This window comes from Pempheris klunzingeri, chromosome 13, assembly GCF_042242105.1.
Source record: "Pempheris klunzingeri isolate RE-2024b chromosome 13, fPemKlu1.hap1, whole genome shotgun sequence".
Lineage (NCBI taxonomy): Eukaryota > Metazoa > Chordata > Actinopteri > Acropomatiformes > Pempheridae > Pempheris > Pempheris klunzingeri.
The window spans coordinates 10849722-11072225 of NC_092024.1; the positions used below are offsets into that span (position 1 = coordinate 10849722).

The 222504-nt window shown below is 42.4% G+C and overlaps 11 protein-coding genes across 13 annotated transcripts; 3 read left to right on the forward strand and 8 right to left on the reverse strand.

Annotated features, from left to right (window-relative positions):
• Positions 1 to 50986: 50986 nt before the first annotated feature.
• Positions 50987 to 71151, reverse strand: LOC139212313 (G patch domain-containing protein 2-like). Its single transcript, XM_070842833.1, has 10 exons — positions 71099 to 71151; positions 69287 to 69952; positions 63767 to 63828; positions 62845 to 63003; positions 62386 to 62471; positions 62217 to 62281; positions 62083 to 62122; positions 61893 to 61984; positions 57271 to 57356; positions 50987 to 52341 (listed from the first exon to the last, which is right to left on the reverse strand). The coding sequence occupies exons 2-10, from the start codon at positions 69946 to 69948 to the stop codon at positions 52220 to 52222; spliced, it is 1374 nt and encodes a 457-aa protein (XP_070698934.1). The 5' UTR covers positions 69949 to 69952; positions 71099 to 71151; the 3' UTR covers positions 50987 to 52219.
• A 21682-nt stretch (positions 71152 to 92833) lies between these two features.
• On the reverse strand, positions 92834 to 106239 carry LOC139212265 (Intraflagellar transport protein 43 homolog). The gene is made up of 9 exons (XM_070842775.1): positions 106164 to 106239; positions 104751 to 104852; positions 102090 to 102160; positions 99484 to 99519; positions 98598 to 98644; positions 94658 to 94730; positions 93834 to 93909; positions 93632 to 93694; positions 92834 to 93371 (listed from the first exon to the last, which is right to left on the reverse strand). The coding sequence occupies exons 1-9, from the start codon at positions 106206 to 106208 to the stop codon at positions 93261 to 93263; spliced, it is 624 nt and encodes a 207-aa protein (XP_070698876.1). The 5' UTR covers positions 106209 to 106239; the 3' UTR covers positions 92834 to 93260.
• A 1306-nt stretch (positions 106240 to 107545) lies between these two features.
• On the forward strand, positions 107546 to 118971 carry tgfb3 (transforming growth factor, beta 3). Its single transcript, XM_070841968.1, has 7 exons — positions 107546 to 108302; positions 112675 to 112838; positions 114166 to 114295; positions 114441 to 114548; positions 116942 to 117098; positions 117681 to 117834; positions 117920 to 118971. Exons 1-7 carry the CDS (start codon positions 107957 to 107959, stop codon positions 118076 to 118078), a joined length of 1218 nt encoding a protein of 405 aa, XP_070698069.1. The 5' UTR covers positions 107546 to 107956; the 3' UTR covers positions 118079 to 118971.
• An 8-nt stretch (positions 118972 to 118979) lies between these two features.
• On the reverse strand, positions 118980 to 163049 carry ttll5 (tubulin tyrosine ligase-like family, member 5). The gene is made up of 31 exons (XM_070841967.1): positions 162905 to 163049; positions 160751 to 160857; positions 160565 to 160647; positions 159721 to 159827; positions 159314 to 159444; positions 159103 to 159185; positions 155847 to 155916; positions 155680 to 155764; positions 154731 to 154832; positions 154526 to 154617; positions 154200 to 154307; positions 148615 to 148696; positions 148190 to 148251; positions 145119 to 145213; positions 144498 to 144539; positions 143419 to 143526; positions 143184 to 143275; positions 142591 to 142653; positions 141805 to 141953; positions 141281 to 141536; positions 140092 to 140209; positions 139561 to 139707; positions 139377 to 139468; positions 139093 to 139241; positions 138247 to 138828; positions 137976 to 138163; positions 136099 to 136238; positions 129585 to 129783; positions 126862 to 127058; positions 123431 to 123513; positions 118980 to 120754 (listed from the first exon to the last, which is right to left on the reverse strand). The coding sequence occupies exons 1-31, from the start codon at positions 162961 to 162963 to the stop codon at positions 120702 to 120704; spliced, it is 3924 nt and encodes a 1307-aa protein (XP_070698068.1). The 5' UTR covers positions 162964 to 163049; the 3' UTR covers positions 118980 to 120701.
• A 1015-nt stretch (positions 163050 to 164064) lies between these two features.
• Positions 164065 to 166269, forward strand: erg28 (ergosterol biosynthesis 28 homolog). Its single transcript, XM_070841953.1, has 5 exons — positions 164065 to 164178; positions 164402 to 164556; positions 165391 to 165481; positions 165566 to 165684; positions 165811 to 166269. Exons 2-5 carry the CDS (start codon positions 164424 to 164426, stop codon positions 165897 to 165899), a joined length of 432 nt encoding a protein of 143 aa, XP_070698054.1. The 5' UTR covers positions 164065 to 164178; positions 164402 to 164423; the 3' UTR covers positions 165900 to 166269.
• A 127-nt stretch (positions 166270 to 166396) lies between these two features.
• flvcr2a (FLVCR choline and putative heme transporter 2a) lies at positions 166397 to 182041 on the reverse strand. Of its 2 annotated transcripts, XM_070841950.1 has the most exons (11): positions 181454 to 182041; positions 178348 to 178489; positions 176240 to 176380; positions 175014 to 175081; positions 174593 to 174696; positions 172152 to 172262; positions 171023 to 171128; positions 170828 to 170939; positions 170043 to 170107; positions 168854 to 168973; positions 168175 to 168257 (listed from the first exon to the last, which is right to left on the reverse strand). In XM_070841950.1, the coding sequence occupies exons 1-10, from the start codon at positions 182039 to 182041 to the stop codon at positions 168899 to 168901; spliced, it is 1512 nt and encodes a 503-aa protein (XP_070698051.1). In that variant the 3' UTR covers positions 168175 to 168257; positions 168854 to 168898. The 2 variants fall into 2 exon arrangements, with proteins under 2 accessions (XP_070698052.1, XP_070698051.1); XM_070841951.1 differs by lacking the exon at positions 168854 to 168973 and having other exon boundaries at positions 166397 to 168257.
• A 7127-nt stretch (positions 182042 to 189168) lies between these two features.
• On the reverse strand, positions 189169 to 194144 carry LOC139211638 (jun dimerization protein 2-like). Its single transcript, XM_070841952.1, has 4 exons — positions 194032 to 194144; positions 191775 to 191992; positions 190565 to 190669; positions 189169 to 190424 (listed from the first exon to the last, which is right to left on the reverse strand). The coding sequence occupies exons 1-4, from the start codon at positions 194117 to 194119 to the stop codon at positions 190239 to 190241; spliced, it is 597 nt and encodes a 198-aa protein (XP_070698053.1). The 5' UTR covers positions 194120 to 194144; the 3' UTR covers positions 189169 to 190238.
• A 551-nt stretch (positions 194145 to 194695) lies between these two features.
• On the reverse strand, positions 194696 to 197466 carry LOC139211956 (protein c-Fos-like). The gene is made up of 4 exons (XM_070842388.1): positions 197329 to 197466; positions 196457 to 196684; positions 196021 to 196128; positions 194696 to 195921 (listed from the first exon to the last, which is right to left on the reverse strand). Exons 1-4 carry the CDS (start codon positions 197464 to 197466, stop codon positions 195253 to 195255), a joined length of 1143 nt encoding a protein of 380 aa, XP_070698489.1. The 3' UTR covers positions 194696 to 195252.
• A 2554-nt stretch (positions 197467 to 200020) lies between these two features.
• Positions 200021 to 206624, reverse strand: mlh3 (mutL homolog 3 (E. coli)). The gene is made up of 12 exons (XM_070842387.1): positions 203946 to 206624; positions 203741 to 203842; positions 203559 to 203638; positions 203264 to 203368; positions 203080 to 203164; positions 202934 to 203002; positions 202708 to 202816; positions 201611 to 201770; positions 201463 to 201486; positions 200674 to 200752; positions 200396 to 200547; positions 200021 to 200292 (listed from the first exon to the last, which is right to left on the reverse strand). Exons 1-12 carry the CDS (start codon positions 206557 to 206559, stop codon positions 200221 to 200223), a joined length of 3651 nt encoding a protein of 1216 aa, XP_070698488.1. The 5' UTR covers positions 206560 to 206624; the 3' UTR covers positions 200021 to 200220.
• A 4507-nt stretch (positions 206625 to 211131) lies between these two features.
• Positions 211132 to 212694, forward strand: LOC139211968 (golgin subfamily A member 6-like protein 26). Its single transcript, XM_070842400.1, has 3 exons — positions 211132 to 211151; positions 211343 to 212354; positions 212587 to 212694. The coding sequence occupies exons 1-3, from the start codon at positions 211132 to 211134 to the stop codon at positions 212692 to 212694; spliced, it is 1140 nt and encodes a 379-aa protein (XP_070698501.1).
• A 315-nt stretch (positions 212695 to 213009) lies between these two features.
• LOC139212038 (serine/threonine-protein kinase Nek9) lies at positions 213010 to 220760 on the reverse strand. 2 transcript variants are annotated; one of them, XM_070842481.1, is made up of 23 exons: positions 220342 to 220760; positions 219539 to 219716; positions 219382 to 219437; positions 219215 to 219285; positions 219014 to 219119; positions 218436 to 218567; positions 218236 to 218346; positions 218061 to 218125; positions 217883 to 217933; positions 217598 to 217790; positions 217357 to 217501; positions 217076 to 217276; positions 216869 to 216915; positions 216552 to 216713; positions 216345 to 216453; positions 216092 to 216253; positions 215825 to 215992; positions 215693 to 215746; positions 215382 to 215569; positions 215115 to 215273; positions 214871 to 214972; positions 214727 to 214780; positions 213010 to 214634 (listed from the first exon to the last, which is right to left on the reverse strand). In XM_070842481.1, the coding sequence occupies exons 1-23, from the start codon at positions 220525 to 220527 to the stop codon at positions 214455 to 214457; spliced, it is 2880 nt and encodes a 959-aa protein (XP_070698582.1). In that variant the 5' UTR covers positions 220528 to 220760; the 3' UTR covers positions 213010 to 214454. The 2 variants fall into 2 exon arrangements, with proteins under 2 accessions (XP_070698582.1, XP_070698580.1); XM_070842479.1 differs by having other exon boundaries at positions 213011 to 214634; positions 215687 to 215746.
• Positions 220761 to 222504: the final 1744 nt, after the last annotated feature.

Sequence of the window (222504 nt, forward strand, 5' to 3'; positions counted from 1 at the left end):
GCTCCTAGTGAGTGGCAGCTAGACAGCTCAAGATGTGCCTTAGCACATTAGTTCCATTAGCATATTGCCAACTAATGGTAATGTTTACATATTTGACATGTCAGTTTACCATCAGCACGGGGAGAGGAGGGTGTTCCTTATGGAAGTCTCTATCTGCCTGATTGGACGATAGCTGTCTGTCTCAGAGTGCTTCAGAGGAAACAGGAAACGAGAGGCCTCCACTGTGTCCCCTCTCGGTCGGCCGGACTGCCTCTTCCTCTCTGAGGCTGATTTAATTGTGAGGGTGGGTGACGGAGGGGTTCAGGCCCAGGGGTCAGTGGGTCAACCTTATTTTCTCACCCTGGCTTCCTGGGCCCGTGGAGATGGGGGTCAGCGTGTCAAATTAAATCTCATTCCCAGGTTTCCCTCCCTGCTGTCATGTATATTCATCGGAGCTCCAGGTGCCTAGCACTTCTGGAAATTCACAAAAAGGTTAACTGCTAAAATAAATAATAAAAAATGCCCCCTGTTAAAACCGTTGACCTTGTGGAATAAGCCCTTTGCCTGAGCACTCCTGGAATTCCTCTTGAAATATAAAGCCTTCACTATATAAAACTGATACACAACTACCATTGTGAAAGAGAAAATACTTTCCGATATACACTTTTTCATTTCAGCTCTTAATTTAAAGAATGCAAACTACTGATGACATTGGGGGTGGTTATTCAGATTTGGTGACTTAAGAAATATCCACTTGTACTCTTAGATGTCCTTGCAGACAGAAATTGAAAAAGTGGATCCAGTTCATGCCTCTCTAAAATAGAACTTGCGGCTCTTGATAATGAATGCAGATTGCATCCCCATAAATTAATGCACGGCTCTGTGTTCATCTGCTTTATGTTCTCTGTTTCAGATGGATATGTGCACCTGTGCGATAGGGCACCTGCACTTGGCTTATTAAAGGCTATATATTAAAACGCGGGAGCACAAGATGGCTCCATTTAGCTTTTATTTCACAAATTCAGAGTAAGCTTAACCCTGGTTCAAAGGCCACCTTCAGGGTGACACTTAGCATAATTGCATAAGTGTCTTAACTGTTTCCCCTCCAGCTCAATGTGGTCATTTATAATAAATGTGCTGGCTAGAATCCCCTTAACTCATTCTGCTATGACACATTATACCACTGCTATGCTTATGTTTTTAACAAGCCTGCATATATTGATTAATGATACTGAGGGAATACTAACCACTTGAACCTGGCATATTAATCAAACAGTCTAAAATATTTCTATAAATATTAGTAATCTCTAATGGGACAGGTCCAATTTAAATCTATAAATACCATTGTATGGAAAAATGAATTATGAACATTAAATAGTTTGACAGCAGCAAAAGTCGTAATAAATAATTCAATATGTGGGGCAGGTGCTAATTAGCTTGTGTGCTATACAGACAGGAAAGGGTCTGCTGAACTAACTGAGGCTTAATGCTGTAAAATCTATAGTTCTGTCTTACTTCCTTCCTCAAGGTAAGAGCATTTCAAATTCTGCTGCCTGGCTGCCCAAAGGAGCAGTGCTCGTCTAAGACACAGTATCTCTCCCTCTCTCTTTTTCTCTCTCTGTTCCTCCTCCTTTTGTTCCCTTTGTACCGATCAAAATTCATGCTGAGTAGTGGGTTATGGGCCCACAAACGCACACTGCGCAGTTTGGTTTTAATCTGATTCCACCTGGCCCCCCTAACAGCATTTCAGATCCCTAATATCATTCCACTGGTGCTGCTGTGACCAGGATTAGCTGGCCTAATGATCTGGCAGCTCGTCTCACACTCGCTGTTCTTCCACTTCCGCGAGGAGGACCGAGGAGCGCTCATTTTCTCACGTCTCAACACCTCCCGCGCTTGCAAGCGAAACTCTGAACATTGGATGACACTGTCGTAAGAACGCAGTACATTCAGGATCTAATCTAGCCAATTTGTAAGTATTCCTGCTGAGAGCTTCCTCCTCACTTCAGAAGGATACTGACATCCTCCACCGTTCTCTGGGTGACTACAGCTCTCTCCCTGTTTCATGTGTAAATCACAAGCACACAGCAAAACCCCGCGCTGGAGCCTCAACTCTAACAGTGAGTAAATTCCTGATGTCCTTTTCACTCTCAAGGCCACCAGGTGCCAAAAACACAATTTTATAACATTTGCTAACCTCATCCCAGAGTGTCACCTCCTTGCTACCTGATCAGACTGGGTAAGCGGAGGGGAAAGGGTGAGTGGTGGAGGTGGGGGTTGACATCTGCAGGCAGGGTGATGGTGATATCAGATGCCCCGGTAGGGGCAGATCTGTCTGGAGGGCCCCAGGCGATGTGGCCTGATAAGCCACTGGCCCCAGAGTCTGCGGTGCTAGGACGAACTCAATTAGCTCCTGACAGACCTCCTCTCAGCCCAGCTCAGGCTCCCCACCACAGCCAGAGCCCACTGGCAGCTGCCACGCTGACCTCTCCTCCAGGGGCCACTGCCACCTCTTACCGCTCCAACACACAGCTGAGGATTCATTTTTGGGAGAGCGGACACCACACTGAAATTCTGCACAGCCCGACTAAAGTCACAGGAATACATGCAGTAGTGTGCATGCCACCAAGGGTGCTCAGTGTGTGTTCTCGCAGAGAAAAATGTAAATGACAAAAGACTGGGACTTGGGGCAGGGGTTGCTAGGGTGGCCCTTGGGAGAAAGGAAGGGAATGGAGATTCCAAAACACACTTAGTTGAAATATGGAGGACGCCTCTCTGTCTAACTGGTTCCAGGTTAATGACCATCAGGGGAATAAGGGGCCAAAAGACTCTTGGGGCGGTGTGCTCGTGTGTCTGTGCTTATGTGCTCCTCGGTCTGAGTGTGTGTTTGTGTTGCAGACAGAATATGAAAGATGGAAATATGGCATGGAGGGCAGGGGGGTGGTTGACGGCTGTGGTTTGGTTGGAGGCAAGCCCGGCACTCCATAGGGACCCATTCTAATCTATGAGGGAGAGGCCCCTAATTTTGGAGTTTCTCATTCATTAGTCCTGCTCTGGCAGAGAGAGAAGGGAGCGGAGGGGGTGGACTTGAAGGGAGGGGAGGGGCCTCTTTATTAACGGATATGCCAGACACTCAGGAGAAGCTGACAGAGATTTATGATGTGCAGATCTATGGAGGCAAACAAAAGGGAAGTCGAGGAGACAGAAAAATAAGAAAAGAGGGAAAGACAAAGTAAGCGATACATGAGGGGAAGGGAGAGAGGAGACAGACAGAGAGCTGTGTTTATCGTACCAATGGAGAGTGAGGGCCCTGGATCAATAGTCCGTAGGCTAGGGGGCTCGTGCAGGGTTACCACTGGGGGGGACCATGCTGCTCTGTGGGCTGGGCAATTAAGTTTTTCAGTCTCCAGCAGAGGATTATATTTAGCTGCTCCACAGCGATGTCACTGTAGTCTTTATAAAGCCATGAGCTCACTCCACTACGACAACATGAGCCCCATGCTCCAGCGGCACCACAAGATAGCGCTGGCCAAGAAGCAGATCACATCTATTGATCCCCCCTCTTGCTCCTTCCTGTTTTAGAGATGCTGCTGGCAGGAAAGAGAGGGCCTCTTGTGATACAGGCGCTGCTGTTTGTCTGACGTAAACTGTCTGGGCCGCACTGGGCAGATCTAGTTCTTATAAGGGGCTGAGTTCAGGATGTTGAGAGAAGCAAATGGCTAATGATAGACTGTCAGTGGGGATGTGAGAGAGCTGTTGGATGTCTAAACTTCCCACTACGGACAGCAAAGAGTTAACAGTCTTTTATTCATACCCTGTGGGGAGGCTCCCTGCAGAATTGGACAGCTCATCATACCGTATGTAAAAAAGAAGTTCAGTGATAAGTCCAGACTGCCGTGCAGTACATTTGGGATCAAATTTCTAATTCTCCCTTTATATTAGAAAAGATTAATTTCCATTACAACCATTATGTGGCATGGCCATGGTATAATTTAACAACATAAATTGACAATAGCTCATGATAACTACAAAAAAGTAATTACGATCCACTACTGGCAAAAAAAAATCACCCTTAGAAAAAAAACATTTTCTGATTATCAGTTTTTTGTTTCTTAAAAGTCTCCTCCAAAGCTTGGCACAAGGAAACTGGTGTAGTTAATGACATCAGACACAACCAGGTGTTGTGCGATACGTTACTGATACACTGGCACCAATATCACAATACACTCTCCTGCAATACTGAGGTGTAGGTGGATCCTTCTTTTACAACATATGTTTTAACTCCAGACTAAGTTTTAACTCCAAACTACTCGTCTCTACGACGGTTCAGCTCTTTGTTACTTTATGACTGTTAAGCATTTGAATGACGGAGCATGTTACTAAAAATGCACTGATGCACTAATAAATATGATTTTTGCTTACTGAAAATCTGTCTTTGACATTTTAGTTACACAGATGCTGTGATGTATGGTAAATGAACGTGTAGTAAAGATATTGTTTATCCCAGAATCTCTTGCTCCCAGTAACTGACCTGTCCAGAATAATATCGGAGGAATAAGTCATAAAAATTCTGTTTTATGCTACAAAAGCAGTTTAAAGCTAGGTTTTGTTTAACTGCCATAAATTATGTGGAAAGCCCGCAGATATCAACCACAGCACACCTCTCACGTACTCTCAGTAGGGTGTCTTATGTAAAATAAAGAGAGGGGATTATGAAATATGAATGATGGAAACTTGAGGGAAAAAAAATCAAATGAGTGCAAGTCATGCATGACTGTTCACTAATGTTTAGATATTTGTGGCAGAAACTGTCAGAGAAAGGATATCAAAGAGACAGGTTAATTTTATCAGAAAGGTGAAGGATACTCTTGATTGTGTTGCGTGTTTATTTGCAGTGTGTGTGTGTATATGTGTGTGTTTGTGTATCACAAACAGAAAGAAATATTATTATAAAGGGTTAAGGCTATTTAACACAGTCCAGTGTAAATCATAGGTTTAGACACAGTGACTGTGCGTACAGGAGGACGGAGGCATAGAGCCATGCATGAAATTACTTCATTAATCTTCTTCTGATAGGCCGTCCTTGTTTAGGGGGGAACTCTACCTGCTTTAAACAAAGAGCCCATCCTGCCTCCATCATAAATATTCCTCTTCATAAGAAGATGAGTCAAATACAAACAGACAAACACACATACACAAACATACAAGGCAAAATTAACAGGCCAAAATTAGCAGGTTTATCAGGTGTCCAGGATAATTTAAACACAATCAGATGTGTAAATGTTTGTACAGGTTCAGAGTCGGTGTGTAATCACGGCACATAGGTAAGATTAAAATGGCGCGCGTAATACAACATGATCATCATGTCAAAAACTTTGCTTGATTTCTCACATTAAATTTTTTTGTTTGCAGCACATAATTCAAATACTTCCAAAATGAACTGATGCTGTTCAAAACACTCTAGGTATGACTGTCTGCCACAGCAGCAGACATAGTCATAGCAATAGCCTCCAGCTTTTTACAGGCTCATCTCTACCAGCTGCCACACATTCCCCATAAATAGTGCTAGTAATAAAAAGGCGGGTGGGCCTAACTGATTTATACGGTAGTGTCCACCACCACACCATTCAGGAATAATTAAACTTTGGGGATATTTCCTGAATTAATGTGTCTCCTTCAGGGGGCAATCTAAACATACATTTCAGCGTTCACCACGTCTGGTGTCACCGGACGTTCTGGGAGGGAGGGACTCTCCAAGTGGCAGGTTCAACAACCAGCCACTCAATGTGACCATTCGATTGCACTTAGCGCTGTAGGGGTGGTCTCATAAGCAGGCATTTTAATGTGGACATGTTTTGTGACCATCAGGCAAATACACACATAAGCACACGGTTGTATAATTTGAAGGCAGGCGAGCGAGCAGGAATGCACACACAGGGAAGCAAACGCACACTCTTTCACTCTAACAAATCTGTCAGTTATCAGATGAAATGATTGTATTACAAGACTGAAGTTGTAAAAAAAAGAGATTTTACAAGACATGAGATAAACAAAGTTAACCTGTAATGATTAAACGTCTGGTGTGGAGTCGGAGCGTAGCCTGATAATCAGGCAGAATTGTTGTTTTGATGTCATTTTATTTTCACTTTCATGTTTGAATCACTGACAAGATTTCAAGAGGGGACGGCGTTTTAGAGGCCTAAATCAAAGAAGCACAGGAAAACAGTGATTGTGACTTATACTGAGATTCAAGCAACATCAGTTTAGAGAAACTAAAACAATGGGCTTAGGGTGTAAAGTAAGAACACATGTGGGTTATAAGAGCGAGGAAATTCAACGACCTTTGTTTTTTTCACACTGCCAATTATTTATTAATTATGTTTAGTTCTCATTTGTAGAAACAGGGTATTATAGCAATGCACTTAAAAATTCAAACAAAGGGTATTTGTTATTTCTGTAATATGAGCGATGCACATTTGACATGGGTCAAGAGGAACGCATATGTCAATATAAATTCTTGTTCAGCACAGAGAAACTAGGCTATAGTGGCTGGCTTTTTGCACACAGGCATGTTAATGGCTGGTTATTGGTCACATCTACTTCCCTTGGGCAAATCAGGGATGTGTGATAGTAGTACTCTCTCTAACAGACAAGACACACCTATAACATAGCTACTGTGAGGGTGCACACTGCATCAGTCCTTTTAATCTAAGTTAATGATGTTGATGATGCCGTGACTCACAGTTTTTCTTGGGGGCGGTGTTTTTAACATATGACCCTGAAACATTTAGAGTGAGGAGAAAAAAAGTGCTTGGTCTAAAAGCTGTAATGGGTGCAAGGCTCACCCCGGCCATGCAGAGAAGACTTGGTGAAGCTGTCAGTGGGAATCAGAGCTGCTACCGTGACGGACAGTTTCAATATTGATTTCATAAATAAACAAAGCTAACCATCGATCCTAATGTTATTTTGCATTTCAATTACTGCTCCGAAACATAACCTTCAAACAACTGGCCGTTCAATACCAATAGCCTTCGCTGATAAACACCCCTATAGTTACCCACCTTACATCACATTTTCTTACCAAGTGTGAATTAGTGGACCCAGAATTTTCCCTCCACTACAGCAGCAAGCAGTGAAGTGAGCAATCATATCTAAATGGAAACATGTCACACAACGCTAGATAGAATCTATATGAAACGTGGAAAACTTGGCACACACAGAAAACTTTTTCTTGTGACTAATTTACCACTCCACCGTTTCAGTACTTTTTCAAGCGTGTTACTAAAACAATAGCTCTTTTCGTGACTCAGTTATTTTCATCAACTTCTGTGTTCTTGATGGAGTGTGTGTGTGTGTGTGCGTGTGTGCATACATGCATATGTGCATGTGTGTATAAATGAGGAGGAGCCCTTCAATGTTGGAGCAACAGGAAGAAGTGCTGACGCACCGTGTCAGTGATAGCACTCTGCTGCCACAAGGGCATGAGAGCCCACGTAGGCTAGCATTATCCTTCTAGACTAATGGACCTGGTTATTTTTAAACAGATTCTCACACTGCGGCGGAGGTGTCCAAGGTTACAATGGATGAGAAATCAGGAGGGACGCGTGCGGTGACGGTTGGTGGTTTCTGTGCGGGTGGATGTGGTGAAATAGCCAAAGAGGCATGGTAGCTAATCACTGACATCAGAAGGGGGTCCCAAGAGACAGCAAATTATAATAACAGTAACATTTCCCAAAATTTACCAAAATTAAAATGTAATGCTTATGTATAACACTCATTCATGCCATATTGTTTGTTAAGAAAAGTTGTCTTGCTATATGATCATTTTTACACTGATTCATATGCACAATATTACACACAGTGCACTTGGAGAGCAGTTGAAGAAATATAAAAAAGTGGTAATTTTTCAGAACAGAACAAGTCCAGATATTGCATGCTTTTCTTACTCATATTTTCTTCATTAATTACCCTGGGAATAAAGCACCCAAGGGTGGGGTAGACCCTCTACAATTGAATGAGTTTAATGTGACAACTCTTTAAAAGCCAGCTTAAGCGCTAACAACTATGAACCTGAATACCTCTGGAGCTACAGAACAGTGAACATCCAGAGAGTGTCAATATACTCTGCATCCCCATTTGGCCTGGAGAGGGACAACATGCTCCACCCTCCCCCCACTCAGCCTGAGCTGAGTGACATATTTACAGTGAAAGTAATGATACTAGATACCAGAAATGAGAGGGCTCCAGCGTGGCCAGTGGACTCAGGAATCTCTCTAATGAATTGGACAACAAAGCCCTGTTGGTACAAGGAAGAAGTATTTAGAATTGGGCAACAAACTGAATTTCATTAACATTAGGTTTTCTTGAAAAGGCACATATCCCAACACCTCCTAAAAGCTGTGGGAGATGAGGAGGGTGGGAGTGGGACGGGTGGGTTGGCTGGTCAGCTGGGCTAGACGCTGCAGCCACAGAGGCCACCAGCTCCTGGCTCATAGCTGGATGGCCATTCTCGGCCAGGAGCCTCTTCTGGTAATGTATTCTGAAACCAAATTACCGTAAGCTGATCCCATCTGGATAGTGTCTGTGCACGGCTGCTTTGGTTACCCACCACTGCCTCTAGCCTGCGATAGCATCTCCATGAAGACAGCAAAAATCTGATTAACCCAATAACAATGAAACACTTGGTCAAAGAGCAAAGAGCTTTTAACTTAAGATACACTAATGCAATTCCCTCGCCTTGTTTTCTGAAACCTAATAAGAATCAAGCAGACTGACTGCTAAAGATGGGTGTTTGCAGGCTCTAATGCAGCAAGCTGGGAATGTAGTCAAATAAATTGAAATCTAATTCATCATTGTGTGCTAACTTCTTTTTGCTTCTTGAAAAAATAAAAAGCTCTCATTTCATGAGGGGAAATTGGATAGCCTTGTTAGTTTACAGCAGTGGTTCTGCCAGGGCTTAAGGAAAGCAAGGGTGTTGATGGAACATTTAAAAACAGAAAGAAGTCACATCTCAATTCGCTGCCGCTCAGACGGTGTGTGTTTTCTAGCGAGCACCGAGGAACTCAAGCTGACAATCCTCCGCATTGGCTGACTTTTGAGTGGCGCGAACTGCCACTACAATACAAGATCAACAACAAGCCTGTCACACTCATACAGTAAATGGCTCGTCTCACTGCATGAGCCAAGAGGTAGTTAGACTCCAACAAGTCATGCAAAAGTAAACAGCAGGTCGAGCGCAATAGGCTTAATATCAATGGCAATGTAAGAAATACATTTTGAGAAAATAAATATCACAGATAATTAAGCTTTTAGTAAAACCTGTGCTATCGGAAAACTTGGCAATAACTTGCATTTGCTCACATTTCTAAATATCACAAAAGAGACAAGAGGAGCGTGTCTCTCTATTCTAAAGGCAAAACTCTGTTTCCATTTAATTCCAGTGGCGATGCCCTCGGGTCAGTCTATAGAGTCTATACCACAGTGAATCCACAACAGTGCTGCGCTAATTACATGGAGCACATACGTCCCACTAATCCTTTCAAGCATCACGGCCACATCCAGCCCACAACGAGGGGCTGCAAATACCGCTGTACAATTAGCTGAGGAGAGCCACTGTTGGACCAAAATTAACAGCACACTCAGGCCAGTGCTGGAGAGATCCAACAAATAACTAACAGCAGGCATGTCATCAGGAAAATGTTCATTTACTATCATAATTTCTACATACGGTGTGTTACTGTGACAGATTTTTAGAGTTAGAGAAAAACTATGACTGTATTCACATTTCACCAAAAACTATTTCTTAGCACATCTCCAATAGGTGACTGAAGTTCTTCATACTTAAAACACACTATTTACAACTAAGCTTTGCAAGAGTTAATGCTCTTTTCACCGTTATTGTAAATGTTACATTTATCAGTACTGATCAAATATTATGAATGTATGTCATTAAATATGAATCAATATTTTATTTTATTATATACACAGTGCACATAGTCACTAAACCTCAAATAATAATAAACTTTGTCAATATTTGACTCTAGTGTTTTGGGAAAAGCTAACAAATTAACAAACATAGACGTGAATTGCAAATCACTGAAAAAGATTTTGTATCTGTGAATTTTTACATAAATAAATTGACTGTAACTTTTGAGTATAAAAGTAAAATTAAAATTACATTCCTGAATTTTGCCAGATTACCTGAAAGGAGACAAAGTCAAATAGAGTCAAGTGGGACTGAAAACGTTTTACACAAGTGATTTCCAACATAATTGAAAATGTCAATGTTTCTCCTAGTTATGTGATATGACTAGTAATATGATTCGAAATGTGTCGGAAAGTGCAAATAATTTCCTCAGACTTCAGGATAATATTTTGAAGTATACATAATTGGTGGGGATCTGCTTAAAAACAAATTAATCATAGCAGTTTTTCTTACAATTTAAGGAACACTTTTAGGGAATACTACAAAGAAAAAGAAAAGTATTTTAACATATAAAATCTGACATGTTACAGAAATACCATTCTGTTACTGCTGTTTGTGTAATTTTGTATTAAGTTGTGTCTGGGAGAGAAGTGAAATTGTATAATCCATCTTAGAGGAAAAACAAAGGAGATTATTGCATGTATTTCTGAGACGTTAATATGTTTTCTAGGATGACTTTTAGAATTTGCAGTGATTTAAGCCCAAAATAAAGAATATCTGTAAACAAATGGGTCAAGTAAAGCAGTAAACACTGACAGAATACTCCTCTCTGACTTTAAGCTGACTTGTTCTCTGTTAAGTATTTTCAGTGCATGCATTGCTTTAAAATCTAATGAATTAAAAAAAAAAAAAAGAACTTAAATTACAGTATCATTAAATAATGCTCAGCACAAGTTCAGCTACGAGAAAACTCAGTTTGAGCAAATGATAGGAGTGCACATTGAAATTGAAGATTACATTTTCCATTAACAGAATATAATAAAATAGCCGAAATGCACTAAAGTATCAGGAAACAGCTACTTGAAATGTCTTTAAACGTCTGACTGGTCTTCCACAAATGAGCACTTTTCTGTACATACTACTTGATCAATAATGTGTATTGAAAATATTATTTTATATAATAAAGACTGATCTATAAATTGAAATAAATCTTTACAAAAGCCCATTGTTTTAGTCTGTGCTTTTCAAACATAAACAGGGATGTGTTGAGGTGAATACATTAAGATTGCCCCATAAAACTATTTCCAATAAAAATAAATATTTCTCACAACTCAGCGCAGTTTATTTTTGATCAAACCTAAGTTATCAGTGAATTTATAAAGTTAAAGTGTGGCAGGCACTGTGAGCTCAGGCTTTCCCAGAACCAGGAGCTGTTGAGACAGCAGCTTGCCTCGCGTGCCGCTGGCTGGGATAGACCTGCCAGCTGAGGTTACAGGGTCCTTTCATTCGTCTTTCTCTGGCTACAAATATTACAGTGTGTAATTTATCCTCTCCAATTCCGCGGATTCACGTTAATCTCATCTCCTTAAAATATTATTCTCATTCTCCTTGGGCGGCCCGATCTACGAACAAAGCCATCAGCAAACAACCTCCTAACCCAACTGGACAGGTAACCCGAATTCTTTAGGAGAAAAACACACACTTTGCAGAGGGGCACGCTTAATCCATCAGCCATGCTCTGAATCAAATTTATAAAGACTGGCATACATGATCTGCTGTACACAATAAATCTACACGCTCATGCACAGACGTACACAGTTGCACCTGCCCTGTTGCTCTATACTGTCATGTTCTACGTGATTTAAAAGCCCTTAAAGCAATGAACAAGAGAAAGTGCATTAAGAGTGTGAGTAGGTGTGAGAAGGAAAGTACATTTTTGCTAAAACAAGAAAAAGTTCAGTGGCTTCATTAGTAGGGTTCAAGAAACTACAGCAGACACTTAAAGAGCAGACGACAATGAAAAAGAACAAGGAGAGAGACAAAAAGAGAAAAGACAGTGAGGAAAATAAAACTGCATCACAACAGAGGGGTTAAGAGGAAAAGTGGAAGAAGGAAATAAAGACACGAGGTGCACCTACTGGTTATGATAGCTGAGAGGGTCTGGAAGACAAAGTTCTGAAATGTCCATCAGTCCAGTTTTAGCATTCCAGGAATGAGAGGAAGAGGAAGGAGAAAACAATTGAGACCCGCTTCTTCCCCAAATGATAGCACAGCACCCTCAGAGACAGCGCAGCCGAAAAGCCCCTCCAGCACAGCTCCCCCCAGCCTGCACAGGTATGTTGGACTCTGATGGATTGAGTGGGCGCGTGTGTGCGTGAGCATGTGTGTTGTGTATGTGTGTGTTTATGTATATATGTGAGTGTATGTAAGTGAATGCCTGTGTGAGTGTGTGTGTGTCAGAGAGAGAGGGAGAGAGTGAAGGGGGGAGGGACGGATAGACAGAGAGGTAAAGGGGGGTGAGAGAGAGAGAAGGGCAGGCGGCAGCAGCAGGATGAGCGCTAAGATGGAGAGAGCATGAGAGCGCGAGCGAGAGGAATGACTCTTTCCATGGTCGGGATAGGGCTCTTTAAGACTCAAGGGCTTGATGAATATGGAACAGCTGCTGTTGGCTAGCTCCGAGGGGCAGGACTTAAAGCGACAGAGGGGCCGGCGGAGCAACGGGGAGGAGGGATCCAAACGCTCACTCGCACACTCCGCTATGCACAAGTACAACACACACACACACACACATGGTTCACACACACACATAGACAAAACAACCTATCACATGAACAACAGAGATGCAACTAGGAGAACAGTCAACATGCCAAGTTTCTGTCTCAATTAAATAAAAATATTTGAAATTCTGGATCCACAAACCTCAAATTCATGCATAAATGAAGATAATAAATAAAAGCAGGAGGCTGTGTCAGTGCATGCACCTGGCACTTGTGGAATATTTAGGAAAAGCTTGATTATTTTTTTCTTTACTGACTTGTATAAAATGCAACATTTATTGTGTTTAACAGTAAAAGCAAAGCAGTAAAATACAAACAACCTTTGCATTTCACAGTGTTTTGTAATCTATATTTTGTGAATTTGCAAAAAAAAAAAAAAAGCATTTCGTCTCAGTTTCTACATCATGCTTGCCTGCTTGCTTTAAAGTGCATTTCAAAAATATCAAACCAAGCCAAAGGAAAGCCAAAGCAATATTTCTTCACACAACAAAAACAGAGAACGTTACCGAGCAGCTCACATTTCAGAACTTGACTGTGACACAGAAAAAAAAAAAAACGTACTGTGTTCTACTCTGTGCGTTTTAATGAAATCAAAATGTAGCCTGTACTGTTATATACCACATAACAAGTCAAATCTGACACCAGCCCAAGCCACACTATAGAAGCTCCAGAAAGCAGTCGAGTGCATCTGCAGCACTTCACTTTCAAAAGCAATAGCTTTCAAACCACTAAGGACAGTAAATGTATTTATTGAGCTGTGTCACCAGCTCCATTTGCGGGTGTTACATGTGAAGTACCATTGTGAAACCTTTCACCACCTGTGAGAGATGATCTCAAGCCATAACTCATATTCTGGAAGCCCATGAGCTTCTAAAGCGGCGGAAAATCCAGCTCTGTCTTCTCTAACCCCTGCTTTAGGACCGCCTGTGTTTCACTGTTGATCAAGCTCAGTAAGAATGCCGAGAATGCAGATACCATTTCACAGTCAGTGAGGGTTTCCATGTTACTGTATCCCCACATTATAAGAACAGAGCTTACAATGGCATCTTATTGGAGAAATGAGCAGTCCGACAATGGCTGACACTTGGCTGAGTGGAGCAGGAAGGAACAGCAGCATGTCCACTTCTTTAAAACGCACAAGGTCTTCAGCTACTTCAGTATAAACAAGAGTGAGCGAGGAGGAGTCGAGATCTACCAGCAGATTAATGCAAAAGGGTGTGTTAGGTCGCTATGCTGCTCTCCACTTTTCTCTGCTGAACAGGAACAGTATAACCCTTGGAGAGGAATCCAGTTCCATTCATCGGCTCACGTTTCTGTAATCAATGCAAAAACATCACGCAATCCCTATTGATCATCACAGGCCTATTGATGTGCAGCAATGCTGCCTCCACAGTGGCACAGATCACACAGCATCTGGTCTCTTTTTGTGACAAAAACAAATGACTAAATAAATGAAAATCCAATTAAGTTTGATGCCAAATCAAACACCTGTCAGTTTAATTCCTTAAAGAGGAATAAAATCACTGTCAACACTCACTTCTCAGACTTCAATAAGACACTGAACAAAACACAGGGCAAAAAAAAGAGAACAAAACACATGTCACAAAGCCCAAACCAAACACAAACCATGCTGCATATCGTGTGTCATTATTGATTGTATTTCTAATATAATTCTAAATTCAATGTTTTTGCTATTCAAGTTGTGGCACTCATATCTATCTTATATGGGATGTCAATTCTTTTAAAATATCCCAATAAAAGCTCAGTTTAAAAAGACTGTCACCAAATCATATCTGCATATCTACATATTATATATACACATAAACGTGTGTGTACATGTGAATATATATGTCACAGCATACTCTAGTAGAGCAAATAGCTGATTCAGCAGGTTTGCTGAATAAGTCAAGAGCTTTAGTTGTTACTCGACAGAGAACCACAAGCGGTGCTACTTCCTCACGACAGTCAACAACATTATCTTGGTATCTAACCTGCATACTGTCTATTGTGTTGATAACTGCCTTCACTTGATAAATCACATTTGCACATATTTCCTTTTGGCCTCCTAAGGCGTACAACTGACACCACACAGACTTCTGTCACGTAGTGTGAGCTATGAAAGCCCTGCTGCTGCTGCTGCTGCTGCTATCGTCGCTTCTTATCAGCTCTGTTATGAAAAAAAAAAAAAAAAAAAAAATCAGAGAATGTGACAGTTGATGTGACGGGAAGGGATCTGTTACAAGTAAAGAAGAGAGCTGAACAAGGCAAACACTCGATCACACGTGGCATGGAGAAGTTAAGTGGAGTATGACAACCAGCAGCAGCAGCACTGTGTTGATCATCCAACGTGTTCATATTGTGTTTGTTTTGATCGTTCAGATATCTGTGGGTTTTTTCTTGGTTTTGTTTTTTGGCATCAGACACATCTGCATCGATTCACTCTGTGCAGCTCACATGTGTGTGTGTGTGAGTTTGTTTACATGGGTGTTGCAATGGAAAAAACTTCTAAAGTGAATGAACTTGTCAAAAGAAGAAAACATTGAGTGTGATTACAACTACTTACTGCAGTGGAGGTCACACCAGCTCCCTTAAGTGTCTAAACCTTGAATACTGTTTGGTTTGACAGACTGGCAATAATACATTTATTAGTATCGTAAAAATTCTGCTGCCTTAATTTTGTTTTTCATAGAGCAGAGCCTAAACATGACTAAAACTACTGTATTCCAGTTTACTCAGTGCTGGCCTTTATAGAGCATGATGGTCAAATAATGTTGCTTAATCAACTTTGTAGTTGACACGTCTATTTCCTACAAAATGTCCGGTGATGCAAACAGGTTTGTCATGTGAGAGAGAGCAGAAAAGCCTTAGAATGAACACTTTTGCAGAGAGTTAGCAGATGCATCTGACGAATGTATCGAGGCGTTTCTCTGCAAATAAAAAGACAGTTAGGCCTTCCAACGCCGCCATACCTAACCTTTCCATGCTTTACAGTAATGGTCAAATCGATAACATAATTCAGTCACCATTCCCAGAGGAAAAGGTACAGTGTGGCAGCTCCGCGTGCACCGTGCATGCCTCAATTACACCTAAACCGCGTGCGCACTGATGTCATTTACAGCAGCCACAGGTGCGCCTTGGCTACATTTAAAGCAGCATTAAAAAAAAAAAAAAAAAAAAAAAAACTCTCCAATTTAAAAGCGCACAAAACTTGGAAACAAACAAAACAGAGCGTCTCCGATGCGCAACGGGCAGACAAACTTCAGCCGGTGAACGTGTGGTGTACCTTACTCGGACAAGTCATGTCACATCCCCAGCAGACGTGGTGTCCTCAGGTTGTGGTGCTGGTGCTGCTGTGGCTCCGTGTCTGAGCGCGCCGTTTAACTGTCTCACGCCGCAGCCACACCATCAACTCCTCCTCCGGCGCGCGCCCTGTGGCTAAACCAAACACCTCCACCGGCAGCGGGACCCGCGTGAGCCAAATGTGGGGGTCAAATGTGATTCAAGGGAGGGAGACGAGGAAAAAGTTAAGGTAGAAATTACTTTTTTTTTTTTTTGCGTGACTGGAGGGGGTGTTCAAATAGTGCAGGATAATATTTATCAGTCTAGTGGAATAATTATTTGGTTAATTTTGCCGCTCCGAAAACTCCTCTGAGCTCCACAGCCGGTGAGGAAACTCACTCTGTAACATTTTAGGCTTCCTTTGCGTCCCCTTCGTGCAGCTGTTCGCAGTGCGCTGGCTTCACTCAGAGGCGCCTTTATTTTGCCTCTCTGCTCATGATCAGCTGAGGTGGGCCCGTTTTCACCTGAGAAAAACGGCAGGTGACAGCGAACGTGAAGAGGTTGATCACCACGGCAGTCGGCTGCTTTCCACAGCTGATGAATAAATAAGAAGACAATAGCAGTGTCGCGTCTGTTCGCAGAGATCACAGCCGCTGTATCACATAACCCGGGCGTTCACAGTCTCCACTTGTTGTGATTTTCATTTAAATACATGTATTCTTTTATGGAGTTTGGCTTGTGGTTTTCTGTGGGTGAGATACTATGAAGGCCACCAGGTGAATGTGAACTATGATCAATGCATGTGCCATACATTATACTGAAATTAAACTTGTTTTACCCCCCTGTGGAACCCCTCTGTATGACCCCTGGTGGTATTCAGGGCCTATTTTAGGATTCAATGTCAGTGTTCAGTGGCATTAAACATCCTAGAAACATCAAATATAAAATTCTAAAATACATTTTTTTTTTCTCAGCACAGCAGCATCCCCAGCACTGCAACTTCTGGAGCCTTTTTCATGTAAGAAATGTGCTTTTAAAAAAAATGTTTCTATATTTTCTGTTTTATCCCGTCTCCTGAAAGGTTTGCCTCCACACATTTGGCATTCTCCATCAGTGACTGACTGCCTCAGCTGTGGACCAGAGCATAAAGCCAGCTGACAGCAGTAACCAACTCTATCATCTCCACTAGAGGGAGGGCTATCTCACAACAAGGCCACTAAAGGGCTGCAGCAGAGGTACTGTTATTTATTTATTTTCCCAGGGTGATAGTGTAATTCATAAACTGAATGAATGACAGTCAGGACAGTGCCAACAACCAGGCGCACAATGGAGACTGGCGGCATTTACTACTGAGCACAAAAACCTATCCATTGCAAACGTGTAATTATTGTCCTTAATAGATTAATTCATGCTGAAAGATAGAAATGGGTTCCAGGCTATTGATGTAATCATTTCACTGAGGAAATTAAGTGACATTAAAAGAATGATATTGTCACCGTGAAAGTATCATTGATTCTTTTCGAATGCAATTAACTGTATTTGAAAATGGGACCTGCACATTGAGCTGCACGAGGAGCACTGAGGATCACTTCATTTGTGAGAGATATAAAGACCAAATTATCCCATCAAAGAGAAAATCTATAAATGTAATGGCACAGCGCTTCAGCACTAAGGAATGACAACAGCGCTACTGTTCAGTTCCCTCTGTTAGGTGTATTAACTACCAGTGAGCGGCTCTCAACCACCCACAGAAAGATTACCCAGACTGTGGAAGAGAATATCATTGAATTATTTGATTTTTTTTATTGGATAACATAAACAGTCCTCTCTTAAAATTGGGAGCCATAAGATGTATGGCTGTAATATGTAATGTCATTGAGATAATGCCAGGAACTGTCATTGCTAATAAAAGGAAGAGTGATTTTATGGAGTTGTAGAACCTTTGTTACACTTACGGTTTTTACGTAATGTGCAAATAGTCGATCAGTCAATTGGTTGATCAACTGAAAATCGAACACCAGCTGCTTTAATCATTGATTAATCATTTAAGTGATTGTTTTAAGCAAACATTTCCAAATGCTTCTCAGCTTCCCAAATGTGAGGCCTTTTTTTTTTGCTGTATATCATTCTGAGAAGGACATCTTTGGGTTTTGGTCTGTTGGTTCGGGCAGAATTAGTAATTTTAAGATGCCACCTTGGATTTGAGGAGAACTGTGACGTACATTTTTTACTATTTTCTGGCATTTTATCGACCAAAACTTTGTGGATTTAACAAACATAAATGCCAGATTAACTGATAATAAAATTCATCGTTAGCTGCAGCTCTGCCTCTCACAAAGCGCTCCTTATTTATCTCTGTGCAATCTTATCAAAAAAGCATGGTCATATATTTGAGTATTGAAATCAACTGATTATCCACATTAAACATAATTTCATGTTTTTATGGTTTTCTGAGCCTCCAGCACTTTTGAATGAAAGCTCACATGCTGAAATGACCTGTACCTTACTGGTATTTTTATCAGTACTGGTATTTTTCCAGTTGTGTGTGTGTGTGTTGGCTTGTTGACTTTCCATAGTTCTGCTGTGAGTTTTGATGGATTCCCACAAAAGCATGTGTAGCTTGTGCAGCGGTTACTGGTCCACTCCAGCTCCCTAACCCAATTACATTGTTGGTAATCCAGTGAAACGAAATTCAGTGAAGAGGCAGAGAGGCAGGCAGAGAGAGAAAAAAAACATGAAACATATCAGACACAACCACTGATATGATGTCCAAGCATCAGCTGAATCAGGCATCAATCTCCAGTCCTGGTCAAAAATGCTGCATAATTCAAACCCAAACATTTTTCTTTGCGTGGTTCAAACCAAATCAGAGGGTCCACAGCCTCTCTCCCTCCACCTGCTGTCAGCCACCCCCCATCCCACCCCCACCTAAATTTCATTTAGGAGACATCTTTCTCCCTTTCCCCCTCTCTCTCATGTTCTCTACATCGCTGTCTCTTCTCTCTCTTTGAATTCAGTGCGTCGTAGCCCTTAGATTTACTTGCTTAACAAATATGGACAGGGGGCCTAAGTGGTTTTTGAAATCTTCGAATGGACTTTGGAGTGCCTGTGCTGTGCTGGGTGACAACACTCCCTCTCTCCCTCTAACCCATAAATATATATATATATAGTGTGTGTGTGTGAGAGAGAGAGAGAGAGAGACTGGAATGTGTGTGCTTGTCTGGTTGTCTGTCTGTATATGTTTCTGTCTGTTTATGTCTCTGTCTGGAAGTGTGTGTGCATGCACGTCTATGGCTTCCCCATGCTCTCCCAGACTCCCTGGCTGGGAGATGGCAGCGCTCGGTGGAGCGGCAGTCTGGAAATGAGATAAGGATGTCTGATTCATAGGATCTGACAGGAAATCTATACTCTGCAATGTTTATAATCCAGCCATTACTACACAGCCAAATGAAAGAACAATAATCCAATCATTTACTCCATATTTACCTGAGGCAGATTCTCGGCTTTAAAGGCAAAGTGTATTGCACACGGAGTGACGGAGGCTGTAAAACGGCTGATATGGGTGAGGGTGTGGAGGGTGTTGGGGGCAGTTTCTATCTCACAGAGAGGAGGACATAGAGGAGGGTGAGGATAGGCTGTCCTCTGGGGAGATGTGTGTCTACAAGAGAAGGGATGGTTCACCTGTGCGCACTAGACAGGGTTAAGGGTCACTCATTACTCATCATTAAGACCCCATTGATTCATGAGTAACTTACAAAAAAGGGAGTAGCAAGACTTCATGAAACACGTGGTTTAAAGGTTACACAGATGAGCTCTAAAATTTCCCTGAATGAGAATGGAGAAAAAAAAAAATCCTCAGCACACATGTACTGTATTAGCAAAAGGCTTCTACTGTTACAAAGCTTATACAGTTTAAAGGAGAGGTGTAATTTGGCTGCCTCACACTGATCCTGTGTCATCTACAACAGAGCAGTCCATAGAGGCAGCGTCTCTCCATAAGCATAGAGGAATTCTCTGGTGGGGGTTCACTTATCATAGAGTCTTTCATGGACAGTATGAGCTGCTCTTCATTGTGTACGAGGGGGGAGGTTTATCTTATTTGGAAAAGTGAAGGGGGCCTGCCCTTATCTGTCAATAAACAGTAATTAGATTTTGTGGCCGATAGCGTCGATTGGTTTCTAATCTAGCTGTCGCCCTAGACGTGTGTAATTAAAATCCTGATTGATAAAGGGGCAGAAGCCCGCCCACGCCACCACTTTACCAGACCCTACCCCCGACCCCTTCAAAACACAAACAAGAGAGAGATATGAAAGAAGGCCTGGGGAGAAAACTGCACTTCTTATTGATTAGCTCTATCTGCCTTCCTATCAATGCCCTTTTCCCACAATGGAGGGGCTAGTACAAAGGTTTCCCACGTAAAACTTCACAGCTAATCTTCATCCGACCAGATTTTATCCTCCCTAAAAAATAAAACCAAAACAATCAGTATGTTACCCAGGAAAACTCAAATTTGACTGCAAGTGCTTTAAAAAAAAACATTTGCATGTGTTTTTGTGAAATTCCTCATCCAAAATAAGGAATTAAAACATGCTTACCACTAATGAGGGGGAGCTTACTGTGATTGTAATGCAATCAAGGAAAAACATCCCTGAGGCAACACCGAGATGAAAAAGGAACAACGCATTTTATCTATTTAACTAATGGGCCTGTGAACACAAGAATAAGGTCCAGACAAACACACATGCACACGCACATGCACACACACAGGTGAATGTCAAATGTGCATCACGCATTAGACAAATAAGGTAGTACCTTCAAGTCCGAGGACTCCCACAGAGAGTAGCCAGGCTGAAAGATGTTCAAAAACACTGCCTCCAGACTTCACTGTCATCAGGGTCCATGCAGACAGACGAGCCAGGAAGAAAGGCTACGTGCTGTCTAAGTTCTGGAGACAAGGGGACAATAAAGAAAGTGAAATCGTGAGAGAGGAGAGTGGGACAGAGAAAACAGATCAGGCAAAGAGGCATCCAGCTAAGTGAGGTTGAACGTTTAGCTGCTCCAGCCAGTGGGTATGTTATCATGACCCAAACCACAGCACAGTATCATGACAGCGTGAGAGGCAGATAATCTGTTTTATAGAGTCAAATTTTGCCTGGTTGTCTGCAGGATTTTTTAAGCTCTGTAAACAGGGAGAAAGTGCCCGTTGCAGGCCTGTGACCTTTCCTGTCTGACACTGGTCACCTGCTGTCACGTGTGAGGGCTGACCCACAGCAGTGAATGATGGCTGCATACTCTGCTTTTGTGACACATACGCACAAGAAAATACACACACACACACACACACACACACATTGTACCCACTGAGGAGTGGATAAACCACCTCTCACTCAACAGCACACCAATGTTCCTAACACATCAAGTACATAATAAATCACAAATTAGAAGTGTGTGAGTTGGTGTATTTCGAGGGGGGATGGACTCTCTAGAAGGCACTGGTCCAGTGCTTAATTTGATTCTTAATGGAAGGCAAAATTTCCAAAGGAAAACTTTCATTGGGCACAAAATGACTTTCCTTAGTGTTCACTTTCTCACATAGTGAGAGAAATTGAGATTGATAAATGCTGGCAGTGCACTGCCAGCCCATGCATGGTGTTCCTCGTCTAACTGAGTTCTGTAATTTACTCACTAAACAGTGATTAATAAATGGTTATCTAAACAAATGGGACAAAGATAGAAAAAAAAATACTGCTAAGAAGGCTTTTTAACTTGTTAACCAAAAATCTGCTGTGTTGCTTGTCTGTTAAACACCTCGTTTTAACTGATAATAATAATAATGAGTGTTTGGAGGAGTGTTCATACAACTCTTTTGTGTTATATTTCATTGCAATAAAAAACAAAACGCCACAAAAACACCTGTCTCCGTTGGCTTGCATTTTAAAATAAAGCATAATGTTGAACCCACACCTCTTTGACACAGATTCAGAAGCGACTGGACTTTATAAGCTTTATTAAAGTTATACCAACTGAATTAACTGCTCAAGTGAGATGTTGCTGTGCCCCCCTGCATGCTATCTCGTGTATTTAAGATATATTTGGGTAGTGCTTGTAATATCTTATAACTCATTTCAAGTAAATTTTTACCCTTGAAAAACCTGAAAAAAAAAAGTAAGCTTCTGGATATGAAAAACCTTGTCTTGTGTGAATAAAAGTGATTGGAGATCAGATTCTCCTTTAGATTCTTCTTAAGAATGTCTTCTCTCCTGATTATAAGACCAGCTCCCCCTGTGGTGCCACAACAGTGGAGTGACCTTGTCACCAGGGTGCCATGTGTCACAGTGGGGGGACCTAGAGGGAGAGGATGGGGTGAACAGATCATCTCCCTGCATGCCTGGTACCCATGCCCTACCCCTCCTGCTCCCACCACAGGCCCAGCACCACAGAGGCCGGTGCAGGGAGAGGAGCAGCTCCAGGCTCTGGAGAACATGACTCCAATTAAGCTGTGGAGGCCCGGCTCACGCTCCACTGCCTCAGCCCAGTTGTCCTACACAGGAAGACACACAGTCAAGCCAGGGAAATGAACACTTGTCAGCACAGTCTAGATATTCACTGAGAGAGTTAGATTCTGCTTTACAAACAATTTGTAGCAGATAAGGACTCTATCAAGGGACTGCAGAGTGAAAGCAGAAAGAGTATAAAAATGATCGTTGCAGTTTTGATAAAATCTTGTCAAACGACATGAAAATTAAACCAAAAACCACAAGCAAAGAGCAGCAACAGTGACGGCTTATTTCCTGTTTTGAGAGCCTTGAAGAAAAAAAAATGCGGCGAGTTAAGCACACAGTAATAGATGAGAGCAATTGAGAGGCCTCGTTTCCCCCTGTGATTAAAAATGTATGTTGCCACACGCAGCCTTTGGTGTGGAACTCTCCTGGAAAAGGAGCTGGTTAATATTCAGGCCCATGTCTGGCTAATGTCTTAAAGTGATAAATAGGAGGGGGTTGCTGCCGTTTGATTGTTCTTCACAGGCAGTCTGGGAGCAGCAGCACAGGGGGATTTAAGGTGGAGGAATCCTCTCAAAGCTCCTCATTCATTCACTCTCAGACGCCCCATCATTAATTGGGCCTGTCGACATGGCTCCTCTGTACCCAGGGCCACTGGCAGCTACCATGGTGGATGAGCTTTTTAAGACAGTTCAAAAGAGTCCTTGCCTCATGAAAGGCATTCAAATTACATGAAATTGCATTCATGTCAAGCCTTGCAGGCATATTCATACAGTACACTGGCATAATGTCTTGTTTCGTGCCCTGCATATCTGTGTGACTATATAATCGTCCTCTTGGGAGCAAATCGCACTATAAAGAGTATGTTTTACAAACTATTAATACGTAGTGTTTCATTTTTCAAACGACTGTATACATAAATACAGCAGACACAGCACTGTAAGGTGTTACAGAAATACAATTTGCTCACTTTAATGTAAATAAAAGCTTTTCACATTAAAAGCAGTGGCATGGTATACCCTAGAATAACTGGTATCATGGAGGAGAATATTTCCATAAAAAAACATTTTGTCTCTTGCAACACGGGATAATATCCTCCATGAAAACATATTAAAAATCAACAGGGAGTCAGTAGTGGTTCACTATAAACAGAGACTGTTTATGTACAGTACAAGTAGCTGCTTAACAGAAAACTTAAAATGTAGAATAGATGTATCTGTACTAACCCATTGTGAGAGCAACGGCTTCTGATCAAGCCTGAGTATATAAAAGAATCTTTCACACAGGCTAACTGAAATGCATAATAGCAAATCTAAATGCGTAGCTGAACTACATGTGAACTATATGTGTAGTAGTTACCCCTTTGGCACAGTTTCCACTTTGACAGTCATCTCCCCGCTCTGTGTAAGTATAGCTATGCAGGACAAGGTGAGTCCAGCCTTCACAACTTTATGATTTCTACTGATGTGGAGTTGGAAGGTGATAGCAGAAGGTGGCCAGATTTGGTTCATGATGTCAGCCATGTGATACTTTAGTATTTATAACCATTAGGGGCTGTATATATGTCATGAAGTACAGCGGGCTCTTTTTCAGGGTGGCCACTGGCCTACTTCACTTCCATCCTTGTCCAACTGTTTCTTCATGCCATGACCAATAACCCTTACTGCAGGAGCAGCGGTTTAACTCTTTAACAGAATCCTAGCTGCTATCAGCTTTTGCTCTTATTTAAAAATGTTTAGGCAAGGCAGCTTATGAGTGCATAGTTTGGCCTTAGAATTGCTGTTGTGTAAAATATATCTAATGCAGAGGTTTAGTTGCCGGAGGAAGGCACTGGCTCTCAGGCCACAACGCCTCACTGGACCTGACCCTCAGCCATCAAATGTTCAGCGGAGAACACAGCACTGGGCTGGGATTGAATGCTCCCTTTTTGTTTCCATAATAGCTCCACACACAGCTGTCAGTCAGAGCTGTCTCACTCTCAGTCAAACCGACTCTTGCTTTGTCATTGCATGCGTTTTTTTCAATACCACTGAAACTATTAGCAGTCTCACTTTTTCCTCACTCTCAAACATATTTCACTATCTTTTTGCAGTCACACTCCTTCAGTAGCCTCCCATTTCTGTTTCCCCTCCTCCTCTCCCTGTCGTGGAAGTGGTTTCTGTTATGGCAGTGGGAAGGCTACCCGCAGCGGGAGAGATCCTAATTAACAGCCTATTCATTTGTGTGGAGCGGAGGGCTCCTGCTTTCTGAGCACTTGTTTTATGGTGGCGCTAGGGAGCCCTGTCCAGGGATTTGGAGGGGGATAATTGCCTTTGCCGCAGGCTGCAGTAATCTGGTCGGCTAATTCATTATTTTAATAAGTTAGCTTCTCCTCGGGGGTGTGCTAGCTGCGCTGCGCCTCAAACCTTGGTGGTGCACCTCGTTATTGTGGCGCTCTTTTACACTGCCGCCCGCACGGGGTTAATAACTGTTATTAGCCTCTCTCCTCAGCCTGCAATTTCTCGTTTAACTGGGGCGATTCAAACGAAACCTTTGCGAGCATCTAATAATCAACCTCTCTGGAACCGGGGGTAATCCCTATGAAGGGGTCCATATAGTGGAGAGGGGTAATGGATGCAATCGTCTGAGTGCCTTTGCCTCCGCTCCTTTCATTATGGGTCCTGATGTTGTTTTTGTTGTTGATGCTGATGTTGTTTTTACTCAATTCCTCCAAAATCATTTGAGGGAAGAAACGTTTGACTTGAGCAAGGGAAATGGATCAGAGTTATACATACAAATAAGATGATCATTAGGTTTGCGTAACTAATGGCTTCATTTAGGCCATAATCTTCCATCTCTCTAATAGGCTATGCAGTCAACGGGATGTGTGCATGTGTCTGTGTAGAGGCAGGTTTAATGACTCCAGTGCAGTCAGACATTTTGTGCATTGGCTGATTAAATACCATGTCATTTCAACAGGAAGGGAATAAAGAGAGGGCTTCATGAATAGAAGTATTTGAAAAATCTAATATTGGAGATGGTGACGGCTAGATGTTTGAAGGAACCTGCAGTTAAAATCCAATTATGAACACAGCACAAAGTGGTTAAATGGTTTTGAATGCTTCTATTGGATACATTATTTCTCTATGTGACGAAAAGAGATACCCTAATTCACTTTTGAGAGAAAATACAATGTAGACAAGGCAATCCTATTATGTGTCCCAAGATATCCCTGCTTTACATCTGCCAATGACAAAGTGGCTAAGGAAGAGAAAACATTCAGACTGTCCTTAGCAGTGAAGTTATACACAGAAAATCTAAATTATGTGGCTGGTGGAGGCCATTTTCATTGTCTTGCTTTTTTAGCTAAATGTATTCATCTTCATTCAGACATGCTTACCAAATTACAAATGCATGTGTTCTTTTACCACTAACTACAGTCCATCCTGAGTGTTTGGTATCCTCTGTACACTCTGTGGACTGAGGCTCTGTGCGTCTTATGTTCCATCATGTAGACTGGCTTGTTTAGCTGTCATCATGCTGTGACCTGCCAGCCACTGTGAAATGAGCTTCTGGATATTAAAGAGGCTATCTCTTCATCTCTACTTAACCATAGTGGAGTGACACATCACATGGCTCCGGGCCCTGTAAAGGAGAGGGCCAATAACATCAAGGGTGGAAAATGTTGAAATGAGCAAGGCCATATTCTGTGGACAGTCATATGACTGAAAGAACAACATTTCCACTAATATGCTTTCAAATCAACCCAACAACAAGCTATTAAATCACCTGAAGTATTGCACAATGTTTATCCAAGAATGTGACAGTGTGGAAATGGCTCTGCATGATCATTTAGCACTTTTATCTGCATCTAAAAGTTAAACCTTCTCTTAGCTACGGCCCCTTCTGCACACACTAGTGGTTTTGCTCCATAAAGTAGGCACATGATAGTAAATGACCTGGTTCACTATTAACTATTATCCACTTAATGTCCTTCCTGGCTTGCCACATGTGGAGCTTTGGCTGAGCGCTGGCCTCTGGGGCTGCCTGGGGCTCGTTCAGGGCCATGGCTTTTCAAAGCTCACATTGCCATCTGCTAGACCAGCGGCTGCGCTCCGCTTCCCCGGCCGATGTAGCTGCAGCTGGGCCAGCAGAGGCCTGTGACTGTCCCACACCCAGGTTTTTACCTCAGCTTCATGCATATGGATTCAGAGATTGCTATAGATCTCTGATAACGTGTGGAAGCTGACACATGACTAATACATGCTCTGCTCTGTGGACAGTATTGCTAAATGCTATTTGTGCACAGGGAGGAGTTTGTTCATTGATTTTTTTTTTACCTCTTATGGATATATCTCATTTGACGCTCTTCTGTGTGTGGCAGTATTGATCACTATCCGCTGATGTTTTCTGAAGAACTGCTGGAGTGGCATAGGAGTCCTGCCCACCTTAAAGCCGCTCAACTTAGCATGACTGGCTTCTAATGAGTGGTCCCTCCTCTCATCACACAATCCTGAGTCCCTTTCTCCCGCATTCATCAATTCTCATTAGGGAAAATCATGATGTGGAATACCAACTTTTGGCCAATATTCATCACTGTCAGCCCTCATCCATGGCAGCGCAATGACAGACGCAGGATCTGGGAGTGCCTAAGTAGCACTGACTTAGCTCTTTTATTCGCTAATCTCACCCTCTGTGCTTGTGGAACCCAAGCAACTCTCTGCAGTGCACACTCCCTGACAGCAATTACTTTATGCAAAAAGAGTGGAGGAGTTCAGTGAGTGGCGTGAGTGAGAATAAGCCTCCTCTGAACTCTGGCTGTTGGCAGGCTGTAGCATTCCAATAGGACCAGCTCACTTCCCATGGGCACTAAAGGGCAGCGGGGAGGGAGGGAAGATGGCAGAGGACAGCTTTGTAGCACTGTGACAGGGATTTTGTTGTGACATCGCCCATTTAGGCATCATTCATGCACTGCGGCTGTGAAATTATTACATAAGTACATAGAGTTGTTGCACTCAAGCTGAGTAGTTATCCCCACAAAAATAATTCAAAATTTGCATAATTAAGTATTATGAGCATATTGCAAATATGTTATTCTTACTGGAATGGTTGTACATTTTGGGAAATTTGCCTATTTGCTTTCTTGCTGTATGAGAAGATTGATTTCACTTTCGTGTCTGTACAGTAAATATGAAGCTACCGCCAGCAGCCAGCTAGCTTAGCTTAAAACAAAGACTGGGGGAAACAGGTAACCTGGTCTGGTCTGTCCAAAGACAGCAAAATCTGGCTACATACGCCTCTAAAAAGCAGGATGGTACAGGGGTTTATGTGCCAGACTATGTCTTGGCTTGCAGAGATGAGGTTCCCAAGCAATCAGTGACTACAGAGATCAGAGACTACAGGATCACATAATGCTCCATACAACCACAGTTTTTCTTCTCTAGGTGAACAGAAACAACAATGAGCTATAATGTGATTTTGTCACCTTTGAACTCAGCCAGGCTAGCCCATTTCCAGTCATTATATTAAGTTAACATAATGACTTGAACAGACTTGAGACTCGGGTTGAGATTTGCCTTTAATTCTTGGCAAGAAAGCACATAAGCGTATTTCACAAAATGCCGAACTATTCCTTTAAATTAAGCCTGCATCTTTCCCCACCCATTGTGTCCATCTACCCTTTAGGAGCTTATCTACGTCACAGAGAGATTGCCTTCGCCAGCAATGTGTTCCCCCTGCTGTAGAAATTAGCTTGTGGGTGTCATTCTCATAACGGCAGCAGGATCAATACATTCATTCCCATTTTAGCTGCTCTGCCCCTTTGCCCACCCACATCCGAGAATAGGACAGCTTGCAAAACCCAGCCGCCATGTCAGCTAATCACAGCCCTATTGCTTCAGTCATTTGTGCCCCATCGTTGGCCCACGCCGTCTGCCTGCCCAGCACAGCTAGAGATTTTACCCAGAGGTCAGTGGGCTGGCCAGCCTGTCTCAGTCCAAACTCCCCTCCTGCCTGGTGGATCAGAGGGAGGCTAGCGGTTCGCTTCACTGCTGAGAAAATGAGATCACACTGCCACAATAGGGGGGCTGCCTTTGGAAGACCTTCATTCCAGGCTACAAGATAATAGCAGAAAACCATTTGCATCAACCAAGGGGACATTATAATAAATCAGACACCGTGATAAATTCTCTAAATGCTCGGCACTAACAGGTGTTAACTGTCTCTCAATTATTGTCATTTAGCTGCAGCTACGGGGCTAAAGAAGGCTTCTGTGTTTTTTATGAAAATGTAAGTTGGCGTGCAGTCGTAGCTGCCCCATGGATACATCATCTTTGAATCCAACACAAACTTAAAACCAAAAAAATTAATAGAATGACCTTACAATACAACACAGAAGTCCTGCAGTAAATACTTGCTCAGATTTTTAATTCGGTGAGGCTGCAGATTGGCAAGCTGTCAAGCCAATACACAGTTATGCATTTTTCACATTTGACCACTGTGTCTAGCAACCTTGTATGATTTTACCATGTTTGTGAGCGCTGCATCAGCAATGCAGCAATATGCTTCCTCTGTGTGCCTTTGTAGGTTGCTTTTTGTTGCTTGTTTAAATATTTCTCGTAAAAACTGTCATAGCCACATCTGTAAAGAAGAAGAAGACTGAAAAACTTGATGTATGCTGTACTGCTGGTCTGCATCTCATCTCTTAGATTGCTAAATCTTTTATGAATACACACACACACACACACACACACGCACGCACATACACACGCACGCACGCACACACACACACACACACAGACTAGTGGATGAAGATTGCATTGGGGAACCTTGGAGGGCAACATATGATGGCCTGAGGCAGTGTCTCAGTGGTTGAGGCATGACTTACTTCCCCCAGGGCTGCCAGTGCAAACATAAACAAATAGCACTCCTTTTCTGCATGGAAGCATTCAAGAAAATGTGTTCACAATAATAAAATGGGTATTAATTTTGATTTAACATGGATATTCTTACAGTAATACAGTGAACTGTTGAGGAGGGGGGGTTCTGTGTTTCTTTTCTATCTGAAGCCAGTCAGAAATCAGCTTGATTATTGAGGTTGTCCTGTTACCGTGCTATGAATTTGTTTGCAGGTCTTGTTGTAGAGATGTGTTGAATAAATGTTTGAATATGTGATGTAAATGTGTATTTCTATGGTGGCTTTATGTCAAGCTCACTGAAGTTTAAAGCATTTAAACAACAAATGGAAATAAAAGGTAATCAACAAACTAAAGAGCATGTGGTTGAAAAACTGTTTCTGTGCCATACCTATATATCACGTCCCCGGATGATATCAGTCTCAGCCGCTACAACGACAGCTGAGAACACTTTCATTTGATAAAAGTCTGACTGGCCACTCAAGCATACTTGATCTTGTCTGAAGTTTCACACTCCACACCAAACCTCTGTAGCCTGGTTTAGTGTCTGTGACACAGGCTGTCACCCAGGAACCTCAGGGGGCGTTTGTGTCTGCCACTAATGCAATGCCTACTTTGGTGAAGTTTCTCCTGGTTCTGTTCCACATGTGTCACTCTTGCACAAGCGGAAGCTGTTCCTTTGTCCACATTGACCAGAATAAGTCGGAAATGTATTGTACTTGTCTCCACTGATGTCGAACATACACAACATCTTTCTTGAAAAAGAAACCTTGCTACACGAACATTGTCGCTGGCCAGTAACAGTCTCAGCCGTTCAACTACACCTGAAAATATGCTCGTTTAATAAAAAGGCTACACCAGCAGGGTATACGTACATAAATCCCCTTTATGCTAAACTAAGATAATCTGCTAGAGCCCATGTCCAGTAAATCTGGTATACCACACATGCAAAGATATATATATACATACTGTACACATCATTTGACACGTAGCAATAGATTTCCACTACTACTAGTGTCCAGAAATATCCTCTGACACACCTGACCCAAGTCCTTCATCCCTCAGCAATATGAACGTTTTCTGGGTGTGACAGATGGATGGCAGAATATCCCTGAGGGACCGGTGATTAAACAGGAAGTAGAGAGAGTCACTGAGCAGACCAGGAGCTGGCTGACCCCTCCTTCTCAGCCGCTCACTGATCTGCTGCTACAGAGACAAGAAGAGAGGAGGAAAAGAATGAAAGGGAGCCATAGATTATCAATAAAGTCAATATGGCATTGTGTTACACGTGCCCTCTGACCTAAGCAGGGTTACTAGCTGTGATATCCTTATTGTGATGGGACTATTGGAGGAGAGCGTCATAACCTATCTGTGTTAGACAAGTAGATGTTGTGCACTTATCCAGGTTTTTTGTTCTGATAGAGTGAGTGAATTATTAGCTCACTCACCACTGAACCACATCACATAATGATCATCTGAAACTCTAATGATATTTTCTTCATGGGATAAGCTTTTTTCCACACAGTGGAATTTATAAATGCAAAGGTAGAGTATGGTTTTAAGCGCTTGATTTTTGTTTTATTTTTTTTAGCATATTTCATGTGACGACTCATTTATATGAAATTCTCACATTACTATGCAAATTATTCAAAAACGATCGCGTAGTCACTTTATCAAAGCATTATCTCTTCATACCTAATTAGAATTCTAGTCACTGTCAATGAAAAGCTTGTTTCAACATATACCGTATCACCACAGCTTCAATACAGTAATGCCACGGTGCTGAAATCTGTCTTAGACCTGCTACTTTAATTCATCTCCAGCATTCCATGTTTAATTTTTAGCCTTGGCTGCCCACAGGGACTTTAACCCTTTCTGCTGTCTCATTTTAATCGGATGCTTTTTTGTTAAATGTTTAACTTAAATTGGGAGCCTCATAAATATTCCAAATCACTCGTCCAGTGTTTGATGAGGAAATGAGCCTCGTACCCGCCGTGATTCCCCAGGCAGGGAGTGGGAAAAAAAACCCTACAACTTAACTCTTGGAACTAGACCTATGCGCCGCTCTGACAGCCTACATTAGCAAGCAGCAAATTGTTTTAACAATGTGAGGGCCGCCTTTGTGTCGAGATAATGATGATATCTCTTTTCTGTAGCGCTACATGCTACTGGGGTAATCATAAAGGTCTCTACTGTCATCACTGCCTGAGAGCACCTTTTATGGTCTAAAGGGACAACAGCTTGTGCTGAATATGAATCTCAGTGCTCTATCACAGACTTAACGTGTAGCATGATGTAGCATGATGACAATCAGGGAAGTTTTGATATCTGTTTCATTGAAATTGTTTACAGTAATACAATGCTTAACAAACTGCTGGTGGCCATGGGATTTTAAAGCATTGTAGGTGTTAAGTACGTACAATTGGTAGCAAGCTAAAGTTACAGGGATGTAAGTAATGTGGGAACAACACAAACAGCTGATGCAGATCATGTAAATATGTCAGTCAAAACTAAAATATGAGGGTGCTTATCTTGCTATGTGCTCACTGTGACTTTACGCCTTGGTTACTTGAAAAGTCAATGAAAGACACACAATTCGATGCCAATCTAATGTCTGTGGAAATACAAACCAGCAGCCAGTAGCTGCTTAGTTTAGCCAGGAGTCATTTTCTCAGGTTGTCACAGTAGACCCCAGGACGTCCTCGTGCACAACCAAGAAATAGTCTGCCACATGCCCCTCTGTACAAGAACAACTTGTTGTTTTTACGCTTTGGTTTTTTAAATTTCCATTAAAATGGGATCTAAAATGGGAATAAGTAGTGGTGGTAGACGCTGGAGTTTTTACCTTTGGACAAAGCCAAAATCAATTCAGAATCAGCTTTATTCAGAATGTCTATGAAAAAGGACATTATATACATGAGGCAGATGGATATAACAGGACATGGATGTATATAGTATGTACAGTATATATATGGATTTGCTCTGTAGCGCCTGCCAGTGGGGAAAAGTTCGACCAGGTTGTGTCCAGGGTCTGCGGTGATGTTTCCTGTTGGCAGATTGGCCCCAATGATTTCAATATTTTTTGCAGCCCGATTATATTATATACAATTATTTCACTTAACAACTGGAAATGGGGAAACAGCATCTCTGCATTTCCACCTGCATCTGGTTTGTGAGTCTGCTATGACAAATAAGCTTGTTTCCCAAAATGTTTTATATATAGCATGATTATCTCTGGCAAGTTTTGGTATCTGTTCAACTGTATTGTATTTATATAATTTAAGAAGACTAACGCTAATGACAGTAGTGCACAGAGATCGTTTATATCGCAGCTTGCTAGCAAAGGTCAAGTAGGTCTGACCTCTGAGTAAGTCAGGTAGGCCTCGGCCTGCTTCAGAGTTTCTCTCTTTTTCTGTCTGTCTTTCCCTCCCGTGGCTCCGTGGTCATTAATCTTCCCCACAGGTGCTGAGGACTCCTGACCCTTTGCTCCACTTCCTCCATTAGCAGCATGACAGCTCCACTGTAAGGTTCATATACCCAACCGTATTTCCATCCCTCTCCTCCCACTCCACTTCAGCTGGTCTGGGAACTAAAATCCACTGCGTCCCCTTCACTCCTCAAAAGTTCAATTACACTTGTTTCAGTGCAGCTTTATCATCCAGTCACAGCATTAATTGGTGGAGATTCAAAAAATGTTATTTTTGGACACTGTTGGCTTGCACTGTGATCTAATTTTTTTTACTTTAACAGTATTGCACACAATTGTGATATAGTTTATGGAAAAAAGGAGAAAAACAATGCATACATACTGCATTTGACCCAACTATAAAAGATGTATAAACCATACTCAGGTCAAATGAAGTGACTTTCTACCTTAAGAATCAGATTAGAAAAATATGATGACTATTAAAACCGTAACCCTTTTCCATTACATTTGTTTGGCAAATGCTTTTGTTCAAAGTGACTTACAGCACAGTAAGTGCACTACAAGTAAAATACCTGCATTCAAAAAATTTGACTCAAGCTAAAGTACGGATGTGCTGTCAGCAAAATGTACTGAAAGTATCAAGATAAAAGTACCCATTATGCTGCAGAATAGCTCCTGAAAGACTTGTATTATCATAATATATCACATTATTGGGTTTTTATGGTTGAGGTAGAGCTAATTTGAACTGTTTTACATACTGTTTACTTAAATCTCTTTAACAGTGCATCACATTTTATTAGATGGCCATGTTTACTTTATCAAATCCTTATATTCACATTAATTATTGAGTGTGGGTGTCAAACAAATGTTGTGGAGAGGAGGTATAAGCAGCAGGAAATGGAAATAGTCAAGTCCATGTAACTCTGAGGGTGACCTCATTCACACCACAGTCAGTACAACCCTCCCAAACAAAGAACTTTTTCTGCAGATCAAAGATAACTTACAAACAATACAATCTGTGCTGATAAAAAGAACCAGCTCTACTGTTTGGTATGTATTCATGTTGGTGATGTGATAATGGGACAAGATTTCTTAACTCAAGAACATGCATGCTCTCTTCGAAGGCTCACACATACAGGTCCCTGCCTCCTGATGGCATGTCAGCTTCACTGCAGAGGAAGCCCCCACGCAACAGCTGGACTGGCTCACACACACACACACACACACACACACACACACACACTCACACACACATATGTAGACATTTACACGTCACATCACATCACACATAGACCTAACCCTGTTTTAATACATGCAGGCAGTTGTTTTAACATATGCGGCGTCTCTGTGCATCCTCACACAGGCCGCCATACGCCCAGGCCCAAGGCAAAGGAAACCACAAATGTCAGTCAGGATGGGTAAAGGTTACAGGGAAGCTAAGAGCTCGACACTGTTAATTTGCTCCCTGGGGTCTAAGGAGTCAACCAGCAGAGCGATGTGGCTCCGCTAACCCAAAATACCAATTCCTCTGAAAGTCTGCAGCTATCTACGATAAAGAAATTTGGAAAAGAGCATCATCATGGTATGGATAATCAGACTGTGGAGGGAGAAGTGAATTACCTACAACAAGTTCTTGTGTCTGGTAGACATGTGCATGGTAAAACAACTACATTTTAATGGTCCATTTATAATATCTAGAAATATTATAAATATAAATATTATATTTAGAAAAACAGGACTAGTTTTCTATTTTTTAGTTTCTTCTTTTGGCACTCACGAGCTACAGAAAAAACACAATCACTTGAGCATCAAGTGTCATCTTGTGCGTCACTTTTTGCTATCAGGATTGATCTTGGCATTTGATTTTTTGTTGGCATGAGAGAACTCTGTTCCTGGCTCCTGTATTGATCAGATTTTTAAACTTGCTCTTAAACTTAAACTGAACACTTGCTCTACTAAGGTTACTATAGGTAGTATAGTTAACTAAAACTAAAACAAGCATGAGCAGGCACTGAGCAGTGCACCTGTGTGTACAGACTGGGAAGTCTACATGAGTGAGTGAGTGAGTCAGTCGTCATTTTAGTGCATTGTGTACGCATTGTAATACCAATTCTGAACTTCTTAAATCTGCCTCTGGTTAAATCACTACATCCTTTTAACTTTCACGCTAAAACGTATAGCTTTTATGGACATATGTTTAGAGTATAGTGTGTACAACTCTAAAGGTAATTTTGCACAGGTAATGTTCTTCATACTGTTAAATACACATGTAAAATATTTAGACAACGCGCAAACCTTTAAAGGATATATTGTGTGAAGTAATCATATGAATACTTCTACGCTGAGCGTCCTTTTGTGGGTGGATGTGGTGTGTGAGGTGTGTGTATATTCCTGGTGGTCCCATCCAGACGGTGTGTCTGACTTTCAACATGTCTCTCCTCCCCATCGCACCGAGGTCACCTCCTTGTATCGCAAGCGCAGCAGTAACATTGTGCTTCAATGCAGACAGATTGCTTATAATAACCGTTAGAGACCTTTCATTTTTCCCTGTCAGCGATTTGCAGGATAATTTTGGCACCCTTTAAGGATTCAACTCCCCTAATAAGAGGATAAAAATAAACAAGCTAGTTGTTGAAGCACTATATTGGGAGAGCATAATCCCATTTACAAGTCTGAACGCACTCTGGCCAATAAAATCAAACCCCAGCAACATTGTTATATGTGGCAATTTTCACCATTTCTAAAACAAGAAATGACTGAGTGCTAGGCTTTTAGACTGCCAGGATTTACTAAATGGATGAGACGTCACTTTCCAAATTTCATTACTAAAGACCTACAGCGAAAAATGCTCAGTCAATTCATGTACCATAACAAATATTAGGTACATTTATTTTTGGTTCAGCTATTGACCACTTTGGCAACAGATTGCATTATAAGTCTATAGCTGTTTAAAAACAAGTTTCAAATTCTGCAGAAGTGAAGCGTATTGATTCCTGCAGTGAGTTGCAGACGTGCTGGAGCTTTACTGTCAGCCCTGTCCATCCGTTGTGTCACAGCTGCTCTGACAACAGGCTGACAACCACATCATATCGCTATACAGCCTGCAGGTACACCTCATTTGTTCTGTGCTTTTGATTTTCATTAAAAGTAGAGCGAAAATGTGGCTTTGCTATGAAAAGTAGATACTCAAAGACATTAACCAGAGCTAAGAGATTAGGTAAATTAATCAAGTGATGAAAGTTTGAGAGGAGAATGGTAGAAAAAGGTGATGTATGAAAACAGAATACAAAGTATTGTAGGGTGAGATAGAAAGAGTCGTGTGAATTAATCAACAGAGGCTGAAGGACAGAGGTTGAAGGAACTAATGTCGGTTCTGCCTTGAGTGAGATGGACATTTAAAAACATAGCCGGAGATCAATACACACAAGGCTATCTCTGTTGATAAGATCTATCCATTACTGTCTCCAAAGTTGAACACACTTAATTCTGCTTTCTGATTAAAATAACTCATTGCTCAGTCAAAAATATCTGTATCCGCTGTTGTCAGTGGGCAGATATTGTGACAACTCTTTTTATAAGTGCGAATTATACAGCATTATTAACAGAGTATATGAGCTACTGTATGTGTTCATCATTTGTGAAGATAATGTATAAAATGCTGAGGCAAAAATCTAGTTCATTCCAGGGCACCCAGACCGGCAAAAAAAATAAAATGGAAATGTGTGACATTAATTCCTGGCCTCTATTTATCCCATTTCCTATAGTCTCTTTATGTATCTAATATTTCTAATTTACCACCGTCCAGGAAAAGTGACACAAGAAGCCATAAATTCCCTTCTAATTCCAAATAATTCCGATTACATGGACGAGTAGTTTTCAATCAGAAAGATAATCTGGATGATAGATGGTGGGATAATTGGCTGTCTCTGCCACGTAAATATTGTGTCGTTCTATTAATCTTGCCGAATGAAGTGTCAAGCTGTCACTCATTCGTCAAACTGAATTAGGAAATATAACGAATAAATAAATGCATGCGGGTGGCAGAGGCTGTGTGTGTGTGTGTGTGTGTGTGTGTGTGTGTGTGTGTGTGTGTGAGAGAGAGTGTGTTTTAGATAAATAGAGACAGAGAGAGAGTGAGAGGGGAAAAGATGAGATGAGAGCAGGCAGCCGCAGTGGCCCTGAGTCAAATTAAGAGATGGGAATGGGAGACTTAGAGAGATGAGTGTGGTGGTCTTCTGTGCTTTAGTGTGTTTGCGTTTAAAAGTAAGTGAGACACAGAGAGAGAGAGAGAGAGAGAGAAAAGAGGATAAAACATAGAAATGTGATGTATACATCGTCAGAGGATAGAGGAAGGACAGCACTCTCAGTTCTACCTCCCCTTCAGCGAGAATAAAATCACCTGGAGTATTACACAGCCTAAAACATTAGTGTGTAACAATACACTGCGCTTAATCTTGCCAGAGGCATTTTTATCAGGAAGGATACCTTCAGAATTACATTGTCTTTTCTGTCCCAGGGTCCATATCTGTCACATGTCAAAGGCAGCTGCAGTCACTGAATATTTCACCTGGTGGGCAGCTGAGATTGTTTTTAGCTCCAGAGGAAGAAAGGCCATTTATTCAAATAAACTCACATATTCATATATTCACAGTGCATTCTGGCAATATGTAATAAATGTTTATTTGATAATTGAAAGCAGAATGTAACTGAAAGTCAACTGGGGATTTGCTGCATTTTATAATTGATATGTAAGAGATCAGTCAAGGGGTGATAAATATCTTATCTACCCTTTAACCTGTAGGAGAGGAAGATAAAAAAAAATCAAGCAGTGACATCCTCTTAATTTAATTTATAAAGATCATAATTAACGACCTGCAGGCTGCAGGAGACCCCATTTCAGACTGGAGACAGAAAGGGCCTCAGCCATAAGAATAAAAATGAAGTTTTCATTGAATTCTGAATTAAATCTCAAATATCAGTAATTTCACAGAAAAGGTCAGCTCTAATGGAGTTCCTCCCTGCTTTTTAATATCTCATATTTCTCTTGAAGGAGTCTACCTGGCGTGACGTGGGCTGCTAATTGCGGCCAGTTAATTAATGAAACCATCAGGTGTTTGCAAAGGCAAACAAAGAGCCAGGCTCCCCTAAATCATTGGTGCCCTTCGACATGGTTATTATCCGGCGGCAGGTGAACCCTAGCCTTGACGCATGACAGATTAGATCTTCTCAGAGGATGGGCTGTCCATTTATCTGCCTGATAAACTCGGAGCCTCTCTCCATTTTCAATCATCAGAAAGGAAATGAGATTAACAATCTAATGATGCAAGCAACCCCCGCGCACACACACACTCGCTCACACACACACAAAAACAATACTCATGAGCAAATGTCCATTTATCGTAGCTTCGATTATGAGCACAGGAAAAGGCATCTTCAGTGATATATGATCAAATTATTATTTATGATATATCAGAAAACAGGGAGCTTTTTTTATTTGATGTGAGAATCCCACTCTCTCAGTTTCTATGCTGCCTGCTCTGCTGTGTCCCTGTTAAACCACACAGTGCACAGTGGGTTCGCACTGCTCCACACAGGTCCGGGCCTGTCATTTCACAGCTCCCATACCTCAGACCTAAATTTACAGTGCAGGGCTTGTACTCCCCTTGTGGGTCAGCCCCTCCTCTGCTGTCCCTGACACGCATAGCAAGCATCCTGGCCCTCGTAAAGCTGACATCTTCACTAAACTATGCTAACAAGGCCATAGTGATTTGTATATGCACAGCGGTGGCACGTGGCGTTGGGGGTTGGGGTGGCGAAGAAGACGGTGGGGAGGGATCACGGGTGGAATCCACTTGTGTGACGAGGGCAGCTAATCAAAGCACCGCCACATGCAAAGGTTCCAGTGTACACAGACAAACATATAAGCACCAACAAAAACACATATCTGAGGGTTCACTTGGTGTAAGGTGACAGAGGAGGCGCCCACAAGGTCCAGTGAGCAGGCTGTGGAACATTTCAGCTCTGTGATTCCTCGCAGCTCAAGGATTTATAGACTTCAGGCTGAATGGCTGGTGCAGGTGCAGAGCACAGACAACTGCTCTGCTCTGCCGACGCAATATATTACTGAGCAACAAACATCAGCCAGGGTGTCAACATGAACAACTCTTATTATTTAAGGCTGTGTCTTTTAAAGATGATGAGCTTGAATGGCTAGGATGGTGCAATCAAGTTGGGGGTTCGAATGCTGTTCATCATTTACGAGAACAGAAGGGTTGATAAATTGAATTTCATTTGTTTTGTTCACCTTATATGGATCAATGCAAACCACAAACTGAAGCAACTCATATATTCTGAAATACTGTTACATTTTATCTGTAGACATACTGTACAAAGCAACTTTAAATCATCTTAATAATAAATGAACAAACACATAGAGGTGCCGGCATTAGTTGATGAGTATAAGCCTCTGCCTGTGTCTATTAATACCTGTAGTTGTGGGCAGGGGGACAGGGACCTGTCCGCTGCTCACTTGCTGGTGATTGAAGGCCCTGCGTGCTCTTTTACTGCCCGACAGGTGAGGCTTATTTGAGGGCATCGATGAGAGCAGCAGCCCAGTCGTGACCCAGACGCTGCTAATTTGAGAGTCTCACAGTTAAAATCATATTACACTTAATTATAACACACTTCTTTATCATCTGTGCAGGAATGACATTCAGGAGGCGCTTGGTTAATAAGATCATTCTGCTGAAAGATCTTCAACTTCTAGGTTAGCGTGCAGCATGTTAGTGGCAAACCAATGAGAACCTTTTTAGCCACACTAGAGTCTCTGGAGATGGCAGTGTCTGCCTGTCCACCACTCCATGCCACTCAAGAAGTGTTGCATGGATTGCTTTGAAGTTTGGTACAGACATTCATGTAATTTAGTTTCTAACCAAATACCCGCAAAATGACATTCCAATCACACTCTATTTTTTGTGTTTACTGATAATTAGAAAATCTTAGTGTGCTAGAAAGCTAACCCATGGTGGTGAACCTGGTGACATTACCTCATGAACATCAGCATGTCAGCATTGCCACTGTAATGTTAGCAGTGCTGTGCCTATTTACAGAGCCACTTCCATGGCTGTAGACTCTTTGTCTTGTTTCCTCATGTTTGAGAGCTACTCAAGAAAACCTACTATTTGTGTAAGCTTTTCTCTGCAGCAGCTCCACATTTGTTGATGTTCAGTTTTGATGTATGTTGTACAGAGTGCAGTAGATGGTGCTTACGAATACGAGTAGCAACATTACAGTGTAAAAATACTGTTACCATGCATTCCAAATTGTACTAAAATAAAAGTATTAACATCAAAATATACTTGAAATACCAAAAGTATAAGTACTCATCATGCAGACTGACTAGAGTGACATAGATTTTATCACTGGATTATAAGTAATTACTGATACGTGTATGCATCACTAAATTCTACTACTTTATATGCTGCTGGGTGGCTGAATTTACAAAATAATGATGTATCATGAGTTGGTTTATATTTGGAATACATACTCAATTATTATTTGAATCTGCAAATTAACTAGAGTAAAAAGTACAACATTTTCCCCTGCGTGTGGCTTAGCAGAAGTATAAAGTAGCATAAAATATACAAGTACCTCACAAGTGTCCAGTACTTGAGTAAATGTGTGTTTTCGGCTCCTGATTCAAATGGGCAACCACGTGCTTGTTCATTAGTACTAAAGTACTTGGCAGTCGTGTCGGGAGGAAAAAGTCAGGCCACCATGAGCACATTACGTAACGCCAAGATAAACCATGAGAATCTTCCTTTACTGTACATCTGCCAATTTTTAATCAGGCCATCATTTATCAGATATCTGTCTTCATCTGAGTCAGGAAGTCACATGTCAAGATCAGCACACAAATTATGCAACATAAACATTTTAAGATGCAGGTTAATTTACTTAATCATGGTTCTTTTCAGGTCATCCTCTCTCCCTGACTGTAAACGTCTCTTTCTCTGTGTCTCTAACAGTTTTTCTACCCGGGGTCAGCAGGCAGTGAGTCAGTAGACGTGAATGAGAGAGCGCCTGATCTCCTGCGAGCGAGGCTGTCAGCGTGGCCCTGAGTGGGCTGTATGAAGCGTCTGTCAGAGGGTGTCAAATTTCCGCGGCCCACACTGTGGCCCTCTGTCCTGCTCGTGGCTGGATCTCAATGGGCCCTTTGATGGGCCACCCGAGGCCTTTCATCGTGCACCTTGCCACGGAGCACAGGGCCCGGGGGGGCTCGCGCCGCACAACACCTGGCAGGTATGCAAAACCACGTGCCCAAGACAAAACAAAAGCCACTCTGTCAAGCATTTATTGGAAATTAATTTCCCCCCCCCCCATCTTCTTGCATTCATAAAACACAGGACGGAAAAGAACAGGATGACATGGGGCCGCTCTTAAACATGGGCAGTCACATGAGATACAGGCAATAGGTCAATAAGGAAAACATAAGACTCACTGACTAAAAATGAATTGTAGATATCAATCTAACATGGATTCTTGGATTTTCAAAAATGAGTCTAATTGTTTGGGTTTGAAAGCTTGTTTGAAAATGTTGTGCGCTGTGTAAACGTATTTAGCTCAAGGTCACAATGCAAACCATTGTCATATGAAAAGAAAGAGAGAGCCAATAAGTCCACATCCATTTAAACCACAAGAGTGGACTGTAAATTGGACAGTTGCATCTGTGTCAGGTCTTATCTTCCTTGGCCCTCTCCAGTTCCCATACACCTGCCCCTGCTTCCCTCTGCCAGTACTGCCCTTCTACTCCTTTGCCCCTGTCCCATATACAGCAGGCCCATCCCCGGGATCATCCTCTTCCTCCCTTATCTACAGTTCAAAGCCTGTTGACTGAATTATCTCCGGACAGTAAGAGAGAAAGGAAACAACTGTCGGCAGCCCTCAGTCAACCGGGAGAGAAACTCTTCTCTGACAGCTGCTTGGTTAACTGGTCTTTACTGCCTAATCCCAAGGTGGAGGGATGGGAGCAGGGAAAGAAAGCGCAGCGTAAGGACACATCAGCGTCTGCACACGGAGCTCTCCACAGACAAACGGCCTCAGTGTTTCCACTCGGGGAGAGCAGTGTCATGAGATAGTGGATGTTCATGGCAAGAGCGGAAGCTGAGGTCTCAGGTTTGAGTGGCCACAGAGAGCGCTTGACTGAGGTGTTGAGAGGAAAGTTGTGGTGGCCAGGCCCACAGGAGGACGCAGGGTAGATTTAACTGCTGCGCTGAGGGGAAGAAAGAACAAGCGCTGCACTACAGGATGAGTGGAGCCTATTGAACCCAGAACACCTGTGGTCACTGATCAAAGGGGTACAGTACTGTATCAGCCAATCACAGTTACTCAAGAGATTCTAAGCTCAATTAAGTAAATAGTTTGTGTAAGTTGTGTCTCCACTGAAGTTCACGATTAGCACCTGTAATCTCATAGAAGTCTTAGAGGTCCACTTTGAAAGTTTATATAGTGGAATAACTACGTGTCCTCTATTAATGAGATGAGTAACACCTTCTTTGTGTTACCATGTCCTTTAACTAGAATACAAAAGGTGCCAGGGACACTAGTGCGAGTTGTAATTAGCTGTTCTTTGACAGGTTTCATGGTTTTCTGCTTCATACTATAGTTTTGTTCAAAATAGGCATGTTTGGTATCAACATTTTACGGCACTGGTCTTCATTGCAAATGAAGCGTGCTGTTCCAGTGCTTCACTAAGGTAGAACAAACACTTATTTCTTAGTCAAATCATTCTTAAACATAGGGTTTTCACTGTCATTCTTTTCCTTGCATCAGCTTCTTTTGAACATGTTATTTCACTTTGTCAAACTGAGCTGTGATCTAGTAGCAGAAACATGACAGGTGAGGGGACATGATACAGATCCCTGAATTATTCTTTACGTTCTAACTCAGGGGTGTCCAAACTTTTTTCACTGAGGGCCACATACAGAAAAACATACAAAGGGCTGGGCCACTCACTAGAAGTGAGCTATATTGCTAACTTTAATCCACTAGAGATGATGTATATCGCCTCACCTCTAGTGGATTAAAGTTGGCAAAATCAATCAAATGTAGGTAAATCCTGCTTGATAACTGAATATGATTCAAGAAAAAAAACAGCCTTTCCATTAGTGGGCTTATTAGTTGTGGTACAAGCTGGTCTTTGCCTTGTAGGCTCTTGTTCAGTGTGTTAAGGTGATCAGTGAAATCCACTAAAAATGCCCCCCCCCCAGCATCAGCATCAGCATCAGCATCAGCATCAGCATCAGCATCAGCATCAGAGAGGGAAGCTTGAAATAGTCTGTGCTAGAGCCCTGGTGCTTGAATTAACAGCCTTACCTCCACTTTCTTGCCCCTCGGCGGACACCGTAGATTCCTTTGCGCTTGCCTGTCCCAGCTGGAGCCCCATCCGTCGTACCTACCAACCAGCTCATCCCATTTAACTCCGATCATGCCAACTGCACCTGGCACAGCTTCAAAAACATCCTCACCTGTCGTGGTGTTCTTTAGACTGCTAAGATCAAGCAGCTCCTCTGTAATGTGAAAGTGATCGTCATTAGTTATTAGCTGTGCTCTCATCGCACACCGCGTCTGAAACTTTCTACACTCACTTGCTCTCTTACGTTTCCTTAATTCTGCCATTTTGGGTCACCTGTAGCAAATTTCTTCTTCGATTACTTATTTTATAGAGAAGCTGCCTCGTTCCAGACAGTTACTCCACCTAGCGGTGAGACTAAGAAGTACAATACAGTCCAGCGCAAGTTCCATGTGTGGGCCGTATTCCAATACATTTTTAGAATTTCCTGCGGACCAATGAAAATTGGACCACCGGCCGCAGTTGGCCCGTGGGCCGTAGTTTAGACACTCCTGTTCTAACTGTTATCTGCTGTTGGCCTGAAGCATATTCATGCACATTTAAAAACCCTACGCATTTACACTGACGACATCAACGTGGCCAGTCAGCATAAACGTTTTACCACCATATGGCTGGACCCGTAACTACAGTATGGCCTGTTAGATACAGTTGATTTAAAGAAGCCCAAGTCCTCCACATCCACATAGATCTCCCCCCTGGCCTCCTCGTCTGTCTTGGCTCTCTGGCACACAAGGTCATCCCCTAGCCAGTCACGACACTCCAATTAAGGCGACTGATGGACGCAGCTAATTGGTAGGATTTATAACCTCCTTTTATTATGCTTTATGAGGAAGGCAAGTGGAGGGCATTACCATTTATAGGCCCCAGGCTCCATGCTGGATCACTGTCATCCACTACTGTCCAGTCTGACTACTGCATACCCAGCCCGAGTAGCTGGAGCTGGGACATCTTAGTGTCCCCTCACCCGTTACTGTTTCCGTTTCAAGGAAAACAATATGCTGTACGAACTTAAAAGTGATTGTGGAAGTAAAAAGCAGAATACATAACTGGAAAGAGAGGAAGATAGAAATAGAGAGTGAAAAGAGAGGACAGAGTTAAAGATAGGGTGAAGCTTAGAGGGAGGCTCCACGGGGCAGGAAGGCAGGACAAGGCAGGCAGGGCTCCCATAATGAGTGTGTGGTTATTGATTGTATTGTCAGGGTGGCTGACCAGGGTCCCGTGTGCTATGGGCCCCAGTCCATCTGTGGACAATGCAGTCAGTTACACCTCACTGCTCCATCTAATAAAGAACAGGCAGATTGATGTCACCAGTATGGTTGAACTCTACCTAACACTCACCAGCACCACTCTGCACACACGCACACACACACACACACATACACAAGACATACGTGTACAGTGGGGCAGTTGTGAAGCAGTGAAATCTTTTTCACTTCCTTTCCTGGCAGAGAATAAATTATAGGAGCTGTAGTGTACAGTTGATAATATGCTTAAACATATAATATAGGGCTCTAGCTAACATTAGTCATTATCAATCAATGTGTTGATTATTTGACAATTATAAAATAGTACAACTGCTCAGTTTGCAAAGTTATTAAATTGTTGTTTTTTTTTTTAATACATTACTTCATTTACAGTCACACAAAACAGAGAAATAAAAAATGTCAGTTTTGTCTTGATTAATAAACCGGTGTTTTCAGCACTAACATAACACCAAAGGGCATTTGAAAAAAAAAAAGATGTTGTGTTTGCATGGTTTTTTTTCAGCAGGGCTAAGAGTCACTGAATGATTCTCCACCGCATTACACACTTCGAATGCAATAAATATTAGAATAAATAATGTTTTTTAGAATTTAAAACATAAATCCAGATGTATGCTCATATACACACAGAACCAGTTTGTCTCAACAAAAACAGGAAAGTTTAACCTGACAAGAGATGCCACTCTGTCAGTCAAGCCCACTTTCAGCATAAGCCAGCATACCAGCAGTACACATCATTCAGCTAAACTGACTGGCAGCACATCAGGTCAAACCCTTATATAAATGATGTCTTAACTGCAGTCATAATGAAGGCTCCTCGTTCTGCTGGTTAAAGTTGCCTCCTTCAGGCGGAAGTCAGCGCCTCCACCTGAACATTTGGCAGCACTCGAGCCCCCGTAGCCTCTGTGGCAGCAGCACCAGCGATTACTCCTGCGCAGCCAGCCAAAACACAAAAATCAATAAACAATCTCAACGTTTCTGAGGGCCTTTCGTCTGACTTAATAAATGTCTCAATCCACTGTTATGACTTCATTTTGCTTTAACGTCTTCTTCATGTGCATCTTTTGCCGATCAATTAGAGAATGGAGTGCCCCTTCTGTCACGACACATGACCTCCATCCGCTGCCGCAGCACACACACACACACACACAAAAACACACACACATCCCGTGCCCAAGCACAAGGTGAACTGCTATTTTAATCCCTGAAATGAGATACTTTTTGAAAGCACTCACTTAAATGGCTCATTAGAAGCCATGCCATCCACTCCTTTCAGGTTCTTCTACATCTCATGTTCTTGTGTAAGGTAATTTTATCTCGTCTCATCTGTAGATGAGGGCATTTGTCACTTTTGCATGTTGATCTGATAGAAATCCCATGGAGCAGTGTGGTGCTCCGGGCCAGGTAAGATAGATGTAGTCTAAGTTCCTGGCTGTCAGTGGCCATGACGACCACAGCATCTTTCTCTTCAGGCTGCTCCTGCTGTCACAGGCCCTAATCCTGGCGCTGCAGAGATGACAGGTGAGTGGTGCCGGAGCCCCTGGTCTGTGACTGGAAGCTCCAGGAGAATTCCACGTGCACCCCTCTCTTGTCTCCCATCGATTCTGCCACTTCCCATTATTGTCAATCAGAGCGGCATCGTCTCCACGGGAGTAGCTGTACAGCAGCCGATTGCCAGGGTAGTGGGGTGCAGAGAGCAGCACGCCGCACCCCTGTCAGCCACCACACCAGCACGGGGCCACCAGGGGTCCCTCTCAGGAGGCTGCCCGGGCAGGATGCCACAACTAAAACCGAAACCTTTTGCTTTACAACACATAATGCACATGGCTGAGTAGCACAGAGGGGTGGAACCTCTGGAGAGGCTTTGTGTCGACAAAGGGAGCAGCTGAGACCCACACTGCACACATAGTTTCAGAAAGCTGTCAGCAAGAAGGCAGTGCTGCTCTCTCAGATGTGACCGCCTTGTTAGAAAAATGACATAATAACAATGACAGGAATAATGGAACAGAAGTAAAGCACTGTTCAGCAGGTTAAGGAGGGCTTGGGAGGTGGCTGCTCCATAAGTGATCTTCCAGTGTGGCCACGTCCCCTGGTGGCTCCTGACCCTGAGTGGGCCTCTGGCGTGGTGCCGTGCAGGTGTTCTGGTCAGGTAAGGCAACCATGCGGCTGCTATAAGCCCTGGAGATTGATGGGAGTGGCTCCCTCCCTCCCGGTGCTGTAAAAGATTATCCGCTCACCCGCTGGAAACAAAGCTGTGATGGAAATTCGTCTCGCATCATCAGCAACAAAATATCTACACGGCAAAGCGGGAGTCTCTCATTTTTCATGGGCTATATATTAAATAAAAAAGGGCATTAAAGAAAAAGGGAAGGGGGTGGTCTGAGTGATAGCACTAGTTAGTATTTTTTTTTAAATGGGCCACTTGAATCAGGGAGATTATACGGTTTTTATTGGCTGTCAGGAAACACAACTTTCTGCGTACTTCACCCGCTGAACCTCGTAGCGCTCTGATTAGAATGCCAGCAGAAATGAAAAGGGATGGTGTTGGTGTAAAGACACAGGAGGAGCAGCAGGACAAGCACAGATGCCCTGGAGTCTGCTCTACCTCAAATACACAAGAGGACCAACACATGCACACCAATAAAGCACAGAGTGAATGAACAGGCTGCACACGAGCTTCAGACAGAATTTATACACCAAGTTTCGCAGTCGGATCTGGTGTCAGAGTCTGAGCCGAGCCTATCCTCAACCGGATACATGAGACACATCAAGCAGAGTGTTATCTCTCGCTAAGTGAATATTGCATTCAGCTGATATGTGATATTTGAATTTCCCATTAGGGGTGGAATATGTGTCGGAGTGAAAAAGCTCAGTGATGCTTGCTCATTCCAGAGCAGGCAGTGAATGGAAACTTTGCTTCGCAGTTGCAGTGTGTCATAGTGGTGATAAGGATGAAGCGATGGAGGGGGACTCCCGAGGGGGTGACTAGTAGGAAAACTGACTGCCGTTACTCACAGGGTCACCTACACAGGAGCTCACTTGTCAGTCTGAGGACTAACTATCATTAAGTAGAAACTCAACTAACTCAACCTGATCACTGTGATTTTCTCCAGTGGTTTAGAAGTGTTTTTGAAAGGCAGAACTGATAACCTCACGAGTAAAGCTGCAGATTGAAATCGGTCATTATATTGACTTGAGAGACTCCAGTCTGTTCACGTCTGTCAGCTTGTTCAAACTCAGCTTTCAATTTCCCATAGCGGAGAGAGAGTAAGAGAGGGTAACATCAAACTCCCAAACATGACAGAGCTGGCGCTTTCTGACGAGAGGAAGTCATTGATTTTTCCTCCATTTCACCATCAATCTGGTGGAGAAGAGGTGGCTGTGGGTGCTCAGACAGCTGATGATGTGATTTGTAACTGTGGACCACCAGTGAGCGGAGAGAATTGCTCTGACTCTCAACACGTGGCAAAGTGACTACCACCGTCTTCAGCATTCAGCCGCAAGATTAACAGTGGGGGATCCACTGATAATCTCCATCGGCCCAAGGGAGTATTTTCTCTGTCAGCCACACTAATATTTGTATTCAGCAGGTCCACTGTTAAATCTTGTAGGGCTTGTGTCACTCCAGTGGTAGCTCCATGGATGGCAATGTCTTATGTCTGTCGGTCAGTCAGTCAGTCCAGCTCTTTGGTCCAGACTGGATGAATTGATGTTGGTCCCCGGAGGATGATTCCAAATGAGTTATCCTCTAGTGCCACCTCGAGAATTTAAATTTGTTGTTTTGAATGGCATGTCTTGATACCTATTGGATGGATTGCCATAAAATTTGGTACAGACATTCATGTTCTCCTAAGGTTAAATTGTAATAACTTTGGTGAACCTTTGACTTTTCATCTAGCTCCAAACTAATCTTAATCCCATCAGCCTCAGCTTTCTGTTTAGTGGTAATTAGCAAACGTTAGCATGTTGTACATGCTAAAGTAAGATGGTGATCATGGTAACAGGGCGATAGCATGTCTAAAAAATTGTTTTAGATAAAAATGCTTCAGTGGTTACAGTGCATACAACATAATCTAAACATGATGCTCCCGGCCTGATACCAGCCAGAATATTCATGTTATCAACGCGTCTCTTTCTCCTAGTTTCCAGTCTCTCTATGCTGTAATACTGTTGAATAAAAGAAAGCACATGTAAGTCAGTAATTATGTACGTAACCTTGATCTCTCGGCACATATATTCACAAACACATTTCACACAATCATGATCACTCATTTAATGCACACAAAGTCTTTGAAATAAATAGATACTGCACATTTTTCTATAAATACCCATGGCATGGAAGAATTATTATAACACCACCTATGGCATGAAGGCAAGACATTACATCATCTTGAAAAAATTCCCTTTACGTTATTTTGAAAATACACAAATGACCTAAACATTAACTACAAGTTCTTAAAACAGCTTGTGATCCATAACAGACAATATCCATGTTCATACAGAGATCATTCAAAAGAAGAGAGTATCCACCTCATGTTGAGAGTTATTTTGACACAACACCAGGTGATGATTATGAAAACTGATCTACTGCATAAATGCTGCACTGCAGGTATCATTGAGTTGTACCATTGTAATGTCTCTCTAACATTTAGTGACACCATGCAGGCTTTCTAAGGGAGGAGTAATCCTCTTTAGATCATTTGCAAAGCAATTAGGCATGCCTCCACTGCTATTAAATATAAAGATAAGAGCCAATGAGATAAGATGCTATTTGTGCTACGTATCAAATGTGGATAGCTGCCAAAGAGCCCTGATATCAGGGAGATATATTTAAATCCTTGTAAATTAAATTAAAAAAAACACGACAGTAAAAAATCAGTAAGACATATCTACTCTACTATCTATCATGAAATTGCATTTATGAGTTTAATGTCCTCAGACCTAAATCCTCAATTAATGGACCTATAATTATGCATCACATCATAAATACTACACATTTTTTACAGTGCAGTCACTTTAAATGCATGGCTTCATGGATAATATCAACTCTGACATTCCATTAAACAAGGCAAATATATAAATACTTCTAGCTGCCAAAAAAAACATGAGATAATGTAAAATGTATTGATCATTGCTAGTGCAGCATCGCCACACTGACAGTCACAGGAAACCCTGACCACACAAGGTTGGATTTCATTGTGAGAAGGGTGCCCACATCAAACGGGATCACTTTTGAAACCCAAAGTGAGTTGAACTACAGTGACTCGCAACATGCATTTGTCAGCAGGAACCAGAGAGCCTCTTTTGCATGTGTTTCTGTCATCACTACGCACTACACAGCAAGAACAAACGGCACTGACAAGAAAGGAGCCCAAAAAAAGCAAATTCCCCACTGACCTGTGACCCGGGGGACCAATGGGCTGCCCTGCATGCATACAGAGGAGGTTCAAACAGAGTTTATGACTGCATTATCTCGCCTCTTCCTCATCACCTCTCCACCCATCAGTGGACACTAGAAGCCACTGCGCTGGTGCAGACAGGCCAGGCATCACTCATTCACTCGCCTCCTAGGTGCCTTTGTCAGGTGATTGCTGGCGGAAAAAGGAAAACAGATCAATACATCTCCCATGGGCCTGACAGGTAATCTTTACCTGGGATGAAATATGAGTGGTACCAGCCTGCTGGATTCCTTAACTGTAACAGGGCAATTGACTGGCTGCACGGAAGCCATTCCCCCACTTCCTGGCCATTGGAAATTCATTTTGGGGCATACAGTGTGGCTGAGATGTCATTATAGTGGCTGCTAATTACCAGAGAGACAGGTGAGGTGTTTCCCCTCCTGCTACTAATGGAACTGTATCTGAACCGATGCGTCTTCCTTCCTTGTCAATGCCTTGGCACCAAAACACAGACTGACTGATAAGGTAACGGTGAGAAGCTCTCCTTAAAACACTACACAGTCAATACTTGTCAGCATGTTCGGGGGCATATGTCTTAAAGAAGCCACCAATGAATTTATCAAAAGCTCCTTTTTTCTAATTACGAAGCTCAACCTGTGCAGTTCCTATCAATCAGGTGTGTAAGGTAAGGTGTATTCTTGGTGTGAGGCGAGCCCACGGTGCTGCCCGGCTTCCTGGTCAAGCTGCAGCAGCAGATGTAGCCCAGGGGGGTGGCTGGGGGGTGGGGTGCTCTCTACCTCAACACTTTGACTGATTCCTGTAGCAGGATGTCTAGTGTGAGGCATCCATTTAGACGAGTGTGCACACACAGCATTTATAAATGTCATCCCTGGCCAACATGATCACATAAAACCTCCTCAGACGGATTATTGCAGACGTATAACTCACGTTAATTGGCAAATCTCATTCTACTAAATGCAATTCTTCTCTTAAATAAGGTTTTAAAGTGTCTGAAAAGGCATGCAGTATGTAGCTGATGATAATGCAGTTCATTTCACTAAAAAGGTATCTTCTCATCATTATAGAAAGTGCACACCTGCACCTTTTGGTGCTGGGAAGATTTCAAAAACATGCCTATGTTTTAAAAAAGAACATGAAACTCTTTCCCACGACCAAATTCACTCCGGTGTTTCTATTCACGTCAACATTTCAAAATACCTTCTCAAGCCACTCTCTGGCAGAAATGATTTGATTATGTACAGGAGTGGACAACACTTATCGCCTATATTGTGAAGCAGAGTGTACTTGAATCTGATATGAACGTTTTTTTGGGGTTTTTTTCTGAAAAAAACTGCTTGTTTACCAGCTTGGTGAGAATTGTTGCGTTTGATCACACTGTATGCTCCCATTGATCTTTTAATGCATCTGATGCCGAGGAAGCCAGGGAAATGTACACCCCAAGGGTAGGTGAAAAGACGGTGTACGGGTCTCCTCTCCCATCTCCAATAGCTCCTCCGACTCCTTTCTGCTGGCTCTCAGCAGCTCTCTGCACAGCCCCAAAAGCAACTAATCCACCACTGCTGAAAAACAGGCTGTTCAAACAGATTTGCAGCTGGCCTTGAACTTAAATACATTTGGGGAAATTTGAATATGGAAGGTAAGCTGAAGAGAACAGAGGCGGCCCTCCGAGGACCAGGACCACGCTCCCTCTGTGTTGTGCTAATGAGCACCTTTGTACACACTGTAGCTTTTCAAATCCATGCTAATAGGAGGCCTGTACTTTGTGTGGCTCTCTACCGGTGGTCGCCTCTCTGAACTCTGTAGCAGCATGTGGTAGCTAAACATTCTGATGCTCTCCTGTCTCTGAGCCGCATACGTGCAGCCATTGTTGGCTGCCGTGAAGTAGAGCAGACTCCCCCCTGGTCACCCAGCCTCACCTGACCATCCTCCCAGTGTTCCTGCTGATAAACACTGTGCTACTAGAGTGGACATAATTGCTGGATTGTGTGGTAGCAGGTGGCCTGGAGACTGTGTGAGGAATCAGTAGGAGCCGTCGAGTCTTGAGTCAAACGAGGAGCCTCTTGAAGCTGCTTTCTTCCTTGAGGCGATGGCAGAGGGCTATACAAGGCTTGATTGCATTAACATTTGTCATGCCTAATATACTACCTGGAAAGAACGGATCAAGCAGTAACATGCTGATTTGAGGTGTAATGATGTGCTTTGTCTTTAAGTTTGTGCAGCAAACTGCAGGTTTAGCCTTTTTTCATTCTCAGGCACAATCGCTTTCCTTTTGGCACATTCTTCCACACTTGGGTGTGCTTGTCAAGCCCCGTTCAGGTGCTCACATGGTCCCCTCGGGAGGAAATATTAACTCTCAGGCTGAGCAGAAGTGGAGGACTGTGAACTTGGTCCCACAGCCTCTAGGGTTGAGGTGTTCCTGCCTCCCTGTGCCTCTTCTCTCTGGTGATCCTTGTGAAATGGGTTGCTAGCTGCACAGAAAAAGAAATCACACATCACATTCTAGACATGTAAACAGTAAAAGATACACACATTAATCACATTTGCCTTCAATGTTTCAATGGACAGCCTCTCAAATAAAAATTACATTTATTCCAAGACTCAAAGACAGTTCGCTGTTTTAGGTATATTAAAATACAACTTTGAAGCAATCCTCGTCTAATAGGTTAAATATTAATGAGGTTTTGGTCAAGTGAGCCAAATCCAATTTGGCCCCATATGACTTGTGGACATGGTGATTAAAAGGCCAATCTGTGCTGCTCCTATGGCTTAAATTCCCCCCTCCAGTTATGCAGTGTAAGAAGCTGTATGTTTTTAACTCCATTCATCACATGTTCACATCTCACTGACTTCCTTCCTTTTTAAAGATCCTCTTTCTCTTGATCTCACTCACCTTTAAAGCTTTTTGTCTCTGGGACTGAGGGGAAATATCTGAAAGCGAACCGGAGCCAATTATTGCAAGAGACAGAGGAACTCTAAAACAATTGCGCTCCCTAGCATGCTTGATGAATAAATCTTTCCTGATCTCCCCCAAAAAGTTAGTGGCGGTCACACAAGACATTCGCAAGGCAGTCCCAGAGCAGAGGACAAGGGAACTAGAAGTGACATTGTGGCTCTGGCCTGTCTCAAAGGATTAGGCATTACAGCATTCACTGGCATGTGCTTTTGCTCGTTCCCATTATATCTACTTGTGCCTCTTTCCAGATGACTTCTTCCCCAAACTGATCCGCCGGGCAAGATAATTGATTAATATTTCTTGAGGGAATGATGACTAACCGTTGCTGAGGTTCAACCCAAACACTCAGGTTAAACATAGTCAAAGGCTTGTATCAAAATTCAGGAATTTTCAAATTTGACAGATACACAGAAATGGCTATGAACACTGGGTTTGTGAGTGTGTTAACATGCACAGGGCATACCAGATACTAAGTTCTAACCAAGGTGAAGGTCACAGTGAGGATAAGTTGTTTATATGCATTTTTGCATTTTGATCAAGTGTGCAGATATTTTTTTCAAAATGATTCATTTACATGACAAATTGCTGTACTAATTTGAAGAAAGTGACATTACTCCGGCTATCACTGTACAAATATTCAATTATTTCTCATGTTTAGCTTATTGTATGGTGGAAGTACTCAAATTCTTACATAAAAGTACCAACACAACTATTTAAAAATACTCCATTACAAGTAAAAGTCCTGGATTCAATACCCTACTTGTGCATGATATTGAGTACTGTAGGAGTATCAAGTGGGTTCCAATCTACAGTAGAGGTAGGGTCCCCACCAAAGATACATTTGGGGTTTGTGAGGTGATTAACAGAATAATGGATGGTTTAACCTCAAGCAGTTATTTAAATAAAACCACTGGTTTATCATTTAACAATACATTGTGTTTTTATATGTGTTGCTCCACTTCAAAAATTGTGTTTATGTTCAGTACTTTAGTAGATGTACTTCGCTACTTTCCACCACTGGTGGATGGTATGCATGTTTGTAGGTAAATAACATAATGCATTCACATACAACATCTCATTAAAAATTATATTAAAACTATGACTGTAAGTAATCCACTGCTTAAATAAAAGATAGCCAGAACACCTACACACAGCTGTTTTTACATCAAGGTCAATAAAGACATTACAACGCAAAGGTTTTCTGTCAATGGGAGAATTACAGTACATGCATTTATTGTGGGTGATAATGGGAGGTTGAATGGAACCATCTTACCATCTTAATAAGCTCTCATGTGATGCTCTCTAAAAACAATCATTACAGGCCTTCCTGGAGAACTCCCCTTCCCCCTGTTTATTAATCAGCTAATTACACATTGACAGTAATGGGCCTGCTGATTCCCACACTTAAATGAACAGGGCTGAATAGCTCTTTAATGATTAGCCTTTGTGTTTCTCTCTCCTGCTCGCTCTCCTTCTCTCTCTCACACACACACACACACTCACACACACACGCCATTCTTTTCACAATTGAAAAAATAGGACATTTACATCAGACCTCCCGATGAGAGGATTTGCACACAAATGAGTCAAGAATCACCTGACAGACTGAAAAAAAAAAAACCTGCCTCCACAAACAAGAAAACAGTTAGAGTGGTTACAGAGGCAGCAGGCTCGTGGTTACACTATGTCAACTTGTGTGAGTTTCAGTGTTAAGCTCAGCCTCCAGCAACAGCAAAAACCACCATGGAAGTTTGGTGGAGCAACGCAGGGCAGGTGCAGGTGGAGATGGAGGAGTTGGGCGGGGGGGGGGTTTGAAGGACGCAAGCAGGGTGCGAAGTGGAGCCAGAGAGGGCGAAATAGTGCGGTGGGCTGCATTTCTGTCAGCAGAAGTGATGGCTGAGTGGTAGCGTTATTTGTCTTGTGCTGCCATACGGCCCTCGCACCAGCCTGGGCATTAATGAGAGGGGGCCGGACCGCCGGGCAGGAACACGGCGGGCCTCCGACGCAGGTGATCTGTCACGCAGCCGTCTTGCTCGGGCAAGGAGACACATGAAGACAGAGGGGAGAGGAGAGGCGGCAGGGCTGACCGAGGGGCTGGCCTCCACATGGGCACCCACATGTGGCACTTTGCAGCACGTAGAGATAACACACTAAAAGTCTGACGAAGGCAATCAAACTGACTTCCACCCCATTTATTCACTCCAAATCTAGCTCCTTTTGAAACGTACGCACTGAATAAGTTCAAGTTTGGGTTTATTGCCATCATCCCTTTATAGAGATAAAGATGAAGGGCATTATAGGAGACAGCAGGGGAGGAGTAAAATTGCAATAATTAATTAGTCTGTGTGTGGGACCAGCCAAGACTATTAAAATCCATCAGGATTTTTACACTTACTGATTCATCTTTGCCTTGCGAATTATTCTCTCAAACTTGTGGAGTGTGTGGGATGCATTCATGTTCATTTTCTGTGATTGGGTAACATGATGATTTTCTATAATTCACTCGTTGCAGAATACAAATACCAATATTTGTAGAAATTGCACAAGTTATAGACAAGGCCCAATAAATCCATCTTAAATGACAATTTCGATCTATATTTTTGATAATACCTGATAACATATAATGGAAAACAGGCATGCTTTGTTCTATATCAAGTAAGGACTTGTTGGATTGAGTTGGATTGTTGGATTGATGGTGGTGAGAAAAGTAGAAAATGGCCAATTTAAGGCTGAGAAATGGAGTGGTCATCTAATCCGAACAGATACCTGGCTTGATAAGTTGTTGTGTCTTTTTTTTTCACAACCAGCTTCAGCACTGCCGTGGAAGTGTTAAAGGGGTAAAGAAAGAAGACAATGCAACAGCTGGGTACCGCCTCAGTAATTCCCAATGGAGCCCTGGAAGACACCTCCAGTCGCAGACCATTTTCACTCTTGATTACAGAGTTTCAAATCAACCACTAACACATACAACAATCCACTTCCTCTGGCCAACTCAAACAAAGACTCGGCTGTCATGTTCACTAAGAGCAACACAGGGAGCCACGCTGTTCTTTCTACTAAATGCAGTGAACAATCTCTCCATGCAAACAAGATGTTTACCAGAAAACAACTCCACTCAACTCAAGAAATCACTGAATCTGATTTTGTCTCTGTACACATTCATGCCAGAATGGCAACAAACCAAAATTTGTACACAGAGCGTGTGAAAGCTTGTCAGAGTAAATGTGCATCTCCTGGCGGTGGTGAGATTACTGAGGAGAGACATGGTGCAGCAGGCTGCCAAAGTAAAGATTTATACAGAGCAGTTGCAGCTGCAGAAACTGACATTGGACGACATGGGATGCATGATAAATCATGGTGGACAGGGGGCACTAGACTCAAGACGCAAGAAAACACTCTGAACAGGGCTGAGGGTGGGGGGTGGGTTCTAATCATGGTTTTTCCGTCTACAGTATGCAATTTAGGAAAAAAAAAAACATTTTATTCACGTAAAAACACGCACAATAGGGTAATACACTATCTGCTCTTAAAAAACAAGGTATTTATTTGTATAATATAATGTGATAACTGACCCATTTCTGATTTGTACAGATGATAGTAATAATTGGTTTGATTTATTGAAAAAGAATGAATGAGTTATCATGTTTGTTTAAGATTTTAACATGTGCATTGTGTTACACCTTTACAGCAGACTGTGGGTCTGTCAGGAAACTGAGGGATGCCCCTTGTTCCGCATGTTGAATATGAGGGGCCCTTAAGGGCCAGGGGTGAATCCTTTTTTTACTTTTATGGGAAGTGGTTGAGCGCTAGGGAGGTGAAGGACGGAGTTGCCGGCCGTTCCATCACTCAGTGCAATAAATGGATGCAATCTGTATCCAAGTAAAGCATTGGCTGTTTTTAAATTCCACCTCTTTTATCCAAATGAATGATGGACCCTGGTACAGTGCACTGTGCGGCAATATTAATATACATCAGAGGCCTGCACCCCTCACTAAATCAGGGAACCACAAGCATTTGTTATTTAAATGACAAACAGCAGCTGCGGGAGTGGAGAACGGAGAGGGGACACAGAAGAAAAGGTGGACAAACCAATTCAGATTTCAATCCGGCAAAGACACAAGGCCCCGAGCCATGACTCTAATGAAAAAAGGCAGCTCCTCTGGTCCAAACAGACACAACGGCTGCTGCTCGGTGCCACCACCAATAGAGTGAACTCCACATCACACTTCTGTTCTTCTTTTGCTTTAAACAGAAAGCTACCAAGTCTAACTGTTCACTTCCCTCTGCCGCTAATCCACCAAATATTTTTTGTAATTCGGGTTAATTACTGTATAATCTGCAGATTTAATCTTGATCTTGTATATAGCAACATAACACCTCCAAGAATAAATCAAGTGAGTGGTGAGGAGGTCGGAGATTCATCAGTATGTGTGGATGGTGTTACCTGATGTTGTGAGGGACATAGCTGCTGCTTCCCTCCTCCTCCTGATGTCTCCTGTGCATAACAGTCCTGGACTGAAGTTAGTCTGGCTGGGGGGGACACAGACAGAGAGAACAAATGATATTCACAATCTGATATGCAGCTCACACCCGCAACACACATATAAGCATGCAGAAACTTAACAATTTCACGAAAGTCGATAAATGCACTTTTGCAAACACTGCAACTTGTACTTAGCCTCAGTACGCTGCTTATTTTGCCACATCTTAATTTTTCTTCATTAATACATGTTTTCATTTGAGAGAATATTCGATGAGGAGAGGTGCCGGGGTGCATGTGGCTGAGTCATTGCAGAGTTCACATAAACAAATTACACCTGCTCTGTGCCTCCTGTGTCATATGTCAGGAGCCCTGAAATAGGAAAAGCCCCCCCACCAGCTTAATAGCCCTGACTACGGAGATGTAAAGTTAAGGTCAAGGTCCGTTCCATCACTGGGGGGTGTGGGGGGGGGGTTGGAAGCAGCAGATGTGGTAGGTGCTGTGTGTATGTCTGTGCATTGGGAGGAGGGGGACAGACTGAGTGAATGAGAGAGAGGAGGATTGGAGTGTGTGAGGATGCTACAATAAGACATAATGACAAAAAAAATGATTGAAGTTAAAATGTTGCTGCTTATGATATACACAACTAGCCTGCTTCTCAGAGAGGATTCAAACATGGCATTCAGATGGAAAATGCCAATAAACATGACCCGTACAAATGAGCTCATGACAGATTGCAAAACCACAAGAGGTCCATACAGACGACAGCTACTTGTTAACCAGCACAGCTCATCTTGGACTCCAGGCTACATAAAGCTCACAACCCTAACAGGCACATGCTACAATAAGGCCCCGTCAGGGCAGCCTTTTAACAGGCAGCGTGTTCCATGACCTCAACACCCATAAATCACATGACGGGTGTGCAGGCACGGGGTGTCGAGAGCTGTGCAGGGCATGCTTTGAGCGAAGTCTCTATGTTGTATAATCAATAGATATAAAAATAAATGGCCTGACCGTTATTCTCTCCCTGCTACCCCTCTCTAATAAAATCCCAGTAATGCATATTTCATTTACTTTTATACTTATTGATTACCTGTACTCCAGTTAGTAAATCACGCGCCTATCGATCCCTCAATCGTACCTCTGTCGGACAGCACATAACCAGCCATTTGCGCCCCTGATAAAGAGCTCAGGCATTGAACTCCCCACAGTAAATCTTTGCAAACTAACTTTTTAATTCCAAAATCGATCCACGTTTAAACGTCGCATTATTTCACGAGGCACGCCTGCAGTATTAAAAGTAATACCCTGATGCATTTGGTCTTAATGTGTGGAGGTCCATCCCTCCATCTCTTCCCTCATTACACCGAGGCCGAGGCACTCCAGGGCCCCTGCAGCCTGGAGGGAGGCGAGGGCCCTTCCCTGCTGCTGAGATTGGAGAGCCAGAGCCGCTCTGGGGCCGCCAAGAGCCCACTGAGACACTCAGCACAATGCTAATCAAACATGAGAATACCATCAGCTGGCTCATTAACCAAGGCAAAACACCACTATTCATCTCAGAGCAGAACCCAAAGGCTTTTTATAAGTATGTTACAAAGCTGAGTGTAAAACTGAGTGGTAAAAAAAAAAAAAGCACAACACTGTTTTTATTATTTAACATCTGTTACTTCATCAGTTTTAACAGCATGGCAGATGCTGGCCAGTTGTTTTGTCTCCAAATATATAGAAACTGTGATGAGAAAACAAAGATTAACTTAGTGGCAATGAGCAATGAAAAAACTAGTCATATGTGATGAAGACGGGCAACAACAACTAAATTCTATCAAAGACACAAGGACACTGAGGAAAAAGTCTCCAAGATAGATTTTTCAGGTCATATGAGACACTTTTAAATGCAGTGCAGTCCCTTAGGGTCCAGAGTAAAACAGCACTGACATAGGGTCAATTGTAATTTTGGCGCCCACATCCAAAAGCAAATATATCAATTAAAAATAATAAATCAAAAGAGGAGTGAAGAGCTGCAGTTACAAAATGGCCATCTATTTTCATTAGGATACACAGCGCTTCAGGTGGGAGCAGGATCTCAAGATTAATAGAGGTATTCAAATGAATCAGAAAGGATTAGGGTCTCCAGGGAACATGATCAATAGCTCCAAATCAATAATCAATAGGCCACTCACACCAATATACTAACTGCTGACACCAAGATCTCACAATTAAAATGAAAACTGGGAAGGGAGTGGCGTAAGACTATGATTTATCTCACAGCGCAAGTGTCATTTAGAAATAAATAAGTCAATAGATAAAAGCTGCTGCTGCCTGGCTCAGGTGGGAGGCAGTTATGCATTTTAACGTGGCCACCGGCCCCGGAGCATTACAGCCAAATCCCATGAAGCATCGCGCCTATTCACGCGCCGTTCGAGGATAAACAGTATGCAACCTCATACAGCCTTTATCACTTAGCATCAAATCTCTGATTGTTGCCGTCAACTCGCGGCAAACAGGAGATGACAGCTTTTATTAATACAGTATCATTTCAACCTGGCCGCGGTACAAGATTAATGCTTATGCTCTGCCCACAGAGAAAACACTTTTCTCTCAAGGGTGTTTGGAAACAAAGAAAAGTCAGATCTATGAGAGCTCAGCACTAGAAATCGATCACGCGGGTAAGACGTTAAAAAGAAATGAAAATATAGTGAAGTAAAATCAGGAGTGGACATTTTAAAGTTCGTTAGGAGCAGGCATGAGCAATTATAGCATTTCTCATTGTCATGCAAAACAATAACTGTAACTGTCTGGTGGTGTGTTTGCATGTGAATGTGTGTTTTGGAGAAAGTTAAAGGACGTAAATGGGTGCCATGTGTGCAGAGCTGGGGCATAAGGACAGAGCAGCCATCTCACTGGAGAGTGGATTTGAGCAGCTTGGGGAGATAGATTCAGCTTGTGCCGTCCAACGGGACACATCAGAAGCCCCTCTCGTCAATCCCCCCTCTCTCCCTCATTCATTTGGGAGTATGATTTATACTTTTTGAAGTGAAGGGTCTTGAATCCCACTATAAAGGAATTAAGAGGTCTCCCCTGAGTCCGCCATTCAAATGAGAGCATGGCAGGGATATGAGGGCTTTTTAATAGAGAGAAATTAGTATTCACAATGCCTCAAACTGGAATCTGAAGGAACCTTTCAGGTGGAGAAGAAAGGGCCAGTTTAGAAAAGAAAGCCCTAAGAAGTCGGGGGCTTTTCATTGCAGTCGTGTTTTTGCCCCTCATCAAGGAGTGCTGGAGCGCTCTGTGAAATAACCCAAGAGAGAGGGAGGAGAAAGAGTGTGTGTGAAACAAAATTAAGAATGCACCATAAATAGGCAGAGTGGAAACAATACAATGAGGAGTCCCACAGTCTCGAGGCCAAGGGGGCTGAGCGGCTTCTCAGCAGTCCCCCATGCAGATCCAACAGTTCCAGGGATGACTGGGAGCAATGTGATGCTTTGACAAATATCTTTTGGATAAACCTTCTCTTTATGTTTTTGTGCAGTCCCAGAAATGCAGGGATTTTAATCTGCATTACAACTATGTCAACACATACTATTTCCCTATTTGAGAACGCTGACCTTGAAAACTATTGAATTCAAGTATGACAACACTGGGCTGCTGCTGTCTACTGTGAGTTCAGTTCAAACTTCAGGGTCAGGGTTGACATTAGCACTTATCCTCTGTTTGGGGTCCTGGAGACTCAATCTCCCCTTTAACGGCTCAAAAACATACTTGACATTGTTTACTCACCATGATACTTCATTAACTAACTAATTATATGACAACTGATTACATGAAAAGATGAATGAACTGATGAATAACAGAAATATATTCTTATTTGGTGTAAAACAGTGCTTTATGCTCATTTTTATATTCTATCACCCTCATTAAATGTTTAAGCTCAGTTTGCAGCAAAGGGAACGTTACAAGTTTAATACTTGTCTACAAATTAGGTTTTAATAAGGTCGGAGGAAAAAAAGAAAATACACATTTGAAGATAAAAACGGTTAATTTTGTAATTACTATAATTATTGCTGCACATACAGGGTTTGAGTGTGTGAGGCCGAGCTATGAGGAAGTAAAGCCAGTGTCGACAAAATGGATTAAAATGGATGTGGACATGTATTCCAATATGTGTGTGTATCTGTGTGCGCTATCTACCAGCGCATAGAATAGATTACATCCTCCACTGGTGTATTTACGACATGAATATTTTAGTTTAAAAACATGCCTTAAATTTGCAAACGCACGGAGAAAAACCCAGCTACCAATTAACTCCTGTAAATTCACTAAAACACACATTTAAGTGTGTGTCTCTCCTTCACAGCTTAATCTCGTGTTGATGGTGAAGAAGGAGGTCTAGAAACACAAACACACTCATTGCCTCTGAGGCATCATCTAAATGAAGATCACCCTGGTTAACAGCGCCCCACTGTATGTTCTGATACTAATTCATTTAAATGAATTGGCCAAAGACATGTCCATCAATATGTTGAGCTTTGATCAAAAATACTGAATGGTGTTTCCAATAGGCCCAATAGGCCAGTGGCATCAACTACCTGTTCCTGCAGACTGAGGAGGAGCATCTGAGATGGGAGCTCTGTGACACCATGTCAATAGGACACACTGGTAATCGGCACATAGGGTTCAACTGGAAATTGACAGTAATCATTTAGACTTTGCAGTTTCACCAAAAAAGAGTGAACAGAACAGGGCAAAAAAGATCATAAAAATTGGAAAAAAACACACCTGGCTTCGGTCTCGTTTTCCAACAGAAGGCAGCCAAAAGCTGAAAGGAGATGATCAAAGCATAATTACTGATGGAAACAGATGGACTTGATACTAAAAGAGTTCTGTGTCATTTTTGAGCCGGTCTATCTTACTCTCTCTGGTAAGGATCTTGGGAAAAGTGTCTCAGCCTCTCCACAAACACAGGCACGCCATTACCCTGTAAAGCACAAATCAAGGATACACACTAAGAACCAAGGAGCTTAAAAACATGTGTAACTGTTTTCCTTCTGAGGAAAAAAAAAGGAGCCAGCTGGCTTTAACCTTGCTGGGAAGCCGTCTCCTATCCTTCCTGATGCAGCAGGCAGCAGAGCCAGGCACTCGTTTCACGCGTGAATGATACCGATAACCTGCAACAGTACAAAACACGTTTATCATCCTGTGTTGCAAAATGGTCAGAAAAGATCATTAAACAAGACAGTACAGAGAGGGTATATAGAGTATACACTGTAGCACATTTGAGGCACGAGAGAAACTGTTATATCATTTGATTCATAAAATATACAAATAAGAACTCTAAGAGCAGTGCCAGCTGACCTGAGTCAATCATTTTAAGAAAAGTTTGGCGCACAGGCAAAGCCATTACACTTATTATGTTCCCCACACAAACATCTGTCTGATTCCTCTAGGGGAGACTACAGAGAAGGCCATTACAGTAGTCTGTAAAACAAACAAGCTCATGATTTGTGTTAATGAGACTGTGTGAGCATCTTCATCCATTACCTCTCTGAGAGGGCCGTGCAGGTTGCAGGAAGGTGGGCGAGGGACGGTTATCCTCGAGGGAAAGCTGATTGTCTGAGTCCCAGTTGGGAAGCAGGCCGGCCACGCCCGCCCCGACTCCACAGTCGCCCTCGAAGAACCAGTCACTCTGCTCGTCATCGCCTACACACAGGGACAGGCAGGATGCTGCCTTGGTTAGCATGTCACTGCTGCAGCCTGCATATTTCCACCCAACATACTTGGATGAAATTCAATACGTTTCAAAATTTTAACTTGTGCTACAGTAATAGCTATCTAACCCACCCGAAGCTCTAAGCAAGCGTAAAGCACCACCACACAGACAGCCAAGGTACCGAGGCTACCAAGGTAGTACCACTGGATAGGTCGTATGTAAACTTCAGTGGAGCGACTGACACGTGTGTGTTCAGTAATGACTGCTCCTTTAACTACACACTTCCAGACAACCAGACAACACCAGTGTGGTCCCCAGACAACGAGCTCTTTTCAGGCCTGTCAGTCAGCAAAGAATGCGCAGGAACCATGCCTCTCACAGTCAAGGTGTAGTGACAACTGTTAAATCAGAGGCCGCCTGGCCCCACCACAGCTAATGAGATTAGCAAAAGCTTCAGCGCTCATTAACACGACATGACAACGTCTTATTAGAGTCGCCTGGGTGCCCAGCAACCAGCCCATTGTATCGAAACCTCCCTCTCTAGTCCCAGCGTTCCCTCAGAGTCGAGCAGGGTATCGTCCAAATCTGACGAATCGTCATCTTTCTTTCCACAATCATGAATGCTTCATGTCCGAGCTCCAAACACTCAAAATCAAATCAGGTTTTCACTTCCCAATTTGATCCACATTAAGTGATGAAGATGTTGCACTTAATAGTTCCCTGTATGTTAAAATTATACATTTTTTTTACTACCTTGTCTTCCTTCATCATTGGTGAACAGGCCAGGGTCACTGCTGCATGTACTGCTGGTTTCCCTGCAGAGAAAAGAAGAGAAACTTCACATGCAAATGATTGCCACTGACCTGCTTCTTTAATATCAATGACATCTGAGAATGAAACGCTCTGTTTTGATTTGTCATCTGAAACCTGATGGGTTCTTTAGGTCAGACAATGTTATAGCATCTGAAAAGTGAACAATGTGAATCAAAAATGAACATGGAGCTGTAATGTCAATATTTAACATGTACCATTCAATGATAAAAATAATGAAGAAGTCCGGAGCTAGAGGTCGACATAAATGGAAATGACACAAAAAGACAGAGCGTGCTGTGTTCTCCCTTGTTGCGATAGCAAACACAAAGGCATGAGGAGAGGCTCTGATCGAAGCCACTGAGTGACATGCACAATCTAATTGAATATCCTCCGCTGTCAGCTCCAATCTAATCTGGCCAGCGTTGTGGAGGATGACAGGAGAGCGAGACACATTCCCCTGCCCGCCCCTCCCGCTGGGTGTGCCCCACACACAGAGCGACCCACAGACGTGCCGCTTCCACACAACAACTGGCCAGCATCTGCTGCGTGGGCTGCCACTGCTTACTGCCGAGACTGCTGCATCGCTGGTCCTCCCCACACCCCCAGGCAACCCCTGATAAGCAGCCTCCGCACCCTCTGTGCCCCCTATGTTACCCAAGACCACCCTGGGTTTCTCTGCCTTTCTCACACCTCAGCCACCTTGAACTGGGACCACCAGACACTCCAAGGTCACGGGGGTCCAGAGGAGGGATGGGGGGGGGGCAAGAGCTCAAAAAAAAGGATTTCTTCTCTCTGAAAGTATACTAACACACAATGCTGTCATTGCCTACTTTAAAAAATATCTACATATATCTTTATGAATATTTTTCCATTACTTAAAGCCCTTTCTAAATACCCATCAGTTTAAAAGAAAAGTAACATCATTGCATCAGGTGACACTGGAGTCCCTCATTAGTTTATTCTGACTCATACTCATATGTGTACCGCTGCCATAAATGCTCACTAGTGTGTATTGATCCGCAGGTGAAATTAGTCTCTAAGAAATACACCATTTACTCCTGTTCGAGTAAAATAAAAAAAATTAAAAAACAATATTTAATTTCTTTATCTAAAGGACAATGAATGTGTGTGAGCATGAGCCAGCCAACTAATGTTCTGCAGTCCCTTTACATATTTATATTATCTTATTTTACATTTGTACAATGTGAACAGATGAACAGATGGGTTTGCTTCAGACAGATTAAGAAAGTTGTAAAGTATTGATGTACAGACTAAAACATTGTTGGTTTTGTTCTTTTCGTGACATTTGTTGACCACAAGTACAAAACTATAACACAAGCCTTATCCTTTAAACAAAGCTAATTTCCATTCAAACTACTTTATGCTTTGCATTCTGCTTCGTGTTTATCATTGCTGACCTTGCTTATAGGAGAAAGCTGGAGGGTCAGATATGCGCTGATACAGTGCTTTGCCATACTGCAGAGGCCTGCCAGGGAGAGCAGGATCAGAAAAACTTCCGTCCAGCCCGCACGCCTTCCTGGCCAGATGGTCCTGCATCATCTCCCCCTCACATCCACAAGAAGCAGATGTGAAAGGGAGCAGGCCTCTCAGGGGAATCTGGGAGATGTCTGGCCTAGCTGAGCAGTCCTGGACCGTCCCTCCACCCCCGTCCCACCCCTTCAGCCCTCTCTCCAGACTGATTCCCCAGGCCTCTGCTCAGCTGCATCCCACCTCTGGACACATCGGCTAGCATCTGGAGCGCAACATCAGTAGAGGACACAGCCACAAGCTCTACAGTAACTACTATTTTGGTTTTACGCTTACTATTCCCACCAGTGTGGTATAAAAAAGGTTTTCTTCTTAATGGAGGGGTTTTGTGCAAAGTTTGAAAAAGAATCACAGGTATAAACAATTAATTGGAGACACCCATTAAGTATTTATCCGTATTAACGGTGTAATGTGATGTCGCTTGGAGCAACACAGGGCCGATGTGAGACCGTTTCCATTAAGTACTGCCTAATTAATGCCATGAATAATTGAGACCCCCATTTTTCTTGGGACCAAAAGAAACACCTCCTCTTTCTTTAGCAGTGACCTTTCTCAACAAAAGTTGACAAACATTTGGGGCAAACTTGTGCTTAGACTCAAACGCAAAACAGCAACTCCTCCAGTCAAAACTAGGATATTCTATTGTGGATTACATGCTATAAAAGCAACTAAGTCTTAATTAGGCAAAGTACCATATGTCCATGGTGAAACAAAGGCAAGGGCAAAAACAAAAACTGCATTCCAGTATTTCAGAGCTGAACTTAACTCCCCACACGGCCCTATTGTCTCTATACAAGCCAAAGAGGTGAAGCAAACCACAGTATCCAGATGAGCACTAATCATTAGGATATAATCCTCAGCTCCTGGGAGAGGCAGACCAGTTTGCACAGAGATTACAGGCTAGCCGCCATTTATTGAGCCTGGGCTCATTCTGCAGAGGAATAAAGAAGAGGCAGAGACGGAGGGGGGCAAAGCGCTGATAACAATGGATCTGTGGGCTCTTCAAACAAGCCGCCCCAACCCAAATCCATGCCCTCTTCCATGGGTGTCTGATTATAAGGTTATCCCACCATCCCTGAGCTGCAGTAATTGGATTAGTCTCAGAGATTTATGAAAATTAACTTCAGCAAATGCTGCACTGCTTCCCCCAAAACTCCTCATAGAGTTTTCAAAATATAAATTGCAGAAAAGCGCACACAATGGCTTTGTTTTTCTGGTGGCAGGGTGGAAGTCAACATCACCAGTAAGAGCGACGCAGCAGGAGACGGAGGCCGGGCCCCCCGACAGCGTCTACCCACAGGTGAGGCCTGCTTGCTGGGCCAGCCTGGGTGCCAGGTGGCCTCACTGCCAGCAGGCTGGGCCAGGTCTAATCAAGGATGTGGAGCCCAACTGGAGCTGCCAACATCTGCTCCCCTTGCACTTGGGTGGCTGAAGGCAAAGCTCTGCTCAGTATGCACATACGAGGAGTGACCTTGAGGAGAGGCATCTTTTAAGAGACCAGACACTCCATATGAAAAAGGTTAATGGAATGAATGGAGGCAAAAGAAATCTGAGTGCTTCAAAAGACATTTTAACAACGGCATCTGTGTCGGACATCAAATGGACTGTACTCTCTTTGAGTATAAATATTGCTGTTGTACCACTGTCAACCCCTCCTCACTGCTGCCATTTGTTCATATCCTTTGCTTTCCCGGCTAAACCATTAGATTGTTGAGCCCTCGGTACAGTGTGGCAGTCTACTGAGCAGCAATCAAGAGCGTTGCCGTTGTGTAAGTGAGAAATGATTGACAGCGTGCCATGGTGTTCCCATTTATTTCTTCTCCGGAGCTGTTTTCTGTCAGAACGGCTATTGATTTTTCCATAAAGAAAGAAAACAAGTACCGTTTAGGGGCTAGGGAGGTCAGCACAAATTAAACCAGAAGATGTAAAGCCTTCTGTCTGTCCCATTACCGGTTACCTCGAATGTCTTCTTCTCAGAGGAAATACATTGTGCTGAAGCATGGCAAGACATTGAGAATGAAAACTTCCCATCTCACAAGAGTATTTGGCTGAATGTCGAACTAAGCTGCCCACCCTTGCTGTATATTTATCAGTCAGCTATACATGTGGATCATGTGAGGCATTTAATGCCAAAACACCATTTATACATTCTGAAAATAAATACTCATTTATATGTAGAGCTGAGACAATTAGTCAATAAATCCACTGGCAGAAATGTGCAACTATTTTGACAAACGATTAAGAGTTCAAGTCATTTTTTCATGTAGAGGAGCAGGGAATATTTGCTGATTTCAGCTTTTCAAATGTGTGGATTGGCTGCTTTTCCTTTTTTTAGCCACACTAACTAGCGGTGTGGCTCTGGGGATGGCAGCGTCTGTCGGTGTGTTGTCCACCATTTTGGTCCAAACTGAAATATCTCAATAACTTTTGCACAGATATTTATACTACCCAAATGATGAATCCTAATAACTTAAGTAATCCTCTCACTTTTCCTCTAGTGCCACCAAATGGTCGAATTTTCCACTTTTCAAGTCTATTGGGTTGGTACGGACATTTATGTTAACCTGCATGAACACGAACAGCGTTTCAAGAGGCAAATTCAAGGACTTTTCAAGAAACCATACGTTTCCGAACTCTGTCGAAGCCTTTAACATCACATCCAAATTGTCACTAAAAATGCTATTGTGAAAATTGTAAAATGCAGTTTCACTTTATAGCTACAGTAATTAATATAAGTTGTAACTTTGTTTATTTTGTCAGTTGTTCATGTAAACTTTGATTGTATGTTTTGAACATGATTATTTCACACTTACTAAGGATTACTCAAGTGATTGTGTAGAAATGACGGATTATGTTGAAAATCAAGTACTTTTCAAGGACTATATTCAAATTCAAGTCTTTTACAAAGTTTCAAAACTTTGTACAAACCCTGTATATGATTGATTGATTGATATGAAATAATGATCAATTATTAACATAGAAAATAATCATTAGATAGATAACACTGGGACAAGGTGGCAGCTTCTAATTGTCACCATTTAGGCGTTTTGATTCCACTGTATATTCTAAGCTCTGCTTCACTGTAATAATATAATGTCCCTCTCTGCTGCCTGTTACAGCCACATTTAGTTTTGCTAAATAAAATGCACACAAGAGGGTGCACTCTGGGACAAAGGGACAGGCCCAGCTTTAATTACCCAGCCCAAGACAGGAATTCATTTCAAAACAAATCAATACCACACCAAGTCACTTATTTATTTGTGACAATATTTCTCGAAAGGAAATAATGAGCTGGCAGATGCCCAGAGGCATAACTATCAAAGATACCTCCCTGGTGATCATTTCAGCTATAGGAGATGAGGATGAAGAGACTCTATCATTCATTTTTAATGTCAGCTCAATCATTTAAAGTGGAGTGGTATGATTGTGATACTTTTTTTTGGTTTAGTTGAGGACATGGTGAATATTGACAAGTGGCTCGATGAAGACGGGCAGTATAGATCATCTTAAATGTCGCCTTGTTTAATTGCTTCTGTCTGATAGTAGTTATGATCATGACTTTTATGTTATGGGTTTAACTGCCTTGCTAAGTTTCCATTTAAAGGGTAAAAAGGGCTTTTAGAGTTTTGAGCTCCTTTTTTTCAGTATGGTTTTAATCCCGACTCTTTAAACTACAACAGGGTTAACATTTGGCTTGTCGCAATACTGTCAACTGAATGAGGGCTGGAACAGCTTCATTTCACAAATAATGAACCTAAAAGCTTTTTATATGGGCTAACCCTAAATGGATGCCAAATGTGGAGTGTGTCTTTTCCTATAGAGCCAACTGGATAGTAAATTAAGGGTTAGATTTGACTCTCAACACAAAGAGAGGAAGAAAATACAAATTCCCATCCTTAAATCTAACATTACCCTTCAGACATGTTCTCATCTGCAGCATCTCTGAGCTCCTTGGCCATCTTTCTCTTACAGCACTCTTTTCCCATCAGCCTGGCTCCTTCAGTCTGACGGTCTGCTCCCACCCAGCCGACAGACCTCTTCTTGGATCCCGACAGTTGCTGCATCCTAGACGGCCTGTGTCTCCGTTTCCCATCTACACCAGAAACTTTTAACTTCTGCTGCAACCTAACCGTGACGTCTGAGGTCATACGTTTGACCTTCCTCCGCCTCCTGAGTGGCCGTCCTGGGTTGTTCTCGGTGAAGGAGTCAGACTCTGGCCAGGAGGGCTGCCTTGTCCTGACCGGGCCTCTCATGACGGAGCGCCACCGGCTGGTTGTAGTCATGTCGTCAGAGTCGCTGCAGTTGGCCACAGAGGCGGCCAACCTCTCCCTGTAGTTCTCCCTGTATTCTTTAGTCTCGTCCAAGCTAGACTCTGAAGCCTCGATCCAGCATCGCCTGTGCTCCAGAGGACAGAGGGAGGAGTCGCGATATCGCTTGCGACCTCTGCGACGGCGGATCTGCCGGCGCTGCTGCAGTGGACTCAGGACCATTTCCTCCCACAGCTCCCCCAGCTTACTTTGCTCTGAGGTCTGCTCCAGAGCAGACACCAGGTCCTGCACCAGCTCATCCATCATGGTGCTGGAAACCAAAGACACAGGATACAACAGACTTAACTAAAGTGATGTCAAGTCAAAGAGTCAAACAACGTGGATAATGCTACATCTAAAAAAATAGTCGCTCTCAGAAATACAAGGTCAATATCAATATTTTCCTATACAATAACTTGGTGTCTCAGCCTACTATACAGATGGTCCAACTGGGGCAAATGTGGGAGTCTGGCTCCAGGGTGGATGAGCAGTAATACTCAAGGCCTCAAAAAATGCATTTAGAAACTAAACAGGGACATCACAGACTCTATACAACAATACATACCATCATGCATATGACACACCACGTTGCTGTACTCTTTCTTTTTGATTCAGTTCGATCAAGATATTTGTCAGGGATTTAATATGCTGCAGCAGCCAAAACCTCACATTCATCAAATTACATATGTCCACTTTGGCCCATTACTGAAGGCACAGCTGTCTGCTTTGCATCACGGTGGCTATTGCCAGTGGAAAACATGTTATCGCTGCCACTTCCACAGAGGACTAATTGTGGAACAGTGATACGACCTGGCACAAGAAGCTCTTATTGAAATCTATTGTGATAGCATTGACCTGCTATCTTTTCCAGCCGTGGATGTTACCTCTGAACCCAGAAATCTGCAATAGCGTTTATTAATAAAATACTCCCAGGCTCATTTTCTTTTTCTTAAAGTCTGGCAGCATGAAATTATAGATGCTCATCCACCTGAGAGAAAAAACTTTCTAGCTCCTGATTTGAAAAGGCGTTCAAAATACAGATTGTTTGAGCGTTTGCACATCCTCATCCTCATCATCATCATCAGCAGCAGCAGCAGCTGCTACAAACCACTCACAGCATCTTCATTACCGATTAAGAAAGCGACTGTACAACATCAGTGCAGCATAACAACAGCAGAGGCGGTCTGGGATGTCTGCATGCTCTGTGCAGACCGCGTTACATAACAACATCTCACACGTGAGCCCAGCACAAGGACAGCCTCAGCAGCCCCTCATCTCCTCCTGCTAACTACCAGCGGAAAACATACACTCTTTAACAGCGTTTAGCTCAGTAACGCCACCGTCACATAGCACTCACAGCAGCTACCATCACGTTATGTAATGATCGGCACAGAGTCCACTGAGTGTCAGCACTCACCAGTCGCAGCTTGTCTTGTTTTTGTTTTCAGCACAGCTGGGACGCCACACGCACTTCCGCCCTGCGGTTCAGCCAATCAGCTGCCTCCGCCTCGCTGTGACTCTCCTGCCACAAGGTTCATGCAGATAGAGACCAAAACCTCTGACTGCCAGGCTGCTGATAACTATTAACTTCACCACAGACCCTCATTACACTCCTTAAGCAAGTTCAGCTGACAAATTACTGGTGGAAACTATTATTCAAATATCCGGTTGTAGTGTATTATTGCTTTAGTCCCAAGACCTAATATAAATTGTAGATGTATCGTATTTGTATAGAAATACTAGGGTCATGGGTCAAAGATGATTCTATTATGATTTATTATCAGTTTGATATAAATGGAACAAATCAACCAATACTACTTCTGAACTCCACACAACAAACTGAAATAACCATCTCTTAACTTTGTCTGCATTTTTCCATGTAATTAGCATGTTAAAGAAGTCTTTCCAGGAAATTATTAGGTAGATGACAAACCCCAATAAAAATATCTAATTTGTGCTCCAAAGCATCCTCACTAAATATAATCTTACTATTGTGTAGTTTATCGTGTCCAGTCTTTGTTGTGACTCTCACTGAGGTGTTGATTGAACTCTGTGGTGATTTTTAAACGCTGAGTTTGTGGTGTTATGTTGGATTACGTTTTATTGTCAGAGGAAGCACCTACAGTACTCATTACAACATAGAGCATTAAAACAGCAACACAAACAAAGACCTCAAAAAGTGGGAGAGCAGGTCGTCCACTAACAACAGGGTTGGCGGTTCGATCCCCGTCCACATGTGGAAGTGTCCTTGAGTAACAAACTGAACCCCAATTGTTCCAAAAGAGTAGGTCATTTGTCTTGCGCGGTACCTCTGCTGCCATCTATGTGTGTGTGAATGGGTGAATGAGAGGCACACTGTAAAGCACCTTATATAAAAGAGTTATTCAAATGCTGTCCATTAACCGTTTACCTGTTAAATAGACATATTGTTGTGTTAAACCCTCAATGACAGAGTTTCAACAGAAATCAAACAGGGTAAGATTTACATAATCTTAATAAATCTACATGTATGTAATATTTTGTTAATTTCTTCAAACAAAATCCTAAACCATGTTACGTTTGTGATTAGTTGTAGATTACAGTAATTCGCACCTTTGAAAACAATAGTGCCCTAATAAGTGTTTTATAGCGTGCCACAACTCTCAGTAATGAAGAATTGTCTCTCAAAGCCTGTGTGTTACTGAATGAAGCAAAAAAGTCATTTACCACTTCTTTCATCTCTCAGATGAAGGCAGCCCAAATAATAAAAAAAAAATAATAAAAGTCTGTGAAAATGAGTACAAAAGCTATTTAATCTCTCTCATCTTCCTCTTAATAACTGCAAATTTCCCCTTGGGCCCATGGGAGAGGGCCTCTCTGTGCCGCTGCCACCTTATCTGTCGCCTCCATATTTCAGCATGCTGAGCGGCTCCCTCAGTACCCAGCCCCCGGCCTCCTCTCGTCGGGGCCTGTGGGGAAGCTGGGCTCCTGGGCCCGTCATTGTTCTGGCCTGGGAGGAGAGTCCAGAGAGAGCTCTGAAAGCCGGAGAGTGGGAATATTAAAGAAAACTTGAGCCACTGCTTCATTAAGCAGCAGCCTTTCACAAGCAAACATATCAGAAACAGCCCCCTTTCAGAGGCAGTAATTAGCAATTTGGAAACCTTGCCCCCTCAGGATATACAGTTTCAATTTAGTCAGCACCTTTGGATTCTTAGGCACTTAATATTCATTGTTTCTGCCATCTTCCCAATTTCTCGACGCACATTGTCTAGTCTTTCATTGGTGATAAAGTATTTTATCTTTCATGTAATTCTTCTTTTCAATGAGCCCTTTGCAAGAGAAGTTAATTTTTCTAAATAATTTTCAAAGGGATTTGCAAAGAATGTGAGGGAAATGATAGCAAAGTGCTCTTCAGGAAGTGCTAGGCTGAATATCATATGGAGCTTGTGCTGTAAATAGTGTGCGGGAAAAGTTCTTTCAACTTACTGGGCAGTTTGATTGCAGCAAAAAAAAAAGAAACTACAAGCAATGACATGGATCAAAAGGTAAAAGATATTCAAGTTTAAATGATAATATTTGTCAAAGGGCATCCAGATATACCAGCGCAGAAGTTCTTTGCAGGATTTGTAGCTTGACATTGACTCCCTGTGATGATGTTACATTATTTACTTCTATTCTATAGTTATTGACTTATGAGTGCTGTTATCATGAATTATTTGCCAGTGTTTGTAGCGGCATGGTAAACCCATTGCATGGATTTAATAGCAAATGTTTGCAAACTGCTTATTAAGCCAAACCACATATCGTACCTCTGGGGGGCAAGACTGACACTTATCTTTGCCACCATGGAGCCTTTGTTTCAAAATGCTACCACTTCCATTCATTTCCAATCAGCATTGTCTAATAGAAATAATTGATTTTTGCCTCCTCTCCACAAATGAAAAACGCTTGTGATTAAACATTTTGTCTCCAAATCTAAATTCCAAGATCCTCATCAACACTTGAGAAAAATAGGCAACTCATTAAAGCAAAAAAAAAAAAAAAAGAAGTAGCTAAGATGTGAAAAGAGGAGGCAGGGAATGAAATAATGAATGGAGTCCGAGTGAGCTATCTTTCCCAGGCAGAGCGCCACTAGGGATGCAAACTCTCAGCCACCAGAAATGAGCTACCTATCTGTGAAAAGAGTGACTGCTCCATCCTATTTGATTTGGCTCTCCTATCATCTCTTAAGAAGATGTCAGCCTTGCTTCTTCTATTGCTCTGAGCCTTTATCAACCCGGAGACGATTTCCCTGCAAAAAAAAAAGGAGGGGGGAGACGCATTTCAGTGCCTTTCAGGGCGCAACACTAAAGAATAAGTGTTATGCGATAAAAAGGGGGTTGTTAAATAGATCTGTCTATTTGTATGGTAATAATGATCGCTTAAAGACTCAGGGCTCCGTGACTTGTAGAACAAGGAAACAAATCTGTATTCAGGTATTGTGTTAACATGACTCTCCAAACGACCTTGTGAAACTTTCATACAGTAAAAAATGAGTTGGATTTTCTAGGTTTTTTTTGGGGGGTGGTGTTTGTATCATTCTTTTCCTTGTCCTTTTGGAGCGGAGGAGTCCCTGCACTGAGCAAATCTGTCTGTCTCAAACTACTGCAGCTCTTTGCATTTTAAACGCTCTTTGTCAAAAATTTGTATTGACAGATATGGCACAGATTTTCAATTCTAATTTAGCAGTCCGTATTCAATTCTGTATATCAGCAAGAAATTCACAATAGTGTCTGGTAGTTAAATATGTCTGAACTCTTGACCTTTGTTGAACATGTACACTTCTTAAGGTTTAACAAACTAAGTGATTATAGCATATTTTGAATATCACTGGCAGTGGCTGAAGAGTCTTAAGATCTTTTACGTAAGCAAAGGCAGCAATACCACAATTCAAAAACACTAATGCATTCAAATTTTTGTTGGAGTACAGAAGTATTAGCAGCAAAATGTATAAGAAAGTATCCAAAGTAGGAGAAATCATTATGCAGAATGGTCCCACTCAAGTGTTTATATACATTCCTCAATGTGATTGTTACTCATTCTTAACAATTTAATGTTGTAGCTGATTGAGCTGGAGCTAATTTTAACTATTCAATATAGTGCTGAGCATTTTCATCTATAACACATTGTGTTTTATACAAGATATATATTATTATAGATGATGGCATCTAATGTATGTAAATAGGCGTATGTGATTTTAAAAAGTATTTAAAGTACATAAATATAGCAGTCAGATACTAATTGTAGATGAGTAAAAAGTAAAATATTTCCCCTTTGAAATATAGTGGAGTAGAATTATAAAGTAGCATAAATTAGAATACTCAAAAGTAAAGAGTACAGTTCAAGTACCTCAAAACTGTACTCTTGCTGTTGCTTGACCAAATGTACTTAATTACTTTCCATAACTGAGTACATTTTTTTGATCAGTTCACAGTTTCTCACCATTATAAATGAATCCCAGTTTAACCATCACCATTAAAACCACAGTGATACCTGCCGAGTGTCAAAAAGCAACCCTGAGGTCTCTCATTAGGATTCAAAGGCTCCAGTTTTCTGTCCCCAGGTGGAATCTGCTATTAACAAAATTATCAGGAAAGCTGGCCCATAAACCTCAGGAGCATTTTTTGTTGTTGTTATCAAGCAAATCAAACAGTAAGGTCGGGTTTGCTTGTTGTTGTGCGCACCTGGAGACCCTCCTGTACACCGTTTCAGATGCATCACCGCCATGGGTAGCGTGTCAACCTGCTCCACTAAGGTGCTTTTGACGTATCAATTTAGCAGGTGGCAGGTTGAAGCCGAGCCCAGTAAGCTCATCCTTTATCTTCTCTTTCGATATCTGCATGGCGTGTCTGTGTAAACAACAAAACAGTTCAGCCAAAAAATGTCAGGGGGGTTGTGTGAAGAGTGTGACAGATTCTTAAAGCACAGCACCACAAGTCTGTGACTGAAAAACCCCCACGTTACTGCTGGTGTAATTTCTCTGTGGGTTTTTTTTTTTTTTGTGTATGTGTATGAACAAATATCAATGTAGTTGTTCTAAAAGAATAAGACTAGAAGACAAAATATTTTATTAAACAGAGGGGAATCAACGTGTTAATTTGACAGAGTTAACTGTGAAATTATCCCATTAGTTAAGGCAGGACAGTTGGAAAAAAAAACCTCCAGTACAATAAGATGTTCAGAGGTTATTATTACTTACATCTGTGCTTTTCCTGCTAATAAACAGGCCTTTCTCCCAGCAGACACGTTGACTTGTCATAGAGACGGCTGATGGCAGACTGTTCCTGGTTGATGAGAGCATGAAGGGCACCAGGGCCAAAGCTTGGGCACTTCGCTTTCAAAGAAATGAGAACAAATTCAGTGTGGGGCTGCACTGGTAGTAGAGAGGCAAATGAGAAAATACTGAAAATATGAAATGTCAATACTCATTTTCATGTGAAATTAGGCACAAGGTACAAGTAACCGCTGTCTCTAACCGTTCTGCCCACATGTGCAGGGCAACGTATGGAATTATTATTAACTGATGTATAAGGGATGAAGGAAAGGCTTTTACATTTTCATTACAGATCTTTATAGATTGGTTAAGTGACACATGACTTAACAAAGACGTATTACCAAATAACAGGCTGTAAATATGAGGGAAACGTAAAAATCCACAAATACAAATTGGTCTTTTTCATAAGACAAGCCCTGGATCAAATCTCAAACCTCAAATCTTGTCTTCCTGAAAGAAGAAAAATCAACATTTTAAACAGCAACTTTTAATTAAAAAACACCTTAATAGGCATTTCTGCCATGTGGTCCATGTAACATCCGTGTTACATACAAAAAAAAGTAATAACTTTAATAAATATATAGCAATAAATCATGGTGACTATTCGAGATCAGTAGTCAAGGTATAGAGAAAGCACCCTGAAACGCCATTTCCAGCATATCGACTGTGATCATTTTGTGTTCGCCCTCACAACTGTATTGGTCTCCACAACTGCTGAACACAGGAGGAGGAGGAGGAGGAGGAGGAGGAGGACGCAGACTACACACAGCTCTCCAGGCCCGGCGTGGAAAGCACTAGAAGTGGATTGATTAGCCTCCTCAGTTTGGTTGACTAATCAGGGCCCGTTAGGTGGAAACGAGCACCATTTATGGCTGATTATCTTCCCAGAGGGTGAAATCTTAAGGTACAATCCACAGTGGAACTTTTCAACCTCCATTTCAATTCAACAGTTTCCAGCTGCTTATTGCAGTAATGAAAACACTGCGTATATTTGGGTTTGTGGAGTTTCACATTACTGCTGTTGGAGCATTGGGCTTAGCTTTTTTCACTTTAATTTCATAATAGCCAACAAGTCAAAGTACAGGGGGAAAATCTGTTTCTCTCAATTCAGAGAAGCTTTAAATTCAGCAAATTGGAACATTTTACTAGATATACTAACCTCATGACAGCCTTATTAATAGATCAAACTAATTATTGTTACCCTAATAATTAAAAATCAGTAGGGTAAAAGGTGAAAACACACGTGTCAATTTAAGGCATTTGTTATATGATGTGAACATTTCTAATTTTCCAACTTCTTCTAATTGTCTGTTTTCAGGAGAAATGGCAAATACTGTTAAAATGTAATGCGCTGTAGTGTAAAGAGAAGTAAAAATGCTAAATAAATTCTAATATAGGAGAAAATGTACAGTAAATGAACTTAATGCATTAAAATATGTAATCCGAACATTTTAATAAAACATATAAATATGCTTAGAATCTACATATTTTCACGATTCTACATGTTGACCCATCTTGTGTTTATGTCCTTTTGTTTATCTTTACTTTTCAGTTTTTTAAATTTGTGTTTAAACATTTCTGTTTCCTGTCCAGCGTTACAAAGCAGCATGTAAAGCACTTTGAATAGCTATTGTGTTTTAAAAGTCTGAATGCCAATCACCAAAACTTGCAACTATTTTTACAAATGATTAATCACCATTAATCAATCACCATTTTTAAAGCAAAAAAGCCAAAAATTCACAGGTTCCTGCTTCTCAAATCAAATCTGCTGCTTTTCTCTGTTATATATAATAATAACTGGACTATTGGTCTACATTTGAAGACATATCCTTCGGTTCTCGAGCAATGAATTGATTAATCAACAAAATAACTGGCTGATTAATTGATGATGAAAATGCAGCCCTGGTGCAGTATAAATAAACTTTTCAAACTGGTTTGACACTGTACTGTATGTAGCTCAAAGACAAGCAAGAACAACTTCCATCTCGTGCTGCACCGAGGAACCAAAACTAACAAACCTACTGCAGGCTCTGCTTCAGTAACAGTAACAGAAAAGACTTTATGCAAAGCGTCTGTGACCTTTTACACTGAAGCGAGCTTGATATTGTAGTAACGCTGACACTACCAAACTGGAAAGTGAACACCTATCACTCTGAGGACGGTTACAATCACCCTTTTCATCCTCTACAGCCCATTCTCAATGGAGCTCGACCACAGTGTGACTTAAACTTTCCTCTCTATCAGTATTACTAGCAGACACCAAGTGTTACTGGCACAAACTATACTGGGTATTTTTTGTCTGGTCTTATCTGTGCACTTTCTGGGTTTTACTACAATTTCCTCACAGAGGCTTAACAATAGTACCTCTCTGGTGGTAACAGCGTCCATCGTCCCTTTAATGTTCACCACACCTCATGCTATTGTCCAGCCCTGCAGCCAGCACTCAGCTCCAGAGTGGCCTTACCCAGCCTGGACACCCGTTTCCATTTATCTGCTGGGATAACTATAAAAATCTGTCAGGAGCAGGGTGGGTTTTTTGCGCTCAGCTCAGCCCAGCTGGCAGATTGAGAGCCCCCTGTAATGCACAAGTCTGTTTTTATTATTCTTGCTGGGGGAACACTATTTCATCAAGTGCATGATTCCACAGAGGAGAGGAGATAGCCCCAGCCCGGCTATATTTCTTCCAATCAAACATTCCAAGGGGAAAAAATGAGTGGGTGCCATCAAATCCCAGAATAATGCTGCCAGATTTTATGTAAAAAGAAGGACTGATGGACAAATACAGGAAGGCAAGACAAGTTTAATGACGTGTGTTCAGGAGCTGAGATTGGAAAACTGACAGAGAAAAGCAGCCTCTTTGCCGGAATATAAATTGTTGTGCGCTGTAAAAAGGCTTTTATCTGGAGTGAATATGGGACGAAATACACAGGTCAGGGTTAAGTCATTTTCTCCGGCAAGTTAAGCGAATAATGAAGGCGAGCCCGCACGGAGAGGAGCACTGCTACTGCCAGTTTGTCTTCATTTATTATGCCAAATCTCATGATTTTGGCGTTGGCGCAGTGAGTGCTCTGGCGCGCACCGGTGGACGACATATCGCTTAATTTACACAAGGTAATGAAAGCAGGGAATGGGAGGACAAAACAATTTACCTGCTGACACGGGAAGAAGTGATTTGCGAACATGGGGGGTGAGCGAAAGAGCAGGCAGAGGGCCAGGGCCAAGGGGTGGAAGAGGAGCAGAGATAGGGATGAGGGGGAAAAAAAGAGGGAAGGGAGGGGAGGCATGGAAGAATAAAAGGCAGGGAGGCGGAGGGAAAAAAACAAAAGGATGAAACTGACAGATTCAGGCTTCAGCCTCTGCTCGTCAGGTGATGATGATGGCTTCAATGAGGCAACAGTAAACTCTCGCTCTCGCTCGCTCTCCCTCCCCCACAGACACACACAAAAATAAGCGCAATCAGGGGGCGAAATTGACCTCAAATCTGGAGGGTCTGTTCTGACAAGCCCCTTGTTTTACCCTCTCTCCCTCCCAATTGTAATCACTTATCAGAGCCACTTGTGTGGCAGGAACGGGCGGCTTCAACATCTTTCTGGAGCCGCAACAGGTATTTTAACCCAGAGACCAAATGTCTGTCTGCTGCCTCACACTGAATTTTGCTGACCAGATCGGTGAGCGTGAATATGATTTCACGTATGTGTACATTTTTTCTTGCAGAGTCAAAGCTGGTGTCACTCCAGGTTTTAAAAGGGAGGTTTATCTTTCACTTACCAGCATAATTTGCTCTGCATTCACAAATATTGTAATCAGTTACCCAAATAAGCGTTACCACACAAATAGCCTAGATCCAAATCACCACCGTAGACAGCCAATCACTCCACAGTTTTCTTGGATGCGTTGTGAAAGTGCACGATTGGCCATTCAGCTGATGGCCTTTTCACACAAACAGAAAAGAGTCTGGCTGAGACTCCCTGACAATATGGCTGGAGCAGCACTGTAATTTTCCAATCACTGGCCCTTCAGGCCAGGCCACTCCTTAGGGCAGTAAGATCAGATGAGCTGCGGCATTTTCTTTTGTAAGAGTCCAAACTCTATTTGTCTGCTCACAGGAACAAAAACAATCAGGGAGCCAAGAGAGACCGGCTTTTTGGTCTCTCTGGAGGAGGGCCAAAGACAGAGCAGGAGGAGGAGGAGGAGGAGGAGGAAAGGGATGGAGGTGGTGGGGAAGAGAGACAGTGGGGTGACACAGATAACCGAGTCCCCCCTCCACATCCCCGCCCGCTGTGGGTGGTTGGTTCTGGTGATGATGAATGGGGACGCGGCTCAGCACCAGGTCTCTGCTGTCAAGGCTCTCCGCAGGACGAGACTGAGAGAGGAAGTGTCACTCTCGGCGGGCCTGCTGTGCCAACCTGGACTCTGCTGAGTCCTGCTGCTCGAGTTTTCACAACAAATCAAACACCATAACACCCACCCTTCCCCGAAAATGGCCACACACACACACACACACACAGCTAGGCCTCCTCTGCTAACTGGAAGAATGTGTCAGAAAACATAACCAGACAGTTAAGCATGCTGCACCTGAATATCTGCATCTATATGTTAATTGTTTTGGTCTGATGTGGGCTGATATTCAGGAATGTTGAGCTCAGCTCTCCTTGGAAGAGAAACTAGTCCTTGGGCTGCGGTTATACGTGGGGCTCGCCTGTCCTCCGTCCTCCCCTGGCCGCAGCCCTCTCCACAGGCTTATTTCCCCTCACAATGAGAGGTGACAGTGAACAGTGGAACTCGTCAGTGTGAATAACACGCAGTCATGCTTGGTGAGACCCTCTGGTGGAGCGCGGCACACACACTCGCACACACGCCGATCCTCAAGGGCCCAGCGGTAGGCACGCTGTCAACCTCAGTGCACTGCTTTCCATTACAGTTTAACTGGAGACAAATTGAGCAATCTGATGGGTTAAATTTGACATGTTTGCCCATCTGACCTGTGTTTGTTGTACAGTACATTCACTTTCCACAGTTCTATGGCGTGAAAACAGTGAGCTACGGGACATATATGAGCTCTTAATGAATGCAATCAACACAATGTGCAGTCTCAGATCATAACGAAGGTCAGAGTGACATTTTTCAAGTTTACAAACTCAGCCGAGCTCACATTACTGTACCATCAGGTCTGTTGTAGTCGTGTGTCCCTCAGTGATGTGCTGTTCTCTCGAGTCTTGCAGTGTCCTTCAGTGGCACCTTATAAGAGCAGTCCATAACACAACCAGTGGTCAGGCTTAATTTACCCACTTTCTCTGTCCACTGCCCCATCAGCATATAGTATCACATAACTGCTAATGGGCTAATGGAGGAAGGAGGGAGGAAGCAGGAGCGAGGGGAAGACAGCGATAGTTAGGGAAATGGAGCTCAGGTTCATCCAAACATTTAATAACTTATCCAATCTGGAGCGTTCACCTCTTACTGGGCTAATTATATCATTTAACTTGCCTGGAAAAGGGGGCCAGCGTGGACGCTCCGTCTTACAGTGTCATCACATAATTATGACTTATGCCAGCGCGGCCTAGCAAGCTGGATGAAGTCAGCTTGCCATAAATTTTAATGATCACTTAGACAATACGAACATTCGTAGGGCTTCCACGGCATTAGCAGGGAAATATGGACGCCATCACACAGAAAGGCTGAAGTGCGGAAACAGCTGGAGAAGAGAGAGGTAAAAGGAGAGGCACAGTACAGGAAGCAGAGGGAGGGGACATTTGTGTGACATGTTTGGGGAAGGTGAGTTTCGACTGGGCAGACGCAGCTGCTTGATTGTGTGGGATCAGATTCTGTGGTCACTGGGCTGCTAAGAGGCCAACGTCAGGCCTGTCAGAGGGCTAAACACCCGAGTATAGTCTGCTTCAATGGAAAAACAGCAGCTGACACTCAATGCTTGCGGGCCAACTGCTGACCTCATTCTACGAATAAAACGCACTGGACGGAGGGGAAGAAAGCCTGACGTGTCCAATATGGAAAGTCGATGCTTTAAACCTCAGTGCAGCAGAAGTTTCTAATAACTTTCAAAACTTGGAAAAAAAGAGAAAAGGCCATAATGGTGGGAAAATAGATGGGGCATAATGAAAAGGGCTGACTGTCTTTTTTTAATAGCTGTAAAATGGCTAATTAGCCCTCTATGATTGATCATTGTGGGAGCATGCATTGGGAGGTTTGAGTCTCCTGGGCTTTAGTAGTTTTCTGGTAAAATAATTTTACATTTCTGGAGTAATTAAGAAATGTTCTGTGACCTCTGTGACCTCTGAGTGGGGTTTGTGGAAATATTTTTACAAAGTTAGCAGGGCTCATTTAGTGTTGTGTCAATGACTGTGGTATTCATACTATAAGAAAATGTAGCTTAGCATTAAAAACCATGAGTGTAAACCTATACTACAGAATAAGCGATATTGATTTCAAGATGCAGGTGGCCTACCCAGATATTCTGCACTTATGAAAAAAGGAGAGCAGTCAGAGAGAAGCTGATCTCCCTTGCACTTAATATTAATGTCTGTTTTGTGGCTATCCCGTTTCACCAGGACCCAGCTCCTACGGTGGAGCGATTGAATGACAGAGATTACCTGTTTGGAAAGCCCCACGAGACAGCTGATTGATAATGCATGACACAAAAATGTTTTTGTTTACCCACAGATATGGCTTCGAGCTGGGTTTCAGTTTCTTGTTTTTTCCTCAGAAACCTGATTCACTGGACTGAAGTGGATTGAGGGAAGAGTCGCGGGTCAGGAGGTCTCGTCTGAGAGTCGACTGCGGCGTCTGGCTCCATACCGTACCTTCTCGACCGGGGGGTCACCCACATCATATTCATTCCATTCGGCCTGTGTTGTCCTAAAGGGGATATAACATGAAAACATATTCTCACACCACAATTTCATTCCTTCAGCAGCATTAGATTAGATTGAAACTTCCGTGCACACTTTCCTGGGGCTGTCAAATGAGCTGTCTGTCATGTGTCAGAGCCGGCCCCTGCTCATCTGCTCTAATACATCACACAGCCTTTTATATGGATCAGTATGAGTGGGACTCTCTACACAAACGCCAGCAGCTCCTCTGCTGGGACATGGGGTGATTGATAACATTTCCCCAGCTCTTCACACTCATGCCCATTTGTATAGTTGGTTGGAGAAGGGCCCCTGGTGTCCACTGACATCTACAGTGCCCATCATCGCCTCACAGAGTGCATGACATCAGCCTCGGAAACACAGCAACCCGCTCCGATACATGCCAGGAATGGACAGCTTTCCATTCATAAAGTACAAAGTGACAGCCATTGAAGGATCACTTGCACCACAAACTGATATTTGTATTTTCCTAACAATGAAAGCATATGGGAAGCTAGCTCAGGTGCCAGTATTAAATCAACTATTTAACCTTGGCATTATCACAGCTGATAAATGTTTATTGCTCATTACAGTTTTAATGCTTTAGAAATCGTCAGCTGCTGACTCCGGTCTGAGTGTTGAGATCGTTGAGGGGAATCCTGAGCCTGTTTTTGTGTACCGTCATATCGGCATATTGGCCGGGCTAATGGCCACTTGGCACATAGACAGCTATCCATCCCAATCTCAGCTTCACTAATCCAATTGAGGCAACCTGCTTGGCAAGAGAGAGACTCATCTGTCTTTACTGTTCATTAATGGGGCACCTCCTCGAGCTCGGAGCACATTCACATTCCTTCGGACCGAGCCGAAAGCAAACCTCATCACTGAAACACTGGATCTGTGCTGGAGATTCAGCAGGGAGGGGGGGGTGGTATATATAATCACTTCTGAGATACATAATCACTGCTGTGTGGGATAAAGTATCAGAAAATATTAAAGCTCCCAAAGGGCTGAGCTACATATTTTCACAGACTGTGTAAAAAACACTTGCCTGAGCAGGTATGTGATTCAGCTCAATATCATTATGACCATGCTATGATTTTTTTGTTTTTTCAAGCCTGTCTCATTCTGTCCTGAGTAAAGAGCCGTCTTCAGATTGTTTTTTTTCTTTCCGCGACAGTGCTTTATGTCTAGCAGTGGAATGATAATAATGTTTCTAATCTTGTTACATTGCACACAGAATTGTCTTCCATGTTAATGATGGGCCGGCACCCTCCCTGCTCCACTGAGATGCTTACTTTCAATTTGTGTACTGTCATCTCCCCGCCACGCGGCTGAAATTGATGCACCCTCTACCTTTTAATTAAATCAAAAAACAGTCAGGGGTCCAGGCAGGTGGGGGACCTGCTCCCATACACAGCCATCACAAAGACGTGGCTGACTACAGGAGAAAGCACGATTGCTCCTGTTCACCTCTCTGGGTGTAACTGTGTGCTGTGTTTTACTGTGCGCATGAACTTGATTTCACATTTAAATAACAAGCACAAAAAGAACGTCACTTAAGTTGAAAAAACTGATTTTGAAATCTTAATCAAGTGGTTTTGTGGAGAAAAACTTTCCACTACAATCTAACTTTCTTATAATATTGATTTCAGTCAAAAAGCCATAGGACATTTTTCCTGGTAAATAAATAAACAACAATCCCAGGAATCTGTCTCAGGTAGGTTTGCCCTCGGGCAGAGCTGGAGCCAAAGTCTAAGAAATGAGAGCGTAAAATTCCCACACATTAGAAGGCGGATAATTGGATTTCCTGTGTCCTGTACGGTGGGCGGTGTGGTTCCTGCAGCTGTGACATTATCAAGGTAACATAACCTGAAGGCTGCGGTGTAGCTGCACAGGCCCCGCAAGGCCTGTCCTCCAGTTCCACATCGCTGCCTGCTTGGCTATTCATCCTGTGGACCCTGCAAATGAAATTATGGGAGGAAGAGCAAAGGACATTCTTTGGGAATTAATCCCATTTATGCCTAAACCCACTTCAGATTTTTATAGTGAGGCCCTCTTTAGATGTAAGGCGCATTTACAATTAGACAAGGCCTCAGGAGGGCTGAAAAGAATTACTGTGTGTTGGTTTGTTTGGTGGGTAATTTGTAGACACACACATGAGAGAGGAAAGCTCAGAAAAATAAAAACATAATGAAACTGGAACACATCTGGACCCCATAGGTGTCATTTTACTCAAGTGTCTGAATGATCCCTTCATTTTAAAACAGCAGCAATGACAAAGGGAAAATTAAAATGTATTAATTACTGTGAGATAAATGAAAACTGTAAATATCTTCTATCTAAAATAATAATTAGATCTGAATACACAAATCTACAGCAGCCAAAATTAACCTAATTTCTTCTATTTTTTTATTCATTTTTTTAATTGAAATATTTTCTATTTTGTAGAATCATTACCACTTATGAGATAGTGGACATACAACAAACATATACTGTGGTCCCTGCAGTCAAACCCCATGCAACACTGACCTACATGTCCTGCACATATACAGTCCGCCACAGTTTGTGTTCTCTAATATGGAAAAAGCAAAAAATTACAAAATAACTACAGTAGTATGAATTACTTCCACAATATGTTTTAGAGTGGTATTATACAGTTATTTTTACATTTTCTTTCTTAAATATCATCCTGAAAATCCTAATTCTAAAATCACAATGCTAACCTACACTAACATCATTATAAACTCAATAATGAGACCTTCCACAGTGATATTATAGGATATTCATGCAAAAATTCTGGTGATTCTTGATAGAGAAACCACATTGTGAAATTGAAATGTTCAGAATGAATGATATTAATTAAATGCATAGGGTAGAAAATCTTAAATGTGCAAATATTGGGTAGAAAAATAAATGCTCCAGGTAGAAAATCAAAAAATTAAATTGTACCACACTGTATCACTTGCTGATATGAGAGTTTTCTCATACAGACACAAGGGGCTGATTTTGTTCTGTTTTGTTTTGTTTGGTTCTACATGACTGACATCTATTTCCTCTGTGGATGCAGGTCCTTCAGTTCCACAGGGTAGTTCAATTAATCCCTAAAAAAATAATAAGAATTATACTTTTTGTAGCATTTTAGTCCAGAACAAGAGCAGCAAAAGTAGCCTTAAAATGTGTCCAGGAAAGCGTCTCAACCCGGGTCAGCACGCCAACATGTCTGCAATAACAGACTTATTGTCTTTAAAAGTGATCTTTCCATCTTAGCTGTGATACAGATGCTCTAATTGTATTGCACTGCTGTTGTAATATTCTGCTTTGCAGCTCTGTTTTACCCACTCAGTCAGAGAGAGCACCTGGCATCAATTAGCCCCGTCGGTTTATTCTCGCGATGCTTTGCAGCTAAACACTGCCCCCCAGTGACCACACGAGAACACAACTATTCAAACTGGAATTTAATCCCAGCAATATTTAGTAGAGACAAGTCTGAAGTCTGAAGCCTTTTGCTCTTCTTTTTTTAAACTCTTAATTGACTTTTGTTTTATGGGCTGTGAGCTATTTATTAGCATGTGGGTATAATGGGAAAAATATTTTTTATGAAAAAAGGGGATTTAATTTAATTTTGCATCATGTTAAAACATTTAGAACCAAAAAGACCAGCATATAGTTCCTCAGTCTCACGTTTTAAACAACCACAAATAACAGTTTATACATCAATTATTCTAATTCATTTGTTTGTAATATTTTTTTAAATGCGTATTACTTTGATTTCTTTGTACAAATTATTATATGATATTGGATTCAATTATATTTCTCAATTCTGGCTCTGAGTTCATATAAAATAAACACATGTGGATTTATCATAGTGGAGATACAAAGCTGGACAGCACACACACACATACACAGACACACATAATACGTCTTAGTACAAGGGCTGGGCTGATTACTGCTCCTTCACTGTCCTCATCAAGACCAACACAGACCACAGTTAACGATGAGAGGCCCAAAACACACAAACACACAGCACAAACAATAATCTATTCTGTCCCCTGCACATGCACATACTGTACTTATAAACACAAACAAACACACACACACACACACACACACACCGTAACAGCCTCCTAAGGCAGCCTCCTAGAGCTCAGACAGGTCCCTGCCATTATCCCGTCCTCTACCCTAAACACGCAGTTTTAATTTCAAAGCTCTGATTAGCTGATGATTGCATGACAGCCGCCGACCAGGTTCCCTTTTCGCCCGGCTCCCAGACTGCAACTCAATCATGCCCAATTAGTGGGTCCCCAAACACTCTCTCTTATTAGAGGACTCATAATCGACTCATTGTGTCCTGATTTGGCAAATAAATCACTCTGGAGGCTGCCGACTCCCCCCCCCACCCCCTTCTCTTACCCCCACTTCCCTCACCCTGTCTTTCACTGCCCACTCCCCTTCTTTTCCTTGTCCAGGGGTTCAGTGACAACGTTTTCAGGCATGCTTTTCATTGGAGCTGACAGTTTGAGCAACGCCGGACTCCTTTTTTTTTTTTTTTCTTATTCCCCCCGAAGAATGAAGAATAATTTAGCAGCTAAGGCAAGGCAGGCAGCATGCGGGTGTCCTTGTCCTACAAGGTTAAGAATCCATTCCATCTGAGCAAGAAAGGAGTGAATTAAAATAAATGATGGCCAGATATTTATTGCGAGTTTGTAGATGAAGCCAAGTCACTCCAGTGGACCAGCGGAGCCTGTGCTGCCAGTGGCTCAGTGTAGCCGAGTGACCTCCCTACCTCTCCCTGCCTAACTGGGGAATAACACTCAATGTCACATTACTCCTATCCTGCATTTGATATATTTATTTATATCCCTATATATATTTATATCTATAAATGCACGTGTTGGGGACATCAGGGCAAAACGGCAAATGAGATAGCAGGACATATATGAAATTATCTGGTTGGGGGATGCTAAAAATAATTGTAATTTGATCGAAGGAGCGGAATTCTTGACAAAACTAAGCTTTGGAGACACGGACAAGGAGATACTGAATGAGACGGGACAGGACACAAACGTCCTTCAGTCTGGAGACACAAAACTCAAGGCCGCTCTGACATACACTACGTGTATTATATGGTTAAAGTGAGGGTACAGCCCACTGACTGTTCATTATCGTGTTTAATTAATTAAGGGAAAAATCTGCACACTACACAGTAACAGTTGCTAATTTCCTAGCAATTACAGAGGCCCGCAAATAGAAAGGGCCTTTAAAAAGTTCATTATTTTTCAGAAGGACCCAGTGCAGTAAGTCTTTCCCAGATTCTTAGCTACATAGAGTTCCTCAGGACAGGGATCCAACATGACAGCTTTACTGATTCAGCGGGTGGACCAGCTTGAGCCTGGGGGCTTGCGGAGCACTAGGAGGTCTGTGATGTTGCACACATGCAGGAAACCAGCAGACTGTGATGTAGTGGACTCAGAGTCAGACCCAAAGAGAGGCTTTAGCAGCGTCCCACTGTGACAGTGAGCTGTCTCTCCAGGCTCAAACAGCTTCTCCCACAGCAGCAGATCCTGTAAAGTAACCTCAGGATGCTGCTTTCCTTTGTCCAAACCAAACCAAGCCGTTTCCCCGACAATGTCTCCCCCTCCTGCACTCTACCAAGGGCTATGTGTTTGGTGTGTGTGTTGAGTGGTCATTAGTCTCTGTTTACAGTGGAGAAGGCTTGGCCAGCTGGCATGTGACGTGTGATGTGCAGCGCAGTGGTCTACCACTGTGAGACCCCCGTGGCAGAGTCGCGGAGGCCCAGCAACCCCCTTCCCCAGGTGGGCCGCAGAGACCGCGGAGAGCCCTCAGCAGATGGAGCCTCCAGCGTTTCTCATCTCTCTTCTACAAGCAGAGAAGAGGTGGAGCGAACGCTGGAGGTGGGACTGGCCCCGGCCCCCATCACAGATGCCAGGAGAAGGCTGAGACTCTGGCGAGGCCCTGCTGGGAGGGTGCTGGGCCGGAACAGGTGCAATCTCAGCCCCTCGGCCCCCTCTGTCAGCACCTCAGTGGTGGAGCCCGCGCTCTCTTCCTGTCCTCGCTCCTTCTCATTCACACACTCGAGAGGTGTTGTGGGGCTACATCCAGCCCCTCCCTCCACCCAGCAACAAATCCAGACACCAAAAATCCCAACCGGACGCATTTCTCTTGCTGCCTTCCCCTCAAAAGGAACAAAAATTAAAAGCACCGAGTTCAAAGTCCAGGAGCAGAAGTGTGTGTGTGTGTGACCCTCAGAGGGCAAACAGTAGAGTTGTGTTGACTCAGGTGTTTTCCTCTGCCAGCCATGATAAGCTCCTCGGCTGACCCCACCACTGCCGGGGGGCCAACACAACCACTCTCCCATCAGCCCTTGCTTTATCGCCACAGGCTACAAGACAAAGAGGTTTTGCTGTATACCTGGCTGCGGACGGCATCCCTCATGATGGAAAGAGTTTATGACAGAGGGGGGTGCGTGGCGAGGCCCAACAAGCCACCTTGACCTGTCCCTGTCCAGAAGACCTATGTGAACCCCGTCCCATTGTCCCCCGCGCCACATAAGCGACCTGGCCACTCCAACCGCCACTGAGTTATTATCATAATTTCCCAGAGAGGCACTGCGAGGCCTCCACGACCAGAGAGGCATCCATGTTTTACAGAATGTTTTGTGTTTTATTGCCTTTAAGTCAGTCATAGACCAGCAGAGAGGGCCCACAATGATAAGAAAACCAGTCATGTGAAAAATGAAGGACCTTGCGTGCAGGACTGAGAGGTGAAGAAGGGAAATAATAAAATACATGACAAATGTGGAGCTCGACTGTATTTCATGTTCAAACCCGTCTCGCCGTTCCAACCCCCGGCTGCACTGGGAACATATGAGGGGAAAGCAGGAAATAATAATAATGAATTCAGCCAATCTCTCTGTTACAAAAAGAACAGAAGCTTTTTTTCCCCCATCGCATGGCTTATACTTAAAAAAAAAACAAAAAACTCCCAGCACTCTCACTCCCCCTCCCGGGTACTTTGACAACATGACGGCCGTAAGATGCCCAGGGGCATTCCAGGCTGCCACTGTCCCAGCCATTTCATGTCCGAGCCCACCTGGGGTACACAAAAAAGGACTCGGAGCGATGGAATATTAACTAAAGAAGAGAGAGGGAAAAATGGAGCTCTGACAAAACTCAAAATACTTTTCAACCCGTCAAACTTTAGGTCTTAAAAAACACCTCTTTCATTGTCTCTTTTGTGGAGTAGTTCCCCCTCCTCTTTCACAGCCCCCTGTGGATTTTTAAAGGTGGCGTATATCTAATGAAAAATAAAACATCTGTTTAATCTAGCTATTTCAAAAGCAAATCCCCTTTTGATCAAAAAATGATATTGATCTGACTGCCTTAGTTGTGTGGTGAGGATTCTCCTCTAAACTTGAAATATCATGGAGTCTTTGTGGCAAATCAATACCGCGGCTGCTTTTTGAGGTTTGTTTCAAAGGGCACAAGATCCATTTGAATATGGTTGATTTAGCCGAGATAGTTATGTTATAAATTAATGTGTAAAACATGATGGCTTAAAAAGGGGGATGTCTTTATTTCCCTGCGTCTTTAAACTGATAATAATCCTCTCATGGCCAGTTCATGGTACCTGACTGATGCAGTTACAGCCAGGTCAGCGACAGGGAACCTGTGACAGGCACGTGGCCCCCGGTGGAATGAAGTGGTCCTAATATTCCTTGAGCCTTAGCGTGTCTGTCCTCACCCCTCACTCTGTGTCTGCGGGGCCCCGGCATCGGGCCCCAGCTATCTCCACATCTCCCCATTTTCTTTAATTATACCTCAGCATATTGCTTTTGGGCCATATGGAAGGCAGATATTGAGACCAGATAAGATGTATAAACTTCTGTCAACACCACAGCATATTAGGTAGAGCTGGAAGCATATTATCTCTATTCTATCCTTTCAATTAGCACCAAATATCAAAATACATTAAGACAAGCCTGTCGACGCGTAGCAGGAAAAAACATTACATTAATGGGGCCTACGTCCGTTTTTTTTTTTATTAAAACTGTATTACTTCCTTGCGTTTGTTTTCTTTGCCACTAAATGAAAAATCATTTCCACCAAGGGACCCAATAAAAACACAGATAGATTACCCATTTAAACTCAATGGCCTGAGAACTCTCTGTGCTCAGCTGGTCCATACTGGCCTCAAGGTTTTACAGTGGGTCCTCAGTAAAAAGCTGCAGCCTTAAAAATAAACAGTGTGGATTCACACGAGAAAGCTTCTTTTCCTGCATAAACTCTGAGATTTGGTGTGCCATGGTGTTGCATACGTCCCGTCAAATCAAAGGATTTTAAACATGGTGTCATAACTGGAACATTTTGAGTGAAATATTGATTACACAAGCATGAGTTGGGGCAATGTGGGTTTTTACAGCAGGAATGGCACCATTATTTAACAGAAAAATGTCCAGGAAAAACAAATTACAGCCTAAACCCGTGTGAGTCCTGTATTGTTTGATCTGATACACACAGCATCAATGTGGCCTCAGACTCAGCAACCTCCCAGTGACACCATGTTCATCTGAAAGCTACCGCCACAACCAAAAAGCTTTCAGAGAACACAACTGTCTTCCTCACTAGGAATAATGTATATGTTGTAGCTATTTCGACTTGATTGAATTCACTGTGAGAGGTCATTCTGAGTCTCGCTGCAGCATCAGGGTATACTGTATACACTGCCAGACACGGAGAGAATAAAAGAGAAGAGAGCGGCAGGATGAGGCGGTAGAGAGAGGTCACTTTGAGAAGCTGGATGCAAGCACATGCCACACAGCGTCTCTGGATCTCTCTCTCTTTCTCTAATCCCCTCTCTGATCCATCGGTGCTCGGGCCAATCATTTGAGGCCGGCCACAACCCGTGATCACTGGGCCCTAATCTGAGTCTCGGCCCGTCCGCAGTCCACCTCAGACAGCACCGGCCGGCTGCCAGCAGAGGAGTGGCAGGCTTAGCCTTCTCCAGAGAGACAGCTAGAGGTTGTCTCTACATGGATGGGCACTTCGCAGCTCGGCGGGGGCGGGAGGAAGGGGCAACATAGCAGCTGTTCAGGGCATATGGGCAGAATTCATTAAGTCTGGCTAAATAAGCCAATTGTGGAGGCGGTAAAAAAGTGCATGTTTGTTTGTCTGATAGAGAAACAAACAGAGATCACTCACTGTGTTTGAGCACTGAGCTTAAATATTCTACTACACACAATTATTCTGAGCGCAAATATCCCGTGTGATAGCTTCGTTGTGAGGTATTACACTTGATGAAGTTGATTCAAGGCCCACCAAATGAAAAAAATCTGGAACTATTTGTGATGGGCAGTGATTGAGCTGTTAGATGCATAGATTATGTGTCCTTGAGGACTTTGCTGTGCATCCCCAAATGTCATGAGACTGCTCGCTGCCTCAGAAATAAACCTAATCACAATCTGTAAATGTTACAGCTGTTTCCCTAATAGACCTGGCCTGACTTTGGAGGCCTGCATTTATATTCACACACATGAACCAAAGACAAAACTGAATGCTGATACATGTGACCAGCATGTGTTGAAGCCACGGTATACCACACATTTCATAAATTATATCAAATACTGTGTCAGAGCCGATGTCAATTTAAATTCAGAACTGAAAACACGTCCAGTCCTGTGGCCGGTCTTGTAAGCTCTATATTCAGGCTCATCACATTGTTGGGAAGAATTCTTCCAGTTCTTTCACTTTAAAGAGCACGCACCTGATACCAGCTGCTGTCTTGTTCCCGACTTCCATCCATACCTCTTTATCCAGTAAAAGGTATAATGTATGCTAATCCCCCAGGTGTCAATAGGAACTCTGTTCAATGCATTTGAGATAATAGTAAAGAAGGGGTTGCTCCTATCGAAGACCTGGAAGATAAAGTCAATGGCACAGTCAATAACAATAAGGTTGTAGGCTTTAATGAGGAATGTTAATTTGAACACAATCAACTGGATTTCAGCTTAGCTGATTATCAACCTTGGACTTGTATGAGGGTGTTGATAATGCTGGAAGTACATGGAGGGCATTTTTATCTGTGACAGCTTTTTTAAGAGGAGCTTTTCAAACAAAATCAGTTTGCCTTTTGGCTGTTTAAGTTAAAACTAACAAACAAAAGAGGGTGAAATTCCAAAAACTTAAACAAAGACGGGGTAAGACAACACTGCACTGTTCTCTGCACAGTGAGCTTTATTTAGAAAATACAAGAGAAGCTGTACATACACTTTACAAAATATAAATTCTGGATAACAAACAGTAATTAAAGTTACCATAACCAAAGTCACTGGCCCTTCTGTGTAATGAACATTCACCCAGTTCCCACTGCAACCATTTAAAGTCCCAATCCAAACCTCCTCCTCATGTTACAGGCAATGCAGCCTGCTCCTCACTCTCTCCTTGATCCCATTCCATCAGCAGCTCTGAGGACACCTCTGTAAACAGATGATCCCAGTCCCAGCTCACATCATCCTGCAGAGCAAGAGAGAGACAGAAGAGGGGGAGAAAAGAAGAATTAGAAAGGCATAGGGAGACACACCAAGAAAGAGAGCATGGGGAACAAAGGGATCAAAGAGAGGAGAATGGGGAAGGAGAGCAGAGGGTGTTAATGTACACATCATAAATCTTGATTACCTGGGAGACAAAGTGGCAACCTCCCCTGGTGCTCTAGAAACAGCTGGACAGGCCTTCGCTGGGAGCTCACAAGCTATATTTACTAAAAACTCACTCACCTCTTTCACCTCCTGCTCTGGCGCTAAAACCCTGGTGAGGAGCTTCAAGTCAATCTCTCCATCCTGAAGAAAGATCGCAGTAAAATTCACTTAGCTTGCACAAACAGAGGTAATGTTGGTTACAAAATTAAATGGACCACCTTGTCGAGAACAGAAGTAGGAGTATCAAAGAGATTTATAAAAATAAATGTCCTTGACTTACTAAGGTCTGGAACGCAGAATAATACTTCAGATCATTGTCCAGGTCTCTGTAGGTCATTACCCGGTTCACTTGGATGCTAACAGGGTGACAGAGAGTCAGAATAGGCATCTGATACACCAACAGACTTGTATTTCAATCAGGACAACACAGAAAAATAGTAGCCAGCTTGACTGCAGTGCTTTCACACTACATGCAAACCACAACTGAGAAGTGGCTTTGTAGAAGTCTGAAGTTTTTACACAATGAAGCTCCACGACTTCAAGCAAAGACCACAGAGAGCAGGAGATGGTTGCCAAGTGGTAAACGCTTCAAATTGAAACCCAGCTGCTTATCTGTGGGTTGGAATTAAGTGGGGGGGCTCTCAAAGTGGCCGGGGCCTAGCAGTGCATGCCAGTCCTACTTACTGCACATTACACGCTACATTGCCCCCACAATGAGTTCAATGTGGATATTATCTCGCACGGAGAGCAAGCCCCAGCCTAATAACCTCCACCGCTGTCATAGCCTTGCTACATATTCGACACATGTCGGTGTGTCTCTCACTGCCCTGTAAATCAAAGGGCCTGGTTAGTCGGGACCCTGGTAACAGAGTTGCATAAATCACACCCAACTGTTATTTCTCCATTTCAGCCCAATAAAGCAAGGCACTCTGCAGTGGCACGAGTGGAGGACAGGTGACTATCAAAGTCACCAGAGCAGGCTACTAATCTGATGTCCTGTGCGAGGACAGAGGTTAACTGTCATACATGGGTCTGGGACACACTGTGCGAGTGTGTGTGAACTCTGAGTGATACGGTTCAACATCTAGGAGTTCACTTCTGTACCTTGGTGGAGCTGCGACTTGCATGGTGAGATCTTCTTCCTGGACTTCTTCAAGGTCTGGAATCACTGGAATGTCTGACAAACAAAAAACCATATAATTTCACAGGTGATCTGATTATATTTTAAAGAGTGTCAAAATTTGTGAAAATCTGTTTGGCAGCCAAAAGATGGGATTCTTTATGAAAAATACAGTAAATGCCCCGTGTATGGCTGCTAGAGGTGCACATTTTTGTGTATGTGTGACCATGTCTGTGTGGCACTTCCTCCCCTCCCTCTCTCTAGCTACATCCTCATAAGAGCTGCCCTGTCACAATAGCCATGCGGCCATGAATATTCAGGAGGCGAGGCGGCAGTTCTTCCTGCTGTGAGAGGGGCGCTGGCCAGGGGCTCCCCAGAAAGCACCCCCTGCTACCTTAGCATTTGGGCCCTGTCAGCGCCGCCCACCCCCAGGACCTGCAGTGGCCGGTGGGCCGACCTCCATGTCCACTCTGCCACTCCGACTGGGGCGGCATCCAGCCATGTGCAAGAGTATTTGCTTGCGGGCCCATCTGTGTGGGGTCGGAAGTCACAGTGCGGCCTGGCAGGGGCTGCAGTGCCAGGAGCCGCCAACCCGCTGCTCAAACAGTGGGAACCCACTTTAATTGGCAAAACGCAACAGGACAGAGGATGGCTCCACTCCCAAGAAGGACAGGGCAAACTTTCACAGCATTTTTCAGATGGACATTTGTTGGACCAGGGAAATAAGAGGCATAACAAGGGATGTAAAAAAGACTGGATTAAAAAACAGCTTACAGTTAATAATGAATAAAGAGAGTGACTGAAATGTGTTCAAAGACTTTCATAATAAGTAACTTATTGTGTGATGACATTAATCCACAAATGGTTATCATACAAATAAAGATGAACAACAACAGCAATCAAAGAGGAGGAAATGTTTCACAAACAAATGGTCTAAGCTTTTATCATGACAACATTATACAGTATATATTTGTGAAGTACAGACAGACAGTTGGCCATCTGCCCTTTTAGAAAATGCTTTAAATTTGGGAGTGAGAGAGAGAGAGAGAGAGAGAGAGAGAGAGAAAGAGAGAGGGGAACAGATACAGTGAGAGAAAAAGAGAGAGCTGGACTGCATGAAGAGGGTTGTCAGTAATCTCTAACCACAGTACTGTACCCTGAGGGGAAAGTCAATAGAGGAGCTAAATAGAGGAGAGAAGATGGAAGTCTGCATCTGATGTGAGGAAATATCTTGGCATCTATGTCACCATTCCTTCAAAATAACTCCTGAAAATAAACTGGAGTGGAGGAAACATCAATCTTTGATGGAACACTAAATTTCAGTTCTACATGAAAGTTACAGTCTGTTGAAATTATTTGGATTCTGAACATATTTCTCAGATAAATGAACTCTGAAGACAACTTGGTCAAAACCTCCCCCATCAACTTTCACTATATAACAAAAGCTGACGCTGTGTTGATAACTTATTTCTTTCTCTTTTTTAATTAAACCAAATTAAAAATGCCATGCTCGTTTAGCCGCTGACAAGATTCATCTGTGTTTCTGATATCCAAATAAATGCAGGCGCGGGTATTTCATATTCATGAGGCCCTGGTGACACTTTGTCCTCTCATTTACAAAGCACAGCGTTCAGCAGAATCCATCCCCCCTGGACCCCCAATCAAATTTAATGGTCTTAGTGCAATGACATCAAAAAGCCTTGCTGTCCGGCTCTTTGCAAACAGCTTCCTGGGATGTCTATCTGTCCACACACACCCTTTTTCATTTCAGGCAGTAATACACTATTAACACACTCCACAAGAGTTCAATGTGAACCACAGAGGCATATGCTGTCTATATGCAAAGTCTATTATTAAAGTGAAAAAAGTAACAACATTTTTAAATGAGCTTCAAATTCAACCCATTACTGGAGGTCAAGTAGGGCATCAAAGCAGCTGCAAACAAGCCAGTGTTTTCTTCTGGCGCAAAGGGCAGCTCCATCAGGAGGAGCTGTCTCTCCTCAGCACGCCACACATTACCTACACTGACTTCCTTCCCTCGGCTGGACGTGCATCAAGGTGGCTTTTGTCTGGCAGCGAGCAGGCCACGCGTATCCTTATTACACGGCCGCGTCCGGCTTCCTCGCTGAAGCATGTAAATATCAAAAGGGGATAATTTGCTGTGAATGTAGACATACTCCCGGCAGGCACACACCGGTCAGTGACTTTGGAGAACAGGGCGCCTCTCCACATCACTTGGACTCCTATAATCTACGCAGGGGTCCAGTCAAATGATTACCTTGGCAAAGAATCCATTTGAAAGGCTTATGGGACAATATTCAACACATCACCGGCTAAGAGCAAGACAGTGAGACATGAAACAGATGAGTGTGTTTGCGATATTGCTGCTATTTTAAGTGACCAGCAGGAGGCTGTGGGGGCAGATGATGGGAAGATGGGAGCAGGGGAGTGGGCGAGCCTTCTCTCTCTCTCTCTCTCTTTCTCTCTCTCACTGTGCTTGTAGCCAGTGGACATAGGGGATAAGGGTAGGGGACATAATCAAGATCGCAGGGGCTATCTCACTAACCCTCAGCACTGTAATTTCCAATGCCCCTGCCTCCGGCTCTGTATTAAGAGGTCTCCCTCCACAGAGTAATAATCTTTCCGGCGGCGTTAACTGCAAGAGAACCAAACCGCAGGACTCTCCATTTGACTGGCCATTTGAGCCAGTGCATGCTAGACAGTGGCAGACAATATGTGTGTGTACATATATGTAATAGAGATGTGCGGTATTATAAAAATTGTATAGTGCTTTAAACCCTGCAGTTCATATGTGCAATGCATTGTCCTCTATCATTGCATTTTAATTTCATTTAAAAGTTTTGTAATACAACTATACTTTTTTTTAAACTTCTCCTATTTTCAACGAAAAGCATTACCAAGACCCTGAAATGTAATATTGCACAGAAATATTACTACCTTTACATTACGACTGGGCGATAATTAAAATGTATTGTTTAATTTTTCTCCATATAATAATAATGTGACAAACTCTTCATCATGGTTCACAATTCTCAGGAGAAAATGAACGATAAAAAAAAGTTCTTTTTTTCCCCTCAATTTTTGTAATTCATTATCATTAGCTTTGTTTTGAGTTATATAAATAATTTGTACTCTTCCTCCTCTGATTATTATTAAGTGTTGCAACATTCTGGACATAGAAGTGGAGTTATGATAAGCTGAGTGCAAATAAAAGGGTTTGATCAATATGGCATTTGTTTATTTGTTCATAAATGGCATTACGCAGTACTACCTGAGGTACTGCTGTGTGTGTCCTTCAGTTTTGTCAGCTGAGCATTTCACGCTGCTAACCTATCTTTACTAAGGCAATTTGACCCTATTTCCCCAGCAGCCTTGTGCCGCAAAATAGAACAATTATTCTAGGCAGGGTTTAGCTGAAATTCCCCCCCTCAGTCCTGACATTGTTTGTGGTGCGCAGAGTTGGGCCCTCAGGTGACTCAGTAACTGCTAGATTTGTATGCAACAGCACCTGCCTGATACTCTATGTGTGTGCATGTGTGTGTGATTGTAACTAACTGTGTTGCTCTGGGTGGTGAGGGGAACACTTAAATCCTACCACAATATTCTCCATCAACAACAGAGCTAACCTCATTTAATGAGCATATTCACTTTCATTTCACGTCGATTTCATCAGAAGGGCCATACTCATTCGGTGTCACACACTGGTCAAAGACAGAGTTCTAACACGTGAATCTGTACTGGATTCAAGGAGAAATATGGTGTGAGCATCAGTGAAAAGCGATGATCTGGCCGCCTGCTTATCTGCTCTACTTCCAGAGGATGAATGTGCCGGGGAGGCACTGGAGGGCTCCTCTTTGCCCGTGAGGAGAGACACAGAGTGGGGGATAGTGAGGGTGCTCTTACCTCCTTCATCATCTGATCCCTGGGGAGTTTGTGGTCGCAGGCGGCGGCTGTAGAAACAGGAAGTGTGAGAGTATGAATTATTTAATGCTTTCAAAATGCAGCCTGACGGTGAGGTCATCATAGGGAATGAGTGAGTTGGCTCCTGGACTACTTTGCTTTGATGATGGGCCTGTTTTTTGTCTCATCTTTGTGTCATGGTGGTTAGGACACTTGCTCAGTCGGCTACAGTCTGACTGGACTTCTGAACAGCAGCCACTGCCAAAAGGCACTGATGGTGCTAAAACAGTGTTGTGCTGTCTGGGTGACCAGCTTGGCAGGCTTAGACAAGATCACCTCTAGAATATTTTTAAAGAAAGAAACCCAGCTGGAGCAGCAGTCTGAATAAGTATTACGAAAACAAGACAGTTGTGACAGCAGAGCAACATAAGGGATTTTTCTGCAGGGTAACTTTACACAAAAAGCCTCTGTCCCACTACAGCCATTCAGGCACCGGACCCCAACTGTGATGATGAGTAAAACATAGATGACGGCGTCCTCTACCTGCCTCTCCTCATGATGTCTATTCTAGTCACAGAATGATGTGAGGGAGGGTGAGGGAAAAAACTAGAATAACAGGAAAACTTGGCACCTAACACCAATAAAAGTGATGACAACTCAGTCACGCTGTTTTTTTAATCATGTTAAGTGATTGTTCTTGGAAGGCAAGGATTAGCTGCAACCAAGGACAATCTGAAAGTACGGCTTGATTTGCAGTTTACAGCTAAGGGACCAAATATTTAAACTGACCTGTTTTTATCCATACACACAAAAATGTAACTAATGTGAAATTCAATCTACAACTCCAAGAGCACAGTGAAATATGGATGTCGTGGCTGAGCAAACTTACTCTTCCAGGTCTTCAGCTGCAGGTCTTCTTGAAGATCTGTTGGACAAATAAAATGACACACGTGTTAGAATACATGTTTGCTTCCTTCAAAATAACGGAAAGCATACCACCATATACATTTCATTTATTTATTTATTTATTCATTCCTGGCACAGTCCTTTGAGGTATTTTGATGAACACTCTTCATGTGTATCTAATGATAGTAATTCTGACACAGTGGGGTCTAAAGTAGATGTGTCTTCTTCACTCCTCTCTGTTTTTTCAGCCTTGTCTCCTGCTGGATCAGGCGGCTATTTTCAGACTTCTCTCCACTTCCACGGCTCAGCTTGAACAGAGCATGCCAAACACCAAAATACTGTGTTTTGACACTTCTCTGTCTGAATGCAGTATTTTTTTGCTTTCACTACTTGTTTCAAGAAAAGTGGCAATCACACCAGATAGCAAGGGAAAACAAATATCACCACCAGTATTATCACCTCTGATATTTAACCTCATCAATCGTCATATGATATAAGAAAGGAATCAAAGTAGAGTAAGTTATAGTATGTTTTAATTAGCAGCTTAAAATGTTTATGAAAGCTTTTAATCTTTTTTCATGATGAAAAATGAGTTTGCCGGTTCTCCTGGTTAAGTAGTGCCCCCTACTGGTTTAAAAAATAATGCATCCACTATTGCAACAGTCTTTTCCTTGTTGGCATTTTCATTCTTTAATAGTGTCCAAAATCAAGACTGCACTCCTGCAGTATTGATTGAATGAATTAAAACTTTTAACTAAATACCAATTCATGGAAAACACAAGTAACAAAAGAGGTGCAGATTCATAAGTACAATGTTGGGATTCAAATCAATGCACACTAATGTCAGTGTTCAGGACAGTTGTAGAGATATCATTGGCCAGGCAAAACCCATTTGAGCAAGCTTGGAAAATAATAAAACTTCCAGATCTAAAGTGGCACTTACAGTACAACAGCTCCAATTCCTACTTTTAGTTCACCATAAGAGATATCCCTTGTTATTTCTGAGTTCTTCTGCTTCTTTTGTTTTTTGAACAGTTTGCTGTACAGACTGTAAGGTCTTAAGGTCAATAAATATAAACTTGACTTGATAAGCAGAGCAGACAACATTCAAACTCATCAACTCAAAAAATAAAGCTTGCACTAAAATCCAGATATAAAGCCTTACAGTAGTGTCTCCTTGAGTAAACAGGGAAATTTGATTGTTTTCATTTTACACAACAAATCACGTGGCATTAATGTGAATACATACAGAAATTTAAGTTATGATGTTTTGCTATGTGTATTGGAAAAAGGGGAACCTTATTAATTGAGTATCTATTTTTCAAGGGGATGAAGAAGTGACATAAAACACAATTAGCTTAACAATTCTCAGCTAAACATGTTTACTCCTGTCTTGTCTGTTTTATCCATGCAGTGGAAACCAACGGGCTTGAAGGTACTGGAGTCCAACCAAGCAGGGCAGAGCTAAGGGAGCCTACCTGCCTGCCCTTGGACTGTGTCCTGTCTGGGGGGGGGCGGGGGTGGCGACACTTAAGACACATTACAGGCCCCTTGATTAAGACTCATGTAAGGCAAAGCGATAGACATGGTAAAACTGTCTGGAAAAAGTTGTTAGGGATAAAATATATTGTGACAACCTGGTTTCAAAGGTTCATCAATAAACTGACAGATCATTTAGTGTCAATTAGAAGTGATAGATCGACAAATCCCGGGATTTCTGTGCTGGGATTAGTGGGAGGAGGGCGGCGGTGATTGAGCATGAGGGGTGACATTGAAGGGAAAAGTCCTTGCCGGTTCCAGGGGGGACCATTACTTACTTTGTTTCAGAGAGGATCAATGCGCGTGCAAACCCCTTTTACACCTCCTGTATTTCAATCGCTTTGAGACTGGGAATCAAGCTGGGTTACGCAAAAGCGGAGAAGCGACTCGCTGACCTTCTGTGAGAAAGGAAAGATCTATTGAGTTTGCTGTTTTCCCTGCTTGCACTAGCGGTGCAGTAAACTACACAAATAAGCACAATTGACTCAGCCTGTTCACTTCAATGCATCTCCTATGCTCTCACCTCCACTGAGAGTGAAAAAAGAGGTGGCAGGTGGAAAAAAATGAGAGGTTGTTCCACAGTAGAATAAAAAGCCTCATGTTGATTCAGTCATGTACAGTATTTAGATTTTGATTCGTTAGTTGTAGAGGAAAGCTTTTGGCAAACACCTTCCATCTGTTCCATCTATTTCATGAATTCTCCATGTTGTGCTCCCTGTGTAAAGAACAGACTGCAGTGGTAAGGGGTGATTAAGTGGCATGAACCTCTGTGATGAAGTAGCTAGCTGACTAACAGTGCCCTCCTGTGGCTGATGCATTAACCATGTCAATTACCGCCTTGCTCACAGATGAAGACGAATGGAGACTTGCCTGCTCAGACAGGCTCCCTCTAACCTTGTTGATTCACAGCCTGAGTGCCAAATATGCACTGATAAATAAGCTCATTCAACAGCATGAGAGTTCATTAATAACACATAACCCAAGAACACAGCTCGCAGTCGCAGCAGCCACAGGAGATGGGGTGGGGTGGGGGGGGATGAAGTTACGTACTTGGCAGAACCAGACCCGGAGCTGTCTTCTGCCCAGCCGCCCTGCCGCCGGGCCGGTTTGGGAGGAGGGCCCTGGAGGAAAAGATAATTTTAATAGCAAACAGCTTCACCAATGTTTACTCACTCACAGAGAAGATAAATAAATCATACTGTATTTTTAAGCAGTATAACTGTTATCAGGATTTAATACAGGCAAATAAAGCACAAAAATGTCATGTCTGTGTAAAATATGGCTTATGTTTTGTCATAATTAGAGGACTTATGTGTTACACCAATACCTATTTGACATACTGGTGATTAGGCTGTATTTTGTACTTGAACAACAGACCTGCAAAAACCTGTCACCATGCGTGTTTACAGGAGAAATGTACCAGTAGGTGGCCCTGTTGTCTACAGCAAGAGAAAATAAAGACTCCAAAAAGAAATGCATACCCTTAATCTTTGCATAAATGTACAAGGAAAAAAAACGGATGTTTATATGTTTGAGTTCACATGGTTTAAGTTGCAAGCTACCAAAAAGCTTGTGTATAATAAACAATATGTCTGGTATGTTCTGCACAAAGTCATCTATATGGGCTCCATTGTTTTCTTTATTACAGCTTTCACTACTGTCCATTTCCCGCACCCGAACATATGCAGCAGAGTGTGGGAACTGCAAGGGGCCTGTAAGTCTGACTCTAAAATAGATCCACAGGAAAAAAATGACCCTCTCCCTCTCATTCTTTGATTCTGAAAATAGTAAACTGAGTATGCATCTCGGGGCCCCGGACCCTGAGACCAGCACTTGAATGAATGAATTCTTCAGAGCACACGGGGGTGGGCACTAGACAAATGAATTAGGGGGGGAAAAAAAGGCACAACATTTCTCATTACTAAATTGGGTCTGCAGAGGACAAAGTGCTCATGAAGAATTTCTTTCGTTTATGATGAAAGAGGAAATAATCTTTCATGGCTGGTTCCTTCACCAAAGCCATTTATAAATCTGAATTTCACCATTAAGCAGGGCAGAGGGAGGGGGAGCCACTCTGCTCTGCTGTATATTACCATTAATCGAGAGAGCTGAGGCTGAACAAGCTCCCTCAACTTTGTGTAATTAGTAACTGTCGCTTTATTAAGAACAAAGGGGATTACAATAATGACAATTGAGTCATTTAAGCAACATTACAAAATTCCCTTCAAGTGATGTGAAATCCATCTGATGTTCAAAGCCTGGTATTTCTGACAATGAACAATTTCCATGAGAGACAAGATAATACGGTCAAGTGTCTTTGAGTGTAATAAATTCATCCCCTGACAGTTGCTTCACATCTACAAAAATGGAGAGGACCATAAGCGTCCTGAGAAACAAAACAAATCTGTGCCTTCAATTCTTCATGACCAAATATGAACCTCACAGTTGTAGTAAAATAGTTACGGCTGTTAAGGCAATTACCTTAGCCCTCGTGGTTTCTAATTTCGGATTCTCTGATGGTCTCTAGGGCAAGGAACTTGTGGTGGCCAAACCCTATGAGCCCATAAAAGCAAATGAGTCTTTGTTTAAAAGGATGTCAGGAATGTGACCAATCAGTTGGGTATTTTAGGCAGAAGAGGCCAGGGTTGATAAACGAAGACTGCAAATAAACCCACCCAGTCGCACGACACTCTGGAAAAATGTATTGCATGTGCACAGCAGGTCAGAGAGGGCGCGAGAATACTGGTTCATACATTAGGGAAGTTGGCCTAATTTGGGAAGATTAGCCTAAAGCAAAAGCATTGCTGGAATTTTTTGCTTAGAGAATGTTGGCTGGTTTACAGTTTGCCAATCCAGGAGATGTGACTGATTCCATAGATGCCAATAATAGTGAAGTGAAATAATTTATTATATTTCAACTGTCTGATTTGACTTCTCTCATATAATTTTGCCATACATTTGGTCTAAAATTAGCAACATGAACTCCAACCTGCTTTATGAGACAGAGATCACTGAGAAGACTTTATGATAGCATTTCTGCAAAAACTTAACGTGATTCACACAAGGCAATAGAAGGAGAGGTTTATTAAGATTGTTGATTGAGTTATGGGGACGTTAGAGATGTAATCTGCTTGTTTTTCAATTAAACAATTTACATGAGACTTACTTGTGACTTAAAAAGTTTGAAAAAGGTTGTACAAAGTAACATTTCAAAACATTTCATGCAAGCACATCAGAACCACTGCACACAGGACAATAAATGAAGAGCAGCTACAGTTTTGGAAAACGTGCTTCAAAACCTGCTGAAGTAGGAAAATGGCAACTCAAATGTTTCCACATAAATGAGAGCTCCATTAAAACATTATACCATGTGTGTCAAGGTAGTGTTACCGTGTGTGCTGTAATGTGAGAGGTGGTGAATCTCAACAGGTGTGGATATGTAATCCAACCAGCTGAAGAGAAGCAACCTATTACGGTACCTAATGTAAGCAGATCAGTGTTTATGAAACTAAGACCACTGCAAATGGTATAAAGTTGTTGTATGGAGCGTTAGCAGCTGAAGTCTACAAAGCCGCAGCGTATTTCATGCTACCTACCTCGTCATCATCCTGTGATTCATGTATGAGACAAAACCAGAATGCACTAATGAAGCTTATTGTTAGGTGAAATTAAAGCATGCAACTAACTGTCTATTCTCACATGATTACTTACTTCTCCCAATGAAGCAGGGGTGGAGGACTTCCTTGCATAACGAGAATCTTCAAAGGATGATTGGTCTGCTGTAAGGCGAGCTCTTCGTCCAGACTTTGCAACCTGGGAAATATGCACAATTTTAAAATGGAAAATAGATTTTGATATCATAAAGCCAAAAGCTGCCACCTGCAACAGCTTCCAAAGACTTTGTGGGTTTGCTGTGCTTAAACTGTGTCATCTAATGAGTCAACCAAATGTTGTCTGGATGGACTTCAAAAAACAGCAGATGAGTTTATTCCACTTGCTAAAATGGTGTTCAGTACTCTTTTGCATAGTATTTTTGTGCAACTTGTGCAAATTCTGTGAAGTCACACTATTCAGATGTGAGCATTGTTCAACAAATGAACATAATTTCTAAAGGGGACACCCCTTTCATTTGCAGTCCTGTAAACTTTCATGTTTATACTGAATTTACTCTTCGCAGGAAGTGGAACCTACATTGTGCTGATGGTGAAGTGGAATTAATAATAGGAAAATGCATTTTAGGTTGGTCAAGGTGAGACAAGGAGCAGGGAGGCTGAACTTGGCACTCACGGGATGAAAGACTGTACCAGAGGGTGGAGAAACAGTTAACAATACAGGGTGTCACGAAGAAGCACAATAATCCTTTAAAAGGTGAGTGGACATGCTCCTTAATAATGAACTGGGGATGCTGGTGTTGCATGTACATGAACAAAAGGTTGAGGTTGAGTGGCCATCATTTCAGCAGTGACTTCATGTCAACTAAAGGTAGTTTTGCATAATTTGAACTACTTTAAAAACACAGTTTTGTTATCAACTTAAAAACAACCAGCACTCCAAGCACCATAAAACAGAATGGTGGATGAACCAACCCAAATCACCCTAATTAGCTGAAATAGTTATTTCCAGCACTGTTTCAGGAGAAGAGAAAGGCTCGAAGATAAGAACATTAAATATTATGGAAAAAAGGCAGTGATGGAAATTGAATTACAGAATCGATACACCAGAATATGGAAGTTTCGTGTGAGCTTAGTGAGCAATTAACGGTACAGACGCCCAGTCATGTCTCCAAAACATTAAGCAGTGCATGTCGGGAAGTTTCAGCTAGCATGGCTAACCACTTGGTTAACGCTGGCTATGTACTCATATACAAACATTTCTTCTGCCATTGCTCGACAGACGGAAGTGATAATATCTCCTCTTGCTGCTGGCATGCGGGTCAAATAGCTATCTCATTCCCTGACTGTCTAATAATGACCTTTACATTAGCTTAACAGCTAAGAAGCTAGCACTAGCCTCGATGCACCGTTACAGTGTGCTCTCAAATGCCATTTACAGCGCACACACTTCAATGTTACCTCTGCTCCTGTCCCCTTACTGCCATATCTGCGATTCAAACGGGTCACTCACATTTTTTACTGGTCCAGCAGCTCCGAGCTGATAGTTATCGTCCATTTCGCTCCTCTTTACCGCCGCCTGGGCAGCGTCTTCCTGGATAATAGTGTCACATGGCAACGCTCTCCATGGTAACGCCAATCAGAAGGAAAGAGCAAGTGCCAGTCAATTAAAGGGAGTTAAGAAGGTCTAATAAGTAAGTATGATTATCGTGATTATTATTATAAACGCCTCTAAAAAGTTTGTTTTCCTTGTCTGACAGGAGCTCACTATTATATGTTTAAATTTCTTTTATTTAATTGTCTTTTTTGTCAGTATTCCTCACCGCAGGGTTAAAAAAGGACACCGATCTAGATGTGTTTCTAGTGCATCAGTGGATCACAGTGGTCCATTATGTCACCTAAATGTTATTATTCAGTTGAGGAAGTACTGTAAAGCTATTTGAACTTAAGGACGGCCCTTGGAACATTTAGGGAATCCAGTGACTTATTTTCTAAGTTTAGAAAGCTTTGCACTCTGAAGCATGTAGTTACAGTGAAAGGTCATTGACTCCGTGTTGTGTCCATAAAGCATGAGGACTTGAGGGATGACAGAAAAATTATGTCATCTAAACAATCAGAGTCAGAGTCTGTCTTTTACCAAACAAACAACGTCTTTCCCACAACTCCCACGCCTTTGTCATTTTGCCTGTTTAATCAAGTCGAGCCTCACATGCTGCAGTGGCCCACCACACAGTCAACACCCACACAGCCCCAGTCTGAGAGGGGACCCACCAAACAGGACCTGGTGTCCCCTCTGATGTCCGCTAGATGTCGATGTTGTTCGTGTTTCATGTCGCTGAACGGTAGCAGCATCCAGTGGATCACAGCAGCTGGCTGGGCTTGCTGTGCACCTTCAAGATCCCCTTTGTACAATTTGGCCTTCAATCTGCGTTTGCCTTTATTTTGGATCTAGTCAATATTGTCCAAAGACTCATAAATTGTGAAATTCAACTCAATGACCTCCCAGCCAGGCTAAGAGACCTTAATTGTTGGAGATTTATGAGCACACAGCAAAATATTGCTTCATTCCAGTAAAACATAAAATACCAAATGTTTGGTCCTCTCCATCCGTAGGAAGCGCAGAAAACAAAGATATTCCCTTGATAAATCACTGCGATCAATGAGGTTTCCTTCTCTTCTCTTGCGAAATCACACATTGCCCAATATTGCTTGTGCCCAATATGCTTGTTCTCAAGTTTGTCAACATACAATTTGGCGTCTAATTAAATGCATTGTAGAAGAGGACACATCTCATTGTCCGAGCAGAGGCTATAACTCGCTGCCCCTCCCTCGAAAACGTCACAGCTGGTGACTATAAAGCACGAGTGAGAGTGGAAAGCGCTGGAGTGAGTTTGAGGCTGGAGCGCAGGGGGACAGGAGGAAAGGCGCACTGACTCCATGAGCACAAGTGGATGGAAAGAGCTCAGTGCAATGGAGAAACTCTACCGTGGTGCAGAGGTCGGTGCCCTGTAAGCTCGGGAAGGAGAGAAGAGATGCATTTTGCATGAGACAAGGGGGAATGAAGAGTAGGATAAAGAGTTTGAATGAAGAGTTGAGATTATTTTTTCCAAAATGGCACGGATTTGCTCCCATGCAAATGCGCATTTTGCAAAGATGACATAGCACTTGAGAAAATGGGAATCCTCCAGGAACAGGACTCACTCACGACCTGAATGAAAAGAGAAAAGGGATTCTATGCAAATCGGAGTTTAGTTTTGTTTTCTTTTACTTGACAAGCCTCGGTTGTGAGTGAACGCAGAGCGAAATATGAATCCGGGCAAAGCACTTCTGTTTTTCCTCCTCTCTAATTGTGTGACAATGACTCTGTCGCTGTCCACTTGCACCACTGTGGACATCGACCACATAAAGAAAAAGAGAGTAGAGGCGGTCCGGGGACAGATTCTCAGTAAACTCCGGCTGACCAGTCCGCCTCAAACAACAGGTCCAAGTCAAGTACCGTTTCAGGTTCTGGCCCTTTATAACAGCACCAAGGAGCTCATTGAGGAGCTGGGGAGAGACAGGCACCAGAGTTGTGGACAGGATAACACGGAGACTGAGTACTATGCCAAAGAGATATACAAGTTCAACATGATCAATGGTCCGCCAGAAAACAGTAAGTTCATTGTGTTTGATCGTGATTATCCACGTGTTTGTTTTGCAACTTAACAACACTCACATAATAAACTACAGGTCTTTTGTGATCTGGATGTGGCTGATTAAGAATATATAGGGTGGAGTGATTATTTGTGGTCGGCAAGATGTTTTATTTTGCCAATGCAGCCGACATTTTCAGAAGCAGATGCTCAAACTTGATCCAAATGCCTTTGTAAACCCGCTTGCGTAAATCTATTTACGCTCATAAAACCGACAGCTTTTACCTGGCCCCGATTCAGCATTATTATAGGTGAGGTGAGTGAGTCAGAGGCAGAGATCTGATTTTTCCAGCTGGCGCTCAGTCCACTCGTGTCTGTGCAGCTTTTACGCACAGACGCGCCAGTGAGCGGTGGAGCGGCGCGCAAAGGAGAGGGCAAAGTAAACAGTCTAATTGGAATGAGCACCATTCCTCATACATACCTCACACCAAAGCCATGGGAACTCCAGCCTAAGTCTGACACATTCCTAAGCGGGGAAAATTCTCAGGCAGTTAAGTCTAGTATTTATTGCCAACTCCAATACCTCATTTCCATTTTCTGGCCGTGAGTTTCCCAATATTTTTCATCCACTGTTACGACTCTCTCACTTCTATTTCCCCACTATTTATTTCTAATAGCTAGGAGCCGAGTTGCTCCGCGTTATGATCTAATTCCCTTGTCCGTCCATATTGGTATTTCCTGTATAAACTATGGTTCATTGATTGTTCCAGAAATCAGAAACAGAAGCTCACTGAGCGGCAGATTCTCCGGAGAAAGTCAGTTTTTAAGTGGAGGAGTTGGACCCGTGCCTGTTCACGGTCAAGAGTGGGTTAGTGCATGGTGTTGCCGTTTTGAAATCAACAGGTGTTTATGCTATGCTATGACACTAAGCAGAGCCTCTGTCGGTTCCAGCATTAACCCTGAATCAAATCCATTTCACAGGTCCCACAAAGTGCTTCTGACATTCAAAATACACAGCTCAGGGTTTATCCACTGGTCAGAGGTAGCCAGAGCTCCCAAAACAAACAGAGGTCTAAGGAGTGGGATCAGTGATGGCCAGGTGCCCAGGACACATCACGCTGGTCTCATACTGTAGGCCATACTGTAGGTGATAATACAAGACATGAGTCTGACTTACTGCTGGCAGCACTTCCCGCACTAAACAGCTTACCCAAGGAGGATGTTAATGAAATCAACAGATGGTGCCAACATACATTAATTAGCACCTTTCTCACCCTTTCCATTATGTAATTTGAAAAGAGAGCATGGCATGTTGCAGTATGTAGAAACATAACGTCTGTCACCTTGATCATTTTGCAGTGTAGTTCATTTTCATTCCTCCTGGATATAATGAGTTTTACATTCACCGTTTTTGGAAGGTGGGAGTGTTTGGGAATATAGTCAACTATGGCTTTTTTTTTTCATACCCAGTTAAAAAGTTAAACAGAAACTTTTCTCTCCTACTTTATTGCGCCACTTGCTCCACTCTACTTCTCTTAGACACTACTACTAATGCAAATGAAGGCGTTTGCCATTTATGACCAGATGAGGCAAAGTGAAGACTGGGCAGCTCAGATCTTCCTTTTCTAGGGCATCAGAAGGCCAATGTGACTCATTATATTATCATCTTAAACTAAATGCTGTGGAAGAAATGAGATAAAGACATAACTGAACCGACGATTGACCTTTGGCAAAAAAAACACTTTAAGAATCCACTGCTGCTTAAATTACAGAGATCACACCTTGCACCCCGAAGCATTGCAGGTTCAGTGAAATTTTAAGCCAATCACTGACTCAGTGTTGGGTCAGTAAAAAATGAGGACTACTGCTGAGGACAGCAGGGTATCTGATATATGGGATAGTAGAAAGATGATGTCATCTGAACAAACAGAGACAGAGGTCTTCCCAGAGAGACAGCATCTCTCCGCCTAACTCCCACGCCTTTACCATTTTTGCTTCCTCATCCTTAATCAAGTGGAAAAAAAGATTGTTTTTCTTCAGAAATCGAGCCACATCACGTTATCTCATCTGCTGTAGTGGCCTGCCACACTCAGTGTCTTGCCTCTCTCAAATACAGCTATTTAACCAAATATCAGAGCACTCAAACCACTACTTTCCCAAAGAATTTTCTCTTGCCCTCTATGAGACACCCCAGCAGCTGGCTAGCACCTGCTGCCTTATGCTTCCTATTTCCTTTGTTTACTTCCACAAAGATCTGGAGAGACTTACATCACGGACAATCCTCCGGGCAAAAGAGCAAATAGGTGATTCCTGAGAGCTTTTATCTGGGAGTTTCAGTGTCATGAGAGGAGAGGATCCCAGACACAGAAGAGTGAGCGTGTGTCAGGGTGTGAGGTGTGGTCAATAGCATCTGGGCAAGGCGACATCTGTCCCCAGGCCTTCCTCTGCAACTTTACCTCCAAATCCCTCAGTTAAAGCCCATCTATGGTCACATTAACTGAGTGTTAATATGAGAATGAGATCAACTGGGCATAATTTTGTTATTCAGGCTTTTATATGTGACTATAAATACACTTTTGCAAGCGTGTTAATGAGACTGTTGTGCAGTAAACCTCAATTTTCTAATTAGAATCTTATTTAAGAACAGCATGTAATTTAGCTGAATTAGTAGTCATAACTGTGGATCTAATTTGTTTACTTGCATAGTGTTTGAAATATGCATAGTATAGTTAGTTATTTAAGCTAATATTTTACACCAAAGTCTTTCATTTCTGAGTGGATTTATGAGTAACAATAAGACCCTGGAGAGGCGTACTGGCTTTAATCTGTGCTGCTGTAAGTACTTTACAGGTCAAACTTGTGTCAGCATCCTGACACTCAGTTTTAAGAACTATCATCTAAAAAATGGTGGGGGTCAGTAAACTGGTGAATGTATTTCATTTTAATTATGCAAGCAATCCCCTCCACTCACCAACATGGAACAAATTACCTTTCAGACCCTTGGCAAAAATAAGCCATAATGTGAAATCCACCTAAAACCGTTGCAATGGGAAAAATGAGGTCATCCAAAAGGAAACCAAAGACTTGATTAGAATTTCAAATCTCCCCTCGAAGTGGGGCTTTCCACCTTCTGTGGGGGAGTCAGGGGGGGAGGGGAACGGAGCAGTGAGTGAAGGGAGGAAAAGGCTACTGAGGTTTCCTCCTTATAGATTGTGTGGAAACACTGGACAGATATCTGGCTGGGGATGAATGCTGAAAAGGTCACCTATAAATAGGGAAAGTTGAAAAAGAAACTTTGTGGAAATATCAGATAATGACTGGGAGGACACTGAAATAGGATTATGGGTCAAATGAAGTACAGATACTCGGAGATGTGCAAGTTCCTTTTGCATGACACAGAAACAACTGAATTTCCATTTGTCCAGAAACAGCTCGAGGTGCAAATCAGCTAAAGGTGCAGTGCCCCTTTCAACCACTAGCAAATCTGAAACTCGGCAATAAAGCTTAAACTTGGAGTAGTAAATTAGCCATGGTTTGGCTGTAAATGACTGTTTCCACTTGGCCCATAAAAAGTTTGCTATGTGCTTGTTTTGCTCAACACTGCATGTGCTTGGCCTGTTAAATTAATAAACTGTTCAATGTCGTTATGGTATCAAAGAGGGGAAGACTTCAGTGCAACAGGAAGCTTTTCAGATAGAATCACAATGTGACCATTTTATTTAGCTGATTCCGCTAAAGGTCAGTGTGCTATCACATACACACACACCGTGAATACAGCAAGTTGTTGCTTGTCAGGCGTGCACTTAGTGGTGTTACTGTCACGATGGAGTCGCCCTCCTCGATGGTTTCTCAGGTATTGTTCTGCTTCAGCCCGTGAGGCCACATGTTCCTCTGGGTTCCAGGGAACACTTGGCTGCTGTCTGAGCCCTCGGAGCACCTGTTGGGCTCCAGATCTGGTGGGAGGAGGAGCACGCTGCCGTCCTACTGCAGCCTGCTCCACCACATGGGACATTTGGTTTTCATTTAATGACTTCAACTTGTTGCGAACTCGGACCGCACAAAGCATAAGCAGATGGTTGGCGGTAATGGCCCACGTCTCTCTGGAATGGACCAGAAATAGTTAAAAAAAAGTTTTGTTTTTATCTGCAAACTATCTAAAGGGGAATCCTCTGCAAAAAGTGTATCAATAATCAGAAAGTAAACATGTCCACCCCTGTGAGGATGTCAGTGGAAAACAGGCTTTGGTAACATGCACACAATGAGGTAACAGATGGATAAGAGCTTAAAGGAATTCTGACAAAAGAAACAATGAGAGTTCCAATCTGATCGTTTTATAAAGGAGATATTCAATAACATCTTTACAGCCACTCATCATTTCCACTTTACCTGCAGATGACCTCCCCTACTGCCCTAAAGGTATCACCTCCAAGGCATTCCGCTTCAACGTCTCGACCATGGAGAACAACTCCACCAACTTGTTCCGGGCCGAGTTTCGAGCCCTGCGGATTCCCAACCCCAATGCCAAGAGAAACGAGCAGAGGATTGAGCTCTACCAGGTGTGTGAACTGACCATTCATTTTCACTGTTAGCAGAGCGCGCGGGGGGGGGGGGGGTAATGTGCTCTATTTCCCTCAGAAGGCCTGTGTAGGTCAGAGAGAAAGATGAAAACATTTATATTAGGGTGTCCAGCTCCCTCTCTCCTCTTTTCATGTGCTGATCATTATTCCACGTGCTTACGGTCAAATGGATTCTACATTAGGACAAATTTAAGAGCTCGCACAGCCGTCTTTAAGAAACCCTAGATTACCATTCGGCAGTTTCTTCTTTCTCAGCTGTCAATCTCAAAGCAGTTGTCCATCCTTGTTAGATCAAGTAAAGTGTTATGCTTTCAACAAGAGATCTGTATTCGTGTGTTTATGAGAATTTTTTTCGGGTTAAAGCATGCATCTGTTAGATGTCTGTCTGTGTGTGTGTGTGGGGTGGCAAGGATGGATTTTTTTTTTTTTTGTTCGGTTTCCTCATTAATCTCCCGTGAGAGACTAGGAGTAATGATCAGGTTCCAACATTTCCTGCCAGGGAGACAAGCGTCTCCGGACTGCATACTGCCTCTGAGGCAAGGCGCTGGCCAGCGCTGAATACAGACTGTCGGGGCCTCAGATTGTTTCCAGGGGCCTAGGAGGAGATAGAGGCAGGGTCACCCACCGGGGGAGTAAATGGAGCTGCTCACTCGCCCCCACACTTTTTCAGGCTGGAGCTGATTGGCAGAGGGCTGACGCTGGCAGTCCTCTGGCCCCTCGTTCCCACAGGAAGACAGATTAGATCCTGACAATGTTCAGGAACCTGGTTATCCATAGCACTGCTGTGGGGCTAAGTGCCCATACCCGCCATCCAAACACACACATTTCTCACTACAGATAAACACCTTTGTTCAGAGAGGTGCTGATGGAGATAGGAATGTCTGAGCCACACTGCTGCATTTTCCTCCATCGTCGGTTTCGTACTTTTGGGGCCTCCATGTGATAACACAGTTAGGACATGAATGCTCGTAATTATACCTGCAAACCCTGCTTTTTTTCTGAACTGCGTGACACTGCATCTGGGACCCCGGCTAAAGTCAAAATTTGAACTGCTGATGTGAAGGACAGCCAGGTTCTCATTGGCAGGAGGGTAACACACAGGCATTAACTTGCAAAATGGGGATATCAACACAGGGAGTCACTTTTTCCATGAGGAGTAGACATTTGGCCCAAGGCATGCTGGAGAGTCTGGCTCAGACAGACAGCTCTGGTTCTCTCTCTCCCTTTCTGTGTGTGTGTGTGTGTGTGTGTGTGTAAAAGAAAGAGAGTTTATGCAGCTGGGTCACATTTTCATCTTTCCTCACAGATCCTCCAGAAAGACGACCCCAAAGCCAAACAGCGCTACATTGGGGGCAAGAACGTCCTGACCAAGGGAACGCCTGAGTGGGTCTCCTTTGATGTTACAGAGACAGTGAGGGAGTGGCTGATGTACCGACGTGCGTGGGACACCTCAAATTTTCCTTGCATCACACCTTATTACATATCCTGCCAAAGAGAGCTGGTTCATTTGAAATGAAGGATAATGGCCTCAGGGAAAAATGTCCGCTCCTTACATCCCTCTGCTCTTGTTTCCCCCTTCAGAGACCAATCTTGGCCTGGAGATCAGTGTGCATTGTCCCTGCCACACTTTCAGGCCTAATGGTGACATTATCGAGAATGCCAATGAGGTGCTGGAGGTCAAGTTCAAAGGTGAGACTGCATCTATTACCTCAGTGATGCGAGATGAAGTAATACAGTTTGGATTTGCAAGCTTTGTTGTTTGCTGGTTACGAGCCTTTATCAAACAAGGTAATAATAGAAGAAATTGGGTAAATAAGAAAAGATCTCTATAGCAAGGTTTAGATAAGACATAAGTTTAACACATTCACAACAGTAATGTTCCAGCTGACTCGACAGTGACAGTTCAGCGCTACTCATAAAATAGTTTGACATTTTGCCAAATATATTCATTCATTTTCTTGCCAATATTTCCTTCATATTTGGCGTACAGACATGAGAATGGTACCAATCTTCTCATCTAACTCACAGTAAGAAAGATGTCCAAAAATGTCTAAGGATTCCTTTAAATATCCTGCATATTTCTCTCCCAGATTGAACTAATGTTTTCTGCCTTCATGTTGTTTTGAAAAATTGGGACTCAAAAAACTCCATTGTCTTCAAGTATTCTTTACTATTTATATTTAATTTGTCCCATTTTAAGAGCACATCTCACTCTCGGTCTCATCTGTCGTGCAGGTTTCCATCATTTTTTTTGTAATGCCCCATCTCTATGGCCAGACTGTGGTCGCTAAGTCTCTATTTGGTCTGGATTTGCCTCTGTTTTTGATCTCTCACAGTGAAAGGATGTTCCGCCAGTTTGTATTCGTGATCAAGAGCCAGCTAACATTTCCGTTTGATTTGTGTTTGATTTGTCTAATGTTCCACAAAGGCATCTGATGTTTGTTGAAAAATTTGGTTTATCCAGATTAACGCTACTGAGGGAATGCTGGTTTTAGGATGATTTGCATTAGTGGGTCACAGGGCCGACTATAAACTGTTATACTAAAAGGTTTGTTTTGGGATCCAGTAGAACTTAACAATGCCTGGTTTAGATGTTTCCAAGATGTCATAACTATTTTTGGATTATTAGTTATCAGCTAATTATATTAACAGTGGATACTGGCATGCATTGGCTGGTGTTCTTCTGTTAATGTTAAAGTGAAAACAGACAACCCTCACAAATCCAAATGATCACTTTCTCCATTCGAACTAAAAACCCTGATCGCGGCTATGATGAAGGCAGAGTAAAGCTTCCATTAGTATCAATAAGGAGGCAGGTTGTGTTATTTACAGATATCCTTTGCCCATCCAAGCTTCACTCTTGTTTTACATCTGATTTTTATCCCTCTTCGCACTCTTAGCCTCCTACATGAACGAGGTTCTTCTTTTGCTGGATAGAGTTTCCACAGTTGCCATGGTTGTTCAGCCATCTACCATTTCTGCTACTGGGGATAGCTACCAGGAAAAAGAAAAGTGCTCTTCCTGTTTTGGTTGCGCAATGATTGATGCACTTCTTTTGTGCCACAAATCCATTTTCCCCGAAGATACATACTACATACTGAAAGTGACGCTATAGGAATCAATCTAACAACATATGGTGTCAGCCATAACACGGTGCAATCAACATTAACTTCATAATGACAAGTTAGAGCAAAAAAAAGTTATCTATTCTCACTCTCATTCTATAGGACATCTGGTGTCGCGACGTTGTCAGAGTGGACTCTAAATCTGCAATTACAAATATTTTAGATGAAACATTCTGCATTTATGTTTCCTTGATTTCTTAATTTACAAAGACTCAACAGGCCTTTTGCTTCATCACATTCACTGCCAAATTAAACATGCCTGAGGCGTTGATTGTGCAGAATATGTTCTGGGGCAGTGTTTCCAAGGATGAACAGCAAATCTGGTCATAATACAACACTCACAATACTCTCCTTATTATGACACTGGTTTAAAAAAAAGGTTCCTTTTAATCCAGTCATCAACATGTTCCTGCAGCAGCAATACCTATTGAGGTCTTTTTGGTAAGATAATGCGTTTTCTTTCTAAGAGGAAGAGAGAGACACAGAGCATGGGAATACAATTGATCTGGTATCTCACTTAGCACTGGGGCCCCCGGGCCCTCGGTCCTGGGAACACTCCCGACTGGCTTGGCCACAAGGAATGTGCTGCCACGGCGCTCAGACGCTTGGCCCCGAATTAAAGAGAGGCGTACATATCCACCAGCAGCATCTCTCCTGAGATATCCACTGCTTTAACTATCAGGGGTAGATTGGATGAGCAGACACAGGCCCAGGGGAGAGAACAGAGGAAAGAAGGAAGTTGGGGACCAGTGCTGAATAAGGAGAACGATGAAAAGTGAGCCAAAATGAGTGAAGCTCTGCCTGGATGTTACAGTATCCTTCTGTAAAAGTAACAGTCGGCTACACTGATTTGGGTGAAGTTGTGTTTCCACTGAAGTCAGCTTCTGAGGTGCGCAGATCTTTATTATTGTGCAGTTCTTCTTGGCATCCTCTAGACTAAATGACTTGCTCCTGCAGGTATGGAAGCGGACTATGACGATCTGAGCCGTGTGAAAAAACAAAAGGATCAGCTCTACCCCCACCTCATCCTCATGATGCTCCCTCCCCACAGGCTGGATGCCCAATCCTCCTCCCGCAGGCGCAAGCGGGCACTTGACACCAATTACTGCTTCAAGTAAGGCACATTTCCTCACTCTGGAAAATGTAATACACTATACAATAATATTGTTCATTGTCTTTATTTTTGTACGATAATTTCTTTGGCTGTACCTGCAGTGTGAGTTTTGGAGATCTTAACATTGGGCTACTTAAAATACTGTAAATAAAAAAATGCCCACTATATCTGTCATGAACACGAAATGGAAATTGTCAGCTGTCACGTCTCAAAAAAGATGGCAAGGAAGAAGGGTACATGGGCACAGAGTACATAGAATAAGCTTGTTAATCACCTAGACGAGCATGACAGAGGTATTAGCTGATGCAAGTCAGGATCTGTCCCAGTACTAGAAAATGGTACCTCCTTTTACATGCCGTCTCTTCAGCTCTGGATTCCCTCTGTCAGGCTGACAGGCAGCACCAAAGACACCTGGGCTGACTCCAAGAGGGAAAATAAGGGCACACCTAAGAGTGGAATTTCTGAACTTCTCTCTCATCTCTAGCTGTGAGGTCATAGGGAGGAAAATGTATACAACTCTTAAAATTGCGTGTTATCTGAGAAATGAAGAGTGCGATCCTCTCTGTCTTCTCTTGTCTGCAGCAATTATGAGGAGAACTGCTGTGTGCGACCACTATATATAAATTTCCGGCAGGATTTGGGATGGAGGTGGATCCATCAGCCTGAGGGGTACTATGCTAACTTCTGCTCTGGTCCCTGTCCTTACCTACGTAGTGCAGACACCACCCACAGCTCGGTGAGACAGAGTGCCACAACACGTTTAAGCCGTGAATCTGTTCATGGGAACTGTGCTTCATCTCCCTCTGCTCTTTCTCCGACAGCTGCTGAGCCTGTACAACACCTTGAACCCCGAAGCATCCGCCTCGCCCTGCTGTGTTCCTCAGGACTTGGAGCCCCTCACCATCCTGTACTACGTGGGTCGCTCCCCTAAAGTCGAGCAGCTCTCCAACATGGTCGTCAAGTCCTGCAAGTGCAGCTAGACTTCAGGGCTTCGGGGTCCCGCGAGAGACATGGCTCTCAGCACTACTCAGGAGCGGGTATGAGGGGTTAAAAAGGGGGAGCGGTACAGTGAGTCTGTCCTCCATGAGTGCCTCCAGCCCCTGCTTCAGCCTTGCCCGATCTCTCTCAAGAAAAACAAAGATGCAGTCCACCACTCTGCTCACAATCACAATCATTGGCAGCATGTACCTGTAGAAGACCTGTCAAACACCACTTCACTAGCAGCACTCTCAGACCCATCAGACCTCTTCAGCAATTGCCTTGTATCTCATGTTTTTTTTCCTTCATATTCCAGCATTTTGAACAGCCTGTACCTCAGTGTTGCATAACATTCAAAAGGTATTCAAAAGCCTGTTTTCAATGAAAGACGAACAGAACGATAATAGTCTTGCAACGACCACTGCATTCATAAGGACATAATAATTGCAGTCAGAAAGAGTAAATGACTGAGAACGCAGACTGAGCTCAGCATGATAGGAACACGTCACAGAGGGTTGCTGAGAGCAAACACATCCCTCGGCCCCCGACACACAGGACACCTTTGAATGTCCGAGCTGGAAACTGACGCTGTGCACGCCACAGCTCCCTACACTGTTTGCTTAGGATTCAATGCTGTTGAATAAAAATGACCGTAGGAAAAAAATAATAATAAGAAAACATGCTGGAAACCAACCTTTATTTCAAAGTAGTATTTCCATGGTTATGTTTACCTCTGTAATACAACAGGATGGTGATTCCAGGGATCGTTTTTTTTTTTGTGTTTTAAAGTGAAGCCTTTCTGTTGTATGAGACGATGTATGTCACTAAGTGAACACTTAACTAGATCACGAACTGTAAATGTTTTTCTTATTACTCTTGGAAACACCTTTTTGTAATTAAAAATGGACAGTTGGATAGAATGGTTCTAGTTTTTTTTTGTGTACATTAAATATTTAAGGGAACACTTTATTTTGAAGGGTAATAGGGTGAAGTCAGATGATTAAAGCCCAGTGATGACAACTTCCAGTGTACAGCATGTGTGATGAGCAAATACATTTACATGGCATGATCATCCTGTTTTAATGTTTTCTAGGTATTCATATCAATGTTAGGGTAAGACTACCAAGATGACTATATAAATATCACATTTCCTCGCTCGTGCGTTGTAAACAATCAATAAGAGACCAGGTTAAATGATCAGACTGAAAACAACTTTGTATCACCACAGGGGATTATAAACATTGAATTGGATTCTATTGATTCTTGTAATACAACAACTGTAATACAATACAACTGCAGTAAATCCACAACATGAAGTTTAACATCAATCCAACTACAAAGAAATACCATCAAGTGTATTAAAACAAGTTCTGTTTTACTGCATTGAAAACTACAATCTGTGCAAAGTCACTCTGATGATAATCATCAGTCGATATGACAAACACATGCATGAAATTCAAGTATTTCTGTCAAGGTCATCATAAACATACGCTGAATCTATATAACAGAAATGTTTTATTCTATTTACACGCCCTGAGTGAACTCACTAAATGGTCCCAAGCAACACAATATCCACAATTACTCTGCTGGTGCAGCATTAACCTTCATTATAGGAAAGGCTGTGCATATCCATAATTACTCTTTATGTTATGCTTTGAGCTACAGAAACAGCCAAAAAGGCTAATAGTGGACAATGTACGGTAAATAAAGACTGTTGCAAGAACAATAATTTACTTAAAACGAATATATTAAGTTTGGTCCATCAAGGGAACTCAACATCAACATCTCAACAGTTTACAGGAATTATCACAAGCCAACTGGTTTTTATTTTTTACCTAAAACTTCAACATCCCAGCGACACTCTTACATCGTCCTCGTAAATGGAGAACAGCACCAACCTTTTTTTACCTACAAGCAAAGGATTCTATATGTTAATGCATTCTTGGAAGATGGCCATAGAGAGAGGGAGATTTGGCAGCAATTTGTCTTCCAACATGAACCGGGAGAAGCCACACATGAAAGGAAACTTCTCTGCACGATGAGAAGCTGCTCAGGCAACCTCTACAAACACTTTTTTTTTTATTACCAAACCCCCCCATCTCATCTCACCTGTTTGTATAACTTTTTTTGGGAAGAAAAAAATGCACATGAATGGCAAGAGGTGCACATGCCTCTGCATGAGCAAAGAGTAAAAAGTTGAATCCGGTGGTTAAAATGCCACTGGGGCTTGAAGAACCATCTGCTGAAGGCTATCTGTCAGTGAAATCTCTCTGTGGCATCAGTTGCATGAAGAGAATGAGGGCGGGCAACTGTTGGTATATAGACTGAGTGTAGCCAAGGGGGGCATAACGGGGGCGGGGGGGCTGAAAAGGCCAACTGATGTGGAGCTGCGCAACAAAATCCCAACCTGCGTCAAAGCTGGGCATTCCTGGCTTCCCAGACTATCTTCTCGCGTGTCTGTGGCTGTATCAAAGAGAAGTTAATAGGGCCCTGTTCGATGTCTGGCATGCTTTCATCTGTCGCTGTTGTCCTCTCCCAGAATACACCTCTGTGAGGATGTAGTTACATGCAGAGACACCTGTCATGCCGGCAGAGGGGCAGGACGTGCCTCTGGTCGCTTTCATGTCATCTGTGACCGGGCTCCTGACCCTGGAACAGCTTGTGGTACACAGACAGACCTGGAAAGCCACAGATGAAAGCACAGTTAATGAAAAGAGGTGGAAGCGCCACACAAGGTTTTCCCTTCAGCCCCCACGTGTGCACAAACAGAAATCTTTAGGGTCAAACCTGAAAGAGTGTTACTTCGAAGGAGACCATTAAAACCCTTTCCTCTGTCCACCGTCTCTATAATCGTTCAGGGTCACGGAGTATAACAGCCGATCTGCTCAGTCATCAGTGCTTAGCCTTTTGTCTGGCTGTCCCCTCATTCTCAGCCCCCTCACTCCTCATCCTATCGGCTGGCACGCGGCCAGGCATCCAGTAGAAAAGGCATTCCAAGTACAGTTAGAGCTGCCGTGTTTGTGCTCCCAAACAGTATTCCCTTTCATTCCCTCTCTGCACACTCTGTTTATTTTGGTGCTCTTTTACACCGTGGGGCCTGACTGAGCTGGAGAACGAAAACATCTCCCTGACTTCCAATCCGATGACATGACCGCTGGAAGCAGCTTCCTCTAGCTCAGCAAAAGAGAGATAAAGGGACAAATATTCTCTCTAGCATATCCCACTCCAAAGGACAGAGTAACACTTTTTGGATCTGCGTGTGCGTGCAGCTTACACTATAACACTAAGGAAGCATGCACTGCTGTCATTACATATATTCTACCATATCTGCTAGTAATATAGTTAATAAAATACAATGTTAAAGGAGAGCTAGAAGCAAGGTGTATCAGTGACTGCTTCAAACATCAAACATTCACTAACTTAACATAATACATCCGAAAAGGGGATGACAGCCAATAACTAACTTCCTTTCCCAACAAGGCACCAAGCAGTCTTATTTTGATAGAGAGACGCCTAAGCTATCCGTCCTAACACGATCAGACTCCCATTAAAATGGCACAAGTGCAGCATTCATTTCCTTCTCAAACTGAAAGCAATAAATCTCCACACCGTCACCAGCTGCGGAGCCCTGAGAACTTCAAGAAAGCTTCAAGGGTTGCATTGTAAAACACATGTGGTCGATATAATCTTGGTTTGTAAGCTTTGATCGGTCCTAATCAAAACACTCCCCTTGTCTCATGTCAAAAATGAACAGAAGAAGTAGGGAAAAGTTTTCACGGGATAAAGGGAGAGTTGTATAAGTAAAGAGAGGAAGAGATTAAGAGAGCGCACAGGAGAGAGATAAAGGGAGAGTGTGATTAATGGTGGTTGACAGCTGATCATAGAGAATGCTCTCCATTTGGACCCACTCTAACTCCCTGTCACAGTCGATCAGTCGAGCTCAGTCATCTCGCTACAAAGGTACATTGGGCAGGCAGAAAGACCTGACGCACTCCTAAGCTCCACAAAGGCTGTGCCCCTTCTAATAACACCCTCCTCCCTCCACACAACACCACACTGAGTCTCTGTTCAACTCCCAGTCTCGTTCTCAATGCATGGCTAAACCTGCCTTGCTAACTGGTTTTGGTTCTGGGATTCATTTTTTCTTTGGTTCAGAAATTCTTTTTAAGTCAAGAGTGAGGCATCTCCCCCACCCTTTGCGCCCTGAACGACGGAAAAAATGCATTCATGAAATTCAGAAGCTTCTCCCAACGGATCCAGTTACAGTAATTGATGAGTTTATAAGATGTTTGTTAACCTAAGCCAGCCTTCATAGTTTTGGGGGGAAGAGGGAGAATGAAAAGAAATGTTCTGGTCACAGACACGTGCGCTCGTTTGGTGGGGGGGGTGGGGGGGGGTGCACAGCTACTGTGTTTTTCCGACAAGCTGATCTCTGGGACTGCTCCGTGACACTCACGTGATGTGATGAATGGTATGATTTGCTAACGCTAATGTATAGTAGGTCTACGGAAAAAGCCCTTGATCAGACAAACAGATGTGTGCATCAGCGCAAACTGCTTAATATCACTGTTACTGAAATAAGCTCAACACTTCGCTCAGGATGGAAAGATTTGTGGAAATAGGGCAGGACGACAGGGCACACGTGAGCGCGTGCACCCACAACTGCTTTGCATCACTCATAATACACTTAGCAAAGACTGAGCTACATTTTTCATTCTCTTAGTGGGATTTCTGGGATACAAACGGACAGTTCCTTTGGCGGATGGACAGGAATTGCGACTGCGTAGGAATGACCAACAGATGGGAATGCCCGAACTGTTCCCACCACTGGATCTCATTACAAAAGAAAGATGTCATCACTGTTGTGCCTCTTTATCCTTCAGCAGTAATCTGACCTCTAGTCTTGGACATGTACCGACTATATGATCAAACAGCAAATTACAGCACTGAGAAGTTTGTTTATGCTCATGCAGATCTGGTTGCTTGAACTCCACTTGGCATTTACTCTAAAGAGGATCACAGCACACGTCATTCTAATTCAATAACCAATGAAATCTCACTTGTGCTTTTCTAACAAGGTTGTAATAAAAGATTGTACACTATTTATTATCACGACAATGATAAGGAGTTATATTTTACAGTGTGCAAAATTCATTTAAACATCCTGCACACCCCTGAGCAAGCAGGAGCTGGCTAAAAATATCCAGTGGTGTTTATCAGTCCTCCATGGGGAATGTCCACTATGCCTGGCTGTAATCACTGACACTGGCATAAAGAGGGCATAACTCCCCCACCCAACAGGCAAAGTTACAGCATGAAACTAAGCACGTGTATATCTGCAGCATCAGACCCACCTGTTTTACCACAGATGGCTTCGTAGACTGCATGCTGGCCGCTGGATACACTTCCACTGGCTGAACTCTCTGCGGACACCTGCCTGTTAATCAGACACAAGATAAGTGTCAGTGAAGACCAAAAAAAATCTGTTCCCATCTGAAAAGCAATGCTTCCTTACCCGTGTGGCCTGGGTCCGTGCTGTTTGAACACCTTGATGTGGATTTATTCAAGAGCATCGTTCTACTTAAAGCGGAATATTTAAATAAATATGCAACAATTGTTTTTGACAACTCATGACTGTTTTAGCTTATGTGTGTGTGCATGGTGTCACGTGAGTCATCTTCTGTCGAGGGAAAAGTGGAGTCCATTTCAAATATTCCCTCTGTGTGTGCAGCCGGTGGAGGCTAGTGGGGGTTAAGTGTTTACTGAGTGCCTCTCATGAGCTATTGTGACAAGAGGGGGGCAAATTCCTGCTTCTTGTCCTGAGTGATGTGATTTTTTTGGGGTTATTACTGACTATGTGGACCTGAGGGCAATAGCTACAGACAGAAAAGGTGCATAGTCTTTCTAATGGGGTGAATAGACAGTGCAGTACACAGTGCAGGATATTTACCTCACAGGGCTTCATACAGAAGTGTGGAGATCACAGACATGGGATTACATAGCTCTTTTCACATAATCAGACAGCGAATGCAGTGTTTTCACAGAATAAACCATTATAGGAGCTAGTGAAGCGTAGAGCAGGAGCAGACACGTCTGTAACCTTATACATTAAATCTGTTAAGCATTTTTTAGGGGGAACAATAAATAAAGCTTAGCTGGCATTAACCTCTCGCCCCATAACAGCAGCTTGCCAAAGGAGCATTAACAAGGTAATGAGGGTACACACTGCCTCCTTGTAAGGGGCTGCACAGTTGTTCTTTCATACCATTACACAACCACAAATAGAACTGGCCCACTTTAAGCGTGGCATACCTCGACAGGAAGCAACCGCTTTCATATTGAAAGGGGAAAAAAAACTTGACCTCTGGGGTTCTTCACATCACTTTCTTTGTCAACAGTCTCTCACTCTGTCACTTCAATAGTCAGGCAGCAGCTAGAAACGCTGTAGGTGAGAACAAAATCTGAACTTGCAGTATGCACAAATGATATATAAGCCTAAAGTTGAACATTTCACGCCACTCACAGAGGGCAAAAGTCTTTGTGTACACAAAGCTGATGAGTAGTTTTTTGTGCATTATGGTGGCTAGTATGTCTTAATGTTACTCACACTGCCCAAAGGGGATACAGTTAAACCATAAACACACCTTTGGCAGCTTCTGTGTGTATACAGTATCCCGTGAAAATAACTACTGTTGTGGCTGATTAATAGGGAGTGAAAGCAGCAGCGAGGCTGACATTAATGGTGCTGCTGTAATTGTCACCCTATTAGTAATGCCACACGACAGCCTGGGTTTCCGTAGTTACAGCTGCGTCTAGCCAAACCTTGCAAACAAAATACCAAACAGGCTCATTTATTTGTGTTACAAATTGCTCCTTTCAAAGCCTTCACTGAAGTCATACCACTGTGAGTCCTTGCAGCCCCTCCAGTTGGCAGCTGTGGTATGTTGATAGACCAGAGAGCCCTGCCCTGCTGAGTAGATACCAACATGAAGCACATTTGCTTCAAGCAAGTGCACCACATGTTAAAAATCAAGAGGCACCGTCACTTAGAAACTTTGCCAAGGTCTCTTCAGCTTCCTTTAATCTCCAATTAAAACTAAATGCTGACTAGTCACACAGTCCAATCACTGGACACAAGTCAGCAGTTTTGGACAAAGCTGACTGGATAGCACTCTTGTAGGATACTGTCGTGCAGGCGTCCAAACAGAGGAAATCATTTGGCTGCATCAACAGAAATCTTCACTCCATTTCCTTTCCTAAACAAGACCAAAACCCAAATGTCATTTTGATAAACAGATTCAACTAACAACTGTCAATGATCATCAGTGCTATATTACTCATGGGAGAGCCAGGCGAGGCCAGTGCTGATAAATTTGTATCAAACAACAGTTTTACAGTTTAACAGCTGGCTAGAGGAAGGTGTTTGGAGGGCTGGATAACCTTGAACTGTTTGAATACACCCAGCACAGTGATTCTATTATGAGTTGGAGGAGCTTCGGCCTACCCCGGGATGCATTTCAGATGTGCTTCAATAACAGAGTATTGAGTTGCCCCTAAAATGAGCGCTGGAAATAAAGGGAAGCAACTTATTATCCCACCATTCTCTGCAAACAATCATCTCCTTTCTCCTGGACAGAGTTGACTTTTTCTCTGTCATTCTTTCTTTTCCCCTCTCTTTATTCTTTCTTTTCATTGTTTCCATCAGTGCATTTTTGGTCCTGAAGCTTCCGTTTTTCCCACACTCTCCCCTGTCACACTGGTCGACCACAAAAATGCAGGACAGAGGAGAGTGTGAGGGGGCTCTGGAATTCCACATGCGAAGGGTAAACACAGCCACTGCCAGGAAGACACACACACAGGAGCAAACACAGCACCTACCCGGCTGCCCTAACCTATTCTACAACCTCTGTGCAGCACCCCTGCCCTCTTAACTCTTCACTTGCCAGGTAGCGTTTGCCCAGTCAAGTAGGATGACCGATTGTCACACGTCAGCAGAGTGAGGGCTTTGCTCGGCGCTACCTACTACTCTCAAACGCTGCCGTTAAGTGTGTCAGCAGGTCTGCAAATGCAATGAATGAATCAACTCGAGCATTGGGCAGTCAGATAGCTGACAACTCACAAATGGTATGGGCTTCACTCATACATCACAAAAACAGTCTGTTTTCCAATCCAGCTGTGTCCTTCTCTCCTCTCTTCCCTCGCATTAGAGGAGTGTGACAAGCCCTTCACAACTGCAACAGCGTGCTTTAAACAAACAATCAGCCCTGATCACAAAGGTTTGCTGTTGTTGTGTAATTTAGCCAGATGTTGCAGTAATAAAGTCATAAAGTAATTGAGGGAAATAGCTGGCAGTTCAGCGCTGTTTCACTCCTTTCCTTTTATTTTCCCTTCTGTGCTCTTCAGCTTATCTCCAAACCAAACAGGATTTAAATGGCGCTCGGAGCCCGGGCCCCTCCACTGAACCACGCTCTGTTTATGGTTCAGGCAGAAATCAGGCCTGTGATGAGGTTGTTTACCGAGCAGGCAGATACACCCTGCGGCCAAAAGGCTGGGAGCACTCCACTGCACACATATTCTAACTCTCATTAGCATTAGCCATGTCCTCTTGAACTCACCGATCCCATGCACTTTGTCTCGATCCAAAAGCAGCGGCCAATCGATGCCACCCCACTCTAATCACTTAATGTGATATAAATTACATGGTGACTCTCAGCTACACTGGATTTAAGTTGCATAAGGAGTCAGAGAGAAGTCCGTCAAGAGTAAATACACTCATTGGTCTTACTTTATGAGGCGCTTTGTTGCTGTTCTCCTGATCTGTCCCTCTCTGGCACTGCTGGGTGGCTTCGGAGCGAGAACAGGGCTAATACAGGTTTGGATGTGGCTGTGATTGGGACGAACATTAAAGGTGGATGGAGGGCAGCTGGATGAGCTTGTGGGAGCCTGGGCCTGTGGAGTTCTTGTCTGTTCTGGAAATTGAGCCTAAGAAACAAGAGAGACAAGTGTTATTTAAGGTCACGTTTTGGCACGTGTATATATTCTTTTTTTGTGTGTGTCCTTACCAAACTCCAAACCCAAAAGAGGAATAAGGAAGTGTAATCACATTTGGAATGGGTTAGTCATTGGAAAAAAATGTGGTCTCTGGTCATTAAGGTGAAATATCAGTGCTTGACATGAATTAGTGCAGATATTAATGAAATGCCATCCAGTATCAAAACAAGCTCAACATTTTTTTGTAGCTGGCTCCATTGAGAAGCAAATTCCTCACATTATATATTTGTTTGTACAAGATCTCTTCAAAGGCTTGGGAAAGCAGAAATTACCGTTTTCTTTCTGACATAATATTTTAGAGCCACATTTCACCCTGTCCTTGCACTGCCGGGGAATGCTTTGCATCCATTCCTTCCACATCTCTGCAGCTTTATACGGCTATCTAACAAGCTGATTGTTTTCCAGCTTCACAGTGCAGCCGTTCAAAGGGCCGGCAGTGTGACAGGGAATATCTGATGTAATTTGTGTGTTGATAAATGAGAAGCTGAGTTTCCAGGTTGCGAGGCCTATGGCCACAATTCAGTTTGAGCGGGACCAGGAAGGGCACCTTTCTTTGGCTGCCAAGTGGCCCGGGGCCAAGCCTGTGGAGGAGCCGCACAGTCTGCACCCAGTAACTGGAACGTGGAGCTTAGCGCCGGAACAGCCCCCTGTCTCTTTCCCTCTCTCACAGAAATACACACTCATACACACGAGTGCACAAGCACTCACACTACATGAAGCACTTCCTTTTGTGTCTTCACTGTATCCAGAAAGATCAATTGATTAGAGTTCAGGGATATTAAGTATCAAAAGACCAAAGCCCCTCTCTCCTGTCACTATAGAGTAGTCAAGTCACTGACTAAATCCTGGGCCAATCAAGGTGCATGAGCAGCAAAGAAAGACTTAAACAACTGTCTCTAAAGAGACAAAATGAGTGAAACAGTAATACATGCAGTGAGATTGAAGACCCCAGTTTCAGAAGAGATAGGCACTGCTAGGTCAGACTGGCAGAGAGACCCATGTGGATGGAATGAGCGGGGAGTAGTGGCAAGGATTTTAAGGAGGGATGTCTGATGTGATGGTGAGATAACCATATTCAGAGTCAGCCCTCCTATGACCTCAGCCTGTGAGAGTTGAACAACGGGATGGCTCTGTTGTAAAGTCATTCTCCAAAAGTATGATGGGACATGTCAGCAGTAAAAGAAAACTTTGTCAACTGCGTTCAGAGTATGAAATGAAATTGGAACAGGAATGGAACGGAGGAAAGGCAAGGGATCACTTTCATAAAATGCCTTGCGTAAGGCTGCCGCTCCAAGCCAAGGGAAATATCACCTCAATTGTATTAATTAAGGCCCGACCAAGATGATGAAAAAACAATGACGTGAGAGCAACTACATTACTCAGGACAGATTGGAAAAAAGTGGGTGCATCCAATCATTCCACCCTGTAAGCTCTCCCATGGCACTCTCCTGTCTCCATTAATTGATGGACTCAACACAGTCATCTGGAAAATGAATAAATACCCTCTTTCCTGTTAAGATCCTCTTTCAAACCAACTGTACAAAACAACGGAGGCCCTATCTTTTTTCTCTAAACATTAAAAATTATGCCACTTTAAATGACCGAGACCTCTCTACCTTGCTAATCTCCCTCTAAAAACAGCCAAATCACATCTGTCATGGCTAGTCAGGCATGACTAAAAGTTTTTTTGTCGCTACATTACTACTGCTGAGAAAATCAAATCCCAAAATTTTATTTGTGTTGCAATGGGAGCACAAATGGAGCTCAAATGTGATATGAACTGTAACGGTAAGACTCTGTACTGGGGCCTCTATAGTGCCCTCATGGGCAGCATTCCTTGATTACTCACCTTCCAATAAAAGCCTAGCTGAGCCACTCAGCCAAACAATGTAATCTTGGGGTGAGGAGTCATATTTGGCTCTCCAGGAATGAGCCTCTGTTGAGGAGGATATTCCCACCGAACACCATTTTGTTAAGTGGTTTGGAAAGAGATTCTCAGAATAGCTTTGTAAATGCTAACATGAAAGCTTTCCCCTTGATGTGGGTGTATTTTGTGCTATTTTGGACAGCGCTGTGCTTAGGTAAGGGAATATTCCGTTCAGACACAAATATGAGGGTTTTCCTGAGTTATAGCTGAATAGTTCTCATACAAAAAAGGTTGGAGCATTTTAAAGGAAGCAATCATGAGGAATTTAAATAGTATCACCAACAAATCCCAGTAACATGATGCTATTGAAATCAACAGCACGTAAACACCCTGGGCTGTACTGAGCAGGGAATTCATTTTTCCACCAAAGGTTCAAGCCTGTCTGACAGTAACTTCCCAATAGAGTACTTGGGGATGAAAGTTGACCTTTAGGAGCTCATTGTGCTTTGTGGATAGGACACTTAAGTTCCCCATGAAAGATAATCAGCGTAATCATTGAAGTGTCACACAAACCAAAGTCTCCTCCATACCTGATGTCTGCAATGGCTATGGTCCAGACATTGTCGAGACTGAAGTCTTTGCTGTTGCAGTTTCTGGATAGCAAACTGAAGCTGGTAGCTTCCTTGCGTGGGCTGGTAGCGCTGCTGAGGGTTCACCCCTGTCACCAAGTTATAGGCACTCTGCATCTGCCCATCCAAAAGACCCTCCTCATCCTTCAGTGGCCGGTGGCTTGGAGAGCAGACACGAAGAGAAGTCAGTTAAAAGGTGAGAGAATTTAAAATCAACAAAGCACAGATTTGCTTTCCCTACTGAATCACACAAACAGAGTTGCTTTGCAGTTAACAACATTTGTGTGTTTGTAACAGCTCAGTGTTGCCAAAAATTCCACTCTAAGAGGAACTGAATATCCATGAAGGTTTCACCTCATGTAGGAAAACCCTCTATAATTCCTCCTGAAGAAAAAATTGAGTGAGACGTTTCCCCCTGCTTTCAGTATTTATGCTAAGCTAAGTTAACTGGCAGCTGATTGTAGCTTAATTTTGAGATCTTTGGTCTAATTTTTGGCAGTAAATAACTGCATTTAAAAAAAAAAGGTCAAACTATTCCTTTAAAGTTTTACTATGCTAAAATATGACAAATCTACTTTAGTCCTGAAGCATTCTTTGTTATCATCAATCCAATCTTAGTTTTTTTTTATTCTTTATTTTATAAAGTATCTTATACATTTTGAGAGAGGTAAAGTGTGCACATAAGAGCAATAAAAAAGGGATATCAGAGGAAGACTTGAGAGGAAATAAAATCAATGAGGTTTGCTAGAATAAAACTGATATTTTCCACCACGCAGAGATTTGTGCTCTCCATTTTCCAAATCCCTTTACTATCAAATGAAGCTACTACTGACCTACTACTGACCTGACCTTAATGACCTGGAATACTGGTAGAATGTGCTTGCTTTAGTGGCTCAACTGTGAGCCATAACGGAAGAATATATGCTACCACCGTTTCCTTGTCAGTTATTCTACCATGTAACCAAGGTTGTAGATGTGGCAGCAGCTAATTAATTCCTCGACAACACTGGCAAAAAGTAAAACAGAGAAGACAGCTCGCAGTGTCCCAGTCAGTGGCTGCTGAGTCCACAGAAGCCTCAAGTCAAAGTGTGCAAATCAGAGTCAAAGTAGAGGGCAAGCCTGTGGCAGACACAGGCTGAACTAGAAACCTTTCCTCTTTGCCTCAGTGCTCCCTGAGCTTCACGTTCCATTCACATCACAAAGCCACAACCTGGAAAGCAAACCTTTTGACGAGCTCCACGAGTTTGTAACTGGATTATCTGTCATTAGAACTAAGCCTGTTTCAGCCTTTTTTTTTTCTTTTTGGCCCCCGCTAAAGCAATGAGGTGACCGGACTCCCCTTCTGACAAGCTTAAATTGAGTCTATGTGGAGTGTGATGTGCTGCTGTATATGTACCACCTCAGCCAAAAATAATGCCATAAAGATCACTATTTGGAGTTGCAAGGAAAAGTACAATAGAGAGAAAAAGAGAGAGATGCATGTACAGTTGAAGAAATGTGATCCCTCTGGGTCATAATGACAAAAAGGTTCTTGGAAATTCCTGCCATTACATGCAATAACATTTGTCCATTGGTCTAGAGTAAAAGAAAACACTGCAGACTTAAAATCACAATAGCTGCTATATTTATAGAATCAGACTATGATAAGCTCTAAAATTAGAATTCAATTAATCTTGAACAACAATACACACAGTGGGATAATAATCTTGTGTCGCTCAAGTGAAAAAGTATTCTTGTCCTGTGTGGCCAAACAAAGACACAAGGGATCTTAAACTGATGTGAACATGCTATCCGCCCATGCATTTCTCAGTTCACATAATGGCACATATATTGCAAAAACAACTGGTGTGACCACGGGCCAATTCAATTTTTTTAGCTTCTGGAAACAAAGGCTTGTCTGTGAACCTTGCAAGGCCAGAGATCCTACAACGCCAGGAGACAAAACAAGAGCTCGTTCTTTGTTTACAGCAGTCATTTCCTTTAGCTTGGCTGCAGTTTGCACACTGGACCACAGGGACCTTCGGTGCTACCATTTTATTAGCATATGGTCTAAAACAGATTATTTCTCTGGTCAAGAGCATATGCTTTCCATGAACACAATGTCACAGTAGGACCCCAAGGAGAAGTCTTGTCAGACAGGGCTTGTCAACACAACACCACACAAAAAATACGACCGATCACCATGAATTCAAAACCAGCAAGAGCTCTCAGTCCAACACAGTGACCAATGAAATAGGGGAAAAGAACTGAAAGAGAAGAACAGTTTTACATCTGAGTTTCTCATCACTAGTGCAGCACATGTGTGGAGGTCCAACTATCTGGGACTTCCCTTCCTGCCGGACTTCTGCTCGTTGGTGTCGGCTTACTCCCCGCTGAGCTCGCCATCCTTTAATATGCTGATATGACTTACTGTAGAACAACACAGCAGTGCAAGTTGAGCACATGTGCGGCATCAATCTAACTCAGCGTGAACGTGGGAAAATGGACGGCCTGAGATGACATCATGCCACAGCATCTCAAAGCCCTGCCTGGTCAGTGTAAACATCAGCTGCTTCAAGAGTAGGAGGGTATTTCCAGCCATTACCCTGTTGTTTGTTTACCTTGTTTTATTGCAACAACATGACACTTGGTACAGCTGTCCTTGAAATACAAAAAAATGACTAGCATCTGGGGACTTGTAGTGGGAGCAGTCTAGACAGGGATGCCGATGCTTTAGTTAGCGCAGTGGTGAGCAAAAATGAGATCCTGAAAGTACCAGACGTCACTTCAGGTTCACTGGAATATCGGGATAATGCAAAATGACCAGTTCAGGGTTTTACTCTAAAAAGGAGCCCATTGGATAGATTTCTGTTGGTACCTGTTGCCTTTAAAGGCAGGTACTATAATGCTAATAAGAAACTGTCAATTACAGAAGAGTTATGAGACTACAGACATGGTAACAAATAAAAGCACAATGAATTTTAACAATTTGAAAGCTAAATATTGTTTATGTAGCTATAAGCCTGGAGGCAGTAACACCAGCTGTTTTTAGGTTCAAACTTAGCCTCGATACTGTGAATTCTTGTTGTTTATGTAGTTTATTGCTTTTCACTGGATGGCACAACAGTTGCATTCTTGTAACCAATCTAGTCTCAAGTCTTTAATAGTTGAGGTATTTATTAAGTTTAATGGTGTAACATGATCTAGTAGTAAACTAGTGAATCACAAGTTTAAACCTTGCTAGTAGTAACTAAGAAGTTACATCTGGTGCAATATTGACAACCTAAGCATAACACATTTGGCACACTAATACTGCACACTGTGCAACATGTACTGCTGTGTATCCGCTGAATAACCTAAATTCATTCACTGGAATTTCACTCGTTCTTACCTTAAGGGTTCTCCTTCCTATTACCACATCTGGCTCCAATCAACGTGAATAAAAACTTCTCTTCCTTTAAATTCAAAGGAAGAGAGACATCAAACCAATTTTGTGTGGACTTCATACCCCATCAAAGAAGTTTTAAATTTTCACCAGAGTTTTTCTGATTAGTTGGGTTGTTGGTTCAGCAAATGGGCTGTCATAAAATCCTTTGGAATGGTATGTCCTTACAAAATTCGACCAAGTCAAACAGCAATCTTACAAAGTATTGAACAGAACTAAAAATACCCTGCATAAGCAGGGTTGTGGTATTTCTCAGTTCGTGCTGTGCTGGAGTGAATGTAACACTGCGGAGATGATAGTTTCCGGTCATTTGTACGTACAGCAGAGGAAAACAGGGAACCAGAGTTGTGGCCAGATTGCTCAAAATTCAGATGAATCAGCTAAAATGAGGATGGCATTTTGTAAAATTACAAAGGTAGGGACAATTTGTTTGTCTGAAAAAGACAGAAGTAACTAAACACAACAAGTTGGTTGCTGTGTTTGAGGTTGTCTGACGGCCTGACTGTCTGTTGTGGGAATGTTGTCCGCTCACACCATTTTACGAGTATGTTGGATGGAAATCATCATAAATGCATCAGGAGGTCCAACACCGGAAATGATCCCAAAGTTAATCGTGGGTGTATGAAGACGTGCAGTGGTGTGAGGCAGCAGCTCTCAGAGTGCTGATGCAGCATACCTGGTAGATCCTGGCAGCGGCACTTCAAAGAGCCATGCTACTCTTTGAAACCCATCATAGTTCACCCCTGTGGTTGCTTAAAGAGCCAGTGTGCTTAACAGTTTCAGTATGTTTGGCACAAACCATCAGCCGAGCGTGGGGGTGGGGGGGGGCGACTCAGGAAATTCTGTGTTATAAGAAACAGCGCCGAGGTGAAATCAAGGCAATTTATCCTAATATCGTATTAGAGACATTTCACTGCAAAAAGAAGTGAATGCCAAACCAAGGGCTGGGAGTACTGGGGTACAAGAGAGCTTCTTGTATTGCAAGCTAGTGACAAATGAGAAGATAAAGGGAGCTATGTGTTTTCTGGAGAGATTTAAAATAAGCTTTCTAACTAGAACTACTGTATGTCTCTCCTTATTTGAGTTATTAACCTGAAATGTGAAGCTGTACAAAAATGTATTTTACCAAAACAGTATATGGAAAGCAACATTTTAAGTGAGAAGAAATGTACGAACTATCAAAGCACCAGAGCTCTAGCCTAAACTTAAACAGGAGATCAAAATGTGACCTCTGTTTCCTCAGTATCGTATATAAAAGCTATGTGAGGATATGAAGTTATAAACTCTATTAAATCTCTCTTCTTGGTTTGTGGAAATAAAAACTTTTTAAAAAGGGAAAAAGCCAGACATTCCTGGAATTCACTGACAGCTCGATACATAAGAAAGGGCTGGACTGGAAAAACAGAGTCCAAGATCAAGGCCAAGCTGTCTGAGAAATTGTCACTCACGTATCAAGACAAAAATAAAAGGGCAGTGACCGTAGACGCTTACCTCTATGATTTACACCTTGAATAGCTGATAGAGTTATGCTCTATGGCCTGGTACCATAGAGCATAACTGTGTGATCATACTTTGTTCTCCTGTTTCCTTCCTTCTCTCCTCAGAGCAATGTGAGAGGGGTGAGGTATTGGGTGAGGAAGGGGGGACTTTCAATGGTTGCAGAGGCGAAGGCCTGGAGCAGACAGACTATGTGGGTGTTGACACAGCCCCCACACCATCGCCTCGCCTCCACCCCTCCAAGGCAATGTTTTAAGCTGCCAGCATGCTTCATACACCCCCGGTTCTCGGCAGCCAATTCTACTGCTATGCACCTCCACAAAGCACAATTAAAAATGGAACAAAATGCCCATTTCCAGGCATGTATTGAACTAGTCTGCCCGGAGAAGTGTTGGCACTCTGCAATCCTTTTCCAAAGACTAACAATCTTCAATCTAAAAAGTCTTCAGAGACCATTAAAAAAGCATTTAGATTCTATTGAGCATGACCAAATAGGCTACCACAATCTAAGTGTCTACAGTAAAGATTTGTGTAAAATTGATCGCACAGAAAGTCCTCAGGACATTAATTTGGCCAAAATGAATAACATTTGATATACTGAGTATTTCAAACACATCAATCTCAAGACCAAAAAACAGCTTTCTTCAAGTTAAATATTCAACTACAGAATCTTAACACTTTAGGGCCATATTCTGAAAAACAAGAATGGCTGAGTATACTATCCACAATGTCTGTGCTGGTGTACATCAGCAGAGCATCTCGAACTCAAGGCTCTCAGAGGAGAGATATGCTGTTTACCTTGGCAGTGAACCCCATTGAGACTGTAACACACTATTTCTTCTCTGCTGCCTCAGGGGAGGGCGAATAAATAGTACAAGTGAGCACAATGGTGAAATCTGACCAAAAGAAGCACTTATAAGGGAGCAGAGGTAGAGGAGGTATTCCACAGAATGAAAATATATTAAAGTCCACCTAAAATCACATTTAGTCATCCCCTTTTGTAGTCAAAAATAATGTCGGTGTGTTTTTTTAAATCTACCATTAATAGTTTTTTTTTATTTTTAAAAGAAGGACTGCCAGAGTGCCGGTGTTACATTGTAGTGAACAAGAGACAAAATAAACCAACTTGAACTAGAACGCTGATGATAATGCTTTATGCAGGACTTGATTGGCTGTGTCAAAATAAGGTCTCCATCTACATAGACTGATATCTAGCTGTGGGTGAATGCAAAACTAGGGGGTGGCATCGTGAAACCCAAAAATACATTTTTTTTTAATTTCTCACTTTGTTTTCTGATTTTTTTCTCAAAACAGAACACCCTTCTCTCTCTGGAGTTTCTGTACTTTTTTTTTTTAATCTATATAATTAATTAATTAATATTTAGGACTGATTTTGTATATATATTTCAAAAAGGCGCTGTTCACTCTGCTGTTTACTATAAACAAGAGCCTACAAATCTTTATATACTGTTAGTCATCATGGAAAGTGGGCAGGAAATGCAGAAAGCTGCCCCCCAAAAATATTTCTTGCATATACCATGTCTTTGGACTCACCTAGTGCTGCTACATAGATCTGTTCCAGAATGAACAGCTTTCAGTGGCCCTTGAGTTGTAGCAGCAGTGTGGCGTACTTTAGAGTTCAGTGTGGAGCTCTCTCTGCTCAGCATCCTGTTGGTCAGGTTCAGGTTGGTCAACTGTGGGCAGATGACAAAATTTCAACTGACGATTCAACTCAAATTATAAACTTTAAGTCACTTCAACCAAACATCTCACTACTAGTCATCCCAATGTCTAAAGCAATGGAAATGTTTGATGAATAAGCGCTCATATTGTGCTCCTCCCTACATCAACCACTTCGTTCTCTTGTGCCTGGGGGCTTCACGAAATGTACACACAGCACACGGTGGAGCTAGTCTCCACTCGGCACTAAATCCAGGTGGTCCTCTCCTCCCATTCTCCATCTCTCGCAGAATCAGCTATCATGAGTCGCCACCTCAAAATGTGTTTACATCCACATCAGCACTATTGTAGCAGCTCTGTGCTGCTCTGTGATACCCTGGGAATTATGGTCAGTGGAATCTAATGGGAGGATTAATTATACTGCTGTGGTGTTTCACTTACTTTATTTCCTCCCGTCTACTAAATTGTAATGCTGCCAAGCCTTGTACAATGTGAAAAATGTGTCAGGAAGGTGTTACACCTACAGCTTTAAGTTACTTGTTGAGGTACACTGGTTGTATTTATACAAACTGTTTGATCTAAACTGAGGAAATGAAAAACATGTGGATGCCAATACTGCTGGGCTTTTGGAAAAATGTAATATATCACATATTGTGTGAAGAGGTAAAAAATTAGACATATCTATCATAATAAACAGTCATTTACCACATGAGGCACAAGCAGAAGTACATTCACTTTATTGAAAGTGGCCATGCTTGGATTCACTGGTTTTCAGTTTCTGTTTTGTATACACGATAGTGAGTAATTACTTAAACCTTAGAGGTCAAGTAGTGCAACAGGGTGTTGTACATGTTTACAAAGTTCTCCATTTAGTTCAGAAAGTGATTTAATGACTTAAATCTGAGCCCCAAAAGAACACAAAATGTACCGTGAGCCTTTAAGTGCAAAACACTGGACTATTTTACTCCTGACAGACAGACAGAATAATGTACAGTCAAAAGGAAGCCATAAAATCTTCAGTCTGTGTGGTCTGGTGCCATCACAAAAACTTTGATAAAAAAAAAAATCCAGTGAGGCAGAGGAGGAGGTGGAGGAGGGGGCAGAGGGAGAAAGGGTTGAAGGGCTCCCCATGCCGAATGACAAACCTTTGGGGGATATAGGAGAAGGTGGTGATGGAGCCAACGGAGCTGCCGCTCCCCTGCTCAGTGCCAATTTGCCACATTCCTCTATTTATAAGCATCAATTACCACAAAAAAAGTGGCTGCTTGTTAAGTATCAACAGAAATCACTCCCCCATGGTGCATCTGATAATGAGACCTCACACAGAGCTGAGGCTTGATGCGGCTCACCACTGTTTAGGCCAGCCAGCTTCAAACCCCTGTTCCAGACCCACCCCCGCACCAACCCCAGCCCACAGAGTGCAGGCGAGCTGAGGGCTGAAAGAGGAAGGTGCACGGTACGAGACAGCAGACCCTCCGGCTCCAACAGGTCTGCTGAATGAATGAGCAGCTAGATGCCGCCAATCAGCATGGGGTCAGATCCAGGTTTACGCATCAACAAAGAGAAATATCAGAGACCTCACAGTGAGAGACTACTGCAGAGGGGCCAGATTCTTCTTCCTTACATGAAACATTACAGAGATCGGTTTACAGTTGCTTAATAACTCAACATAGCACAGTGAAACGTCCTGCTCCAGGTGGGAGTAGCTGTTGGCTCAGTGGACTATAGAGTTAAAAACATAATGAACTCACGTGTTGTGTCAGCAGGTTGATGTGACTGGAGCTGGCATAGTGGCGGGCAACCTGCTTGTCAGCCAGCTTTTGCAGGGCTGAGATGAAGGCCTGCTGGTTGGACTGGGCTTGAGCAGACAGGGAGTTTAACTCCTTGAATGTTCCTGCTGAGTTTGACTTCAGCTTACTGGAACTGCTCCTCCTGATCACTGACATACAGAATAACAAAAGACAAATGTGAGAACATGGGAGCAAAGGTGATAAACAAGAGCATGTAGAATAATGAGTTTACCTTGGCCTGCAGAGGTGGGTCTAGAGAGCTTCTGGCTATAGATGTGCGTGGCATTGGGGATGGAAGAGACTGCTCCAGAGCTAGATGTCGATGAGGTAAAGGACTGGATCCTCCTGAGCTCCTGGGTTGGTTGCCCAGAAGAGACTGTGTTAGAGCCAGTGGAAACAGCTGTCCACATTGCTCTTGGGGGCTGTGCAACCACAACGGCAGAGGTGTATGCAGGAGGACCAGAAAGAGTCTCAGAAGGGCAGAACTGAGACTTTGCCAAGGACTGTGCATAGGACGGTGGCTGAGGAGGTGGCGGTGGAGGTGGACAATGGAGAGGCAGGGAAGTGAGAGTGGGGGAGCAGTGCTGAAGATGAATATGTGTGCAGTCTAAAGTCACAGGAAAGATGGTGCAGTGCTGGGAGGCCTGGACCTCTGGCTGGATTTTACCGGTTCTAACCACGGCCTGTTGGTCTTCAGGCAAAGTACGGACAGAAGGCTGACTCTCAGTGGCCTTGATGTCTGGGTCACTGCTGACTCTCCCAGTGGAAAGCGAGGACTCTGAAGCGCTGGAATCCTCTTTGGCCACAGGCAGAGCTGTTCACAGGAGGAAAGAAGCCAGAGCTCCTTTATCATCAGTTAGCCATTCCTCGGCTCTGACACACATTTGTTTTCCCCCAATGAGTGCTAATCGTTTGAAGCTGACCTTTTCTTCACCCCAGATGACTCAATCTTTTTCCCTTTACTTTATTTGGATTTACAAATCTCAACAATTCCTGTTTACTGTGCTTGGATGATAAAATATCAAACATAAACCAGACCTACTGTAGAGAATATGGGAATAATAAGGGAGGAACTCACTTTTGGAATTCTCACAGTTGCCTGAATCTCCTGAGGCATTTACTCCATGAACGTCTTTCTTAACACTCCTGACTCTTGTTCCTAGGAAGACGGTGGCTGATTTATTTTTCTGTGTGTAGAATGTCAGTACTTCCTCCAGATCATATTCACTGTTGAAAAAAAGACAGAAGATAAATGTGTATAGCAGATAGAGATCAATCTCAGTCAGTAGCATATATGCTGTAACTGGAACAGTAAAGAGCCAAGCACTGAACAATGCTATGTGGGCTTGCCAATTCACTTACCTTGCTGCAGTGATGTACTCCTGAAACACACTGGGGTTAACACAATGCTCCTCTTTGCTATTCTCCTGTTTTTTCACCATATCCTCAGTTTCCTAAGAAAATACAAAAGACAGCAGGTATACTCAATATGCATGTTTTCCTATGTTTACATCATCTCTTAGCATATTCTTATTCTGTGGTATACCTTGTTGTAACAGTGGATGAATTCCCCTAGCTGGTGGGACAGGATGCGTCTGCGGTCTTGGAGTGGAAGTTGACGATTGGGCAAGACCACTTTTATGTCTTGCTGAAGGTTACTGGCTGCTCGTCTCAGGAAGCGAATGACCAGCTCCTATGCAGACGAAAAAACATTTATAAGAAAAATCTTTTAATATCGCCGCCTTGAATCGCTGATTCATCCTGCTGCACTTATTCAAGCTGCCTGTGTGTTCTCCTTTCAGGGTTCAACGCCATTTAAAACACTGAGTCTTTTCAACTAGAGAGTGATTTTCCCCAAAGGTTTGAGGTCACTGATGATGATGATGATATATGCCATTACAATGCAGACTTTCCAATCAGGCTAACTTTTATAGAGATCATGTTTTCCTTCTATTTGGCCACAAATGCCTCGTACACATTTCAGCTACACTCAGGGTACATATGAGTAACAGAATAAAAATAATGTCCCATGCCCTTTTATTACGAAAAAGAGATTATAAAATGGTTATCATTGTACCATTTGGTCGTTGTCCTTGTCTGGCCAAACTGGGATGGTGTTGGACCTGCTCTCTGCCAGCAGTCTTTGTTGGACTCGCTGCAGGTATGAGGAGAAGGCCATCCGTGCCTGCACTTTACTGGAGAGGAGAAGAAAATCATCAATAAATGCATAGGTATAGCAAAGAAAAAGGAAAGACACAGCAATAGTTGACAATAAACATTATCCACCAGGTCCTCGTGTAGTTTGCTTGAAATTCACAACCAAAGGTCAGTCAGTTGCATTGTTACAACAGAGAGAACAGGCATTATAATCATTACATTTGCTGACATATCCAGAAGGAGAGGGAAAGCAAAAACAGGTATGTATCACTTTCAGCCAAAAGTTGTTGAAACACAGTGGATCTTGTCCTGCGCCGCTATCAAAATGATAAATACAGGTAGACCTGGAAAGAGTACTGTCAGACCCCTGTAGCAGAAAAAAAATGTTTTGGAAGCTGTCAAACACAAACAAAGATATGCTGTACTATAATTTCACTGCTTCATGTACAGTCCTGGCAAACACTGAGGAATTTCTACAAACTCAGACTTGTTATTGTAATTCCTTCTCAAATTATAATTTCAGGCACACTTTTGAAATCAACATCAGAGCACAGTCTTTGTTGCACTTAATACATACAGGGTGCTGGATGTGTTTGACAACATATAGTCAATGTAGGTTTAATAGAACTACATTCTATTTAGATATGAAAGATGAAGAAAATGAACTACGGAATTACATTTGCTGACCCCAGCAATTAGAAAGCAAGTCACAGGCAGTGGATCACATTGTGAGGATTGAAACATAAAGAACTACCTGATCCCTAATTTTCATTGTGGAGACATAGATACACACGAGCAATGCCCAAAAACTGATCAATGAAAAAGAAGGACCGCCTGCACACTCACTCCATGCCACAGAGATGTTTTTATTACTGACTTACTTATTACATTTCAATCCAGTAGGATCGAAACGTTGTTAGTAATCAAAACATGTGGCATGGAGCGAGTGGGTAGACATTCACTCTCTCATTGACACTGTCGAAGAGGTGACTGGTGACTGCAGCATGTTAGTGCAGTCAGGAGGAGAAAGAGAAGGAGAAGAAAATACAGTGAGGGAGGAAGATGAGAGCAACAGCCAGCCTGAGCAACAGCCCAGACTACAAACTGACCTGAGGTCCCACCCCTGCTGAAGGATGTTGAGCAGGTTGACTCTGGGCCTGGCATTGTGCGTGGCTGCCTCTGAGCTGGACAGAGCCTCACTGTGGCAGCGCTCCAGTGGTGTGGCCACTTGTTTTCTTTGCTCTGCTACCAAAGCCTTGTGTGAGGCTGCCTGGAGAACTTGTTTCACCTCCTCTCTTTCCTCCCGCGTGCACTCTTCTCCCTCCTGACTGCTGCTCAGAGTCGGGGAGGCCTTGGATTCCTTCCCTGAGTTATGCAGCATTGCAAGGGAAGACAAATGTCAGTTGTATCACTGGCATTTTGGATAAAATACACACACTCAAAATAGGCTTTTTATTGTTGCTGCAATGAACTCATTCAGAGTCATATTTGGCCAACCTTACTGTGACACAAGGGAGTTATTTATTGGAAACAAAAGTGCATAAGCGTGTGATGTTGTCCCACTTAGCTACACTCTACTCAGTTCTACAAAAAAAGCAGTTTCCTGAATTGAGGCAGAGCACATTGGGCCTACCCGATTTCTTTTTCCCTGCAGCAGAGCGATGAGTCAGGTGGCGCTGTCTCCTCTTGCGTGCCTCCAGAGACAGCAGCTTCCTCTCATATTGGACAACGTGACAGCTGTGGACAGCGTCCACCTGCAGCTGCACATTCCCATTCACATTCCTGAGAGACAGAACAAGACTTGTCAACACAATGGTAATAACAACAACCACGATGATTCATATGTGTATCATCAACAATTACAAAGCCGAGAAAAAGTTATAGCCAGTTCTGAGAAAGATCGGTGCGGTTGAATAGCTTGTCCAAAAGTTGACGTGAGAGACAATGATGGTCCAAAGGGGGTGATAAATGGCAAATATTAACAGAAACTGAGGTCTTGCTGCAACAATCATCTCCCTAATCTGGCTACCTAATGGATATGGAAAAATCATTGATGGGCTTAGTTGGGGGCCAAATCTCCAGACAGAATTGCGCTATAGTCAAAGCTGTGGTTAAAACTTGAAAGCCCATACTGATTCAAATAACATAAATGCATGTTGTATTACAATAACAAAAATGTGGTTCAATAAAAAGGCACAGTTCATCTGTAACCGTCTTTCCCCTCCTGCCCCCAAATCGACGCCACAATGCCACATAGACATTGGGCGCGCTGGAAAATTTGACTGTGCAACATCTTCTCAGCTGCTCCTCTCACCTATCCAATCGACAGACCAAACAAACGCCACGTTAGAATCCAACCGTTTCCACAAACTGATGGAGAGATTTATTCCCCAAACCCAACCACAATGGAAATGCTTACCTTCCATGGAAAAGTCTGTTTGCCAACATGTAGTTCAAAGATGTCTTGGACTCCAGATATCCACTGAGAGAAGAAGATAATAAGCAAATTGTCATAAAGGCAGGAGCCCCAATGAGCCTCAACCTCATTATTAGCGGCAACAGTGTTAAAATGAGACTCCTGTGATATAGCTACACTGGAAGCAGCCTCTATTAAATGCCCCAGTCATTCAATAATATGCTTTTAAAAAAGCCACAAAATCCCTGCTGCTAAGTGAGCCATGGACCTAATCAAGCAACAAATCCTCATATAAGAATATGAATTGTAAGCACAGAAACGGATTTCCTCTCTAATAGAGGCCTCAAAGCCATTTCAACATAAAGTCACTGTGGGATATAAGCCCTACTTGGACTATATAGAGCCACACCTTAGTCTGGTGGGTCAATTAGTGACAGTCAAGAGGAGTCGTACGGTCTGGCTTTACATACTGATTGCCATAATTTAGCCTAAATGCCCCATTCATTTGAAGACAGTATTAATAATGGGTACCATTATAGACAAACACCCCCTGGGGATTACAAGTCATTGGTCTGTTCCTTCTTGGCTCAGTTTACCCGTAGAGCTCCCATGTTTCTGCGGTGGGGAAGATCCTAATGAAGCCTCCTCGTCTCTCGTACTCTTCCTTTATCCTCCTCAGCACTTTTATCTACGTTAGTGGAAGAAAACAAAAGACATGCTCTGAAATAGACACAGTTTTGATGAGTTAATGTACTTTCAGGTTTCCATAATGTCTTGATTCAACAAAATCACACGTGTTGTGACACACTGCCACCACTGTTAAGGCCTTACCTCCTCAGCAGTTAAGCTCAGAGTGCTGTCTCCTTGGCCTTGTTTAGGTCCTTGCTTGTCTTTCGACCCTTCTGTTTCTGAGTTACTAGCTGATACGGGCCTCTGTCGCTACAAGGGAGAGGAGTAAAGACAATCTCACTGTACATTAATATGAACCATGCAATGTCATTCCTCTTTCCAACGCAAATACTTCACAATGTCTAGTTGAAAATAATTGAGTTCTTTACATTTTTATGAATTTGAGCATGCTAAACGATTGCAAGAATAGCTATAATTCTTAATTCTAAACAAGTCATCTGTTACTGACAAACAACCTACAGAATTGACACATAATTCTCATTTATAAATGTGCAAATTACACTTTGTGTAAGAAAATACCCTCTCCCCTTTTCTCCCTGTCACATAAATGAAGCAGTTTTGTTATGCATTGGCATTCTTGGCTGCCTCCCCATTGCATGCACTACCAGGCTGTGATTGACAACTTTGGCATGCAGGTTGGAACTCGGGCCAGGCAGCAGGGCACAACCCCACAGGATCACATACAGAATTTGTCATCTAAATAGCAGGGGGATTACATTTAATTTGTATGATGCGGCTGGGGGGATACAAGAGGCAGCCAAAAAGTGACAAGGCCTAATCCTTCAGAAAAAGATTCAACTGTTGCCCCTAATCAGAGCACAAGGAGAGGAAGGGTTCTCTGAGGGCCCCTGGAGTTCCTCACCAGCCTCTGTGACAGCCCTGGTTTAGTGTTGGACTTGTTTTAGGTACATCTCAGCAAGTGAGACTCTGTACAACAAAGTTTCTGAGCTTTGGGTCAACTGGTGCATTGCAGCAGTTGAAGCACTTGCTTACAAAGGCCATTTGCGCACTTTGCTAATGTAATGAGAATGCTATTAAACACAGCATTAAGAATCGATATAAGCCATCTGTCTGTCGCTATGAAAAATAGTACAACCACATAATCAAATCAGCAAAAAGCAGTGAGCAATTTCTTACCGGTAATGTAACAGGCATCAGGGAATTGCAAAAAGGGACAAAATAAAAGAAGATTAATATGTCTGAGTGGGAAGAAAACTCACCACTCTGCTGGGGGCTGAGGCTGTCGGTGCAGACATAGGTTTCTAAGAGGCAGTGGGTGAAGACAGTGAGTTGTGGGTGAGCATCAGCATTAACATTCAACCTTAATGAAGCCGCATACAAACATGAAACAATGAAACATTGTTACTGTATGTCTAAACAGACCCTTTACACAATATAAGGTGGAGCAGAAATCTGTCTGATTTAGTAATCTCCCTCCAGAAGATCCTGCGCCAAATCTGGGTGCAGTAGTCGAGGGGAGGGAGCCAAGTGTATTAGCTGTTGTGGCATCATTAGGCAACAAGGCCTGGAGAGAGCATTAGTCACTTGATTAGAAATGATAAAACAATAAGCCACAGAGTGTAGCACTTACAAACTGATGTCACTCAAACACTGTAATTTCATTAGCAGTTGTTTTGCATTACAGTGAAATTTCCATGAGGGTAAGAGAGGAGCTCAATGGCAGTGGCAGGAATGTATTGTAAGCAACAGAGAGATGATGACAAGAATGGGAATGTTTCACAAGAAAGGGTGAATGAGTGCAACACTTGGCTTGGCTCTTTGCTGTGTGTGTGTGTGGGTGTGTGTGTGTGTGTGTGTGTGTGTGTGTGTGTGTCCAGTACCTGTGTTCTTTGGGCTGCTGGGTGCTTGAAGCCGGGGTCCAGGGTCACTCGGTCTGAGCGTGGCTGTCTCGATAGGGGGTCCTGACACACAAAGCCTGCAGGGACACAGAAGAGCCATGAAGGGGTATATCAATGACATCAGGTCTTAAATATGTTACTCATTCCCATGACCTTCTTACATTGCATCAGATCTTCAATGTTAGTGCAAGAAACCAAAGTAGAGCAAGTTAAACAGAGGCAATAAATTATATGTAATATCTTTAATAATATCGTGCTATTTCAAAGGCATTATATTTGCTTTCATTACTTTTTAGTCAGAAAGGCAAGACATGATGTGAACCGCTGACCTTGCTTAAAGAAATAGTCTAGACATTTATGGAAATTCACTCAGTTGCTTTCTTGCCAAGAGTTAGATGAGAAGATTGATATCACCCTCATATCTGTTTATTAAATATGAACCTACAGCTAGAAGCTGGTTAGCTTAGTTTAGCAGACTGGAAGAACAGAGGCTAGCCTGCTCTGTCCAAAGATAAGAAAATCTGCCTACCATAACCTATAAAGCTCACTAATTAATGTAATATTTTGTTTTTTTGGTCCCAAAACCAAAGTGATATCCACAACTCCATGTTTTATTGGTGGTTACTTGTCCGACTGTTTCTTGTCCCTGAGCAGTTACCTGGTGGAGAATTTGGGAAGTTACACCGCATAACCCTCGTGAAACGTCAAAGGCGAATTGTTATTTTTACACTTGAATTTTTGTAGGTATTAAAAAACTGCTAAAACTTGTTTATTTGTAATATACAGAGGTTAGGGTTAGCTACTGTTGGACAGAGCCAGGCTATCTGTTTCCAGTCTTTGTGCTAACCTAAGCTAACCAAATGCTAGCTGTAGCCACATATATAACGATCAGATATCCAGTGATATTGATCTTGTCATCTAATTGGTCGCCAGAAAGCAATTATACATATTTTCCGACATGTTAAATTATTCGGATAACTTTTTAGTGAGGGAAAGAACATATGTTTTCTCATAGTAACACAGTAACTTTGGATATATACAGCTCCAAATATTGACATTTATGGCAGGTGATGAGGGTGGGGGAAAATGTTTGTAAATCACATTTCCCATGTAGATGTTCCCACTTAGTCAGTAAGACTTAAATGATCTTATTCCCCACACCCCCTCAAAGCAAACTAGTGGTAAAATTAAAAGGTTAAAGAAACATGTTTATGTTGCATCTTGCAGTCACAGGTGAGTTGAATTTAGCCTATTGACAGCTTGGAGCTCGAGGCTATTTGTGCGACCTCATCCAAGCCGTCAGGTAGGAGTCAGGTCTCTGCCATTCTCTTGCCTAAACACAGCAATTATTACAAACATGGGCGACACGGGGCTGACAGCTACACACAGGCGGAAAATGAATGCTAATGGAATGCTGTCATTATTTACAGGTCTGGGATGCAGCCCAAGTGTTATCAGCCAACAGCGACTTAGTTTGTTTGGTACATAATAGATGTGCTATGTTTTACATGCCACTGCTCATTTTCCCCAGACCCGCAGTAACGTCTCAGTCCAAAGATAACCGACAATTTATGATTCTACTCTTTCATTTAATGAGCTGGAGGGGAGGGTTTCAAGCCACAGCATGGCCTGGGCTGAGACACACGTGCACACTCACACACACACAATAGCGACTCCTTTAATATCATTAGGCTGAGGCCACAGATAGACTTAATGGTTCGCTGCCAGTTTAGATAGACGCCTGCTAATCAGTGGGCTCCGTGTATCCTGTAAATGGTAATAAGGATAAATCAGAGGATTAAGTGAAGTTTAATAATCAAGAGATGTGAAGGTTTGGTTTATATTTGTGTCTTTTTTACAACTTCAGTGCTTGTTAGTCTCCTGTAAAAGGATAAAAACAAGCTGTCAGACTGTATGTCTGCACCCCTGTATGTGGTAGAGGTCAGGGTATGAAATGTTCCTTGGTTTAAATTTACATATCACAAGATTTTATAAGCTCTTGTTCTGTATGATAATTCAATAATTAAGAGGAGAAGAGACATAACAGAGGCACATCGCAGTCCCTGCAGCAAACACTGTTGTATAAACAGTGTTTATCTAAGCCTCGGGCCAGGCATTTTTAATGCCTTCATGCTAAAGATTGCTTTAGTTTGACATGTCGGATCCAGTTTCTCAAGAAAGCTTAATGACTACAAAACAAACTAAGGCCTCTGTTGACAATTTTGTCCGCAAGTCATTTACTGTTAATTAATGAAGGCTGTGGTTTGTTCTCTCAACACTGGAGCTCCCATTATGAAGCCATACAGCTATTTTCTGCAGTTTGAACAAACTCGACGAGTGGAATGCAGGAAAACATTAAGCATTAAACAATAGACGACTGTCTCCGCTGCTTGAAACCTGCTGCTTACAAGAAAGGCCAAGTAGCATGTCTGCCTTTGGAGTGAAAATACAGCATAATTACAGCACTTTTCATTTCTATTGGCCTCACCAAAATTAACATCTTTATCTCAATTACATAATTTTGCAATGAATAATCTAGCTTTACTTCTTTCTTTGATTTAAATCCAAAATCTTTGCTTTAAGTATCAAAGGACATCTTGATCATCAGTGTAATTTTGTTTTTAAGCTCTGACTGACTGACTCTATGTTACTAAATATGACTCCTGTTGAAATGTTCCAGCTTAATTCTCCATTGTTGTTGATGTATTATTTCAAATGTATATATTTTTAATAATGCAAATCTGTAATCCAAAATATTTTTACTGACTATTGTGTTGTTTGTAATGTTTTCGCCCTCTATTGATCGTGTGTAGTCGATGATAGGACTTAAAATGTATAACTTTAAGGCTCCTGTTCTTATATTTTCAAGGTTTCTACTTCTTTTATGTACTTAATTTCACCAGCATAGGATTTACGTATGTAATGGATTTAAATATGTAGTTTAGCAGTTAATGTATATGACCTAAATCATTCATCTATTAATCTAAACGTCTATGAAGTGGAATCACATCTGCAAAATGTTGCATTTAGTCATTGTTTCAGCATGTACTCACCCACAAGCGAAAACATGTCCGCAATCATACTGGCCTTTATCTTCAGATCCAAGGGCGCATCACTGTGGATAAGTAGAAAACAAGGAAAATTACAATATGTACAGGGTAGACAAAAATAAGACAACTGTCAATGGAAGATACATATTTGCTGTCTGACTTTGACTTAACTGCTAAATGAACTAAACACTTTTGTAGGAACAACAGCATTTTAGCTACATCTCTAGTTTGAGAGTATCTTGTGACAAGCAAAGTTCGAGTGCCATTTCCTTCAGTGTGACATTTTATTAACCTTTTTTTCGGTTGAAAATTCAAAGACTATCGCTTTTCTGAGTTGTTAGGGTAAAATGAATAGTTTCAGTAAGAGACACTCCTAAAACAACAATAAGAAAAAAAAAGAATCAAATGACTAAGACAGCGTCACTCACCAGGCCAGGGAGGGGGAAAGGTTCACCTCTAACAACCAGGGTTTGAGGTTGGAGTCAATGAGCACATCAAAACCATACAGTTCTATAGAAGGAAACACAAAATGAATCAAAAGGTTTTCACCGCAGACTTTGACGTCAGCAGAGAGATGCAGAATTTAGAAACCTTTAAAAATTGCTCACTGAAAATAAAGCATGAAGAGTATCAAAGTCAAAAGAGTTTTATCATAGCCCCATTATGTGGCATTTGGCAACATGGCCTAGGCCTTCCTGCTACTGATTACACGCATGTTATATACCCAATCACTCAAGGGAGAAACATTCACCAAAGCCTGCTACTGAGGGATCGGCTCAATTACATTAACTAAGTACATACACATTTCATCTGTCATGATGTTGCTTACGTAAGACAGTAGATCAAAAACATACTGTGGCTGTGAATGGTTTCATACATACAGTCAATAATTTTCTCATGACAGGGAAGGTTAAGCAGTCTATATATTGTCACTAGATATTAACAAGAGGGATGGCGCTCTAATAGGTACCAGAAAAAACTTCACCCGTATCATAAAGTTGGTATCTTGTCTAACTGGGGCAATAAAATATGAGTTCCAGAAGAACAAAGCTGGAATTGTGACAGCTTGTCCCATGTAGCAGAAACCTGGGGAATTAAAGCACCTTAGGCTTTACTGTATATATTTCACTCCAGTAATAGCTTAGCACTGAGTGACACAATAAAAGCCTTTTACAAAGTGGTCAGGAAGTTCCCTGTGTAAAAAATTCTATCATTCTATCCCAATTTTCCCTCTTAATTCACTGACTGATGTGTTGCTCAGTGCGAGTGTTGGCCTATGTGCCCTATGAAAGCCCTCACACTGCTCTGGGGAGTGTCACCCTACAAGCCAACGACCCGCCGGCCCCAGCAGCAGCGTGCAGGGAAACCACAGTATTTTACAGGGACAGGGCAAAGCCCAAGTATAGAGCCAGAGGAAAAATCCTTCTAATGGCACTTCAAAAGAAAAGACTGTGTTGAGAATAAGCCAGAGGGGTTGGGGGTTTCAAAGCTACCATAACTAGCACTGTTTGTTCAGGCATCTCAGGTCAGTGCCAGTGTTAAGCATACATAAGTCAGCGTGACAGCGAGCAATGGCTTAATATTGCACTTGGTTGAATAATGGTAGGCTGGACAATTCTAGTTTAAAAGGAGAAGTTAAATTTATTAGGCTCTACATTAAATACTGTAGTTATCTGTTAAACAAATCTCCAACAGGGCCATACAGAATGTTAAAACTATGTCTGAATAAGATCTCTGTTAGATCAAGATCTTTTGTCTAACTTTGGACTATATAGTAGTTCAACGCAGACTATCAGGAAATAATCAGTTTTAAGTTAGTTTTGGGCTGGTCGGATGTTTAAGAAAGTCCGTGTTAGTGCATAATTTGCTATTCAAATCCCAATCCAAGCTGTATGCATTTAGTTTTCAGTCAAAGGAGCATCGATTTTACACAACAAGATCACTGCTCAGCCTGTGAAAACGCTTCAGTGACAATGTATCAAGGTTATCTCAGCCTGACCACAAATCTATAACAGATACCAGCCTGTTATACAAAACGGGGGCATGAAGTTTGAAAGACGTGGGCATTTACCAGACAGGAAGCTGGAAGGAACGAAAGCTGCTATTGAAATGCATTATAGGAAATTTAGGATCCTGGGTTTTTTCCAGGCTACTATCATTCTGACCGTTCTTTTTCAAAATCTGGCTCCTGTGAGTGCCCCAACTTTATGGAGGTATAACAAGAGTGAGCTTTTAAGATTCTAACGTAACCTGAAAACATTAATTGTGTTTTTTTTCTACTTATGTTTTCATTATATGTATCAGGGCAGTTTTGGATTTTGTTCAGTGGATTGTATTATATGGGTCAGGAGCTTAAAATATGCTAGCATTTTGAGGTCCAAAATGGTGAAACAGCAATCTGTACTTTTATGATTCAACTGAACAAAGTTTGCCATACATCCCGCAGCCAAGACCTGCAACTGAAGCTGCTACTGCCATCTTTAACTTCTTTAACTTTTGAGGATAGCCTGGACCCCCACTGCTAAGCAGAGCACTGAGATTTTATTTTCCACTCGCAGGCTTATCCCATTCCATCCACTTTTGTACAAAAACACGCACACAGATTGAGACTAAAAGAGCGATGGAGAGAGTGTGTGTGTCATAAAACGTTACGCATTAGTCCTGAGGAACAGAGTGCTGGAATAAATGGGTTTGAGCCTGCAGTGCCTCTCACCAGTGGCACCACAACAACAGGGGAAAATGGGGAGGTGTTACACCACCTCACCAGCCCCCGACAAGCAGACTCCATGTGCCGAGCATTTTCCCCCAATTAGGAGCAGACGCCGCTCCTGCCCCATGAGCCTGCCGAGCCGCCCGCTGCTAGACACGTTTGTTCTATGGCTCGACCGCTGCTGGAGGAGTGCTGTTAAATGTGCCCGCAGAGAACCCACAACAAGCATCACAGACAAGGAGAGGAGAGGCAGCGAACATCACACCCATAAAAGAGGGAGGGAGAGACAAAGTGTGACAGAGAGAAGGGATGATGAAGAGCATTTTTTTTATTATTGGATAGGCGCTGCTGGAAACTTCACCACAAGAGACAAACGCCCAAAAACAATAATCTCCCCACCCTGGCCATGCAGCCTGTTGGCCCACAAGAACAACAGAAACATCAAGTATTTCGTTTATGTGTGTTTTCTTCATAGGCGAGGACAATTGAATTACTCTTGCATCATTCTGAGATAAATTATTGCTGCTGAACTGTTTCACTGCTGTTGCCGGGAGCACAGCAGAGCAGCTTGGAGCCACAATCATGAAAACACTCTGAGGACAACAAATTAAAGCTTCAGTTAACACTCCATTGCCTTATTATAATACTGGGATCCAATCCATTAATCACTCTTAAAAACATTTTGCATTATACAGCATCCACACTGTCATCATGGGCATACCAACACTGCACTGCAGTGAAGTGTGGGAGTATCTGACAAATGTAAAACAGGGAGAGCGGTTCACAGACGGGGGATCCAACCACACTCAGCACTTAATGAGGGACATTCAGTGGAACACAGGACCAGTAAGTGGAATGTTTTGTGTGTAATAAAATAGGCCTTTGGCTTGGCTAATCAGATCTTAGTCAAAACATCTCGTAATCAGCATCCCTCAGCAAAAAGCCTGTCCATTAATCACACAGCAGCGGTAAGGAGCTGCATGGGTGGCATTTTCTCCCCACAGACACACACACACTCACCCATACACACACACGCACGCGCGCACGCTTTTTACCGATGTAAAACGAAAAATCTGCTGTTTTTATTTCTTCCCACATGAGACATTACAGAGCTATAAAAAGATTTTGTTACAGTATGCCCGTTTAGATACGGATGTCCAATTTGAGCAAAGGGAAGAAATCCCATTTGAAAACAATAAACAATGTATTAAATCCATTAATAGACATTAAAATGGCAGGGAACAATTTGCAGTAAATTAAGATTATAATGCGCTTTATGATCTTGCATGGCTCCCTTCCAGATAAGCCAAAGACCATATAAAAACTCTAAACAATGGCTGCTTTTATCAGCACGTTCACTGCCCTAACATGCATGCATTTGCTGCCCTGCACTCTGATGCTTTGCCTGTTTACTATTAAAGGCAGCTGCAGTGGTAGGTTGCAGAAGGATTGGTGAAAGTGGCAAGGATAAGCACATGAAAGGGACAGTAGGAGCTGAGCACACACGAAGATACTAGACTGGACTCCCTGAAGCTTAGACAAACCCGTGTGTTTGTAAAACATGCGCTTTACACTGGTTCCTACATGCCTCTGTATTCATACTGTCCATACATATTCAAGCATGCACAGGGAGTTTGCATGCAACATTACCACACTGTGAGAGACAGATAAACAGAGAGAAGATGAGGGTGGTCCTGTTGATCCATCAGAGTCTCTCTTTGGAAACATAATCCTGTAGACAGACTATGAATGCTGCAATTAACTTGCTTGGGGCCATCTGAAGACAACAAAATTACACTAAATTCAATAGTAAACTGATACAGCTGAAGAAGGGTGATAGGCATGTTCGCAGCAGACCACAGTGTATTATGTGTCTTAGTAAAAGGTGTGGAGCCTAATTGCTTTTGTACTACACAATGACACTGCTGTAGTATCTATGTCTATACAGGTCCATATAGGCTTAGGTATAGGATTTCAACATTGTTCTCTCAGTACAGATCTAAACTCCCTCAAACAGCCTCAAAGCTAATAGTCATAATTCTGTTTTTCATTGTTTTATTTCAAACCCAATGTGGACTGAGTAGAACCAAAATAAAAAATGTGACACAGTGAATATCAATTCGATTCCTCTAGTCATTGTGACACTCCATAAAGCATGTTTGTGAATGGGACATGGGGATGTGCATTTATTCCAGGCCAACCTGAACGAGTGACTGAATGAGAATGAGCACAAAGTTGGATTCCATCTCTGATTTTCACTCTCACACCAAAGATATGTGTCATCTTGTTGTTTATTCATGTCTATCCAGTGTGTATGAGAGCCAGGTTGAGGCTTGGTAAGCCACATAAATACCTGCATGGTCAACATTCATATCCTTGGCTAATGTGATATTTCAACCTAGCAGTGATGCTCAGGGTGCAGATACTATCTTTATGCAGGCGACTGTCTGATGGTGTGAATCCATGCTTATACGCGCCCGATACAGCCCAAACAACCACCAATCAGGGGGGCTATTATGTCTACAGAAGCCTGTCACAACTGCAAAGCCCTTTATTTTTCTAACATCTGAGAGGTGAAAGAGAGTGTGAGCAGGAGAGGGAGGATTATAAACAAACAGAAACAGCGAGAGAAGAGGAAAAAGAGACAGCAGTGCTGAGGGAGGCTTGGCCAATATGCTCGCTTTCAAACCCCAAATCTCAGAGAGACTGCCAGACGTGGAGAGAGAGAGAGCGAGAGCGCAGACAATTAGTGCCAACACTAACATGGGTAATGGCTCCAAAATGGAGTTCACACGAGCCCGCTGTTAGGCCGGAGCAGCCAAGAAAACAGTCAGCCTAAATCAGGCAGACCTGAATGGCAACAGAGAGGAGGAAGCAAATTCCTGCTTCAGTCAATAGGCCCTCCACGACCCGGCAGCCGGTCAGAGGGCAGCAACAGGCAGGAAGGCTCCACTCTGAGGAATGACTGTCTACAGCCCCAGCTGAGCTCAGTGGAGAAATAATATAGAGGAACTGCTGCACAATGAATATGAAACTGAAAGGAAATGTGAGGGGTGTGACAGTGTGAATGAGTATGAGTAAGTGTGTGTGAGTGTATCTGCACTGTGAGCAGGAAAGGGAATTTGTCCAGGACCATTTTGTTGTGCTGGGCAGCTTATTTTACTATTGATGCTCTTCACCTTCAAACTAGCCACTGACGTTTGGATCAGCACAGTCGTAAACGTGTTCAATTTTGGTGGAATAGATTTAGGCAGACTTACTGTACGTTGAAAAGCATTTTTAGGAGGAATATGAAATGATTACCAAAGCAGTTTGTCTTGTGGGGAACAAACATCTTGCAGGCGGTGGCGATCTGTAGTTCAGCACTCAGTACAGCTTTGATGATGAGGTCCTCCACCTGTCTCATCAGCACTGGAATAGACAAAATGAAGAGATGATTTCTCTGTAGCATTCAAGAGCTGAAATGTTTTGCTTAACTGTTTTTGTTAGAAAGTGAAAGAAAGAAGTGAGCAGAGGTTCATAAATGCAACTGCAATCGCAATCTGCATGGACGCAATACCATGGACGTTAAAACAAAAGGGAAAAGATGAAAAGGGTGAGAAAGGGAAGAAAATGATGGTTTGACTCACATGTGGTGTCCTTCCCCTCCTGCTTCAAATACCTCAACACTGCACTCATACTCCACTTGTTCCCATAATCCTCAACTTCAGGGTCATCGCAACTGAAAAGGAGGAAATATACTTCAAACACTGAAGTTATAATAAATGGATGAGTCAGTCAAGCTTCCAATAACAGCTCCGCATTCAATGCATGGTCATCACTAATGGAAATTACCTGACATAATCGCTGCTCTTTTTGTTCAAGCTGTAGTTAGTGAGATGCATGAACGTGTTCTTAATGTTCTTTGAAGTCCGGTCGTATTTAACTGTGGCGAATCTGTAGACAGACAGTTTATTTATATAAGTAAAAAAAAACTTAACTTGTCATCCAACAATTTCACTACATATCTATCTGCCATAATGACCACATTCATAAGGCTGACACTTAAACGAATGATAGGGGCACTTTGGAGAGAGATTAGTTTCTGGCAATGTTTGAGAGGAGTGGATACCACATGTGCAATAATGAGAATTCCTTGGCATGCGCTGTGTACCTGAATACCAACACAACTCAAAGGAATGTCAAGAGATAAAAGTGGGATTCAGAATTTGGCCATGATTTATTACTCACAGTTGATAATCAAGCCAGCAAACAAAAGGGCGGTGGCACCCTGTTTCCAACACGTACCTCTATCAGAACAAAGGGAAGAGCCAGCCATTCTATAAATCATCCACCCTCTCCTGATTTACCTGCGCCTGACAACAGCCTCTTCTTAGATTAATAAATGATCTGAATGCAAGTGCAAAGAGCATTTACTAAAAGACAACAAAATTGATAAGCACATCCTACAACTGGAACAATAGAGCGCTTTGTTTCAAAGTCACTACCACAACACACGCTGCACAGCAGCTGGTCTGAAAAGTTAAGGCTGCCCTCTTCTGGGCACTGAATCCAGTGGATGTTCCTCAAGTGCATGAGCAAGGCAGTGCTTTTAAATGTTATTTATATCTTATATTGTCAAGTCAAACCAAGAAAACAAACTCAGCAGTGGCAGAAATGCATGCTGTATTGAATTCAATCTGGGTTGCACTGTATATTTGTTGTTAAATGTTAACTGTGCTGTAATATCTTTTTGCCCCCAAGAAGATCAGTGATCAAGTCAAAATAACCTAACACAGCTCACCTAGCCAGGCCCTCCTCGTACACATAGATGATGAGTGGATCGTATGAAGTCACCAACACGTACAACCGCACGTCAAACTTGAACTCTGTAAGCAAAAACAAAAAATTGGGGTAATTTGCGCAGATTATTCAGCATCTGCAGCAGTTATGTGGCAAAGAGTAACTCACCATCTATCAGTAGTGGGTTATTAATGTAGCGAGACACCAATATGTTTTCATCCATTGAGATCTGATTGGGCTGCAAACAGCACACAGAAACAAAAGACAATATAATTAATACAATGAGGAAGATAAGCCCACATCTATCATAATCATTTTAACAGGTTTCAACCTGCAAACTGTAACTTCTTCTTCTTCTTCAAACTATAGCTAAATTCACAAGGGAAATTGTCATCACTTAACCAGGTAACATAACAACTGATATTGTAGATTATTTACTATGGTGAAGAGAGTAGATGGCTTCTTTGTGTTTCACAGCACTCCATCATGTGTTCGTTCATATACAACAGCATTTAATGCTGAATTCCAAATACATGACGTGACACTGCTGTTAACATCAAAGAATTATCAGATCAAGAAAAGTTGGAGACTGCAGTGACACTGGCCATAGCAGGTCACCGTTCATTAACAGCCTATAAAAACACAATCTGGTGGTGGGAGATGGGTCATTTATGGGGTTGAAATGTGTTGCAGGTGGTGGAGTTGAGAAGAGATGGGATGGAGGGGGTGGGGGAGTGGGGGTAACCTCAGCTCTGGCTACAGTTCAGAGAAAACCTGAACCAAAAAAATGAACGTATTTCTTTCTTCTCTCCAAATATCGCCCTGACATTCTTTCCACTGTTTCATAAAAATGCCTGAGAAGAAGAAGAATTGTGCATATGTTTTCCAAGAGTGAGAACCTTGTTGAGCTCCTCCAAAAGCCAGGGCCTTGGAAGAGTGTGATTTACTCCAGAAAGCTTATTAATGTCTGAAACTCTGGTTGATACTTATTTCAAAGACAGCAGTACCGCACCCCCCACCCCCACCCCCACCCCCCCACACACACACACACAAATAACATCTGGACAGCTGACTGTTTTAGTTCATACAGTATTTTTTCAGTCAGCATGCTCCCACAACGCAGTCAACTCCCACAAGGTTTGACATTACTGTGAATGTGAGTTAACATGTGAATCAGAAGAAAATGTTCACACAAAAAGAAAAGAGATTTATACTGTCAGTAATTGGTTTGGTTAGCTTAGCATAAGAATCAACTGTTTCCCTCTGTTTCTAGTGTGTGTTGTTGCTTCAACATTATCCTACAGATGAGTGGTATCAGTGGAATAAACTTAATTCCTAAAATGTCAAACTATTCCTTTAAACACACAGCTTTACTCAAACAGATCTCACATGCAGAGTGACTTGGTTTAAACCTCCGCCTATGTATCATCATCCTCACGATTTGTTTTCAATTTCTGTCCCCACATGGGTCCATAAACACACAGTTATTATAGACAATATGTTGTTTCAGTCCCTCACACTCAGTGCTGCTCTACAGGCTATAAACACAGAAACAAACAAAAAGCATATAAGAAACACAATTCTAAGTGAACAGATTTCTGTATATTCACTCCATCCTCAAACACACAGGTTTATTTTAGGTCAATGCTGACCCCCAGATTTAAGGGAGATAAATATAAATATATATATATATATATATATATATATATATATATATATATATATATATATATACAGTATATCTTACAGATTTCTTCTGTTTTTGCTTTTTTGTCACACTTACAGTTGTTTCAGATCATCAAACCAATTTTAATATCAGACATAGATGACCTGAGTAAACACAAAAAGCAGTTTTTAAATGATGATTGGGAAAAAATGATAAGGGAAAAAAGCTATCCAAACCAACCTGGCCCTATGTGAAAAAGTAATTAAAGAAAGACACTGGGCAAAAATTGCCTCCATGGGAGAGTTCCAAGGTGAAAACCACTGCTGACCAAAAGGAACACAAAGGCACATCTCACACTTGCTAAAAAACATCTTGATGATCCCCCACACTTTTGGGAAAATATTCTGTGGACTGACGAGACAAAAGTGGAACTTTTTGGAAGGTCCCGTTACATCTGGCGTAAAACTAACACAGCATTTCGGAGAAAGAACATCATACCGACAGTCAAACATGGTGGTGGTAGTGTGATGGTCTGGGGCTGCTTTGCTGCTTCAGGACCTGGACAACTTGCCGTAATTGATGGAACCATGAATTCTGGTTGGTTTGGATAGCTTTTGTCCCTTAATAAATGAAATCATCATTTAAAAACTGCTTTTTGTGTTTACTCAGGTCATCTATGTCTGATATTAAAATTGGTTTGAGTGTGACAATAAAGTAAAAACAGAAGAAATCTGTAAGGGGGCAAATACTTTTTCACAGCACTGTATATATACACTACTCACAAAAAGTTAGGGATATTCAGCTTTCAGGTGAAATTTCAGGATGAACCACCACCAATACATTTCCTGCTTCAGTTAGAATTGGTATTTAAACAGTCCTCCTCATCATGCTGTTCACATTCTGACATCATGAGACCAAGACGACACCATCAGCAGCACCTCAACACTGGAGGCTTCAAACAGGTCCTCAGACAGAAGTGTCCACTGAGCTTAGAGGGTCACAGAGTGTCATCAGCAGGTTGCAACAGAGATACAGAGACTGGAAGAGTCACAGAAAGGAGAGGAGTGGACGTCCTTTGGCCACATCCCAATTTTACGTTTACCCTCGTTTACCCCCCACTGTTGTTAGATTTTCTGTTAGATTCTCCTGTTAGATTCTCCTTTCTGTGACTCTTCCAGTCTCTGTATCTCTGTTGCAACCTGCTGATGACACTCTGTGACCCTCTAAGCTCAGTGGACACTTCTGTCTGAGGACCTGTTTGAAGCCTCCAGTGTTGAGGTGCTGCTGATCAATAGTTAGGTGTCGTCTTGGTCTCATGATGTCAGAATGTGAACAGCATGATGAGGAGGACTGTTTAAATACCAATTCTAACTGAAGCAGGAAATGTATTGGTGGTGGTTCATCCTGAAATTTCACCTGAAAGCCAAATATCCCTAACTTTTTGTGAGTAGTGTATATATCAATTCTTTAGCAAAAATGCCAAACATTCTTAGAATCCAGCCTCTCAAATGTGACAATAAGCTGCTTTTCCCTGTTTTACACTATAGTAAACTGAATATCTTCAGTTGTTAGTCTGTTGTGTTCATTTCTTACTATTTTCTGATGTATTATAGACTAAACAACAAAACATTCATTTGAGGAAATAGTGCCAGGTTAATTTACAATGAAAATAAACCTTTACAATAATCTGTGATGGGATGTCAAAAGTTGACAAAAGAAAGTTTGGGAGTGATGACTCCAGCTGGCAAGATCACTCACATTGCTGACCAAGTAGATTCCTCGCCCTCTTGAAGATGCTACTGGTTTAATAATCCATGGGCCCTTGTCCTTGGCAAAACAATCTGCGATTGAGGCAGGAACGATGAGAACAGATTCAGACAGAAAGACAAATGTATAACGTATTGATTGCAAATATATCATGAGGAGCAAGTCTGCTTTATCAAACAGGATCAGGTGAGAGGCGTCTTACTGCAGAATTCTTGATACTCTGAGGGAAGCACAAAGGTCTGAGGAACAATATGGAAGTTTTTGAAGCCATGAGTCTGCTGCATTCGCTGGATGTTTTTATACAGGCGGTCTTTGCGCGTCAGTTCATATGATCTGGAAATGAGCAGAGCCTCCGGTTTAAAATACCCTCCAGCTTCGACACTGACAGAACAAAAATACATCCATACATAACAGCAACAGATCGCCCTCTGCCTGACAGTATGATTCATGTCATGTTTCAGAGAGGCACCGGTCCAAACTACATGCGCTCTGCTGTGGAGGCCAACACAGACGCTGCCTGAACTGACAGGCTTAGAATGGCTCACTGGTGATATTTATAACACAGAAAACGGAGGCAACACACTCCAACATTTGAGCACTCCATTATACCTGGGAAAGTGGTTGACCCTCTGGAAGTCTTGAAGGCTGCGCAGTATGTAAGGCTTGAGGTGAGATCCTGTCCACATGAGGTTAAAGTCATTACTATTTGGGTGAACCTGGAAAACAGACAGAATGATAGACTTGGATCAAATCATTTAGGTTCAGTGCATTCAAAAAAAGATGCCTCGAAACCAAGTATAACTGTTGCAGCTCGGACTGCATAAGCTCTGTAGAGTTTCCAGTCACAGCAGCAGTATTATATTCTGATGTCAATCATATATGACAGCTCGGTTAAATTAAATCTAATAAGCAGATCAGACCCTCTACCGCTAACCTGGAGAAATAAAGCCTGCTCTTAAGAAATTATCTCAAAGGGAAGGCCAACTCGCAGATTTTCATCACCCTCATATTATTTTATCTGTTTTGTTTTGTGTTATTCCAACATTTCGTTAGGAGGCAGGATTCACATGGCCGCTCAGTGTCTAGGGGAGAGACAGATGTTTGCAATAAAGGCTTATTAAAGTTTGGCTCTGACGCGGCTGTGGTAGACACTCGTCTGCCTTTGATGATGGGTTAGCGGGAGTCAAGAAGCATTGAAATGAAATAAAAAGGGAATTAATTGTAACTGCTTGGAAAGAGCAATAATGGGGATTGTGTGCCCTCATGAATCAGGATTAATGCTCTTGAGGTCATTTTGTTTTTTTTTTTCCATGGGTACATTCCCGAGCTTTGACATCGGCATTATCAGTCAAAAGAAATACAAAAATAGCATGTGCAGCTAAAAAACAATGCTTTTTTTTTGCAAGATTTAGGCCAATCTTTTAAATTAGCATGATTTAGTGGAGAATATTACCTCATGGAATCCATGATTGGTGAGTAGGCCTCGTACCAGGCGGCTCTCTGTGCGCACAATCTTGAAGGCCATATGATATCGCTCTGGGCAGATGAAACACAAAATATCCTCAGTATCCAACTCATTACAGGCATCAGATTTTAATCATATTATCTTCACATTTCTCATAATCAATTTGTAGCGTACCTCCAAAAGAGCTGATGATGCCATCTTTTGAAACAGCAGCTTCAGGGAAAAACAGGAGAACTGGGATGGTCTTACTGAGGCCGCTCCAGGCGATGCAGGTATGGTCTCTTTTGGACAAACGAGTAGATGATACACAGTCACAGTTAGAGGCAGATTTTCTAAATGTCCTTGAGAAATAAACATTTCACACAGAGAAAAAACACTTCCCAGTAACAATATCATGGAGATGCACTCTGGGGGGAATTTCACAGCTCAAAATCTGGCATTCATCTGCAGATGATGTGAACGAGCCTATATGGGTAGTTTACCTAATGCTCCGGGAATGTATCCTGACATGGTGTTTATTTCGGACGGGCAGATAGACAGAGAACCACACACAGTTTCAGGAGGTGCTGGGCAATAACAAACCCGCGTACTTTACTAACAAACACCCTTGTAGAACTGCGGACTATCTGATAGTACCAGACACTGCCTGCTTATCAGGGGCTAAAAATAAGATAAGGTGGCATGAGGATGGAGTAGAACTCAATCAGGCATGGCCGGTCTCGATAAGGGGGAGAGGCATGTAAACAATTGCTAGCTTAAGTATCCAGGTATGTCAGACAATATGGCAGTTATCTCTTTCACTGTGGTGGCTTTGCTGCAGGTTCTTCAACAAGATATTTCAGAGCTGCTGACAGAAATGATAATAATACCAAAAAGGAAAAGTTCTTTGAACCAGACATGCTTCTTTTTTTTTCCAGAGTATCACATAACGTGATTAGTCTTCCAAGTGATGCGAGGGACTTAACAATATATGGTGTTTTTACTAGAATCTGTTTAATGGACTATCAACAGTACCTAAACAATAATTCTGAATACTACATGTCTCCAAAGCCGACAAAATCTGCATGGTAATGTAACTGGTAATAGTAATATTATCAAGCATCTGTCCTTGAGTTCATTATCTTTTTCTATTCATCAAGTGCAATAAAAGAGTTTAAAAAGTGTCAAAGTTGCTTTATACTGTGCATATGTACATTATACATGTGCAGTACTTGTACATGCACTTACATGTGGTGGTGTTCACGTGTGCTATGTGTCTCCTGTATTTGCCTGTGATGCAATAGTCTGTTGTCCTTTGCATTATTTAGGGTTGTCTGTCGTCATAAACTTTAACTGTAAAAGCTTTACATCATGTTAATGTCGACTAATAGTAAAATAAAGTGTTAACATCCAAGTCAGAGTTAAGCAGAGGAATTTAAATACGCTGAAATCAAATTCACAGGCGAAGTTTGTTTGGAAATAAGCTGCAGTCAGGCAGGGTGTACTGGAAATACTACATTCCCATAACATAAAAATCATAAACACAAAAGTGTTTTTACGGTAGTAGTGATAGTGTGAACAAAAACAGCACCGGTCACCTGGAGGTTAAACCCTAATACTAAGCAAACTAATTCAGGAGATCGAAATTAGTCTAAAAGCAGGTGGCACAGTGGCTCACTTTAAGGTACAGTATGACTAAGTATAGCTTAAGAGGGAATTAGTTGGCAGAGACAACATAGCATAGACCAACTGTTGCAGCTATGATTGAAGACTAGAAGCTCTTCTTTCTCATTCAGTTAAGCTACCATGAATTATGCAAAATGAAGGTCTCATTTTGTCTAAATGTATCTTGGCATAAAAGATTAAACAGGTCTTAGGACATCTTCTGTAATCCTGCATAGATTGCATTACATGTTCAATACACTATGGCAAAGAAAATGAGCAATGCTTTTGGTCTGCATGATGTCCCATTCATACTGTATTCAGAGGGAAATCTTGTGACGTATTTCAGGAGGAACAGTGGGCTGCGAACCTTAGTGACACTAAAGGACACCCCAGCAACTCAGACAGCCATGTCCACAAACTGTGGGCAATATCCTACTCATCATTGTAATTTTGATAAAAGCAGCCTGTTCAGACACTTGAGGAAAACTTGTGATTCATGATACTGAGCTAAATAAAACTGACTTGACTTGAACTGACTGCAGGGAGCATAAAGATGACAAGAGAAAAAGAAAATAAGATCACAGGACAGTAATTATATGAAGTGGGTAGAGGTGTTTCATGCTGACTGCAGGAGACCTCCACGTGATTCAGAGTATTGTGAACAGCTGTAGTACAAACACTTACTCTTGCTCGTCCTCTGAGGAGGACTCAGAGTCCTCCTTATCACGGATCACAGCTGGCATCGTCACAGTAAGAGAGGACGGGCTGTCCGGTGAAATCTTCCAGGGATCAAGTGTCTAGGTTTTACCATGGCACCTAGCTACCAACTCCAACTGAAAAAAAACACACCAGGCACTGAACAACTCAGCTCAAATAGGCGCCAGTCAGTTCATGTCAAATTTCATATCACTGAATAAGGCTCGCTGACAAACATGTGACATTTGTACATTTACACACAACGGGGCTTCACATTTAACCTAGCGCACAGTTAGCCGAGCACAGCTGCTCTGTAGCTCTACCTGTAGTTAAATTAATTTTCCATTAACGTAACAGTAGACATGAAACGTTACGGGAGATTACCAAAACAGCGTTAGCTAGTTCAATAAGACTTACGGGTTGCTGACATGTTACGTTAGGTAATGAGACCTAACCAGGTAAAGTCTGCTCAGTGTGAGACCGCTTAACTAGGTGTTTTTATGATGCAAAATACAAATTAACACCGATGTCAACTTGCCTTTATGTCTGAGAGCCTGCTAGCTGCTAGCAAGCTGGTAGCACCAGGGCCAGTCGATCATCGCGGTTAATCTTCCTGGTAACTACAACAACTGAGTAGCAACAGCACACGGAGCATGCGCATTCCACTTATTTGACCACGTGACCAACGTGTGTTCTGCATTCATCCAGTGGTGGTGCGCGGGACAGACGTTAGTACAGCAGTCAAACGAAAAGAGAGCTCGTGTTTTCAGTCTAAATAGTATTTCTTTCTCTTAAATAGTGAATACAGGTCACTGAATGGTACCAGTGTAAAAATGTAGAAGTCTTTGTACGGACTTGACTTCATATTTTAATCAAAAATGCGATCAACTGTGACTACAGGAGCACATTTAACAAAGGTATAAAGACGCAACAGAGCATTCTCTCACTCCACATTTACTCTTTGTTTGAACGCAGCCTAACGTTTACAGGTGACCAGATTACTTGATTTCTATTGGCTTGTGAGGAAAGTAGGCGGAACCTACGCGCTCCTATAAGCCAATCATATTAATGTTACGACTGGATGGAGCCATTTCTTGAGCTCTGTGATTGGTCAGCCCCATTGTACAAGATTGGCAGGTTTATGTTGTGAATATAACACACCATACGAGGTTGGCTTCTGTCCCACTTAATTGTTTCACATGTAACTCTCTCTCTTTTCTGTCAGGAACATGTTCTCACTGTAGTTTGATAGACTCCGGCAGGTAAATATACTCACGATTCATGTTATTTTTACCATAACGGGCTCATTAATTGTAATAACCAATCATGTTAGTTGTTGCCGAATATCACTTGCTAGCTGACAGATGTACGTTTCCCTCTGATGCGTTCACGTAACAAACAGCAGGCGTCTGTTGTACTTGCCCTGGCCTTCAGTTTGAAGTTGTTTATCCTGCGGTGAACACACTGATTCTTCCTCTCCGACAGGTGCGTCTCTCTGACAGAGAGGATGAGTCGCTTTCTGAACGTCCTGCGGAGCTGGTTGGTGATGGTGTCCGTCATCGCGATGGGAAACACGGTGCAAAGTTTCAGAGATCACAGTTTTCTGTCAGAGAAGCTCTACACGGGCACGCCGCACTTTGGTGAGCAAACTACTGTAGGTCTGACTGACTGAAGCTAATGGACATTACAGCTCTGTATACTCTTCCTCACCTGAGCATGATGTTGGCTGGAGCTGATCATGTCATTCCTCCTAATTTATAGCATTCAATGGGAAAATGTGTCTGAAACTTGTATCAACTGTAATTTGGGCCTGAGGACAACATTTAATGTGCATGGACTATTAGGATAAAATCATAACCAGATTAGAGCCACATGGCGCTGAATCTTTTATCAATATTTGTGAGTGTGGAAAATCTGATTCTCATTAGTGGCTGATAAGCACATTATATAAACAAACATCTTTGATAAGAACACCTTTAATTTTGTTGTTAAATAATTAAAGCACTAAACATGACATTTTATTGCTAGTAAATTAAACATGTCAGTGCTCTCTGGTGGACAGTGACACTGAGTGACCCAAATGACCAGTTCTTTACTCTTTGTGGTAGACATATGAATGAATGAATGAATGAGCGCCATTATTGTCATTGCATGTTCACATACAGCACAGTTTGCTGTCTCTTGTAAAAGTAAAATTGTTTCCATTTGCATTTCAAAACTCATACTCACATACACACACATATACACATATATTGATAGAGTTAGCGAAAAGCTAAAATCTGTCTTTAATATTGGCTTATTGGCCCAGCTGATTTATCTTTCCAGCTGTTATCAAGACTTTATAAATAAAAGTAGACGTGTACCCTCTTCTGACTGAACATGTTACAGACATATAGATGGCTATATCATGATATTTTCTTCCATTTTTTAAACTCTTGCGTTCCTGATTTTCCATTTTCTTCCCATTTCCTTAGTGAACGGTCTTCAAGCTCGAACGTTTGGGATTTGGACGTTGCTGTCATCGATCATTCGCTGCGCCTGTGCCATTGATATCCAGAACAGAACGTAAGGCAGCTTCTTTCTTCCCTCACCTTGTTTTTATTGGCAGTCTTCCTGTGTTTTCACTGTGTGTCGTGCTGGCTCCGACAGGCTGTATCACATCACCTTGTGGACTTTTGTGCTGGCGTTGGGCCACTTCCTGTCTGAAGCCTTCATCTATAAAACTGCACCTCTGACTATCGGGGTCATGGCACCTCTCGTTGTTGCAAGTGAGTGAGGACTCTACTGGGGAGTGATGGGAAACATTTTTACGTTTAAATGATCAAAGTTTAGGTTTTAGAAGGTGTGAAGACTTATTTGAAAAACAGTCACATCATCTTCATGTGTTTTTCTAGGTTTCTCTGTCATTGGCATGCTGATAGGATTCCAGTGTTTTCCAGAGACACAAGAGGAAGTGGGAGCGCGACAGAAGAAGCGTAACTGAATCCCGGCAGTCTGATTTTCCTCTGGTCCACTTAACTCCCCTCCACGATGACCAGCAGACACCTGTGGACTGGCCCTAGTGTGCTGCTCCCTGCCTTGAAGATCATGAGATCTGGATTTGAATTAATTTCCTACTTTATCACCTAAAATAGAGTATATACATCTCTAGCTGGGCTGGATTTTATTGTTTTTTTCTAACTGGTATTTTACAATCAAAACATCTGACAGAAGTTCATGTTACATTACAGTGATCAATATGTGCTGGTTTGTAAGTCATTTATTCTCAAGTGTATAAGTGTAATACATGGAGGTTTCATTTAGTTAATTTCTTTAGTATCTGTACTGTGATCACAGCAATACATGATCGTCCTGATATGAAACAAGTCAGTGCTGAATGATATTCACTTGTGTCTGTATGCATTAAGTTTAAAAAAAAAACATTTAAAATGATGTGATGTCCCTGAACGAAAAGATTACAGAAAGAATACAGCGTAGATGTTCTTCAGAACGTCGATTGTTTTATTTCTACTACCACTTCCTATACTTTTAAGTCATGGTTTACAAAAGAACTCAGACGACTAACAGTATAAAACTACCCTCACCACAAACACGTGCCAGCAATTATTCTTGATGTTTGTTCAATGCTGTGAAAAGTTTGTACAACCTTTAAATTAATGTCCTATAAAACCTTCCAAAAATGAAATTTGATTTTTTTTATGTTTCCTTCTAAAGTAATAAGAAAATGATTAGCTACTAAAGAAAAATAAGTTAAGAAGTCTCATTTCCGAGGGTGTAATTGCATTTTTTTGCATTATTTTTGATACAAGTTTAATATTCTGTGCTGCTCAGATGTCATATTTGGTTTAAAATGAGAGGTTCTTGACATTATTTTCTGCTAATTCTGGCTTTTTGGTTCAGTGGACTTGCAGAAAATGTGAGCGCGCTGTGCTCTGTGAGGCTTTTTAAGCTACAAAGACAAATAACTTCTCGTGTTCTCCTTATCGTAACCAAAGATATATACAGTGGCACTTTTTTCTTGAGGTTATCTAGATGGTGAGCAAAAAAAAGCTTCACTGAATCCTCCATTTGTGTTTACTTGATTAATTCTCCTATTTATGTTTATAAGACACTACATTTTGCATCCAGTCTAGATGCAAAACTCAACATTAATTAATCAATTAAAAGAATACAAAGGAAAAACTCTTAGGTTGTATAAAATTTTTCACAGCAATGTAAATGATTCTAACAATGCCACTGAAAGAAAAACTAGCACCTTCAAAATCATTATGAAATAGGAAAATCACCGGACAACTAGCCACAACATATTTACACAAGTAAAACATGTTAATGACAAACTGTACAAACACTGGTCCACAGCATGAACTACATTTCTCAGTAACAAATTTTAAGTTCCGATACATAAAAATGTTTTCTTGTGCAAAATGACAACCGCAGCAGATCGATTTGTCTCGTCCTTCCATGTTGATCCAGTTATTTATCACCGAATGTGTTGCAGAGATCACTTACAGTAAAACAAGGACAACACTGACCTTCCTAAATAAAGTGTACTCAGATGCACAGCATCAATCATATTTAAAATCAGCAGTACTCAGAGGTGACGTGAAAGCCTTGTCGAGCAGCTTCTGACCAGAGAGCAGGTCATGGTCCTTAGTCTGCATTCAACACGCTTACAATAATACACTCATCCAACACCTTCAGCAATGTAAAGACTGGGTTCAGTCACACACATTAATGGTCAAATGTTAGGAGGCGCTCACAAAGTTAAATATTGCTTATTAGATGCATAGAACACTATGTTAACACTAATCAGACAAGGACGGTAAAAGGTCAGGAAACAGTTCATTTAAATACCGCAGTGATGCTGGAGTCACTTATGTGGCACAGCATTCACTGACGAGTCATGTAAAATCCGACATTGGATGAAATTAATGTTTTCGTCAAGGGGTGTAAAAGCCATCGAGGTTCTAAGTGTGTTCCCCTTGTTTTGACTGACGTGTGCTTGTTTGGGTCGAGCTAAGGTGCACTTGGGATATTAGTGTGCATCAATGGTGACTGTCAGAGACCACAGCGCGGCCCCCGTACAGTACGCCACGGTGTGCAGAGCGCCATGAAGCCTCACAGAGGGCTGCTCAGTATGATTCAGCCTCCGTGCGCTCAGTCTTCACAGCAGCTTTTCCCTCCATGGCCATATGTGCATGTTTATGCTTGTTGACGTGTCAGTATTTGTCTGTGCACAGCGCTATCGTGGACAGAGCGTGCACGTCTGTCCTCCTTATAACTTTCTCTCCTTCGGGACTTCAGGCCGAGACACGGCTCTCTCCGGATCAGCTGTTGTTTTCTGTAAAGGACGAGGACAGGAAGTGCTCACAGTCACAATGGGTGAAAATGAAAATGAAAAAAAAAAAAACACAAATTGCCAACTCATCCTGTACATTAATTAGTATTAAACATCTAAAACTGCTCATGGCATCAAATCAATAGAATCAATAACTTGCTATGCAGTCCCCTCAGTTAGTACTGTCAGTTCATCATCAATGTCAAATAATCACTTTAAACTGTGCTATGAAGAGCAGATTTGGTTTAAGCAAAAAAAAATCCACATCCAGTGACAAAACAGCAGCTAGAAATCTAGACATCCCTTAAATATTAATTTTATTTTCACAGAGGCGACTTAAGACGTCTCAGGATAAATCGTTTGCAGCTCAGAAGGAATTAGAACAAATACAATTCATGTCAATATTTACAAAATATGAGTCATGCTTTTGTAACCTCCTACTTTATAAATTGAAACAGAATTTGTAACAGTGGCAACAGATACAGCGATATTTTTTACATTAAGTAGATAAGATAAGATAAGATAAGTGTGTGTGTGTGTGTGTGTGTGAGGTACAGTATCACTGGTGCTGAGGCCTCTGAGGGTGTGTGTGCCCCTACCTTAGCAGGTGTGTGTTTTGGTTTTAGTGAGGTTGTGGGTTTATGTCAAGACTGCCGTTGCCAGAGGCCGCTGCACGATGTGGCCCCGTAGTCCTGCACCGATGACACCGAGCCTGTAGGCTGGAACGATAGCTTGGGTGTCACACCTCTGAGGGGCCCAGAGGGGCCACCTCGTCCTCCACTGTCTCCTCCACACCACCACCACCAGTCTGCCCCCCTGCACACTCAGCTAATACTGCCTGCTGCCTGCGCTCTAGAGCCCAGTAGCCACACTGACACAGCCTTTAGTGGGAAGGTAAATCATGCTAAATATGATGCCACTTTAGTATTTGTTTGTAATATATTTTACATTTATTCACCTATTAGTGCTATTTTTCAACTGTTTCGTTATTTATCTCACTGCTGACTCGTTCATAAAACAAGAAAAAGTGGTGGCGGTCTATTCAATGCATTTCAGCTGTGTTAGCGTGCAGGATTACCGGAGTTTCCATTTTTGCTGTATTTGTATTGTTAGAATTAGAATAATGTGAACAAAGAAAGGATGTAGAGAGACAGCAAGACGTGCCGAGCTGATCTTAAACAAGTCAACAAGTGGGCGGCAGAAGACACACGATGCAACGTAAGACTTAGATTAAAATGGCAGAAAGTCAAAGGTGGTTCTGAGCAGCTGGAGGTTTTATTTTCAGTATTTGATGTATTGTATTTGATCTAGATGAACTAAATCAATTGAACCTTTATATTTATTGATAATGGATTGTGGTGTGTAAAAGTGATTGTTACAGATTACCGATCAGTTTGACAGCTGTCAACTGCACCCATATGAAAGCGTAACAAAGCAAAAGACGTCTTTGCAAGAGTTGAAATAAAATGAGGTTTTTCTGAGAGCAAAGGCTGGTAAACATGCTGTTAGAGTGAGTTGGGGAGCTGTCAGACAAAGCAGAATTATGCTTTCTGTAAACAGCATTTGAGAGCAGAGGAAGTTTTTTCAGTGAGTTCAGAGGGAAAGCTTCCACCAGTGCAGCATTGGCAACCACTGCATCGCACCGTGGCACTGCATGCAGCAGAGTGCCACGGTGTGAGGACAACGCATTCGGCTCAGAGTCAGAGCGGCATCTGACACACCCCTTCTCCGCAGGGATGTGACGATCCCACCTCTGACTTCACGTAGCAGACACGCAGATGTACTTACGCTCACTGCCTGCACCTCAGCCTGCTCGTTGGCCTTCTGTCGACGGAGGTCAGACTTGATGAATCCTGTGAGGAGGACGGAGCAGGAGGACAAGTTTAGCTCGTGTACTCTGGTGGACTTGAGGTTTAAAATCAGAGCAGGGCACTGTGGAATCAGAAGAGACTCGCTGCTGTTACTCAGTGTTTTTTAGGGTGAAATAGCAACACGGATATAACACACGGAAGGCTATTCAAAGCCGGTGCTTGGACAGTACTAACAATGCTGTGTCTCAGTGTGCCTCCACAGTCATGTCACAATATCAGGACCTATCAAGTTCCCCCCTTTTCCATGCAAAATGGTAACGGGGGTTTCATGTCACAACCCGATGTTTGCAGGCTTTCAGAGAATATCAGAGAAATCAGATGTGTTTTAATGTACTACCAATAATACACGGCATTAGGTAACCAGTAAAAATGTTAATGTCCTTAAAATGTTTTTAACAAAAAGAGCATAATTTAGGGGAATTAATAAGCGGGCTTTTGATATGAGCATTAAGATGAAGTCTTCTTTTTCAGTGAATTATGCCTTCATTCAGCCACTAGGAGGCGACCTTACCCTGTGACAGATATGACTGTAACTTGAGAACCGCAAACACAAACAGCCTCTGCATTACCTTGGAAACACTCAGCGTGATAAAGTTCCCTTGAATATCACGTGCATCCATGTCCGCGGTTGGCTGACAGTTCAATGTTCACCGTTGTTGTTAAAGGTGTTTCGTGTTATTACAGAGGAGGTTAATATCTCACCTGTCATCACTGTTCCTATTAGCAGAAAGATACACAGAAAGACGTTTCCAGCTAAAGTGCCCCATTTGTCAATAATCTTCCCCTGGGAGATGGTGAAGATGATTCCGAAGATCTGAAATGAGATTTAAAAAATGGTTTGTGTCCTGTCTTTCATGTCTGAGTCTTTAAAGGCCATCGGCGGCAAACGTTACTGACCTGAGCTGAACAGTTGAGCAGCCCAGATGAGGTCCCCTCTGATTCGGGATAGGTGAGCTCTACTGCAAACTCAAAGCCCAGAGGCAGGTATCCTGTCATGAAGAAGCTGCAGACAGACAGACGGACGGACAGACAGACAGACAGACATGGTCAAATAAAGCCAACATATCCAGTGTGATCTGCAGTAGTTTTCATCCCACCTAAGGACTAGAAAAACAAGTCCACGTATTTAAAAGTAGGCCACGTGTAAATTGCTGTATAATACATCCTGTCTGGGTTTGATTCCTGAAACCCAGACAAAGGAATTGCTATGGAAACCAGCTATGGGCATAATCAGCTTACCATAAATAGCAATAATTATAAGGACAAAGCACGTGGACTGGGGAACTGGAGGAGCGTTCAGTTTGCTTTGACAAAGCAGCACTAATGCGACATGAGAGACATGCAAAGAAACATGAACTCCATAAAGCCTCAACACAAAGTTTTGAGGCCTTGTACAGAAAACCTGAGGTAACCTGACGTCAAATGAGACAGACATGGTTCATCGTAACCTCGGGGTCTGAAGACGCCGTCATCAGACAGGCCAGACAACATTCGGATTAGCTACCATCTTTAATGTCAGTCTCACTGAACCAACAAAATGAAGTCTGTTGAAGAGTGTTAAGTGTGGCGTCTGCTTTAGATTCAGGTTCATGACAGGGTCCTGAGGGTGGAATGTAACTAAGTACTGTACTTAAGTACAAATTTGAGGTCCTTGTACTTAATTTGGGTATTTTCTTCTCATCCCACTTTGTACTTCTACTCTTCTACTTTATTTCAGTAAAGTATTTTACCTCACTACCATAATCTGACAGCTTTAGTTACTAGTTACTTTACAAATTAGGATTTATGCGCACAACAACAACACCAGATATGTTCAGCTACAACTCAAAGTACTGCTGAAATGGTTTGTTGAAATCATTTTTAAGCATTTCATGATTCAGATTTATCAAACGTGAAGGTATGCTGCTTTTCCTTTTAACATTGAAAATGTTAATCATGTTGGTTGGATGAAACGAGTATTGTCAAGGTGTCACTTCAGTGCAATCACATGTTGGCTAGTAACCTGGCAATGTTACCTGTCACCTACCCTAAAACTCCAGCTGTGACAAACACCACCCACAGGTAGCCCAGGTTAAGGGTGAAGGCATAGACGAGCATCCCGATCAGAGAGAGCAGATACACGACCAAGGTGGTTTGTCTGAAGGAAACAGGAGAGAAATATTAATGATGCAGTTTGAAAAGCACAAAGACAATACGATCCACATGCTTGTAAACACAGCACGCCAAAGATTAACGTGACTCTAAAAGACTCTAGAAATCATCTTAGAAATTCATTTCAATCTGGTTCAACTTCAACAATCTAAATCTTGTGACAAAGGTCTGTATTGGCATTTACATGTGAACATTTGCAAAAGCCATTTGGTTACTTAAGGGGGAAAGATTTCATTCACTTAATATTATTCTATCTATATTATAAATTGTGGAAGTTTTACCATTTAAAATATCTTTATATGGTGAGGAAGCAGTCATGGGCTACATGAGGTTATGTGCATAGATGGTGGTCTTTATTTAATTCATTTATTAATCTATTCTTTATTTCTAAAAAACAATCAAACCTACATTATAAAGAAACATCTTTAGATACAGCCGATCCATTACACGAAAGCTTGTATCATCTGTCAGGGAACAGCCATGCTTGATTTATATGATTAAATGATTTAGGATTTACTCAAGTGCAAGAAATTCATCACAAGAAGCCAAACTAATCTGTACTGCAGGGTTAAACTGGGAGCTAAGGGACCATCCAACGAACCAGTAGCTCTTCTCCTCCATATTTGACATGCATCATTTCATTTTCATGGATTAGATGTATTTTATTCATATTATGACACAATCAACCAGGACTAATATCATAAATATCCTCAGTTTCTACCAATACAAGAGGTGAAGAAATGTGTTTATTTTTATTAACAATCTTAGTTTTGTTTCTGGTTTTTATATTTTGTGTCAGACGAGGCATCTTTTTATGGATGGATGTCTCATTTGAAAATTGTTCCTCGGCATAAACAGTATTCCTGAGTCACTGAGGACCACCTGTCATGACCCAGGCCATCTGCACAAACAGGCTTACTCTGGCGAAGCTGTCTCCCGCACAACCACGCGTAAAATACGGCCTCAAAACATTTTTGTTAATATAGCACTGTCCTTTGACTCTCTCCCACATGGGACAATAGGAGTGGGAGGGTCAGCAACATAAATCTGGACTTACTGCTTTGACAGTGCAGCATCCTAATGGCATGTAAGGAATCTGAGGACCAAGGATTTTTCACATCGTGTCCGAACACAGTCATAATAGTTGGAATACCAGATCAGTGAAGGCAGTGCACCAAACATCTAACTGCTGAAAATAAATGGTTACCAAGTATTAATGTGCTTGATCAAGACAAAAACAAATGCAAGATTCATGAGATACCAATTTTTGAGTTATTAATTATTTATGTGATTGATGTACTGTACTGAGAGGTGACCTGGGAGGACCAGCAGAGTAAAGCCTGTCAGTTCAGATAAGCAGAGAGGAACATCAGATATAAAACTCAGCTCCACTGGATTCTCATTCGTGCCCACTTTGAACAAAAGCTTTAATTCACTGGGACATCTCCCTGTGAATGGATGATTTAAAAGACATCCCTGCAAGGAGCCCATGTTTTAAAGCACAGCTAAAAGTGCAGCAAACAAGAGTGACTGTTGACCCTTAAGACTGAAAATTACATTGGTGCACTTCCTCTCAGAGGTTACAGCGAGTTCCTGGTATCACAGATTCACTGGAAGCACATGAAGCTAAAATATCACAAGTTTTTATACATGCTATGCAGCGTGGCTCTATGTCCGTCTGAGAGTGAAAAATCTCACCAACTATTGGATGGATTGCTATGAAAGTTTGTACAGATATTCAAGGTCCCCTGGGGATGAATCCTACTGACTTTGGCGAAACCCTGACTTTTCCTCTAGCGCCACCATGAGGTTGACATTTGTAGTTTTGAGCTATTGGATGGATTCGCTCCATCAGCCTCAGCTGTACTTTGCTAATTAGTGCTAATTAGCACGTTAGCACGCTAACACACTGAACTAAGATGGAGAAGATGCTGAACATTACACCTGCTGAACATCAGCCTGTTAGCATCTTCATTGTGAGCATGTTAGCATGCTGGCATTAGCATTTCGCTTAAAGCAACACCTCACACAGCAGCCACCACGGCCGCAGACATGTTGTTTGAAAAAAGCAAGTGTTTTAAGTTCCCTTGCGCAGTGATTGAAGAGCGAATGACAACTTTAAGTCATCAATTGAACAATGGACTTTGTACACTTACAAGTTATTCTGATGACAAGAAATTAAAACAACTAATCTTAAATCTTTTTAATGTGCACGAGGACGATGAAGGACTCCATTTGTCATTGTTTTTGTGTTTTTGCCCATCAAAGTGCAAAAGATCAGCAGTAAAACTTGTGTGTTTTTTAGAAATATCTTACTTGTATGTTTTGGTCTTGTCCAGCCAAATGCCGCATATGAGAGACCCCACCATGCCAGCAATAACAATAGTCAGACCAATTCTCCCAGCATTCACCTCTTCACCCTGAAGGGGAAAAAAAACAATGAAATTTCTGGTTTTACAGACTGCACGAGACATCTGGGACATTTTGAACCCTGCAGTTATCTAGTCCTGGAAGCTCTGGGCCATAACAATCAGATTCCCAGACCCCTGCTATCTGTGTCAGGGTCATCTGCTCGGCAACTTGGCAGTGTCAAGGAAAAACTGCACAAAAGGAAAGAATTGTAGAGGAGGTAAAGACGGAAGAATGAGACTGAGAAAGTTCAACACAAGCTAACCTGCTTTGGAAATAAAGCATATAAGGCAGTAGTATGTTTTAGAGCGGACACACATGAACTTACAGGGTAGTGTTCAATGATCATCCGATTCAACAGCGTGGAAACGGCGTAGAAGCAGCCGACGTTCAGCCCTGCAGACAACAAACATGAGGTTATCTATCAACAAATCTAACAAAATAAACAAAATTCAAACATTAAGTCTACGGTGGCCTTCAGATTTCGCCAATACGTAACTTAAGGCATTTAGTTTATACCAGAGCAGATGTCAATCAGTAATCAATCAATCAGTCAGTCATCTTTCAAACTCTCTAGACACAAAAGGACCATAAACTCCCATTCTTACAACATGCTAAGGACACAAATTTGCAGAAATTTTAAGATTCTTCACTCATTAACGTTCATTCAATCATCTTCAATCATTAACATTGTCGTCATTAAATAGTGACCTTTGAGCAAAAAAAAGGTGACTGTTAGGTTAGTGTTAGGAAAGGTTAAAAGATCAATGCAACACATAGGCAGTGAACTGGAAGTCCGTGTGACGACACCTCCTCATATCAGCTACACCAGCTGATAACGACGGTGAGCTTCCACTAACACAGCTTCATCTGCAGGCATCTATTTTAAGGCTTTTACATCTTGACTACCTTTCGCCTCAATGTTGCGACGACATCCGAGCCTGGATAAGCGATAAGAGCAAGACGTTGGAGTGTGGAATGAGCTGCATGTCACAATGATGTAATCCAGGTGCCATTATGACACAGAGGCACGTGAAGATACAGATTTGACTCTGACGTCCTCTGCTATTGATGCATAAGCTTATGTGACCTTACTATGAAAATACAGCATGTTAAAATCAATTACAACTAACTAAAAGTTTGAAGATTGACAGAGAATTAACAAACTATAATTCTGATATTTCATTTATCACTGTAAACCATTATTGAGGAAAAAATTACAAATATTCTTAACTTTAGCTTCTCAAATGTGAGGTTTTTCTGAAGTATTTCTCTGTTTTATCACCTCTGGGCTTTGGATTGTTGGTCAGATAAAACAATGAATTTATGTCATCTTGGGCTCTTTTTTTCTCTTTCTTGTCATTATATAGATCACTAATGATTAATCTATATTAATCACATCTATATAAATCTATATTAATCATTAGTGGCAGCCCTGGATAAATTAGTGAGGATTTAAAAAGCCAAGTTTTTAAGGTGTTAATTCATAAATTTAAGATCCACCAGCCTGTTCGTGGAAGTTCAAACAGATTAAGACTACTGGAAGTGACCCACCATAGCTGACCACCAGGAGCATGAAGGGCTTGTTGCGCAGCAGCCTCAAGATTGAAGCCGTGTACGAGTACTCGTCGGGGGGGATGCTCCTGGCCTGAGCCTGGGCCTGGGTGGGGGGGATTTCTGGCTTCTCCTGAAACACTGGAAAACAAACACATTTCAGGAGGTTACTTGTGTGTGTGTTTGGGATATAAAATGTGCATAAGAAAATCAGTCCTTTCATTAAGCTTGTGTGTGTGAGTGTATCGTCTGTTTTCCGATCAGCCAATACTGACGCTGACGGGGGCAGAAGCCCAGCAGGATGCTGGATGTCTGACGGTAGGAGGAGTGGAAGCAAAGTAGATAGAAGTACGTAATATGTGTGTGCACACAACATTTAAGCCAGGGTTGGACGTGTCTCTGAAGATAAGATAATTCATCATAGGTGATGACCTCGCCGTGCTCAGCTACTTTTCCGGCCATCATCTGTGTGACACACCTGTTATCAGAGAGCCAACAGGATGAGTCAGTTAAAGAAAGACAAATCATTATCAGTGTTTTGATTTGAAATACTTTTATTGGCTCTGATGCTTGTCTGTATAAACCTATAGTGTGTAATCTCAGACAGATACACTGGATAGCATGGCCACTAAATCCATTAATACCACATATTACATACTCATTCATGCTGCTTGTCTCTTTTATATCTGATCTGACATAACTAATGTTTTTACTGCAGCTCTTACACGCAATCGCATTATCACACTGTAAACTGGCCCTGACTGGACGAAGAACACAAGCTTTGCACGCACACCACAAGCTTAGTAACAAAATGCAAGTGTACAAAATTAACGTTTTTCTTTATTACTGCCTCTGTCCTTTAATCTTCGTCTCTTGGGTTATCACATGACTACAGTTGCTTAACTAGGTCGCATGATGACAACTGAGCAAACTATATAAGTGCTGCCGAAGACCATGTGATGCAATTCAAAGCCACTTAAATGGCTAATCTCAGTACTGTACTCACATATAAGTGGAGACATAATGTTGACAATCAATTTATCATAACTTACTTTTCTAGTAGTTTCCTCAGTGCCTGGTGGCAAACAACACAATAACAATATAACAATCCATTAATATGAACATGAAACTATGTTTTGTACAATAGCCATGTATGGTTGTGTTTGAATAAAAATGTCCTATTAATGTTTTTATTGTCTTGTTTCTTGGTCATGTTTTAGGTTTTGATTTGTGTAGTGTTTATAGTTTCTGGAGCTGTATTGAAAGGTCTGGGACAGATTTGTTAAACATAACAATATGAACCCAATAAAGTAAAAATATTCTTATTCAGCAATACTTGCTGTATCAATATGACAGTGCTTATACTAATACTGTTACTGGCTTGATTAACTAGAGTGATTGAAAACACGTGTGGGGGAGAGCAGAGCCCTTGAATACAGATGGTCTCATTTCTGATTGCCAACCAAGGATCTGTGTCTCCAAGAAGAAAAAATGCAACCTGTGGTGAAGCTTCACCGCGTTTCTCTGACTGTCAGTGAGTTTTAGTCCTTTGTGGAGGTGGAAGGAGAATTTGACAGAGCTGAGGGTAGAGGATGATTTCATAAAACACTTCCATGACTCCCTCAGTTCCTGCCTGTATTTCACATCGTGTCCGAACACATCTCATCAAAAGGAGGACAATTACAGCAATTACTGCAGCTGCTCATCTAGTGCACTGTTGAGTTCTCGGTGGAGAGCACATCCCGCACCACGTCCAGCGGCGCTGCCCGAGGAGCCCAACAAGCAGATAAGAAGCTCTACTGCATAAAAATGAATGAAATCATATGCCAAACAGTGAACCCTGATGTGGCAAAAATCCGTCTACAGAATCATTTGTGCTCTCATCTAAAAATATTGCATCCCAGTGGCAATTCCTTTTGTCACAGTCCCTACCATTGGAAAGCACAAGCTGTCAAGATGACTCTTTGCTTTATATAATTTCAGACCATGACTGTGGGAGTTACATGACACTGAAAGGGACGTGCAGTGGGCGACTAAAGAGCCCGGACCGCTCTTACCCACTCTGTGAGCCTGTGGATGTGAATAGTCATCTCCCCATGAAGACTTACCGATGACCACGAGGATAAAGATGAAGGTGGCCACTCCCGCGCTGATGTAGAACATGACCCTGATATGGTACGCCAGCTCATTCATGTCGTCCACATTAGGCACAAGGATGGGCGGGATCAGGAACCCAATGGCAATACCCATCTGCGGGTGAGAGGCACAAAATTAAAAAAGGCTCGGTGCCTCTGGCTGACGACTACGTGCGCGCACACACACACACTCACAAACACACAGCCACAGTCAGGGGGAAACATCATTATAAAAGTTGGAAAAGGTCGAAATAAGGAATTAGAAAAGAAAAAAAGTTACAGAAAAGGGTTTTTTTTTACTCTGCCTTGTAAAATATTAATGTTCTCGTCTTACTGGTATTTGACTGCTTGACATTTGTGTGAGTGATGGTTACCCGCTATGTAAACACATGAGTAATACATTCTTATTTACAGTATATACATTCGAAACATATCAAAGATGGGGTGGTAAAGGAATAGTCTGACATTTTGGGAAATCCTTTGATTACCTTTCTTGCTGAGTCAGATGAGAAAATACCACTCTCGCATTAGTACGGTAAATATGAAGCCACAATCAAGAGACGATTAGCTTAGCTTAGCATAAAGACTGTAACACATTGAGACAGTCTCAATGTAACAAAATACCAGCACCTCTGTAGCCATGTGATGGACACATATGAGAGTGGTATCGATCACCTCATCTATCTTTCCACCTTCAAGCGAATTTCCCACAATGTAAAGCTATTGCTTTAAGAAGAACAGGTGATGCAAGATGTCATATTTTGGGGGTCGTGTGCTTGACATGAAGATACAACGTCTGTCTGGCTTTTCGGATCCTAACGATCCCCACCGACCCCTACCCACACCACCCCTCACCACCCTTTGGCAACAGTTCTAGTGGATGGGGGGCAAATGGGGAGGGGTGGTGGGGAGCTTTCCAATTTTGAATGCCACATGAGTAGTGCCCACTTCCTCAGCGTCCTACGGCCTCAAGAACATTCCCGAGGGGACACCAGCCGAGGTCCCTCCACTCTAGGGGAAAGGTGAGAGAAGGAAAAGGGCAAAAAGTGACAAGACGTGTTCCTTAAGGAGGAACAAACCTGTGATGAGTGTCTGAGGTGTGCAGGCACAGATATACATCAGACCCCCTTCAGTCCTCTGTGAATGTTACAGCCACCATGATCTATAGATCTGCACCTGTTACCCTCTACAGACTCATAGTGATCCTACATATCTAAAATGAGCTACTTGAACAATCATTAACTTACCTTGTGGTCATTTTGCTTGAGAAAGCTCACAGGAGCCTATAAAAAAAAAACCCTACAACACAGCAACTAGAGAGTCATCTCTTTTTAATCACTCTCACATACCCAAAGCAAAGACAAGACATTGCATCCTCTATTTTTTCTCCATTTTGGATATGCAGAGCAACTCTTGATAACATGTCAAAAATGCAAAACAAGCTTCTCCTCAGTTGGTGCAAATCAAGGACGGCCTCACTGACGAAGTTACTTCTGGCACACAAACTGTTGATCTGTTTGATCTTCAAAGCATCACAGGCCTTTATGGAAATCATACCTACTTTTTTTTTTGTTAACGTGAACTATTTCTAAACGTCCGAGGGGATATGTAAACTACTTCAGGCTGAAAGCTTGGAAGCATCAGGTTTGTGGAGAGGAGCCAAAGGAGGAAAAAAAAAAAAAAAGTCGTGGTGAGCAAGTAAACATCAACAACAATGTGTCCTTTCATCTTCAGCAGCGGGGAGCGGGACTTAAGCGCAAAACAAGAACATGCGTGACAATGACCGGTATGCAGTGTTTGGTCTAACGCAGGTGAGGGAGGACAAACTTCAATTGAAGGAAAAGCAGTTTAGCTTCAGAGGACGAAGAGCATCAGAGGGGTCAGACATCTTTTGATGGTATATGTTTATGTGCAGTGTCAAAGATCGTGGTGCGATCACAGGGCATTCATACATGGCCTTATACCCGTTATACAGTGACTGTTTTTATTGGCTTGTACAGAAAGAATGATTTGGAGCCAACGTGAGTTACAAAGCCAATTCCTCCCTTTGAAAACGACTCACGATTGCATTAAAATGTTTAAAACCGCTTAAATGTAACCTAATCTCACTGTGTACGTAATTTACCCCAAAGCCTGGGAGCCTGTTCAGAAGCAGGTTCAGGAGGTGGAAGTCACCCACCATCCCCTGCAATACTCCCCGGCTAGGAAGAACAAACTCACTCAAAGGAATCACTTTGAACAATTAGGTGATACCGGAATCTGCCCCCTTTTTTTAGTGAGATAGAGCTACACTGGCTCATATCTGCTTCCTCTACCTCCTTCCAGATTGGGACAGTCTTTATCAGGCACCTGTGTACATTGTGAGTGTGTGAGAATGTGCAGACAGACTTTTTTCTAATGTATGAGCTTGATTTGGCTGAAACAGACAGTTAGATCACTGCTGTCACATTTTTCTGTTTCTGTTCAAATTTTGCTTGTTTGCATCAAATTGCTATTGTCATATGTATTTTAAAAATGGTAACACTGGACTCTTTGTACATTTGGGGATTTAGGAAATAACCTAAAAGTAGTCTGTGAGCTTTAAAGAAATCCACTTATTCCTCAACCTCTCATACAGGACTTGCCATGATGTAGGCATGTGATTAATCCTGAGGTAATTTAAACAGAAGTGAAACTAACAATGTGTATCGGGTGCTTGGTTCTGCAAATGAATCGCTTCTCTAGAATCGCTTTTGCTGTTGGAGGCGGAAGTGGCCGCGGACAGAGAGAGTGATTCACTTCGTTAAACCTGCTGACTCAAAGAGAAGGTTGGAAAAAGAATTCACAGAGCAGACAGACACATTCAATATGGCAGACGCTGACATGACATAACATGTACCTGCCTGTTCTTTAACACACTGCTATTCAGATGCACAGTAAAGAGTGTCGAAGGTGACAGAGCTCTCTTTCACTCTTTCTTGACAAGCACACACGTACAGTTCTCTTCACGCCAATATGAGAAGCTCATAACACCACACACACACACACACACACACACAGATAAAGACCATTTGAGCACAACAGGTAAACAGAGACACACCTGGTTTCCCAGAACGCCAATGGCACAGGCGGTGGACACCTCCTGCTGCCCAAACCACAGGGACGCGAGTCTGGATGGGATGCCCAGGATATAAACAGTGGCCACTGAACACACAAACTGGCCAAAGAAGGTCATTGCAAACATGGTGGGGTCCGCCGTGCTCGTCTTGATCCAGGCCCCGATGCAGTTGAAGGCTGAGCCCACCACCACCACGTCCCGGAGGCCCCGGTTGTCGAGGAGCCACATGACGGGCAGGATGAGGGGGATGTAGGTGAGGAAATAGATCATGGAGAGCCAGTCGATGGCCAGGGTGTCGATGTTGTAGAAGCGCATGAAGATGTTGCTGATGATGCCGTACTGGAGCCACATGAAGGCGTTGCTCATGGAGTAAGCGCTGAAGATGAACAGCATGACCCATCGCCGCTTGTACAACTTAGTCTCCATCAGTGGGAAGAGCTGTGCGGTGTCCAGGTCATTGGTGTCGCTGCTGTCTCCAAGAGGCAGGTGGTAGTTGTATTCTCCAAAGCTGGTTCTCTCTTTTCTTGTCGGACACCAATCACCGTCTCCGGCCTTACCAACGCTGTCCATCCACTCGTGTGGGAAATCATCCGAAGAACTCATGTTCCCTCCACAGAGACACTTCCCCTTTCCTTCAGGCTCCTGTAGCACTCAACAGCTGGAGGGAAGAGCAAACATTTCTCCTTGTGTTTGCGCTCTCTTTAACACCGTGGCAGTTCACCTGACGCGCCCCTCCCACCCAGCAGGTATTTCCTACATGCTGATCATAAACAAGCACGCCCGCTGTTCCTAAAGTGGAGATTACTGCTTATTATTTCTTCTGATTAAGCAGGGGTGGATCTGGGGTGCAGTTTAAAAATAATGAGCGACGTTGGGAAGCTCTGATCCCAGCCAACCGTTACATACCTGACTGACTCTGGAGTTTGACACCTCTTTAACCATGTGATGGATTTTGTTTGTGAGTTTTACTTTTCATTTCAAGCTCCTCCTTCCAGCTTTTGTCATAGCATCACCTTGCAGTATGATAGCAGGCGCTTAGTGTGAATTAAAGGCAGGAGGGTCTAAGATTTTACTGCTAAAGTAGTTAGGCATGTGACACACACACACACACACATATATAGATGTGTACAGAAGAGCTAAAGTCCATGATGTGTTACACAAAAACTGCAACTTCATCAGAAAACAGATTAACTGTTAAGACGAATGGACGAACACTACAAGACTGTTTTTGCTACGTGAAGCGTGAAACTACTGCCTCAGGTGTTTGTGGTTGACAAACATACAATACAAAGCAGGAGTGCACAGGGACAGTACTTACGACCTTGTGCAAATAAACGAAAATATAGACCTAAATCTGCAGCACAGCACACTTATCATCTCCTCTCATTAACATATGAGAATAAATCTTTCAACACTGTCACACTGTAGGAATACCTGTTGTATTACCGCACTACAAAACAATCTCACACTTGCGGGTACTCGTGCGGTTGCAGTGGGGTGGAAGTACGCCTCCTTGCACAAACACAAGACCACGGTGTCCCACTGTTTGCAGACCAGTTATTAAAGTAGAGTGTTTGTGGTTCATAAATTGGATTTGCTAATGGCCGATCACTTTATATCACATCATCTGTCTTCAGCGCAGCCCAATTGGCAGACCTGAAGTTGGTTACAAACACTTGCCGAGTGAGAATCTGCATGAGTGCGTGGACAAGAACTGGTTGGCTCATCATAGGGTTCAATTAATTCCCTGCATGTAATGCTGTTTTCAACAACACACGGCGACACATGAAGCGGTGACATAAGACCTGAGTCACTATGAGGAGGTGAAATGATTAGATGGGGTCAGTCGGTGCAGAGAGGTCACTGGTGCTGGGGAATATAATGATTTTGCCTCTTCAGATTCAGATAAAGTTTCCCTGAGTTTAGACTCACGTATGCTCATATTAATGCATTCAGGTTTCAGGTTGAAAATAGACGGTGCGGTGCTAAATTTTGAGTTTATAGTAATCAATCGCGGTGGAAACAGTCGTCTTCTTTTCTCTGAGTATTATTATTATTATTATTACCGTGGTATGATTTGGGACTTGGAGTTAGAGCTGCAACAATTGACTGATAAACTGATTACTCAATTGACAAAAAAAATTATCTGCAACAAATTTGATAAATTGATGAATAATTTCTGACAATTTTTCAAGCAAATATGCCAAAAATGACTGGTTTCCAGCCGCTTAAATGTGAATATTTCTGGTTTTCTTGAACTTCTACGATATTTTTAATAGGGAACGCTGCAATAAAAATGCAACCATTTCTGTTCTGCTCTAATTTATCCAGTTTGAAACACAAAAATAATATTAGTAATAAAAATGGGTAAACGGGTCTTAGAGTTTTCTTTTTAAAACAAAACATCTCAGGGCACCATTTTGGCTCTTTTTCATCATCCATCATAATAAAGACTTTTACTGATCATATTGAGGGCTGTATGTTTATGAGCCAATGAGCTGTGGCCCCAGTGTTCCCTGCTGTTGTTGTTGTTGTTGTTGTTGTTGTTGTTGTTGTTGTTGTATTTATCAGATTGATCAGACTGGAAATTTCCAGTGGCAGCACTCTGGTGCCTCCAGCCTCAGTCTGCATGGAGCAAATCCATGAATGGAAGGAGTGAAGGGAGGAAAAGGAGAAACCACAACTTCTCTCAACACATTTAAACTGCGGCCCCAAATGCACCCACGCGTCCACTACCCTCACTCGTGTAGGAGGAAATACCCTGCCACGTGAATAAGAAACCAAATCACGGTCATATGAAACCAATTCACGGCACAACAATCTGCGTGTAGTTAACTAGTGGAGGGAAAAGCAGCTGCTTGGCCGAGATTCACCGTATTTCCTTAAAAAGCAGCGCAATCAAACGCCTGACCAGCTCAGATAAAACTATCGTAACACAATGTCAGGCTGCTGCTCCTCCACTTCTGAAACCCTGTCGGTATTTGAGCTTTAAGCTGCCTGGCGATCATATTACTCTTCCTGAAAGTGACGAGACGTGAACACGACAGGAGCTACAAACACACACACACACACCAACTGTTGTTCCCAGATTTACGCTCAAAAAACAAACAAAAAACAGTAAATGGAAAAAAAAAAAAAGACGGTCAGTTTTCCATACCTGCTGCACGGCACCATTGATACACACACACACACATATATATGTATATATGTGTGTATTTACCGGACCACTTTGACTTAATGCTCCGGACCAGCAGAAGATGGCGGAATTGTGCGCGTCTCCTCCTCCCGTCTGGTTGCCACCCTCCACATAAATACCTTTACCAGTGAGGAGCTGTCGTCCCAAATGGCACATAATAGAATTTAGGCTAATGAAAAATGATCATAACACACGTGTGTACTAGTGTGTGAAGCTTCATTTCAGTGGGCGTCACAAGACACAACACATAGGTTGGATAGTTGTCTGAAGGTGTCTTTTTTTTCCTTATTATTATGTTTATTTCACATCTACACTAAGTTCTGCACATTTTGGAGAAGTCAAAGAGAGTCAGCGGTGAAAAGAACTACTGTAGCTAATCATAGATTTTTAAGGTTGTTTCAATTCCATCCTTCTTCTTATGTCCTCACTTCGTGCCACTCCACTGCATTACACCAACTGATAGTTAGAGGTACCTATACATACTTTTCACTTTAAAATGTTTATAAGGAACATATAATGAGCTTATAAAATGCAGAACTTTGTTGAAGATGAAACTAGTGATTCATAAACTCTTGGTTCGTGAGAGAAAACCGTTGCCCATTTTAGCCCGTTTTCAGATATCACTGAGTTGTTAGCAGATTTCCCCTCCAAGTTTCTCTTTTTGTTTCATTTCAGTAAAGTTTTTTTGGCCCAAGGAGGAAAAAAGGATCCAGTATTTTACAAATATCAGCTAAGATGAAAGACAACATGATAAAAGAAGAGACATTTTTTTCTTCTTTTGTATCCCAATAAGTATCTGGCCCTTAGATTTATCCTGTGACTCTTCTGGAGGGGGTCGATCCCTCGTTTGGGAGCCACCGGACTAAACTACCTAACCTGAAACAGCAGCTCCACACCTGTTACAGCATCAGTGCTAAAGTCCAACAATGTAACATGTAATAAATGTCAAATCAGTCACAGGGGCTGCAGAACATCTTACTTTTGATACTTCTGTCCTTCTAATGGGTTGTTTTGACATTTTTTGTGTGGCTGCTTTAAAGTAAAGTATCTGAGTACTTCTTCCACCACTGAAGTGTGTTTGCTTGTAGGCCGAACACAAAGACAGTACAATGCTTCAGCAGATCCATGTGAAATGTGCCAACATGTAAGAAAACTCAGTGAACCCTGATAAGCTTTTTGAACACAAGCAAACGCAGAGAATGTGCAAATAAGCACAAACACGCACACACACACACACATAAGCACACACACACATCGCCTCAGGCCGAACAGGCAATAAAAAGTAAAAGAATCTGTTCATGCTGCATTCGTGCAAACAGAGGATTCTGAGCAGGACCCTTGATGCTCGAACATCCGCTGTGCTCAATCTCACCTGTCAAAATAAATATGGTGTGTGGTGCACTGGCATTTATGTTGGAGCTGAATATCAGGGCTGAATAAGGATTGGTGGCAGTAACCAGGATATAAAACCATGTATGGGGTAGCCCATCACTCACACTTCACATTATTGTCAGAGCGTTTTCCGACACTACTTTTTTGAAGGAATCCCTTCGGTAACAGAGCAAATTAAGGAACTCCACAAACATCTTTTCATTCGGGTGAGAAGCACAAATGCAAAGCAAGCAAGACCCACACAGACCCCTGAAAGCTGTGCATGTCACTGGCTTTTGAAAGACTATTTGATTTGATTACATATTTTATTTGAGAATTTGCAGTAATAATGCACTAGTATATGAACAAAGGCAGGTACTATCTATTCCTGTAAAAGGCTTTTGCATTGAAAAATCTAGTGTTAACACCTTTGTGTATTAGCTGATGCTATACTCATTTTTGTACTTAATCACATTCATGATCTGGGTGTAATTCTTGTGCCATAGAAGTACTGGTTAGTTTCTGTGTCTCTGGATATGGATGGAGGGATGAGGGGTCAGCGGGGGCCCAACAACAAATCATTCCCCCCAAAACAACCCCCCAGTGGCTCAGTCCCCCCATGGGTTTAGGTCTACTTCAGGTCTACTTTAAAGTCTAAATTATATAAAGTTTCAGAGGCTTTTCTGGGAACAATCAAACCAAACAGAGCATGGAGGTCTATAACAGTGACTCCCCTGATGGAATAAGAGATCAACCCACCTGATTCCCAAAAACTCCAATGGAGCAGGCGGTGGAAACCTCATCCGCGCCGAACCAGACCGATGCCAGGCGGGAGGGCATCCCGAGGATGAAGACCTGGGCGGAGGAGCTCATAAACTGTCCGAGCATGGTCACCCCGAACAGGTCGGGCCTGACGCTGGCCACCTTGATCCACGTACCGGCGCAGTTGAGCGCGTTGGCCAGCAGCGCGGTGACCCGCAGCCCTTTCTTATCCAGGAGCCAGGTGACCGGGAAGATGAAGGGGATGTAGGTGAGCATGTAGATCATGGACAGCCAGTCTACAGCGAAAGCCTCCACGCTGTAGAACTTCATCATGATATTGCTGATGATCCCGTACTGGATCCATTGGTACGCGTTGCTGAGGGAGTAGGAGCTGAACAGGAACACGATCAACCAGCGCTTCTTGTACAAACGCGTGCTGAGCGCAGAGCCGCCGTCACCGTTTGGGATGCTGCTGCATTCAATTTGCTCAGCGGTACCTGGACCCTCCGCTGGACCATTATCCTTCCCATCCTGTGCGCTCCTGTCCTGCGAGCTCTGCGCATCATCGCCCATTCTTCTGCTTCACTTTAACAAAAAAAACAAAACAAAAACGAGCGCACTTGGATGACAGAGTAGTCTATTCCTCACAGCGCAGCAATCTCATTAAAATGTCTTTAAAAGCAGACAGAAAAATGAAGCATCACTTTACGCACAGGTGACGCTCCAGAAACTACCCACTCGGCAGAAATATTGCCCTCTCCAAAGCACTGAGATAAGTTCAGACCTCCTTCCCGCTGTCCAGAAGTTCATTTAATACACGAGCTGGCTGAGAAATCCCCCTTTATAACAGATAGTAGGTGCGAGCTGGCCCGACTTGTACTCCACCCAGCTGCTGAGATAAGAAGTGACAGTGACTGTTCAGTGGGACACACCTACAAAACTGGTGGATCACAAAGGTCTGCAACACACACACACTTAAAATTATATACAATATGTAGTACAACAGGTTGTCCTCATTGTTGCCTGTAACAGCGTGCTACAACACTTCTCTATTCAATAATAATATAATTCTATTATATTCTAATGTATCATAAGGTTGGTATCACCTCTATAGAAGTGGTTTGTTTAGTTTCTCTTGCCTCAGTTATGTTAATCTGCAAGTTAAATTCCACCTGGTAAGAACAATAAGCGCCTTTGTGCTTATTAGTGCATGCAAGAACTTATGTTCTTATATTTTTTTTTCCATATTAGATTAAACATGGATTAAATGTCAAATGAGCATAAACATGTAATAACATTAGACTTCTGGACCCCATTTTTATAAAAAAAAAAAGTGTAATCCTAATCAAAAAATTGATTAGGATTACACATGAAGTGAGGAGAATGAGGTTGAAGATGAAGCATATTATTTTACTCCATGAGCCCATTCTGACAGCTTCTCCACAGTTATAATTCATGAGGCCTTCCCTCTGCAGGTTCCCTTGTAATCTCCAAAACCTGACATGTAAAAATGAGCCAAACCTTGTGGGGAAAGTGGGATACTAGAGAGTTAAGTCTTCGTATGCTGTAATATATAATAGTGGAGACATTTTAAATAGTTTTAAATCCCTGCTTAGAAATATAACAAATGTAAGAGTAAAGGGCAGGTCATGTTGTGCTGCTACTGACCACCAGATGGCGCCGTTTGACCCATAAGAACCCGGACCCTGTTCTCCTTAAAGTAAAATTATGGGGGATAGAAAACAGACTAAAAAAAAACCACAAGGAACTCATTTCTGAACTTATCTTTGAGATACTTCATCTACTGTCCAAGATGTGAAATGTTAAATGTATGTCACAGCATTTCTTTTCAAAGTTGTCTCACGTCAACTTTTTTTATAAAATAAGGTCAGGGCAGGTTAAATGTAATCTAGGACAGTATTAGAATTGTTAAATTGTTTGAAACTCACCTTTTAATAACAAAAACAAGCTATTTAAAATAGCCTAGTTGTGTCACAGGTTTTAATCAGGCAGACCATCATTTTCAAAATGGTGTCCTGGGAACACACACTGACACTGAGTCATATATATATATATATATATATATATATATATATATATATATATATATATATATGTATAGACTGCACCATGATGTCTGCTGTCACTATTACTACTACAATCAAGGATAGAGCTGTATATTGACATTTCCAGAATGTTTAAATGGTCTGTGACACCTGTGCCATTGTGGGTTCTTATGGGTTAAACAGAAAAGTTGGTCATGAAAGTGAGTGACTGGCATGTTTTCAATTTTCTGAGACTCAAAAAATCCAGAAAAAAAAAAAAGAAACTAAACATTTATTTTGTAAGGAAATACAAAATGGGATTTTGTGCTAGCTTATATGCTTATATAACATCATATACAAAAGTATAAAAAACATAATTGGTAGTAACAATATGGTAACAGAAAATAAAGTACAATGTAAACAATCCATATATATCTATATGTGCATACATGACGCCTGCGCCAAAACATAAGAATAAAGAATAAACCAAGAAAGAAAACAGGATCATCTGCTCAATGTATGAAAGAACAAAAATCATGGATGTTATTGAGGCTTCTGCGTCTGTGGGTGTGACTACTTGCTTTAGAAAATAATAAGTGGATATAAAATGTGAATTGAGTGAGGCCATTAAAGAAAAAAAATCCCACCATACATCATCAGCGTGTGATGGTCAATGCATTCCAGCAGTTCATTTTTATACTTCACTAAACCTATTAGGCCGACCCATAAGCCCCTTGTTCTAGTTCAGTTTAAATTCCTATGATTCCCAGAATGCATTTTAACAACGATAAGACAACCCAAATAATTTCAGGCACACGTACGGAGAAGTGTTGCATTACTCCTCATTACGACAATATGTAGCCCGATCACATATGTAGCTGTTTGTCTGTTAGGTTAACGCGCCGACCTCATGGATTCATCGGTTTGTAAATCACCAAATGAATCACTGCAGCTACTGAGCTGATGTTAACCTTTGATGTTTTTGATAGTGGAAAAAAAATCCATTTTAGCTGCTGTAAATATGTTGAAGCGACGCCATGTTGGCTAATGGCTAAAGCTAAGAGGAGATATAGTACAAATCCACCGTAAAACAACAAATTACATGTGCGGAACATTTAAGATGATTTGCCAATAGCTTTGCTTAACTTCATACTGATGGCGGCTGGAGCTCTGATGACCAAAATGGCGAATAAATGGGAAAGCAAGAGAGGGGGAACGAGAAGATTTGATGTAACTGCCAAAGCAGTCTCCAGTCTTATTGGATCCACATTAAGTGGTGTGGCGCTCCAGGACTTAAGGTAGCTGGTTCTCCTCCACGGCCGAGGCCCAAAACTAAGTGCTGCTAGTTGGCTGCTTCTTCTCAGCAGTAAACCGAAAGAAAGTCGCGGCTTCTTCACTTGGCCTCCAGCTGCTGCAGCAGGGGGTTCACCTCGCTCTCCGGGGTTTTCACACTGTCCGTCCTGACGATACACGTGGGGCGATGGCGGTTGAGCATGAGGATCAGCTGCTGTCGTTCCAGCTTCAGCTCCTCAATCTGGGCTTTCAGGTCAGAGTTTAACATCTCCAGTCTCTCTGATTCCTGCAGGAGGGGATGGAGGGAAACGGGAGCAATCAGTGGGGGGATGGCTGAATGTAGGAATGTTGTTTTTTTTATAATTACAACAGAAAAGATAAATATGTGAGAGTTAGAAACAAAACGACTGGCTGGTTATGTCTCACCTTTTGTAGATAATCTGTCCTCTCCTTCTTTTTGTTTCGACATCGAGCTGCAGCCACTTTGTTTTTCTCTCGCCTTCGTTTCCTCCTCTCTTCCTCTTCATCTCTCTGAGCAACAGCGCAGGTAAAAAGGCTTAAGGTTAAGTTGTGACGGACCTCATTATCAATGAACAAAACAAATAGAATAAATAACTAAATAAAGAACTACTTTTTCGCATGCATGTGGATTAGTCTCAGTTACAGTACACAATAGTCCTGCAATTACTCACCTCATGTGTGTTTAATTGGTTAAAAAATGAAATGACCATGATAAGATTTGAGAAAAAATTAATAGAAAACAGAAACTAATAAATTAAAGCTGAAATTCAAGCTAAACTGCACGTACTGAAACCAGTGCCACATGATACCACAACTACCAACATCAGAAAAAATGTGTGTTAACAACTCATATGAAGGCATTGGCCTTAACAGATAATATCTACCTTTAAGCACACCAGAAGTATATGTCAGCCCTTATAGAAAAGACAACCAACTCTGATGGGAAACACAGTATCTCCAACATGAGATTCAATTTGTAAAATGAAACAAGAAGTATTTTTTTTAAAGATACACATCCAGCGAGGCATTCTCAGCACAAATCTTTTGCTGGGCTTTTTGCTTTTTGGCAGGTATAACAGATAAGACGGCACACCTCGTGTATAACGCTTCTGTAGTGGAGAACTTTATACAAGTAAGTTATAATTTCCATCAGTGATTTCACATCTAACCCTTTGACTAGCTGGGTGAAACCAAACCAAAAGATCATCTGTACTGCCATCACTACAGCCAACAGACCTGTCAACTGGCACAAGTCAAAGCTGACAGTCTCAATAGGACTGATCTCCCTGATCATATTTCCCTCTGGACATCCATGGTGCAGAGACTCCTGCAGGATCATGTCCCACTATGTCCACTAGGTGGACCTGTTGATTAGGATAAGACACAATGCTCTAATTGTAAATATGCTTTCACCTCATGAATCTGTTTAGAATATATTTGGGACATTTTATATATAATTAAACTGGAATCTGTATGATACATTTGACATATTGTGTTTGGATCTGTTCTTTTCACTGCAGCTAAACCTCATAAAAGAACACATAAATGTTCAGTGTAAGCAAAAGCATGTAAACTAGGTAAAAATCAGTTTACATGATGTGGTTATCAGCATTACCTCTGTTTTGATCACTAGGGGCCTCTTCCCCAGACTGTCCAGGAAGTGCAGAGGTGACAGCATTGTACCAAACTCCTGGAAGTCACCAAATTTGAGCTCGTCAGTCAGCGTGGTGGCTGAGATCCCAGCCAGCGGGCCCAGGCTGGGCAGGGAGCCCGCTGTCACAGAGGGATCTGGGATTTGTCCTGGCATCGTGTCAGACTCGGTCGTGACCACAGCTAGGAGGCAGAGGGAGAAAATGGGAGACACGCTCAGACGGCGACTAAACCAGATCAATGAAAAACACATAAAACTGTGTCTGCTCTGCCTGTTATAGCACATGCTGGGGCATTCTTTATGGTGCGTGGGTAGAAAAAGTTTACATTAACAAATTGGAGTAAAATAGATACGTAAGTGCTTTATCTGACCTAGAGTCTGTGACAGGGCTTCATGACGGCATTTGCCTGAGGTGCATTGCTCCTTCCTAGCAGTCAGACTTACCTTACTGTGATGAATTACCGGTCTGTTATAGGAGCCGGATGCTGAGTCTGCTCTCATTAGGCTATTTTATTTTTTTTGCTTCTTTTTCTGGAACGAATATACTACCATTTACAGAGATCTTGGCAAGAATTTACCTTATTTAATCCCCAGAGGCCAAAAGAGTGATGAACAAGAGTGTACAAAGCAGACCCAGACAAATTCCCCTCTATTTGAAGGAGAGCAAAAGCTCGCCACTGCCAAGAAATACCCATGAACCATGGTTTCCTCCTTACTAGACTTAATGTCAGGGGAGTAGACTGTGGCCGGCAAAATTCAGCATTATGTGGAACACTAAGCTTGTTTTGTTTTGTTTAGCCAAATGAAAGATTAAAGGTGACACTGCTGACTTACAAAGTTGGGAGCGCTGGAGAGATTTCCACTATGTTTTGTGCCGTCTGTCACCGTCAAATGCCTTCATTTGAAAATGCTGAACATGAACATTCAAATATATCCAAAGACAATGGAGAGGCGCGTGTGTGTATGTGTGTGTGTGTGTGTGTGTGTGTGAGAGCAAAGCCAGCCAAAGACACAGGAAATTATTACAACAGCTCAGCGGATTTCCAAGCCACATGATGCAGCCAAAAACTACTATCTAAGGTCAATTACTCAACACCTTTAGCCCACACAACAGGAATAAACAGGCAGTATCAGATATTAATAACACTACGGAAAACAGCCACCTGGCAGATCAATGGGGATCTTAAGAGTTCATGTATGTCGGTTATGTATCTATTAAAAAGTTACACAGAGAAACTTATAGGTGACATTACACATGGGAATAATTTGCCATTTTTACACTTCCCCAAACTGAAGGTCAAAGTGGAACTGCACAGGCTGCGGTTTCGGCACACGGTGGCCACATGCAAAATTCTCTTTAAAATGGTGCAAAACACACAGGTAAACTTTAGGTAATCTGTGATTAAAATACACCAACATAAGAAAAACATAAAAGCACCTTAACATCACGGTTCTTATACATTTTCATAGAAAAGTACCCCACAGTGTACAATACGGACTGGATCTGAATATATTAAAGTCCACAGTGCAGGTATGATAATGAAATAATGTCTTATAATAGCAGCTTTATTATACACCTGAGGGTCCAAGAGCCCAATTCACTTAAACTGTAGACTGTATTATTAGTATTTGTGTTGAGCCTCTTCATGAGAAAGCTCCAGGCTGGTTTGTGAACATGATTTTTCAGCAGCTCAGGAATCTTTGTGTAGTGGTCTTAGGTAGACTGGCTCTGTTGCAGCATGCATACTGAAGCCATTGGTCAACTTGAAAGCGGAAGTTTTTCTTCAGTGCGGCATTTATCTTACGTAACTTTGTCTTCCCATCAGAGAGCTGCAGTGATAAAATGTTACAGCTTTTCGTTCGGGGCGGATTTCGCGTCACGTAAACCAAATATTATAAAGAATCCATGCAGCACGCCGATGTAAAGGACAGACAAGGCTAAAGAAGAACATTTTGTTCCTCGTTGTGCACGCCGCTGCTCCATGTAAGAGGAGCATGCACACAAAAGAAAATGATCTTTCTGTAGCACAGCTCGGCCTGATGTCACCTCTGCTTTGGACAAACTAGGAGAATGCAGCGAATAGCGCCGAGTAACATCCCAGAGCTGCTCGCCTCCTCTCCACCAACTGTGCTCGTTATGACCAAAGCGTGGCGCGCCAATGAGCTGTTTAGTATGTAAAAAAATACTCAGCCCTCGACTTATGAAGTTTTGTATACCGACCTGACTTTGATCCCAGGTGCAACAAATGTCCTTTCTTCTGGTCAGCCGAGGGTCGAGAGTAGATTTTAAAAAGTGGAAATCGTTGCATCAGCCCGATTTTAAACGTGATCCCAATCTGGGAGGATTTGGGAATGCGGAACTTGGGCTATGCCAGCCAAACGTAAGCAGGGATGTAAAAAAGTACATAGTGGGGGCAGAAGTGGGGAAGTCGCGCCGCTCCTCCCATAAAGAAACACTGAGGCTGCATGCTGCAAACACACAGTGTGCCTCAGATGGAGGCCTGCACTGACAAGACAGCACCAGCACTCAGCTAAACACACACCTAATGGATATCAATGTAAAAAAACCCAAAAACAAATACATCATCATAAATAAATTAATAGAATAATAATAAATACGAAAGTTATCCTAACCAGGTTTTGTGAAATATTCTCATATCAATAAAGTGACTCCATAAACACCTTTAGAGCTTAGAAATTAAATTTATGGTTGAAAATCTTCATATTTTCATCTTGATTAAGACAAAGATTTCACCAGCACCAAGCACCACTGTGAATGTAGATTTATTGTAATTATTCAGCAGCATAGATAAGCAATAAATGCTCATTTTACTTATTTTTCAATTTAACAAATAAGTCAAAATCTGAAAGGTAAAAAAATAAATCATAAGTTACATCTTGATAAGATATATATATATATTTATATATATATGTATATATATATAGTATATAGCACTGGATGTTTTCATGGAAAACTTTCAATGAGGCCAAACCACAGTTGATGACATTGAGGTATGCAGGTACTTAACATGGATGAATATGCAGATACAACATTTACAGCAATCAATACACTATTGACACCAAAACACAAAACCATACTGTAACATTAAATCCCACATTACATCTTAGATCTAGTGACAGATCAGATATATAGAAGCTTTGAAAATTATTTGGAATTTCTCAGCATGCGTTTTAAAATCAAAACTTACATCAGTCCCTCCCGTAAAAGTAAAAGCCATGCTTTTAGCTACATCACTCTGTTGGCTTTGTATCTGGAGAAAGTTTTTATGTTTGCTTAGTCACACACAAGACATTTCATGAATGTATTCCTTGAAGTGTTACAGCATACTGTGGCATATTATGTTGTTCGAATCATGTCAAAGTCAGGAACCTGCAGAACAGAAGAACCAGAGAGATCACACAGATCACTTCCCTCTGTACATTATAAGGCTAGGAGAGTGGGAGAGTTGAGGATGTCAACGGATTCGCCTTTGCCCCCTCCACCTTTATGGCTGTCTAGTTCCTCTGTGAGAGAGTCCAGCTCGGGACAGGCGAACGTGAACACAGACAGGTAGCTGCTGCAGGTGGGGGTGGAGGTCACCACAGGAGTGCTGAGAGGCTCCAGGTCGCTGGAAACCGACTTGTACAGGGTCTCCCAGTCCGAGACCCCGAGGGAACTGCTCAGGTCTATGTCTGGCACGGATCGAGCCGTCTCCATGGGGGTTTTCTCCTCCAAGCTGGGCAACATATTTTCCAGTAGCCCCTCCTTAATGTCCAGAGAGGGCTCAAGATCGCAGATGTTGATTTCAGCGCTGGCACACAGCAAGATATTGGAGTTCCCAGAGATGGCTGTGGAGGGATCACTGGGGATGTCCATGTCCTGGAGCGAAGGAGCCTCCTGGGTGCCATCCTCTGGAAGTCTGTCCTCGCCTGGACTGGGCGGTAGCTCTGGGGACCCCGCGGGCTCCTGGAAGATAGACTCCAGCTCCTCTGACATCTGGCACACTGGCTTGTGTGTGGCGAGGATAAATTCGAGCCGTTCTTTCTCTTTGAGGAGGTTGGCTATTTCCGTCTCCAGGGCTGCTTTCTCCTCCTCCAGCTTGTCCGTCTCCTTCAGAGAGACCCACATCCAAAAATCACCCACATTGGAGAAAACACACAAACAGTGGGTGCAAATGACAGCTGAGTAAATGCATCACTGTTTACTTACAGCTTGCAGTGTATCCGTGAGTTCCCTCCGTCTGTTGCGACACTTTGCTGCAGCCATTTTATTCCTCTCCCTCCTTATCCTCTTTTTCTCTTCCTCTTCTGGAGACAGCTGGGATGAGAGAGAAATGTTTCAGTTATTACCTTGCAGGATCCGGCCATTTCATCTTCTAATCCACTGCATCCGTTGCCAATTCACCCTCTGAAGAATGGCAAAAGCATGTTTCGCTGCAATGCGTCTAAAAATAGACCATTGTTGCAGACTTGCTGTGACCTGAATATAAATTGACTGCCTAAGGACGGCACACAGCCAGCACACAGCACCAGAGGAACATGCACAATAGCACTGTTTCACACAAGGAATTCAGATTGACATATGTAAATTTACAACATGGACTGTACTGTCCAATAGCAGGTAGGCTGCATCCGAGCAAACATACCTGCTCTGTTTTCCCCTTTCTGGCAGCATTTTTCCCCTTATTCCCGCCCTCTTTGGGTGTTGCCTGGTGAGAGCTTTGTGGTTCATTGGCTTGCTTGCTACCCAGAGACGGGGAGACAGATGTAATAATCGTAGGCTGGACCATCCACTGGAAATCTGGGGTAGAGGAAATTGCAGTGACTGTTGGAACAAATGGAGTGTCTTCAACGCTCATGTCTTCGCAGACCTCCTGAAAAAAAAAAATGGAAATAATAGAAAATGAGGACTCTAATAGATTTATTTTAAAATAGCCTAAAGCTGCTCCCATGCTATCAGTGCTTTCATCCGATTGCGACGACAATCATCAATGAAATCTACAAATCGTATGTTCACAGTCTTAAAACAGAGGGTAGCCTGCATGGGTTATATTTTCTTGAATATACCCGACCAGAAATAGCCTTCTCCAGATCAATATTTGACTTTATCATTGTTTCTGACGTCAACACTGACGCAGGGATGCTGTGGAGTCTCCTGAATGGATTTATTTTTCTCAATGAACCGCTGCATCGACACGCTCACATTTGGTCCCAGGACGTCGGAATCATAACAACCTGATCAACAGTTATTATGTCACATTTCCTCCCGCACTGATCTCTGCTCCAATTATAGAACAAATGCATCAAAAACAATTATGTCAACAAAAAAAAAAAAAAATTTCTTTAAAAGCCCAGTTAATTAAAATCTTATCAATCAGTTCCACCTCCCCCTCCCCCCACCGTGAAGATAAAAAAGCATTATGGGCGCCCAGTCTGTGGACCACATTAAAAAAAAAGGGATGTTAAATCTGCCTCCCGGGCTGCATGATGCATTTCTGATCAACAAAGACATTCATACCTTTGCACTGCTCTCTGAGGAGGAGGCTGGAGAGCTCGCCTCCTCTGGCGTCTTCTGGCAGAGCGTCCCGACAGGAGACTCTGTCCGGCAGGTGGGAGAGACTGAATCCATGTCAGGCTTCAGGTTGTTGTGATACATCACGAGGACACACACATACACACACACACACACAAAAAAAAAACACACACACACACACACAGGTCCAGATCAATGATAAATGTGACTCTGGCCTTCCGCTGGGCAGAGCGGCTCGGGTCTTTTCTCCAGGTATATACCTGGTAACTGGACGACTTGAATGCAAGCCCCTCCTTTTATGCCCTGCTAGAATTTTATGAATGAACCAAGACTGTACCATCCGCGGAGGGGGAGGGGGGGGGTCAGACTGACAGCCACACAGGCCCACATTTCGGGGTAAAAGATCCTTTTTTTTGACATTTCTCCTCTTGTATATTTCCTCTATGAATTGCATGTTAGCATTTTTTTTATGGGTTTTTATCGCAACTTCGTCACTGCACGGAAGCCAAGCAGCAGCCCTCACTCCCATTCACAAATATCGGCTTCTTAATAATGCGATGTGGGGTGACGGACGTGAGCCTATTTATAAATACACATATGTAACCTTTTTCCCGGACGACGAAACCTTGACGTTTTGGCGCATTCATCTGAGATTAAGACACCTCGGCGATTAATAGTCCATGAATATCAATATCATTTTTCTTTAATGATGTGAAAGCTTCATTAATTGCAAGGTCGACGCGATTTCGAAGGAGCATTTCAAAAAATATGTGTTGATTATGGCTGACATTTTTACTCCGCTTACAGATGAACTTACTCCAAGATTAATTGATTTTTATGAGACATGCTCCATGTTGTTTTTTGTTTTATTTCAGCGTGTGGCAGACCTCTAGCTCTGGGACTGCCTTTGCCGAAGATAAGAATCGGGGGCTGTTAGCAGACATAATGAAATGATGCTGAACTGTTTACTTGGGGGAGGAGGTGGTGAAGAGGAGAGATTGGACATGTGGGGGCGGAGGAGTCACGTGACACGACCCGGAACTGGAGGAGACGGGGAGGTGGAAGGGAGGGGGAGTTGGGGAATTGCATTTGACAGAGCAGCATCATCCTTTACTCCCGTCACAAAAGGGTTGTTAGTAACCTGAAAGGTTACCAGGATACTGATAACAGCCTAAAAAGCTTGTTAATGAGAAGGAAAGGGTTTCAGTTGCTATACTACATCACAGAAAAGATGGGAGCAAGACCAGGGTGCCTCACTCAGCCCACCGGACTGGGACAGAATTTGGAAGCACTCAGTATCACCTTCCAAATGTGTAAGATTTAGGGTGATACAACTGAAAATACTGCACAGAGCACACTTAAAACGTTCGACCGAACCTTCTCAGGCTTAAGCTGCCGTCGTTGATGGGGAGGAGGACACCCTGGTGCGCTCTCCATGGCTCTGTCCAGCTGTTAAGGCCCTGTGGTCTGTGGCTACAGACACAACTGTACCTTTTGGCATGCCTTGCAACAAAAACGCATTATTCTTAAGAATTGGAAAACCAGTTTTAACTTAAACAAATGGATGGAGGACTTTCTGGACCCAATGAGCCCGGAAAAAGTTGCAAAATCTCTGTTATACCTGGACAGGACTGGGAATGGCTTGTGGGACACAATGAGGTCATTCTCGGACTCTCAACATCTCACTTTCTTCTCTTTATAATATAATATAACAAGGTCATTATTGGGCCCACAATATTCACTCAGCCAATACTCACTGGTCTCAACTATCTTGCCTGTAATGTCTGTCTGTATGCGTTTGTGTAAAGAATAACAAAGAAATAAATGTATGTGTGTTGGAGCAAATGACGAAGATCACAGCATCTACATGTTTGATTGTGAGTCTTCCATTCTTCTCTTTCTGCCACAATTCTATGTGAGAGGTCATAGATGGAAATCACCTGATGTCCGAGGTGTGGACAGAAGAGCAGCGGTTCTTTCTTCTGTCAAATTTATTGCTTGTCGTGTCTTAAACTGTCAGAACGCCTTGGTAGCCACGTGGGTGCAGCGATGCAACCATGGATGCAACAATTGCTGGTTAAATTCCAGCCAGTGACCTTTGCTACATGTTGCTTTCCTCTCCGTCTCCCCTGTTTCCTGTCTAACCTCATGGTCTCTTCAAATATGCACCTCCCACGTCTCGTCTGTTTTGTGCACAAACACTTAATGGCAATCTCTCTCAGTTTTTGGGCTACTGTGTTAGCTCAGTGGCTTAACAGAGTCTGTCGCTGGACAGCAGCTGACCCACATGCACGAACATGCATCCGTGGCCGTCCTAACGACCAAAACAACAGACAGAGCAGCTTGGATTAGCAGCTTGACACACAGTGAGTGTAACTTCATTCTCTGCTCAGGTCTTCATTTCTCTGCTGTATCTTTACATAGGAAATGGTTGTTTAAGCCCGTATTAATGATCTGAATGTCGTCTAGAAAACCTTTAACTGGTATTTCTTATCTGAACCTCCATCAGTGCTGCTCCTCGTCTCCATGAGTGCACAGGCCACAAGGCAAATTCTCTATTTGAGACGATTACTGAAGGCAAGGAAGTTGATTAAGTAAATTAGTTTTTCAAGCACAACCTGAGGAATACAGCTTGATCCTCAACCGTCAACCGTCATGCATCAGATTTCATCCATGTTTATTTATTTGAGTATTTCCCCTTTTTGTGTATTTACAAACTAAATGTTACTCATTTCTGACAGTATGTTTTCCTATGAATTTTACAGTTGATTTATCATAATACAAAAGTTGTCAGCTACTGGGCTTTGGGGAGTTATTTTACTATTTGAGCGATTTGTTGACAATGAAGAAAACATTTAAATAAAAATACACACCCACTTATCTATTTCCATATAGTTCCCATGTTTTATACATTCTTCTCAGCTTTTGGAGGTTGGGTTTCTGTGATTCCTGCAGGAACAAGAATGCTTAATCACCACAAGATTGCTGTGCTGTGCAATGCCTTGAATACTACATTTAGTACAAAGTCACATGTGTGACTCCATTCTGGTACCTTCTGGTCTTTGTCCAAATGGAGGATGTCTACTAAAGGAGCTATGGATGGACGACCATGGGCGCACTGGAAGGGCAGCTGGCAGGAGGACAGGGACGCCACCAAGCTGTAGCATTCATCTCTACTCAGGCTGTCATTGAATTTGATGGCACCTGTTTAATACGCACGTGTGTAAAAGTGATTTGTATGAAGATTTCAGTGTAAATCCGCTCTTTATTGAATCACCAATGCATAAAAAAAAATAAACAGAAGGATGGAGACAAATAATTTAACCTTACCATGACATGCTAGGGAGGCTAGCACCTTCAGCACAGTGAGAGGCAGAGTCCCTCTCACTCTTCCAGTTGAGCGGAGTAACTGATACAAAGGAGAAACAATACATATTACCCTTAATATAACAGAATACTTTTTCCCGTTTCAAAAAAAGAGAAGCAATTATTCAGATCCTTTACTGAGGTAAAAATACTACTTAATAGTACTAAAATTATGAAAAGTGAACATTCTCATTGTGCATTGTTCCTTGATTGGTATTAGTACTGCATTAATGTGTATGCTGCATTTTACTGCTGTCGATTTTTAAGGCTTTTAATTTTAACTACCTTACATATTGTTAGGTAGTTTAAGATACAGCAATGCATTATGGTCTATGCGATCACATTTGTAAGGTTGTTGTCCTGTGGAAACTACATATCTGTACATGTCAACTTTTCATGAGCCCAAAAAAACAGCGAGAGAGTTTTGAATAGTTTATTTAGCTTAAGTAGTAACAGAATTTCTTCCTCCCTTCAGTTTATCACAAACATTTAAAATCACCTAATTTGGAGATACATGGTTTTCACTGGACAGAAAAGGAATGATAAATCTTAATCTGAGAAGTAACTAAAGCTGTCAGATAAATTTAGTACAGTAAAATCTACAATATTTCCTCTGAAATTTAGTGGAGTAGAAGTATAAGGGTGCATGAAATGGAAATACAAGTACAAGTACTTCGATTTTGTACCTAAGCACAGTCCTTGAGTAAATGTACTTTCATTCCACTACTCCTAGAAAGACACTTCTGAGCTTACCTCAATCTGCTCTCGAAGATATTCCTGATGTGTGATTACAGAGAGAAGGCAAAATGGAAAACATAAGTGGAAAGAACAGTAAAACAATCACTTGGCTAAATGAGTAAATGATAAAATAGATGGTCTAAAGATGTTTCCTAAGTCTTACCTCAACAACAGGCTTGATAACAGATGGTCTCCCCCGCTTGACCTCATTGCTCTCCTTTTCCATGAAGCACAATGGTACCTTCCCTACAAAAATCTGTGGATCCGCTGCCTCTGAGAACTTCACCTCCAGGCCCAAGCTCCGCAAATGTGGTTGGCAAGACCTGTAAAAGTAAGGGTCCACAAAACCATTAGCAATACAGAAAACACTGCTCAATAACAATGCCAATGCAATAATATACATGGCATTGGAAAAAAAACTCTAGTGTCCTGTCAATCAGCTGAAATCAGTGTTCAGTATGGAAAAAGAAATTATTCAGAAAGCTAAAAAAAAAAAAACTGTGAGGTTTGACAAAAAGTTAAAACAGCACACAGTAACGGTGAAAGTTGGTTTAAAACAATTAAAGTTGTGGAGGGTGATCAACAAGAGTAGATCAGAGCATCTGAAGCACACAGGGACCAGAGCTCCTGGGTATCCTTGCTGTAACCATAATTAAGAGGGGAAACAAGGCAGATCTTGGCAGAGTCATAACCTCCCTGCCCAAATTAGACAAAGTCCTTGCATGTGATTTCTAAAAATGGACTCCTTGCACTGTCTAAAGTGGACATGATTCTTTGACAATGCTCCAGTAAGAAGAAAAACAAAGTTACGTACAAAGGTTGTGATTTGTCTAATGTAAGAGATTTAACTAAGGCTTTTGACAGTGTACACCCTGCTACTAATACAGGCTGCCACAAAGAGAACAGTAGAGTACTAACAGTACTGAATGATGGCATGTGAGCCAAAGTGCCGCGCAACAGCTCAGGGTTAAGACAGGGAGGTGAAATGAGGCTGCGTCACTACACCTACCCTTTTTATCATCTTTACTGCCATCATCCGTCACCTCATTGCCAAATTCTGCTGCTGAGTGTTTCAGCTGTTGTAAAGATAAGACAGTGGGCTCTTAGACCTCAACCATGCAGGATGCAGCAGTAAGTACATCCATCGAGCAATGACAATGCCATCACACATAAGTAAAAAAAAAAAAAAAAACATCTGTGTGTCCTAAACACCAACAAATGCAGGTTATGGTTCCAGAGTGCAGAGGACAAAAAACACACCTAAGCAGCCTCATCTCCTCCTCTGTCACACTGATCTCAAGAGGTGGCAAAATGGTTGATGAGCACAGACGTCTCTCCCCTGGTGCATCTGGGTCATCCTCATAGGAATCTGTGACGGGACACACACATTATGACTGTAGTGTTACATCAGGGTCCCTGCGAAAACATTAATGTGACATTTCATTCTCAATATTAATACTGTGCATTGTGTGTCTGTTTCTTTTACCCGCAACTAGATTTTCAAGGCGAACTCTCTCGTGTGCAGCGTGTTGGTCCACCAGCACCAGAAGGTTTCCTGGAGTTTCAATATAAATGCATGAGATGTTGACAAAGCTACAAATGACAAAACGGTAAGGCTCCCTGTGTCTATACCTTCAGTTTCAGCGAGTGCTGCAGCCTCCTCATCTCTTGTATTGATAAGACATGCAAGAAACTTCTTATCCACTTGATGAATAACCTATAAAAGTGATCAAATAACAATTACCACATAACATAAATGAGGGCAAATGGGTTGAAGCATTATAAAGAATATTTTGTCAGAACATTTGAAACTTGCCTTCATTGAGTGAATCATGGCCTTCGAAAAACGATATGGAAACAGGATGTTGTGGATCTTGACAGCCAGTGCGTCTGCTTGTCTGTTTGATATGTCCACACCAACCTGTCAGCACAGCGGAGTTCACAATGCATCATTAAGACAGCATAAAGAGACAAGCAAACTTATTATATATTCAAGACAGTTAAGAGCAGATAAAACGTAGTAAAAATTTTAATCCTTCAAAAGTTACAAAGCCGTTCTGCAACCAAAGACTCACATTTTAATACAAAGTAAACACACAAGTTTTAATTACCGTAGGAGGTCGGACAAACACAGGATTATTCCATTTTGAGTACAAAGAGGTAAGTGAGTTCGAACTGTCACCGCTGTCATCTGTAAGACAGACAAGACTATATGTGAACATCAACAAGCCACTATTCATTGTGTAATCGACTGTGACCCACCAACCTACAGTCTGAGCTGTCTGTGAAGTACCTCTGTCATCAAGCCCTGAACTAATCACCCTTTCTGTCCTGGCTTTAGGCAGGAAGGGTATCACTAGATCCACCTGAAATGGGTAACACCTGTATTCCATCCCTGCAGTTTAAGGGGCAGGAACAACAGCCACAGTCACAGTGTTGTTGGTTAATTGTTGTTCATGTTCAAGCCAACATAACCTGCTGAAAAACTACTAACTCACCATATTCAGAGATGACACTGACGGCCATGTTGGTGACATCAGATGTGCAGCGCACTTGCGTTTCTTCAGTAGGCGGGTCGTCGTATCGGCTGAGCCCAGTCACTTTGTTGACATAGACCGTCTTTCCCACTGATGTATCGTAGTGATGAAGCCAGTCGCCTGATGTTGTAGCCTCCTCCCTCTCAGTCATCGGAGGATTCGTACTGCAACCTGGGACTGGTTCAGGATCCAGTGCAGTGTCACAGTGACTCCCATTGTTATTGCTGTCCTGGATGCAATCATCCCCATGACTGAGACAGTCCTGTGAGGTAGTCCCAGACAGGCGTGGTAATACTTTGGAATCGTCTGTCCTGTGTTGTTTCAAATGGCAGAGTTTAGCTGCTAAAGATTTTTTGCCTCTATTCTGCGATGAGACTGCTTTTAACTTGGTAAAAACTGGGAGGGTTGGTGGGCTTTGGAAGCTGCTCCGGGTCTCCTTTTTTTCTGTTTCTGTAACAGTACCACATCCCTGATCTTTCTGGCAAACCAACAAATTCTGGGAATTCAAATCAAAGCCGTTTGTCTTAGGAAGTCTGGCATTATTGTCTTGATGAGTGTCTTGAGAGGGTTTTTTCAGTTGATCAGATTTGCCGTATACTCTTCTAAACTTCTCAAGAGATCCAGATGCCTCACATAAAGACAACTTTTGACAAGTTCTGGGAATCTTTAAAGGAATGACAGGCCCGAAGTCTTTGTATAGTTTCTGGCAGGATCCGTCATGGCCTGCATTGAGAGAGATTTTGCGTTTCGGTACAAAGGCTCTCTCTTCACATTTCTCTTCTAAAATTTGCCGCTGAAATACTGAGCTGTTGATTTGGGACAGGTCCTGAGTTTCAAGACTTTCATGAACATATGGATCGGACAGCCCGATCTTTCTGTTACCAAATAAAGTCTGTTCATGCCTTCCTGTAAACTGGCAGTCAGGTAATTTATTCTCAGTCTGGGTCAAATCAGGCTGACTTTGTTGAGCGATGCTGTCTAGTGAAGTCACATTGCTGGTTGAGGTAGTATTATTTAATTTTATCTCTCTTTCTTTTAAAAGGTCCAGTTTTTCACGGTGTAGCTGTCTAACTGAACTGGACATGCATACAATTTGAGAGCCTTCCCCTGCTTCACTTAATGTTGGCTCCTCTTCTTCAGAACTGTTATCGTCAGATGCAGGTTTCAGCCAAGTCCTGTTACACAGTGGCTCATCTATACATTCTTCGTTTAAGCCTTCTTGACTTTTTATCTTTTCCAGCTCATCTGCAGTCATCTTGTTCTGCCCCAGCTGTTCAGTCTCTTCTTCGCTCTCCATCAGCGCAGACTCCTGGCAAACACTGTCCTTGCATTCAAAGTCATCTTTGCGCTTACGATGAACGGGGTCAGACGCCAGTTTCAGCCCAATACTGCAATCTAGTGTGTGAGCACTGGTGGTTGCTTGGCCGCTATTGCAACTGCTCTCTTGGTCTATATTGTGAGTGCCAAACAGTTTGGGAGATACATAGTCCGGGTCATCTTGAGAAAGCACAGCCACCAAGTTCTCCCTGCTCAGGAAAGCTTTCACCGCCTCTTCTATACAGAGCAAAATGCCATCCCAGTCTTTAAACTCTATTAGTGTTTTGGCAGGCTCAAGACATATGTCATACTCTGAGTAAGGGCATTTGATATTGACGATGTAAACTCCATGCATCTCTTGGCTTCGTTTGTGTTTTGGGCTCCTGGTGGTAGACAGGCCATCTAGACTGTCATTTTTCTGGTTTGAACTGCTCAGTCTGCGTAGGAGAAAGTTCAGCAGCTTGTGTACCCTAGTTTTCAGGAGCAGCCTGTCATTTACATAAAGGAACTGTAAGCTGTTGTTATAGTGACCCTCTTTGCCAATGTAGCCGATCACTTCAAACTGTCCGTGGGTGTAGCTGATTTCTCCAAGTTTCTGTGCTCGCCCGAGGCCGTGTATCTGAACAAACCTGTGGTAGGTGTTTCTGGCTTTAGGAAGCTGCACCATCATGGCTCCTGTGCAGTCATTCTTCAGGGTGAAAGACACAGAGGGATGCATGAGAGAAACAGCCTCCACTCTGTGTCTGATCCTCTCACTCTCCAGGACAGCATCCATCCTCTTCCTCCGCACTGGCATGTTGTGGAAGAAGTTACAAATGACGACAGTTGTCCCTGCAGAGGGTCGAGCAACCTCAGCTTCAAAGACACCCATCCCCTTGCCATCCTTGAAGATCCTGATGTGAGTTCTCCCCGATGATCTGGTCCGGGATGAGATTTCAACAAGCGTGGCTAGAGAGACCGCACTTGCCAGGGCTTCTCCTCTGAAACCATACCACCTGAGGTTGTCCAGGTCTTCAACAGCGCTGCATTTGCTCGTGTAGTATCTATTTCCCACGTTCTCCATATCCTCAGCGTTTATCCCCACACCGTTATCGATTACCTGAACTTTGAACGCCTCCATGTCCATCCTGACTCCCACGCAGGTCGCCTCGGCATCGATGCTGTTTAGGATAAGCTCCTCTACGCACTGCTGAAGTGAGGGGATGGCGACACCTGAGCGAAGTTTCCCCTGCACCTCTTCAGGCAAACACTTAATCATGGTATCCGCTTAGTGTTTTCAGTCTAATCGAAATTAGTAAACTGGTTTAAAGTTGGCCGTTGCTCGCTAACGTCCGGTAGCATTAGCTGAAAGCTAGCTGTGGGTACTTTTAGAACGCGACACACACAAAAAAAAGAAGAAACTCGGGTTACGGGGCTCATTACTTTAAATAAATAAAACTAACCACCGACAGACATGTTGAAATTAAACGTATCTGCTGTTTACAGTCAACGTGAGACATAAAGAGGAGACCGCAGCAGCTAGCAGCTAAAGCTAACAGCGCCATCTTCTGGTGTGACGGGCCTAAACTTTGACAGTCTGTCCGTGTGCACAGCGCCACCTGCTGTACGGAGTGCGTTATCTCATGTCTCCAGACACACTTCTGTATTCTGACTGTCATCTCTGTATCTTCAAGCTCAGCTTTGTTCACTTTATAAAAATGTTTCTCCTTCATTCTTATTGGTTCCTCCACTCATGACCCATCTTATATTTTGTGCTGATACTGACTTGTTATATGTAGGAAACAAAGTGTAGTACATATCAAATTCAAAATCTAAGTTTCCTCAACTAAATTTGCCAATTAGGAAGTGTAGATGTTTATTTATGATTATTTATGCCAGTTTTTGTTCTCTCTATACCTCTAGTTTGTTAGGCCTGTGACATTCTTCACAAACGTTTCTCTAGAATTAAAATTGTAAATTTCAATAAAGTCCATCTTAACTGATCAAATGAGCAAAGAATGATGAGGATGATCAGCTCTACATCTTTGGCAGCTTTGTCAGTGTCTCCTCACAGCCACCTGCAGCCACATCAGTCCTTGCCAAAGGAGGGCAGCAGTGGTCTGATGAGTGTTTCCTGTCATTCATCAGACTCCTTCAGTCCGTCCTTATGGAGGCCGCTGAAGACAGATTCCAAGGTTATACCATTGGTTGTTCGCTCAGCAGGATGTTTGCCGGACTCTGCGGTTTTTTTGTTTTTTTTTTGCAAATGCTCCCCTTCAAAAAGACTTACAGTCTGTTGAGAGTCTCTGTGAAATAAAGTGGTCACTCAAGATTATCACTAAATCATTTCCCCCGAAATGTACTAGTCCAGGTCCCTACCAACTGGGTTTTCTGTTGTACAGCTGATTATAGCCTTTTAAAATTAAACTCATCAATCATCATTGTAAGAGCCATTTCTGTGCATTTGTATTGCATTAGATATCTTTGTTTAGTTTTTGCTGTGAGCTTCTCACCACTGGGGGCATCCCTGCTGTGACATGCCAGAGGGCATATAATCAGCCAGGTGATGCACCCAGGTGTGGACTGATGGGAAGAGAAGAAAACAGTTTTAGACCGTGTCGGGAGGTGACGTGTCGTGGCGTGTTGGATTGTTTGTTTAATTCTGAATTGCATATACCGGGATCTGCATTGGTAAGCAGTCACGATTGAGAAGTGCGTAAAAGACAGACTCGTATTTGGAAGGAAATGGAAACGAAAGAATGTAAACAACAATAAACAGCACCATATCCAAGCAGGAAGCAGTGGAGTCGACAGGTTTTTTACACGAGTCAAAACATCCTCACCATCAGCAACAGGTGCCCTTGATCAATAGGCGAAAAAGGGTCACTACAATCATCTTACTGACATTAGCACAATAAAATTCAAACAATGTGAGACCTGCTGAAAGGAATTTTTCATTTATTATTGTAATTCCATATATTGTAGATGTTAAGGTGACCTAACATAGGCAGTTTCAATATTAACCTTTTAAATTAAATAAATTTTGAAATAAAAAAGACTAAATAAATAAAACATCTACTTCAAAGTTAATGTAACAGGCCCAGCTTATGGGTTCTTTTACTTTACTATGTCAAAAGAGGAGTGCTCTAGGCTATTGATTATTTTCTCATTCTTGAACTCTGCCTTGACTATGTGCGACTTGGGGCTTCCGGTGGATTTCAGCCACTCTTGCATTTCTTTCACTTTGCTGCATGGGCCTTGCAGCTGCCCCTGAACAGTTCCTGCGCTGGTGTTTTGGACCCATCCAACCAGGCAGAGCTTCTTCGCTTCCGCCTGAAAAAATGAAACACTGTGGATTAGAAGATGGCAGAGGTGGTCTGCTGATAGAGATGCTAGGAAGAGGATATCAATAAGATACTGAATGTAGTACAGAACAGGCCTTGCACACTGTTAAGAATCAGATCTCTAAAACTTATATAAAAGATAAGGACTGTTTTGTTATTTTGAAACGCAAAGTAGTTAAACAGGCATGAAAACTACATTCTTGGCCTCGGATGTGGTCATTTTACTGATGGTCTTCTAGCTTTTCGGGAGCTTTTAAACACATCTCATGGCCCTCATCAGTTTTCATCATCATCCATGATCATCCATAATCAAGCAAGTAAACTTCATCCTCAGGACCATGGGATGTGATTGAAAGCTCCAGAGAGAGTTAGTGAGTAGATTTTAGGATGGTATTATTCATCTCACATTTTAAAACGACTTCAAAAGGCCACGCTGCTCACGTGTAGGATAAAGCTATGTCACCATCAAACTCACTTGAGTGTATTTCCGAAAGAATACACCTTGCACTCTGCCAAAAATCTCATAATCCACTGAAATTAGTTCTTCGGTGGACATAGTGGACCTTAGAAAGAAAAGGAGAAATAAGATAATATTGGCTGTCGTGTTGTGCGTCTGGGACCCCATTCACGCATCGCTGGGACTGCGTGACAGCTAGCAACCACAAGCTATGCTAACACATCACACATTTATATTCAACCATGGATAATTAACACGTTAAGCTTCGTATTCATGCTGTATGAATACACGACAGCTCGCTGTTCTGTAGTTCACCTGAATATTTTTAGGATGCCGTGAGACGACTATTCAGCAGCGAGTGATCTCGATTTCAAAACATACGGGGACTCTGTATCAGGAAGTGATGTTTCAATGGGTCAGACCGGTACATCCGGGAACTTTCCTGTGAGGACAACTTTCCTGTGCATTAAAACTCTTGAGATGATCCAAAGTTTCACTGTCTTTCTTTACAATACATAAGTGGAAATTTACTACGAATGCTGTGGGATTCTGAAGTCTTTAAAAAAACATATAGCATTCGAGCAAGGAAAACACATCAGCTATTTTCCCTGCCCTACAAAGCAAAAAAGGCACTAACCTTACAAGATGCATGTCTGTAACGTTTTACCCTGACAATAAGCAATGCTTATTAAACATTAATCTAGAGTTGATATTCCTCCTAACATGTACATTGTCATATAGCCTGGACGAGAAAAGAGATTAGTCTTCAGCTAAATCTTACACTCAGTGCTGTAATCCAAAAATATATAATTAATTTTTGTACTTAATAAGACATCTTTATCTGACACCAAACACTTTTTATTGTGAGCCCTGTCAGATGTGAGTCATGCTTCACACAACCTGATGGTAGGAGATCTTCTTGAGAGAGTTGTTGCAGGTTTAAGCAATAGTTTGGCAATTACAGAATATACAAACCAGCCTTGTTCCATTTTTTTTCAATTAAGTCCCAGATTTACCTGTTCAATTAATCCACAGCAGAAACCACTATCTGATTAATACTGATGATGATGTTATCTAACCTGACTGAACCTTGTCAGTACAGTTTATGTGAATGATTTGTGATGTGTTGATGAGAGCCTACTCTGGGTGACGTATTTCCGATCGGATCTATGGACCAATCAGAGCACACCAGAGACACTTGGTTTCTAGGCAACGAATGTAAGCATTGGGTGGGGGAAAGTGTCACAACAGTTGTTACGGCTAACTAACAAGTGGACATGTTAGCTAGCTAAACTCGGCGTTACTTTTAATTGAGACGACATACAAGGAGACAGTAAGTGTTTGAAAGTCGACACGGTTGTTTTGGAGAAACTGTGTCGCATACAGATACAGTATTAAGTACTTAACAGCTCGCTACATCTTTTCTGACATCAAACATTTGGCTAGCAAATGTTATCCAAGAAAAAACAAGAAATGTCATATCAGACACGTTTTGTTAAACTATTGTTTTGCAAAAGTTTGTAAGTCTCTTTTTTGGAGATCTCAAGCACTCAAGATCCTCACACTTGCTTGTTCTACAGGTGGTCATGTAACCTTAGATGTGTAATGTCTCCATTATTCAGAGCGCGTTTACAATTTCTTATCCGTGCTTAAAAGACAAGCCGGGCAGTTCATTCTTGGCCTTAAACACAGCAGTTGACGAGCCAATATCCACTCAAGGTCCACTTACTTGCAAATGCTGTTGCTTTTGACCATATAACATGGTTGTCATCAACAAATTCCATGTGCTTACCAGGCTAACCCTAACCCTAACCCCTTCTTATTCAAATTTAGATTATTTAATGACTAACCCTTTTTTCTCTTTAAAAAGTACATTATTTTTCTGCTTGTTTTTTCCTTGAAATTTTACAGTAAAAAAAACCCCTCAGTGCCAGGTCTACATCTATAGAACAGACATGATCTTCCACAGGAGATGAAGCCATGAGTGCACACACAGGAAGAAGACACAGTCCTCAAGGGCAGTACAACACTGCAGGAAAAACACTTGGACATGACAACGCCGATACTCAGGCACAGCATGGTGTTGTACCTAATAGGAGAGCAGATGGACTAGACCGACCATTTCCAAACAAGCCTGTTAGCCACAGAAGACCTCTCAAAACACAAAAATCAATTGATACGTGTGATTCTGAAAAGATCACGACTACAAAACAACCAAGAGGCCATTTGTTGCCCCATGAACATCCCTCAAATGGCATCAGAGAGACCACAACATCCCAGGATCCAAGAAAAGACTCACACAGACTGCCCAGAGGAGAACTACAGATGGCCAAAGCCATTCATGCAAAAGAGCTCCTGCTTCAGGAGAAGCTGTGGAGGGTTGAGGAGAAAATAAGACAAAAAATCCAGAAAGACGGCGACCAAAAGAGTGAGGAGGAGAGGCACGGCAGGGGACAAGCAGAGGGGGGAAAAGCTCAGACGAAAACCAGGCTGTCTGAGCAGCAGAGGAGAGAACCAGTGAGAAGCAGAGACATGATTCCGCAAGGAAGAAGACAGGTGGATGTTAAACAACTTGGGAAGAGGCAGGATCAGAGGAATGAGGACAGGACGAGGTCTACACATGAAGAGGAAAGCCACATATGGAAAGGAAGGGAAATGGAAGTTGCACAGCAGCAAAGAAAAGGACATAAAGTACCTCACAAGCTCACAGGTAATGAGCAAAAAATGAATGAAGAGCTCAACAAGTCAAGGTGGGAAAATGTGAAAGAGCATACCAGAAGAAAAGGAGGGGATGAAAAAGATAATGGAACTTGGGGAAAGGCAGGTGTGAAGTCACATGACGACAAAGGTTGGACAACAGAAAAGAAATATAAGGAGAGGACATCTGAAGAGACGGACGGTTCACACAGTCAACAAGATATGCTTCAAATGAGTCAAGAGAAATCTTCACATTGTGCTGCGACAGAAAACAACAGAGGTGCAGGAAGAAAACTGTCTGGAGAACCACTGCTTCCACCACTTTCTATCCTCTCTCATCCCAGCAGACCAGAGCCAGAGGAGCTCATTACAGAGCACATAGACACCAGCCTCCAGCTTATTCTTTGCAGAATCTGCAACAGAAAGTTTTCAAGTGACAGATTACAGAAGCACAGCCAAATCTGTAAAAAGGTGAAACAATCGCATCGTCAAGCCTACAACTCCTACGTTCACAGGACCAAGGGATCTGCCAATGAAGAGTTCTTGAAAACCCACAGCAGAGCCAGGACTCCAGAGGTAGGCCAGTAGAATTCTTTGCTTCTTTTAAAGGGCTGCTCTACCAATTTTACACACAGGGTTTCTGTTAAAAGTACCCTCTGGAGTTTTGCACCACTTATTTTTAAAAGTGGGCCACACATTACTGTTTTTTAGGCGTGGGTATTTTTCTAATTATCTAATGAAAGCATGCTATTGGTTGCATTATGGGAGATGGACACGTCTTTGATGTCAGCCCCCTCTTTTTATTCAGGTTTTAAAGAAAAAGAACCCGAGACAGAACCAAAAGGCAAACACAAGAAATCTGCATGATGGTAAAATCCCAGCTGAGCATCCAAGTGAGCCAAAAGTGTCCAAGTGAGCTGGCCCGAACGGACCCACGCACTTTGGCCTTGGACCAGTTCAACAAAAGATCCCCATTTGTCAGCACATAGTCACCCATTACCATCTCCTTATTGTCAGTAGTCTTTGAATTGTTTGATTTGATCCCTATTATGGATCTCTTGTCTGCAGTGTTTGAATATATCCCATACTAGCTAGTCAGGGCTGTCCAGGACACTTCTTGGCTCTAAAGAAAGATGGTGCATGTTAAAATCAACAAACAGAGATAGCTACAGTATACTGTAGCTTACATTGTGAGACAGCAAGTGCTTGAATTATTGACTATACACACATAACAAAGGACAGCTGTTAGTTTTATTTCTGGCTTTTACACGCATGAAGCAACAGTGTGACTGTGAGAAAAGGAGTGTTTATACAACTGTTACATCTCCACAATATTTGGTTGACTGCTGAAAAAAAATAAACCATATTTTTAAATTCTGTCAACACACTGTATAAAAAATTATTAAAAATTAAGGCACAGTATTGCCATATTTGCACTTATTTTGGTTTCAATAGCTTGCTAAGGCACTCTGACTATACCGCCAGTGTTACACTGTTGTTATTGGACAATTCACTGACTGCGAGTCAGCAGCTTATAGGTGAACTATAACAAAAGGTTTCACACACAAAGACACACACACACACATTTGTTATAACACACAGTAAACAAAAACCACCAAAATGCAAGTATTACATATTTGTTTTCACAAATTATGCAAGATATGAAAAAGGTTTCAAAAAGTACCAAAGACAGACAAAACAGTTTAAAATGCAATAAGAAAACAATAACATAACTGCAAGGTCAGCTATAGTATATATGCTTTAAAGACTACATTTTCCACGATCGAAGAAAACTGTTCAAGTGTTCATACGTCACAAAGACAGACCTGCATGTGCTGCACCAACAAGAATTCAAGAGTCAAAAAGGCAATAAGAAAAATGAACTAAAAGTAGCTAAAAATGAATCAGTAGTTTTGCGTTTCACTTTAATATGACAATGAAACATGCACATTTTAAGTGTATATTTGCATGATCATTAGAATATGTTTGTAATAGCTAACATGTCTGATAAATATGGAAACATTTTTGTATTTGGCACTTTTTAACATTAAATGAAATGAAATAAAAAGTGATACATAAGTAAGTTATGTTTTCACATTGGAAGATGGTGCCAACATGCGCCATGATCAATCTGAACAACCTACTCGCTGCCCATCCCTCAACAACTGAAAAGAAGAAACCCTAATCTCTGTATGTATTAGCAAATGGTTCCTAATTGCATGAGCTGGTCTTACCTGTATAGGATAAAATAGTACTAACTGAGGCACTAAGGAGTGGAGCCTCAATGCTGACATCACGTAAAGTCAACATTAATACCACCAACATTCACATTTCAGAGTAACACTACTATCACTATGATGATTGTCTCCCGCGATTGTCAAGGTCCAATGCTTCATGTTGAATCCAGCCAACATTTCAGTGTGTGGAGAAACTAGCCAGATCACTCCACCCAGGTGAACAGGCGTGCATGTGAGAGTGTGCAAGGTATTATACAGTATCACATACGCGATAAAATGTAATCAAGCACTCTGTCAAACACGTGTACTGTGATGTAACCATTGTGAATAGCCACGAGGCAGCACCCTCTACGGCACCTCTCACCAAACCCCTGGCTTGTTTAATTCAAAATGAGTTTTGACAACTTCTCCCAAGATCAGGACATCTGTAGGTTAAGTCTCACACGCTGGCCCCTGCAGATCGGGCCCCGTGGTTTGTGAATCCACCTCCTCCTCCTCCTCCATCCCCAGGCCTGCGATCGGATCGTCGGTTTCCGTTACTGCCACATCCTGCTTCCCGTTGCGTAGAACAATTGATTGCTGCCCAGAGCCTTTCATTCTCCTTCTGCTGCTCGTTGACCTGGAGACAGCAGGAATGCACGCTGTTGCTCATGCACAAGGATCAAAATCTGCCCTGAGGCAGGCAGTTGGCTTCAGGGAAAAATGTCTCACCTGCTCCTCGAGCATCTGGATCCTCATCTCTTGGCGAGCGACCGTCTCTCGCAGCTGCAAAATAAGCTCTTTTGTCAAATACTGAGGCAACGGGATGTGCTGGTTAGATCACGATTTGCACTGTTGAGTGTACAGCTTTGATACCTGTGTGACCTCGAAACTGGCGGTGCAGCATGCGCCAGATTCTCCTTTTTTGCAGTCAGCCTCCTCCAGTCCATTGACTTTATCACAACCCATTCGTTTAGTCTGCGGAATATTGAGAGTGGGCAAAGTGGATGCTTTTTAAAAAGCAGTATTAAACAATATGAACTTGACATTTTTAATGTTTCTATTTGGAGGACATGCTTCATGACTAGATTAGTGAGAAGAACAGCTTCATTAGCATTACCGATAGGTCTTTCTTACTGCTGACTGCTGCTGCCGCAGCCTTCAGCTCTTTCAGCTCCTCATAAGGAAGAGTGACGCTCTCGGAGAAAGAGGAGAGCTGGTCAGGAGTGGGTAGCTCACAGTCATTTGGCATTGGGATGAATTCTGCATCCTCAAGCTCCTGTTGGATGAGAATCTCCCTGAATTAGAACACTTGTAGTCTCCATTCAGATGTTTCGGTCTCATTATTCAAACTTCCTTACTCCTTGGTGCTGTCATGGAAACAGACCTTTCTAAGCCAGAGAGGGCAGGAGCTGTCCCCAGTCTGATTGGCCAATGACATCATCGGGGTCTCCATGAGGCACTCCTCCGTATTATCCTCCAGCGTACCACCAAGACCCCTGTCACGACACTCCGTCTCTGAACCAGGTTCTATGTCCAGATCCACTGTGGATGTTGATGCCTCCTGGCCCAGTCCTACATACACACACACATACATTGACACATACACATACACATACAATGCAGACTTGTAGATGTAAATGTAATGTAATGTAAAATGGATCAATACAATGATCAAAGAAAAATATTTACCACTACCAATTGATAGTCCACTGCTGTTAGAGCGAATAGTCTTGGAGTTCAGCACTTTCTCTGCAAAGAAGAAAATGCGTTAGACAGCTGGTTGCTTGCACCAGTAGACCGTGCACGTGTCTGGTTGTGATTACTAACCCATTATGATAATGGTGTGCCAGCCGCGGCAAGAGAGGTCCGGGACATGGTGCAGGGAACCAAAGATGGGCCTGGGCATGGCCGGGCATACCTCTGAACCAAATCCCTTATCAGCAGGCATCCCAAGTCGCCCGTTTCCGGCATTTCCCCACGCAAAGATCTGATTGTCTGCAAGGAACAAAAAAAGTTGATGACAGATCCTTTGGAGCAAAAATCTGGGGCTTCTGGAAAGAAATAAAACTGCAACAAACCCGTACATGTTCTTACCTTCAGTGGCTGCAATGGTGAAGCCGTCTCCGCAAGAGACTTTTGTCACTATCTTCCCACCAAAGGGTCCAACGAGGACTTGGACACCCTGGTGTTTCTTAAAGTCCTTCACACCCAGCTGTCCGTACTTGTTGCAACCGAAGGTGATCAGACGACCACGTGCTGCAAAGACAGAAATCATGTGAAATAATGTTTCTTTGAAATTGGGTCAATTTTCATGTACAAGTTAAATATCAGCCTCTCTTTGCAATACCATCAATGGCTGCTGTGTGGGTCTTTCCTGGAGCTATAGCTTGGATCTTGAACCGCGACAGCTGCTTTGCCAAGGTCAGTGTGGTGATGTACGGGATCCCCTGGTAACCCTGGTGTGGTGTACAGAAGAAGAAAAAAAACATAAACATAAACATAGCTGCATCAGCTAAACTCTATTATTACAGTAAAGTAAAGTAATACCCACTACCTCGCCAGGGTGGTTTTTAAGACCAGAGATTCCCTGGTTCAGACCAAGCTTGTTGAATTCATTGTTTCCACATGCTAGGACTTTTCCAGCTTCTGTCAAGAAGAAGGTCCCGTCGCTGCTACATGACACTGAGGAGATGGTGGCACCTTTAGGGATCTCAACCTGGGAAAACCGGTACACAGAAAGTGAAATAAATAGTTAGAAATAAGAGTATTTACCATATTGCTTAAAACACTGTGTATCTTACTGTCTCCTGTGAGGCTTTAGCCTCTTGACAGTGAAGAAATATGCCAGAGCAGAGACCAAAATACACTTACTTGCATTGGAGAAGAGAAGTCATCCTCACATTCCAGGCCGAGGCGCCCTGCAGCAGGAAAACAGAGCAATTTTGACTGAGAACGCTTGGTATGGCAATGTGTTAAAAGGGCCAATTTCTCCACCTGCTGGCTGCAGATGTAACAGCAAAAACAACACAGTCTTAATGAAATTATGTCAAAAACAGTAAATACAGCAACCCGACATACCATACTCTCCACAGCCCCAGGAGTAGATCTCCCCACTCTGAGTCAGGACCACCACATGGTTGTCTCCGCACGAAACCTGACAGACAGGCCGCTCCTCAAAAAACTCCAAAAGCACTGGCTCCAAAATCTCCATGCCGAGCTCACCTTCCACTCCAATGCAGCCATAATAGTCCGACCCAAACATGTACATCTGGTCCTCATCTGCAAAAGCAGCAGCAGCAGAGGGTTAAAACGTGTGTGACTTTACAGAAAAGGTTTTTCCTCAAGCTTTCCTCACTCACCAGTGATGCAGGCAGTGAAATCAGCCCCACACGCCACCTGTCGAATGGCCTTCCCCTGTAGTTTCTCCACCTTCTTTGGCTGTCGGTACGAGGCCTGGTCTCCGTGCCCCAGCTGGCCCACCATCTTGGCTCCACATTGGACATTCTGAAGAAGAAGAAAGTTCCTTGTACTGAAGCACAACTGGATAAAGTATTACAGCATCTCTCTCTCTCTCTCCCAGAGTGACGGACCAATACTCACAGCCCAGGTATACAGCTCCTTTTCCACTGTCACCACTGCAAAGTGACTCTCCCCTGCACACACATGTTGGGCACTGCTGCCTCCTTTAAACGAGTCCAGTTTCTGGGGGGTGAACTTCCCTCCGCCCCAGAAGTACACCTCCCTTGAACGTGTGGTCACCACAGCAACAGGGGTGTCAGTCACTGTGCTCAGCCTACGGTGCAGCCAGGACACAAAAAAAAAAAAATCTGTTATATACTGCAAAATCTTACAACGGAGACTATGAAACAAGTTTTACCAACTTACTTTGGTTTTTTCATTGCTGAATTCAGCAGGGCAACGCGCTCTTCAAGCTCCCTGACAGAGAACGAAGTTGTCAGTGGGTTGTCATGGGTGTTTTGACTTCACTCCATCCAACAGAATATTGACTATTTTCTTACTAAGGAATCAATAAAAACAGTCTTCTCCCTTTCAACCAACTTACTGCCTGCAGCAGGAGATGAATGGCTGGTCCAGAATCTGCTCACCTGTAGGCCTATTTGCAGGATCCTACGACAGAAAAAGATCACAAGAACTTAACAGTGATATCCCTCACAGAATCTAGATTTTGTTTCATAACCATCTGAAACAGTGCCGTTCTTATTATTCCCCTCACTCACTTGATCAAGGCACTCGTACACCAGTTTGATCAGTGCAGCCGAATAAAGATCCGAGTTCACGTCCATAGTCCAGTTGCCTTGGACTATTTTCACACAGAGGTTCAGAGGGTTCTAACAGACACAAACAACAAAATGAATCAATGCTGGTTGAAGAAAACTTTCTGATTATTGCAATGATTCTAGCAAGTTAACAAACCTACCGTTGCATCAAATGTTCTTGTAAGAGTTAAGACTTCAAAAAGTACACAACCCATGGCCCAGATGTCTGATTTGAAGTTGTACTTCGTTCCCTGGCACAATTCAGGTGACATGTAATACGGAGTTCCCACACACTGGATTTATAGAGAAAAAGGTACAAAAAGATTAAAACAAGTATCTCAGTCTGATGTTAAAGGTGCGGCACATACAACTGTGTAGTGCTACATCTGAAATAACAAGTAAACTGATGCTCACAGCCTCATATATCTGTGATAGACTCTACCACCATCTTCATTCTCATCAAACAACAGCAGCATTCAAGGTAACAACAAAACATTAACTGTATTAATTAACATTAACACACTCACTGTTAATATTTACAGTGCGTGTTTTCATCTCACTGTGTTTCTCAACCTGTACCTGTGATGAGTTAAACCACAGCTATAGACAATGTGGTGTGGCAAATGGTGGAGAAACTCTTAAAAAAAAAAAAAAAAAAAAAAAAAAAAAGAGCATGTACAAGTCCCTGCATTATAACCACTATGCAAATCATAGCAAGTTTGGTTTAAAAAAAACTTACAGTCTCTGCCATTGAAAACTCAGAGTCGAGCTTCTTTGCGAGGCCATAGTCACCCAGCTTGATGAGGTCAGTTTTGGTCAGGAAAATGTTCAGAGTTTTAATATCTCTGCAGGAAAAAAAAAAAAGAACGGTTCCGATAACGAAACAATCATCATTAGAAACAAAAGTCCAGTGAGCATGAAAACGGGCTGAACGTCTTACCTGTGTAAGATCCCAGCCTTGTGAATGTGGGTCACTGCTGACGCAATTTGGTAAAGGTACCATATGACCACCTAAAGAAACATGTTAAAGGTGATCATATAGTAGAGAGTAGTCACGTCACAGAGCATTTATTTTGCAAAAAAAAAGTGCAAAACAAACTCTCATACATCTTCACTGAAAAGTTTCCCCTTCCGCTGGACGATTTTATCGTACAGATTTCCTCCTGTGAAGAGAAGGCCCTTTAGCATTCTGTCACAGCTGAGCAGCATTCATGTGAATCTCAATCAAATCTCCGAGGGCGACACGGACACTGTATTTACTTACCATTGCAATACTCCAGCTCAATGAGCAGGGTGTTCTTATCCATGAAGTGGTTGAAGTAGGCTATGATGTTGTTGTGCTCGAGGATTGAGAGGATGCTTATTTCGTTCATGACATCTCTGCGCTCCTTTTCCGAGAGAGAGTTCAGTTCCACCTCCTTCCATACCACCAGGGAGTTGTCCTGGGGAGGCCAGAGGAGACATGGCTTTATGCTTCTCTATGTTCATAGCTAACAGTATAGACAGACAAGGAAAATCTACTCAGATGCACCAAAGAAAACTTTAAGCAAACACAAATGTTCCGAAGTACATTTTTGGAAGGAGGAATAGCATGAGTGGTCTGCAAACCCACAGCCAACTGGAGTACAAGATAAAGAAAGGAGACATGGGAAAGCAATTCATCTTGTTCTCACTCAAGAATTTCTCACAGGGGTATGGAAACTGAGGAACAGTGTGCAGCTCAGTCAGCCACACATATCATATACAGTACATCAAGATAATCTACTTAGAAATCAAGAAGTAGCATTAGGAACAAGACATGTCTGATTTATTTAACTAGTAGTTTTTCACTGGAGGCAGTGGTTCTCATCATCTCTGACTGCCAAACACCATGACTGCCCAAGAAAAAGTTGTGGGGACTTTGCATAGTTGCATGTGACATGTTTTCCTTGCCCTGTTGCTGTTGAAGTGGTGGTAAATGTCAGCACTTTAAACAACAACATTTCACCAAGGAAAGTAGATTCTTGCATGGCATAATATCGGATCCGTGCATTTTAAACACTGTGCAGGAGCAGAAACCCAACTTACCTCTGTTCTTCTGTACAGAGTTGCTTCACCAAACGCCCCCCTCCCGAGGACCCGGATAGGAATGTAATGCAGCTTCTCCTCTTCGCCATTAAATGTGCCCGACGCTGATCGCTCACTGACCACAGACCCGCCGCCCAAATCTGAATTTAGCGAGTCGAAATGTCTCTCATAGTCGTCCAGTGACATTTCTGTGTCGGGGCTTGTTAGCCAGCGGTAGTGATGGAAATAACCCCGAACAGGCCCAACGACAACTCTCTCTGAAAGACTCCTACAAAAGCGAACACACGCCTCACATGTTAGCCGAGTGGGCTAACAAAGACTCCTACCAAAGTTTTGGTACTAACAGATACCTCGAAGCCACTCAAAATATACAATGTCAGAAAAAAAAAATCAACGTAGCAAAATACGTGCAACTATAACAGTTGTCAAGCATGACACAATAAAAACTACTACGTCCAGCCAACTCTACTAAGTTTCACAATAAAAGGCGCCTCATGATGCGTGTGGTGGTGTATTTTACTGTGAAAGGCAAAACATCGCATTTCCGATACTGCTAGCTTGACTTGGCTAACGGTTAAGTTAGCAACACTGTCAGCGAGATGTTATCACACTAAAAGAGGTTAAGTAAATCAGCATAACAAACACACCAGTCCCAAATCTGTTAAACCGGGTTGTGCCGCCTGGTAGTGGACTAAATTGGCAGAAACACACCGAAAAGTCGTCCATCTTTTCTGTCGCGCTCAAACCCGGAAACTGTCAAATTAAACGGTCTCCTTGACGACGAACTTTAACATATTTTACACATGAACCTTTTTCCCTCATTACGAAAGCGGCTGTAAATTAAAATAAGGGCACAAGTAGCAGGTGCAATTTAAGTAACATGTACTGAGTTGCCCTCACTTAGAGTTTTCAGCTCACAAATTTTCAGGGCTGAAATGGTGCCTGTCTTTATGCTTCAAACTTGTTTTACCATGTGAGTGTGTAATGTGGTAAAATCCTGCCTTGGTACGAATGATCTTATATTGAGATGTTAATGTATCATTGTATAGTACATTTTCTGGAAAATCAATTGGAAATCTGTGAATGGATAAGTTAACCAGCCATGAATTTTTGGCTGATCCATCAAAATTAAATGCCTGGCAAATTGATACAAAAATCACATCAAAATCTAGTATTGCGATAAAGCTGATTTAAAAAATGCTTGCAATGGTCTTCTGTCAGATAAATTAAAGGATACTTACTGCACTGTACACACAAACTATCTCCTCATTTCAAAACAATGGGCCAGTATTAAAATAAAAGGAGACACTTTCAGAAAAAAAGAGGGAGGGTAAAGGGGATAGAAGCGCACACACACATGCACAGTTTTGTAATATTGACAGAGCAGCCACCTGACAGCGATAAAAATTATGTGCTGGGAGATTTCTGAGTAAAAACCAGAAGACCAGAAGGATATCCAGACATGATTTCAAATGATGACAACAGCACATATGCAAAATCATCAGCCCATAACTCATTAAACAAAGGTAGGATTGCGTTAATTAAACTTCCATTGTATTGATCTAAAAAAACCTACTGCATTTCTACCTGCTGTCCGCTTTGAGCTCACATCAACCTGTCTGTTTGTTCAGGATCTATGTGTACAGTCAGAGTTGGGTCCAGAAGTCTCCCACTGTTTCCATTGATTATCATGTGTTTAGGACTGCTAAACACCATCCTGGTGTTAACTGCTATTGTTATTGGGATTTATTGTGAGTACAACAGATCCAATAAATGTGTTTTATGTCTACTTCACTAGTCTAGTGTCAATTTGAATGAAGTACACAGTACTAAACAATTCATTAACTAAACTATTGGCATATTTATCAAGCATAGATAATTACCCTTGCTACACCCAATAGTATGAATTTGCAATACATAAAAAACATTTACTTCTTTTCTGAATATCACCTATAAGATGAATAAAAAATGACCCTCATTTCTGCTAATTACAGGTGGCAAAGTCAGTGAGGTGCCTAGTCCCCACCAAATAACAGTACAGGGGCTCATCTTAGAGTTGAGGGAACTTCAGATAATGCAGGCTGAAGTGATCAGAGCTGAAGAAGAGGCCCAACAAGCATTAAAGAAAGAACTAAGGAGCCATCAGCTACTGAAACTGCAGTC

What these genes read in the sequence shown, in the direction of transcription:
- LOC139212313 (XM_070842833.1), bottom strand. Translation starts at nt 69,948, where the DNA reads ATGATGGATGAGCTGGTGCAGGACCTGGTGTCTGCTCTGGAGCAGACC. An exon ending in GATGAGAACATGTCTGAAGG is followed by an intron (nt 63,829 to 69,286) that starts GTAATGTTAGAT and finishes TTTTCTCTGCAG; the next exon opens with GGAAACCAGCAGTACATGCA. An exon ending in GAAAACGAGACCGAAGCCAG is followed by an intron (nt 61,985 to 62,082) that starts GTGTGTTTTTTT and finishes GTCAATTTCCAG; the next exon opens with TTGAACCCTATGTGCCGATT.
- LOC139212265 (XM_070842775.1), bottom strand. Translation starts at nt 106,208, where the DNA reads ATGGACGATAACTATCAGCTCGGAGCTGCTGGACCAGTAAAAAAT. An exon ending in CAAGTCGCAGCTCCACCAAG is followed by an intron (nt 93,910 to 94,657) that starts GTACAGAAGTGA and finishes TCACCCTGTTAG; the next exon opens with CATCCAAGTGAACCGGGTAA. An exon ending in CAGAGCAGGAGGTGAAAGAG is followed by an intron (nt 93,372 to 93,631) that starts GTGAGTGAGTTT and finishes CTTGCTCTGCAG; the next exon opens with GATGATGTGAGCTGGGACTG.
- tgfb3 (XM_070841968.1), top strand. Translation starts at nt 107,957, where the DNA reads ATGAATCCGGGCAAAGCACTTCTGTTTTTCCTCCTCTCTAATTGTGTG. An exon ending in AGAGGATTGAGCTCTACCAG is followed by an intron (nt 112,839 to 114,165) that starts GTGTGTGAACTG and finishes CTTTCCTCACAG; the next exon opens with ATCCTCCAGAAAGACGACCC. An exon ending in GACACCAATTACTGCTTCAA is followed by an intron (nt 117,099 to 117,680) that starts GTAAGGCACATT and finishes TCTTGTCTGCAG; the next exon opens with CAATTATGAGGAGAACTGCT.
- ttll5 (XM_070841967.1), bottom strand. Translation starts at nt 162,963, where the DNA reads ATGCCAGCTGTGATCCGTGATAAGGAGGACTCTGAGTCCTCCTCAGAG. An exon ending in GAAACATGGGAGCTCTACGG is followed by an intron (nt 142,654 to 143,183) that starts GTAAACTGAGCC and finishes TTCTTCTCTCAG; the next exon opens with TGGATATCTGGAGTCCAAGA. An exon ending in TGCAGGGAAAAAGAAATCGG is followed by an intron (nt 141,537 to 141,804) that starts GTAGGCCCAATG and finishes TGCATAACTCAG; the next exon opens with GGAAGGAATCCAAGGCCTCC.
- erg28 (XM_070841953.1), top strand. Translation starts at nt 164,424, where the DNA reads ATGAGTCGCTTTCTGAACGTCCTGCGGAGCTGGTTGGTGATGGTGTCC. An exon ending in ATTGATATCCAGAACAGAAC is followed by an intron (nt 165,482 to 165,565) that starts GTAAGGCAGCTT and finishes TGGCTCCGACAG; the next exon opens with GCTGTATCACATCACCTTGT. An exon ending in GGCACCTCTCGTTGTTGCAA is followed by an intron (nt 165,685 to 165,810) that starts GTGAGTGAGGAC and finishes GTGTTTTTCTAG; the next exon opens with GTTTCTCTGTCATTGGCATG.
- flvcr2a (XM_070841950.1), bottom strand. Translation starts at nt 182,041, where the DNA reads ATGGACAGCGTTGGTAAGGCCGGAGACGGTGATTGGTGTCCGACAAGA. An exon ending in GCTCCTGGTGGTCAGCTATG is followed by an intron (nt 175,082 to 176,239) that starts GTGGGTCACTTC and finishes TGTTGTCTGCAG; the next exon opens with GGCTGAACGTCGGCTGCTTC. An exon ending in CTGAGGTGCAGGCAGTGAGC is followed by an intron (nt 168,974 to 170,042) that starts GTAAGTACATCT and finishes CTATCGTTCCAG; the next exon opens with CCTACAGGCTCGGTGTCATC.
- LOC139211638 (XM_070841952.1), bottom strand. Translation starts at nt 194,119, where the DNA reads ATGCAACGATTTCCACTTTTTAAAATCTACTCTCGACCCTCGGCTGAC. An exon ending in GCACCTGGGATCAAAGTCAG is followed by an intron (nt 191,993 to 194,031) that starts GTCGGTATACAA and finishes TCTGCCTCCTAG; the next exon opens with CTGTGGTCACGACCGAGTCT. An exon ending in GGACAGATTATCTACAAAAG is followed by an intron (nt 190,425 to 190,564) that starts GTGAGACATAAC and finishes CCCCTCCTGCAG; the next exon opens with GAATCAGAGAGACTGGAGAT.
- LOC139211956 (XM_070842388.1), bottom strand. Translation starts at nt 197,466, where the DNA reads ATGTATCACAACAACCTGAAGCCTGACATGGATTCAGTCTCTCCCACC. An exon ending in CCTCAGAGAGCAGTGCAAAG is followed by an intron (nt 196,685 to 197,328) that starts GTATGAATGTCT and finishes TTTTTTTTTCAG; the next exon opens with GAGGTCTGCGAAGACATGAG. An exon ending in GAAAGGGGAAAACAGAGCAG is followed by an intron (nt 196,129 to 196,456) that starts GTATGTTTGCTC and finishes CTCTCATCCCAG; the next exon opens with CTGTCTCCAGAAGAGGAAGA.
- mlh3 (XM_070842387.1), bottom strand. Translation starts at nt 206,559, where the DNA reads ATGATTAAGTGTTTGCCTGAAGAGGTGCAGGGGAAACTTCGCTCAGGT. An exon ending in AGCACTCGCTGAAACTGAAG is followed by an intron (nt 203,003 to 203,079) that starts GTATAGACACAG and finishes TTGAAACTCCAG; the next exon opens with GAAACCTTCTGGTGCTGGTG. An exon ending in GAGGAGATGAGGCTGCTTAG is followed by an intron (nt 201,771 to 202,707) that starts GTGTGTTTTTTG and finishes TTACTTTTACAG; the next exon opens with GTCTTGCCAACCACATTTGC.
- LOC139211968 (XM_070842400.1), top strand. Translation starts at nt 211,132, where the DNA reads ATGACAACGCCGATACTCAG. An exon ending in ATGACAACGCCGATACTCAG is followed by an intron (nt 211,152 to 211,342) that starts GCACAGCATGGT and finishes AAATGGCATCAG; the next exon opens with AGAGACCACAACATCCCAGG. An exon ending in GCAGAGCCAGGACTCCAGAG is followed by an intron (nt 212,355 to 212,586) that starts GTAGGCCAGTAG and finishes CTTTTTATTCAG; the next exon opens with GTTTTAAAGAAAAAGAACCC.
- LOC139212038 (XM_070842479.1), bottom strand. Translation starts at nt 220,527, where the DNA reads ATGTCACTGGACGACTATGAGAGACATTTCGACTCGCTAAATTCAGAT. An exon ending in CTCTGTACAGAAGAACAGAG is followed by an intron (nt 219,717 to 220,341) that starts GTAAGTTGGGTT and finishes TGGCCTCCCCAG; the next exon opens with GACAACTCCCTGGTGGTATG. An exon ending in CCACACAGCAGCCATTGATG is followed by an intron (nt 216,254 to 216,344) that starts GTATTGCAAAGA and finishes CTGTCTTTGCAG; the next exon opens with CACGTGGTCGTCTGATCACC.